Genomic DNA, 206,831 nt, shown 5'->3' on the forward strand with positions numbered 1-206,831 from the left:
CACCTCACTGTATTCCGAGTGGTTCTTGGGGGCGTACGAGCCGCAGAAATAACGAGTTCTGTAAAAGCTCTCTCCAAAGCCCCGGCAGCAGCAGAAGTGTGAATGCAGGAGGGCTTGGCCACCTTTTGGGCCAGCGATGGGTGAGCAGAGCCACGGCCGGCCCCGTGGAATTGCACCTGGCGCACCGCTGCTCCAGCAGACAGAGGAGAAGCGCCGGCGTCTCACCCTGAGACCTGAGGAGCTGCCCCCCAGCCACCACACCTCTGGGGATGCTCCCACCGGTGAGGATTCATTTTGGTGCTGCGGCAACTTCCCTCCTGCTGGGACCTTGCCAGCAGGCACAGGTGCTGTTTCCAGACCAGTCTGCGCTGCAGCTGGGGCTGGGCGGCTTCCACGCCGCGAGGCCAGGGCTGAGCGGGGCTCTGAGCGCCCTGCATCGCCACCGAGCGCGATGAACACTGCAAAGGTGCAGAGACTGCGAGCTAGGTGGAGTGAAATCAAAATGGCAGCTGGACCTGGCCAGGAGAACAATGGCAATTTTTACAGTCACTTCCATTTGTTCCAGTATCACTCAGCCCAAACCCAGTTTGATTTGATGCAGCGATTTTGCTTTAAGCAGCACTGTATGAGACAGGACAGACAGCAGAGCAGATTGCAAACTGATGTCAGTAATTTCAGCGGGCGATGCTAATTCCCAGCACCTGAGACTCACGTCCTCCGTGCAGCGTTGATAACACTGATTTCAGTAATTTCGGCAAAGCAAACTTTCTGACCAGCAGGCTGAGGATGGAGAAGGCTCTTCACTCTTGTGGTGCATCAGGAACACAGCAATTATCGGCTGGCAGTTCCAACTGCCTGGTAAAGCATGAAGAGTAAAATAAACACGTCGTGGCTCTCAGCTCAGAACAGAAGAGCTGTAATTGTTTTCAAGTTTGACTGCTGCCCCGTCTCACCGCACGGGGGGAACGACGCAGACCTCAGCGCATCTCTCTTACAACAAAGGTGCATGGCGCTCCATGATTCCAGCACGTGTAGGATTCAGGTGTGATCCATGTAAAGCATCAACCATTTCCCCTCGACACCACCCAAAGGCAGCACTACCTCAGGCGAACCCCACTGCTGTTACAAAGCTGGCTTCTGTGAACGTCTGAAGAGGTGCAAGAGCCTCGCTCGTCTTTGCTGGGTGCACAGGGGCAATTCGGCAGCTCCGACAGCCACATCGTGTCTGGTATCATCTAAGCTGACTCGATAGAGATGTCAAGTTTGAAAAGATAGCAGAAGTCTGCCTTGCAATTTAATTGGCTTACACTTCTGTATATCCTATTTTAAAAGTAAGGCCTTTAAAATGCGATTTGGACGAGAAACTTGTGCAGGGCTTTACCCTGGGCAGTCTCACAGACCTCTCAGCGACAAAAACAGAACGGCTCTTAATACGAGCTGCATATACGGCTGGATTTATGGACTATTCATTATTTTAATAGCACTTATTGACTTAGGGTCAAATATCTTTTTCCAACATTTTTTTATTTAAGGAAAGAGCCCGTATGTCACAATCTCATGCCTCATCTAATTGGATAAGTGTTTCCTTTGTCCTTGAAACCAAAAAGTAGAATGCGTATCCAGGAGCTACAGAATGAAAAAGCATCTGCCTTTGGTATTTGGCATGCCTCAATTAAAAAACCCGCTGCCTGCGCTATAATTTTTTGAATTCTGACCAGCGCACTTCTGCTCAGATTCAAACAGACAGTCCTGAAGGTCGAGCTAGGGGTATTTAAAACCAAATCCTTTGGAACAATGCTTAGAACATTAATGTTTTACATACAACAGGAAAAAGGCCCGGAACCAGCAGAGCTAAGCTCGTGGTCATGCTGAAATCCAGGGACCGATTCACATGCTCGCTCGTCTTGGAGCGTTTCTGCAGGCTCCTGCTGGACTGCAGTTTAAGTCCGTTTTCACGAAGTGGCTCCCCTCCCTCCCATTCCCACGAAGCCAGTGCTCAATATGCACAAAACACTTCCATCTTTAAAAAATAATTGAAAAGGTGCACCCTGAAGTTCACTGGATCGATCCCTCTGAATTATTTTATTTAGAAGACACTTCATTGTGTCAAAGATTTAATGGAGAGGTTACGATGCCCAGCCTTCGGAATGTCAATGCATTAAACTGGAGCGTTGCAGGGAATGTTAAAATCCCCGTAACGTACGCCCAAGCAAAACTGTCAGATTTTTGAAATATGAAAATTCTTACACAGTTTAGATAAGATCCAGACTGCTGAGGAAAAGGAATACAGCGGCCAGAATCCTTCTGTGTGTGTCTTGCAAGTACAGGGGTGAAATTTAGCAGCCTCTCCCCGGACTCCTTTGCCTTTCCCTTACATCCCTTCGAGTGCTCACTTCCCCGCCCGTACCTTCGGAAACGCATGCATTTTTACACGAGCACTATTTCCCGGCATACTTGATTAAATACCTTCCCCTGATATTTATTGCCTATTAAACAACATATCTTCGGCATGTACCTTCACCAGACAAAGATCTTCGCTATCAAATGCAGACCTCAGCATGTCTTAGGCCAGAGCAGTTTGCTGCAATGGTCTCTGCGTGGGGCTGCAGCTGAGAGCACGGAGAAAACTCCAGCACTGCAGAGCAGGGTTATCTGCTTAGTAAGCGGCACCGCCGGTGTCTGAGAATTACCCGGCTTTGCCACATTTTACATTTCTTGGTACATGTGATAAGGCCATAATACAGAAGATGTCCAGCGGATTTTTATTTCTCTCCTTGGGGAACGTCTCTCTTCGGTGCTGCCGGAACAACTGCGATCCACCAAAGTACTTCGAGGCTGTAAAGTTTCAAGTGAAACGGAAGGGCGGGGGAAGGAATGACAAGTCCTTTTTACTGAAATTCTCTCCCCAAATGGATTTGGCAGAGCCTAACTCTGCTGATCTTAAAGCAAGGTTTATCATTTGTGCAGGCTGCTGCCTGAAGGGGGAAAAGATCTTTGAAGTTTCTGAATGATGGAAGGGGTCTCCCCCCGCTCTCGCTCACACACATTTTTTAAGGACGGAGACTGGGAGATGCTCAACTGCCCTGAGTCAGGAAATTACACGACAAATTAAACAATTACGTGTTTTAGTGCCGAGCGTCTATTTAGACACTCAGCGCCAAACATGCATTTAACATGAGTTCCACGGGCATTTACAGCTCCCCATTACCTGTCGCTCTGCGTTGCGTGGTTTTCCTGCATGTTAAGAGCCCCCCCCCCCCCCCCCCAGCATCTACACCTTGGAGAGATTTCTTTATCATTTATTACAGAAGGCACTGCCTGGACACTGTTGGAGTGACAAGGACTATTTCCTTAATTACTGTACATTGATAATAGCATTTACTCTGGCAGCTCCAGTGCTATTCAATCAAGCAAGATTCAATACAAAAAAGCTGATTTGCCAAAAAAGAGATTAGCATAAGTGCCTACAGTCACATTCTATTTTTGAAGGTAAAGCTACTGTGTCTGTGAGCTTGCTTGTGGGAACTTTATAAAGAGAGATTAATCTAGTTTATCTCCTTCAAAAGATATTTGGGGAAATGACAGAGTCAGTGTTTAGGTTTGTGATAATATTTTTTTATAAACACGTAAAATAAAGAACTGCACAGAAAGTGCTTATCAGGAGCAGGAAGGTGTATTTTTTCTCTTAGGCGAATGTAGATACTTGTTGTGAAAAATTCCGTGTTCCCTGGTTTGCCGTTGCTGTTCTTTGTCATTTGATCAAGTGGTGACTGTAGCTGTTGCACTTTAAAATTAAATGCTATTATTTATGGTAGAACTTGTGCTAGTTAAAAATGCAGACCTCAGCACTATGTACGTTTGTAAGCAGAAGGTTAAGCAGGACATTTTAAATGGTAAAGCAAAGGGCTTAATCAAGGCTGAAGAGCAAAATGCAGTGGGATAACAGATACAGTAAACAGGCATTAATCACCATACAGGCTTAATCCAGGTATTAGGCAGTCTTGGGGCTAATATGAAGACTCACTTGCATAAGGACTCATTCTATCAACTCTTAAATATGTGAATAACTTTATTCTTGGGAGAAATTTCGTCAAAGTTAAAGGCACTTGCAAGACCAGGCCCACAGTGTGCCTTTGTAAAACGGTCATCACACAATTATTTTGCCTGCAGGGGATTTCTGAATTAGAAGACACGTGTAGGGGTGTGGCTCAAGAAGGGAAAAAATTGAACAGCCGCAGCATCGGGAGCCACTTTTCCAGGCTTTTTCCCTCGACACTGTTACTGTGACATCAAAATCCAAGCTAAGCACTTCTTGCCAAGGATGGACCAAATAACACCATGGAGCCAGTATCATCTCAGGGGAGACAGCTCACTGTCTTAGTGACAAATTTAGTCACTACAAATCCAGGCTTAGAACACAGTCCTTCCCTAGCCATAATCCAGCGCTTGCAAACTGTGTTTAACCACTGATGAACTAAAACTTCAGTTTCCAGAAGATAACAGCACATCCATAAGCATGAAATTCACTTTTATTAGATGTTTAGAAAGATTCAAGTGCTTTCACATTTAACTTAACATCAGAAATTCCGTCTTTGTATGAACATACACATCACGTGCATTGACACCCTGGCACGCAAACCCCATCCTCCAGCCCAGGGTGGGTTTTGGCGTCCTAGTCAAGTTCCCCTTACCCCTGAAACAGAACCTGTAGGCTCACGGCAAGCCCAACATGAGCTAACCTGAGAAAGGGGAAGGAGATGGAAGTGGGGAACGGGATAGATGGCCACAGTTTATCTATTCAAGGAACAGCAAGATGCAAAAAAATCCACAAACCTTTAATTGTGAATGTGGAAGAGGGACAGTGATGTAACTGTTCCCAGGGAACACTATTCTTATTTTGTAGAGGGAGGTGAGCCAAGATACTTAAGCTCTAGAGAACCTTTAACACAGGAAGCTATTTATCATAACAAGCTTGGTTGATACTGCTCCCATACTGAACCAATTAGATTAGCCTATTTCGTCATACTTCATAACTTGGGATGATAGGTTTCCAAGCATGGTACAGTGCAGTAATTGAATTTTGATCAAACACACATGGCCCATAACCCAGTATGTGAAACTTTCAGAACAGTTCACAGCTTTTAAATATCCAGTCAACATGTTGCCAAAAGTACAGGATGTACTTGATGCAAGTGGGAGAGGAGGGGGGAGCACGAGTCCACGCCGTAACTTGGTACAGCTGTAAAACAAACATTTTTTTGTTCCGATTCTGTTCCTACTTTAGCAAAGGAGCTGGGAGGAAGACAGTGAATGTCAAGTAAGTCGTTTTTCTCCCCAACCCCCACGCCCCCCAGGCACACATTTCCCTTTTAACATTCTTAGATTACCACAACCTTTTAAATTCACTATACTGTACTTTCATACTGTATTAGACACACCAGCAATTATGTTTGTTAGCATGACACATCCATTGCTTACACTTAGTTAACAAAATAACTTAAAAGTCGCATGCATCATCCTCTTAATAGGGTTATAATCAATGGGACCATGGAATGAAAGCCCTAAAAATTACCCCCCACCTTTGCATTCCCCAGGCTTCTGCCTCTGCCAACACAATCCATATGTTGGGCAGTCTCTTCGGGCTCAAGGTGAACACCCAGTCAGTTCTCTGCAGTCAGTGGTCTCCTCTTACACGTTCTTGCTGTTTTCCCCACAGTACATCCAAGGAACTTTGAAGAAGGTTCTGTGTAAAGGAAACAGAACGCATTAATAATTTCATTCCCACCACTCTCCTGACTCGGGGGCAAAGCACCCACTGCAGAACAGGTTCACAACAAGGAGCCTTGCACTACTTTATTCTGAGCGAGCCGTGGCCAGCCGTACCAGAGCTGCTCTCTGGCCCACACCTGGCAGCCTGGCACACTTGAGCAGTGGGGCAGGATAACCCCAGCCGCTGCATGGGGCGCTGCCAACTTCCTTGTCTTTCGAATGCTTCGACCTGAAAGGCAGTCGGAGGCTGTGCAGCTCTCCCAGCACCTCGCGCATCCCAGCTCCCCAAAAGGGAAGCACCAGGGCAGCCAGCACCTTGGCTTTAGCTGAGGTGGTGCAAGTGACATAAAAGCCGGCAATTACTGCGACAGCCCTCCGAAGAACGTGGGTTTACCCGAGTGCTTCTGGTTGCACTCCGTGGATCAGCTGCCTCCAAGACGTCTCACACACCTGCTCTGGAGTACAGCTGTGTAAGAGAAGCAGCCACAGGTTCCAAGGGGAGAAATGGTGCTTTCCAGAGGTAACAAAACGTGCCTATTGCTCAGTCCTGCCACTGGTTTGGGACAGGTACATTGCACAATTACAGCCCCCCCATCTGAGACAGAGTGCAGGAGGATGCACTGGAATCCTTCTCCCTCCCCGCCCCACGCCTGACTAAGTTATGATGCTGCAGAGAAAATAAAAAAAAAAGAAGAAAAAGAATTCAGTGTTAAACTTATCAAACTTGGTCCAAGTTTCAGCTCAAACCAAGGTTAAATAGGCCTGTTCTAAGCCTCTTAGAGATAGGATTTATATAGTAATTACAGTAATGGAAACTGATCTTTATAATTTTTATACTGCCTAAAATTCTGCTGTGTCATATACATCTGCAGAGCCCGAGAACTGTGCTTCTCAGAGAGAAGCACTGCAGTCTTGAAAGCAGCCATTCAAATGTATAATGGAGAATTATCAGAGCATGAGGATGTCTGAGATATAATGAACCACGGAGAATCTGCAATCCTGGAAAAGCAAGGATCACGTAGTTGAGAAAAGCAGCATTTTTAAACAGTTCATTCTGTTGAAAGTTTACGGAACTAGATCTTCATCGCCCATACTACAAACAGTTTTGGGAATGCCCCTTTTATTTTTATATTTCCTTTATTTTCCTTTGGTACAGTTTTGGGTCTAGAGTGAGAGCACAGTGCAAAATGCACCTTGGTCAGACACAATCCCCATGCTCTTTCCAGTTTTCTCTGTCGTGCAAGGAAAAATGCAGGAGTGCTAAGTCTTTGCTGTACGGTAAAGAACTACTTCAGGAGATTTGGAGATCTGATAGGGGGTTTGGCTCCACCTTCAGGAAGCAGAAGGCAAAGAGACAACATAGTTTTAAGTTTCAGACATACTTTCTGCTGAAACTAAAGCCTACAACCCCCTCTTATAGACATCTATTCCTTCCCAACGTGTTTTTGTTTCATACATATAAAAAATTCCCTGATCTGATGCCCTGACATTTCCACACATCTGATTCAGCTCTGAAGAGCCCAGCTCCTCCTAGAGGTTCTTGAGAACTTGTGGAAGGATGTCCAAAAACAGCCGATACGTGAACAAACAGAGCTGAGATATGAACAAAGGACAAAGAAAAGCTGCTTTGAGGTGAGAAAAAAGTTGCCACACATAGGATGTTGTAGTCCTGTTTCAAATATTATCAGCCATTTACACTCTCAGTGCTAAGGTTTCCATGGAGCATGAAGTTTTCTCTGAGAATTCACAGAGATTGGAAAGGTTCTCTGGGTAACACAGACGGACTGAGAGGAAGAAAGCTGGAAGAGTTGATCACATTTCAGTCTAGCAAAACACATAAGCATATGCCTAAAGTTAACTTTTTTCTCCCCAGATTCTGGCAGCAATTGCAGAAGATGCAAACAGACTAATCTCTTGTATTTCACCATCAGCAGACTGATGCAGCTTGAAATAACAAACACCCAGAACACAGTAGCTGGTTAAAAACTGTGATTCAAATGAATTAAAATGCCACATTTTTTAAAAAAGCCATATAGTGACCATTTATAATGATGAAAATGGCAAAGTAGTTAGAGATGAGGCTACACTGAGTTTGAAAGACTATGATGTTATCAGTGAAATAACAAGAAATCACCCAATTAGTGACAGGCAATGGAAATGTACAGTTGCTTGCAAAATCTTGCCTTTGACATTTCCCCAAAGGGGTGCGCAAGTACCCAACCCAACCTTATTGTAGCCAACATCATTTTCTGGGGGAAACAGGTTCCGAAACTGCAGAGCAAGCAACAGGAATGGCTCTCAAATGGAATAAACACCTAATGAATCTAAAAATAATAATAATAAAAAACAAAAACACTGAGAAGAGATGGGAGAAGACTGAATAGACAGAGCCTTGTAAGCAAATACAACTGAATATACTCCTGAGGAACAAAGGAAACAATTCTTGATGGGGTGACAACAGATGTTCTCCAAAAAAATTCTAACGGAGCATTTCAAACACAAAGACCTTCCTGTGGAGCTGAGAAGTTTTACTGGCAGACATGCAGCAATACATCTTCGGAAACATAACAAACCCTACCATTTGAGGTGCTATCAGGTCCTGAAAGCAGCAGTGACATCTTCATGTAGTAAGTGGTGGGCAGTGGTAGAGAGGGAAACAGTTAAGATAACAAAATACTGTCACGGGAAGTTGCTATAGCAGAGTCTTGATTAAATGGCTGTAGGAAAAGCTAATCAGAGAACTTGGTCTAGAATAGCCTTTTGAAAATGTGCTCCGTACCCAAGTGAAAGATACACAGATTGACCTAATGGAATAACTACAACGCAGAGTAATTTATGAATCGTGTAGTTTCACCTAAGTACAACCACTTGTACTGTGTGAGTGTAGTACACAAAGTGCCCAAGGCCAAACGTTCCCACTAGCTGCTGCCCCTCCACATCATGGTTAAGCATATTGCAGAAAATCCTAAAATGTAGACTGAGAAAAAAAAAAAAGGTTTATGGAGCCATTTTTGCAATGACTGAACTGCACTGGTACTTTGGGAAGATCTGGATTTAATTCCTAGCTTGGATCTGCAGCATCTTCACTGAATGGCTTTATACAGATTTTTAAACGTGAGGCACTTCAAAATTCTTTTTTTAAACTCTGGCCTTTACTTTTTAAGCTCTTTTTCTTTTTTTAAAGATAAAGAATAATACTTCTTTGTCTTGTTGGAATGTTGAAAGATTCCTGAATATCTGCAAGGCAAGCAGATACCATTTTATCTGGGAACAAGGCAGGAGGATGACATAGTACATTGTCTGATTGTTTTCAGCACTTTGCAACTGTTTTTAAGGAAAAGCTACAACCAAGAGAGATTATTCCAGTGCAGTAGGAGCAATCAGAACCACAGAAACACTAAGATGGACAACTTGATTGACAGGTGAACGCTAAAGCAGGCAGCAACACAGGAAATCATCATAGGACAGACATTTTGATAAATATTACTGTAGCCAATTTATTATTAACACAGTGGGACAGCTTTACATCTTGCATCACACTTTTCACAGTCCTTATGGTAAACATGCCATATCTGACAATTACAAGATGAAAACAAAGACCTCACTAACTCTCTACTGGCCCTGCAGCACTATCTACTCGCTCAGTTAACCCTCTCTAAACTTCAGCTGTGCAACGAAACGAGGGTGTTCAGATACACAACATAATTCGTATCGGATCCAATCCAAGTTGCAAAGCTCATGCCATCTGTGACTCTAACTTTTAAGACTTCACATAAAATGGAGATGGTTGTGAAAGAAGTGGAAAGTTGTTAGTACAGGACGGAGGACCAAGTGGAATGCCATCTAAAGGGAATTAAAATAAAATCTTGCTAAGGCTTAAAATACTGTTCTGTCTGGTCACCCTTGGCTCCATTCTTACTGCTAGGACCAAACAGGGCAGTCCGGAGCAGAACGGGCACTGGTAGCACTAGCAATGGATTGGGATGAAAGAACCCCACAGTTTTTTTATTCCCTAGATCGGTTCTGGATACATGTTCTGTTTCTACAGAAACACTGTAAATTAACTTGGAACAACCACTCCTCTCTCTGCTGGTCACTTTGTTTCTGGAATTAACAAACTATCCAATGGACCTCGTAACTAATCATATTTTCATCTGATTCTCACAAAATAGCCCCCACATTCTTTTACAGATAATGAAGCACAAGATGGACTGCTGCAGTCACTAAGTCAAGCCCTCTGCTACTTGTACACATGGAGATGCATTTTAAAATGAAATCTTGTGTGACGAGTTCCCCAAGGGTTGTTTTTGTTTGTTTTTTAATTGAATTGCATAGTATCTTCCTATTTTCAGAGCTATATTATCAGCTTCAGGGTTAAAAAACAAAAAGCAGACAAGTCACAGGATGATCTGTGCCATGGGATTTTATTTGATTCAAACATTTAGTTTCCATCCACTTCCTCTCTGTTTTTGCAAGTGCGTATTTCAGGAAACAAATCTGACATGCACAAAGAGCATTCAGTGAAAGACAAAAAGGGAGATGTGACAAATATCAGGCAAGCAAACAAAGCTAAGAGAGTATTCTTGTCTCTGAGTCCACAAGTAGAATTCACGTTAGCAAGTGTTCCAAAACTATGTCTGAGTGAAGGAAAGAATTAACGTTAAGCAGAAAGTACTGCAAGTGGTTGATTCTCATTATGTGATGTGTCAGGTTACACTGATTTGGAAAAAAAAACCTGATTTCTTTACAAAGGTTTCAATGCACCAAGTCTTAATGTAGGTTTAAAAGAGATTGAGAACATGAACTGCACTTAAAAAAAAACGATTTAGCAATCTGATTTTTGTATTCCCTCAGAAATACTTGTTGCAGACACATTAATAACATTTCATCAGAAAACCAAAAGAATAGCCCAAATTATTGAAAAAAGAAATCAACACTAAAGTTTATATAACATGGATTTCTCGTTCAGTTACTGCCAGTTTCTGTAAGAAGATGAAGAAGATTTGGTCAAATAGCATCAAGATTCTGTTGACATACTTCCTGTCGCTGTGTGTATATACTTTTATTTGAAGGAACATTCATGTAAACCTTAGTTGTCCTAAAGAATTTAGTTTAAATGCTTTAAGAATTTATTCTTTATTAAGAAATTAAGAATAGCAAAATTTATTTCACTGGAACACAACTGATTAAAAAATAATATTTTAAGGGCTTTATTAACACAAAGAACTCATTTTTTGACATTCTGTAAACCATACATACAGATTTCTTTTCGAGAAAAAGAAGGTATGTCTTTCACTGTGGATGGTTGCAAGGGAGTAAACAAACAAATCAAAATAATCAGAGCATTTATATCCTATTCTAACCTCTGTGCAGCCCAACATTCATTCACCTTCCTATTTTGAGATCTGTCACTCATGGTTCTATTTTTTATGTCCACTTATTCATACTGCTCATCAGCATTGACCAAATTTTTCAGCTTCACCACAATTTATCTTTAAGCTTTACAGAAAGAATACTTTCAATTAATAGGATTTCACAGGATGTGCTGGCGCAAGTTTTAGGGCCACTTGGATTTTAACTAACAGGGTACAAAGAAAGGCAGTTTCTGTGGTTTGGGATATTTTGGTTCACTTCCAAACCGCTACACATAGTTCCGAAAACAACCCCCAAGTGTAATCCTGGCCCGTCCATGCTAAAACTCTCATCAGTTTCAACGGAGTAAAGATCAGCACAGTTGTTCTGAACGATCTTTTGCCTCTCTATAACCCTCTAATTTACACTGACTGAGACACAGAACAACACCAGTGCAAATTGCCCAAGTCTGCACATTTCACAACGGTACAACTTCGCAACCTCGTACATGCTCACAGAAATAGAGCGGTCAAAGAAACTTGGCGCCTTTGTGGTAAACTCATTCACTTGATGAATTTTCATCTTTTATCATCTTTGTTCAATGGACATTTAATATTCAGTTTTGATGAAGTGTAATTAATAAGTCATCAGCGACTTCAGTGGACGACTGGATCCATCTGTAAAATAAAGTGTACTTATGCATACACGAGACACTTACTGCCGGGGTTAAGGGTAGCTCTGCATTTTCCTGAACGTTGCGTTGGTAATCGTGAGCCGCGTGAGCCTTGCTCCGTAGTAGTCTATAATGTAACTAGAGCCATCAGAAGGTCCAACAATCTACAAGAGAAAAAGAACCAAGACTTTTCAATATAAAGTAAAATATACACTTTGTGCTAATGTCTCAATTACTGCTAATTTTCCCATCATAAAATTAGTCATGCTTAATTAGTCAAACAGAAACTAGATTTATTTTGAAGTTATGCTGTAGTTTAACTATTTTAGAGAGCGCTGTCTCAGACTGAGCATTTCCCTGGGGCTTCTAATCAACCAAATTACACAGCCAGGCGCTGGTACTAGGTTAAGCTGATGAGGATTTGAGTCACAAAATCAGGCTTACAAACGAGTGGGCTCCAAACCACTTTTCTTGAACAAAGAAGGTAGGTAGGAGATAATTAGTTTGATGACAAGTATCTTTGAAGTACTGCACAGGTAAGAAAGAGAGACGGAGAGAAGATCATGGCTTTTTTGTTCTAGGAATGTTAAATTGATATAGAGTCACCAGGGAGATGAATAAGGGGAGATGAACGATACTCTCAGTTGTGTCTGTAAGCGACATGAGGCAAAAATCACAATGACAGTATAAAAGGGAACTTGCGGATACATTTATTTTAAAAGTTAAATATTTTTCTGTAAACCCATATAAACAATTTCTATATCCTCAATGCATTTTGAGTTCATCATGGGAAATGCATCGTTTGTGCTGTATGGATGCATTGTAAAGTAAGACAATTTGGCAATTTCGTGATGTCACAAGAGGTCACCCCAGCCAGGGATTTAGCCTCCAAAAATCCTACAGTAACAGCTCTTGGGTGACACGGGACTTGTATTTGAAGAGGCAGGGGGAAAAAAGTGGCAATGTCTTCTCTCCTGCACACTGTCTTGAAACCCCAACGATGGGCTCCATCAGCCCATGCAAACGCAGAACTTCAGGATTCTGGGAACACCAGGACACCTCTCCTGAAAAGTCTAACACTGTGCCTCACAAAGAGAGCCCACAGGCTCTGACAAAGTCAATTTACGGTGAAACAGCTTCCAAACTATTCGTTATAAGTATTGAGAGATAGCTAATCTACCTAATTTTTAAATACAAACAACAAATATATTTTGTATCTATATTTTACAACATCAGTCTATAACCACAGCTAAAATAAACACCTTGATTTTTCAAGGCACAAAAGTTCTTAAGGCTAAAATGCTAACAAAGAATTAGTAATCAATCAAAACTTTAGCAAACGCAGATTTGTATCTTGCTTTGAAAGCACTGACTTACCTGCATTGAAATAAGTATGAAATCAATTAGGCTACCAATTCCACAAAATCCTACTGTGCAGAACTTTAACAAACCTAAAAAAAAAAAAAAAAAAGAAGTCTGTATGTCGCTGGTTGCAATCACTTTCCAACCCTCCATTATATATACAGGTCTAGAAATAGAACTGAAGTTAAAGATTATTAATTACCAGGGAATTAAAAAAAAAGTATATTCATATTTCTGTATCCTGAATACACTTGAAAGATTTTAAACTAACAACAATTCCTAAAACAGATAAATATTCTTAAACAAGGCAAGAGTTGATAACCAAGTTACTGGAAAATTTCCCTTCTTTGATCAAACAGAAAGAGAGAAAAGAATCTCAACTTGAGCCACAAAATTTACTTGTGAATTGAGGGAGACTTTCTATCACCTCATGAGTTGCTGCACACAGTGATTTGATTTCAGAACATGCTACTCTGGCAAACCATTTTAGTATCACTTTCATATTTTTGCTGAAATAGGAATTTATTTTGAATACATTTATACACATATATATAGAAACACTTTTTAAGCAGTACTCAAAAAAGTTTGGGTTTTTTGTGCAAATAAATGAAATATTCATAGAAAATATAAGGGAATAGCAACTAACAGATAAATGTTTCATGGGAAGTTGCAATGAAAGGCAGACTACTTTTGGTGTTTTCAGAAGACGACTGATTTAACTTTTTTTTTTTTATTTAGTATCAGTGGTTTCTTGTACACTGAGTATAACACAATGAGTACTGTATATATTACAAGATAACACTTAGCTGAGCTAGGCAAACATTGATGTTACTTAGAGATTAAAAGGCATTTGTCTCTTTACCTAGGAACAGCCAGTATGAAGAGGAATGCCTATCTGTTGCACTTCAGTCAGTTCTAAGCTATGCTGTTTGGGGGAAACACAGTTCCCTACTAAAAAGGGTATCCTTACTGTGCTTATAGGGACCAGCACACTTCTGAGGCAAGAAACAAGCACGTTGGTACCATCGGCCAGTGTAGCATCTCATGGCACCTCTTCCCCAAGGGAGCTGGCACAGCAACAAGTTGTGTTGTGCTGCATAGTGCCTGACAATGAAAAAGCACAGCAGTTTTCCAAAGGATGAGCCTGCTTTTGCTCAAATACCCGAAGGTCTCCTGACCTCTGTCTCTTCCTCTTGGTTCCCCCTCTCTCAGAAGCAGCAATCTGCCCAGCACACCACCTCCGCGCCCCAGTGCCCTGTCTGTGTGGCTGCACGTGGAGGAGAGTGGTGGGGTAGCTGCTTGCACGCTGTGGGAAGAGCATCCCGCTGTCTGGAGATAGCTCCCATAGCTGACAAGATGAAGCTGGCTGATTTATAAACTCTAAGGAGGCCGTTTATCATCATTCCATGGACCGACGGTACAGTCAGAGCAGTGAACATACATCTAATGACCAAGAGGATGAAGGAGTAATAGCAGGATGGTCTTCCAGCTGATTAAAAGAAAAGCCTACGTGCGTATTACAACTGAAGTCGCGTCACTTAAATGTGCAAAACCTCAGTGTATCAATGTTTAAAATACCTCATTCCCAGAGGCTGACGTGTGAGACTTGCAGCAGCCAGACATGGTTTGCCTGGCTATCAGTACTGGCATAGCGTAACAAAACAGAAGGGAAACAGCCAGCTAAATAAATACTAGCCTTAGGAAACGGCAGTTAAGACAATTAAATAATATCAAATCTTTGGTGAACACGTTTACTTTGTTGTTATTATCTCGCAGTCAGCATTTAAAATATTATTTGTGATGCTTATTCTGCCACCTCCTCTCAAGCTTCGGTCCTGGACCTCACCCTCAGCTGGCACTTTAGGAACCCAGCAGACCTCCCTCCGCTGCTGGTCCCAGCTGCTCCAGTTTACTTGAGGAACTGGCTGCCTCCTGCGGAGCCATTCTGCAGTACGTTACTGGATGCAGAACTATTTCTGAACTTGGCATACGTTTCTGGAGTGCAGGGTAAAGTTGATTTTTTTCTTCCTCCTCACCTTCCTCCCCACAAGCAGATCACACTGTGAAAATAAACTGCTCTAAAGCACGGAGGGAAAAGGTAGTGCTCTCAGGCAGTAATAACTTCTGGTTTAGTTCACAGGGTGTGGGAGAGGAAGAGGTTGCCTTCCTGGCTTCTTCACACTCAGTATTTTTGTGTTTGTATTTGTGCTCTCTTTAACCAAATGAGAAGGAAAAAAAATGAAGGAGCATTTACAGTCTTCATTATTCTTGCACAAAATATTTCAATGTTATTCCCTTTCTTCATCATTTTTGCCAAAGTATGGATGACCTACAGAAATATTTACTACAGTCAAGGAATCCAAACTACTGACTTTATTTCTCTTGTCTACTCTGACCTCTTTGCTTTTTTCTTCTTTGGCTTTCAAAAGCTTGAAAACTTTTCTTTAGAGGAGTTTAATTTTATGTCTGTTAACTCGGGTTACTGGTTACAGTGTATGCCAGTGAAGTTAGCAAACATGAGCCATACAGAACTTCTATATAAGAACAAAGTATTTATAAATCTACAGTACTGGAGTATATTACAAAATAATTACTGCAAATTATTATTCCAAATCCAGTGATATAACAAAAGGTGCACCTGAGTGACTGATTCCCAAAATATACCTCTTTGTGAAACAGACGGACAAAATAAGTGCTAATTATAGAATTTCAAGGGAAAAAAGACACAGGTGTTAACACAAGATTAACTGGAAAGACAGATAATGTTATTAAAAAACACAAGGGTTTCTATTGGATGGGCAGAAACTCAAATCTCCCAGCTGAAGGGACAGTAACATGTATAGCTTTTTCCAATTCACTGCTCCACGCTACGTAGACTTTAAATTTACTCCATTTGTCAGGCTCAGAAACAAAGAAAATCCAAGACAGTAAAAGTAGTTCTAACATACTAAGGTATTTGCATTATTTAAAAGCCATTGGCACCATCACCCTGGGAATCAGGTCCTAAAAGCAGTAAGCAGAGGTAGTTCTTATTAAAGGTCCCAGCTTCTGCAGAACTATTATTAATACTATGAGCTACCTTGAAGGTATGCATTTGCCAGAATAAATTCCATATCCCAAAACACTAGCTTTACTGTGAAGTTCGTCCTCTATTTTCCTGTTAAAATCAAGCACCGTTAAGTAGCTGACACATCAGTCAAAACCACTACTGTTGCAGTGGCTCACAGAGAATGCAGTGCTGAACATCAGTGTCAAGCAAACGTAAAGCAAAATGAATGACAATAATCACGTTTGCTTGTGAGGCAACTCTATATCCATTTGTCACCGCTCACTCCAACAGCATAGGAGGCAGAGGTATATAATCCAGGAGTTCATCTTATTTGCAATGAACTAAGGATTCTAGTTGTAAATATAAAAACTATGTCAGTCAGCACTTTTTATTCAAAATGTAAGTATACACAAAGAACTCAGTCATTACAATACGCTTTAACTCAAAGAAAAAACAAGAAATAAACTTACCTAAGGCAGGATAGCCTAGATAAAATCTATCTGCTCCCAACCATCCAAGAAATAAGGACAGAGCCACTGCCACTTTGTAGGAGTATCCATTTCTGCCAAAAGAAACAAGGAATGTAGACAATAACTGCAAGATATATTCACTCATAGTTTTGAAAATTAAAGCAGTGACTCACTTGCCTGCTGCTTCAGTTAAAAAAAAAAAACAGATTTGTTATTTATCTTTAATTAACAGAGACAGAATTGATAATGTTACGCTTTCAAACTTGCTAGGCATCCTCCATAAAGCAACCTCAGCTGTCACAACTCAAGTACGCTCTTGCAGAATACCAATTCTTATGACTCTTATTCTGAAATTAAATCATCATTTCTTGTCAAGAAAGACATAATTCAGTTGCTGATCCATTCCCAGTTTTACAGAGCGCTTCCCAATCATTCAGCCCTGGAAAGCTAAGAGATGTGCGCGTACTGTCTGTAGGCATTAGTCTCACACCCAGCCAAATAGAGAGGAACAGGGTAGACAGGTGAGATGTCAGCAGAGACAGTAATTGCAATGAGATTTGAAGGAGAAATGAACCATGGCCACCGGCTGAAGAAGCCAGAAGGATTCAACAAAGAGGGTAAGACATGTAACTATCCCTGTGCTACACACGGAGGGCAGTAAATGGCATGCACTCATGAATGAAAAGAGCTGCGAACTGCTCAGAGATGCACGGTAGTATGCAGACACCCTGAAGTTAAAGGTCCCATGGTTAGCCACACACCACACACAGACACAACAGGCTTCCTGAGATTTGTACTGACCGGCACCATTCTTGCCACCCGTTAGAGGGACGTGGCCACCTAACCATTAGTAATCTTCAGTCGCTACTGATCGGGGCTTTGCACTAATAAGCAAGCTAGGAGCATCGAGCTACCAATTCCAGAGCCATCCTTTGCTGCACTGGTGAAAAGCTAGCTTGTGAAAAGAACAGAAACCCAAATCTAATTAGAACTTTAAAAAAAAAATAATCAATAATTCACTGCTCTGATATGTGCACTAATATGTGCCAGCAATTACTTAATAAGCCCAAATTAAACTCTCGGTTGACAGCTGAATAAAACATAGTTTCACAAAAGACAGTAGCTGAGAACGCTCCAAGCACCTTTATTAAGCACTTTCAATGCCAAATAAAGATCTACATTTTTGCTTATTATCTAGATTTACTGACTTTAAAACTTAATGGCAACATTAAGTGATTAAACCATGACTCTTACCTCAATATTTGTTACTTACTGCTTATTAGCAACACAGAACATACCAGGCATTTCTGGAACCTGATGTAATGCAAATTATCAGCTTTAGAACTGCCATGTTTCCACTGTAAAGAACACTAATTGTTTTATGTAGAAGTTGAGGTAAACTGTTGGGAAACGTTTATCAACTAAAAAGTGTCAACAAACCTTTCAAGGACACTAAAGCCTAGAAACAGCTTTTGCATAAAAGGTGGGAACACAATTTAATCTGAGAGGCTTCTGCTCAAAAACAGTCAGAAAGTAAACTTAGCACTTGTGTCTGCACTGAGATGTTGTTAGAGGGAGAGCAGTCTGCAACTCCAACAACACCAACCTGAGGGACAGAAGAGATCCAGTGTGAAGTGGAAGCACGTTAACACTGTAACAAGGCTGCCTCCACTCTCGTCCTTTGTCTTACTCATTCTTTCAGATGAAAATAAGTGCTGAAGAACTAACCAGCAAGCAGGAAAATAACGCTTCCTGCTAATCTAAAGGGATTTCTACAACTGGGTAAAAGGTGCAATTTCTTTTCAGTTGCTCTTTGATTTTTCTCTTGCTTATCAGCCTCATCCAGCCTTTTTTTGTACGTTTCTCGCATTTGACACGTAAACACCTTTTCCTCCTGCCCGCCATGCCAGTTGAAACTACGTGTAGTACTGCTACACGTGCCAGTGGCCTCTGTGCTCTCTCAGGGTCTCAGCACTGCTCAAAGACCTGTCCACACAGACCTTCAGGGCTTCCGCAGACTGCCATTTTACGGACTCCTTGCTTGGAATGATGCTGCTGGAACAGGGGACATTTCAAGCCTGCAGAATCAGGGCCTGTGCATATTAAGCAAAATGCATGACAGAGTGACAATTTGGGGAATTCTAGAACCCGGCAAAAATCTACCTCCAAAACACTAAATTAAAACCCAACGGATCCCAAATCCCAGTCCTTTGCTGTTGCAACCTCACTAGTAATTACAAGCTTTTCCTTGAACAAATACCAGGAGCAACTGAGGAGCAAATGAACTTGAACACATCCTCATACACAAACAGAACAGGACCCTAGAGCTGCAACCTAGGTTGCTGCTAAATTAGGTTGTTGGCTAAGGACAACATGCTGATTTGCCCCTTCCTAAAGCTAGGGATAGAAATTAACCTGCTGTCCCTACACATGGGCAATCCTGCTGTAGGAAAATGCCTACTTAAACCAATTTTCTGGTTAAATGACGTTTTGACAGAAGACTGATAGTTTTCATCAAAACTCAGATGTTGGAAAATCTCCAAAATGCAAAAGTGCAGGCTTATTGGTGTAATATCAAGGTAGACATTCTTGCTTTAAATAACATTTCTGAGACTTAGGTAACATTCAAAATACTTTATAAAACGCTGTTATATTGAACAGTGATTAGACTTTTTAAACACAAATACATATGAAAGGTGGTAATATTAAAATATTAATCTTGCTGCCACTTTTACCTGGCTTTGGTGGTTTATCAACAGCATGCCTGCATAACTCTTCCTACATTCTCAGCTGAACTTTACTAGAGGTTTCAGCAAGCCCACAAAGGGTCCTCTTACCCCTGTGCCATGCAAACAGTCATGGGACAGGAAAAGCCACGGCAAGTTATTTTGGTAGTTTAACCATGGGTGATTTCATCACAAACAATAGCTACCATAAAGTAATAGACAACATAAGAATAACATTTTTCTGCCTACATAGATCTGTGTGTTGTTTTTTTCTTTTACTTCATAAAGCAAATACGAATTTTAAAATGTTTCTAAAAAGTACGTTAAACCAAAAATATATACAAAAAAATCCAAACACAAGAATAACTTTCTATTTTAAAGAGGAGGCAATTTTATTAAACTAGTGTAGCTCATCTTATTCTCAGTCCCCATCACAGACGGGACTGAAACGCAATTGTTTCTGGACAAAAATGTGACTGAAGTCTAGTTTGCTAGCATTTAAATTTGATTAGATGTAATAATATGTTTTCTTCAATTTGCTGAGCTTTGACTGTAGAGAAGATGAAATACAAAGAAAATATTTATGAAACTAAGAGGCAGAGCTGCACTTCTGAGCTAGGCAAATTATTGAGCAGTAAGTACCGCATCACTAGGGTGATAAGGAATACTCAGCAAACATTACAACTGGAGCTGTAATTTCCAAAGATTCCACAGTTGGACAAAAGGAAAAGGCTCCTGTGTGAATGCCACAATAAGCAGAGACAAATGGTACTGACAGGTGTTCGCTGATCATTAGCACTGGCCAGTTGGAACATCTATTGGTGTCCAGAGCTTTCCATCGCTCACAACATGCTCAGAAAAACCAGGTCCATCATTTTCAAGTTACAGAAACAGGCTCTTAAAAGACATGCTGGACTTGATTAAATACAAAAGTTATTTAAAAATAGAGAACAATTCCTGTAAAAGAGATTTTCAGGGTACTGAAGAGAGACTTATGCTCCCCCAATATTTATGCATACTACAGCTTAGGGTGCAGCTACAGGCACACTTAAATTGGCGTGAGCCAGTGCTGCTGCTGAGCAGCGCAGCCCCTTCCAGCCCTCCTCCATCCATCCCTTATCCTTGAGTCGCCCTCATCCCTGTGCTGGCACAAGCACGTGAAGGGACTGTACTGTGACTCAACCTGGGGAACTGATCCAAGCTAGTTCAAACCCACATCAGTTCTCTGATTTGGTGTACAGGAGGGGATGTCAGGGAAAGGGATGGAGAGGAGTCCCCATGCTGATCTTAAGCATGTGCAAAGTGTGGGCTTAGAATCTGGGGCAAATCTCTGCTGGGGTACACACTAAGGTAAAGTGAAGACAGAAACATAACTAACAAAAAAGTTTCCAGCACAGAGACAGATTTACTTACAAACATGCATGCTGTATCTTTATACTATTTATAATATTTATTTGAGGATGAAGTAACACACGTACGGAACTCTATCTTCCTCCTCCTGCCAACACATCATACCATTTTAGAAAAAATTCAATGTGAAAACAAAGATAAATTACTACAAAAAATAACAGTGTACTTACACATTGCGGCATGCAATAGGCTTGTAAAATCCAACTTCATGTCCAGTAAAGACTTTTTCTACGCCAAGGTGATCTTTACAGGTAATATTTGGTGCTGGCAGACACTGAACTGAGGACAAAAAAAATTATTTGCAATTAAGCAGTAGCCGACTGGATATTGTAGCATTTTCCCGACAACACAGGTGAAATAAACAAGTGAAGTTATACCATGCAACAGTCTTGAGACACAGCACAGTGCACACAGGAATGATACTTTAAGTATATTACTAGATATATCTAGTAAAAGCCTGCAATGTATTACCACAATATTAGTCACTCTCCACTGTTTTAGTGAGTTGTTTTAAAGGGGAGAATTCCAGTCCTTTATACACTTTGTAGTAGCTTTCAGTACTTGTGAGACCTGTTGATTAGTTCTAACTGAACTGCTAGACGGGTTCAACATTTCTTTCCTGATTCTCCAGTAATACCCAAAGGAAAGAAGATGAGGACTTGGATTTATTTATTTTTTAAAATATCTATCCACATTGTGTAGGACCATCTCAAAACTTAAGTTAAAAATTAAGTTCAGATGGTCAGTATCTGTAACAGGGGAAAAAAAAGAAAGCTATGTCTGGACTTAATTGTCATGAAGTCGTACATGGAAGTTACTGATCAACGTGCCTCATCTGATACAACTACAGAAAACAACATTTTTTCTCTTCCAAAAATTAAGCAAAGAAAGCAGTGCTTTCTATTTAGAAGAAGCCCACAGCAGTTAAAATATTGACACAGGGAAGGACACGGTCTTCTTGTCAGAGTCATGCCAGTACGGCTCCAAACCCGCTACTCTATGAGACTACTTGGATGCTTTGAATTAAACCCCTACTTGTTTGGATGATGAAATCCAGAAAGATGTTTAGAGACTGTAGTGCTTCAAGCATGAGCTTTAAGACCAACTTTTTATTATTTAGATAATAATGATAGAGGAAATGACTCATACTGTGAGGACAATCTAAAGACTGCTGTATGTGTAAAAATTCTATACAGATATAGAAATGAACACGTTAATAAATTCAGCAACCTCCTCCACTCTGAAGCAAATGTATGGTATATTGAATACAATCATATGGTTAGACACAACTACCAATGTGAGTTGTGACCAAACTACAGAATATTCTTTGGCTCACTGACTGCCTGTCTATAATCAGGGACACAATATCAAAGATGATGTAAAGGACTGAATAACTTACAGGGGGATGTATTTTGGAAAGTACTTTCATCCAGTCTCTGAAAAGTACTTGGAAAACCTCCACTATCCCTAAGCATCCCAATAAAGAAAATTATTTAGTGTTTATACACAGTAAAATCTGAAAGACAACAAGCATACGCACGCATTTTAAACACGAGTGTACATTAAGCAAATTAGCTAACAAAGAGACCATTTACTTCAATGCCTGCAAACACCAGAAAAACTAACCATATGTAATAAAGCAAGCGACAAATTTAACTGTGTTTCTGTTGTACTCCAAAGAAAATCTGAAATTTAACATCAAAATAAGCGTAACTGCTTTCAAAAGAGACCCTCATGTCACCAAAAACTCTTGATGATGGAAGGCACCATCCTTCCTTAAAAGGATTTTTAAGATTTTGAAGGTTTTGAGGCTGCTCTGCCATATGTCAATTCTTCTAAGTATATGCAAAACTGAGTAGGACAGGAATGGTTTGCTCTAATCACAGTAGTGAAGGACAGGGCCTAGAAGATATACTTTGAAGAGGTTTACCAGAAACCTCACTTAAAAACATACCAGTGAGAAACAACGTATTTATTCATTTTCAGTGAAGCATCCAATGTACACAAATGTTTCAGGCTTTCACACTAATGACATTACTAATCCCATGTTTTAAAAGCTCATCTAGCAGATACATAAATGCATGAATTAAATACTTCCTTGGAAAATGTAATTACTGTCAATATATGTTAGAAATTAGAAATCCTTACCATATGCCGTGTGATTTGTACAATTCATTGGTTCTTGTGTACTATTGTCTATTTTAGGCTCATCACACATATATGTTCAGGTAATTGAGGAAAACATTTTTCATATCAAACACTACAACGGGTTTAACATTAATTTATTCCACCCTCTTTAACCTCTGAGGATTAAAGATGTACCTTGATGTCAGTTTTCCTCCCTCCCCATCCCCCAAAATAGGAACAGCATATTACCATAGAGCAAATCTGCTAATCCAATTTAATACATCAATATATTGCATAAGCTCCACGTTTAATTAGTGCTGCAGTCAGCACTACCTAAGGGAACTACAATATTTATCAGTCACAGTCTCTGTATTTGAAGGCGACAAGGTAGAACCCCAGCCTATGCTTCCTTCCTTATTTTGATACCGGAGTACCTTTAAACCGAGGCATTTGGTTGAGAAGATTAAAGCTACAATAACAAACAAAATTCAAAGAACACCTAAAAACGAACATCGGAAACGCCAGGAATTTGGACTAAAGAAAACGTGAGCAGGAACAAACTTTCTGAGGTCTGAACTCCCACGGTCAAGTAAGGCAGGAGATGAAGTTAGCTTTTTTTCCAAGCTTTGCTTTCCTGACACTTTTGATCTGCAGCCACGTCGCCAACGGCCAGCTGCCCTCACCATCCATCTCCTCGGGAAGGCCTGACGCGCCTCTGGAAACAACTTGCAGCTTGGGCTAACACCTGAGACCTTCTCGCTTGGCTGGGGGAGGCAGACCCAACATTTTGGGAAGACACTGGCTCTCACTTGAGCGTCCTGAAAACGAACACAAGAAGGCGAAGGGGCAGGAGGGTCTCCCATCACACGGGATCTTCTCGTTGAACACCAGGCGCACCCCGACCTGCACACAGCCACACGCTACGCCACCCCCAAATAAACCTGTACCACCACACACATCCTCCCTGCCGCTGCTTCCAGCTCAGGACCCTAGGGCGTCCCTACCCCCGGTGCCCCCCAGTGTCCTACAGCCGCCAGCCCCATCACCCCCACAGCCCCCATCCCCCCGCCGCGGCCGCGCTCAGGATATTGCCCCAGCCGCAGCTCGTCGCACTTGAGCGGCGGCTCCGAGCTCGCCGCTGCCCTCACGGCTGCGAACCAGAGGAGGAGGAGGACGAGGAGGAGGAAAGGGAACGGGGCCTCGGCCACCCCTCGCCACCGGCGCCCCATCCCCGCCGGCCGCCGCCCCGGCCGGGCGGCCATCTTGGGAGCCGCGGCTACCGTCAGTGACGCCGCGGGGAGGAGCAGCCCCATAGCCCTGCCTCCGGGGGAGCCGGCTCTGCGGGCAGCCCTCAGGATGCCGCAGGTGCCGCTTTTATTTATTTATTTATTTATTTATTTGGCTCTTTCAGGGGTTGACCTCAGCAAATATGGCTCCTGAGGCAGCTCGGAGCGGCGGTGAGGGCACAGCGTGCCCCTACCTAAGATGGCGCCCGTGTAGCCCTGCTGGGCTCGTACCCTGGACAAAGATGGCCGCCGGGGAGGACGGCGCCCACCTGCCCTTACCCAAGATGTCGGCCCCGCCTCAGCGGGGCGGTGCGGGGCGACGGGGGGCGGTGAAGGGCCGCAAGGGGACCCGGGGCTGCTCTGTGGGGGCGTCCCCTGCTCCGGGAGTCGCCTGGAAGAGGCTGGCGAGGGCTGGGCTCGGCCGGGTGAGAGCGGCGTGGGCAGGCAGCTGGAGGACAAGTACGGGGCCGGGGGGCGATCACCGGCGTGAGGGCTGGGCATGGCAGGCCTAACCTCCCGCCTGGTGCCCGGGAGCGTCCCGGGCGCTGTGGGCGCCGTCGAGAGTGTCAGAGAAAATTCCTCAAGGTGTGAGGTAAAGCGGCTGGCCTGTGCCCGCCCGGCTCTGCCAGGCCTGGCTAGGAGAGCCCTTGAGCCAGCCTGGGTTTTCATGTAAAATTGTGATTGTATACTGTTAAAGTACTTTCTCTTTCTTCTTTTTTCTTTTTCTCTACTTTTTCTTTCTTTCTCTCTTTCTCTTTTTTTTTTTTTTTTGAAATACATACAAAATACCTGGAGCAGGCAAGCTTTATCTTCATCAGTGTTTGCTCCTTGTAAGGTATTTTGTGGTGATTACCAACCTTTGTTTTTTCTCACTTTTTTGAAGATTATTCCATATTTTTCTAGTGCTTGTTTCTGAAAGCATCATTTTTCAGCTGTGAGCTGCTGGGGATCACGGACTGTTTGAAATGAAGAGACTGTTCAGTGGTGAACGAACTTGGGAAAGGCAGCACTACTGTCAGAAGTTTTCGTCTGCTCTAGAAGCATTTCCTGAAAAACAAATGGGGACATAGAAACTTTAAAAGGTTGGAAACAACTCCCAGGTGGTATTTAAGAGAATGTCATTATTAACCAGCCCTTCCTAAAGTCTTCTGGTTTCACCAGTGATTATTTTTGTGGATGAATGGTGACTTATGTATGAGTCTGTCAGTACCAATGAAAGGTCTGTTATGGCCCCAGGTGCTCAAAGAATCAGTAAAAATGTTGATTTAAAATATATGGATGTCTGACAAAGATCTCAGCAATATTTCACATCACTGGCTGTCTAACAGCTTTTGGGAGATTTGTGTAAACTAAATTGGCAGTCTAGAATTCAGCAGATAAAGTATGCAAATGAAAATTGACATTCCTTTCAGCAATTGGAAAAGAAAGGCCAGGGACAGAGTGCACTCTGTAATGAACCCAGCCCTCCGAGAGATCGAGACTGAGGTGCACTGATGAGAAAAGTGCTTAGCTCTTTTGTCTACATTGTATATCTTGGATGGATAAATACCCCACTTGCTGTTCATCACTGTCAAAAACATTGTCACTTCTCACAAGCACTACATTAATTAAAATTGAGAGTAAGGACTGGGAAGTTAGGCATTTGGAATCTCTTTTTTTAAGGATGAAATGATATGTCCTTAGCATGTTATATGCTTTAGTGCAACTGCTATTGTTTTTTTTTGGGGGGGGGGCATTAGGAAGAAGGGAAGTTGTTTCCTAGTTAGGAGGTGAAAATTAATTTCCGTACCTTTTGTACTGCCTATCCTATGCAACCAGCAGGGTTGTGTGAGATTTGTTCCACGTGAGCTACTGGAACTGGGTAGCAAAATAAAAAGTATTTTTGGGGGATTTCATTTGATACTTTTGGTGGTTATATGTGTGTTTATAAAACAAATATTACATAAAATAACTGAAACAGACTAACGTACACTAGTCAGAGGTGGAGAGCAGCCACAGTCCCCTTTAACTTCAGTGAGCGGTGCACGTTCAGGATTTTGAGACTGGCGGTACAAGAACCTCTTTTGCTTTTATCGCCTTCCATCTTACTGCCTCTGCAGGGACTCAAGCCGCTGCTGCCGCACACAAAGCCATCGCCACCACCTCTCCGTAGCCACAGGTAACAGTGTGGCTCGGAGCGCTGTTGGAGCAGTTCTGGTTGTGGTGAATGTGGTGATAGGCAGTTGTGTTCTGCTGCTTTGGTGCTCCCCAGGGGAAGTGTCACAACTGCTAAACTCTATCCAAGTCCTGGTCCTCCCGAGGCTTTTGCCTTCTCTGTCAGTGGAAGTGGCAGTGCCCGTACTGCTAAGGCCGAGCAGAGCTCGCTTCCTCTCTGCAGGAGATAACGGCTCAGAACAACTCTGGTGCACAGCAGACAGCCTGAATTCACGTTTGGGTGCTGATTTACTGCAAATAAGCACAAATAAAGTTTTTTTTGTTTTTTTTTTTTTTTTTTACAAGTTTTACACCTACATTTTACTCTCACTGGGGAGTTCGGTGGCTGGGTTGACAGCTGTGCCACGCAGGCTGTGACACAAACACTCTGCCAGGTCAGGATTACCTGAAAGCTTCCTTGCCTCTTAAGCCGTGCGTGTCACAGGGTGGCCACCTCTAATCTCGGCGACCAGACCGAAGGTCACATCTCCATGAGTAACACCCCAGCCCAGGGCCTTTCCCCTCAGGCCCCGATCCTGCACTCCACGTCCCCGCTGCCGGCGCTGCGAAATCAGCCCCTCAGCGCCGCGTCCCCCCCCGCTGGAAGCCCCCCAGGTGCCCGCAGCTCGACGACACCCGCTCAGCCCCACAACCCCCGGGGTTCACCCCCGAGCTGAGGGAGGCTGAGGGGACGCCAGGGAAGCTTCGCCCCCCCCCACGGCCGCCGGCTCCGGGCCGCCCCCGGCGCGGCCCGTCCGTCCCCCGGGAGGCCGGCTCTCCCGCCGCGCCGCCCCGGCTTCCTTTGCCGCAGGTGAGCCGCCTTCGTCCCCCCCGCTTCCCTTTTCCGCCCAGGTGAGAGCCGGCGGCAGCCATCATCGCTCCGGCCCCGGCCGCAGGTACCGGCGGGCGGCGGGGCCCCGGCGCTGAGCGGCTTGCGGGGGGGCTGAGGGGAGGCCCCGAAGGGGTGGGAGGGAAGGGGGGCGCCTCCCCGAGGGGGACAGCCGGCTTTGGGGGCGCAGCCCCCGCCCCACAGCCGCCCTGTGCGGGTGTCGTCTTCACGGGGAGCGTGTGGAGCCCCCGCTGGGTGTTGGCCCTTAGGGGCTGGTTGATGGGCAAGCGGCTCTTCGGCGTGCCTCGCAGGGTTGGAAGCTCAGGAATCGAGCTGCTGCCGGGTTTAGGAGCGCTCCCCCACCGTGAAGGGGGCTGCTAGGCGGGTGCGCTGTCGTCATCATAACTTTAGGACTTGGTGGCTAACGTGAGCAGGGCAGGACGCCGTGCGCGTCTCGGAAACAAGTCTCCCACAGGTTTTGTGAGAAGAGGTTTCCGAGCGGAGACCACCTACTGCTCCTCTGAGAGAGCCTTCGGTGTGAGCTCAGCCTCCTATCAGACATCAGAGAGCCCACAGCGCTCCCCTCCAGGCTCCAGCCCGCAGGAATTCAGGTTCTGCTTGTTGGAAGTTAGCATGCCTTCAGAGTGAGTAAGGCTGCTCTCGATCAGTGTGGAGACTGGTAATCACAGGTACAGGGGGTTCTTCTGCTTTCCTCATCTCACAGACACTAATGGTATGCTGCAGCACTCTCATTTGGTCCCCGGAGTAGATTTTTGGATGTTTAACAGTGTTTAGCTTTGACCTGGTTTCCCCTGGAGATGTATGGTGCGTTTTTATTTAGGTACTCACAGCGCTGTTCAATTGTTTCCTTCTTACAAGTGCCTGGAGCAGTCAGCACGCACGCTACAGCACTTTTGTAAAAACTGTAACACGACGCAGAACAGCAGTTTTTGGTGGTTTCATCTGAAAGGCGTGTACACGCTGGGCTTGGTTGGACTGAATTTTTCTGTGCATTACTAGGGTGGAAAACCAAGTAGAACAGCAAAGTACGTGCAAAATACTGTTGTTTTTAACAGTACATAGCTGCTCGATGGCTTGTAAATTGTATTATTTTTAATACCACAAGTCAGAAGCGATGCTGCATTAGGACCGTTTTAGGATTAAGATCACACTAGCAAATGCTGTTTTCTTTTGCTTTCGCCTTTTAATAAATTTTAAGCAGTTTGGACTGAAGTTTTCCAAGTCAGAGATCTCTCCTGGAGTGATGAAGGAAAGACATGCGCCATATCAGTCGCTCTTGGTAACAGGGCTGGGGGAAATTACAACTGCAGTAGTGCAGAAAGGTGACTTTGGATGGGGAAGTACCCTTGGCTGTTCCCACAGCAGCCTGCCCAGCTGGCCCTGTTAGCAGCCTTTGGAAAACAGCAGCAGTTAGCAGTTGCACACTGAGGACTTGCAGCATTTAATGTCCCAAATGGCTGTACCACCGCTGGGCGGGGAGAGCCATGGTCGAGGCAGGGCTTTCCCTGCGAGCACGGCTCTTGGAAGGGTACAGGTTTTTGGAGGCCAAGTTGAAGGACGCAGGGCAGAAGCAGTTGTAGTTAGGGCAAGGGGGCGCATGTGCAGAAGAAACTGCTGGCTAAACCATGCCCTCCTCCCAATCCCGGCAGAAACCCCCTTATTTTTGTCTTTCAGCAGCTCTTCGCAGAGGGTGAGCGCTTGTCAAGGCCGCTGCCAGAGGTGTCGTGTTCCTCCCTGGGTCTGGGATGTGCTGGGGATGAGCACCCCGTGTCTCATGCAAGTGGCAGGCGGCTGGGGGGCCATGGCAATAGAAGACTTAAACCTTTCAGCTCTTCTGATGACCTCTGCTGGCATCAGCATGGGGGAATTCCTGTTTTCTTAGTCTGCTTTTGAAGAAGATCCAAGTCTTAGGATCTCATACAAAACCTTATGAAACTTTCCCGCTCCCTATGATGCGTTGAGTTCAGCTCTTCAAAAGTGAAGACAGTAAAAACCCAGATGCATGCTGTGCTGAAGTGTTTTGTTTGTTTTGTTTTTTCCTGGTATTGGAAAACACTAAGCTTCCTGAAATTCATGATTTTCACAATGATTTTACGATTATATTGAGAGTTGGGACATGAATTTTGAACTTTGAGGTTTGCAGTTTTGTCTACCAATAGGATAATTAAGTGGCTGTAGAAATCGGAGAATGGAGCTAAGGAATTTGAACGCAGAGTGGGGGAACTGTTTCTAATGAGACGAGCCGTAGTGTTTTGGGATCGCCCTTCAAAATTATCGTCTAAGAATGGACCTCCTAATTTAGCAACAATCTGCTGACACCCTGCTCAGACTCGAGCATCAGTGTTTGGAAATGGATTAAGGATAACCTATTTGGGTCCCCAAACATAAACAGATTGCTGGTATATGGAGTTGTGTGTTTCCCTGGAGCCCAAAAGCCAGTCGTAGGGACTTGTCCTCAATTATATGGTACTCGAAAACTTGAAGTTAGTTTACATTCTCAGGGGTGCCCTCACACCAGAAGGAGCTGTCTACTTTAAAATAAAACACAGGTTTTTTTCTCCTACTCTTTTTGTGAAAGATCGGAGAACAAAGAAACACTGGGGGTGGTTTTAATGTACTGCACAAAAATTAAATCATTAAAACCATTGCAAGCTGGCTGGAAGCCAGGTGTGATCACGAGGAATCCCGAAGTGCTGCGTAAACTTTCACTTTTATACGAACTGTACCTGAGGTCCACTCCAGCATCTGCTGGAGCAGGGAGGTCTCCAGTGGCTCTTGGCAGCACTTTGGAACAGCTCGAGCAGGAAGCTGAGGCTTTCTTTAATTTATTTATTTTTTCTTCACCTCCTTCTCCAGGGGACTTCTGCATGTTAGATGGAGCCTAGATGTCCTACCTATATTTTTCTGCTCTTAATTTTTCTTTCTTGGATCTGTACCCATTGTCATAATTGCTATTGTTACAGCCGCCGTAATGGAAAAAAGATTCATCTTGGAGACTGTCAGCGCGGCTCTTTGAGGCTGCTTTTGAGTGACGCAGGCTATTGCTCGCGGTGCGGTTTGCCAGTGCAGCTGAGCTGCTGCAACCGCTAGCTGCTGCTGCAAGGTGTGGTCCCGGCCCCATCCCGCGTGCTGCTGCTGGCACTCGAGCCCTAACTGGGCAGAAAGCTCACCCCACCAAAACGGGAAGGGGTTTTTGTGTGCTCAGCTCCCCGTTCCAGTTCGCTGTGGGATCAGATGAATGAGTGAGTGCAAGCCCAGATGCAAGGGAAGAGGAACAAAACGCGTGAAAGATGGCTGGAGAGCTGGACCAGCCTCTTGGCTCCAGCTCTTAGACGTGCAGAGTGCTGTCAGGTTGTCATTATTTCCTGCCATACTGGATTTCTTTTCTGGGTTTAATCTTCCCTTCGCCCTACTGCTGGTTTTAAGGTGTTTCAAGTCACTTTTCCTCGTAGGAGTTAATTTGCATCTCGTTCTGTTGAGGGTTTGCTTTGTTGTTTTAACTGCTGATGTGAAGTGGGAAAACAGGGAAGTTAAAGTGGGAAGAAAGAAAACATTTCCATATTCCTGTTTAGTTAAGGCTCATGCCGTATTTTTAGTCAAGGAGGTGAAGTTTTGTCTTTTCGGTTTAGACGAAGACTCAGGAATGTGCAAGGAAATGGTATTTTCGTCTGTTCTTCGGAATCAGATCTCAGCCCAGAATCAAAGGCTGCTGTGCTCTTAGAAGTGTTTTATTTCAAATGGAAAAGAAAATAAAGTTGCAGCCCTTACACGAGTTCAGATGCATTCCTGAAAATCTTTCAGGGGTCGGACGCTGCCTCAACCCTTGCTATGGGTTTGATTTTAAAATGACCTCCTAAATGTGTTAATAGTCTTGCAGAGCTGCTCATTTTGCTTGGCCCTGGGTGGAAACCATGCTAACCCACCGGGTTCTGCAGGAATTCCTACAGGAGCCAAAACTGTTTAGATACAGAGAAGTGTGCATAAATCAGACATTGTGGTTTCTGACATACTTCCTCTTTTTTCTCTTTTTTTGCATTAGGTAAATTGGCTTCACCTGACTCTTCAGGAGAAGAGAAGCTATAATACTGCTGCGTTTTCACCCGCTTAATTAATATTCTCTTAAACATTGCAGTGTCCTCCCAGAACTCGAGACGTTTTCAGTTGGAGCGCAGACGGCATCAGAGGCAGAGCTGAAAGGAGCAGAGGTTCTGCTGGGAGGGGGCCCCGGGATGCGCTTACCCTGGTGCTGCATTCAGGAGCATACGACCATTCCTGCCCTTGCATTGCAAGATTAACAAAGTAAATAGACCTTATTTTTTTTTACATATGGCTATTTTTGTTCCAGAGTACTTCCAAATTTATATTATTCTGAAGCTACACAGTTATATACAGGGCAGAGCTGGAATTATGTAAATGGAGCTGTTAAATGGCTGACTTCTTTCGGAGGAGCTTGTACTAAGCGAAGAAATCTCGTTTCTCATGTGTGTTTTGGTATAACTGCCTTGGTAGATTTCAGAATGACAAGTTCCACATCAATGTAATAACACACAAGTGACAGCATGAATTTATCATCGCTGTTAATTGCAAGTCTGTTGTTTTTATACTGCCATCTAGGCCTCAGCCTCAGTTGGAGACCTATTCTCTTTGGCACTGTAGTGAGGGTGATAAAGGATATTGTGTTCCTTCAAAGCCTGTCTTGTACGTAGGAAAGAGAAAGGCAAGCACGTGTAGGAGAAGGGAGCAGGTTTCTTTCACCTGTTTGGCACCAGAGCTGTGATTAAGTTGTTGGACTAGGGATTGATTTGGCCAGTTTGGGACCTTAATGCTGTGCTGTCTTGTGAGGGGGTGAACCTCATCACTGTTTTATAGGAAGATACAAGGTTTCACCTATATTGCCGTATGGCAGGGCTGAGCTCTTGTGATAAGAATACCGTCTACAAATAATTAAAGTAATTGGGGGGAAAGTACATATTAAATAATAGGAAGGTTTTAAGTATATGTGTTTGAAAAGATCACAACGATCACAACTTTAATGTCCACATTCAAAGTAATTTGGTTGAACGCAGCTGCCTTTCAGTTCCTGTGGCAAATATGTGTTTTTATAGCCTGCATTATTCCTCATATTTGGAAGAGTTGTTCCTCTTGTGTGTGAAAGAAAAAACACACAGAACAAGGACAATTTTCTGGATGTGATGGGGCTGCTGTGCAACAGGCTATATTGAGAAGGGAATATTAGTGGTTTTTTATTAATTTAGTTATAGTTAACTTAGCGTTTTATTAGTGCATTTATCGATGGTGTACCTTTTAGCATTCTGCTCAAAGATATAATTTATTCCTTTATTTTTTTAAACCTCATCTAGGTCTTTCTGAGTAATTCCAAAAATACTATCCAACATGCCTGAAAATCCTGCTGCAGGTACGTAGTCTGAAAGTGATTACTTCTGTTAAGCAGTGAGAAATGAAGCTCCATTCCTAACTTGTACTACTTTGTGGTGCAGATAAACAGCAGGTGCTGCAGATCATTGATCGTCTGCAAGCAAAACTGCGTGAGAAACGAGATGCCCAGCATAATGAAAACCTGACTGTTTTGCGTAACACACTCAGGAGCCCTTTGTTTAACCAGATACTGACCCTCCAGCAATCCATCAAGCAACTGAAGGAGCAAGTGAGTGTAAAATTACAATTGTTGATGTGATGATAACAATGCTGCGCTTGGAACTTAAAACAGGGTATGTAGGCATGTGTTAATGAGGACGCTCATTAATAAGCTGTGACTTGGTATGAGTGAATGTTGGCCTTTTTCTTTTCTTGTCAAGCTGGTATCTGCGCAGTCACTACTGAAATGATAAGTGGTCTTGCAACCAACCAGTCATGGGGCAGAACACTTTGAAAGGGACACAGAAGAGTCAGGCACTGAGAACCACATCAGTCTGAGAAAAGCTTCTGCAAAAGACATCAGCTCTAGTACTTTGATATCTGAACACAGTTGGAACTAGGACTCACTGTTTTTCCCAGAAGCTAAATGCTGTTTATGAGCTGACTGGCAGCATCTTTTCTCCCTTAAAAGACACCATCACTTAGCTCCTGCTGACTTGCACAACAATGGTTACCCTACACTGGGAAATAAAATCTAGAAAATCACCCTGACGATTTGCCAAGCTCCGATACAGACAAATCCAAGCTAGATTTGAAGTGAGTTAGCTCTGGCAGTGGAATGGACTTGTGTGGATTGGTTTATAATGCCAGTTGACACTTAGATCTTGGACGTGGGTGTCGATGACACCTGTACACAAAGAGTTTTCATCCCATAGTTTGCTAAGCCATAATCTGTCAAGACTAGAAATTGAACTGCAAATTCTAGGAATGGTAGCATGTTAAACTGTAGGTAGCTTGTGCCCTAGGACAACAAAGCACAGACTAGACATTCGGCTCCTCTGTGGCTAAGTGACTCTTAAAATTTTGGATACTTGTGCAAAAATTGTCCAGGTTTGCCCTGACAGTTGCACCAGTGTTTGAGTGCCTCTTTAATATTTGGTGCTTTTGTGTGTCTTGTTTCTGGAATGTCATGGTGAAGAGAGAAACTTGATATGGTAGCTAGCTTCTTTGGCGGTCTTCATACAAGAAGGAAGTGCAGAAATCCGTGTTTATGTTTTTAGTAGTTTTACTACATCTTTGTTCATTTTCAACAGCTCAATTATATGCCTCCTGACTGGTCAGTAGATTTTGATTTTACCAAAAGAGGACTACTAGTGTTTGCTGACAAATCAGTTGCTGCTGGAAGCATGTGTATGCCTCGCAGTTCACCTGAACCCAGAGCATCTACCTTCATTCCCAACCTGGGAGTTAATGAATTCAATGCAATCATCCAACAGATGGCAAAGGTAAGGCTCTCAGGTTCGGTGAACCAAACTTGAATGTCAAACCTTTTCTTGCATGCTTTTTTTTTTTAAAAAACTTTTTCAAACAAACACGTTTATTGTGTATCTTGGAGTATGATGCCACCTAAGCCACTAAGAGAGCAGAGTTACTGAGGATCAGTTTTCCCTGTGAAAGATAAGTAATATGGAAAGTATTTTCTCTGCCGATTTTTTTTTTTATTTTCTACCAAGCACACTGATGTAGAAATGAAATGTCAGTTGCCAGAAAACTTTTTTTTTTTTGGTATTTGTTGACACTTAATTGAAAATGGATGTTTTCTGCAGAAACTTGTTTTGATGGAAAGACACTTTTATCAAGTACATTTTGAATTGGAAATGTACCAGCTTTGTTGATATATGAACAGTGCAAATGATTAAAAGAGCTGGCATGTAATATTTTATTTAACTCTTCTTTTAATATGTCTTAACTTTGCCAGCCAGATGCTGATTTCATTAACGTGATATAGCATGTACCAGATGCTTATGGAAGTTGTACAGGTGCAGACATCCACCCATGTGCAATTGGCATTTATACCATGAATGCATTGTTCTGTATTACTTTGAACCATTAATTTAATTGGTTGGTTGTGCCCTTCTATATTAAGTAACTGTTGCTAATTGACTACCTTAATGTAGCTGTAATATTTTGAGCATAACTCTTCTCGTTAGTGTGTCATTAACTCATCTGATAAAAGATTTAACAGTAAAGGCTGCACATTATTTTGGATAAAACAGCTGCGATAGAAGCGCTTTCTCTAAGTAATACTTCCCAGTAAACAACCCCAGAAATTCAGTATTGGAGCCGAGAAGCAGGCAGTTGCAAAAGCAAACTTTCTGGCATTCAGTGTGAGGTTGCAGGAACGGGAAGGAAATTAATTTCTTTATTTAAAAGCTGCAGTCTTTTGAACATGCACCTAAAAATCAGCATTAAAAGCAAAAGGAGCCAAAAGACAAGTAATTTAGTTTAGCTATGCAGCATTTCCAGAAACCCCAAATATATTGCTCTAGACAGCACTTCGTTCATAGTTTTCATCCAGTTTGGAATTCATCTCATAATGTGAATGAAGTGTGAAAGCAGCTCTTAAATTCCCTGAGGTTTCAGAACCTCAGAGTGCTTGCATAGCCAATACTCTGTTATATTAAAAATAATAAATGGAGGAGCTTTTATAGAAATAACATATTCAGTATTTTGCCTTTGTTTAGTCTTAGGAGGAGAATAATTCTCCCGGTGTTCATAAATTTTGAAGTAGCTCATTCTATTGCATTAAAAATTAGTAAATCAATGTTTTCTCTTTTACTAGGGGAGACAAATAGAATCGATAAAGATTGAAAAGCCTTCTGTTGGAGGTCTTGGATTTAGTGTGGTTGCCCTTAAAAATCACAGCTTGGGAGAAGTTGGTATCTTTGTCAAGGAAGTCCAGCCAGGAAGCATAGCTGACAGGTGAGATCTTTATAATTGTATCGGAAAATTGCAGCAATTCCGTGACGGGAAAAGTCATGATTTCTGCATTGAAAACTGTCAGGCTAACATGTTTGTCTGGGTTTTCTGGTGGGATGTTTTGGTGGTGGTGGTATCTTGAGTTCTGGCTTTTCAACTAAACGGACTCGTTCTGAGGATCAGATTTTCAGATGAGTTTCAAATATCCAAGCTGTTCACAAATGGAATTTCCAGAAATCATGACTCACTTAAGAGAATCTTGAGTACTGATTGAAAAACAAAGACAACTCGGAAAAGAATACAAGGAAAATAAAAATTAGCCTCTGTTTGAATATTTATCCATTGTGTCCCTGAAAGATTTTTTCCCCTTGTTTCTTTATTTATGTGCCTATGACAATGCTCTATTTATAGTTGGGTTTACTGTTTGTTTCCTGTGTAAATTTAGATCCAGTCCTCCCAACAGATCCCTGCACAGATGTCATCATTGAATCAAGGCTTCAGGCAGTTTTTTCCCCGTATTGTCTGTGGGTTTTCACCCAACAACAAAAGACAGAGCAATCATTTAAAAATAAAATGTGATTGTAAAACCACAAGAGTTGGCATGAGACAAATGCAGAGCTTGGAATTATGTTTAAAGAAAATGTGTCTAGATTTCAAGTCATTGGTGTCACTTTTTAAATAACACATGTCAGGAAGTGCCAACACAGGATGACAAAAAGAGTGGGGAGAGGTTGGAATGATAATGGCGATGGGCCCACAGAGAACACACCAGAGAACACTTAAAGAGAAGCATATTAGGCTCTTTCAAAGTGGAGACAGATGGACTGATCCGGATGTCAAAGGAGGGTGAATATCTCACTTTAGGATTTGATGACCTGCTGCTCACTTTCTTTGATGAGAGAATCTAAAATATGGCTAATGCCTGAAGAAAGAGTTTTCAGGAAAACATCTTAAATATCACATGATAAAAATGAAATGTAGAATGCATTAGTGGAGATGTACAGCTATATTGTTTGGGAGTTTTTATAAATTTCCTCGGCATGCTTCGCATTTTGCTTCTGAGACAGGATCTCCTGGAGACTTTTTTGGATTCCTACAGAGCTTTGAAGGCAGTGTCTGTCTATGTAACAGTTTGGTCTCGTGCTCAGAATGAATATTGAACAAAGCAGATGAGTGATAGTTTCTCCCTTGTCACAAATCTAAATTCATCACTAGGATGAATTAACTATGAGATTTATGTTATCTTAAGGTATAATATAAATTGAACTGTGTATTGCCTGGAGAAAGGTTTATGTCTGAGGTTTGATAATATAAATTTTGAGTGAAGTAAAAGTGTGCAGCTTGACCATCTTTAGATCAGTTGATGAGACAAAACAATATTGTAGCCTGAGTTTTGGGTACTTGGAGGTGATGTCATGTAGTGCTAAAAACAATTGAAGACTAGTTCCTAGTTGATTGTATAACTACAAAAATGTTTTTTTCTTGTCCTATAATTCAATATAATCAAGAAGGAACGAGGGAATTTCATTGAATTTTGAATAGTCAAAGGAAAAAATTGAGTAAACACAAACTGTGATAAAGTTGGAACAAAACTTGGTTGGGCAGTTCAGTACAATGTGCGCTGCATGTAATTTGTAAGGTGGTGAAGACAGTCTAATGAGCAGATTTCTTTTGTATAAATCATTTAACCTTGCGTAACTATTTTGCATGTTCGTGTTTAAATTACCCAAGCCTGTTATGAAGTCACTATGCTGCATTTTAAAAATTTCTTTTAATGTTTTGTTAAGGGATCAAAGACTAAAGGAAAATGACCACATACTGGCCATTAATTGCACCCCATTGGATCAGAACATTTCCCATCAGCACGCTATTGCACTCCTCCAGCAAGCCACAGGATCTTTACATCTGGTTGTTGCTAGGGAGCCAGTTCAAGGAAACAGCAGAACTTCGTCTGTCTTATTAAGTGATATAAATCCACCTGAGACCGTGAGTGTTGTAATGCTGTCAAAATCTGATTTTGAACTATGCTGGATACTTTTTTGTACTTGTAAGTGTTTGTATTAGCTAGCTTTATGTATAGGGATTTTTTTTAATCAGGTTTTATCTGCAGTGACATTTGATTTAGACTGATCATGCAGTAAGTATAATGCTTCCATTGCAAAGCTGCATGAAGTTGTTATAAAATAGATCCTGGGTTTTTATGGGCTAGCAGAAGCTTTAGTAAATCAACATATTCCTAGCAGCAGGGTCTGTTCAGGGTAGGCTGGGTAAAGTGTTTTACGAGTATACCCAGCTGAAAACTACTTGTGCTCAGCAATTAAAGATGCTCTGATTACATCTTAAATGACTGTAAACATAACCTATCACGAGCACTGTTTGAAATATCCCAAGCAATTTAAACTTAAGCTACTCAAAACAAAAAGTCTTGCTTTCAAAAGCAAGTTTTCAAAAAATAAGTAAAAAAAAATCTGTTAACCCCTCAATCCATGTTTATCAGTTGTTGTTTTTTAAACTGCAGGTTTCATTCATTGTGAACCCTTTTGTTTTCTTTAACAAGGAGAGATTGTCACTCAGATGTAATAAGCTAGGGCTGAACTCGCATCTGTGTTCAAACCATGTGGTCCAGGTGGCTTTGCTGAATTTGGTTGAACTGCACACCTAAATTCAGGGTTTGCAATATTGGAATCTTAATTTATTATGCGAGTAGGTTTTGATGAAAATCTGGTTAAGAGCAGTGCTTTTCTTTATACTCAGTAATTATTTCCCTTATGATTATTACAGAGCTAGTGAAATCTGAAGGTTTTAGTGGATAATCAATATTGTTTATTGCTCTGAAAATTTTAAAGAATTAAACTTTAACTGCTTTTTCATTGAAAGATCTGCACTGAACAGACTAACAAAATAAAATACAAATATATATCTCTACAGGGGGTCTTTAAACTTCTTTTATGATATTTAACTGGCTTTGGCAAAGACTTTCAGTATGCTAATAAATCCTTTATTCACAGAAGACTTAAATCTGCCTACTTTGCTCCATTTTGGTTTCTATGAGATATTAATCTGACAGAAACATTGGCTGGGTTTGGGTTACTTAACAGCTTTGTTATTTTCAGATTGTCTTGTAGAACATAAGGTCATAGTACAGTGTAGCTTAGAAACATGCTTCCAATTCAGTATGGCAAAATTTTATACTGCGCTATTAATTCAGCATGTACTGGTGGTGTTTAGAGTGTGTAAGTGACATAACAGATAGAAGAATTTGGGCAATGCTAAGTGAAAACTAGGCCAGTGCAAGCTTCCTGGCTGTTTTTCTCTGTTGTTTGCCTTAGTCTTGATTTCTGAAAAACTAGAAGGATAGTTTTCATTTTGGCAAGAAAATCTTAAAATCTCTTTTTGTTAGTCAAGCTTTTCCTAGTATCCTGTTATGAAAGTAAAAGACAAAATGTATGTTTGAAAACAGATGAGAAATCCCACTGAGTATTTATAAGGAAATGAAGTTGATGGAACAAAATCCACCAGATCTCTAATATGTGGCAGAGAGAGAGAAAAACTTGCGCTGATTAATTCTTGTCATTCCTGGTACAGGTGAAAGTGAGAAACATTAAAGATGGACTGAAATTAAAACCTCCTGTTTTTATTAATTGCAGATTCACTGGGGCCACGTTGAAGACGTTGAGCTGATTAACGATGGCTCGGGATTAGGCTTTGGAATTGTAGGAGGAAAGACGAGTGGTGTAGTTGTAAGAACGATTGTTCCTGGGGGATTAGCAGATCGGGTAATTTGTTATATTATGTCACTTCTTGTTTGATTGTAAAGTATAATTAACTGCTTTTGACAGTCTTAAAATAAACTAATATACTTAAACAAAAGGAAGCCGATAGCATCAAAGTCTGAATGCCAATGTGTACTTTATAAATAAATATGTTGAAGGTATGATTGAGGAAAAAGTCAGCACCTGATACGAATTAAGTTGTTTCTCAGACACTTTGGCTTTTAGAACGTTGTTGAACATGCAGAAATTTTGAAAAGTTGTGGAACTTAATATTCAGCCCTTCTGATACTTTCAGCAAGACTTTTTGAAGTTTCTGATATCCTTTAAAGTTGTGCATGTTCTGTTTGCAACTTGCCTGCTGCTCTTTAAAGAATCATCACTACGTTTCATTGCTGCTACGTTTCAGGAGCAGAGCACACGCAATTGCATGCAGGGTTTGGATTTTTAATGTGAATTTGGTCGTAACAAGTTACTGCATCTGAGGTCTGGAACCCATGCAGACAAGATCCAGTAACATACAAAAGAGACAGGCTAAGGTACTTCCTCTAGTGAAGGATGGAAACAAGAACTGGAGATTCAGAGAGCTTTAATGGAAAATGTTGGCTCTTGCTTGACTGCCCCCCTCTGAACCTGTCATGTGTAAATGAGTATTTTTTAATTATTGTGTAACACCTGTTTTGCTGTAAGGAATAAAGTGTCTTGGCTACAAATGAAGCATATAAGTTAAGAACTCACCACATCATTCTTAGCTGAATGAGACATCATTAAGAACATGTGAAATAATGAGGGCATATATATGTTAAAATGGATGAATTTGTAAATGAGTTTGAGTCAGTCCTGGGAATAATTCCACTGTGATTGCTGTATAAATCAGTGCACCTAAGGTGGTAGGACTGTGCTGATCAATACCAGCTGAAGATTTGGTCCTATGAATGCTAGCTTATATTAGAAATGGTGATGTAGACCATGAATTATAATTATCAGGTTAAAAATGGTTTGTGTGTGTGGAGTCTTGTTACCTTCAGTGGAGTTTCTCGGAGTTGGAGCTAGGCATATAAGAAAGCAATTGCCAGGTTAATATAGAAGTATTCCGGGAAACTAAGTAGTCCTAAATCAAAGTGCTGTGATTTTTATTCTAATCCCTGTTCTATGTGGATTATTCTGTGAAAATTCAGTACATAACAGCCCACGAGATTCTAAAATGATGTCCTTTATTTTCTACTGAATGAGAAAAGTAACCAGTTTCTTAGGAACAGTGCTTTTCCGCCTGTGTATCTTAGTTTTGGAAAGGCTGATTTATCACTGTTTACTACTGTGGAAAGAACAGTGTTTAATTATGTGAACACTTATTTACTATGTTGTGGTAGTGGTCAATTTTACAGTATCCTCCTGCATTGGCTGTCAGGAAAATACCAGCCATTTTCAGTTTTGTAATGGAAAAGATTTTATTTACAGCCTGGAAAATTTTTTTTTTTACAATGTTATTTGTGTTTCAAGGATGGGAGGCTCCGAACGGGAGATCACATCTTACAGATTGGAGGGACCAACGTGCAGGGAATGACCAGCGAACAAGTTGCACAAGTGCTGAGAAACTGTGGGAATTCTGTTAGGATGATAGTTGCAAGAGACCCCAAGTGTGAAATTACGGACAGTCCGCCAGCTCCTGTGAGCTGGCCCGTTAGTACGTTACCTCCCTTTCAGAATGGAAACGTAAGTATCTGATGTTTACTTATGGCAATTTTAAGTATGTTTGTGGCTTGTGATTAGAAGGGAGGAGAAAAGAGCAAGCTTGGCACTTGCAGGTGTGAAGACACTCATGCTTCTCCTCTTTTGAGTTCCCAGATATCATATGTGTGTATTTAAGTGATCATTATTTTAGGCCTGCTTTCTCTAATTTTCCCCTTTTTCTTATATGTTGTTAATACCTATAATCTTGGGATCAGAATGACCAGCTTTATGGAATTTATTTCAAAGTGGCTGATTTAATTACAAAGACCATGACCATTGTCGATAAATGGCACTTCTAGTTCTCCTTCTTAGCTCGTTACATTTTTGCTAATCAATCATTTGTAAGTGGATTTAAAACCTGAATATGAATTTCCCTAGTCTGAAATCCAGAGTGCCATGGCCAAACCAGAATTATTCAGCACTATCATCTTTTTATGAAACATAAGTGTAATGTTTTCATAGTCTACACTACTGTCTGTGATAGGAAATATATCTAAAAATTTTGAAACTTGTTTTAGCAAATCTTAACATGGTCATATCAAAGTCTCTTGTTTTTGAAGTCATTCTTTTCAGTTTTGAGTAATTAAAATCAACAAATGCTACACTAAGTGTACAGTAGGTCTTGAAACATAAACAAAGCTGTGCTTGTGCGCCATCTGCTACTACTGTGCTGCTTAGATTTAGGTGTAGAATCTGAGTAGCCTTTTCTCTCTTATCTAGTCTCTTGAATATGAGTGAAGAGAGCTGCTTTTTTTTTTTTTTTTTTTAAACACCATCTTTAAATGTCAGACTAGCAGTCATTGTTACAAATTCACCTTCTTGCTTACTGGGCAGTCACTGCAAAGGCAGCCATCAGCTTTGGGAAGAGCACGTCTTGCATCTCTGATACACTGTTGTGGCTGAAGCTGTCGTGAAAGTATTTGGGTCCTTCTCAAACTTATCAGAAGTTTAGTAGGAAACTCGAGTGGCAGAGAAATGAAAGAGAGGTAATCTACATAATTTAAGGTCAGAGTCTTAGAAGTGGGCTTGTTTAATAATCTGAACGTATTTATTAATTTACTGATGATTTTCATGGTCTACCTTTCAGTTTCTGTTAATTCACAATAGAACTTTCTCCTATAATCTAATTTCTCTCTTGTTTCTGAGTACTTTCACTAGCCTTGAGCTTTGAAATAGAAAAGATTTTCCATTTCTGTTTTACAAACCAGAAGAAAGGCTTTTTTTAATACATGATATGTTGTGCTTTTTTTTCCCTAGTTCTATATTAAAATTTGATTTCCTTTAAGTCTCCTGCAGGAGAGAGTAACTGAAACTACTAATGTCTGTGCATGGGTAGGAGAAAACTGTTATTATCTATATTCTCAAAGATACTGAAGGCAATATTAGCAGCCTACCGGAGCTGATTGTATTTACCACTCTGCACTTTGATTTTCCAGATTACACTTCGATGTTTTGTGTTCTGCCAGTAACGTGAGTTAGGGAAAATTTCTGTAGCACCAGAGCAATGACCATGAAGGACTTCTGATTGCCAAAACAGCAGGACTCTCAAGACTCTAGTTCCATTTCAGATGTTGCTGTAGGCTCATTTGCTGATTTGATTCCCCCTCCTAAAGATAAGGGACAGAGCACCAAAACTTATCTTCATCCCCATCAGTGTCTTATGGAGCAAGAGAGTTGGAAAGCAGTTAATAAGTTGGCTAGTGAAGGTGTGTGAGATAAGAAAGGAGATAGCAGTTTATTAACTTCAGTGAAAGGTGAAATACGTGCAACTGTAACTTTGGCCTACTTTTAACATAGGTCCTTCCAGAGCTGACATTTGGCAAGTATTTGATTAAGTTTATTTTGTTCGTTCTCTTAAGAAATGGTTTCTGATTTCCAGGTCCATTTTTTGTTGTTAGCAATGGTACTGTCCCTATTGACTTCATCACTTTAACAGACCTCACTATGATCATCTCCTTATTTTTGGTCCCATTGCACTGTAACTAGTACTTGAAAACAAACAGTTTTATGTATTTTAATTTGTCACGTGCAATCCCAGATCTATGCGCTTGATTATTTTTCTCTTTGGTATCACCAGTGTCTTTGGTGTGGCTTCTTCCTGTTTGAATGCTGTCCTGCAGTTTTGATTTTCACTTGTCAGTGAAGAGTAGGACTTAAGCCAGCTCTGGAGGGGACTTTCTCCATACCCTTCTCTACTGTAAGACCAAATCACATTCTAATCGTAGGTAGTGCCTCTTAGGGTTTTTTTGGTATCTGCAGTAAGCAGAGTGTTCAGAGAACAGATCATGTTATGTGCTTCTCTTTTTATGAGAAGTCTTCTCATCAGTTCAACAACAAAGCAGTTACAAATTAATATTCTCTTCAGTTAGTTCTTTAAAATAATTTTCAGTGAATGCAAATGAATATTTTGCTTCTCATTTCCTTTAGGTAGTTGGAGGCTTCTAGTGCTCTTTGCAGTTTGGTGGTGTTCAAATTGGAGTAAGATCAAATCAAACTTGTTAAACTGATGTGTGCAAGATTGACTTCTGGTATGGTTTTGTGGTTTAGGAAGTAGCATAAAAACCATGAATAAGCTCAGGCACCTACGTGGTCTCACATATTTGCACTTAAGTAGGCGGCTGCTGCTGCTGCGGTAGAAATGTGACTGCTGCGTATACACGTGAGTTCCTTCGTGTCAGGGCATCAAACCTGTCTGCTTTGAGATCCCTTTCCTGCTGCCCCTCGCTTCCTTAGTAGGCAACGACAAGGAGAGACGAGCATCACTTTTTCTGACAGGAATGTGCGATGTGATAAGCCTGTGTATTTATACCCGTTTTCTGGCTTCTTAACTGTCCAGCAGGAGCAGCGTGGGCAAGTGGATTCATGATGCTGTTTATCTGGACTAAAACATGAAAGGGAGAGGTGAAATTCGGAGGGCACTCAGGATCTGTTGTCTTTTGGGATTGGCTGGGAAGTATGTTGTTACCAAATGGCAGTGGAATCCAAGGGGAAATGGCCCCTGAGCAGCCTAATAAAAACTTTCGTTTTCCATGAAATATGAGTATGATACCTCTGACAGTTATGTGGAGAAAATAGTAGCCAAGAATTTTGAAAGCGGCTGATGACTTTGGATGACACCATATTTTCAGAAAATCTCAGATGCATCTCCTTCGCAAATTTGATGCCTTCTGAAATAGGAAAATTGAAACCACTGCTTACTTACAAAGATCTTAACCTGCAATATTGTAGTGGTACCAAGAAATGATGAGAGATATATATATTTTAATTGTCTTGTGTTTTATTTATAGGATAATGCCAACCTTTTTGAGACCTATGATGTTGAACTTATAAAAAAGAATGGGCAAAGCCTGGGGATAACAATTGTTGGATATGCTGGCACATGTGATGTAGGTGAGTTCTGTGGGATTTAGTCAAGGCCAGGACAGAGGCTTTTCAAATACTCTTTTTTCGCTACAGAGAAAACAGAGAGCACAGTATAACCTACAAACTCAGAAGATTTTTGAAGAACTTGCTTCAAAGTGAAATTGATCCTCAAAACGTTTTTAAAGAGTTGTAATTACGTTATAAAATGATTCTCACATGTAAAATGTGAATTTTACATACTTGTGCTGTGGTTGTGCAAGACATTACACTGTACCAGGTAGTTCTTGCACGTACAGACACTAACGTAGTCAGGTTCCTGCCTACACCGTTCCTTATTTTGCCCTGTGGTACATAACATAATTCAGATGGACCATTTTAAGAAGAATATCAAAACCAGTGTATCATGTCCCCGGTTTGCATCCAGTTTCAAATGGCATCGTTACAAAATAGCTCAATATGCACTTTCATTTATTTAATGAATTGTAGGTGCTAGGATGGAAATGATCAATCAGATTAAATAGTCCATCCCTCTGCCAGGCAGATGCAGAGAATCTCAGATGTGTGTGATGTGTATGCCGCCTTCACAAGGTGATTTACCTCTCTTTGGTGGATGACTGCTCCAGTCTCTAAACTCAGGGAACAGATGAAAATACCTGTGCTAGGATATTGGAACGTGGAATTATTATTTTTTTTTTTTGTAAATCCACTTTAAATTAGAGCTGTTCACTCATCTTTCCATTACTGGTTCCACAAATGATAGTATCTTCAGAATTGACTCACTAATGTCTGGTTTAACACGAAGGAGTGTTGCTTTTTCTTCCTTCCCCTTCCTCATGGGACTCAAGAAGGTATCCTGGGAATGCGACACAGCTGGGTTTGCGTTGCTGCCCTCTTAATTCCCAGGAGATCCTGTTGGCTTGCCACTCAGGAATCTTGGTGTGGTGAGAACCGGGAAGTAGGTCAGGGAGGTGCATGTGTGAGGCAAGGAGAAAAGGTGGCCTTGGAGCACCAGCAGAAGAGCTTCCTGAGCACGGACAAACCATGCTGGGCAGGTGTCTGAGTGTTCAGTGGTCCCAAAAGGATGGATGAAGTGTCAAGATTCGCTAGGTTTAAAGATCACTGTTATTTATTTGGGGATGGGGAGGGGAGTGGTGGTGCTGATGGTGGAAGGGAAGGGTTACTGTTTCAACTGATGATTGTTTTTACTGTTTTTTTTTATTTCCTACTTAGAAGTTATAATTAATAATCAAACTTCAAACATGACAAAGGACAGCTTTCCTGATTGCCATGTTTCTCTTTTTTTTTTTTAAATCCTTTTTCATTAAGATTTAAAGGACTAAATTCTTTAGCTAGAAGAGGATGATTGAAGTGTTGATCAAAGTACTTAAGCACGTACTTTACTTTTAGCTTAGGTAGTCCTGTTGAAGTCAAATGCAGCATGGAATTCAGGTGATTGTGGCTTAAAGCTTTGTAAGCACAAGTATGAATCCATGGAGGAGGTGGCCTTTTGTGAGCCCCTTTAAAGAAAAATTACTGAGGTCAATGTATTATTGGTGCTGGTACCGGTGCTGTTTTTTTTCCCATCAAAGATCCTCAGTTATTCTGTGTCAAGCTGTGTGAAGTAGTAACATGCAAATGTCAGTTGTTTGCAGGATCATAACTGTGGACAAAAGTGTGTGGAAAATGCTGAAAGTAAAAAAAAAAAAACTTAATTAGAAAAGGAACAGGTTAGCTTAGTGACTTGTTTCTCTTCTCCATTTCCACCCGCAACAGAACCTTCAGGGATTTTTGTGAAAAACATAATTCCTGGTAGTGCTGCTGACCACAACGGCCAAATTCACGTTCATGACAAAATTGTTGCGGTAAGTAATTGGTGCTGTAAACATTCTGCTTATGTATTGTGGAACTGATAGTTCATTACATGTCTCAGTATTAGAAGAACAACTTAGTAAAGACTTTCTAAAATTAATTAAACTTTCTCCGCTTTGCAGAGGACAGAATTTGGTCATTCATATTTGTTTAAGTAGAATAGATGAAAAATCTTGAAGAGTTCTATTTGAATTATTATAGAAATGAGTCACTTCTTTGGTTTTGGTTAAAATACTGTTTTTTCTGTTCAAAGAAGTATTAAACAGTAGTTAACTATGAAAGAGGCAAGCATTTGGATTAAAATGTTTGAGTGGAGAATCTTGGCTTTTGGCCTAAAGTAAAGAAGAGAAGCATTAGCTTCTATTGAATTCAGTGGGACTTGAGGGTGGTTAAGATTTTGCAAGATGTGGCAGGCTGTTTATGGTTCTTAATTAGAGCGTAGCATAGTGTGGATACAATCAAAATATTAATAGTCACAACTTAGGTTTCAAAACCCAAGCATTATATGTAGAAAAATTAAAAACCTTTGAATAGGAATGAATTGAATAACGGCCAATTTTGCATTCACAGTACAAACAGGAATGCACCGCACCATCTTGTTGTTTTAAGAAATAATACAGAGATAACATAAAAAGTAGTTTAAAATCATAGGCGCTGTGCTGGACCTTCCAAAGTCAGCTACACCTTTATGAGAGCAAAATTTGATAAAACCTTCTGCTTTTATCTGCAGCTTTGCAGGAGAAACCCCTATTGATGTATGATCTAGCGGCATGGGTAAACAGATTATTTTGGGTGTAAATTAAAACATCCAAATTCATTTAAGAATTAGCCTATTCACTTTTTTACTTTTCTAATGGTGGCCCATGAACACAGAAGAAGTGACTGTTGTTTCCTTTTAAAATGCATTTTGAAAATTTTATCTGATTATTGAAATGTAACAGATTTTTGTAAGATTGTTTTGCAAATACTAACGTCTTGGGTGAATAGCCTTATAACTCCTGCACAAAATGTGGACATTGCTTATGGTGTATGGTACAGCATAGGAATGTAACATGATTACTGTTATATGATATGATTTAGGTTGATGGAGTTAATATACAGGATTATACCAACCAAGAAGTGGTGGAGGCATTGCGTAACACAGGACAGGTTGTACGCCTTACCTTGCTTAGAAGGAAACCTTCTTCTACCATTTCTTCAGAAAGATGCTCAGATAAAGGTAATTCTCATTTTTTAGCCACCCCTTCGGTTTTTCAGTAATAAATTTTATTTTATGCTCCATTTACAATGACCTGATTTAATAATTAGGGCTAAATTTCACGTGATCGTAGATTTCATAAGGGCATGCTGTAGAAGATGACACTTCAGGAGGAATGAGAGAGAAATGAGGGCTGCTGGAAAACTGCGTGCCAAACTCTTGCGTAGCCAAAACAAGCAAACAAAAAAGCAGTTAGTGAGGTGGTGTTACTACTTCCTATATTTTGCAACATCTGTCTGATTTATTTTTTCCCATCTATTTTCACAGTGCAGCCAACTGTTCCAGCCTTAGTATGCCCTGGAGCTGTAGGGACTGAAACTAGTGTGGACAGTAAGAATGAGGAAATCCAAAAACAGAAGGATAATTTTCAGACTGAAAAGAAGCAGAGCCTACATAAATCAGGTGGATAGAATATCTTGCAGCATCTCTCCTGATTCTTTGGAATTGCCTTTAATCCAGTGTGTATTTATATACATATACATTTGCAAGATTCTATGCAGTGGTGTTGGAGCCCTTTCAGTACTCTGGAATGAATCTCATCAGCTCTGCAGAGCTGACTTCCTCCAGTTCACCAGTTCTTTCTATTCCTCGTCCCTCTCTGCTGACGTGAGGTGTTCTGCCTGCAATTTTCTGTCATCCTCCTCTGCTGTCAGGCCCCTGAACCAAATTACAAGGTGAACAGCATGGCAACGAAGCATTTCTCCTTCTGCCAGAAGTCAGAGTCAGCTTCTACCCTCTTGGGAATTCACATTTGCTTTGTGATTCAGTGTTGCCTCAGTCATATCTTCCTTCTAGCCCTCGCAGGTCTTTGGCTTCCACCTCTGCAGAGTCTTTTCAAAATATTCTTTTGGTTTCCTGTATATCATCTCTGATGCCCACTTGGTCCCTGTTCTGGCACTGCAGCAACTTGATCAGAACCCACCTCCTGAGCTTCTTGACCTGGCCTCCTGCTGCCTGTGACCCGGGCTGCAGCAGCATCTCTCAGGAGATTTGACTGAGTAGGGCTTGCTGAAGGACTGCAGCAGCAGCGATGGGGAATCACATCTTGTGACATCTCCGTTCGTAAGTCATTTTCCATGAGGAGCATGAGTTTCAACCATGTACCAAGTGCCACGTAACTGCCTCGCTCCTTTTTGCTTACCCTGCTTGTAGTGCTGCTGGTCACTGATATTTCCTGGAGTGCTGGAGAAGCAGGAAGCCTAGCACAAGTTATGTCCACCTCCTGTGAGATTTCCCACTTGGCAGTGAGCCTCTCCTTTCTGTCTGCTCATTCTGAGACCCAACTGATTTACCTGGTAGTACCGACATTGTTGCGTACTGCCTCCTCCCATGCTACTGTTGGAAACTAGAGTTCAGTCTCTAGACATGCAATTTCTGGCTTGCTTGTCCCCACCTTTTTAGCTGAACTGGGAAGTTTTTGACTACCTACCTATGTAGGAGGATGAGAATCTCTGGTCTGGCAAAGGCATAATAAAACCTTATAGCTGGAATTGGAGGCCGGATAGGTGTTGAAATTAGGCATGCGTTTTTAGCAGTAAAAGGCAGTTGGGCGTAGCGACAGATCACAAAGGCATGGCTTGCTTTGGTTTTTAGCTGACTTGGGAATCAAGGCTGGAGGTCTTTCCAGAAGGCATACTTCAAATCCTCTACAGATTTCTGGCCTCATCTACAGGAACTTCTGGGTGAATTTCTACAGCTTGTGTTGAAGTCAGCATAAATTATCCTTATGCCTTGTTTCTTAGATATGTAGATGCAATAGAGGAGTCTAAATTATGGCTGTCAATGAATAACAATTTTGCTATGACTGTGGAAGATCTGTCAGTATTAAAGACAACCTGGAAATGAGAGAAATGTTAGCAGTTCCTATGCTCCATTCTGTTTTGCTTTTCTGTCCAAGCCTTATAACCAGACATCCTTTGTTGTGACTTCTGCATGTTCCCAGAAATAGGAAGCCAAAACAGAGGTGACTGAGTAGCTAAGATTTAAGGTTATCAAAGCATTGTTTTAGCTGCATGAGTGGAAAAGCATATATTGATTTGTATTTATACTGGAGGAAAAACTTAAGGACTTAGAAGTAGGATGTATTTAGGGGCAAAAGAGCCAGGAGGACTTAGGCTCACTATGCCAGAGACTAGAAGAGGAATGCACTGTCCTGTGTCACTTACCCAGTCTTTTTCTTGCTTCAAATACAGGGGAACTTTCTGTGCATAAAGCCTTTTCTTTTTCTACTGGAGTGAGCGGTATCTCTTAGTCAGTTCCTGATGACTTGTGGTTGGGTTATCTTGTGTCACAGGCGGCAGATGTCTGCCCTGATGCAAAGAGAACTTTCGGAGGAATTTGTTACCTAATACCTCGCGCTGTGCAAATACGGTCTATCAATGCCAGGATCAGTTTATGTGGGGAACTGAAATTGCTTTTACCTGGCTTAAAGCTAACAAACTCTCTTAGTCTCAAGGTATGTTATCTAGACATGCCTTAGTGATCTCTGTGCTCCTAATAGTCAGCTTGGATCTGACTGTAGTTTTGAGCCATTTCCATAGCATACCCAGACTTTTTGATATGGATCCGATACGGATCCATTGCCTCTCCATAAATACTCCAAAGCCCCTGATTTTTAAAGGTATTTGTAACCAAGTTAAATGTATATGCATGGCGCCCCCTTATTTCTAACATCGTGCCAATCTCATAATCCCTTTTCTTGGAGCACTCTGGAGTATGGTGCAGATGCACCCGGGTCTGGCAAGGACTTCGTTGTCTGGAATTCATAGCTCCTGGCTGGGCCCTTGCTGATGGCTTGCAGAGGCAGCGTGGTGTATGTGCACTGCATCCCAGTGTATCACATAGCAAGGATACTACGGACTTTTCTATTCTCCTGTGTGCCCGAGCTCCCCTACCCTGGGTAATACAGGTTAAGGTGTTCATATGCAGAATGTGTCTTGGGATACCAACACTTAAATGCTGCAGATAGTGTTGGTTTGCAGTTGGATATTGCCCTTGATACCATCTGGTAGTGCTGGTCCTCCTTGGACCTACAGGATATGAAATGGGCATGGTTTTCAAACCGAGTAAGGAATCAGTGGCCTTTAATGAAACAATAAAGCAAGTATCGTTGTTTGATTAAACTGATTTTTCATAGGGGAAAAAACCCTTGAAGTAACAAAGTACTGCAAAAGCTTTTTGCAGCTATAAAATAGGTGTGTGTATATCTTTGTTAAAAGGTTGAAATACTTAGTTGCAAATTTTATTCATACTGAAATACGATGTATAAGATTTCACCTCCGAGTAGAATATAGTGGCCAAGTTTAAATTCCAAAGATAGGTGCTTATTTTGGACATGGTGATGGACACTTCATTATAGTGGTGCTAAAGTAAATACTGCTAATTTAAGGCTCTGACTAAACTCTGGAAATGCTTTTAAAAGTTTAATGTAAAAGGTATGTTTTATAAAAATATGTATTACTTCCTTTTAAGCCCAGTTGTGTGAAATTCTTATTAAATTGTGTTTCCTGGAGAGGTATTAAATAGTAATTCTGGCCAGGCAAAACCATGATTAAACAGTGCTGTTACAAAGGCAACATGGTTTAGGATGCAGTGTGCATGAGGCCTGAAACTTTCTGCTAGCAGACTACAGGCAATTAACTTAACAGCTGCATCTGCAAGACTGCAGACTGGGCAGAACTGCTTCCCTTTGCCTTGCAGCAGTACTCAAAACCAGAAGATATGATGATGCTAGCCAAGAGCTTAAAGATGTCTGGAGAAAAACGTCCAACGGTAGGGAAGATAAAGGTGATGCATTAGTGAAGGGTGGTAGAGCACAGGACACACCCTTGTGAGTTCGTGAAATCTGGAAGAGATTGCGAGAAGAAAATATTCCAGTTTTGAAGATGCCAGGAATTTTGACCAGGAAAGATGATTTTTACAATACGCTTATGTTTTATTCTTGGCACTATCTAACAAGAAGGGAAAAACTGTATGGAAGTGCAGGCAGAGGGACAGGACTGTAATTATGTTGAAAGTTGTTGCAAATGAAAGCTGTCTCTGGGAAGCATTTTAATTTTTGAAGCCTTATACATTCCAGAAGATGTACATATCTCAGGTCATGAGAAATCCAGCTGGATGAGGGACTAAAAAAGCAACTTGCTACTAACTGCCATGTGGAAAAAGCTGTTTGGGGAGAAAAACGAGCATTTGAAGTGACTTGGGTGATACCATTGAAATTAAATATATCTAATCCAAGTCCCTTCATCCAGCGTTACACAGTTCAGAGGAAGTTACAAGCAAAGGCTTCAGAGTGTGTTTGAAAGAAAGAAAAGGGGAAACTTCAGATGGGGACGTGCATCAACAGCTGCTCTGAACAACTTGTAGATTTTGGTATCATATTTAGGAAGTGACGGAGAAATCTGTATTCAGCCAACTGAACACAGCTTATAGTTGTTGAACTGAACTGTGGGCCTGACCCGAAGGTTCATTACGCCTGGTGAACCTGAAAATCCATATCTGACTACACAGGGGACTGCAGGTGCTTAGGTGCTGTGTGTCCATGTGATAGCTTTGTAAGAGCAAAAAAAGAAATTAATGAATTTTTGTCCCTATGTATTTTTGCAAATAGAAGGAGTAGAAAGATGTGCTGGTGCTCAGTCTTTGCTACAGTTGGGAAGTAAAGATAGTGATCAGCCTGTACTTGGTAAAAGCTCGCAAAGATGACTTCCCTTTAGAAACTTCAATTAAATTCAAATGGAGGAAAAAGCCTCAAGTCACAGCCCAGAATTTCAGGACAGCTCGTCATTTCCTTTTTAAAGAAGATAATTTATCTCAAAGAGAACTGTGGTTAGTATTTAAAAGCCCAAGGTTTTATTATTGGTGGGCTTTGGTTTTGGTGACAGCAAATAGTTATTTGAATTGCTGGAAATCTTGGATATCTGAATCTCCTTGAGCCTAATGTTTAAAGGTGCACTGGATATTTCCAAGAGAAATCTGACTTGTTAGGCTCTTTGCAAAGTAGTTTCTCAGCACAGATCAAACAGAATTTGCCTATCTGGCATGACAAAGTGATGGAAGAGATATAATTATGTTGTATAAGTTAACTTAAATCCTTATTTTTAATGAGTGGAAAACTTCAAAGTTATAAAATGATGTAATGAGGATTCTATTGCAAAGCTCACGTGTTTTATCTTTGCAATCTATGAAGGTGTTGAAAGCAAAGGCAGTTAGGCATCCCGTTTGTCTTGGCTTTTCCTCGTGGGTAGGCTCTGAGCTTCTTGGTGTCTTCAGAATCCCCCCCGAGGTATTTTGCTTGCTAGTTTGTGTGCAAAATGTGAGGTGGTGATTTAAATCCGAAATTTCAGTGACACATCGGCAATACTGAGTGGTCTGTGCCTCGTCTAGACATCTGACAAACTATTACAGCCATTCGGGGGGAAAGAAAAAAAAAAACAGTTTTCAGTAATTCAGACCCCAGTTGCTGCTGCTGTGGCTGCTAGCTGGAATTTGTTTTAAAGTTTGATTCTTACCAGTTAAACATTGCTTCAGCGTGGAACTTTATATGTGTGCTGAGCTTCTGGATGAGGTCAAATGCGGGGCAGCCAGTCATTTTCTGCTGTCTAGCTCTGTCAAATTGTCTTACGTGAATGTAATACTGCCTTGGTTGCATAAGTAAGAAAGCTGAAAAGATATAAATGTCAAGATAGCCAAGTTCCCACGGAAGACTGGTTTAGAACTGGAGCTTATATTAAAGCTCATGTTACTTACTGGCCTAATTAAACTAGACATACCTGCCAAATGTATAAATAAAGTGTATGACTGCATTGTGCTTACGCAGCTCCTTGATACCAGCAGTATCTTGTCAGGTGTTTTACTTCTTAAGGGGCTTCGTTTTGGTGGGAGATAATGCTCCCTTGGGGTGGCAAGCAGTTCTGTAGCAACAAATTATGCAGTTGTGTGAAATTTATTTTGCAGCCTGAAAGAATGATTTATTTACAGTACTATATGGTACAGAACTCACATCTCATCAACGCAAGCATCACCTCTTCTGCCACTCAGTTGAATAAATCACACTTTAGCACTAGCTGACATTTTGCATTGTTTTCCTAAGAGCGTCATTTTTGATTTGCACTGATAGACTCAGCTTAATGCAATTTCCTTTTTGTGATTATTCCCTGTAATCTTTTATTTACACTGAATTTTTATTGAAGTATTTAGAAGCAAATGTACTTCTGAATGTAAAATGTGCTTGTAAATTTAATACTTGCTTTCATATTTAGGAAGAGTCCCATTTCCTCCAGCATATGAGCTGAAATCCAAGTGGGAAAACCTGCTGGGACCTGAATATGAAGTTATGGTATGTTATCTTTCAATGAACTACACTCATGTATGTGTTGCTTTTTTGTGTTTTTTCTTTTTTTTTTTTTTAATTACACATCTGTGAGCTTATCATTACAGGCTGTTTATAGAACAGCTCAGTGTTTGGAACAGATCAGTAACATCAAATTTTGCTTCCATTAACATCAAGGCTGAAATACAGAAATTGTAAAATTAATATATTTTTTAAATCTGTTTATATGGATACTGTTGTTATTATAGAAACTAGACAGAAACAGGGGTATAAAAAAATCAGCTGTCCTTTTAAATCTACATCACAGCAGCCACTTAAAAGATGTGTTCTTTTTGTGATTTCATTTATGATCTGTTTGTTTTATTGTGCACTGGGAAAAAAAAGGCTCAGAACAGAGCTCCCATGTTTCATGAAGAATCTTACGATTTTATTAGAAGAGTGAAAGAATGATTTTCAAACATACTGGGAAAATAGGAAGTAATTCAAGGTACTGTAACTTTATGGTGCCAGTGCCTATTAGATATTTCTTCACCTCGTATTAAATGATTGCCAAGCAAAAGATTATTTTGATGAACTGTCGTAAGGAGTTGACTGAAATTGTAATTCAGTACTGCTTTTCAGGGCTGCGTCAGTCAGGGAGTACAGATAGAAGTCTGCAGCCAATGCTCTTTCTGAAGCCTTAAGAAATTCTCACTGCCACCACCAACATGCCCTGTTTGCCTTTGCATGGCTTGTCCAATTGATTTAGAGACACTTATTTTTACTACTTGGAGTAGCCATCATTCCAATTGCTCGCTGGAAGATTTAAAGGAGCTTTAAGAATTGTCTTGAGAAACTTGCTTCTCTTCTTTCCATTAGCACTCCTTTAAGATCTGAAGTTCGTATGAGATTATGTACATGATGTAATAAATCTGTTTGGCTGCCCACTTCAGTTGCTTGATATTCCCATCCTTGCATTTCAAGAGTCTGATATTTCTTCCCTTAGAGCTATCGTGCTTCCCACAGAGGACGCAAACCTGCTTAGTGTGTGAAACTGTCTGTTTCTAATTCTTCTTGAGCTGCCGCCAGTGAAATGGCAGGAGTGAGAATCATAGCATCGTTTCTGTTGGAAAAGACCCTGTAGCTCAAGTTCAGCTATCACCCGGACGCTGCCAAGTCTGCTGTGACACCGTGGCCCTGAGGAGCCACCTCCATGCCCCTCTTAAATCCCTCCAGGGTCCGTGTCTCTACCGCTTCCCCGGGCAACCTGTTCCAGCCCCTAACCACCCTGTCTGTGAAGAAACGCTTGCTAATATCCATTCTGGACCTCCCCTGGCAGGAGTTGAGGCCATTTAATGTTAATGGTTGTTAAAATGTTAATAGTTGGGCCTGTTAAATAATAGAAGGAAACTGTTATGGCAGCCTGGTTGGAAAGTCGGTTTTTGGTTCTTCCGGTTTTTGTTATATGAGCCTCCCTCTGGTCGTGCTTGGCTGTGTTCGTAACGGTGTTTAGCTTGAGTTCAGCCTGCTCAGCCCCTGTTCACACTGCTTCGCCCCTACACTCAGCTCCCTGAACCTCCCCTGAAGGTGACCGCAAGTTGGAGTCCTTCTCCCCAGTATTCCCCAGTTGTTTGACGAGAGGATTTAGTGTCACTCGCGGCCTCCGTGTTTCCGATCCTCTGTGGCACCAACTCAGGGAATGAAACTGAGATCCTGCTGAAATGGAAGGAGGCCCTAGGAGCCTGTGTGGGGATTTATGGCCGTGTGGTATTTGTTGCCAAGTACCTAACCGTGAAGAGTCAAGCTGAGGAGTTATCAGTCATAGATTCATTTAGTTACAACTGAACGGACACCAAATGGATTCTGTCTGCTGGGAAAAACACCCTAGGTACTGGAAAACAAGATGCTGGGAGCCTTGTTTAAAGCTAAGCTGAAAGAAAAAGCCAAGACTTAACATTGTTTTGTAGATACTTTGTTAAACTAGAAATTTCAACAGGAGCCTGAAGGAAAACAGTTACCTGATTTTTGCAAGGCTATATACGTTTCCAGTTCTAACAAGTGTAGCAATCCTCCCAGACACGCTCCATTTCAGTGTCCCAAGCTCCAACCTTGGGCCATGGATCACTATAGATTTCATCTTATTACAATTTAAATTTGAATAAATAATCTTCTAAGGTTACAGATAAATTCTGTGAAGGAAGAGCATTACAAGAAAATTGGTGGTAAATGTTATGGTTATTTTATTCAAATAAATAAACTAAAGATATACTGAAGGGATTTCTTGACCCTGTTCTAAATGATCCATTTTCCATTCAAATTTGGTAATTAAACTCATGTATTTCAAGCCATGTTAGAAACATGTTGCAAGAGATTGTGGTTTAGTCTAGATGTTAGATGGCTGTACTGTAGCCTGAAGTAATAACTTTAGCTATTATACTTTTAAAATTCTGATTGGCAAGTTGCTGTGGGTATTTGTGTCAAACATAATGGCATTTTGTGCTTATACAAGATTACTGGACTTGACTAAAATTGTCGTTCAGATTTCAAGAATAGGATAATGTTGGAGTCTGCTAATAGTGCATAATCACAGCATTCCTAGATGTAAACTTTTGTGCATCTAAAAAACTTATCTGACACTTATTTAAAATTATTTTGCATCAATGTGACTGTTTAAATACAGCTCATTTTGCCTTTTTTTTTTTTTTGGACCAGAATTGATAATTCTGGTAAAGTCTGTATTGTCCTGCCGTTGAAAATTGTTATACTGTACAATTTTTAGGTTGTGAATGTGGATATGCCCATCACGGATGACTCAGAGCTCCAGAAGTACTCAAAGGTATGACTTGCATGATTTCCTTCATGGGATACGTTGGCAGAGTAATTCCAGGAGGGCATGATTCAAAATTCCAGACTTGCGTATTTCAGAAATTTTGAGAGATTCCAGCTTTCTGTCTCTCTTGCTTTTCCAAAAGAGGCTGCCCATGTCCTGCTTATTTTCTGGACCGGTCCAATACTTTTTCATAGCATGGGCAAATGCACCTTAAAAAAAAAAAAAGAAAAGAAAAAATTAAGATGAAGCTTAAGGAAAGGCATAAAAGGGATGTATGCATGTAAGGCTCAAATTGTCAGGCACTTAATTGTATTAAAATTCATTTATGGAATAATTGTTGAAAGTCACTACAAAATGGAGCAGAGATGGTAACTCTGCTTAACAATGTTGTGGTCCTGCAGAGGGATTTGCCGTAATGATCCTATCTTAGGGTAGGGCATCCTTTAGTTGGAATGGTCAGAGCTGAAATTAATTTCTGTCTTCTGAAGGTTTTGATAAACGTCCCTGATATGTGTGTTAATATTGTACAAAACAAATTTTTGTAAGTGATGTATTTATATGCTTGTGGAGATGTCTTAGTGAAGAAAGGCCACAAACTCATAATCAAGCATGATTGTGAGGAAATGCCAAGGATCAATGGCTTACTGCTTTGACTTGAATGTTCAAAATAAACTGGGGAAACCCAAGAAGAGTCAGTGTTTCAACTTCAGTAATAAAAAGTCAGAAAATTACCAACCTGAAGGAGCAGATGCTGCTGATTATCTTTACCTCCTCTCCCCAGATTGCCATGATTCCTGCTGTCTTTTCTGGATAATGCATCACTTTTATGCTAGTCTTCCTAATACTATCACAAAGACACTCATGATTGGAGGCTTCCTGGAGGTGGGGGGGGTGGAACTGAGAAAAGGCTAACACAAAGTGATTGATTTTTACATTGCAGAAATAAGGATGCCAGTACTGTTAGATGTTTGCAGGGGGCTCTTCATGGATACTTTTTCTACCTCAAAAGTAGTGTAGATCCTCAAGGAACAAGACAGCTGATCCTGTTATTATTGACCTAGTATAAAATGGTGATGACAGAATTTCTGTCAGCTTTGTTGAAACTCACCTTTTGGGTAGGATAGACTTTAGGCGGTACTTGTCTTCCCTGCAGTTTTTCAGTATGCTAACATTATTTAAGAGTACAGTGCAAATTGCCTTTCCCCCAAAGGACTGACCGGTTGTTTTGACTTGTGCAAATGGTTCACAAAGAGAAATGATAGACCCTTGTGGTGTAACACAGATGATGTCAGTTGAAGATTTAATCATTTTTTTGTTTCATTTGGTGAGCTATTGCATCCTGAATGTGTTTATATTATGGTAGATACAGATACGTATTGTCTCATTTTTTGACAGCTATTACCCATCCACACTTTGAGATTAGGAGTTGAGCTTGACACGTTTGATGGGCATCATTACATATCATCAATTGCTTCAGATGGTCCTGCTGCAACACTTGGTCTTCTGCAACTGGAGGATGAGCTTCTAGAGGTAAAAAAAAAAAAAAAAGAAAAAAAAAAAACTCTAATATATTCTTTAATCCTTCTTTAAAAGGCTCATATTAATTTTTAGTTTGTCTGCAGTGTGTGAAATAGTTGTATTAAAGAGTTGATTGTGGAAGCAGTTAGAGCAGCAGTCTCACAGTCGTTTTCTTCACCATTTCATTCCTCCTTTATGGACAAAATGGTGACTTCCCGTGACCTCTTTTCTGAAGAGTTTAATATGATTATCAAGAGTCATAAGGGTAGAGATAATGTATTGAATGTACTTGTATCTGTGATCCTTCAGTCTTTTGAGCAATTTAGCATTAGCTTTTACACTCTACATGGTGGGTAATCTTTCTTAATATTTCTTTCTTAATATTTGTCACTTCTAAAAAATTTACAGCAGTCTCAGAAAGAATGATTCCTGTTAAGCATTATAACTTGGTGGTTGAGTGTTGAAAGACAATCGTGTTCAAGGTAGTACATCGCTTTGTTTAAATATGTATAAAGAGGTATTGGGACAGCTTTGAAGTTACCAGAATCAGGCCGGACCCATCAGCTCAGGAAAAATATGAAATTAATAGTATTAAAAATATTATCTGTTTTGTGTGTGTATGTATATCTATCAACGTCTCAGACTGCAAATAGTCATTAACATTTCCTGTTGAACACTGTCTCTTAGTGGAATATTTTGAATTTGAGGGTTTTTTTAGTGGATGCAAAGAACATTTAATTGACATCAATGAGAACAGAATTAGGCCTTCTGAAAGATTAATTTGGTAGCTGCACTGCTCTATTGCCTTTACTTGTTGTTCACCATTTAACATCAAAAATTTATACTGATATAAGACCTAAAACATTTTTTTCAGTTATCACTTAATGGAGGAAATCTTGATTCCTGAAGCAAGGGATTAATGGAATGCTGAAAGTGTTGTTTAAATTTCTTGGCCACTAAACAAAAAATTGTATACTAAAAGCAATGTGCTAAAGAGTGCTGCAGAGTAACTTAGGAAACATTAATTGTAGATATTTTAAACAATTTTACTTATTACTGTATGTTTACAATTAAGTTCACAGATATGTTCAGACCTAGTGAGCATACATTTTTTTCTACTCTGTAGCTGGAAAAAAAATAACCAACAAAATAAAAATGTGCTCCAGGGCTAAAGCTATGTATGCCAGGTTTAGCCCAGAGTGTGTTTTTGCAGCCAAGTTATAAATCCCTTTAAGTACGGGTTTGCAATGGAAAAAGTGACAGCCACATTCCCCAAACAAGCAGCTCTACCTGGGCCTGATACAGTCGGGATTAAAATGTGATCAGTACAGGAATTTTCTTTAATATGCAGAAGGTTGAATGCTGATTATTTTTAATGATGTGTTTGAATTATGATAGAAAGCATGGTATTTTCTTTTTTTCTCTAATTTTAGCTAATTTCATGGTGTTCTTTTTTAGGAGTAAATTGCTTCCTTGTGTCCTAGTTTTGCTAGTTGAAATTTCACCGACTCCTATTTGATAGTGCAAGTAACTACAGGGCTGTGGTAACTGAATGGGGTATTTGGCACCTTGTGTGTTTAGAGGCTTATTTCTGGCAGCTTGAAAAGGAGAAATGGGAGTCCCCGAGTCTGCTTGGGAGTGCACAGTAGCTCTTCTCCATCAATCACAATATGCTGAGAAATGCTGGTAACTTTCCACCACACTGCCACTCTCATGCATTAAAAAATCCTTACGCGTAGATACTTCTGTTTAAATAATTAACTAATGGATTAGCCTGATAGCTCAGCAGTTGCTGCAATTCTTACAGGAAAAAAACGTGGCAGTTCATCTTACCATGTTGGAGGCGAGCTACACCACTTTGAATTTTCTCCTTAGCTGGCTTTTAGGAGGAGAGGAACTCCGTGTTTCTCAGCAGTATAAGCTACATTTACACTGTAAAAAGTAGGAAGAAAAGATGGAAAAAAGAGAATATGAAAAACAGTGAAGTCTAAAGTGAGATTGTTGTGTGGTCTTGCACAAAACTGAGCCCATCTAAAGCATAGGGAGATCTGTGGTTTCTTGGAAATTTGGAAAATTGAATTTCTCTTTTTAAAGTCCAACAAATGAGCCTAATGCTAAAAAGAAAAAAAGAAAAAGAAGCCCATCAGAGAAATAGGTGAAAATGAAATTACAACACCAGGAAAGGTTTGGAGTAGGAAACGTGGTGAGCAGAAGAGGAGTTGTAGGAAGCTGAAGAGAGCAGAGACATGATGTAGCTGTAGTCACAAGATCTTGCAGATGAAGTTCAACATTTATAGTAATGCATGTGTACTTAAGAAGCATGTGTTAATAACACTATGCAAGCTTTGCTGTAATTCCTCGGTAAAAGTAGATTTTCATATGCAGTTGGGAAAGACAAATACACAAAAAATTAATAAAAGAATCTGGTTGACATCCTTTTAAATAACTTAGTGTGGATGTGTGTTTTCCCTTCTGTGCAGGTAAATGGAGTTCAGCTGTATGGAAAGTCACGCCGTGAGGCAATCACTTTTCTGAAAGAAGTGCCACCTCCATTTACGATGGTTTGCTGTCGGCGACTTTTTGATGATGGCAATGAGTCTCTTTTGGATGAACCCGTTGTGGGAGTTTCACCTCCAGAACAAAAGGTAGACTTCTCATGTCATTCAGTTGGGTATAAGGACAACAACTTTTGTTTTGGGAAAGTGTGTTTCTGTTTTCCTTCTGTTGTTTGATCCAGACTTTTCAACAGTCTTAAACAACATTTCTTAAAATATATTTGTAGTTATACAAGTCGTTTTTGTACTCAGTTGTCATATACAGCTACCTTTGGGCTTGTAAGTGACTGCTGGTGTTTCGGTGAAAGATGGTTCATGTTTGCAGCAGTGTTACTTTTACTGCAGTTTATACAGGTTGGTGATGAGAAACTTCATTGTACTATAAATACAAGGTAGGTAAATCACCAAGCTAGCATGCTGACTGTGTACATCCCATTCATCATTCTTTCACCTAATAGGTGAGTGAGAGCTTTGAATTATATACTAAATCACATCCTTGCCGCCATTAGCTGATTACTTCCATGTTCTGAGTAGTTTTTTTATAGAACTGGAAAAATATTAAATTTAATGTTTCTTTCCATTGCAGAAGCTTTAAAGTCTCAAACTAAAGCTTGACACTTGTAACGGTTGTTCCTATTTATAAAAAGTATTTACACCTTGATTTCTCATCTTTTCTGATGTAATTTCCCGTAAGCTAGGATTTCTGGGAGGAGAGTTAAACATGAAATATGGATGTTTCATGGAAGAGTAGGGTGCACAGTGTCATGCTTTTTTGTAAAAGGCCGTTTTCGTTGCAAACAGAACTTGATCCGTCACAGTTTTTTGACCATGTGTGTTAAAAAACATTTTCTACGTGCAGACTATCAGTTGCATATCTTTGCCATAAGGCAATACTGGATGAACAGAGGTCGTGTTTTCCATAGAGTAGTTTCACAATATTTCTGCTTTCTTTTGACAAAATAACAAGAAGGAGTGCATGTGTGGGGGAAATTCCTTCCTTTTGCCTCATAGTAGTGCTCTGTGTGCTAGGCATATCTGTCCAAAGAAATGAAGTTAAATGCATGAAGTTACGGCTGTAACATTTTTCTCGTGACATACATCGATAGTTTGTAAAGATTATATTGGTAAAATATCACTTAAGTTAAAACATGCATTTTAAGTTAGACAAAAAAGATGTCTTTTTGGAAGATGTGTTTATGAAGCTCTCCTTAAACAGTGAAACTGTGTAACTATACCTCTTTCTCAATTTCTGTGATGAGGTGTAAAAGAAACTTTTTTTTCATACTAAATACTACTTGTATAGTTACAATTTAAGAGTTTGTTGTCTACATATTTATTGCCACAAGTGTCCGATCATCTCTCTAACATCTGGTCTTTCCATAAGCTGACTGTGACTGGTTAAATCTTTTATGCTAAGACATTTATTTTTCCTTTATGCATCTAATGGGACAGCTGAGGTTCATCAACATGTAACAGGTTAGTAATATTGCTACGACTAATTTGTCTAATACGTAGGTATTCATATGCCAGGTTGGGCTCCAGTGCTCAGAACACATAGGCATAGAAGCAAGGGAGTGTACAAGGCAGCAAGTTGCAGAAGGTACCGCTATCTAAAACTGGATTTGGTGTTCAAAGAAGTTGTAATTCAATAAAAGGTCATATTTTAGGGCATGTATGAGCCATTAATAATAATCAAACTTTTAACAGTGCTTGTAAAGAACTCCAAAGCATAGTATTTGAACTAGAGTTTTTATTTTTCAGGTGAAACCTGAGGAAGACATTAATCCTGAAGAAGAAGAAGGGGAATTAGCGTTATGGTCTCCTGATGTGAAGGTTATTGAACTAGAGAAAGACAAAAATGGCTTAGGATTCAGCATTTTAGACTATCAGGTATACTTTCTATATCACTAAATATTAAAAATTCTGTTGATCCTTTTCTTATATGGTGCCTTAAGGTGTTTTGTAATGTTGATTATTGGGTCAAGTCATCAACTTGGTGCTTGGGCCCCGAAACTCTGTAGGGAAAAGTAGTTTATTTCTAGGCCAACTCTATAAACTATAGTGTACAGCTTATTCAAAACTAGTCTGATTATTGACTGTGATAAAGTGCAAAATTTCTAATCAGACTTTACCTCATAACTCTGAGTTTAATGGCTAAATGTTGGGGGGGATGATTTTTAGTTTGTTTTATTTTGTTTTAACTTGGAATGACTTCTCAGGTGTAGTGCAAAAAAACTTGCTTAGGTATTGCAACATCACTTATGTACCATATTTAATTAGTCTTTTTCTTTCTGCCCTTGCTGCCCCAAATCGCTTTTATTTATAAATGCAGTGGTAGTCTGCAATCTGTGGTCCCACTCAAGTCGTGGAAAGATTCAGCATTTCAGACATTGAATCAAGCCATAAAAGCAAAACTATCTGATTTCTAAGGAGAGTTTATGAAGTTAAAGTTTTACCATGACTGCCCTTCACAGTCAAAAGGGAATGTCAGGGCTCACAGGTGAATTTGTGTTGCAAACTCAAGTTTCTGTAAAATATAAATTTGCTTTAATGAATTGCTTTAACGTATTAGTATAAGAATAGAGATCGAAGAACCTAATTAACAAGTTTTTCAATTATGCCTCCTTGCTTAAACTATTAAACGGGCATGCTGGAGATGAAGGTAGAATTTTCAGTATTAAAAAAAAAAAAAAAAGACTTTCAGTAGCCATTTATAGCTTAAAAGTGATTTCTCCAAGAAGAAACATTTTTTGGCAGGTTATATGCTTAGTTGTTAAATTCTTTAGAAATCAACAGAAAAGTGTTTAATTGGGGGAAAATTCTTCCAAAGTTAGTTAATTATTCTTTCCAAAATATTGGCTTCAATTGAATGTACAGAAACTCAAAATCTGAAGTCAGAATGAAATGTTCTTAATTTTTCTAGTCAACAGGATATATTTTTTAACTTCTAACCGTCATACTTGTAAGGAAATAAAACAGTTGGATCACTCTTCATAATAATATACACATCACATCTGAGTGCTGCCTTAACATTGTAGTTCAATAAAATGTATTCAACTGTTCTGCATAAATGTCAAGTGATGTAAAATTCAATTATATTTTTGATACAATAGGACGTGAATTGGGGGTGAATTAAAATAAAAAAATATCTGAAGTATTATGCAAAACCATTAATTCTATATTTTACCAGTGTGATTTAAGATTACTGAAAATAGATCCTGTTAATCATTTTCACTGACACATGTTGTGTTACAGTGCCAGCTTTACTGGAGAGTTGCTAGGAGTCTTTACAGAGCAGTAATACACAGATTTGCTTTTAAATTCTCATATAATCAGAATTAATGAAGGCTTTAATAACAGGCTTTTTATTTACTTATTCACAGATGCAAATACATGAGCAATGTTGTGATACTTTCAGCTAAATTTAAATATATTCTAATCAATTCTAAATGAGTGGTAAACCACTTAATCTCAGATCTTTATAATTTCAAGACAAGATATTTGTGTATAAAGTATGCTCTTTTGTTTGGGATTTGCCTCTTAGATCTTTTACACTTTTCATCATCTGCAGATTAATTTTTATATAGATATCTGTGGTTGTGTGTGCATTTATGTAAATATATCCATCATATTCTTGAGTGCAGGGCAAAGAAAACAAGTAATTGTCCATGCTAGATTAGAGGGGAGGAAAAATTTGTGTGGTTACTGGGAGACTGTTCAGAATTGCTAAAGCAAGTTTGCTGAGAAGCACAAAATTACAGTGAAGTTTATAATTGTGGTTTAAAGGATCTGGATATCCAACTCTGTTTTTGACTTTTTTTTTTAATTACCCTTTTAAAAAATAATGAAAGCTTTGAGCCACATACTCTTTGTTTTGTGAAAAGAGATACAAGGCTTATAGTGGCAAGTACACTGTTTGCACTTATATCCACTGTTCATCTAAAATAAAATCATAGGATTACTCGATGAGCAAATCCAAGATGAATATGCACATGGCTTAGCTTCATGCGTCTAAATGAGGTGCATCAGTGACAAACCAACCCTTTTAGACTCCCATTAGTGTTGGTGGAGGCAGGGTTGGGAGGGAACGACTTTCTGAGAGGTGAGTCTGAGCAGAAGGGCTGTTCTTGGTGCGGAGATTTACACTCAAAGTGATTCTCTCAGTCCGTTACAGAAGCTTAAGGAAACTTTGGTGTTGGGTACGCAGCTCGGAGGGGGTGTGAATATTCATGGTTTTAAGATCAAAATATTTCTGTAGCTGTTGGTCAAAATGGAACTTCAGAAATAGCAGTAGGACTTCAGAAAGATAGGTAGAAAAACTGTGATGCACTATTATTCTGCCTTACTTCTCACTCCCATCAAGTCATGATGATGCCATCTCTGAAATGCTGTTGCAGTACCGCTGTATACTGGCCCATTTCAGTCACTGCTTGTGAGGGACTGGTGACTGTTACCTGCAGTATTTAAGAACCCCTGAAGCCTGCTCCTCCAGACATGCTTGCGCTGGGGTCTGCTCTGCCAGTGAGCAATGCCAGATGTGCTGCAGAAGTGGAAGAATGCTAATTAGACGCTGGGGTGCTCAGGGTGCCCTGCAAGTATTTTACTACTGCGTTCTCTGAAGCATTTTGAAGCACGAGGCTTTTTACCTTTCCATCTTAATTTTGAGTATAGAACATGATGTGGTGCTGAATGTTCTCCTGGTATACCATTTATACTCTCAGTCATCTGTTTTCTCAAAACGGGCGGCATGCTTGGTGTAAAGGATACCGTGCTTCGGTTGTCTGAAACGCTGCAGTTCCCATGTCATGCTCCGAACAAACAGTATTAATGAAAACTCTTAGTGAGGTAGAAGAGGCCTCTGAGTACTTAGAAAACTGAGTGCTGAGATCGAGAAATTATTACTCTGGTATATGAATTTTTAATGGGCTGTCTTTCTAATAATGTTTCATCTATCAAACAAATGATAAGCATGTCCCAAGTGGCTTACAGGATATTCCCAGAAATGCACAAGCATAATTCCAATGCCTATATATTTTAATGAACTAATTACAAATTAATTATACCAATTATGCTAAATCAATGGTATTGCTACTTTGTCCTGTGTTTTCTTTTGTCTGTGTTGAGCGATTTAGGTGCTCAAAACAGAGCTTTCTCCGTTATTTATTTATTAATTAAGGCCCTCTTCAGAGGACTGTTCAGGTGTTCCTAAAACTTTGGGATGCCGTTAGAGACCTAGAATAGACATAGCCTTTTTGTCATGACAGGGTTGTATTTGTGCTGTTCAGCTTCACAGGATCACTGGGTATAAAAAGATATCTCTTCCTTTTTGCCAGATGTCTGAATTTCTAAATACTTAGCAGGAAATGTTAAAATGTTTGAAATTGGCATCTTGCTAGCAAGGCTAATACTTGCTGAGGGGGGAGGTAGATGGGAAGGGCTGATCTCGGGCTGTGTTTCTTGAAATGATTGCTTTCAATGGATTTTTTTTTTCCTTCCCACCGTGATGGCTTATTTAAATAACGAGCGTCGAAGAGGTATTAGAATGAAGCCTTCTGTGTATTTTTCTATTGTCACCGCTGTGTTGGGATCTTGTCAAAGCTCTCAGGCAGGGCATTGCTTTTCCTTGATAAAGCCTGGCTGCCGAGCCCGCTGAGGGAGGCCCTGCCGGCAGGCTCGGCCTGCAGCCCGCTTTCTGTGGTGATAAGGCCTCGCGTCGTGCCGCCGGGGACCGAGCAGCAGCCTCCTGGTACGGCTCCACCTCGAGCAGGGACCTGCCCCCCCCCCGGCCATTAAAAAGGTGTGCTGTTCGGTCCTCGGGCCAACTTCTCTCTGAAGTAATATACTCTACCTCCCTTAATTTCCTTGTAATTTCACTTGGAGAAGTTGCTCTCTTTTTCACCTCTTAACTAACTTTTATGTAGTGTTGCTGGCACAGTTAGCGGCAAGCGGGTTTTGATGGTGAGTGAGGGACCCAGTGCGCAGCTTGTAGAGTGCTTTGGGATCATCTGTGGTGCAGAGGGCTACGCCAACGGGTTTGAAAGCTTCCAGCTTGTTGGTAACTTCGTCTAGCCTGGAGCTAAACCTCCGAGCCTGCAAGTCAGGAGCTGAGCTGCTGTTATTGAGACCAACCCCTTTTCGTAGAAAGAAGTGAAAATGGAAGAGGGCATGGTGTGCCGGCAGGTTAAATGCAGGAGAAATGCCGGATAAAAATGGCTGCGGTCCCAGGGGGTTAGAGTGAGAGGGAAGAAAAATCACACAAGATGAAGACTTTAAGAGAGAAAAGCGATCCCATTAGTATAAAGGGTACTTTGTGTAGCCCTGAAATAGTGTTTAGCAAAGACCTGGTGCACGCAGGCAAACGGTTCCTGTCAGCGATGTTTTACAGAAATATTGGAAAAACCACAGGTAGCTGAGTCACAGATTTCTTGAGGCAGTATTGACCAGAAGGCAACTTGAATGGTCTGATGAGCTTTTATCAAATTAAACAAAAAGCTGAATGGACTTTATGTGGAGCTTAATTTACTGTGCTTTGAAGTCAGAGTATTTTAAAGCAGCTGTTTTAGAAGTGTGTGAAACTAGAGAGGACGAGGTTCAGAGCGGAGAGGGCTGACATTTGACATGGCTTGTAGGATCGCTTGGGAGATGCTGTGCTTGGAGGGCAAGTCCCCGAGTACCCGGCTGCCCCAGAGACCTGGCGGTCAGGAGCTCACGGGGTCACCAGTGCTGAGGTGGGTGTAAATATCTGCACATCCGTGCCGGCAGTAACAGGCACGTCCACACCGTGGGCTTCGTGCTACCCAGACCTGAAGCAGCATGAAGTGTGCCTGCCTTCTCCTCCCGGGTCAGTGCTTACCGGGTTTTTACTGTGATCTGACTACAGGGACTCCACAGCTGCCTTATTCCTGGGGTTGTCTTCATTATCATGGTTTTTTTCTTACTGTCGAACTGAAGTCTTTCTCGCTGCACATTCAGCAGGTTCTGTTCTGCCCTTTTCCCAGGGAGCATGGGAAACGATCGTTTTCTTTTTACAACAAAATCGCTGCGCAGTCATTCACAACAGGAAGTGAAGCAATTTAAGTGTCTCTAAATATCTTTTTTTGCTTCTTATACCCCAAACAAACAGACTCCAGATGTAGAGTTACAAAAAAGCAAACTGACTTATTTGTGGAAGGTGGTATCCAACCAGATTTTTTTTCCTATTTTGGACTGTCCAACAGCGAGATGCAGGCTGGAATGTTTGGACAAGTCGCTGCCTAAACATTTGCCCTCTTGTGATAATTTGAGCTTTGTCTGTCTTGTGATAAGTTTGTCATGAACAAAGCAGCATATTCATGTCCTTGTTAAGCACATTTTCACCTGATCATGTGATGGAAACCTGTGGCTCACTTGCAAAAGCTGCACAGCTGTATTAAAAAGCAGTTTTACAATGGCTATCAGCTTGGTACTGGGGAAACTGATAAAGGCGCTTTTCTCCCATCTCTACAACCCATCCACATTCATTAACATCAAAGTTCTGTAAGCCTCAGTACCAACTGTGTTGGTACTCATCTCACGGAGGATTTGCTTCTCTCCCCCTATGGGAAAGTTCTGCATCCTTTAAATCATATTAAGCTGCTTCATTTGTAAAATGATTCTTAATAGTGTGCCATGTATTGAATTCAATGTAGCTTTTTGAAAAATTCTCTTGGAGTTCAGCTTAAATACTACTTTTCAGGACTGAAGAGCTGGTGAATGCAGCTGAGCACATTCCTGGTGAAGTTTCTAGGATGTTCGTGATTAGTGGTTTCCAAACCTCAGTACGGCAGCACTGAAGGCGTTGGGAAAGCAGAAACCACGTTAATAAGAAATCAAAGAGACTGTGTATCTCAGCGTGAGATACAGACAGATGCGCAGGAATACATTGCTTGGGTAGGTAGAGAAGCTGAAGAACTGGGATGCAGGAAGGCATGTTAGGGCTTGGGCATGCCCTGAAGTTGGGCTGGAGGGAATCATCAGTCTGATTTTGGGTGAGAAGGTAGGAAGGGATCCCGTGCATGGAGCGGCGTGGCGTGTCCTAGGGGTGACGCTCCTGCACAGAGCCCGTCTGTTGTGAGCTGCAACAGCCACTGCTGGGAACAATACCTGAGTGTGCAGAGAGAGCAGAGTGTTACTTAGAACATCTGTTTTTCTTTGGGTTGTCACATATCCTTGAAGTAAATACTGAGCAGTATTATTATTAACCTTTAGAAATGTTTTCCCTGTTCCCCCGAATTCTACCAATCTGGTTGTTCTTTTTCATTTCCTGCTAGAAAGAATAGCGTTTAATAAAAACAAAAAACCCCAAACCAAAGAAATTCATTATTATTCCACAGATGTCTTCTGCCTGCAAGAGAAGCAGAGTACTTAAAGGGCCAAAACTGTAGTTAAAGTTTCTATAAAACACTTAGCAAATCTCACCAAGGGTAAGATAATGTAGATGAAACTAGGGGAAACTATGTGATGGAGGGCTGCTTAACTAAAAGCTGTGCTAGCCTTTCAGTAAGTGTGTGGAGATGGAGGAGCAGCAGGCACGTAAAAACTCAACCCAGCCAGCTCAGAGTCTCGCTCTGAACTTTCGAGATCGAGGTGTGTGTTGGTGCCGATGGGTAAACATGAAGAACTCTGAAAGCTTGTGGAAGCTGTGAGGTATTCTGTTTTCTTAATGCCTCACCCTTCTGGGAGGTGCTGCTCCACAAATCCAAATAGTACTGTTGCGCTTAGAGTTTTTCCTGTCCTCCCCTGGTTTCCCCAGTAGCCTTAAAATTCCCTGCAGCCTTTTTCCCACCCTTCTGTCTTCTCCACCATCCATGCTGTCGCAAGTCTTCTTTGGCCACTGTCACTGTCCGCAACCCCTTGTTGGAGGAAGAAATCAAACAAACAAAAAACCCCAAACAAAGCCTACCACCACCAGCCTGTCCTGTCTCCCTACTTTTCTTTTGAAGCTCTTTCTGTAGCAAATTTTCCGTAATTCATGTTTTTTGCTCTCTAGGATGCAAGGTCTCCATGTGGAGAGCTCTGCTCGGTTTGACAATGTGTGCTGTGCTGCCACGGGCTGTTAGCGGGGCTGAGGTCACTGTGCCTACCTGTGGAGCTGCCTGCTTGGCTGTCTGGGTGGATTTTTAGACTATCCAGGTGGATTTTTAGTTCAGGGATTGTTTGAATCCGAAAGCTGGTCAAGCTCAGAGCATGCATTAAGTCCGTTGGCTGCAGGTTATGCAGGTTACGACTCTTTCCCTTGGCACGGTGGTATTTTTCTTTATTCCCACACATCTCTCTCCCTTTTATCTCATCACACAGTGGCTTTCTTCCATTTCCTTATGAGTTCAGGGTTTTTTTTCCCTTATCTCAGTGGCTTTTCCCTGTAGTCAGCATTCAGTGTGTTTTTTGTTTTTTTTCTGGAGATGGAAGTCTGAAAGTCTGAGGTATTAGGAGACTAATGAATGTAATCCCTGTGACTTTAGCTGTGTTGAGAGCAAATATGAAAGGTGGATGAAACCCCAGGTTGATTGAAAAGTTTGATAAATTAAAAGATAGCGACGTGCACGTGAGCCCACCGCACAGTGCCGCTTTCAAAACTGCCGTAGTCAGTGCCTATCTTTCATCTTTTCAATTCGAGAAGAACAGCAGTGAGCAAGCTCTCTTTCTTCTGGCCATTCCCCGGGGACACTCGTCCTGGCTGCAGCCTGGGTGAACTGCCGAGGAGCTCTGGCTGTGCCGTGCCCGCTGGCCCCAACGGATGGATGGACAGACGGATGGACGCGCTGAGCGGTCTCTGGCCACCGTGCTCGTTCTTGCTGCAGAGCACCTGGACGACTTCAGGTCACTGATGGTGAAAGCCCGCTGCGGGAAACCCCTGGAGCCACCTACTCCTATTTTCCTGTTCTCTCTTCTCCTTTGGGTGTGGCTCGGGTTTGCTTTTTGTTTTTTCCCCCTCTGTGGATTCCTGCTTCTTTGCTGACACTTCCCACAACGGAGGTTTTGATTAATGCTGGCTGTCCCCTAGAGCTTCTGCAATACTTTGCCTTATTCCCTCTCTGCAGATCAATAAACACTTACGTTTTATTTCCAGTGCTTTGCCTTACATCACAACAAAGTTCAGTCTTCTTCCTTGGCTGCCTTTCTGTGTCGGTGTGAGCGCAGCACGCCAGCTTGTGTTCCTGTGGCACAGCCAGCGGCCGCTCGCGCTGCGTGGGCCTCTCCCGAAGCAGTCCTGCTCGATTCAGTCTCGTGTGAGTGGAAGTGGCAGAAACAAGTCTTAAACACTTTGTGTTTCCGTGTGCTTGCCCACGGTATCTCGAATTCGCTGGTCGTTGGCCGCAGTGTGAAGCACGGTGGGTGTAACAAAAACTAGCTGAGCACTTACTCAGGGATGGTTTGGGGTTTTTTTAGGCGTTGAGTACCTTTGGCAGTTCTGAAGACCAGCTCCTGTAAATCTGAAGAAGTGAATGAACAGAAGGTTTGAACTGCGGGTCTCAAGCCCAAATTGAGGCCATGTTAAGGAGGGGATTGGACCTCACTCACACCTGGTTCCACCTCTTCTCTGTTCCAGTATGGAAGTACTTAAAGGCTTGGAGAAGGGTGCAGGTTGGTTCTTTCTGGACTCCTGCGCCCAGCTGACTGTCGGTGTGCGTTTGTGGAGGGGGTTCTGCAGTGCGGTGAGTGGCACTTGGCAAAACGAGGGCCTGGATGAGTACTGGGAGTAGTTTCATTACACTGAGCATACAGGTAAATGATTTCATGCGCTTCGTTGTGCCTGATAGTAAGATGAACATCGAAGGCACTCGTCTGGTCCTCGTGGTTGTTGATGTCTGTGTGTTCCTCATGCAGCATGCTGCAGTGCTGTGCTGCGGAGTCTTTCAGTCTGCTATCGTACTCAAGTGCAGACTGGAGAGTTTTAAATATGTATATGTATGTTAGACCTGGAAGTGGTCCCATGCAAAATGTAATGAAGCTGGGTTGCTCTGACCTCTGAGCTCTAACATGTGTTTGTTTTGGCGCTCTCGCAAAAACCTGCAGTATACAAATTGGCACTTGTAAAATTGTTCAGATAAATCAAAATTGGTACAGGGAAAAAAAGTTTCAAACTGTTTCTTTTGGGATTCTTTGCCATGCTATTTTTGATGTGTGTTTTCAGAGGAGTGTTTGTGTGGCAGCAGGCAGTTTGTTGCTTGAAGAAAGCTAAAATATTCTAGGAAGTCAGGCGAGCTGAATTTAGATCTTGCACGGTGCCAAAACTAATATAGCCTGCAAGTGAGTGAGAGTGACTTTGTGCAGTAAATGTCAGTCACCCGTGGCTTTGTCTTACATTTTCATATGAGCCTTTAAAGAAGAAAAACACAAACAAAACCCCAGAAAATGTGGTAGCTGCTTACAGCCAGTCGAGTCGCAGCACAGCCGGCCCCCGGCGCCCTGCTCCTGGCTGGGTGCTCGGGGTGGGCGCCCTGGGCTGGGCCGGCCTGCAGTGCCCTCTGGGGGCTGCTGCAGAAACCTCTGCTGTCGGAGATTGGTATCATTTTAATTTTCTGCTGTGATGGACAGAGGTAATCCGTGTTGGTTGTATTTCCAGACTTGTTTCCGAAGGATAGCTCACGGAGCGTGGACGCTGGGTGCTGGCGGCGAGCGTCACCGGTGGGACCCTGACTTGGAGCCGCAGCGGGGTTACGCACCGGCAGCGGTGCACGTAGGACTCTGTTAACTCCGTCCTCCTGGGACTCCTAACGTTTTAGCAGATCTCAGGTTTTTAAGAGACTTTGTACTGCTCCAAACGCAGGGATCCCAGAGGCAGCAACTGCAGTGGCCCCTGCCTGACTCTTTGCACTGCTAAATGAAGCCAGAACAAATGAGGCTCTGAAAAGGAGGAGAAAAATTTGACACCTGGCCTCCAGGAAACATTGGTGGATTTTGATGAGGAGCGGTAGGGGGGAAGGGAAAAACTCCAGTTCAGTGCAGTTAAATATACGGTGTGCTAAGTGTGAATAAATTGTGACTATTTTGAACAAGTTCATATACTCCGTGGCTGGCTCGAGCACAAAGGGAAAGACAACAGCCACAACGTACTGCCTTCTCCAAGGGTAACCTGGAGGCCAGCATCCCGGGCTGCTGCTGCTGCACAGCAGTGGTCAGCTTTCATTATTCATACAAGTTGCAGGTTTTTTTATGTGTAATCCTTTTTTTTTTTTTTCTTTTGAATTTGTATCAGTGCCTTGCGAGTGAGGAGTTTTTTCGGACAGCCTTACTTTCCAGTGCGATTCCTTCTCCTCATTGTTCACGGAAGGTTCCTTCGTGCAGTACGCTGGGGTTACAAGTTCCTTGCTAAAGGTACCAGCCTTGGTTCGGCGTGCACAGGGCTGTCCTGTGCACACTCCCTCCTTGCTGTAACACAGGGTTTTGTAGGCATATAACAACTGCTTCAGCTATCCACCCGGAGTCCCTGCTGTATCCCAGCAATGTGCCATTACTGCAACATCTCAGCGCTGGGCTTGGGGACAGGGGTTCTTCCCTGCCTGGAAACTGTGTCCAAGTAAACGGGCTCTTTGCTGTAAAGCAGACTGAAATGCGGACCTGGACTGGTAGTGACTAAAAATCACTATTATCTGGCTTAACAGCAGGCAAGTGAATCAAGAGCCTCAGGGTAGGTGCGTACAGTCCCAGTCAGCGTCGTTCAGTGACCTCGAATGGCTCTGGCGGGTCTCTTACTGTGGAGGTGGCCCCAAAGCCCGTCAGGGCACTCCAGGGCGAGCTTGTCTCTTGCACTTAGTACAGAAAGTGAGAATCTGGTTTTCAGCTGGCTGCTAGCACTGCTTGTCCAGTTGTACTCACTGTTTACAAGACGTGAATGTGAATTTAACGGCTGCTGTCTTGTTTTAGCAGGTGGTGTTCCTTAGGGTGCGTTCGAGTTGAAATTGTAAGGCAAGGTTCCCAAAAACCATTGCTGCTTTTGTTTTGGTAAGAAAAGCACGGTGCGACCCACAGTGGCAGTCACCCTCACGTTAAGTTATAGAGATATGTATCAGTAATTACACCTTGAAATCTGGTAGGTCTCTGTCTCCACATGTGGCTTTTGTTGCATTCCTCTCGGCAGTCGCGTTGTGATTCATGGTGCTGGTAACAAACACGTGGGGCTCTTACAGCACTGCCCGCATTACGGGCTTAACCCTGTCACCGTGCAGCCTACATTGCTCTTCTCTTCCTGTACAATAGCTCCCTCTGCTTGAAACCAGCAGTGGAGTTATAACCTTTGTTTTGTATTTGCCTGATCAATGGGTTTTGATACAGTTCCCTTTCTTGAGCAGATTTCTTTTGCTGCTTTTTGTGAAGCAGTTCTGATACCTGACTTAGGCTCTCTGTGAGGTGTTGCGCGGCGGTGCTGCTAACCCTGCTGCTCTCAGACCTTTGCTGCGCGGGAGCTGCGTGTGTTTGCAGGAGCTCTTACCGTTCTCCTTGTTAACATCAGGATTACACTTGGTTGGAACATTTTGTCAGCTAGGCTAAATCTTATCAAAACACGCTGATTTATTCATGCCAAAATATTTTGATTTCAGTGAAAACTTGCATTGAAACAGGACTGTTTGTCATCAGAAAAGGGGTGGCTCGGCCACTGCCCTTGAATATCTGTACAGGAGAAGCTAATGGTGGTATTCCCATGTCCTGCTTCAGTGCCTCTGATCTGGAACCAAAAGGAGAGAAGCTTTGGATCAGATAGAGCAGGGAGTTGAGCCTGGTTCTCCTACGTTCTCAGCCAGTGCCATAATTACCGGGCCAGCCATTCGCGTGCAAACCTTTGTCAGCTTATGTGCATAGGTAAAGATGAGTGCTGGTTTTGTTTTGTTCAGGTTTTTTAATCAATATAGCTAAGCCAGCAGAAGTTATAGTATGAAAGCTGCTGTGTCAGCAAAGGTGCAGCTTTGCTGAGAGAGCGTTCACCCATTTAGGGAGCCAGCATAAACCTTGCTTGCCATGGCAAGATGAGCCGATGATAAGAAAACTTGCTGGTTTGGTTCTATCAGCAAAGCCTTCCTAGTGCAAGCAGTGCCTTCCCTGCTTCAAAACAGCTGTCCTAACATGATCCTGGTTTTGCAAAGAAGTCCAAAAGGTTATTTATGCGTTGGAGCAAACCCCAAAATTGAAAACCTCTCAAGATTCTGTGTCAAACGGAGTATTTCTTCTCTGCTCAGCCGTCCTCAGGATGGTTGGGCACGTGGTTTTCTTGGTAAGGATAGGCAAAGCTGCCTCTGGACACAAAGGGCAGCAGTAACTTTACATTTTCAAAATTCAGCTCTTTTAAAGCAAACTTTTTTTTTTTTTTTTTTTTTTTACTTCTTGGAATCCTTTTGTACTTTTCTGGACTTCCTGCATTTGTTGGGGTTTATTTTTTGCCTTCTAGTAATTCCTGAAGTGTACACAATGCGAATAGCTTGGTGTTTGAAACACATGAAATCCTTTCCACTCTGCGTTGTACGAGGTACAGGCCGTTGGACAGCCGAGCGACCTGGCACTCGTTCGGTAGGCAGAACAGCGATGTGCAGCAGAGGGAAGTTCCTAGGCTTGGTTATCGGGGCATGATGCTAGCAAGGAAGTCTCTTCCTACGATGCTGACACCCAGTGTTTGTGAAGTTTATAAAATGATGGGGTTAAGCAGTAGAACAACAGAGAATTATTACTAGTACGTATTACTTGAATCCGTCCTCAGCGTGGCTCTTCCTGCTGAACTCTAATTTCGCTCCTCTGATTTCAGCCACTTGCAGATATTATGCTCATTGCCTCATATGTTTGCACATACCTTAAAAAAAAAATGTTCTCTTGGAAAGTAGTGTATGGTTGTATAAAAATAAGGAGTGAAAAAAAACATTCCTGTTTTCAAATTAACACTGAGGTGTGAATTCATGGTGGTCTATATGATTGGGATTCTGCATTTTTTGGTCCCTCCCATGCCCTGAATACGATGCAGGTCCTGAGGGAATAATAGTACGTGGTTATGCTTTTGAAGACACAGTGCGTACAAGGAACATTTCTGAACTTTATGAGCACTTAGGGGGAGGAGAAGGAGGGTTTCTGATCTTAAAAAAAAAAAAAGACTTCTGAGTGTCTTTCTGCCATATTGTAATAATTTTTGATTGTTTCATTGGATTGAGGATGAAATTTTAAATGGCTGAATGTGTGATAGAAATGACTTAATTATGATAGAAGTAACAGTGCAAAGGTAAATACTGGAAAAAAACGTGATGAAGTGAATTTCTTTTCATCAGTTTAGTTTCTCCAATGTGTATGATGCTGTCTGCTTCACATTGCTCTGTCTGTATTCATCACTGCAGTGCTCTGTGTCCTCAGTAAAGAGCTTAGTTGCTTTTCTGGTGCCGATCCTCTGCTCTTTCTTAAGGAAGCTTCGTGAGTGGAGAAAATTTCTGGAAGTTGTCCTGCAGATTTCACAAAGCACCAATACTGCAGTAGTTCAGTAAATGCATAGTGCTGTTTCTTGTATGTTGTAATTTTAATTCTTAAATTTAATAAACTAGTATTTTAAACTGAGTTTCTAATCTTATGGTGATCTTTAAAACCATTTTTGCTGCTATGAAGCTCTCGAATAGCATGCAGAATGGTTATTTTATGTAACACTAGCGCATGGCAGGCTGGATGGAGGGTTGTGGAAGAGTGCCAGTGTTGTTTCTTTATTTGCAGGTTGGCCTGGCTGTTTCTCCGTATGTAAGGAGACGGCAGGCAGGGCATCAGTCAGCTTTAGAATTAAAAATTTCTTAATGGATTAGGCAAGTGACAGAATATCTCCCTACTGCAAACCTTTCTTTTTGCAATCTGCAAGCCATGACTGTATTAGTAGACAGTCCTTTTTAATGTCTTAGCAAACTTCTATTGTGTAGAATAAGATGAGGAACGCGCTTAACTGCTCTTTATCTGTTCAGAATAAGCATTGCCTTTCTGGGGATTTTTTTTTTCTTTCAGGATCCCTTAGATCCAACAAGAACAGCCATTGTGATCAGCTCTTTGGTGGCAGGTGGAGTAGCTGAACGTGGTGGTGAGCTTTTACCGGGTGACCGCTTGGTGTTTGTCAATGAGAAGTATTTGGACAGTGCAACTTTGGCAGAGGCAGTGGAAGTTTTGAAATCTGTGCCGCCAGGAAGAGTTTCTCTTGGAATCTGCAAACCTTTGGTGGTAAGGACTGCAATTTTTTTCTGTCTCATTCTGTGACATGTAGATCAGGTTGCTGTATTTTGGGGGAGAAACTCATATGCAGGTGGAAAGCTGCTTATTTGCTGTGTGTGTACCTTGGATATGTGTTGGGTAGCTGGCAAATGGGCAGCTCTAAGGCCTAAAGGTCTGATGGGAAAACTGCTGTTGTCAAATTTCATCTGAAAGACCATCCAAATGGAATCAGAAGACATGTCTGGGCAAACCTGGGTGTGAACTGGCCTTATGCATAGGCGTAACGTGGTTCAAGGAATTTGGCAAATTAATCAAGTATGTGCTGAAGTCCCTTTCGCTCTGAGACACTGCTAAGTGCTTGCTTGAGCTCCAGTCGCATCAGAGAAACTTAATCTGTTTGGAGTCCAGACTGTAAATTCAAGTAGAATTTCCTTTTTTTCTGGAATCAGGGCTTTGGAATAGGCAGTAGTTTACTTGTGAACACTGCAGTATTGTTGATCAAGGGCAAGCAGGCAAAATTAATTAAAGTAAAGCACAATCCAATAGAAAGCGCTTGTAATTCAAACTGGTAGCAGAGGGGTGAAATAAAAATGTAGGAAGGTTGTTAAGTAAATTCTTTCCTTTTCTTAAAAAAAAAAATTGCTATGTCATTGTTGTTATCTTTGTCTTTCCTCTGCATCTTTTTTCTTTTTTTAACTGTATGCGTACTAATATCCTGAAGAGGACAGATTTTATTCTATCATCTTCTCCAGTGGTGACTTTCCCTTTTATCATTCTGTTACTTTTTTCGCCCTCTTTTCCAATAGCTGTCTATCCTTCTTCCCTCTTGTTTATTGAAAAATGTGAGCTTTTAGTTCTTTGTTTTGTTTTACTGACTTACTGTTTTGATCACCTTTCTTAGGGAGAAAGCAAAGAAGAACAGAACATGCACGGTGCGGATACCAGAATCGTTAAACCCAGCCCTGGATCTCCAGAGCCAACAGATAATTTCTCAATAATACTTGAAGCACCACAGGTATTTATTTTTTTTTTTTTGGTTCAGCTGAAGTTTATAGGGCAGGAAATAACATTTTAAAGTCAGAAGATAGCGTGCCCTTCAGGTAAGATTTCAGTGTTGGATATGCTTCAGGTTAGTTTCCTTCTGGATTCTAACAGCTAACTGTATGCTAATTGTGCTGTGAACACCAGGCATATACGTTGTACTTACCAATGCAGTTCCTGGACTGCACTATCAAATTTACTGTATGATTAAAATACCTTGGGACACCTTGGATATGAAATAGGAATGCTATATTACTAGTAGTTTTTGTATTACAATGAAGCAAAACAAAGAATTAGTCTGCTGTACAAGGCAAGCTTGAGATTTCTCCTTCGTAGACTTCCTGTATTGTCTCGAGTAATTTCGTTAGTCTCTTCTTCAGTTCTTCTTCCTTTTTTTTTTTTTTTTTTTTCTGAGAAGTAACTTGATTGTGGGAGGATGAAGCACTAAAGACAGTGAGAGAAACTCAGATGCCATGGTCATGGGCAATCGTATTGCAGTACTGACTTGTAGAGAGGGGGAGAGATTTTGTCATTTGTTTCCAAATGCTCCACAAATGTGAATTAATTCACATTGGTAAATGCATTCTTTTTAGACTGAAAAAGAGAGTATGTAAAGGATCATCTTGAACTACAACACCCTGATAAAAATAAATTCTAGATTTTCATACTGTTAAACCTGTCTACCTCTCTGTGGACACAAACCTAACTTTAATGCTGAAATAATGTTTTAGGACCACCAAAAGGAGCACTATTATGGGGTAGATGTAGGTGTATTATGTAGAAATTATCTTGGACATGTTACTGATTTTCATGAGGCAAAATGGAATTTATTGCTCATGAGGTGTATAGGAAGAGTTCCTGGCAGAGAAATTAGTCCTCTGCCAGCTCAGATTGTTTCCCTACTTCCCAAATAAAGCTAATGTTATTAAGTATCTGTACATAGAGTATTGAATCTCAGTCCTGGTGAATACAGGAACTGTAATAATCAGTTCATACAAAATACAAACAGGGGTATTTGCTTGTGTTTGGTTTTGCTTTATGTGTGACAGAATCGATGGTAGCATGGAGAAGTGTTGTAAAAATGCCATCCATTTATTACCTTATCTGCTCACGTGAGAGCCAAGAGTGGTGTGCCATGATGGCTTGTGCTCTGGTGTTCTAGCATAGTGCTGACGAAGCTGACTCAAAGCAAAAATCTTAAACATTTTATACGCTCCAACAGTAGACTTCACTATTGTGCCAGCAGGATTCCCTGTTCCGTTGGTAGAGCCTGGTACTGCAGTGCAGCAGTGTGTGGTTATACGTACCTACGTGCTGTATCGGGAGATGGCAATACAAATCGCTGTCTTGTTTCTGAGCAAAGTCAGCTGCTTTAGATTATGATGAAGCCGGTGCCTCTTACAAGACTACAGTGTTCGGAGAACGATGCTGCAGAAGCGAAATGAAAAGAAGTAATGTTGAAGAGAATCAGAATCTCTTCAGATCGGGTATTTAGTGAGATCAAGGTACACAGGGCAAAAAGGAACACTTAATGCCTATGAATATGGGGTAATTTCTAGACTATTAATGTGGTGCATTTGTGCCAGCTAGCATTACTGTGTTGTTTCCTTATGCTCTTGTCTGTCTCTTGCTTTCTTTCCTGACTCTCATTTGAATTATGAGCACTTTCTGGCAGTGTCTGAGGCTTTTTCTGACAACACAGAATTCTGACATTAAGGGTCAGAAATAGTGAAGTACCTTGGGGAGCATGGTAAGGGGAAGGAAGCAGAAAGAAAAATATTTTGATTCAGGACCCCTGAATCTGTAGATTGGTTTCAGTATTTGGGGTCTCGGTGCCCCGAAGATCAGGTTTGGGCGTACGTGCTTGGTAGCCTGAGGAGAGCTTTCAATATGTGGCAAGCTTTCTGGTCGCTCTGCAAGGTGTAAAATTTTGGAGACACCTGTGCAGGCTCAAGCTGTAGTCAGACTCACCCCGTGAGCCACTGAGTAGCTCCCCATTCAATTTAGGAGAAACACAGAGCACTGGAAACTGAGGGGCACGTTACAAGTGACAGAAAAAGAAGTGTTGAGCAAGATCTTTTGGTGCAGGGGTGAATGTATTTTTGGTTTTGTTGCACCTTGCTCTATGGTTTGAACTCAGTAGAAAACTGAGTTCTCTATTGTTTTAAACAGCAAGTTATTTATTAGAGTGTGAGCAGCCAATTATGTCTTTTTTTTTTTTGAGTATATGGTCATCTATCCTGCTGTCAGCCAACTCTCAGGCTCTTCTTGTATTTAACTGCTGCAGTTGTTTTGTAAGAAATGTGCGTGCATCCACAGAGCAATGACAATAATTCGAGCCACAAAGACACTTTAGCTGGGTTTGTATGTGCTTTTTCCTGTAGTTTTTAGTGAAATTTAATAATCCTCGTTCCCTAACTTGAGTCTAGATTGGTTAGCTGATTGATATTGCTGCAGCAATATCTGAGCTGTCCAACTTACATTTCGTTATATTTAAAGGAAATTGCAATGCCTACTTTTGCTATTAAAATCATAAGTCAGAGAGTGCATTTTCTTCGAGGAAAAAAATGCACAAGGTAGAAGATTTTCACTTTAAAAATCAGGATGTAATTTTAATACAGTTCTAACATAAAACAGCTTTAAAAGAGTTAGCAAGAAACCAAATGTAAAAATCTATATTCCTGTAATGTTTTATGCAGGGCTTCAGAGATGAAACACCTTTTAAAGAAGAAGCTGTTGATGAACCAATTTTGGACTTGGGAAGGTCATTCCAGCTTTCTAAAAATGACAATGAGTACGAGAAGGAGTCCTGGGAGATGCGTGAATTTTGGAAACCCAGAACAGAAGACGTGGATGAGGAACGGGAGATGTTGGTAGATGATGTGTATGAAGACCATTTAGACTTCCTGGAATACAGTGCCTCGCATCGGCAGGAAGCAGGCTTAGAGAAGAACCTCAATATAGACCAATGGGCTGAGAAACTTGAGGCAGCTAAAACACAAGACTTCAGATCTAGTGTTAACTTAAGTCCAGAGCAGTCCCTGGAATACCCATTCAGTAAGGAGCAAATGGTAAGTAGTGCTGCGCAGGGCTCAGTGCTGCACCCTGACCGTGAGGCCTGTATACCTCAAGGAAAATTCCAGATCTGAACTCTGTAAGGAATCTGTCTTGTTTTAATTACTAGGTGAGATCTGGGTACCTCTAGTGGACACCATCTATCCTTTTGTATACTTGGGAAGGTTCTGTTGTGTTCCTTAGTGTCTGTACATTGACCTGCTTGAATGAGGCACACGCTCTGGTTAGCCTGTACTTGGGTCTCCTTTCCCATCTCCGACACCTGGGCTCACTTCTTTTTTTGTAAGCTCTAGTAACCTGATGGATACATTTCCATAACAGCTGGAGTCAGGTTATGGTTTTAGTAGGCCAGGCTCCTCAGCAGCAATGTCAGTGAAAGGAGCTCCATCTTTTCCTCATTAGTTGTAGACCCAATCAGTTCCTTGAGCTAGATGGTGATGGAGTTGAGTGAAAAATGACATGGCAGAAGCAATGGTAAAAAGATACCTTTTATATCTACTTCTGGAGGAGGTAGAGTTTTGGATAAATTGCAAAACTCATATGACTACTTCAAGTATTCTTGAGAATATCTTTTCCTTCTGAGTTGTTGTTCATTCACTCGCTAATGAAAAAAGTGATAACCGCAGTCTTCCGTGCACCAGCTTCTAAGCTCCATGCTTTTATAGGAAGAAACTAAAGTGGAAAAGGATTTAATATCACAGCAACAGAGCGTTTCAGGTTTTGTCTGACTTATCTCCTTATGCGCTATGTACATAAACAGGCTAACACTGTAGCTTCTGCTGGCAGTTTTATACCACAGTGCACAATGTTCAGTCTATACATTTGTCACTAAAAACAACAAATGAACAAGAAGTAAACAACTTCCTGCCTGGATTGCAGGCAGGTAGAAAGATGCAATTGCTTATATCGCAATCGCGTAATACATTTTTCACACCTCTCCTTAATATAGTGCATAGATGAATGGTTAGTATTTCATAGTTATCTGAATACAGAAATATGAATGTAGTTGAGGAAATGTGAACGTTTGCTGTAAAATCAATGCTCATGTTAAATATCTCTATATAAGTTGCTGCTATTGCTTTCTAACTTTAATTACTTTTTTCTCCTCTGTGAAGTATGACGAAAATGCTAGCATAAGTTCGCTGTCTTCTGGAACTACAGCACGCAGCAGCTATCAAAAAGGCAGATTGGATACTGAAGCTACCCAGTCAGGAACAGAAAAACAGATGGATTTAGGTTCGTAAAAAGTTTTTTTTATTTGTTGTAATTTTGTATTTAGAAATTTCACTTTTATACCAAAGCGCAAATTTGTTTTCAATCTTTCAAATGATAAAATATTCAAATGAAGAGCTCTGCAGGCTCAAGGCAGTCTGGCTTTTAATAGGCTGCAGCTTCGTTTTCTTGCTGCTTCTTCAAATGTTTACCTACAGTTGTCACAAGTAATATTGAAAGTGGCTGCAGCTTTGTCCTGTCTGCGAAGAATCACTTTCCTCTGTCTAGCTACATCCCCAGGAGGACTCCAGGCGTGAGCTATTTTGTTTACGCATGTAATTTCTGTCAGGAATTTGTCTCAGTTAGTGTTGACTGCTGATTCTATGGATCTTCACACTTAACAATAATAATAATGATAGATGTGACAGACTTCAGAGGTAATTTTGCCACAACCAACACATGCAAATGAAGTCTATGGTACATGATTGCATCTTGGTTTTGTAATCTGTACTCAGGAGCAAAGTTTCTCCTTGTCAGATGGCTGGAGACCTTGTACTCAGCAACAGCTCTGAATATAGTTTTGTAGTTCGGTGGAGTCTGCTCTTTGGAGGAGATTTCCTGGAGCAGCTCGTGGGCCTGTTTGCAGTACGAGAAGCTGTAGCAACCTTTTTAGTTTCCCAGCAGCCCAACAAACTGTGAGTCTGGCCTATTTTTTCTGATGGCTTCATTTGCATTGGAATGGACATGAAAATTTGCCTTTCCAGTCTCTATACTGTGTCTCAAATGAGTGAGGTGGTTGTCCCTGCATGTGAGGGTTTTCCCCTCTTGGGTTTATGTGTGGTCTCCAGACTCTTGCTGGCAGAACGCTTACCTTCTCCAGGCTGCCTCAGAGCAGCAGTGAGGAACTCAGGAAATACGAGTGGTAATGGATGCACTGAAATGAATGAAGTGATTTCTTGGAGGGAGAAGGATTGGGGTGAAAATTTCAGCAAGCATTTTCTTCAGATTTAATCTGAATTGCTGCTTTTTCATCAGTATGTATGACTTGAGGTACCTCTTCAAGGCCAAATTAATTTTCTCTTCTCCCTCACCCCCCCCAATCAATGGTTAGGATTTGGTATGTCAACAGCAAACTAATTTATCAGCCTGCCTGAGAAAGCACTCACTGGGTGAAAGGAGGTTCTTTCCTTTCTTTGTCACCTGCATCACATACAGCAGGAGCTGTGTTAACCACAATGGCAGACTAATGACTCTGGCAAGGAGCTCTGGTGGTTTAATTAACGTTGATATTTATGGCACCAAATTGACATCAGTCATCCGTGCTGGAGCAGGGCTTTGCAATGCTCTCCCTGCATGAAGGATGGATTCACTATTCCTAATCGTGTTTTTGTGAGAAACATCTGTCACATAAGTTGTACCTAAGCATGTCTCAGTTCCACAAAGATCTGGCATTTCCTGTTATTGCCTTACAGAAGGTACATCAGAAGCCAGCTGCTATAAAAAAGAGTTTAGTGTGGTTTAAATTTCCTTCAAAATAAATGTTCTGTATTGTGTTCTGTATCACTGAGTCTCTTGATCATCACACACCATCCACATTTGGAACATGGTGAGCTAAGGGGTTTATTTCTGAAGGTGACAAGAAGATGCAGAGACAGAGGAAGCAAAAGTTTACATCTACACCTTTACTTCTTCAGGTACGAAGCTTTGGATCGACTCTAAAGTAACTGGGCTTGCCGTTGACCTAGAAGCTATTGAAAAGGAAGAACTAAAAGGGGAGGATTTTGTTTTTTCCAACAACCAGCAATCTGGGAGAGTTACCACCTTAGCTCAGCCCAGAACAGTGTCATACAGGTATGGAGAAACACTTGAGGTTTCAGATGACTTTTGCTTAATACTCATAACTTTTTTCCTTCTTTGCTTTGACTAATTGTTGAAATCTTTGTGCTGCTCTGAGATGTACTTTGGTAGGGGCCAGTTCTGTGACTTACAACCTTACTGAATCATTACTTCCCATATTTCTTCCTGAGTACTGGGCCACCTACTTCACTTCTCCCACAGAGAGGGGAGAGCCAGAAGAACGGATGTGACCTGGAGGAAAGGGATGTAGCCTTCACTGGCAGCACTGGTCTTTACTTCTTAAAGAGCTTTCCCTTTAGTTCCTTGCCAGATCTCCGTCCTCTTGCTTTTTCTTTTCCTTTGTGCTTCTCCCTCTTCCTTTTGGGAAGAGCAGTTCAACCATGGTCCTCAGGCCTGTGCAGGAAAAGTTTAATCTTGCCAGTGCTGCTGGGAAGCCTTGAGCTGGCACTGGTCACAGGCAGTTGCCACACCTGTAAATTGTCCCCTGCTTCCCCCACTAGTTTTGGGTGAGTGGGTCTACAGACAACACTCAGGGGCTACCAAAAATACGTGCAAGGATGGATTGTTTCAACCTTTCTGTGGGGACATGCAATTTGATACTCCCATTCCTCTTCCATGAAGAGACGAGTCATACGGAGTATAAAAGTTTAATTACACCCTGTTTGGGGTGTTTAATGGAACGCCCAGGATCTGTTCTCTCAGTTGCATCACACTAGGATTTCTGGTAAGCTAGACTGGCTTTATCATGTTTATATCCTTCTGTAAGTATCACAGCATATTAATCAGGAAGTAAATGTTAACTGCCTAAACAGCCATTCAGAATAAGGTACAGCAGTGGAAGTGTGTATATCGCAGAACAGCTAATAAATTTGGCCTGCCCATCATGTTTATTTCTGGTGCGTTCCTTAAGTACATTTAAACCTAAATACAAAAATTCTTGTCTAGTCTGTTGACTGTGCACAGTTGATTTAAACTGGACACTCTGCGAAGGCGTTGCTGTCACACTGCCAGATACAAAATATGCAAGGAATTGTGACCTGGCATAGCTGATGTGTTTTTTTTATTCTCCCTTCCCTCTGCCCCCAATTAGTGAACTGCCTGAGAGAGAAGAAGGAGAAGGAGAAGAAACTCCAAACTTCAGCCACTGGGGACCACCACGGACGTATGTTGATATGTTTACATCATTTCTCCCCATTTACCTTATGTCTTTATTTCTGTGAGCCTGATTATTTCTTATGTTTTTCTTTTTCTTCCCTCCTCTCTCGGTAACTCAGGGTACTTGTGTACCTTGGGCTTTCTTAGATACAGTGGATTTTTAACAGATGTTCAACAGAATTATACCTTCTATTTGTAGAGTTGACTTGGGAAAGCTTGGTGGGTTTACATAGTGGATCTTCTACAAGTTTGTGTTCATTCAGTACCTACTAGGTGTGAACAATGCACATAATGCTGCTGTCTTCTTCCATGGGTCTTCTACTAAACTTTGAGGCATAATCTGAATTGTCATCCAGCTCTTACCACGTTCTCATTGTATTGTTAACATTTTTAGGTAAATTGACTTTATGGTCCTAAGTACAATATTAAATAAATTCTGCTTTAGCTGATGAATGTGCAACTAATACACAGAAGCCAGTGTTGGGAAAGTTGCATGAAACTTTTTGTTTGCTTATTTTATCATTTGTTTAGCATACCACTTGCAGTTTTTGCCATTTCCAGTCAATTTCCTCAAACTAAAGGAGGCTGAGTTTGTTTACTTGAAGACCTGCCTGTTTTACCCTGACTTTCTCTAAACTAAAAGCCTATTGGAAGCACAGTAGGCATGGACAGGCAACAGTGCTTTTTTTTCTTTTTGTGGGGTGAAGACTGCTTGAGGGTAAAAAGCCACCTCTGCTGAGAGCATTCTTAGGCTATTGGCTTCATCCCTTTGCTCTATTAAACAGCCTTGAAAGACCAAAAGCTTACATTTATTTAACGCTTTGCATTTAATAGCTTAAAAAACTGTTTCAAGCTGTTAGACTTCTGCGTGTATTTTTTCAGTGTTGAGATCTTCAGAGACCCACATGTGTCTCTTGGAATCAGTATTGTTGGTGGACAAACTGTCATAAAGCGCCTGAAGAATGGAGAGGAACTTAAAGGGATCTTTATCAAACAAGTTTTGGAAGACAGCCCAGCAGGAAGAACAAGGGCTTTAAAAACTGGAGATAAAATACTTGAGGTAAATGCAGATAAACCTACCTTTTCAATTTAAGAAATAAAGTTTGTCTTGGCTTTGGGAGAATGGAGGGAAGAACAAAACACAGCCACCATTTACGTGAAGTATTGATGACACTGCGTTGTGAAAACCAAAGAAATATATATCCCTAGTGTCATCTTTTCTTTTTTAAATGTCAAGCTGTGGAGATCTTTTAACGTTCTTCCGTATATTTAAGAAAAGATAGCTATCTGATGGGGAAATGAGAAGGGGGAAAAGACCTTATATAAATGAATAATAAGTAATAATTTATGCCCTAACTGGTAGGCCTAAATTATAAATATAGAAGTGCATACTGAAATTTGGGCTGTTATTTTGTCCGTTAATTTGGGGTAGTTAACAGTCTGGTTAACCACAGTTTAAGGGAAAATCCTGGTTATGGGAAGTGGCTTAGGTGTGAATGGCATTATCGCCTTGGGGAGCCCAGATTCAGAAGTATTCATTTGGAGAAAAATAAGTGAAAATCCACACAGTCAGAGATGACAGTCGGGAATGCCATTTTTGTAAGTGCTTCAGGGTTGTGTGTGGTGTTTTGAAAATCCGTTTCAAAACAGATTTAGTTCACAAACAAGTAGAATCTGAAAGAGTTGTACTATACCCAGCATTCTGTGAGAGTCTTACTCAGTATGTTTTTGTCTAGAATTACTTTGCGAAACATATGGCCATCTTTATTATGAATAAATTCTAAGCAATATGCTTTTCCTTGAAGTATCATGGAAAAATCCTTCAAAAATAATTTCTGTTGACTGATTTTGGTACCTTCCTCATATACAGTAACCTGTGAATGTTTGTGATCACTTGTAAAGGCTCAGTGCAACAGACAAGCTACCTAATGAAAATAAACAATATTTTTTAGGTTTCTGGGATAGACCTACAGAACGCCACACACGAGGAAGCAGTAGAAGCTATCAAGAATGCAGGAAATCCTGTTGTGTTTGTAGTTCAGAGTCTGTCTAACTTACCAAAAGTGAGTATATTCCTACTTTTTATTCCAAAAATTAATAAATGTGTACTATGCATCTTCTTTTAAACTTGGATAAATTTCTTTTTGCAAGATCTGTCAGTTTTTATGTCTATCCTTCCTGCCAGAGTTTCTGCTTATAGGCCATATGATCACTTATCTGGCCCGATTCAAAACCATGTTCTTCTGATGCAAGTTGGGTAGATATAAATCTGTTGACTAGGTGTTAATTCGGTTCTCCCATCTGTGCAATTGATTCTGGCCCTGTGTGCTTTAATTTGTTTGTATTTCATCATCTAAAAATATAGTCTGTTATCCAAAAGAACAAAAGCATGGTGAAAAGTAGCCAGATTCCCTCTAGCAGCTCCATGTAAAATGTATCACCACAGAAACCTCAAGCAGTTCTTTCAGACCAAGTTAAATTACAAGAGATTTAGGCGTCTCCTCGTCTTCAAGGCAAGAAACCTCTTAAAGCCTGTCTAAAAAAAGGCATACAATTCTATATGCCTTGAAGTACATGCAAAAAAAAAAATAAACACAAGAGTTCTATATACTTTTGATATAATATGTGATATTACTTGGGTATTTTGGTGGCATTTAAACTGTGTGCCTGCCACTAGCTGTAATCAAACTACCCTAAATGTTTCCCCTTGTAAGAAAAAAGAACAGCAAGGAGGAATATTATGTAGTGGCTAAATGTGTTCTTCTATAAGGTGTCTATGTGCACGGACACTGGTCTCTATTTCCTGACTCCCTGGGCAAACATATTAATCACCTTTGAATAATTAACAACTGATATTTTAAGAACTGACTGCATACTGAGGTCTATATCAAGTGTGTACATTCATGTTGTTGACTTCAGAGTAATGCTTAAGTGAATGGAGAGATGTGGCTAGGTATCAAACAGCGAGCACTAAAAAAACGGAGCATGCTTATAACTTCAGTAAAAGCATGTAACTCAAAACTGCACTGCAATGTACTTCTACATGGGACAAAATGGAGAGAGTGCACTGGATAGAGCTTTATTGGTGTCATTACCTTGGATGTTTGTTTTGCAACTATAATGCTAATTGTATATAATATATATGTTGTTTTTTTCAGGTGGTTTCTGCTGTACAGCCTAAGGGAATCAAAGTCAGCAAAGATCAGGATGCAAACAAAGAAAATAAGAGTGAAAAGGTATTTATTTCATTTAATGCTACACCCAAATTTTACGAAATAACACACGTTATAACTGTATGATGAGCCCCGGTGAAGTCTGAAGTGAAATTTGAAGTGCTTTGTTGAAATATCTTTGATTCAAGTACCTTTTGCCAAATTTCTGCCAAATGCACGGCAGGATTCTGATTAATGTTCTGTGGTCTCCCCTGGTGCTGAAACCCTGCACTTATTACAGCTCTTCGCTGGCATTTTTCTGGAAGTACCTGTCTTGCTCCATAGGGAGGCAAATTGATTCTCCTTGTGCAGTGGAAATAGAGAAATAATAACATGTAACAAATAATATCCTTAATGTGAGGCTGCCTGAAATTCAGTAAAATCATGTTATAGGATAATTAAATCAGCTAGGTCTCTTATGTTTCCTATTGCTGTGTAAAACAAGGAAATGACCAAGTGATCTGTAGCTGGCCTGCTAATTGTGAAGCGATTACTGCACAGGAACTTTTGAAAAACCTCACAGCAGATTTTTTAAAAAGGAAAAAAATATGTTTAATATAAACCAGTGGATTTGTTTTAGTCACTAGAAAAAGGGGAAAGAATATTTTTTCATTCCCAGCCAGGTTGCTCTAATGGCCTGAGTATTTTCCTCGATGCCTTGTTCCTGGGAACTGTGCTTCCGAGTGTAGGTCAGGTACGACTTTGAGGGTATCCGGACTGGAGGAGCAGAGACACAGTTAGTGTGGACAATAACTTTTGCTTGGTGCGGTTTAAATGTCAACGATGAATATGGTGAAGTTTTGGTTTGATCCAACTCCGTCTAGTGTTCGTTGTACAACCGAGAAGGCCCTCTGTCTCTGAAAGCGTTTCTATGACTTGTTTCAGATCCTGTCAGATACAGATGCTGTGAGGCTCAGTTATTCCAAAAAATCAAGAAAGGTGTTGAAGTTGTGCTTTCATGCCAGTGAATAATACTTATAATGAAGCAGTTACAGTTCACTTTTTGTGGTTTTATTATCTGTATTTCTAATCTGAGAAATGCTCATCCACTTGCAATGTGTTACCTTTAATCTCTAGGACTCCAGCGTGTCGCATTCTATAGCGTTTGGAGGTTAAAGAGGGAACCTAATCTTTTTCAGACCTTTTTAGTCTACTGGTCCTGTAAACTGGTGGGTGGAATATAGAAGAGTTTCATTGCCTAAATACGTAGCTCCTTTTTAGCTTTGAACGTAATTCACAAAGCATTCACACTGTGCTGCAGTAAGGGCATCTCTGAGTTGGAAAGATTTGCTATTAGTGGATTACTAGTCTGCTTCCCTATGGGAAATCACTGATATTTCCAGTCCTGTCTTGAAAGTGGCACAAAAGAGTTGGGTTTGAAAGCGACCATATCGAGCTGAAAAAACTGCCTGTTCCTGCGTGATGAATAATCTTTTCAATACTGAAGGTTTTTCTATTTAAACACTTAAAACAGTTGAGCTTCTTATCGACAAATCAGATACTGAAGTTATTTTGCTGTTTGGCTGTTTTAAGCTGTGCTTTTGCCTTTGTGCTGGAAGGAGCTGTGCTAATTCAAAACCATGGTGTAACAGGGTGCTTCAGCACAATTTACACACCTGGGTTTTCAGTGGGACGAGAGAAGCTTGACTTTCTGAGCCATAGCAAGCTAATGGATAAGCTTGGGTGTCTCGTGTAATTCCACACAGATTTTCTACCAAACGTTTAAGGTCTTACAAAGGGTCAAATTTTAGACTCTGAGTTGTTATTAAATTGCAGTGATACTGGTTCATCATAGGCAGCTGGAAGTAGGGCTGCAGGTTTTCCATCTTTACCTGCTGGTAACACAGAACAGGAGTCCTCTGAGATTTCTTGGGCCTTCTGGATTTTGTACAGTTCTGCCTCTACTGGGATCAAACAAAAAGCAGAAGGCTTGTTTGGTGTATTGCGTACTTCGGGGAAACAGCTGTCACGTCTCCAAGTGCTCTTATTATACACTTTAACTACCATTGGATAGAAGTCATTTCATTTATTAATGTTTTGCTGTCTTCAGTGCAGCATTTTTCTGTAATGCTTTTTTTAAACCAATGGGACGATGCCAGTCTTAGTAGCTCAGAAAATGCGCTATGTAGCCGGTATTGCAGCTGGCTAGTTAGACTATTCTGTACAAGTTTAGGCTCAGGATTTTAGAAATCTATATGCAGGTTTACATTTCATCGTACACAATGGAAAATTTGATTGTAGGTTTGGTGTTTGGGTGTTGAGATGTAATTCCTGGCTGTAGCAGAAATTCATTACAGCGTTCTGGCTGCCCTAATGGCGTAACGTACTCGGTGTTCCCTTTCTAAAGTGCATCCTGCTATTAGTAGTGGGGTTGCATGGGATATACTTGAATGTGATTTAGTGAAACCGTATAGCAAACTAAGGCAATCTCCAGTTACCCTGAGCTATAAAAACACTTGTTCAGGCGAACAAGCGGCTGTTTTCATTAGATTCAGAGCCTATTCCTTACACCCGTTATGCGCCGCTATATGCATCATTATCGGAGCTGCCTGTATTTATGTGAGGTAATAGAATTTTATTGTAAGTTATAATTCAAATTAAGTTTTAAATTTTAGCTAAAATGGAGGTGAAATATGTCTAAATATTCTTGTAGCTGCATTGAGTTCTTGCTTTGTATTTAAAAGTGTGTTGGCTTCAAGCAGTACCGGGATATTTTGTTGTCAAGCATCTCTAATGAAAAATGGGGTATAATTTAATGTTTATTTTTAACTCTTGATTAATGTTCATACTTTCATGTTTATGGTACACAAGTGTTTTGTCAACAACTGTGCATGCATGGCTGTATTTTCTTTCTTCAGGTTCAGTGTCACTTCTTGTTCTGATTTCTTGCATAGAAAGCCTGTGCTGCAGATTTTAGCTTTGTAATTAAGTGCTGTGTATGTACACATGTAGCTAGGACTTTTTTTGTTGTGCACGGAGGATACGAAGCATGTAATTATTTTATTTTGAATCCATTAGAGAAAGTATGGGGCTCCACCTCCGATGAAATTGCCGCCTCCTTATAGAGCACGTGAAAGACTGCCCTCGGAGGAAGCTAACGTGGATGAAGAGGAGGAAGAGCCTTCTGCAGAGAGTGAGTAGTGCTGCAATCATTACATCAGATTGTTTGTGGGATACAGTTGGGTTACGTGATAAACTTATCTGCCGTTTTCTGCTTGTGTTATGAAAATAGTGCTGTGTGGCAATAGGCTCTAATCCTCAAAGATGTTCTTACGAAGGGCTACTGATTTGTAACTTAGATGGTCTTCTCTTACCAGCCAGGCTCCTACAGCTCTCTTCTGTAACGAGATGTAATCTGTTTTCAGTCTAAAAATTTCTAGGTGAGGTCTAGAGGACTTGCTTTGGCAGTGGTGTCAGCGGTGGAAGTCAAATGTTGTGCTTTAACATTGGAATTGGGGTGGCAGTTGAGCAGGCCTAGGTTGAGAACCACAGGTGCATAGTCCTCACCCTAAAAAGCTTGCAGTTGATTTCTGGCATTGCTGTTCATATTAAATATTTCCCTTTAAAAAGGAAAATCTGCTAATTTATTGATTCAGCGCTGTTCTGAGAGAAACTCCATTTTTTGTAGTGTCTTTTATGGGAAAGGTTCTGCAGCTCTTCAGCCTGTTTTGTTTATGCAGAGAATTGCAATGATTATCACTCTGCAATCATTTAGGGACCTAAAAAGTAGGATGTAGTGCAATTTGAGAGCTTCCCACAGCATGACTGAGATTCCAGGATACTGCTTTGTTAATTCCAGCTCTGGATAAATGGGATATTATTATCCATAGCTCGTCTTCCAATGAAATATTTAGGGATATTAAAGTTGCAGTTAGAAATCCTGAATTAGTTTTTAATGAGTCACTTTGATTTTTTGATTTTTCTATTTTTTACACACTATTGTACCAAAACAGCATACATACATGCTTGTTTTTTTTGATTTTTTTTTTCAGCGGTGATGTTTCTCCTCATCTTGTGCCTTGGACTGTTTTTTATTTGCCCCAGTATGGGCAAGACAAAGCAGAGGGACGCTGTGGTAGCTTTTGACCTTGAAGCAACTGTGGCTCCCACTCAGAGTGGGATTTCTTCTTCCTTGCTGGCAATGGTGTGCCATTGAAGCAGGGATGATTAATGAGATTGGTTAGTTTGTCACTCTTAAGGTTTTATTGGTGGGAGTGAAAAGGATTTTGAAAGGTTTTTCTCATGGAAACTGTAATGAGGGCACAGACACGGGGTTTTCATCTTAGCCTCTGTTAATTTAAGGGGAAGTTGATAGTTCTTGAACTAATGGAGGTTTTTCCAGAATGTTTTTACTGAGTTTGCCATCCCATCTGCTGTATGGAAGTTAGTTACCTCAAGAAGGTTTTTTTGTATTTTGGGGGGTAAATGATAGTCACGAGGAGCATTTGACTACAAACTTTGTGAATGTCAGGTTGAAAGTATCCTGTACTTCCAAACCAGCCCTGTTTCTTAAACACCAATTGTAGCAAACTGATTTCAGCTTGATATTAATTATTTATAATTCCCAGTTAAAGATTATATTTGATAACTAGCCTCATACCCAGTTATGCAATTAGGATCTTCCTCTGTCAGTGTGCTTGATAGACCTAAGTTAATACCTTGCACAGAAGTAATTTCTTATTAATGGGCTCGATCATTTTTAGCTGTTCTGCAGTTCCTAATGATCTTGCCAGCTGAGACCAGCAGCTGAAAAGGTAAAGCTACTACTGATACTAAATTCATCAATCTTAGCAGATTTGGCAGCAGCAAGCAGATCTGTTCAGATGACTCTCCTTCTCTCTACCTTTTTTACTCACTGAAGTTGAACGTTATGCAGTAACTGACTTTGCCATGAATCCTGGAAAACCAAGATGTGCATTTACCACTTCATTTCTCCCCATCTCATTCTCTGTTTCTTTAAAAATAAATAACAGACTACGGAGTCTTTAACTGAATTTGTACCTCAGCCTTTGAAGCACGTTAGAAACAATCTAACTGTGCTTAACAATGATATTAAGCATCTTGGCAGCTGTGGAATGGGTTTTACAGAGTCTCTTTTCTGTGATCACTTGAAAAAGTCCTCTCTCTAAATTCCAGTACAGTGGTATTTTTGTGATCGACTTAATGTTGCTGAATTTTGTCCAGATTCTTGAGCACCGTTCCCAGAAATCTCAGTCCAGGCCTGTACCTGCCCTTCTAACGATGTCCATTTGCATGTTCATATTGGTCTATTCCTTACCCATTTAATCTACTAGCTCTACTGTTTCTGTACATTTAATTAATAATTTACTGAGCTTCACCGAACAACAGGTGAATTACATTTGTTGTCTTCTGTATTTAGAAGATCAGGTATCTTAAAAGGCATAAGTGTTGTCTCAGGTAAATTCACATCATAGTCCCTCCTTCCTTCGTTTACTTTCCATGGTTCTCAATCTGTGCCAATAGTTTAGAAGGTCTTAGGAGGCATTTTGAGGTGGGACAGCTGTTAAAGCTATGTACTCTGGTTGTTCTCCTCGTGGATATTTTATTTTTAGCATTCTTATTAATGTAACTTCAGTGTTGTGAACCTACTCATCAATTTCTTTCATACTCTGGAAGTAGTTCACTTGGTACACTTGACGTTTTTTTCCTTGCTTGTCATTTGTTCCATCCCATCCTCCCATCTTTTGCCTCATGTTCTTCATCATTCCCCATGCTGAAAACGAAAACAAATCACTGTAAGTCTTCCTACCATAACAGAGAAAATTTTTCTTTCCTTTCTGTCCTGTCCATATGGCATCGCAGTCTCCGTGTTTTGTCTGTTTTCCCTTTAAGGTGGCTGAATAACCTTTTGGTATTGATTTAATTTCCCCTGTGGGATCTAAATCCACTTGCCTTTTGGCAGTGCTCCCTTTTACTTCTGCTTTTCCAGCACTGAAATTGTAGCGTTCACTGCTGACTTGTAACAAACAGTCATTTCTTGTAAATGTTCTGCCTTTTCTTTTCGAAGGAGGTTTCTGATCCAAATGGGGTGAATCCTTGCTGGATATAGAACTACTACATAGTTCTTGGTTTAGAGAAACCCCATACATCCTCCATGTTTCCGTGGTTTAATTGCTGAACTCTGCTAACTTTGCAAAGACGCTCCAGCATTTTATTTATTTTCAAATGTCTTCTTTTATCCAAGGCCCTTAGCTTCAGACCTGCTTCTCTTTACATCTCAAATTAATTTGAGCCACCATTACCTTCAAGATCATTATAAGTTCCTAAATAGTGTTTTTCCAGATTTTGAGGGCAAGCTGAAAATACCATTTCCTCTTGTCATGTTATTTTTCTTTCTAGTGATACTGTTGAATCTTTGTCAGCATTCAGCTCCAACTGTGTGGTGTGCTTCTTGTTTACTTTTTCCTTTGACTATGCTGTATTGAAATGTTAACTGGAAGCCTTAAAATAGTTTTGTAAAACTTGAAGCATGTCAGCGGGAATGGTAGTTACATTGGTAATAGCTGGAGAAGGAAGACTAAGCTTACGGGACTTGTAGAAGACAGAATTTGTTTCCTTGCTTTCTTATTTAACTCTTGGTCAGATCAGCTTATTAATTCTTCATCCTGCTGCAAAAAAAGAGCCTTCAAAATGCTTCATCCTATAGACCTGGAAATATTACAATGCAAGTTCGGAGTTTTTTCCTCCCCATATTAGAAACTCTATAAGGAACAGTTAATAACAGTTAATAAGAGTTAATAACAGAGGTTATTTTGGAGGAGGCCACTTCCCAAGAAGATTTTTTTTCAGGTTTCCTAAACCTTAAAAACATCACGTTTTGAGTAGGATTAAAAAAAAAAAAGAAAACAAGCAAAGGAGGGAAGAGCACACAAAGGAGCTATTTGTACTGGCAAGCAGCTGTGCTCCAGGCTGTGTCAATAGGCAGTGGTGTGCTTTCACTCGGTGGCGGATGGCTGTAGGTGTGCGCTAAGGCTCTGCTAATAGACTAATGTGCACCCTGGTGTGGCTTATTGCTGTAATGAGGGGTTAGTTGTAAAAAGAAGCGGAGGAAATGGATGGGCAGAGGAGTTGGTAATGGAATGTTTTGTAAGCTTTTCTTTGGGGCATTCCTAACTGTACAATTTAGATATATTTTTGTGATAGAGTTGAAGCAGTCATAGGTAAAGACCCTAAAAATATATAGAAAACTAAAAAGACAACTGCTGAAAGGACTTGGACCCCTTAATTTCAATTGATATTTTATTTTTTGGTAAAACTCCTTGTCTAGTTAAGAGACTGAGATTGATCTGGTTGGTTTCAAATAAGTTTAAAATAATAAAAATAGATAAAAATTTGTGAAAGGTGACTTAGATAATGGACTAGATGCTTCTATGCTCAGACTTCCTGTCTGCAGGGATATTTAACTGTATCTAATAAGGGGATAATAATGCCCCCCTCCTTCTATTTTGTCTGTAGATAATGCAAAAATCAATGAAGCTGTAAGAAAGCATAATGATTAATCTTCCTGAAACACTTTTTGAGGAATGGTGGCTTCTCTACCAAAACAACAGGTTTTAAAATTTCTCTAGAGTTTTGACTCTGTGTTTCCCATTGCGATAAATCTGTGGTTGCTTAGGGTGAAACGGGTGAGTAGTGCATGGGTGGGTTCACACAAACCCACTCTGCCCATTTCACACTTGGGGTTGGGTTGGGGTTAGAGAGCACATGGGTGTGTCAGCAGAGCACCCTCACCATTCAGACCCAAGGCTTTTAGCAGCTTCCATAGTGTCAGGGATGCCCGTACTCCTGCGTGAGGATGAGGGCTTTCATTAAAAACAGCAGATAAAGAAGTGCAATAGAGCTCAGCTGAGACGTGATGGAGGGTATGGTCAAGTATGGGGGGTGCTTTAGGTGCAAAAATATGACCTCAGGAAGTCTCCGTGTCCTGTTGTGGGTGAAGATGACAAAACTATCATTGTCACTTTGGAAAAATTCGAGTTATTAGCAGTAACAAAATAAAAACAAAAAAAAATCATAAATCAATTTAAGTCTTGAGAATCTGACATTATGTAAAGCAGTGCTACACCAGAGCAGAAGCAATTCTTAATTTCATTTTAATTTTGGGGGGAGGGTGAAGAAAACAACCCCAAACCTGGGAACTTCAGGTGAAGCAGCTTGTGTAGCCAAACACTGCCTCTCCAATAGATGTCACTGCAATCAACAGCAAATAGAGATGATGTTCAAAGAGCAAGAGGTAGCCTGGAAAAATGCTTCAAGCTTTATGAAAATAAAATATTGAAAACATGATAATTGCAATTTTTAATTTTCTGAAATCTAGAAACAAGGATATTTAGTACAGTGCATTTCCAAAGATCATGCAAGAGCCAGGATTAGACAAATAGAGCGGTGACATTTTTTGCTTCGTGTTAATCTGTTTAATATGACTCTGTACTGCTAATCTTCTTTTCCCATACTTATTCTGACCCCTAATTAGATAAAATATTGAAGTTTTGTAACCAGCCCTAAGTAGCATCCAGAAGGGCTTTGCATCCCAGGCAGACTCGCAAGCCGTTGTTCCATGTGAGGATAGATCAGTGTTGGTGTCACTGTAGTTAGAGGTTGGGGGTGAGTTTGGGCTTTTGTTATTGGGCTCTTTTTTTTTTTTTTAACTCTATTTGTGAATCACATGCACAGTTTTCAGCATCTGATGAAGTATTGCAAAAGGAAATTACATTTTTGATGAATTAATAGTAAAATTGCAGCTGGGACTTCTTGTATTTTTTTTTTTTTTTACTGTGTGCTTGTACATAATGCACTGAACAGATGGCTTTGTGTGTGCTGTGATACATATTCTAAAGAAAGGACAATGAACTTTAAAAATGAACAAATTAATGGTATTAACAAAATAACTATTAGAGTATTTTGAGTTGTTTAAGTGTACCATTTGGCACAGAGAATTAGTAAGGATTTCCCCAAATGAATAAGAATGTTTATAAATTGAGAGAGATTTTTATCTTTTTTTTTAATTACTAAATGAGGGATTTTGCTTCTCTTCAATATTTTGGTTCAACACACTCATTGCTGTAAAACTGATATTGCTTATTCAGAGTTGCAGCAAAATGCAAGTTATGATGAAGTTTGAATTTTTCTTAGGCTTCTAATAACAGATTGGTTTTGTTTTCTGACACGTTAAAAAACAACAACAACAACAAAAATTCATGAATGCATATCAGTGTTGGGAAACTGCAAGATTTGCAGCGTTGGAAAACAACACGTTTAGTGAAGCCATTTGACTGAGAAATTCAGTTTTTTAACCCCTGTATTTGCATGAAAAGGATGCTTAGATAAATACTGTTTATTAACTGTTACTTTGCCGTGCAGTGGGTCATTAAGCATGACAGTACCTGCAGCGAGCAGTGACATAAACAAACGTTTGAGGTGACTCGTGTTTGGGGACAGAGATGTAATTCGAATGCTAGCAGAGCAAGGCAGTGCACAAACAGCAGCCGTAGAGCATCAGTGGGTCAGATGTGGGAAACCAGGGATCTGCTTCTCCCTGCATACTTTCATAGGCAGCTTTCATCTGCTGGCAGATGTAACTGTTAGCTTGTGGGTAGCTTGAAATTAATATAATTGATGGCATCTCATAATAGAAACAGACAGACGGTTTGCCCTTAAGGAGAGAAAAATTTCAGAAAAATAGGCCCAAGGTCGTCAGAAGAAAGACAAGCACTGAGTCTGTGTATGATGAGGATTTGAGCTGCTTACAGCATTGAATGTTTGTCAGGAATGCAGATATCTTGAAGTACATGCTGGTACAGCAATGGTACAAGGGGGTTTCCCAGGTAAGGATTCGGATCTATCTCTATATTGTATTTGTTTCCGGCAAGTCATTTTAAGCATTTTTAGTAATATTTTAGAACTAGTGAAGTGCTGGAGATTAGAAAATAATAGCACAGATCTTTTTTTTTTTTTTCCTCAGTTTAAAGCATGGACATTTAGCATGATTAGAATATTGAATGCATTTAATGTCTTCAAAATATTTTGTCTTGTGTTTCCTTATAAATCACTGTTTCATTGTAGGTGGGTGTTCAACATTGTTATATACAAAACTGATGCGAGCATGCCAGTGCTTAAAGTATAAGAATTCCTAGCATTAAATTTCTTGCTGTATAGAATAATCTACTCTTCCATAACTGTTATTGTAATGTAGAGACAGATGGCTGAATTTTCTTCACTTTGCTTGTTAAGAATGTGTTAGGTAAATGTTTTTAGACTAAAATAAAAAGCTGCTGGGGAATCTAAACTGAATATTCAGCATTTTCATGGTATAAGGAGGGAAAACAAGAATAAAGCAATGTGATAGTAAACAAATGAGCTATTTGCAATGAAGGATAATCTAATCTTTAAATATTGCCTTAGATTGCATTTGTTCTTAGGTATGATCTTTTCTACCAACACAAGCCAGGTATCCAGAGAATAGCATTAAAATGCTGGGCATGAAATATACTGATTTGATATTTTAAGGTTATTAAATTGTTTCAGGCTTGGTGCAGGTAGCTTATGTTTTTTGGGGTCTTTGATCTTATGCAGGTGGTACAGATAAGCAATTTCATCTAACTCCAGTCATAGATAGAAGATGATGTCTGTGGTATAAATCTGCATACACAAGTATCACTGTACAAACTTGCTAAGAGTATAATAATACAGGTAGATGTTTATATTACTCTCATTGAAGAACAATATCACTGCAATGACTTGCAACTAAAGATATATAAAAAAGAATGCAAATATTTAAAGAAATAAATGAAAGACAAATACTAGCCCATAAAAGGTGGTTATGTGTTTATCTTCTTGAACGTCTGGTTTTGAGATAGGAAGATACCTTTCATCATTACCATCATAAATTATGTTGCTCCACTGCACACACACAAAAAAAAAACCTCTGCTTGTGCATCGTGTCTTGTCCAGACTAGCGAAGAATGGCTTTTAGTTGGAATACAGAATAGATTATTTGCATAATAGCTCTGTTCCAAAATGGTCTGTTTGGTTTAAACAGTAACTCCTCCAAATATGTAGTGGAAGCAAGCCTCTAACAGAAGGGAAAGTAAAAATGTGAAATGACAATAATTTTATTCTTTACAGATGTTACTTAATTTTCTGCAATATTATACTAATTGAGACAGCTGTCCAGAATAACTTCTTTAACTGTTTGAGAAAGTTGAAGTTTTTTTCCTCCTCAGTCTTAAGTCTTGATTCTCTCTTATTCAACATAGTGGCTTAGGGGCTAGTCATCAATTTACCTTCTGCTTTGTACAGATATATAATTGCTCTTTATCAGACTAGCTGGCATTTAAAGAGTGATCCAGAATATTTATCTGTAGGTATGCTAGCTATAGTACACCACAAGACTACCAAACTGTTTTATGGCATGTAGTGGCTACATGCATGTTGAAAACCAGTTGCAAGCTAATGGCATGAGGAAGGATATATACACACACACACACACGTATGCACATGTGTGGGTGTGCATGAAAGTCCTTGATATCTGCATCAGCTGAACTTCTCTATTTTATCAGCAAATTCGAAATATTTCTGCTATATTGAAATTAGAAGAGATGTTGTGGTGATGGGCTAAAGGGCAGGTAGTTCTTTCCGCTATCCCAGAAGTAATAATGAGCCTTTTATTAGTAGTATATTTATAGGCATGTCTGTTTGCCTTGTCAGTGTTTAGAGATCGCAGCTTGAGCTTTTCACACTCTGTCTCATAACAAAAAGTTATTAGGGGCAATGTTAAAGCATCTATCTTTTGGGAATCATCAAGGAAGCAACAGGTTTCTGTTGCTGTGAACGTAAAGTGAGTGTCTGCTGAGCAGAGGTGGAGAGGAGGTCTGAGGAGCATAGCCCTCTGAAGCTGAGGACTCAGGGCTGTGCTGGCATCCCTCTGCAGAGAGCTGTGTGCGTGGGCAGCATCTGTGGCTGCTGGCTCCCATTCTGCATGGGCCTGCAAGTGCTTGCCGGCAGAGATGAGTGCCTCCATCGAGAGACCCATCAGTGCCGTTGTGAGCTGATAGGTGCCTGCACACGAGGAGCCCGATATACCAGTGTGCTTTTTACCTTTGGAAAGCGTTTCCAATGGGTGGGTGGCACATCAGGTATGCTGACCAGCGGCTTCTTGGTGCTGTGTGCTCCCTGCTCTCCCGCTGCCCTGCCTGCGGCCAGTGCTGTGGGAGCCAGCCAGTGCCAGGATCCACAACTGTAATTCAAGATCCAGGAGCAGAGTCAGCGTTGGTGTCATATGCTGGGGTCGTTTTGAGAAGGTAAGGAAGAAGGGGGAGCAACGTGGAGGAATGGGGTTTGTTGGGTAGAGAATGCAACAGGAGAATAGGGTGGGTAAGGCGACTGTTTAGGTCTTCGTCTGGGGGAAGGACAAGGCTTAAGTGTGGAGGAGGACCCCAGTCTTCTGCACGTCTTTGTGTGCACGTAGTCCAGCACAGAGCCAGCAGCCCCTGCTGTTCCTAACAGCAGTGCCTGAGCAAACTGAATTTGGGAATTTCTGTTCAGGTAATGAGAGTAGTACTGCCAGGTGACAGAGCTACGGGTGGATTGCGTATGTGGTAAACCTTGACTTCATCGTACCATTTTGTGGTTGTTCTGTAGATACCAGATTCTTTCAACTTCTTTTGTTTAATGCCTTAGGTATTTTCAGAGGTTTTTTGTATCACTTACCTGAGAACCAAGTGCATTAGCTATCATGTATATATAAATATTTTGTCTTTTATCTGAAAATTCAGAACCATAAGCTTAAACTGTGTTTTTTGACCTGTCAGTGTTAAACTTATGTATTATACTGATCCAGGTGCTCTGTAAAGTCGGGTGGGAAGTTGCCATTTCCATGGCATGATGATCCTGGGAATATTATGAGATATTGAACATAAGTCTCGTATCTGTAACACTTGGTTGCTTAGGGAGGAACCACCTACCGAAATTAGGAGTAGTTCGGAGGGAAATGCCATAGAGTGCGTAGGCACAAGGCATTTGTTTGTGTGTGCACGTGGCATTCAGTTGTGCCTATTTACAACGCGCTTGTGAGAGCAGAGAGGTTTTACTCCATCTAAATGATTCCCCAAGATACTGTGTTATGTAGTTTCCATCCCTCGCAGTGCTTTGGCAGTAAATAGCAAGCAGTAGCACATGCCGTACCTTAAAATGACACCAGAGTGTACGTCCCATAGCGCTGCGGCCTGCAGCTGGCCTGGCAGGGCCCTGAGGGCCCGGCCTGTGGGGCCGCGCAGCCGCAGCCATTGTTGGGAAGGAGCAGGGAGGAGATCCTGAGGAGATCCCTCAGCCCCTCAAACTCGGCCCTTCAAACCTGGGTGTCTGCCCTGTGCTGGATTGTAAACCTTACTGCACACTGTGTTCTGAACCAACAAGTGTGTTTCTTTCAGGTGTTCGGCAATAAAATCAATTTGAAACCACGCAGAAGTCTGCCTGTAATTTCCTCCATTTTGTAACCTGTTATTCTCTTAGGGACATGACAGGTTATTTGAGGATTATCACAGTGTCATTTTGTTGTGTATCATTAATGTATTTGAATAGGCAATGCAGTAATTTTACAGCGAGACCTCATTTTGGGATTGAGTTGTTAGGTGCAGAAGATGTGATTTTTGAAATACTGTTTTTCAAGGGAAGAAATCCATTAAATGAACAGCCTGACAGAGTGGCGAGTAGTCAGCGAGGTGTCATTGGAGGGGTGAGAGAAGAGTGGAAGGGAAAGAAATGAGATGAGACCAGGACTTGATGGACGAGGGAGTAAAGTAGAGCTGTATGCAAGGATGAGCACGGGTGGCCTATGAGCGAGGGCCAAGAATGCCATTGAAAGGGATTTCGTGAGGAATGGGGAGCGCAGCAAAGCCTGTCGGCCACAGAATGATGCAGTCATGCTTTTGTGCATGCAGGAGGCACGTTGTGGCGTTGTAAATGGGAAGGACTCGCACAGTGACACGCGGCAGGGAGACAGCCTCCTCCGAGGGCTGAGCCAGCGGCAGCTGCCGGCAGCGCGGGCGGGTGGCTCTTGGCATCGGAGCAAACCGAAGGGCTAACCCTTTTGGCATCCCTTGCTGGGTCGTTACAGCAGCCAGTCGGTACATCTGCTCTGGCCCTTCCTCCCCATCCCCGGAGAGCTGTGTCGGCAGACCCCTCCTTTTCCAGTTCAGCTGCTGTCTGCCCCCTGCGCAGAGGGGTTGAGGACAGGGGTACCCGTTGGGTGCTCTCCGTGCTGCCTGCAGGGAGGAGTTGAGTGCGGAGTTGTGAAGAGTTTAGCGAGTACTTCTGTGGGTACTGCAGCTAATGAAGTTGGATTCCTACAGATTTGTGTCTCCTGCTCGACTGACTTGGGTGTCGAGGAAGGTGTGAGCTCTGATTTAAGCTTTTCCTGCAATTGGAGCATTTCTGAGGGCTTTCTCTCATGTGAATTCTTTGGTGCTTTAATAAAGTGTGATCTCACACTGAAGCCTTTCCCTCAGTCAGGGAATTTATCAGCGTTCTCTCCTCTGCACAGCTGCCTATTTTCATGAACCTTTTATAGTACCTTTGAGACCTCTAGTCCACCATCAGAATTGCATCAAATTGGCTAGCAGGTTCAAAAGTTGTGGGGCAGGAGCTTGGATGCACAAGGTGTGATTGCAGAAGTTTCCTTTCTATAGGAAAGCAGAATAAAATGATTTACCATCTTTTAATTTACACTAAGTTAAATTCTGAGATTAAAATATAATGGATAAACACTGGACCATAACCCTTGGACTGCAGTTGGGAAGACCCTCCATCTGTTCTAGCTTGGTTAGTGTGCTAGATGTCTGGTTGGCCATGTGTAGTAAGATACACAAAGCATCTTGATCCATCAGGAGCATCATGCCACAGGTTCTGGAGGCTGGATGGCCATTTAAATTTTAAAAATAAATAAAAGGCGGGATCCATGGAGTTCCAGCTTACCTGAAAGACACTGTTTATTCGTGAGGACCAAGATTTGGAAGCCTCTGGGTCATCCCTTTTGAAGGCTAAATTCACGCAAATGAAAAAATCAGTTGAATATAAACTAAAAAAGTATATGGTAAAAACTACCATACCCCACTCTTATTTTTCCCTGGAGTGCTTGTTTTTTAATTCTCTCACTGAGTTTATTTCTTCCTCCAGTCAGAGTGGAAAAAGTAAGTCTATTTCATATGGTCAAGTTTATCCATTTAGCTCTTCTCCTTTGGATAAATCCTTGGAGGTGGATTTCTTTTTTCTTTCTTTTCTTTTTTTTTTTTTTTGCCAGGAGGAAAAGAAAGTGCTTGACACATTGATGTATTGCAAGCATTTTTGAAGTACATCATCAATTTCGTGATTATAATTACTCTTTTTTTTTTAAATGCCCAAGAATTAATGCATTAATATCTTTAGCTTCACTTCAATGTATTTAAAGAAATATTTGTTACCTAATGGCATATTTTAACACTGAAAAAAAAAGTTAAAATACTCTGTTCATTTGTTTGCAATTTTATTTTTCTTCTGCAGAGGAGTGAATGCTGTGCTCAACTCTGCTTATGTGAAATGTGGTATAAGCAAAGATGTCTGCTAATCCTTCACTTCATTTTACTCCTTGAGGAACAGAAAATAGGTCTGCCACACTCTGTCCTGTGGAGAGATTAAAAAAGTCAGAATAGAATTTCTGATTCAAAATATTCTCTTATTTAATCAAGTTATTAAGTTGTATGATGTCATAAGTGTAGCTTAAACCTGATTAACTGCTTGAATAGACTCTCAAGACAGCTGATTAACTAAGATGTATGGTTTGTTTGGGAAGAGCATACAACTTTCATCATTTCACAGTGATTTTAAATGGTTGGGTTTTTTTGTGTGGTGAGGAATTGTTATCTATTCATCTGTCCAGGTCCCCTCACCTTTACCTTGTCATCCTCCTTTAATGTTCTGTTATTTCTCAGGCTGAAGCTCCACCACATGAGGCAATATGACTGCAGGCAAAAAGGGGGATTGCTGTTCGCATGTCCCCACTCCCACCTTCTCCAGTTGTTTATGGTGTTGGGGTGATCGTTGCCCTCCCCTTCCCCAGCCTGTTCAGCTCACTCACCCAGCAGAAAACTGCGCCACCATTAAGCAGGACTGGTTTTCTGGTGGGTTAGTGACCTGTGCTGTCTCAGCCCTCCCGAAACAGGAGGGGAGAGAGGCACTGTGTTCAACGTGGGAGCACAGCAGGCACCAGCGCTTGCTTTTGGCCAAGCCTTGTAGCTCTGTGGCTGGCTCAGGAAGGGGATCCTGTGGAGTAAGATCACTCACCACAGGACAGTTGAGTTGGGTATTAAAAATCTCGTTCAGAAATGTGGAAGTAGGTAAGTAGGTCCCTGTCTTTGCGTACCTCTCCTGGACTTGAAGCTTTATGTAAGGAGCCAGTAGCTGCCGGCTGCTGGCTATGCCATCAGCTTGTGTCTGTTTTACACCGAGTGCTGTGATGAATACATTAGACATCACGAGCAGGATATACACATCGTAGCTGAAGACAGGAAAGATATAGTAGAATCATTATTAGTAGGTAATTTCGTTTACAGAAGAGGTTTTAGAGTGAAGTTATGGCTGTGCATTTGTTTTGTTCTAAGCACACAAATCGGAAGTCTCCAGCACAGTCAGATGTTGCAGTCATTTTTCGTCTTTATTCTTCATTTTACCTTGGCAATCAAAGGCAAGCCGCGACATTGGGAAACTCTGCATTATGCTTAAAAGACAAACAAACAAAAACTGTGAGCATTCCTTGGTGTTGTAAAAAGCTTGAAAATGTGACTCAAGTGCAGTTCGATAGCTCAAAGACCCAGGACCTAGAACTGACCCAGGTTTACTCTTCTGAAATGTCTGGGCTTTGTGGGGGCACTGCATGACGTGGGGAGGTGTGGGGTGGGCTGTCTCTACTGCTTATCGAACACATTGCTTCCTGGCTGCGTACCCAGAACTGTGCAGTGATGAGATGGACACACAGCACATCAAAACACAGTGCAGGGACGGCTTTAAGTAGCTGAGAGACCTCTCAGAAAGAAAGGGGAATGGGAGACCATAGTTTCAGTGTCCTTTGCAAAAGCAGGGGATCCTAAAAGTCATCAGATAGTTTGGGAGTGTTTGAGCAGTCGTAATCGTCTTGATGGAAGACCTGCCATGTGTGAGCCTAGCAAAATGCTGTTTCTTAATAGCTCCCTAAATCATAGAAATTGAGGAGAGAAATAATACTAAGAAGTGTTGTGGGGATGGTCGGATCTGCTTGTCTGCTCTGTCTGCAAGTACACCGTATCCCATTAAGTCCTCTCAAAGCTGGATATGCATCTTATTAATATTAAGCTGGTTTTTATTTAAATTGTATTTGAATTTGTTTTCTGCTATTAAACGCACATTGTAAGTTTTTAATAGCAACTTCCATAAAGATCTGAGCCTACTCTAATCGATTAACGTAACCTAAATGACAAAAGTACATATTTGGGAAATGTATGCGTTCACCCAGAGAATTAGGAGAAATCTGGACCCAGAGTTGACTGTAAGAAGCCAGCTCTTGACTTTTTCTTCAGCTGCCTGAAACAAAGACCTATTCTCTCCACAGCTTATTCAGCTAATTCAGTGGGAATAAAAATAGCTTATCGACCTCAAACAAATTGTTAGAAGCTGGAAAAGGATATTTTTCTTTTCAAGTCTGTGAATAAAAACCAAGAGTGTGAAGTTGAGAGTTGTCAGTCTGAAAATTATGGAAGTGTTTGTGGCCGCGGCGTGATGGCAGAACCTCCTCTGAGGTCCCTGCGCGGCGCTTTTCGTTAACTAGGTGTTGGTGAAGGCCCAAAGACAGACAAAAGGAAATCTTTGACAAAGTGGGAATTGGACCATTTAAAAATGTTTTTTATCACCATGGAACCTTTGGTGCAGTTCGGTCTCTGCTGTGGGCAACAATACATTTGTTTAACACTCCAATTTTAAATGACTATATATTTTAGTAAATAAATAAATAATCTTATTAGTCAAAATTGGCATATTTGTATGTAATATTTTTATTACAAAGCTGTTGCTTGTATTTTAATAGCATTCTAATTCCTGTCCAAATACAAATGGTGTATGTCACTAGGAAATACATATACTGTAGAAGAAATGTTGTTCAAAATATCTGACGTACATGATAAATATTGAGCATCAACAGATGTATATTAAGTTGTTTCCTTAAGTACTCGTGTAGTATTTTATCTCCGTAGTTGGCATAAAGAAGGCACAGACTATGTAAATACCATCTTTTGTCACAGATAAATGTATCTTAGTGGTAAATAACCAGTAACAATCATTCTTTAGCAAAGAAGAAAAAAAGAAAATGCTAAACAGGTTTAAAACTTGTTGTTAAGATCACTGCATTAAATCACATCTAAAATATCTGATCATTTTCTGTCTTCCTTGGGCCTTCTCACTGTTCAGGCTCTCACTCTATTTTCTGTCATATAGCCGTGTGGGTATTTTCCATGGCTTTACGCTCCTAGATGACTCATCCAACTTTAATCTTTTCTAATCATTGTCACGGCATATTTAAAAATTGCTACACAAACAGATTTAGACTACTGTGGTGTATTTTTTATATATATAAAAATTTAATTTAGCCTATGTCAGGTCTGTTACCTAGCATTGCTGCCTTGCCAGGCTGTGCTTCCCCAGCAGAGCAAGCGATCGTGTCAGGGTCATCCCTCTCCAGCCTGCTCTTTCCACAGCCAGGTCTGTCTTTATTTTTGTCTCCCTCTGTCCTTTTCCTAGTATCAGTTTGCAGCCAGTTCAGTGAGTGGGTGGTATTGTGGCTTGTTATTGCAACAGCTTTTATGGAAGCTTTATGTTTTTTGGTCTACATTTCACCAGTTGTGTCACTTCCTCTGAAGGAAGCTCTTCCTTTAGATCTTCAGGCTCATCAGTACAGATTGTGTATTCTGGTCAAAGAGTCTTTATTGTGAGTCCAAAAGTTTTTTTTTTTTTTATCCTGTCCACCTCTAGATAGAGGAGGTTCAGGACCCCATTGCAGGTTCATAAATTCAGAGTGAATCACTGTGCGAGAGAAGTCTCGTTGTCCTGGCTTCTGAGAGGTGTTCTCTGTGCTTCCTTTTCCAGTTGCTTACGGCTGGGAAAGTAGGGGCTCAGCCCATGGGAGCCTTCATTAGGTAACAAACTTCCAGGTTTTGACCATACTCTGATGCCGTTCGCTTTAATGAGACTTGGTGCAGAAAGATTCTGAGATAATGACTGTGCTGGTCTTTTTGTGGGAACATCATTATTTAAAGATGAAACACTGTCAGATCAAGTTACTCTGTTGCTGTCAGGGGAGGAAGAATTTAGATTTCACAATATTAATTTGTTAATATGGAGACCAAGCAGAAAAGCAGTGGATTAGAGCTCTCCCAGTATTTCTTGTTCAGACTCACACACACTTGATCTTCCTTCTAACAAGCAAGCAGCTTTCAGGTACAGGCGTAGAGAAGAATGGACCGTGCAACGTGAGCAGGAGCAAAATGGGAGCTGAGCAACGTGAGCAGGAGCAGAACAGAAAGCCTGCTCCTACTAAAAAGTTGCTTAGAAAAGAGATTTCTGTCCAAGTTGTGAGGTTTTTTTTCCAAAACCCCATTGTAAAATGGGTCATTGAAACATCCTCTGTCACGGCGTCTGTGAATCTCATTGTCTGTGCACGCCATGCACCCTTCCAGGTCACTCTGGCAATCGGGTGCAACAGCCACGGTGCAGAGGCCAGAAGAATAAGCAACATGTGTGTAGAGGTATTTCAGATTTCCGTGAGACTTAGCAGATGGAAATCAGTATTTCTGAGTGTTCTGACACTGTTAACATGTCCTGGCTTCCCAGAGAACTGTGTTAGGTAAGCCTCAGCTCTCCTCTCAGGAGGTGAAGCGTGCGAGCCCGCTGGCTCCAACAACCGAGCCTTCTCTCCGGGCTGCTCGGTGCCATCACCGCTGGCTCAGCTGTCAGCTCTGGTATTTTGGCCTTAAGCGACTGATGGCACAACATAATATAGTGTAATATTATACAGCAGAGTATTTTTCTGTGGGATTTCTTCAGCTACCTCTTCAACAGCCTAGAAATGGGGTCTACGTCAGCTGTCTTTTGAGGCTATACCATGGTTTAAGGCTGTAGTTCGATGAAAATGTCTACGCCTTTTGTGGGCCCGAGCGTCAACTGTGATGTGATATATTTCTGTGCATAACTATTTGCATGCTCAAAGAGGATTTTATCAAAGGGAAAATGTCTTTGTTGCTGTTTGACTGCATGTAATCAACTGGGTGGCAGTACGAAGCTCAAGCAGCTACTCGTTCTGCGCGTCTCCTAGCCAGATAAAGCAGTTCTCAGACACGAGGAGTAGGCAAGAAACACGGGGGCAGCTTTTGCCAGTCTCTTCCACCACGGTCTGTAAGGCGGTGGCATCGTCAGCTGGAGCTCAGCAGTCAGCGCTCCGTGAGAGTGACTGATTGCTAGATCACAGCACCCAGAGGAGGTCACTTCTGAGTAAACCCGAGCGCTTTGATGAGGGTTAATGCATAATTTGAAAGGCAAATGAGTGGAAGCGTTGTGTGCAGGGGAGAGGAGATTCCCTTATAATCAGCGGTTATTAGCATCAGGATGTTGTGTTTAGCATGCTTTCGCTAAATCTTCTTTGAAGTGTTCAGGATCTCACATCAGTATGAATGGTCTCGTCACGTCCCTCTCATCTAATTAAAACCGCAGAAAAAGATGCAATATCCCTTCCTCCCTGCTCAGAGAACTTAAATGCTGTATAAAGAAACTGCAGCTTCCAGAAGGAAGCTTTGGGCCTGAAATGGGGGAAAAGTAGATGGCAGAAGTCTGTCTGTTCAAAATAAGGTGGTGATGCAGGTCCATGGTGGTATGGGCTGCAGCTGACCTGTTTTTTCAGCCAGGGCTAAATGCCACTTTAGATATCCTGTTCTCTTGGGTGTGATGGTTCCTTGGTTGTAGGAAGAAAAAAAAAAAGAGATAACTGTATCTAAATGCCACCCGCTCCTAGGAACAAAACAAAATGGTATTGAAGTGGATTATGGAGATTCTCATTATACCCTTGTTCCTGGATTAGTCAGAGATTACTAGGAGAAACTTTTACCTTCTCTTTTAGGAAAGGTGATGTGAGGGACAAGTAGGATTGAAGTAAAGGGTTGAAGGAGGCAGGAAGTTTTCTTGGTGAGCTGCAAAGCCAGGCAAGCATTTGCCTGGCATGAGAGGAGCAAACCCGAATGGGAACCTGAGCTGAAGGCAGCGGTTATATGGGAGCGATCCGAGGTGCCAAATAATTGCCTGAGTCCCTTCACACACAAAAGAAAAGAGGCAGCCTTCAAGCGAGGGCAAGGATACTGTTTTGGGAGAGTGTAACTTGTTTTTCGCTTGTGCTTGAGCGAGTTGCGTTTGTGAGGGTAGGAAAGCCCACGCTAGCTGCTCGACCAGAGAAGGCTTCGCCTGCCTGGCACCTTATGCACGCTCCCACCCCTATACATTTAAAAGTAATGCTATGCCATGGTGCCATTGGCTCACGGTTGTTTTGGGGTGGAAGGAGAGAGGTACAGCCATGGAAGTCTTTTTTAATTCCCTGTATGTGCGTGAGTGTTAAATGGAAGTGTTTGCCAAAGAATGATAGAAATGCTGGGCTTCGTTCTGCTCTGAAAGTCGTCACTTCGTTTTGGTAAATGACTTCTGAACGGTGTACCTGAAGCAAAGTGTTACCAAAGGGCTGCTGTGGCTTTCAGTGGGAGATTGTCGGAGCTGCTGAGCTTCGGGATACGAAGGGAACCCCACAGCTGCCCCATCCCACCCCCAGGTGCTCCCTGCCTGCCTGGTTGGAGATAAGAGCACCTACAAAGGTACGAGCTCCAGCAGCCACCATCCTCTCCTCTCGCCACCCCAGGGAGGGGGACGGGGCATAGCAAGAGTCTGGCTCTTCCATTTAGGGTTGCCAGCGTTGAATATAACTGCCCTATTTTTCTCTTGTGTGCTGGTCACTGAGAGAATAATGCAAATTCTGTTACGGAATTTAGGAAAGCATTACAGAAATCATTTTCCCTCTATCGGTTTAAAGCTTATGAAAACAGACAAGTGCATCGCTTCTGAGATAAGGTTTGGAGAACTGCTTGCCTCCTTGGAGCTGAATAGAGAGCTAGCGGGAAGATTAAAACAATAAGCTTATTATATTATTAGTAGTGGGAGAATTCTAAACCCCACTTGCTCAATTATGGTCCCTTAAATATGCTTATTTAGGTTCTTGTAAATTGTAATCAGTAAATTAGACACGCTGCCCTCGCAGCTCGAGGGTTAGCTTTCAAGGGACTTCCTACTTTTTTTAAAAAAAAATGTTTAGAGTGAAATCAAGAAGGGAATTAGTTGTTTGATATGCAAGGTTGGCTCCGGGTGGTGGACGCTGGCTGCATCCTGATAGCTATCTGCTGAAGGCAAAGCAGCGCTGGCGGTGCTGCAGCACTGCTGGCGGAGCAGAGGAGTCTCGGAAAAGGCGAAGGCTGTACCCGTGCTCTGTGCCACGCGATGGAAGCGGGAGCTAACGCCATTACAGTGAACACGGGCTGATAAATGGGACCATTGTCGAGTCTCCAGAAGCCAGCGTATGTTGCTAATAATTGTCTGAGGTGGCGCAAGAGGAATGGAAAATCCTCACTGTCACCTCTTATACACAAATACCGGCTGTCGTTTATTTCTGTAGTGTTTTGCCTCCCCCTCCCTCTTTTTGTTTTGCACTGGCAGTTTTAATATCGGGTATTTGATCCCAACACCAGTCAGATGGCTGAGTCCAGGGCTTCTTCTGCCCTCTTCTTACTTTCCTGGACGGGCCCTGATTTGCATCCTGCAGAGACACTGTTCAGAGAGAAATCCCTCTTCCCTTTCAGCTCCTTGAACGGGAGGTTTCAGCAGGTGTGGGAAGCGGGCTCCTTGGCCTTTTGCAAGTGTTTTGTGTGGCTTTGCAATGTAAAGAGCCTCTTGCCTTCCTGGGGAAGCGCTCTGTTTTTTCAGCGCAGATAAATTGTGTGTTTGTTGCAACGCTATATCATGCAAGCTCAATGTCCTGACCATACCTTCCCCATTTATTTCCTTTATCTCTCCCTTTAATATAATAGGGATAGCGGCTGAGGCAGGGAAACGTACGCAGCAGCATAATAGTACGTTGTTTGAAAGTGGTTGTCTTCCATTTCCAGAGTTTCTCTTTGGAAATGTAATTGTCTGCTAATGTAACTGGGAAACGTTACTGCAGGAGCGATGGCTGAAGCGCATGCCTCCGCTTTTGGTTCACGTTGCATCCGTATAGTATTTTTAAAAGCAACTGCCTGCAACCTTGGCTAATTAAATGCCACTGACGAGCTATGTTTGCAGAAGTTGCAATAGGCGCATTGTCACCGAGCAGGGAAACTGCTCCACGTAGCGCCCGCACAAAAAGCGCCGTGTCCCATGGGCACGGCAGTAACAACCGAATTACAATTGCCTTGTGTAAAGGATCTGGTAATGAAGGCAGATAATGGAATTCTTTGCAAAAGCAGATGCTAACTGGCTCCCCGGTGCTAGGCAGGGAACCGGAAAGTGAGACCAGCTGGGGGCAGGGGGAACAGCTGAAAAAGGCATTAAAAAGGAGACGCCTTGGATCCGCGTTTGTTTAAGCAGTAAATGCTTGTTTAAAATAATCTTACGAGATTCTTATTAAGAGGCAAACTGAGAACAGGATTACGCCATTATAGGAAGTCAGCGGGATGCCCAGAGGAAAGCCGGGTGCGGATCGGAGGAGGAAGGCACCGACAGCAGCGGGAATAGCGCCTTGCCGCTCGCACCGCCAGGCGGGCGGCTGAGGACAGCCCTTGGAAGCGTGTAATCGTGGGAGGTGGCGCTTGTGCCAGCCACCACCTTCTGCTGCTCCAGGAGGAGATGGCGTGCTGGGTAGGGGAGCCCTGGTTTTAAGGGTAGGGCGGTCTCTCGTCCCTCAGTGCGTGAATGCGCACACGCCTGCGGCTCCGGCGGCCACATGCACTGGCGGTGCCCTCCTGCCCCTCTGGAACGGGTGTGCTCGCGGCATCGCCTCGGCTGTTCCAAATAATTGCTTCGTAAATGAAGGTGATGATTCAATGAAAGCCTTAGTACAGGCAGAGGTTTCCCTCTAAGTATGGATTTTCCAAACAAAAACACACGGTGGGGCACCCCTTGAAAAAAAAATAAAAATAAAGCAAGGCTGTGTCGCACCCCGGCAATGGCTCCACCTGCTAATTTTTGGAGGGCTAACGCTTCCTCTTCGATTCAGCCCAAGGTGGAACAGGAACACACGTGTACTGGTGAACAGCCAGCGTTCTTCCCATGTGAGAAGAGCAGCAGGAGGAAGCCCTGCAGAGCTCACAGACTTACAGGTGCCGAGGTCCCTGTCTGCGGGTTGGGGCGGCAGCGAGGGATCCGTGCACCGTGCCACCACGCTGCTCCTGGCCTCAGGCTCGTGTGGGACAACTTCAGGGAGTTTTTCTGACAAAAGGGAAATCTCTTCTGAAGCAAAATCGCTTTCGAAGCAGTCCCTAAAGATGTGCTGCTTCATCTGCATGGTGTTGAAGTGTGCGTGTTCTCCTTTTCTTTTCTCATTTTCACTCTAACAAGTTCGGTTTGCTGTCAGGTTGAGGTAGGCAGAAAATGGTGGTCTTGGTGGTCTTCAAGCCTGGACTTCATTTAATGGGGAAAAAAAAAGAACATTAAACCCTGGTGCTGTGTGAAACATGTGCAGCTGCGGTGCTGCTCGCGCCCGCTGTACCTCAGGAGCACCACTTTCACGACCTTCCTCGCTTGGTGCTTTTTGGCAGGAGGCATCCTGCATACCAAGCAGAAAAATCACACTTCCCAAATTCAAGCAGCAAATCACACCGCTAATTACTTTTTGACCCCATTAGTTAGGAAATATATTACAGAGCTGCACAGCTACACGGGTTGCCATTTAGTTCACTTGTATGAACTTTTGGCATGTAATTGATAGTAACGAGCAAGGTTTCTAATTTGTCATGATACCCTGAGTTTGTGCAGACCTCTGTAGGGCTTTACAAGCTCAGCTCTCCGGGGAAAGTGTCTAACCCTTAACGTAACCCTCCCAGGCTTTTAGGCTTAGGCTCCGGGCCACTAGGGGTTTGGGGCAAGGCAGGAAAACGCCGGCCTGGAAATACAGCGAGGGGAGGGCTGGCTGCTGCCCTGACTGTGGGTTTTGCCCTTGGGTGCCTCTGGGGCTGGAGATGAGGGCTGTTTGGGTGTCCCTGCCAAATCGTGAGAGGCTGCTGGGCCTGGAGAAGGACCTTGGAGAAGGACCTCGGAGAAGGGCCAGGGCTGGCGCTGTCACCCCGGCAGCCTGCGCGTGGGCTGCCCGACGCACGCCTCCGCTTCGTCCAGCCCTTGCAGCCCTTTTTATTCACTTTTTGGTGCTTCCCTCTCACCTTCCCCAGCTCCTTTCCCCTCTTCGTTGTTGTCATGGAAACACACTACGGTGGTTAAATCGTGCTATCGAAATACGCTTCCCGTGGTGGAATGGTAATAGCTAATATTGATCTAGCTGCTGCTGACTCAGGGATATGGCTGAGCATATAACATCTCCTCTCGCTCTTCTTAATGCATAATGCAGCAGTTCCTTTCACCTTGGGCTCTGCACTGAAGGTGATACCCAGGCACAGCAAAACACCGCGATCTGCTTTTTTAATACGTGGCCCAGCTGTAATGGGGGATGCAGCTGGTGTTACAGGGCTGGCTGCAAAAACCACAGAGGACAAACAGAAAAAAAAATCACCCTTGCTGCATTTGACCTTCGTAAGCCAAAGTTACAGATGTCTGTATGCCGGTGGTGAAAAGACAGTCAGATTAAGCTGTCAGCATGCTCTGTTCCACTGATGTGCAATGTGCTCCAAATCACTTTGTGGGTATATTGCATTCTGTCACAGAAATGCTTGAAATGTAGACGAAAGACAAATAACGGCCTTAATATCAAGTGAAGCTGAGTTTAAAGCCGTAATCATTCACGTGCATTGTCACTGACATCTGCTTTGAGTAATCATCTGCACAGTAGCACGTAATGCTAAGTAGAGCGTCGTAACTGTATTCCTGAAGCACCAGAAAGAATCAAAACAAAAGATTTTATCTCGAGATGTGAGTTTGCAGTATGTTTGTAATGTAAGCTTTTCGGTTTCCTACAACGGTTAGTTAACCAGCTCCAACTTTATGAGGGTTTCCTGAAATTGGTAGTTTTTGTAAGGTAAGATAGGGGTACCTCTAGAATTCCCTTGTTTACCCTCTTTTCAAAACATTTCTGTTTTAGAAACAGTCTATTTTATAAATGATTAAAATAATGCAGTTCTCATGTGAGCAGAACTTGCAGCTGATACTGCATTTTGTTCTGTTGGTGCTACAGGGACAGCCGGATGGCTTGCAGTGGTCCAGAGATGCCCAGGGTAAAGATGTATCACTATGAGCGGCGTCCTGTCTCTCTTTGTGGCCTTAGCTTTTTGAAAAGCGAGTGGAGAGAATGCAGGGGTTAGGTACAACACGTGTCATCTCAGATTCTCTGCTGGAAAGACCTCTATTAATAAAATATAGATTATACAAAGTCATCTATCTCTAGCACGTTTGTGTGTGTCCGTGAGCGTTTGCCCGTAAGTTATCTTGTATTACAACTTAGTTTATGTTTCTTTGTAGAAAAAATCAGGCAAAGATATGCAGATCTACCGGGAGAGTTGCACATTATTGAGCTTGAGAAAGACAAAAATGGGCTTGGACTGAGCCTTGCTGGCAACAAGGACCGATCTCGTATGAGCATCTTTGTGGTTGGGATCAATCCAGACGGACCTGCAGGACGAGATGGGAGGATGCATATTGGCGATGAGCTTCTAGAGGTAAGTGTCTTCCCTAACTCCTAAATAAGGTTCATATGGAGAGAGGGAGAGGCATATGTGAGGCTATCGTTTGAACCTTAAATAAAGCCTTCGAGTGGAATTAGGTGGCTGAGGCAAGGAACTGCACTGATTTATGCCAACTGAGAACTTGCCCTTTGGCAGGTAAATGTGTTTTCAGTGAAACAAAAATCATCGGCCTGTGAAAACTAATGTCTTGTCAGTGAGGTCTGTGCTCTCAGCATGTTCACAAGCTATGCTCAGGGAGGGACTGTTGAAAGGCAGGAAGGGAATAGTAAATCTGTCCTTGTAGCCTGTATGTGGTTTTGCAGGGAAATTCACACCTTACATTAAAAAAGAAAAAAAACTAAACCCCCTCAAAGTTACCATATGTGTTTTTACAGATGACAGGGGTATCCCCCCTCCTGAAAATAAAATCTCATGCTGTAATCTGTTTTGATTTGTTGTAACTTCAAATACTTATTTTCTTTAGTCGTGTCTGGCACAAGTTCACCGACAAGGGAAAAGAGCTCATCAGCGAGCAGTGTATTTTGTCTCTTCTTTTTCTGCTTTCGCCTTGCTTCACCTTCGGATAGCAAACACACATTTCCTGCACTTCATCTGATTTTTGGCTGCTGCGAAATGCTGCTTTTCTGTAGTACCTGCAGCGGTTCCCCATGTCATGATTGCTTCAGCAGTTTACAAAACCAGCTGTCCCTGGGGATCTTTCCTTTAGAAAGAAGCTTTCACAGAAGAGCAGGTATACAGCGACCGACTGCTCTCCATGGGTGGTGATTTTTGATCTTTCAGCAACTCGCTGTGGCATCAGAGGACCAACTATTTTCTCATGTTTCTTGACTTGAGAAAAAGCAATTTGACTGCCTGGGGATACCTTGGGAGTACTCAGAATTTTCTACGCATTTGTCATTGTCTACCAGTTCTATAATTACAGGTTTTCAATGCACGTGGTACAAGAAAGGTTTGTTTTGCTAGAATAACAGCACCATCTGAAGCTTATTATTTTCTTCTTAAGTGTGATAAATGGCATGAAGGTCTATACCTTGCTGAAGTCGTGTAGGTAAATGACTTTTTCCTTCAAATTTGCTTCCTTTCCCTGGCACCAGATTCTAATGGTAGAAAAAAAAAATTAATTTGTTGAGTATCGGCATATACCAGTTGAAAGGACTTGTGTCTGTTTTTCTGTATGTTATAGGCCAGGTAGTTAAAGAGAAGCTTGAAAGAATCTTTTGTATTGGTACACTTCCCTACAAAGAAGGATTCATAGAGGTTTTCATGTATCTCATGAGTAATTCCTTGTGGTGATTGTTTGATCTAACATTAAACGTTGCTGTACGTGAAGGATGTACCATCTGTGATTAATCACATGTATCTCAAGGCTTGGGATTTACATGCATGCACTATGTTATGAGCAGCAGTTTCAAAACTGTTGCGTTGCCCTAATTCCTCTCCCTGTCAAGTTGGAGATAAAATGTTTTTTTCCTTCAGTGGAAGAAAAGTGATGTTTGTTATCTCAAAAATGCAGTATTTCAAATAAACTAAGTTCAAAGGGCCTTCAGTAACTACCTCTCGTGTTTACCTTTGCAGTCAAATTAAAGGTGTGTCACTAGCGGGCAGAAGTGTGAGCACTTCTGAAAGGAAGTGGTGATCTCATTCTGGTCCCCAGTGAGCATGTATCCCGTGTCAAAACATCCTGCATTACAAAGGAGCGGCTTGTGTATTAGTCATGTACAGATGTCTTATGTTCACACCAGCGGTCAATTATTCAGAGCTCTGGTTTTTTGCCTTTTAAAAGCATTTCAGTGTTATATGTGAGCAGCATTGAGATGGAACTAATGGGCATTTACACTGGCAGGTTTGTTCAGTAAGCATTAGGTTCAGTATCCATTTCAGTAACCGCTAGGAATCCCCATATCTGAGAAATATGCAGGTCACGGAGGTAGGAATATGACTTCGTGCTTCTTCCCTGCCAGTCGTGCAGGGGTCAGGGCAGTCAGCTGGCTTCACTTGCAGAGGCAGTCGAAACATCAAAGGCTGCTGGAGGAGCACTAACAGCAAACTTAAAGCGTTCAGAAGTTAGGATGTGACAGGAACCAGATTGTTTGTGGTTTTTTTTCTGCTTAAAGACTTAAAATTAGAGTGTTAGTACAGAAGCGCTTGTGTCCCTCCCGGGACCGTCACCTCATTCAGGGCCCTGGACAGTCTGGTACTCAGGAAGCAGCCTCTGGTCCTTTGGGTGGTGCCGCCCTGCAGGTAAGGTTTCCATCACTCTGCCTGCAGGCTGAGCTGCTGCTTGTTGCCCACTAATAAAAAAAAGTTATTGGAATTTGCAACAACCTCATAAGCATTTGAAGCCATTATCCTCGGTGTTCTCATCTGTTTGTCAGCAGATAGACCACCCTCAATTCTCTTCTCACTGAATGTTTTAAACGCGTTTGCATCTGCAACCTTGTTTGCTCATCAGATTTGAATATTTGAACGCATCGGCAAGGGAAGAATTCACATCTTAGGAAGCCTCCAGAGTGACTCCTGTTGGCCAGTGTTGCTCCATTAAAGCAGCAGATGCTGTTGCAGCACGTGCAGGTTATTCCTCTTGGCTGCTGGGGGAAGGTTAACCGGTACCTATGTATGGATCTTATCTCTTGGCTTTTTCTTTGAACTGGAGTTTAACTGAACTTAGCTGAAGGTTATGGGATGCTGCCAAACCGCCTCTGCTCCTTATTCATGAAATCCTCTGTCACTGAACTAAAGACATATTATCTTACTTTTAGCTTCTCCAAACAAGCCTAGTCTTTTAGGGGCATGATCCTGACTCATTTTCAAAGTCAGTCCGGCCTATATATTGGGTGAAATGCAGGTCAAAATAATAATTAAAAAAAAAAAGTACATGATCTCCCTTTTTTTTTTATTTTTTAATAAGTCTTCTGTGATGTATTTTGGATGGATAGGATAAGTGGGTGGAGAGAGCAGCCATGTGAAGGAGAAGGTCCTTTCATCCTACTCTCATACCCTTCATGGAGGAAAAGTATTTGGGGCAGAATTTGGTCCCTGCACAGAAGGATGTATTTTTACCATGGCACAAGCTCTGCTTTTCTGTTCTTTTTCCAAGTAAAGAAGCCATCTGTGGTGTTCCTGCCTGGCAGTCGTGCTGTTCTAGTGCAGGTGTCTGCCCTGCTTTGTGTCTTATTACTTCGGGCTCCGTCCTGCCGCTGACGGTGCCCAGCATGGCCTGTGGCGTGACCCCGTGGTGCCGGACCCGCGCTGCTCAGCCCTGCTGCTCCTGAGCACTGCGTGGCTCTGTCCTTCTGGTACGTTTTGTGCACACTGACTAATCCCTCTATTATTACTGTTCTCGTCGTCACTCCATAAGGGAGCCGACTGGTCTATTAACGGAGCGAGCTGTACAGAGCCCTGCTGGGCTGAGTTACCCACGCTGGGATTTTCTGCCGGCTGTCCTTGGTTGTCTTGCTGGAAGTGTGGTAGGAGACAGAAGGGAGCTTCTCTTCGGGTTATTTGCGCAAGGAGGCCACAGCACTTCTTGAAGGACCGAGAGAGCCTTCACAGTCCAGCAGCAGCGAGCGAGTTACCCAATGTCCCTGCTGGGCAGCGAGAGGCAGTTCGTGCTCCTCTCGTGTTTGTCGTACCCCGGTGCTGGGGGCCTTCGTGCTAAACGTGGCTTTACTGGGATTTTGTTTGAGACTCTTAGGGAAATACAAGTGATGCTCTAATAACATACCAGATAAGTCAGTATTTTGCCCAAGTAAATGAACAACTCAGCCAAAATCACGTCACGTCTGTCTTAAAATTGGGGGAATTAGTGCTTTGCTCTCGGTTTTTGCTGGGGGATTATTGTTTTTGTCCTCTTCCAAAATTGTGACTCTCGATTAGGCAAGTAGCATTATCCCTCCAGCACAGCAATGACTTGAACATAGAAAGAAGGGTTTCCATGTGAAAAAAATCATCTTAAATGATTAATCCCAGTAGTGATAATTATTTTTTAATTCCTACTTCCAGCATAATACTCATTTTTCATGTACTTAGTATACAGGTTATCAGTTAAGGTTAGTGTTAGGAGGCAGTTTCTGAAGCTGTGATCTGAAAGCGTGGTGTTCCTGCGGGCAGCACCGACCTGCAGCTCTGCCTCCTCCCGTCTTTTCCCCTGCAGGAGGCAACCGGGGCTGAGGCAGAGCCACCGGGGCAGCAGGGCGGGAGGCTGTCCTTACACGGTCATTCTGTACATCCAGATGAGGCACGTGTTTGAGCCTGTGCTGGGTGAGAAATCTGGGCAGGAAAGAAGAATTTGCATTCGAATTAATTAATTTATCTTTCCTCTGTTTTCCTCTTGCTTATTACTTTGGGTTTTGGTGCATTTTGTGGGTTTTCAGTTTATGCAGTTTGACCAAAAACTTTTGGAAACTTTTCCTGTTATTTCAGAGAATCTGATTAAATCTCAAAACATTACAGTTCCTGTGATTAGAAGAAAACTTATGCATTGTTACAAAAAAATAGTTATAGAAAGCTGTGCCGCTTCTTTGGGATAACATTTGACTTGATTTTCATAAAAATCAGATGATACTAATTTTACAGATTTACATTATTGCCCCATTGTTTTTTTAACAAAAGAGTTATTTTGGAAATTATCCAAATGTAATGTTTCTCTTTGACAAATTAAAGTTTGAGAAACAAACGATCCTTTTTAATGTTTTTCTCTTAATTTAGGAATTCAGATTTCATTGAGTTTATACTTTGATACTTCAGTGTGTGAAACTGTAAAACAAAACTTTTGTATGCGAAGGCAACGATAACTTTGGCATTATGTGATACAAGCTGCAATAAGGCAGTGTGGAGTTGTATCAAGGATCCAACTTAAGTGTGCTGACCTGACCTCACACCTATCGCTTGCTTTCAGCTTTCTCCTTGCTCTCTTGTCTTTCCAAGATGTTTTACAAAGAGGAACTCAAGGAAGAGTTGAGGCTGGCTTAGGTCTCTTCATTTCTTTTGTTTGGTCAAAGCTTTGTTTTTCTTTTCTAATCTTAAACGAGAGAAGTAAAGTGCAGATTTACAGGTTTTGACTCCTGGAGTATTATGTGGTTAATGTGACATATTCCTTTATTTAATCTGAAAGATATAAAATGACATTGCTTATGAAATCCTAAACATACTTTCTTGGTTTATATAAGTAGGCTTTCGTGCTTTGCTCATCACTGTGGTATCTGAAGCCAAAGTAACATTAATTTACTTTGCAAAAGAAAGTAACCTTTTTTTAAAAAATAATAATACTGGCTGTAATAACTGTGTGGGACAGTCCAAAATTGTAGAGATATATTACCTTTATTACACATTCATTTTGGTATAATTAAATAATTATAACTTACAGACCTAGCTCAGAGTTAATTAAATTTTGGACTATTTGATACATCTGCTGAAGAGGATTAATTTAGCCAGAGCAAAGACTATAAATTTTCATCTAAGTCTGCTGTTTAGAAAAATTGATGGTAATTTAACTAAACCTAAACAATTTGTAAGGCACCCAGTACTCCCAGTGAACAAGTTATTTTTGAACCTAGAGGAATTAAGTCAACAAACCTACTGAAAGTTGTAAGTCCAGCCTGAAGCAGAATGCGAGCAGGTATTCAGTTTTGGCACCAGATGTTAAATTTGCCCTTGATGATCGGAGCGAGGCCAGGGATGCTGCCCCTGCCCTGCCTTTGCAGCCTCCAGGCCCAAGCAGCGCCTCAGGAAGGCCTCACGAAGGGTTCAATGCTGCTGCCTCGGCGTTGACCAGGCTCTCGTGCACCTCTCTTGGTTCTGCCTGCTTACAGCAGGCAAACGGGTAGGTAAACTGTCTGCGTGTCCACCCTCATGAATAATCAAACGTTGGCGTTTTTATTCTTGTGCTTGTCTTGCTTGCTTAACTGATGACCAAGCTGTTGTGCAGCTTGGAGGCATCTGATGCTCGCTTAGATGCCAGGACTACTGCGCGAGCTGAACTGTGAACCTGAACTAACATCTCAGCTCCAAATGCTAGTCCTTTTGATTTCTTGTTATTCAAAGAAATGCTTTGCCTTGGGTTTGGTGGCAAACGCCAGAGCAAGCAGAGGTGTTCGTGGGTGCAGGTAAATAATTGCTCTTCCACAGATCATTGTTTTCTTGATGTTTATTCCGCTTGGAAGAGTCAACGCTGAAGACAGACCTGGTAGTCTGTCTAAAGGATGCTTTCCTTCACCGCCTTTCTGTGTGTTTGGTTCAGCATTTTAAACTCTTCAAGTCTAAGAGTTTTAAACCTGAAAATCATCAGGGTATGGCTAATAGACTGCTCAAGGGTTTTGGCAATCTCCTTGACATAATCTTCTTTCTGCCATGGTACTCAGCACAGCTTTCCCTTTGTTTAAATTGTTGTGGTATGCCTGTCTGCCTTATCTTCTGCGTGCGATCGTCGTGGTTGCAGCTTGTGCAAGCCTGAGCTGAAAAGCGAGCATCCTCTTGGGGTGCCTCTGAGGCAAGGGCAGTAAAAGGGGGGCTGAAGCCCAGAATATTGCAGTCACTGAGGTGCAGCAGGGTGTTAAACACCAGAGCTGCCTGTGAAATGCTTTAAATTTTACCCTGCGGGTTATTTTTGTGATAGGCTACTGAGTATGCTTTTGGTCGGTTTGAGAGTAGGTATTCTATTGATCTCAGAGGTCCTGTTGTGCTTGTTAAGGTCCCACTCACTGAGCGTGGCACTGGGAGGCATCAGGCATCGTATTTTCCTCTAACTGGGAAAGGACTTCTGGTACCTGCAGACAGAAAATTCCTGGAGCATGTACTGAATTAAAGCCGTGCTGTTTCCCTCTGAAAACTACAGGATTGCCTTGCACTCAGAAAACATGTCCAAAGTAGTACCTGGTGTTTCTTGCTGTGATTAAGTGTTTGATCCTTCACAGGCAAAGTAATGTGGTGTGTCCTGACATTGCCTTCTCTGTCTCATCTCCTTTGCTGTCAGTTTTGTTTCCTTCAGAGGAATTGAGGAGTCAGCACAATATGGAAGTCTTGGTGGTGTGAATTAGAACAATGCATGCTTCATTTTGAACTTCATTTAAATGAAAATCTCTTTTTCGTTTTAACAGATAAACAATCAGATATTGTATGGAAGAAGTCATCAGAATGCTTCTGCAATAATTAAGACCGCTCCATCAAAGGTCAAGCTAGTTTTCATACGGTAAGAACAGTTCTCGTCAAAACATTTGTTCATAATTTTGCCTGTTACATATTTACGTATGTAATATACACATTTAGCCTGTTCTGAAAATGCCAAACTTACTCAGTTCTTTGTGGAGTGATATAATCCTTTTCCTTGACTATTCATCTTAGGACTGTTCAAGAATTCTTCTTAATGTTTTATATATAAAAATTCATTTGCTTATTTTGGGGTACCTGCTGAAGGCTTGAGATGACCCTGACGGATAAGGCCTTTCCCCTTCCAGCTTCCTGAAGTGCTTTGGGTTAGTTCTGTCAGCACAAAGACGGGTGGGCAACTGCTTCAGCCGGGCATTCAGAAGGGAGTGAAAACGGGGCAGAGGCTGGGAGCTGGAGAGGGAGCTGCTGTGGGGGAGCAGGCAAGTGTGGATGGAGTATGTGGAGCAGCTGCGGCACGGACACGTGAAGGATGGCTTTGCATGGGTGTCAAAAGAGGATTTAAAAGGTGAGATGGGGCTTATTATTTGTACAGAGGGGAAACCTGATTTTGGCAAGGAGCACTGGGGTGGCTTACGTAGCAGGGAATATGCTAAAACATTTACAATCTTTCATCTGCATAAAAATTACATGTGGGCATCTTTTCTTTTACTCCACGTATGAAAATTTTTAAGGATACCTCAATTCATTCACTGTAGTTCAGGAGACGATACTGTTATGACCCTTGAAAGCTGCCCCTTTCCCAGAATTCATATATCCACTGATGAGTTGGAACTTCATAGGTGCCAGTGTTCCTGCTGTGACTTCTGTTGGCACTTACAACCATGCAAGTTTATTAATGTGGTCTTCTGACCAGCATATACATCATGCTTGATATTGTTTTATATTCTTTGCTCATACTCAGCTTACCTGTGAACAATGTAATAATCTGTGGGTGAATGCATATAAATGTGTACATTTACTCGCATGGCTCTGTCTGGTACAGCACACGCAGAAATGATGGAAGAGCAGCATTAGCTCCGTGAAGAATGAGTTGCTATACTTGGCAGCACATAGGATCTGGAGGAGATTAATGGTCTTGCCTGCAGCTCCCGTGTTACTTTTCCCAGCTATTGAAAATTAAATGTCATGTACGACAACTCACTCACCGTTACTTAATTGCATGTGGAAAATGTGCCTGGTATGGAAGCTCCAGAGGCAGAAGCAGAATGTATGAAACCAAAACCCAGGGCTCAGTTTAGTGCTGTCTGGCAGCACTGAGAGCACGGGCTTCTGGCGAGCCTGCCCTGCTGCCCCAAGCACCACAACTGGCTGCCGAGGACCAGATTCCACGGGGCTGTAACAGTGTGTGCTTGTTAGCTCGAGTCTCCGTGGGTATGGAAGGGAATAAAAGCTGTGTGAGTTCTTACCTGTATTTCCCATTTTTCACGTTATTTGTGTAGAAGTGGATTTCAAGGCAAAAAGTCGTCATGATGATCGTAACTAATAGATACTGGAAATATCATTGGATGATTCTTATCATTCCCTCTAGGGCTTAAAAACAAAAAGTCTGGTTTATATGCTGCTGTTTAGGTTATGAGCTTGTCTTTGCACTTCCAAAGAGACCACATTTTTTCCCTGCTCTCTGCCATGCATTGGAGTGCACTGACAACTGACGCGTCTGTTCTCTTGATCCAAGCAGCCATTCAAACCGCAAAGAAAAGAAATTCTCCCACCGAGAAAATGTTATCAGCAACTAGGACACTGTCTGTAATGCTGGGAAAAAACAAATGTTGCTTTCTCTTCTTTTTTTTTTTTTTTTGAGATCAACTGCTTTTAGTAAGAAGGGCGTTTAAAAGTTTTACCAAAGCCAGATTAGGCTGTCTCTTAAAGGAGAAATTAGAGTAATATTCCCATGCAAAATATATTCCATGAGCCCATTCTGTGTTGGTGCTTCCAGTTCCTACACTTTAGACCTCAAAATCAGTGGATGTGATTGAATGCATGAACCAAGAGGCTGTGCCAATCCCAGAAGTCTTGTCCACAGTGCAGTTTAGTAGGAAAAGTTTTCACTTGCTTTATCAGTTATTTTAAAACCATAATGTAAGATGGAGGTACTGAAATGGCACTGCTTAATGCATTGTGGTGCCAGCACTACTAAATATGAAGAGTTACGGGTATCTTGAATCTCCATCCATCTCCTGTGTGCACGTGCAGTAGCTTTTCCAGACGAGAACAGAGCGCTGAGCATAGCAGACTGAGAGCTCACCTGGTAGGTTTGCTGCTTGGCTGATCCCATATAGTGCCTCTCGGCTGTCCGACGTGGAAGGAGCAGGGTACCATTACGTCTGCTGTGCCCTGAAGAAGCAGAGGAGCCAGTTGCAACAGAAATACCTCCTTCCTCCTGGGCACTGTTACTGATGCAACCTCCTTGTGCAGGCAGAAGGCCGATAGCGTGGCATAGCTAAAGTGTATCCTGGAGCACACGGAAAAGTAGGTTATGGTTTTCCAGAAAGTCATTATTCTGCAGCCTAAAATGTTCTTCTGTGCTTGCCTGAGATGATCTAGGACATAAAAGCAAAACTGGTGGGATTCTTGGACTCTAAGTGTCCTCTTTGATATCCTGGGGCCTTATTTTCTCAAATGAAGGATGCTCGGTGATGAGCATGCTGCTGCTTTGCTTTGAAGCAGGAAACTACATCAAGGTTTTCCTATTCCTGGTGTTTTGGTTCACATGCAGGGCAGGGGGATGTTTCCATAAAGTCTTTAATTAGTTACAAAAGAAGCCCAGGAATTCCTGGCCACAAGAAAGAGTTTCTGTGAGATGGGTCATTAAATAACTTGGTGTTTTGTGAATTTATTTTAGGGGGTGGAACAGAAAACAGGTGTCCTCCTCAGTCTGTTTTACTTTTTAGTAAAACCCTAACTGATGATCTGCACTATAAATATCTGCTCTTTTTTTTTTTTTTGATACCCTGGTAGTGTTACAATTTCATTCCCATGCTTTCCTGAAATTTTTGCTGATGCGACAGTGCAGTAAACACCGTGAGAATCACAGTCCCCTTGTATCTGAAGGTTTCTTGCTCTGCTTCGTGAGCATCTTTTCTTCGACTAAATTGACAATGATTATTTAAAAGAGTTGATCTTGGCTGGTTTCCAAAATATAGGTCTTAACACAGCACAATTTCCCAGTGCTCTCATTAATCACATAAGCTTGTAATAGCATCTAAAAGATTTGCAGTTGTAGTGTCATTTTTTTTCCTTTTTTTTTTTTTTTTAGATTCAGTGCATCTTCTGCTTTGTGGCTTTCTACAGTAACAAATTTGAAACATTTAACCTGCTTACACAGTTAAGCAGACAAACCAATCACCCAAGCACAGCACGGTCTTCACGAGATGAAATGACTCAGTCCACGTGCTTCCTCTGACCAGTGTCTGGTAGCATTTTACCTGACCTCCTAGGCCTACAGATGCTACTTCCAAGCTACTATGGCTAATACAGGCTGCAATAATCTGACAAAGAGACTTGTTTCCTGTAAGAATCTTTATGCCCTAGTTCCCAAAATAGAATGGGTTTTGTCCATTGTATTTTTCGTTCATGCATTAAATGTTCATTCTTTTAAGATGCAAAATAAGACACTTGGGTTTTACATTTGTAGGAGGAAATCCAGTTTATATCAGAATGCTCTTATACAGGGAGAATTATATGATTCAGCACATTCAGTGTTTTTTCCATGCTCAATTAACTGCTTTTAATCTGTTTTGGTGCTCCAGTGTTGGTATAATAAGCAGATCAAACATAGTTTGAAGGCTTGAATCCAAGTGAATGCTGCTGATTTCAAACCCTCATCCTATTGTGCTTAGTTCTTTGATTCATTTGGTATACCTTTTTTTCCTTAAAAGAAAGTTGTCTTATGCTGCAATAAAATATGACAACACTGTAAGAATACAGTACTGTAGGTGTTTGCCAATTTCAGTAGCACCTGTTAACAGTCCAGAGTCATTTTCCCACACTGTGGGCATTTGTCCCATGACCCTCGCTTTCTGATGATGGGATTGCAGCTTCTCAGGGAAGCCCACAAATCTGTCAGCTTACCACTCCTTCCCTTTCTAGGGGTAATTGTGAAGACGAATCTCTTCTTATTTATGGTTACATGCAAGGCAGAGATCCCCGCTCGGTCTGAGGACTGGTAACACGAGGGCAGTGACTGGGTTGGCCCATTCTCGGTGCTGTTTAATGCTCGCCATTGCTGCACCTTTGTCACCGAATCTTTGCTCTTCTTTCAGAGCTCTGTAGGTACCGTTGCCTACTGCACACCAGTCAGTCTAGACATTTTCATGCTTTAGAAATGATTTTTGCTTTCAGTTTTTTTTCTAGATTACGTATTTGCTCATATTTTAATAGTATAAACTTGTTTTTTTACTTGCTTTTATTGTTTAGGTTCTTCTGTTTGGGAAAACTCAAATAAGCTGTCAAATGCTGTGTGTGCAAGTTTGAACTGTCCTGTGTTTTTTCATAGCTTTTTCCTCCTTGCTGTTGTACACAGATGTGAACAAGTACACAGTTGAGGAAGTTACGTAGTTTGGTCTCTTTCAAACCTTTCATCACCTAACCTGCCATTAAAATGAGGAGTTACTCACTTAAAATAGCAGTGTGCATTTGGATCTCACCTAGCTAAGAGTAGATGGAGAGGAAATGGAGAATAAGACTGCTCTTGTTTCTAGTAGGAGAGATCTTTTCAAGATGATGCACAATAGAAAGGCCTTGCCTTGACCTATCTGAAGGAAACACTCAGCGTGTCTTTTCAGCATTCAACTCTCCTGCAGCTCGTCTTCTCCCAAGGAGTTTCTGGATGAAAACAAAGATGAGAAAATACGAGATCCTGGGCTGATATCATTTTTCTTTGAACAAGTAGGATGTGAACAGTCTAGGTGTTCAATCACCTGCAGGAGTTCGTGCACCCAGCTGCTACAGCCAGTGGGAGTCCTAAGGCTACGGGGCAAACAGCATTCACTCGCTTGCTCTCCAGATCTCTTCCAACTAAGGTGTCATGCAACTATGTACAAGTTACTGATTTTTGCCCTGATCCTTGGAATTCTTTATGCTCCCGAAGACCATCCCCAACCCCCTACAGAGCTTTTGTGAAGTGATCGTTTTAGTGTTGACAAACTCTATAGTTGCAGGTGGATTGGCAAGAGGTTCATCTCCCTTCATTGAGATATCTAGAAGTCACCTGAACCTCTGTGGTAAGTGAGCAGTTGTCAGGAACCTGTGGAGAGGAATTGAGTTCTTCTCAGCCTACATCAGGTCATTCAGTGCTTGGATGATTGCACTTCTGAGTGGGTCTGGGTTTGGAATAGTCCTGTTTTGTCACTGACTATAGGGGAGGTTTGGACATGAGATGCTCAGCTTTAGACAGGTGATGAATCTCATTCAGCATGCCCACCGAGTATTTCCTTAGTATTAGGTGACAGTGAGCTATACTATCACAAGTCTGGGAGACGTACGAGTAGTCACAACGGAAAAGAGCAGATGTCCTTGGATGAAGGCAGGGAACCTGAATACAAAAATTACAGATAGGAGACATGGCTGAGCAAATAAAGAAACCTGCGTTTCAGCCTGTAACTTCTGGTTACCATCTTTAGAAAGATAACTCTCTGCAATGCTTCACAGACCACTCCATCCGTGTGTGACATTCCTCCGAAGTGCCAGAGACAGCTTCTGATAAGTGCAGCGCAGCGTCCAGAGCAGCTGTGGAGCCGCACAGCGCCAGCTTCCCTTCAGGCTTGCCTTCAGCTGTGTGGAATGAATCGTCCCTAAAGGGATGATAAACCTAAAGGTTTATATTTGCATATTGATCTCTTTAGGTTTTTTATGTGCCACGTGTTTATGGTAGTTAACCATTAGTCAATAATGACATCATTTGTCTTTGCTTAAGCCCCAACATCTCCCCCTTCACCAGAGGTGCAGATGTTGGAGCAAAACTTCCCAAGTTCTGCTCGTCAGACGGTGAGGAAGGATGGGGAGTGTCCAGGGGTCTATTTAGACTAGCAAGGAAGAAAAATGTAGTGAAATATGGCGATTTAATCAAATAAATTTGAAAGCGTATAAGCTTTGCTAAACTTTAAAGGGTCTTTGCCACTTATGCATTGTTTGATCTTGCTTCCCGTGACCTCTTGCAATGAGGACAACTTGTTTCGTCGGTGCTGAGCGACGCTGGTGCAAGCAGTCGGCACTTAACGTCCAACCAGATCCAATTCTGGTTTTCACTCAAACTCATCCGTAGGGGTTAGAAGCAATAAAAGTATTTGCGGGAGGAGTGAGGAATTCCTTTCCCGCTCAGTTTCTGTGTAGCTGATGAGATACAAACAGCTCTCTGGTACGCAGGCTCGGCAAGGAGGCGTCTTCCACAAACCCGGCTGGCGCTGGAGCGAGAGCAGTGGCTGTTTATCCTTCCTGCAGATAACAGAGGGGGAGCGATGGAGCCTCCCTGCCCTACGAATTGCGTCGTGCATGGCTTTGACCCTGCGAGTACGAAGCCATGTCTTGACTGCGAGGGGCTCAGACATGTTAACCCCGAGCAATCTCGAGTGCTGGTAACTGAGAACAGCTTTCTCGGAGGTGGTTCTGTAGCAGCTATTGGCAAATAAATTGGATGTTCATTTGCAGTTACCGTAATTTGAATATGATGTTCAGGCTTCTAAGCTGTCTGCTCCAGCATCAAAAGAAAATGATTGCTCCTTTTAGTTGTAAATAAATTCATGTTTTAGTTGAGGACACTTATGGAAGTGGAGAGCAGAAAGAGCAATTTATTATTAGATCTGACACTTTAAAATATGTTCCCTCTTTGATTCTGCTTTGAAGCATTCTCTTTTGAAGCAGCATTAAAGTATTTAAATATGTACGAGCCCTAGCAGGGGGAGATTACAAGTTGAGACATTTCTTAACCTTGTTTTTATTATTATTACTATTGCTTTTTTTTCAGGAGAATAACTGTAAGGCGTTTTGTTACTGCTTGGAATAAAATTGCCCATCCATTTAAAAATGCATAAAAATGTTATCCCAGTGATGGGAGGAAAAAACCACAAACCTTTTTGTGTGTATATACTAAAGAGAAACTGATTTGTATAATTAATTACACCCCCCCCCCCCCCCCTTTGTAATGCAGTTCATGAAGCTTGTGTCTAGCACTTCTTGGAATGGTATTTCTTACAAAGGTTTATACATCACTTATTATTTCCAAGTTTGCTCCTAATTGCAAGGTACGCAGCCTGCATTGTAAGCTACACAAGGGTTGGTTTTCACCCTGTTTGTGCTTCATGCAAAACACTGTCTGACTATGGTCAAGCCAAAATTGCTAGGTTTCACAGACACCTTACATTTGGTGATTTATTTGTATAGGTTAGAACAGCAATGTGATCAAATTGGTATCTCATGAAGATAAGAGGAGGAAAAATGTCCTTGTCTAATGTGCTTTATAAAGCAAACTTGAAAATTGGGAAACGATTATAAAATTCAAGTTCTTGGTTCTGTGCATTCCTCGGATTTCTTTCTGTCTTGGCCCTTCGTGCGCGTTTCTGTGTAACAGGGCACTCTGGTTCTGCTCGTAGCAGGGCTTCTTGCTTGTAGCAGGGCTTCTTGCTCTTGCAAAGCTTCAAGCAGGGCCAGGCAGAGAGGCTGGGAGCGAGCACAAAGATGAGTGGCATAGAACCAGTTCCTTGGAATTGTATGGCTGTTTGGTTGAAGATAAGTAAATGAGTTCACCAACGTTTGCCTGTAGGATTTGTCATGTCAAAAGCATGTGACTGAATTTCCCACATGCTGCTCAGCTGAGAGCTGTTGATTTATGGTGTTGTCTTTCAGCAATCAAAATGTACCGGCTTCATGTATTTAACTCTTAAGAGATAAAATGAGACTTTTTTACAGGCATTTCTGTGAAGTGCTTCTAAGCACGTACTGGTTGAATATTTTACTCTAGAGGTTAGAGGGAAAAGTTGTGCTTGCGTTACGTTAACCTGGAAGATGGGACCAGAAATCAAACCCTGAAGATGCACTGCCTGGAAAGTCATAACTCGAGATGAAAGGCATTGTATCTGCAGAGCACCAGGATTACTGATTCCTCAAGTCTTGTTTTGGCAAGCAGTCTGTGTGGTGTTGCTGAATCTCTGGCAAAATAGCGTTTGCATCATGCTCCTGACTTCTGTGTTCTGTGAGAGGCGTTCAACCCAAAGATAAAAAGGCGTGCTAGAAAAGTTTTTGAAGCAAACTTTGGAGTCTTTTTTATTTTTAATATGCCTCATATTTGCCTTTAAAAATATGTATCACTGAAGTCATATTTTACTTGATTCAATTTTACAGAGGCTAAAAAAATGCAGAGCTAATTTCAAGAGCCAAATGATTTAAAAGACATTTGAGGAAAAACATCAGTAATGCAGAATGCTCTTTAATAAGAAAGGCTTTTGAAAGTTAGAGTAATCGATTGTCGACTTAAGAATGAGTTTTAAAGAGGACAGAATAAAACATGCCATACATGATAAGCATCTTTGGAAAAATAATGCACTTGTGCATAGAGGGAATCAGTGTTCATCTTTTTTTTTTCTCCTGCTTTTTCTAAAATTTCATCCAAGTTTTTATATTGAATTTTGTACAAAAGACCACTGCAAATGTGGACAAAAAAGCAATCTATTTCATCAAAAGCAGGTTTCATAGTTCAGCAATGTGAATGTTAGACAAGTCTAAATAAGCAGTTAACAAGTATAGACATTATTAGAAGAGGCTAACAAAGTATTAACACATCTATTGATGTGTAGAGGCCATAAACTCCAACTGCATCCTCTGATAATCCACATTAAATTAGATTTCCAAAGTATGTAATGTCAAAATCTCCCAGATGAAACTACTGCTGTCCCAGGAAGGGATGTAATCCACTAGCAGAAAGCACAAGCAAAGATGAAGTGCTTTTCTAAGCTCTGACTTCTGATAAGAAGCAATTCTTTTGCCAGTAATAATATTTTCCTAACGGACAGAAGTTGGGTCATTGTGGTTAACTGTGTAATACATTGTTTGTTTGTTTTGCAGAAATGAAGATGCCGTCAATCAGATGGCTGTTACTCCTTTCCCATTGCCTTCCAGTTCCCACTCTTCTATTGAGGTAAGGTTTGTGGGTTGTTGGTTTCTTGGTTTTGCTTTTAATTTGGGGTTGCTAGATTAGACTAATCATCATTAGCAGTTCGTTATAAATTCAAGCACCTTCTGTAATGCAACTCTGAATCATGAAATGCATTGGGTAGGAGTTTGACCTGATAGTTGTATTTCACTGTCACTTTTCTTTGTTCTCATCCTCACTGAAAGGGCTGGCATGGCATTAATGACAGAGATTAAACAGGTTACTGCTGTACAGGAGAAAAAGTCTCTGCATGCAAACTTTGCTGTCTCCTATCCTGTGCCTTTTTCAACAGGTTAGAGTCGTCATGGTCTTTTGCCTGGAATGTGGATATCCTCCTAGCGAAAATAAACATTTTTCAGAGAAAAGCTCACTCCCTCTGAGTTTCACTTCCCCCAGAATATTGTTTGCATGTCTAAAAATGAAGTAGGGGTGCCAGCAACTAGCAGTGGTAAGGAGGTCGCTGTATATGTGGCTCCATGACAAGAGCATCTTGAGGCAATCCCAGCTTCACCGAGAGCCTTGGCCACATCTCCATCCTGTGTTACCCCAGCATGGGTATCACGTGTTCCTGCTCATTTTTTTCTGTAGGAGCAGATGAGAGCTGGTTGGGCGAGGAGCTCTTGTACATGGTGTTGTAACATGCAATCTAATGCAAAACCTTCCTTAGTAACGTTACCAGTGTTCTTTACTCTGCTTGCTGTCTCAGCCCCAGTGTAGGCTGATTGCTCTCTTGTGCACCGTGAGTCCCCACGGTGTCACCACACTGGTAGCATTTTGACGTCTCAATACAGCGTAACTACATTTTCTAGATAAAGCACATGGTTAGCCTTGCTGTTGCTTCTTAATTCTATTTCTATTTGAGCTAGTAAAGCAAAAGACGTTTTATAATTTATTTGGGGTTTGGTCTTGCCTTGAACTGACGAATTCAGGTGCATTAAACTTGTGATAGTTCAGTAGGCATCGCTGTGATCCTGCAGCACTGGGCCACCCTGGTTAGTGCTGGATGCATTTCCCGGCCACACGCTTGCTATTTCTGTTGGATTATATTGCCACTGCTGGCTGCTTCCGTCCAGGCCTAGCTCTGGTCAAGAGTTGTTGCACTGTGCTGGGTGAGAGCTGCTTGGTTTTTGTTTGGATCTGAGTCACCTGGGGGCAGTGCTTTGGCTTTTCTTTTTCTCCCCCATCAAAGCAGCATGCTCCAGGTGCAGCTCAGGGATTGCAAATTACAATTAACAGAGCCCAAGTTCATTCTATTTTTGTTGGCTCTTTAATACCTGCATTTGTTCCCAGCTTTGTTTAATATTTGTGTCTTTGGGTCATACTAAGCTTTGTTTAGTCACATTTTGGTCTGTGGTCAAATGACTGTAACTAGACTCCACCAGCACGTGGAAACCAAAAAGCTCGGTCTCATGTGCGACATTCGCCTTTCAAGGTAGATGCTCTTGAGTTGAGAGTTGAGTTTCATGCTGTACTGGCAAGCTCGTATTATTTGCATTGTGTCTGGTTTTAGAAGTAAATGCTGGGTTTTACTTCTAGTCTAGTACCTTTTTATTCCATAACATAAATGTAACCAAAAGATGTTGTATAGAACTTGACATTGCTTTCCTTCGTCAGCTATTTGTGTGCTAAAAAAAAAAAGACTGTGCTTTATATCTTGAAATACCAAATAAATATTTAACATTGTGATTCATATACTGTACATGAATCTTGTCAGATCGTATTAAACAGCCTAGCTAAAGTAACAGAATATCAGGGAGCCATAGTTACCATATCCTATTGTGTTAATCTTCATCTTATCTTTCTCTCTTCATCAAGGCATTTTAATACAGAACATGACAAACAGTAAATATGCCTTAAAACAAGGTCTTGCTTCATTGCATGGAGTTGCAAGGCAGGATAAGGTTACATTGTGGTGTAATGTTGCAGGCATACCACCAAAAACAGAGTAACAATTCGTTGTGCTAAAAGATCGGTTTGAAAAATGTTTCATCGATCGGAAAGCCACCCCACCGTAACCTGTTTAGCTGGGGGAGCGACACATTCTGCTGCGGTCCTGAACAGAGTAAGCCTTGTAAGGACAGGGGTGGTTTACTCCTCATGCAGTGGTCGAGACATTTGCATAATTGCAGTTGTGCACTATAAGGTAAAATGTCTCATGACAGTTCAGCAATAATTTTTCTTCGGAAGATCTTAAAAATTGATTTGTTGTATGTAGTTTATCTTGCATTGGAAGAGAGAGCAGCTCCAAAGTTGGATCAAAGGCTTGAGTGTATTTGAACTACTTTAAGATAAAGTAAATCAAAATAGTAGATCAAAAATATCAGATTCAGGACCTGGTCAGTTTTTAAAAGGGAAGGAAAATTACCACCTTACATTTTGCATGTGGCTAAATTAGTGATAATTTAAACTTTAAATTCTATCTCAATCTTTTCATGAAAAGATGCCATTTCTTCTCTATCTAAACTTTATTATTGGTACGGGAAAGATATTTTTTCTTGCAAATGCATGCTTCTTATTATATAGAGAAAATAGCAGAAAGTCCTGATCAGAAAAGCTTTTCTACCTAGTATGGTGCTATTTTATGTTCTAAAGGCCATTTTTGTTTGGAATCCTCTTCAGAAAGAGAGAAACTTGTTATACCTTGGGTGCAGTGTAGGCGTGCGGCACAGGTTCAAAGCCAGAGCTCATGTAGGAGGTGGTTCTGGAGCACATCTTGGTGAAGATACTGATGTCTTTTGGTCCACTAACTTCAATAATTCGTTCTCCATTAGTTGTATTTGAATGCTGTTTGCAGTATTTGTGCCGTAATATGCAGAAGAAACTGAGCCCTGAGGTCCCCTTTGCAGTTGAGGTTGGAGGCTGTGCTCCAGTGCTGGCTTCAGCCTGCAGAGCTTGGTGGCCACACGCTCTGTCTAGAGGAGCTTTGGCTTCGGCGATTCCTCCAGGGCAGAGCCCTCAGTCCCACTGGTACCAACCCGCTTGAACTGCACGAAGGAAAACTTAGATTCCTTTTTAATGCATTGAGCGTGTGTGAAACTCATCCCCTCTGCAGAAGTCTGGCGGGGGTCCCTTAATCCAAACTCAGTGGTTTTCACACTCGATGTGGTTTGGTCTGGCTTTGAAAATTGACCCAGATCTGCTCCTAGGTGCTACCTCATGGTATTGGACCACCTCCTGGTACTTGGGGATGGCTGGAGACTGAGGTCTGTCTTTCAAAACTTGTATCGCTTATTTGTCTCCTGACAGTAGGATGCTTTAATTGTGGATCTTTTTACTTTTTCATGCTGCTACTTGTTTAGAAAAACAAAAGAAAAGGTAAAATTGTCTATTTTTTTTCTTTAGCTGTTATGGGGAATCATAAATCTGTTTAAAAACTGTTATCAATCCTTTCTACCAGGATCATGGTGGCACCGAAACTGCAAGCAGTGAAGAAGACCCAAGTCTGGATGTTGTCATGAAAAGCCTGACTGATGAGGAATGCAATAAAGCTGTAAGTGAATACTTACACAATTGCTTAGTAACAATCACAGCTTAGAAAATGCCAGCTCATTGGCTTGATTTGCTTTTTACCTGTGTTTCAGTTGGTGTATTACAGCATACTTTTGTTGAATAATATCCAGAGCATGTAAGAGCAGAATCCAACTTCCTGCTTTACGTACATAAGTTCTCTTCACGTATTTTCATGAATTAAGACCTCGGTATAATTAGTAAAAATACTGAGTTTAAGTGTTTTTATGTAGCATTTTGTCTCTCTCTTGATTGCTTTCTCAGTTAGGCGGATTCAGTTTCTACTCTTGCTATCCATGTATGACAAACTTCAGAAAAAAGCATGGTCTGTAAATCATTTTCTTCTTTATATTCATAGCTTCATAAATTCTAAGGCCAAAATGACTATTATCATAATCTAGTCTTGCCTCCTGAATAACATAGCTATAGAGTTACTTTCAGTAATTTCTACATCAAGCCCATAACTTCTGGTTTAATGTGTTACTGTCAGTATGCACTGTAATAAATACTGAACTTCTCGTTGATACAAATAGGGTTTTTGTTGTTTAGTATGTCAGGATCGTGCGTTATCAGAAATCAAAGTCCTTCAGGGTTCAGCTTTAATCTCTTTTTTTGGACTCTGTATTAAAAGTTTGAAATGGAAAACTACTAAACATGCCGAAGAGTGACTAACCTAGAGGTACATAAAATTTGCTGAGACAATCTTTTTGCCCAACAGTCCACTCTTTTTTCAAGGAGTGCATTCACTGAGATTTGCTGTGTGCGCAGTTTGTGTGCAGGCCTTCACAAAGGAAATCTGATACTTGTTTTCCCAGTTTCTTCTTCCTGCTCCATCATGTTTTTTTCCAAATATGAGTTGAATATATATGATGTCCTCCAACTAGTAAGTAAATAATTAATGAGCCCATGAACTGTAAGAGTTAGGAAGTAGTACATGGTATTCGAGCATCAGAATTAACCAAACATGTAAAATGGATTTGTGTTCCTAATGGGTTACAAGGAAGTTTAATTATTTGAGTTCATATTCGTTTGCCTTGTTCAGAGTTCTCCCTTGATGGGCTGGAACATAAATGTATCAAGGGTTTTCTTGTATTTGTTTACGGGTGTTATTCACTTTTTCTTATTGCTGCTCTTGCTCAACTTGGCAAAAAAAAAAAAAAAAAGATGGGTTACAAAGTAATGAGAACAACTGCACAAAAGTGGATAAAAAGATACAAAATATGTTGTAAAGAATGAACTTGGTATAGGATATGTGCTGTGTAGTTTTTTGGAAGCTAATAGAGGGAGCATGAATTTAATGCAAAAAATAAAAATGGGAAGAAGAAATGCAGCAATCCAAGATAGGCACGGAGGGAAGATGCCACTGGGACAACAGAGGACAAAATATATTGGCAGCGTCTTTTCAAATGTGATGAATCAAGAAAGAAGTGAACTGAGCCAAATGGTAGCAGTTTCAGTATTTTAGACTGAAAGATAAAAATAAAATGAAAAAGTGTTGGTGGTAAGAGTGGTCCTATATAAGACAGCAGAAAAGTAAGAGAAGACAAAGGGATATGTTTGTGGAGAGCATCAGCAGAGTACTTTATTTATTTTTTTGTTTTGACTCCCTGTACCAGCTTATCTTTCCACTTAAATTTGTCACATAACAGCAACCAGCTGCTACAATTTGCCATTTATCTTTGGAATTCAAAACACAGTGTCCAGCAGGCCCATAGTATTATCCCTGCCGAGGTGCAGAGGGGAGGCAACCTGTCCCAGCTCTGTGGCGGTACCAGGAGGCAGTGAATGCATCAGTCCTCTGGCTGCTGCATTGCCCTGCCCCTGTTCAGTGGCTATTCGCTTAGAGGGATCTTCCTGATTTTTTTTCCATTAGATAAATAACTACTGAAAAGTTAAGTACTAGGAGGTGGAATTAGAAAAGTATTTGAATGCCTGCAGATCCAACTGCTCAGTTCCTTGTGGCCTCAGTTGGGCCAGCCCTCAAAATGGAGGCACAAACGGATGAAAAATGCTAGAGGCAGCTTCAGAATTTCAGATATTGCTTTCGATCAAGATTTTAAAGTTACATGGCAAATATTTTTAAGAATGGTATCTTATTTTTGTAAATGCTGCTATTATTTGGTTGTAATCAGTCCCTTCAGTGGATATGGGTCATACTGGCATTAAGGCTTCGACACTGCAGTCCAACATACAGCAGCTCGTTATTTTGAGGAGAAGAGATTTCTGTTGCAATCTTTTAGTGACCGAGGCAAAAGAAAATAATGCTTTATTTTCCACAGTGTGTTGCTACCAGAGCCTAACATTAGTTCACCATTGTTACTGAATTTCTCAGGCATATGTCAGGAGAAATCAGGAATGTGAAAGTCAACATGTAAGATCAAGTTCACTGAGTAAATAAAAAGTACGTGCTTATCAGCAGATCTTTTGCAAGTGCATACAGCTCAAAGCACAGACAGGACGGCTCACCAAATGACAGCAGAAATAAAAAATTCAAGTCACTTTGTGTTGCTGATAAATTTGTCAGTCTCTCCCGAGATACTTTTTGTTGTCACTTCATCACTTTAAAAAGTAGAAAGTTGTATAATGGACATCATTGTAGACTCGGATGATAAGACGGGGAAAGAAAACAACTTTATTTCTGGACTGGAGCCAACGGAAGTGTTAGGCAAAGTCGGCACGCTCATTAGCTGCCACGCTGAGATGTCCTGATGGCAGGTGGTGGTTTTCTGAGGATGGTTGTTGTTCTGGCCTCTACAAGGTGTTGCTGGAAAAGAATTGATAGTTGGGGGCTTTGGGGGAGACTCAACACTTTTAACTTTACAGAGGTGAAAATGGCTTGAAGAGTCATTGAATGTGCTCTGAAACACCTCGCATCATTAATGTCCTGGTAGTGTATGTGTCGTTTGCTGTCCTGTAGGTAGATACTTAATAATTATAGTGTTCTTGTTAATAATAATAAACACTTAAACTGATGTTAGGTGAGAATGGATTCACTTTGCCTACAAGATTTGAACTTGGATCAATGATCTGTCTTTAATACAAACAGAAAAGATGTCCTTGAATTATTGGCAAAGAGGAGGAGCTTCACAAAAATGCTTCTGGATGTGCTTGGGGGAATTGAATTAAATTAAGCCAGTTGGGTCACAGGCCTATGACAAAAGCTGAGTGCACAATTCAGCGTTTGAGGGGCTGCAAAACCTTCTCATTTTATCAAGACACCTCCATCATAGAAAGGATTAAAGGGCTTTAAAGGTGATGTACAATGCTTACTTGATGTGCAGGTTGAAGTTTTAGGCACATATCAGAATGAAAAAGGAAAGTATGGCATTTTTTATTGCTCATCAAAACACTCTCTCATAAGGTGACAAAGCAATCTTCCTGCTTCTCCCCTGACACTTCTGATAATATAATGAGATCACTTTATCTTATTTTCTTGTTATCCGTTTGGATAATAGTTACAATTGTATGCTTAGAGCAAGAAAAAAATGCAGAAAAAAAGCCTGTGGGGCTTGGCATGTTTCAGTGTAATAAAACTTCAGGAAACAAGGCCAGTATTTTCAAGCCTGGTTACCTAAATTTTGATTTATGTTTTCTTTTGTATGAATTGTCATCTTAATTAGACGTTCTTCTGAGGTGCAGAATATCTCTGTCTTTTGAAGCTGGTAATCAGCTTTTTTGAAAATTTGGCTGTTTATCTTTTTTTTTTAAAATGAAGTAAGATAACTAAATCTTATGCTGTGATCAAAGTGGCCTAAGTTTGGTATAGAGGTTAAAAAAAAAAAAAAAAAAGAAAGACACTAACTATCTGGAGGCAGTTGTAGGAGAAAAATATTCTTTAGTGCATTGTAAAGGTATGGAAAGAGATTAGGATACAAGTGAAGCCCGTGATTGAAGTGCCATTGTTTGAGATGCTTATAATGAGGCTGGGTGATGCATTTTAAGCAGTTACTTGAAGTGCAGGCAGCACGCTCAGTGCTGCTGAGGGCTACCACGAAAGGTGTGTCAGAAGATAGACATGTGAATACCTGTCTGTTTCCACATAGTATGGGAATTGCTGTCCTGGTCACCCTGGAGAATGGCCTTCCATCTTCTTTATCACTTCATATTTTTAGGAGCTATATAAACGATACGTAATAGTCTCCTCCCAGAAAATCTCTTCCTTAAATTGTATGCTTTCAGTAATTCCTGGTAATTTCTGTATTCATACTAATTTTTAGTAATTCTAAGTTCTGTTCTAAGTAACTCTCAGTTTTTCTCTAAGTAACTCTAAGTAATTCTAAGTTTTGGAATTCAACTTCGTGTGCTAGAAGTGTACTTGTATGACGAAATGTCACTGTGTTTAACCAGACCAGTAATTTCTGGTTTTGGAGGATATTTTATTAAAGCTAGTATAACATTTTCAATACACCTCGCTTTCTTTTTTTGACCTTTTAGGATGTGAAATGTAAAGCTGACAAACCAATGTTGGTGGATCAGTCGGAAGCGGAGGAGCAGCTCCCAGAAAATGTTTGTGTATTTTTGTTGACCATTAAGGGGGTTGTATTTAGTTGAAGGTTGTGTGATTTATGGGGGAGAGGGGCTAACTGGAGAAATACTAAAATAATTTTCTTGGGGGTAAACTTCAAAAATTACTTCTCTTTAAGTATATCAAAATAGTCCTACAGGCTAATGTCAAGGATGTTATTTGCTCTTTAAAAGAAAAAAATGTTGTTTGGCATGAGAGGCACCACTGACAAAAGGTGAAGTTCTGTTCCTACTTCCTACGCATGATTGCTGGAAGCACAGTTATTCAGACTTCTGATTTGCTATTTATTTTCAAAGTGAATGTTTTCAGTTCATCACCTATGCTTCTTACATGTTTCCCTTCTGTTGACTTAGTAGATATAGTAGGGTGCACTAATTGACAACTAATGCTGATTGACAACTAATGCATAATATGCATTTCTGTGCTCAATAACTGATCTGTTTTGCTTCTGCTGTGCTTCAATTTTAGGTTCTCAACCAGATCAAGCAATCTAAATCTTCAACAAAAGTACCCGTCAACTTGCAGGAGATAGCCCTGGTGTCAGCACCTACTTATCTTCCTCCAGACACAGAAGTCACCAGCCGCAGTATGAACCAGTTTCTATGTTTTCAACATTATTGTGTGAATTAAGCACCCTAATCCAGGATATTTTTTCTGTGTGTGGATAACTTTTGCTGAGATTTTTTACTTTGAGCATCCAATGTACTATTTTAATTTATTTTATAAAATGTTTGTACTTTTCTCTCATTTTTATAATTTTTGAGAGCCTGAAGATGTCTTTGCATGCTTCTCATGACTTTTGTGTAGAGACGGATTTTGCTCCTCTTTTTAATTAAAATAAAGACAGAAGTAAAGGCAATCTGGGACATGACCTTATCTACCCTGAATGGAATACACATTGCCATCGTGATCTGAATTGTATAGGTTGTATCTGAATTCAGTGTCCTACCAGACATTTATTCTGAATATTTACTCCTAGAGCTTTGGAGATGGTCTAATTTAGAGATTTCAGAAGTGACTCAGAGTAATTGTCAACTTTGGTTTAGATTTGTAAAGATGAAGAGCAAAATAAGAGAGCTTAATTAGTTACTCTCATATGATTCCTTTTTTTTTTTTTCTCATGTGATGGTGTGACTTATTTCTTTCCTTTTCCACATTCTTAGGTGTCTTTCCACCTCTGTTGCCTGTGGATCCAGCAACATGTCCTATTGTTCCTGGGCAGGAGATGACTATAGAGATATCTAAGGGTCGGTCAGGGCTTGGACTCAGCATTGTCGGAGGGAAAGATACTCCCCTGGTGAGCTTCTTTTAAACTAATATATTAATGTCTCTGATAAAGAATAAGAGGTAAAGAAACTAATTATGCCACTAGACTGTTACTACCCTACTGCGTTGGTCAGTATGGGGAGGAGAAACCAGAAACCACAATCTTCAATAACACTTGGATAATTTTGCCTTGTATCACGTCAGTCATTTTCTGTTGCATTTAAATTGAAAGGTCTGTGTTTCAGAAGTGCTTTCTGCTATGGTCAGAGTTTACAAATATATGTTATGTTTTTAACGAGTGTGAATTCAGAGTTTCATGCAGGTAAGTTACCAGAATGATTAGACTAAAAGAGAGTGTCACAGAGGTAGAACTACTTCAGCAAGGTTACACCTACATCTTCAGAATATAAATGTTTAGTAGATATTTAAACAAAATGTGATACATCTCCCATCCAGCTTAACAGAGGTAAATCAAAGGCAATCTTTTATTGTTTTCTGTGTCTTTTAGTTTAATCTGCCCTTGGCTATGTTGTTTAAACAAAAATTATTTTCAGCTACCTTAAAATATATCAGTTCAAGTGTAAACTCAGCAAGTTAGTTATGCTAATGCCATTTCTACCTCTGCTGTTGCTGTTTCCACTCCTCTCTACATTTAAGAGATGCTGTATTACAGTATAAGAGAATGTCAGCTTATTTTTTAAATGTCAACTTCAGTTCTTTCAGTAAACTAGTCTGTTGCAGAGGTGACTTTACTGCATTCTCCTGAATCCACTGCAGCAGAGAGATGTAAGACAACAGAGCCTGCTCTGTTACGTGCAATTGTTCTGTTCCCAAAAATATCATGGTTGTTCATCATTAAACAATAAAGTGCTGTGAGTGTCAGCAGCCAGAGATTTTAAACAGTTGCAATGTAGCAATCTTTTTCCAGACCAAGAAAAAAAGTGGAAGTAATAAGGTGGTTTTATTTTGCAAAGCACAGGCTGTATCTTTTACAGCATTAAAGCTGAAATTGGAAAAGGTTCAGCTTTCTATCCCACTTATCCAAGTCTCTGGATGTGTGGAGTTTGGATGAATTGCTCTGTTTCACATGGAGATAGATCTGAGTTATGCCAAAGGTTAAATCAGCCTGTATGGTTTTCACTATGTCCAGCCATGCACTGGTTTGTGTCTAGTCCTTTTTTTTTTTCCTAGCTTCTCAGTGTTGAGTAAATTCAAATAGGAATTTCAGTATTAGTCATCTCTCTGCTTTTTCATTTAACTGGAACTTGAAAATAATACATGGCAGTCTGTCAGACACAATCTGGTACATGTCTTTCATGAGATTTTCATATAAATAAATGAAAATTATAAATATCTACTTTACAGAGCAGATGAGAAAAACGCAGAGGATTTTGTTCTTTAAACTGAGTAAATGGTTTTGGTTAAGTATTGTACTTTCATTACTTTATTCATTAAAGTGTCTTTGTAGGAGTTTATGATCTATGCAGTTGATTGCAGTAACCGTGAAATTCATGGAGGGAGGCAGGTCTGATTTCCAACATTTCTAATCCGTGCATTTTGGACCTACCAAAATGAGTCCCTGTTTCTTGTCATATTTCTTAATCTGCTCATTCAAAGGCAAGCAATGTTATTTCATAGGAAACAAGTTACATTTGTGAGACCACAGTCTAATCTAATAATTCACCATATGCAGAGACCCTCTCTGGGATTCTCCATAACTTGCTTATCCAACCAAAACAGTGCATGCACGCTGTTCTCCTTACAGCAGGTAGCCAGTGAAGTGTCTTCAGCTGGTAGGATCAACATCAGTCTGTCTTGTAGTAGTGATCTCCCTCAAATTATTCCCAAATTATTTTGATGCTTTTTTTCACCATGAAGGCAAAAAGAAAAAAAAAATGAAAGAAAAAAGCCCTTCAGTAAAGATCTGAAATAGTTTACATAACAGAATGAGGACAAGTGAAAGAAGATGCTACTCAGGACTGTAAGAAAATGCCTGTCTTTTGGGGGTTTCTTGGACTAGAGAAGAAATAAAATACCTATATACCTGGAGCAGAGTGATATATTTTTTCTTACTCTCCATGATTTTTTTTTTTAACTATGATATAGATGGACATATTTCAAAAAAGGCTGACTTACAGCTTCACTGCTTATGCATGTATTATGCTCAGATGCCACCGAAGTTTATCACTTCCAAAGGTCTGGTCATGTGGCAGAAGTTGAGTATCCATGAGCCACTGTTTTCTGCAGTGCAGTGAAGTTATATTAATTAAGGTGTAATTAATCATTATTAATTAATTCAATACTAAGCTGTGATTGGTTTCAGCAGTTTTGTGTTTGTTTTTCTGAGATGTTTTTTGTTTCATTTTAAAGCTGTTTTTGAAATGGGAGTTGTCAAATCCAGGTCAGAGGAATGGGAATAGAACCACTCATAGCTTATTTCTGCAGACATGAAATAGGGATTTACTGCCTTCCGTGCTCATACAGTTGAGGTAGCATGCACAGACCACAGAGGTGAGATGCTGTGATGAGACCACGGAAATGTGTTCGCCCGGAGACAGAAGTCAGAGCAGGAGCAACTCCGTGGCTTGGTGCCTGTGTGTGCCACATGGCTGCAGAAACTTGTTCTTCTGCCTGGTTGTCCTGTGAGAAAACAGGACACTCACACCTGTGTCTTTGTCCTTTCCTACTGTGCTATGTATTTCATACCTGCAGAGGTGTGCAAGTGGCTGCTAAAAGCAAAGGCCCTGAACCCCAGTCCCTCATAGCTCAGAAGTCATTTATCAGCCCTGGGGCCGGAGGGAGGCTGTGGTAATAAAATGCACTTCATCTAAAAATGCTGAGCTGGCTGCTGGTAGTCAACGCTGATACACAGCAGCAGTTTGCATGTGATGGGAAGGCTCGCTTCTGAATATTTTGGATCTTTTTTTAATTAGTCCCAGCTTTTTGGAATAAACTTGGCAGGCTGCTAACGGGACGCTTCCTAATGAAACACGGAGTGTGGCTTTTAAATCGTGACCTTGGGAATCCCGTCAGAAATCACCAAGTAAAGGTTGTTCAGGAGGTGGGAAAGTGATGTCTTAACACCCGTAAAACTGTTGTTGTTGTTGTTGAGAAGATGACCATCCCGTCAAACTTGCAAAACTTTCCGAGTTGCCTGTATTTGCAAGCAAGGATTGTGGCTGCATACTTATGGGAGCTGGAGAGCATCAGCTGGAAGGATGTGCTCCTAGAAAAGGCACAGGGAAGAAAGGATTGGCCTGGATAGTTGTCCTTATGTTGTTGGGATCTAGACTGCTGTAGCTCTTAAGCTGTCCTATTTCCTTTTATTCTGAGGGTTGATTATTTTTTTCTCCAGCGTCTTTCATTTCACCTTCTCCTGCACCCCAGGGAGAACACAACACATGGCCTCTCCTTTAAAGCAATTAAACTGCGGAGCAGAGCTGGCTGGGGTACAGGGCTTTCAATTTGTGAGAAGATTTTTTTTTTTGGTTGTAGTCCAATCAAACTTGTAAAAGTAACTCTCAGAGTGGGAATTAAAAAATAAAAAAAAACCACAGTGTTTTCAGAAGCATCCCAAAATGAGGTTTTGGGGCTCTAACTCCGCTCCCCAGGACACCATCCTGCCCTCCCACCCCCTTGCTTGCTGAACGACCCTATAAAAGCTTGTCAGCCCCGCCACTGCTAATGGCAGCCATAAACCTGACAGGAGTGTCATTGTCACTCGGCAGCTGCCAGCGCTCCCAGGGCGCCTGCACCGCTCCAGCCATGGGACACCCGCTCGGGCCCCATGAATGCAGCAGGCCTGCCGGAGCGTCAGGGGGGCTCCGGGAGCTGGGCAGGGCTGTCCCCGTGCCTGAGCGTCCAGCTCCGAGCCCGAGCATGCCGGGACTCTTGGCTGGATGTGGAGTTGAGCTTTCAGGCGTCGGCAGTCACGGCAGCCAGCCAGCCTCTGTGGCCGGCTGCCCTGGGAAGGAGGGGGCAGCCCTGGGGCACAGCACCAGCGGCACCGCACCGTCCGGGTGCTCACCATGGAGCTAGGAGCCCTTCCTTAGCTATCCCGCTTTTGTTTCGAGGCGCTCTGCGCAAGTTGTTTCCAGGCAAATGGTTTGGTTTCAAGTAATGGGCTTTTTCCTCTGAAACTCTTTTTCCAGAAAGTTTTTATGAGGTTTTCATTTTAAATCATCTGAGAGCGGGGCATCAAGGAATTGTTTGAAAAAGTTGTCTGTGCACTCCTGCAGATGGCGTGTGGGTTTAATTCATCCTAACCCCGTCATCACCACACAGTGGGCAAATACTGTGATGCTTGGACGTGCCGGAGGGCATTTGAGATTTCGGGGTTGGTGGAGGCTGGTGCGTGGATACTCCCTCTGGGTTGAGTTACAAAACCTCGGGAGGGGAGGAGAGCACAGGGACTCAGGTGGGGCCTGAAACCACAGCTAAGTGCTGAAGAGGCACCTACAATATAAAAGGAAAAAAAAAAAAAAACACATTGTAGGAGCAGTAACCTGGGGGCTCTTTGGAGCTAGAGTGGCTAGGAAGGCAGTCGAGTGCGAGATGTGAACATCAGAGAAAGAACGAAAAGAAGCATCCTGTATCCTGTGTCTTTTGTATTGAAAATGACAACAAACCTCTTGTGTAGAATTTTTGTGCTGGGCTGTCTACTTTGAATGGGATATATAAAAATGTTTTACTTTTGCTTTCAGCTGGCTTTAATAAAAAGCATTTCTAAGGCAATTAACAAACCTTAAGGTACTCCATCTGTAAATTAAAGTGATCCACAAAGCCAGGGAACTGGAAAACTCAAGCAGTGCTCCAAAAAGTAACAGAATATGCCTGCGCTCAGCTCTAACGCTGGTTGGTGCAAGAGCTGGTCGCACAGGAGCGAGAGGAAAATCTTTCCTAATCACCCCTGCTAGCCCAGAAGGCTTTCTGGCTTACAGCAGGGCAGGGGGGCTTCGTGGTGGTTGGGATGCAGTTTGACAGCAGCATATTTAGATTTATTCTGTCAGTCCAGGTGAGTCAGACCTTGCATAAACCCCATCTGTTATGGAGGGGCAAGGGAATAATCAAGAAAACTGTGACTTGAAATTGCAGCTGTTAGGACCCGCTGTTTGCCCCTGGAGCTGTGAGGGCTAATTACCCTGCGAGGATCTCGGCGCTGCCAAAGCCAGGCTGGCGCTAACACCGAAGCCAAGTGAGCTATCTGTGCTTTGTGCCGTGCTGCACGTTCAGCAGGGGGGGCACACCTGAACGTGAGGGCTGGTGCGGCTCCTGCCTTCCTAAACAAACAGGTTCTCCCTCGGCAGAGCTTTCTCCCACCTCAGTTATATTTAGATTCGGGCAAGAAATAACTCCATCAGTTACAGACAGCTGAGGTCTGAGCAACTTTTTATACGGTCATCAAGTACAGCTAAGACTGCAACTGTTTTAGTGGAATATGCTTACCTTGTAACTACAAATGAAAAGCAAGCTATTGGCCTCAGGAGGGTTTTAGCAGTATATTGGCTATAGATACTGATGCTGTTAAATCTATTGCACAATGAATGGAACAATAGAAGAAAAAATGGCAATAGAAGTCCAAAGTTTTTAATCATGACTTGGGTATTGTAGGGGAAAAGCTTGTGGTTGGGAGGGAAAAACATTCAATCACTTGTTAAGCATCACTGACATTTATAAAAGAGAAGGCAACTTAATGACAGTGGTAAACGTAGTTAGCTCAAAATTGTGAGGAATTGCTTTGACTCCTGGTTGCATAATGTAAAAATGAAGCTGGTGGATTCATCATAATTCCAAAAGGACATTAGCTCGCAACAGCATGAAAAAGCAAACCGCTTTGTACATGAGTTATCGCAAATGGGAATTAAAGCAGTAAGTTTTGCAAATCGTATATTTGATAGATCTTTGGCAAAGGTTTAGCTGACTGTATGGCTAGCGACGTCTTGCTTGAAGAAACTGGTGTCTTCCAGGAGTGTAAATCAACCATAAAATTTAAGCTAACAGTACACAAAAGCAGTAGGACATATCAAAATGGACTTCACGGGTATCTTGCTTGCTGGTAGTTGAAACCACTGGCTTTTGGCTTCGTATCTCAAATGCATTCAGGATCTTGTGCATTCTTTATATCTCGTGTTACGCACTGTGCACTGTAAATTTTCATATTTTTTTTATTTAATAAAATAATGAGAGTGAGAGAGTTAACATTTTAATATGTAGCTCTGTGTTTTATTATTCCCTCTAAAATGAGCATGTATACTTTTTGAAAAACTTTGGTTTGCTTTGGCATGTGATTCATAGAAACATAGCTCTTTCTATCATTCTAACTTAAGTCATATATTTTTACACTAAACATCTTATTACCTTAGTTTTATTATTTCAGAATCAAAGGAGAGCTTGCAAATGTCTATGACTGCAGACCGAAGGAATGTTAATGAATAGTGCCATTGAATTTTCAGGTTTGAGCTTTTCTGATCTTAGAGAATATAACTGTAAGCAAAAATATTATGCAAGCCGAATAAAATTTAAATAAATAAGGACCAGATGTAACTATAGGGGCCTATAAAATGTAATACAAATATTATCCACTTCCTTAAAATAAATCTGTATTTTAGTATGAAAAATTATATTCATATTGATGTTGTGGATTAATCTTTTTTATGAAAGTTGGCAAGTGAACACCATCTCTTGCAAAGGCTTGTTCTTAAATGGGAAACAGACCTTTTGTTTTGACCTTGAGTAGAGAAGTTTTTCAGTATCATGCAATGGTAAAGCATTTTTACATTAACACAGTAATACATTTTTACATTATATAGCCTGTTTTATTACAGTAGTGTTTGGCTTGGGATTTTGGGTGCCTGTTAATGGTTTGTGAACGCTAGCAATTGCAAAATATTTGAGTGTTAGAAGGAGGTACATGCTGCATGATGCATTAGGTAAACTTCTGTTAGAAGTCAAGTGATTTGCTTTGAGTTGGCCTTCGGTTTTTGTTGCTGAACTGTTATCTTTTAGGTTCCATTTAGAACTGCAAATGGAAGATCATAACAGAACCGTTGTAATTTCCTCTGCCTACAAGGAACCAGCAGCTGGATTTATTTTAACTACTGAAAGATTCTTATATGGGACTAATGCTTCAGCGAAACACACTGTGCAACTAGTTGATTTCTACTTTATCTGTGAACCAGCCTGTAAAAACGAAATGACAATTTTACTACTCCGGACAAAGTATTGTAAAAGTTAAAAAGGAAATAACTAATGATATTTTACTTGCCCTGGGAAAGAGATAAGTCTGTAATCCTGCAGTCAGCAAAAAGCCTTGTAGCTTTATTATCTATACTAAACGTTAATTTAGTGTAACGTTTGTGGCTATGTAGGAAATTTGTTGGAAACATGTAATATTATCTTAGGAAAACACAACTTGTCAACTAACTCCAAAAACATATTTTCCTGAATGTTTTTTTTATATGCAGCTTACTTTTTTTTTGCTTCCTCAGGAAAGTACTCTAATTCTTGCGGAAGGCCTCATTTCTTACACCACATACATAAAACTATGGTAGTGGTAAGATTGCATCCACCTAACTACAGGCCAAACTGTGAGATAGCCACTTAAAATTCATATAATTCCAACAGTTTGTTGTCTGCTTTCTATCACTGCTTGACCATATAGGTTCCTAAAAATCTGTTCTCTCTGTGTTCTGACCTGGATGTTCAGCATTACCTGTCCGTACTGCTCAGAAGTGTCTGTTCAGGGAGACAGGTAGCTCTTCCCCACGTAATGCTCTCCTCATCTGTCTGGCGGTGTCTATGGGGCTAGAGAGAGCCTTGTAGCTGTAGGGGACAGAGCTACGGATCTGGCTATCTACTCCAAGGGCTGTTCTGGTTTTTGTCTGATATTTACAGCTTTAAAACTCACATCTTGGAAAACGCACTTGGGGATTTTGAAACAACTTATTTCCAACGGAGTACTCAGTGTTGGTTTGTGCTGGTGGCTATTGCAGTCCTCCCTGTGCAGTGGTTCACCTCACTCCTGTGAAGTGCCTTTGATCCTGTCAAAATAATGGCTGGGTGTTGTAGGCTGAAGTAGCACAGCAAAGACGAACACAAATTTAATATTAGTTCAGTTAAAGGAATAGTTTGATGTGAATGATCTGTAGTAGCTATTCACTGCTATGGCAAGAAGCCTCTTTACCAGAATTCAGGCTTTTTTCCTTTCAGATGTAGTTAATACCAGGTGTGTGGGGATTTCTATGTTCCAGTTATTCTGAAATCTCCCCTCTGGCATGCTCCTCCACCTTTTATCAGATGATACAACTTCATCAAAATATCCATGGTGTTTAATGTTGAGCCTTCTTGCTGTCTTGTGTCCATTTAATCCCTCTGCTTCCAGCGTTTGCAAATAACATAGTAGTCTAGAGTTTGATTTTCAGTGGAAAAGGGCACCTGCATGGAAAACTGCTGCTTGTCCTTCTGAATAACAGCTGCGCAGAAGAAAATAAACTGGCTCAGATGCTATAAACTTGCAGCAAAAGTGTGAGCAGTCCCAGCCTAAAGCCAGACAGCTTGTGAGCCTTTCTCAACACTGTTTATAGTCCTGCAGGCTTTTAAGGTTTGCTTGGTCAGTGATTTTCCTGAATAGGAAGCTGACATCGCCACCTTTCTCCCAAAGGTTCAAGTAAGACAGTGCTATGTGGTCATTGCCTGAGGTCTCTGCGTTAGCAGTTCTTGACATTTAAGATAGAGGGATTAAGCTGTCACTCTTACTGAATGTAATTCTTAATGGGAGCATTTCTGTTTGTGCTCTCTGCTGATGGGTGAGTTGATATGCTTCCCCTGCCGGGTCTCTGAAGTTGTTATAAATCAAGCAGAAAAAATATTCACAGCTGGGGTGGAGTTGAGATCCAGTTTCCCGAGAGTTCAGGGCTATTCCCCTCCCTTAAAAGAAAACACAATGTAGATCACACTTAGCCTGTTTTACAAGCTGTATTTCCCGTACATAGATTTAGCTAAGTAGTGGCAGACAGCTTCCTTTCTACTTTGACTGAAGTTTTCTTCCTTTCTACTTTGACTGAAGATGTTCACACCCGTGAGCATGGACTTTGTTTAGCATAGAATTGTGCTGGTTTTCAGCCCTAGCTTGTATTCTGCATCCTGCCTTCATGTACAGGAGATGTTAAACTTTGTATTAATTCCTGATTAATGGTGCCAGACTGATGGATTAGTCAAAATATACAAAGATGAAAGCTTTAAGTTTTTTAATGTATCTGTATACCTTATGAAGTGTGTGCTTTCAGCAACAAGATATCTTTCTTTAAATAGCTGTGTTCTTGATATGGTGAGTGTTTTTATTTTCCCCTTCTGTGCTGATAGTTTTTGTGGACTGACATTATCTGTACAAAACTAACAGTGAGAGGAGGCTGTGAGGGATGGGAATGAAAATCTGTCCACAGCCACCATTAATTCACAGCCTGTAGTTGGACATTGACACCACTTTCCCTCCCTCTCTGCTTTATTGATTGACTGGTTTTTTTTTGAACTATTAAGGACGTGACTTCTCAAGATGCTGAGCACAAAACTGAATTTGAAGCTAGTGAGTAGGAGCTGCAGATGTCCAGTAACCAAAACCCATCCTTTAAATAGATGTTCTGTATTGGTTTAGTCGTGATAGATCCCAGGTTGTTTTCTAATGCGCTGAGATGAGTGTTACAGCTTAAATCTGTTATTACAGATCGGGGCTTAGTTGTTAGATGGCTGGAATAATACATTAAATCTCTTTACTGCATGTTCAAGCTCCTTTTAAAATATAGGTATCAATAAAAATATTTAATAATGTCAGTAATTTCTAGTGATTTGTCATGGATGATTGAAACTAATAGGGCCTTACCCAGATCCCACTAGGTTCAATGGAAAAAGATTACTTCTGGGTTAAATGTATATTGAGCTAATGCCAGAAATAACAGAGGTGAGATGTCTTTTGTCACAGTTTATAGGCTAAGGAAGGTAAGACTTATGCTATGGACTATTTAAAAATCTTGAGAGTACATTGCAGGCACATTTCTTCATTCTGTTTTTAATTGATTTGATAAGCCTCTTTCAACTATGCTGCTTTAAAAAAAAAAAGCTCAGAAAACAGTGTTTTGGCAGGTCAGATGGATGTTTCCTTCTTCAGGAAAGGCTCAGACTGAATAGGAATGTACGTTTTCATGCCCTATGTATTTTTAGTTCTAGGTCTGGCTTCTAACACCTGCAGGAACTACAGAGTAGTACTGAATTGTTACCTTTGCAAATCGATGATGCAGGCTATTCAACTGATAACACTTGGTAATTCCTGAATCTAAGCCTTAATTATATGTGGTTTTACATTCAATAATGCAGTACTGGAAGAAGCTGGTAGCTTTTATCAATGTCACATGCAATTTTTCTTCTGAACCTCTTATTCATCCACTGCCCTCGTGTGCCCTACTTGGATGTTGCTGTTTTAGCAAACTGGTCAATATTGTGTGTTGTCCTGTTGGCGATTTCTAAATGTCTTCCATTACAAAAGTGTTTAGAAAAGTAAAAGTGAAGTCTGCTATTGAAGTTCTAAAACCAAAGACTCAGCTTTTTCTCAAACTTACCCATGATCAGCATTAGGTGAAAAAATATACAAAAAAATATACATCACTGTCACCGTATTGGCTTCCACACAGACAAAAGTCTCTTGTGTTGACTAGAGTTACACGATCATTTTTAAAACAGAGGTAACAAAAGAAAAAAAAAAAAAGGAAGATCTCAGATGTGTAGCAGAGAAGTTCAGCAGTGCTGAGACGGACGTGAATGTGTTACTTGGTCCCACTGGTAATTGCTGCTCCAGTTATTTCAAGCAAACCCTGCGGTTGCCAATGGTATATTTTTTTAAATCAAAATGTTCTTTTGATTTTCTTAATTACCATGGTACACAGCTCATAGTATTTTGCCTTCATTTATGTAGATTGAAATCTCTCTTTCCCCATCTGGGACGCTTGTATCAGCTGTAATCCATTTGTGATTAAAATCCTTCAGGCTTTTTTCAGTGACTGGTGTACATGTATCAAAGATGAAGCTTATGACAGTGGTGCTGTGCTGCAGCGGCAGCAGAGCGGCTGTAGATACAAGTCCACATCATTAAATAAGGTGTAGTGGGAATGAAAGAGAATAATGCTCTCAGTGTTGTCTTGATCAGAGCATTAGCTTTAGGGCATCCGCGTTCTCTTTCTGTTCAACATACACCATGTGCGCCGGGGAAGTATCACAAGGCAACGTGGGGGGAGTTAACTTGGTGATGAGAGATGTAGTATCTCACAGTGTTTGCAAAGCACGAGCGTGCTTTGTTCTGCCACAGCAGCTATTTCCTGCTCCTGCTCCAGGAAGGCCGCGCACAGCGGGCTCGCACCCTGCTCACCTCGCAGGCTTCTGTTGCGCACACCGCGGAAAGACGTGTGTTTGACTGCTGCGTCAAACTGACGAAGGGACTTCGCACCGCAGCCTTTCTGTTGGTTGCATTTGTCTGAGAATGGGTTATCCGATAACCCGCCTAGCTAAACTAATCATGGAGTATTTATCCAGAGTAGTTTTAAAGTTCTTCTTGACATCGGGGATGCCTTTGGAGAGGGCAGCAGCCTGTGCATGGTGCAGCGGCCCATCTTTTTGCAAGTGCTGGTGGTTGTCAGAACCACAGCTGAAGTGCTGTAACAGGATGTTCACCTATTTGTTTCAGGGAACAAAAAAAAAAAAAAAAGAACAATGCAAAAGGAAAGCACCAGCAAGAGAACAGTATGTTCTTTGTAATGCTTTTTCTTCGGGGACATCTATTGCTGGCAATAAGATTAAATCACTGAAACCTTCCCTGAAGCTACATCTGCCACTGACTACATTTTCCAACCTCAGTAATAAACTAACATTTGCCATTGTTCGTTTCTTCTGGATTTCATTTCTTACAGATTTAACCAGCACTATTTACCACAAGGCATTCAGCGCTTGCTTAAAGCTGAGTTCTATGCCAAGTCCCTAAAAATATTCATAGCTCCAAAGAATCTGGTTTTAAATAATATCATAAAAAGTAGATGATATTAATACCCCGGTTCACACTGAGTTCACGTATTGCTGATGCCAATGTATAAAAATGATAGAAGCCCAAGAAGCTCTAGACAAGCCTACCCTGAAGTGGGGAACAAAATCCTTTTCACCCTCTTATTAGCTCTCTGTATTTTGATTGTGGCAGTCATTTTCTTATTGGAAACTCTTAGAAGTGTCTATGTATCTACATTAGTGCGTTTTCTCCTCACGCACTGTGCCCTCGGCACAGAGCCATCGATGGCCTGTGGCCTGGGCCCGGCACTGCCAGCGCATGGACAAGGTGTTGATGGGGGAACTGACGCAGCCCTCTCTTCCCTCAGGATGCCATCGTGATCCATGAAGTTTATGAAGAAGGGGCAGCAGCCAGAGATGGCAGGCTTTGGGCCGGCGATCAAATCCTTGAGGTAAACGCGTCTCGTCATTGCATGCGCTTGCTCGTGTCTTTCTGGTGTAGATTTGTGTTCGGTTCAGCACAGGTTTCCTTCAGGGAAAACAGAGATCCTTTGCAGGATCTGTACTTGAAGCTGCTTTTCTGCCACTAAGACCATCCCGACAAATTCACATTTCCTTATATATTCATATAAACTGAAGGGACAAATTGAGAATGTATTAAATTTAATTGAGCACGGCAGTTCTCGAATTACATAGTTCAGCTGTCATGTCCAATAGCTCGGCGTTATTCATCTGTTTAATCTTGCATTCGGAGGCCTTTCGTTCGCTGCGGCCGGAGCTGTGACATCTGCTCTGCCCGTGTGCGAGGCTCGGGGCAGGCCCAAGTGCCAGGCAGGAAGGCGATGGCGGCCACAGGGCCTCAGGGCCGCCGCCATCCGCGGCCAGGAGCGCTGCCGGCTCCCTCAGGCCAGGCCTCCTCACGCACGGGCGCTGCTTTTTGCGAATAAACGTGGTGTTCCTGCAGCAAGGATGGAAGTCGAGGTGGGAAGGGGTTAAGAAAGAAGTGCTGGTCCGCAAATGAAACTTGCGTCAGGCAGCGGGTGCGCAGCTGTTTACAGTGCCTCGCTGTCAGATCAGGACAAATTCCCAGCATGGCCATTAAGGCGTTAGTGTGTAGGGTTAGAAAAATAGTGAGGGGCACTTGGGGAGCTGTCTTTACAGCTCTTGCACAGAAAATGTTTTTTTTAGCGTTAAGGCTGACTGTTATTTTCATTTTATAAATAACTGTGTATTAACAGAGTACGATAATTAGCCAGGGGATAAAAATGGGGAAGGTTAATTAATTCTTCGCTGGCCAAACAGGAAAGTGCTAATGTTTGTGTGCCATAATATTGTTATTATTTCAGCTTTTAAAAGCTGTACTAATGAAGCAGAAGGATGACTCTGAATGAGTTTCAGATTAGTGTGATAAAGCACACATAGATGCCATGTCAAGGAAACAATACTGAGGCACTGTATAAATAAATGTCTACAGAGTTAGTATAAAAAAAATACAATTACTGTAGATTAGGCTTAATTATCTTAATGCAAAATCAAGTATGATTATAACTTTGCGTATTTAGAAATACAAAGAAATATTTCCATTGCCTTAAAACTTATTATGTTATATAAGTAGATTACCATTGTATTGTTATTCAGCTACAGTCCTTGCTGCTTCCTAACCAGGCTTGGAAAACATTTATGCATTGATATTTGAAGAAAAGAGATTTTTGCCCGATAGAGTACGGGCAAACACCTTACAGGGCATCTCTGTATCAGGCTTGGCAAAGTTAGGAGATCAGATTTCAAGTTTTGATAGTTTTTTCAGGTACTTAAGCATTCAATCAGAACTTCTTGTTCGATTTGATAATACTGAAACATTTCCAGGTTCCTGTAAGAGAAATGTAATCGAATGCTACAGGAGTGGTCTTGTGTGCCATCTATTGGAATAAAGCAAAATAACCATTTAACATGTCCTGCCTTGGCTTCACCATGGCCGTTTGCTAATGTTTCTGATTCTTTGTGTCGTTGGCTGGACAGTGTTACCTAGCCAGGGGAGGAGGAATTCGAGCACTGGTACCTGTAAGGAAGAGCAGTAGAGGTACAGGAAGTTTGAAGGGAGCACATCGAGTGTTGTCTAGTTGTAAGCATGTAAGCACTGTTCAAGGTTCCAGCATTTAAAAAGAAGGACAGAATGCCCACAAAACTTATAAGCCACAATGTTTTGATTGTTTGGATCTGATCTAGATGGTGGCAGAACGCACACAATCTCATTCAGCAGGAAAGCAGACGCTCAGCCCTCTGCAAATCAGAGCACTAAATTAGAGTGCCAAGAGGTGTCAATTTGACAAATTTGTCCTGTCACACAAGGGTAGGATGTGATGAAAGGATCATTCACATATGTCATTTGGAAAGAAAACACTGATTATTTCAGGTGAACGGGATCGATTTGCGGAACGCCAACCACGAAGAAGCTATCACTGCGCTGAGACAGACGCCTCAGAAGGTGCAATTGGTTGTTTATAGAGATGAAGCTCATTACAAAGATGAAGAAAACTTAGAGATTTTCCATGTAGATATTCAAAAGAAAACAGGCCGGGGACTAGGGCTCAGCATAGCTGGAAAACGGTAAGAGCTTCTCTTTGATCAGACTGCGCTACAAATGAGGAATACTTTGCTTTTCGCCATGTGAACAGCTGTAGCCATTAAATGGAGTATGAAATAAAGGAAAAAGTCCATGAGCAACAAGATTTTGTATCTGATTATCTTCAAGGATGTCTCATGGGGTTGTGATCCTTACTTCTCTTAACAGAACAACAGCAGAGCTGTGTAATAAAGCCTGCTCTTTCCCTGGGAAAACTCCCAGTCTGCGGCACTGTGTCCCACTCTGTGCGTGCCCAGGTGAGCACATGCAGAACTGGGGAAAGCTCTGGTGGCTTAAACAAAGCTGTGGCTGAGTTTGGGAGCCCTAACCATGCCTTTTCTGATTTCAACATGGGGAAAAAAAAGCTTTCCTATTTCAAAATACGAGGATGTGCCTTTGAAAGTGGATTCATTTGTTAGATCTACAGCCTGCTCGGTTTCAAAATGACCAGTTATGGTGGAAGGTAAGAGGCTGGTAAAGATTTAGACCCAAATCATGTAAGATATCTGAGTGACCAGACAACACTACAGACAGTGGTTCTGTGAGTAAGGAGCAGAATCCGAGATACTGTGGTAGGTAACAGCTGCTTAATAAAATCTGACTTCTTGCTGATATATTTCTAAACCAGTGCTATTAGATCATTCAAACTAGAGCACTGATAGATTTAATCTTTCATTGCTAGTAGAGATTTACAGCACGACACAGGCGAGCACTCATTCAGCTCTGGTGGGTACGAATCGTATGGTTGCTCTTCTGCATTGCCAAAAAAAATTTATTTTCCCAATTACAAATCATCATGTCATTATCCTGACTGCGTATGGTCAGTGAAGTTTCCACAGCAGGTTTTTTTTTTTCTCTTTTACAAGAGTGGCGATGTTTAACCCAGGTGTTGTGAGCAGATTGCAGGTTGGGTAATTAATATAGCTTATGTAAATTACCCTACAGATGGTAATACAGACTCCAGCCCTCCCTCAATTGCTTCTGTGCAAAACTTCCTGTACTGTTGCTAACTGCTTGCCTTGTGGGGGTTCCCACCTTGGAGGCAACCTCTGTTCTGAAGTTGATCCAATGATGGCCAGCGATCAGCCAGTGAAACCTTGTGTCCTGCAGGGTGAAGGATCCCAAGCCCGTGCATCTCAGCCTGAACCAGCTCCACAGCGAGCCCTGGTAGCTGGGACCAGGCACGTAAGGGTCCTGCAGCGTGGGAAGGGAGCCTCCTGCTGAGGCTGCAGCTTGGGAATCTGCTCACATGCCCCTCGTCTGCCCAACTGCTGCTTTCCGGCTCTCGCAAGCCTCGCTGCAGGCAGACAGCCACAAAGCTGGATTTTCTGCTGCATAGCTCAGTGCAAACTTAAAAGTCTTCTCTGCAAACTTCTCTCCGTTTGGGGCCTCGAGGGTTTTAGAGAAGAAACCAAGCTGAACCTTTAGGGGGAATATAAAAAGTAAAATAAAAAAATCTGAGGCTGCATAATTCAGATCAGGCACATGCGGGGATGGTTTAACTCCCTCTTAGTCTGATCCTTGGCTTTTTATTTGTACAAGTGGTATTTTTCATGAATCTTTATGGATTAAACAGAACTAACAGAAAAAGGGGAAAGACAGCATTAAACGCAGCAAAACATGCCTCAATTTTAAAATTCAGATTATTTTTTTTACGCTCAAATAGTTGAATGGGGTATAAAACTTGTTCTTGCTCTTCTCACAGGTTTCTTTTAATGTCTCTTAAATGCAAGTAATCTAAATTGGTCTCCCAAAGAATATTGGATTGTGTAATTAGCCATATGCTTCTTGCATTGTTAGAAATGGAAGTGGAGTGTTTATCTCTGACATTGTTAAAGGAGGAGCTGCAGACCTAGACGGAAGATTAATTCAAGGAGATCAGATTTTGTCTGTTAATGGAGAGGATATGAGAAATGCCTCACAAGAGACTGTTGCCACTATACTTAAGGTGAGTACATAATACATTTAAGATATGGAATTGCAGTTACTGACACTGTGCGAGGTAATTATCCTGAAGTGCTATTTACTCATACACAGGACAGCTCAGACTGATTACAAAGACAGGAATTTCATCTGAAATTACTGCGAGAGATTCATTTAAAATCACTTCATGTGTATTTAGAAGTGGAATGGCATGAAATGAGAAAACAAAGACATGTATAATATTTAGACATTTATTTGAAAGCGCAACTGTATATTTCATAAGCTAGAAAAATATTTTGAAACCTGAGAGGCATACAAATGAGAGCTGCCCTGAAGGAAAACGCCTTTGGCTTTGCTGTACTAACCTGCAACTATAAAATTGCAACTTCAATCCGTTTCTGCACAGCTTTTCATCTTGCAGGAGTGGTTGTATACTTTGAAGTTGTGTGGTCTGGGAGAATTTGCCTTCTTCCGTTAGAAAGCATGTGGCTGCTGTCTGGGCTTGAGAGGGAGGAGAGGACCCGGGATGCCCCGACCACAAATTCCTGTTGTCAGCTCCTTCGTCAGGCTCCCAGGGCTGACAGCCCGGACCAAGGGTGAAATGAAGGGTGGGAGCGCTGCTGCGGACCCACGTGTATACAAAACTGCATCTGGAGGCGAGGGCTTTTTCCCTGCCATCTCCAGCAGTGTTCCTGCATGTGATTCCTTTCTTTCTGGAAAGGAAAGGCTAATTATTTCCTTGTTTTCTCCATCCAGGATTGGTACTTAGCCAAAAGGACTTTACCTATTTAAGAATTGGAAATTGGTGATATGAGGGTGTAATTGAAGCTGAGCCCATATGTATTAAATTCAGCCTTTTCTGTGGCTTTTTCCTCTGAAGTTTGTTCCATGAGTATTGTTTGTGACAGACTTCCATGGAAGAGTCAGGGGCTTTTCATTTGTTTTAATTGTGTAATTGGCCATCTGCAGTGTGACCTAAGAACCATTTGCCAGTAGAAACATTCATGCTGACTTCAGCAACCGGGATAAACCCCAGTCCAGGGACAGGTACTTCTTACATAGTCCAAATGAAAGTGTTAATATTTTTAGTATTCAGCGCATTGTGGTTTTCTTCCTGGGGTTGTGGTGCTGAATATAAACACAGTTCTCTCCAGGAGAGCGTGAAATGTTATATGTCTACTTAAATGCTGTACACTGTGGTTCTTTTTCCCAAGTGTGCCCAAGGCCTAGTGCATCTCGAGCTTGGGAGGTTGCGAGCTGGATCGTGGCTGTCAGCACGGAAAACATCCCAAAACAGTCAGGTTAGTGACAAATTCATACATATAAAATGAAGTTGTGAAGGGCAAGGAATGGGAACAGCGCACGGGGTTGCACACGAGGCTCAGTTCTTCTATCGACATTTACTGCTGAGGATGTGGAACAAAATACTTTATCACAATAATTTTCTTTGCTCAACTGCAGAAAAAGCATCGTGCTGAAGTGCTGAATAAGTGGAAGAATTGGTTAATGATTTTTTTGTTTGTTAGAGTGTCTTCCCGAAACGCATCAGAAATATGTAATATCTTTCTCAAATGATGATGCCCAGAAGTTTTTTAGACCTGCAAAAAACACTGAATGCATTTGCTGCAGCTGCTTTGTCAATCAAAATGAGTTAATGAAACTGAACTGTATCTTCGCCTATCTTATGGCAGAACCACATGAGAGCTGCTTTGCTCTCAAAGAAAACACAGAGCAATTTCCTGCTTCACTTGCTTTTTACCTGAAGCGAGGACAACAATTCATTTTTCAATCAGTGCAGGGCTTTCCCCCTCTTCTGACTCCCCCCAATCCACTCAGACATTGATACTATTAGTATTAAAGTCTAAGTACAGCAAGGAGGAGAAGCAAGGCTTAGATGACTTAGAAAACTGGTTTTTAATGGATTTTTCCTTCTGAAGACTGACTGTTTTGCCATGATATTGAAGTTGCAAATGTCCCAGAGAGAGACGAGCTGTGGTTCACAGCAATGCAATTGCTATGGAGTGTTTTGCCCCCTCTCTGCACGGGGGCAGCTGTTGGGGACATGGAAGATGTTGCCAGCACGCCTCCTTCTCCTCGGCACACAGAGGGCAGGCAGCAGAGGCTGAGCACCAGTGGGATCCAGCCCAACCTCCACAAATGCTAAGAGAAGGGCTTGGTTTTAGAAATGGCAAGGAGCAATAGGAGACTTAGGGATGTAATTTAAAGCAGAAATGTTTTTAAGGGAAAAAAAAAACAATCCTAGTGATCAGGTCGGTAGAAAAGAGGCTCGTCCTTGATTTCGTGCATGAACAATCCAAAAGGGTGCCAAAAATCATAGTCATGTGGCATGATTTCTTAACTTTATAAAGGCCAGCAGTGATCCAGTCCACTGTCTGTGTGGGTGAAGTGTCAGGAAGGGCTAAGGAGCCTGTAGCCATGTGGGAACAGCTGTGCTAAGCCCGGCTTTAAAAATAATGCCTAAATATTGTTGGAGAAACATCTGCATTCAGGCAAGGAAAAATGAAGCAACAGAGGAAAATGATACTGATTGCATTAAGTAAAGACAGCAGTCGTGATTATTACTTTTTGGGTTGTTTCATCAACAGCTAGCATAAGCAAGAGCTTTGTAATCAAAAAGTGGTAGTTAAAAATGATTACATATTGCAATGTAAACTCATAGCTGAAGCAAAATGCCATAGTATCTGACGTGATTCTAGGTAGAAAATAAAATCAAGTGCTAACGATGTCATCCCCTTTCTTTCTAGCATTTTGTAGCTTTTTCAGGAACCTGTTAATTTCTGTATTTCTTTTAATACGAGAAGTCTTAGTTGCTGCTCTTAATGCAGAGTCATTGGAGAGCCTTCATCTCTCGGCTCCGAATTGACTTGGTGATTTTGAAAATGGAATAAATGTTTCTCAGCAAAACAGTTCCAAGAGTTATAAAAATCTTGGCAGATAATACGGCAAATCAGCTTGAACGATTTGCACAACTGTGAGCGATGTGTTAGAAGCTGCTGGCCAAGAGCATCCAGAACTTTTGTCCTCACTTGGCTTTTTTTTGGTCTGTTGCATACCTTTAACAGTAGACACATAAGCCTCGTGGTGCAGGACAGTGATTTCTTTCACGCACATTGCAAATTGTGTTAACTGACCCATGAATTGGCAACTAGACGTGGAAATTGTGCTCTGCCTGTTGTTCGTCACTGACAGCTGCACACTGGTCAGTTAGGATGAATGCTGCCAGAGCTTTTGATTCGCCGCCTAATGCATTTAGAGGAAGAAAGCTCTGCTGTGCGCCCAGAAGTGTGGAGCAGATCTTTGTTTTGTATAAGCCAGCTTAGCTGAAAAGGTCTGGCCGCAGTGAAACCTGTTGTTCAGACACATTTCCTAAACTGATAACGATGTTTCCTCCGAGGGGGAGCAGAGTCTGAAGATAAGGCCAGATATGGAGATAGGGAAAAGCAGCGCTGGAAGGGAGCAGTGCAGAATCGATAGCGTGCACGAGCAGCTATCTGCCAGCTTGTCCCTCCTGTTGGCAGTAAGACACGGGCATCCTGTGCTGTACCTCCATTGTTATTCTGGAAATAGGGGGGAGATTCCTGGTTAAATGGTCGTGGGGAAGATGCCCAGATTTATCAGCAACCATTATTCCCCCTTGTCCTTAGGTTTGGAGCCAAACTGGGAGTAAGCAATGGAGGAGGTTAATCCTGCTTCTGTATGACCTCTAGAGCAGATCACAGAATCACAGAGTGGTTGAGGGTGGAAGGGACCTCTGGAGGTCGTCTGCCCCCAAAACCCCCAAGTGCCATTCTGTAGTACCATTGAGCAACTCTACACGTGTGCCCACAACACAGAGACAGATTGTGGTAGGCTCCATCTGTGGAAATGAAGCTGGGGGTTTCCACTCGTGTGGCCGATGTGGCATTTACAGTCTGATTTCCCAGAGGACAGCTGCGCCCGTATGTCGCAGGAGCTGGTTTGAAGCTAACGTTTGGGTTTGACTCTCAGGTTCTGATTTATGTTTAATTTCAGGTGAGCCAACAGAGTGCCCACAGCCATTTCCACCCTGCACTCGCTCCGGTCCTCTCTACCTTGCAGAATTTTGTCAGCACGAAAAGGTCTTCAGCAGATGTGTCTCAGAGAAACTCAGGTATTTTCCGGACAGCTGTCAGAATAGCTGCATGTTGCTTGCACTGTTGCTCTTTTTGTACAAAAGCAAAATTGAATACTTGAGTCTGGTTTTCCTACACAGCCTCCCAGAAGACGTACCACTGATGTTTTAAGACCCTTAACACTTTCCAGCAGATGACATTGCTTTCATGTCTCGTAGTAGAGTAATGGCTCCTCTATTTTAAATGCACAATTCTTGCGCCCTGCTATTCCCCAGCGCCCTTGTCGGAGGCTTAGCACAGGCAAGGTTCTTGTAGAATAGTTTTTTTCAGGGAATAAAGCTGCCACCACTTCATTTATATCTTTGTTGCTCTTGAATGTATAAAAGGGTGTTTTGTAATGAGAAAGTCACAATGCCCAGATTGCAATTTGCAGATTTAGCAAGTGCTGAATCTACAACCTGCAGGAACTTGTAGAGGGCCTGCGCGTTCGTGTGCTCTGACCTGAGTCAGAAATTTGTAACCTTAGCTTGTGGCTGACCATGGGCAGAAGACATTTCTTCTGGCTTTTGGCATGCACTGGAGGAGGCACATGTGGCTTTTTAGGCAGCCTTCCTTGCACCATTTTGATGAAGGGCCCTGCAGCTCTAACAGTGCGTGTCTGCGTGTCCTGGTTCAGTGTCCCCAAGGCTGGGCTTCCCGCGGTGTCGGACCTTGCTGCACCTCAGCAGTCCTGCCTTGAGCACTCATAACAGATAGCTGCACAAGCACATGTGTGGCAGTAAGAAATACTGATACGTGTTAACATAAATCTTCTAAAAGATTCTTAAAACAGGTTAATTACAGCTGTTACAATTAGGGATTATTACAGCAGAGCCCAGGACCTGACTACACCGTCAGCTTTTAAGCTATTTAGTCCCAGTCAAATGATCCATTTGCAGCGTCCCTTTTTTCTTCTATTTTTTGAATGTTTTGAGTACTTTTAAATGTCCTGTGGCTAGATATATGCCAGCCAGACTTCCTGGTTGTCTATTATTTACAAATACAGCACAAATTAGAACAGGAAATCAATGGAACCTCAGCAGTCTCAGACCAGCCGTGTGCCCTACCCTTTGTGGTGGGGACACTGATTTATGAATAATAAGGCAATCTTTAATTGAGTGAAATGCACAATAGGGCTTTTCTTCAGGCCAGCAGAGTGCTGCTATTCAAGAGATTGTGGTGAGCAGTGGCTGTGCGACAATGGGCATCACAGTGGCATCCGTCAGGCTGAGTGATTGCATCCGTATTCATCTCTTGGTGAAACAGCAATCCTGTCCTCCTCACGTGAGCAGCGCTGCCTGATTTGGCACAGGAAGGGCTGTGCTTCTGCTTGGTGATAACTCTGACTAGGCAGCAAGGGACCATTGTCACCTGACAGTGTTATCTCTTAATTATATTATCTCTTAATTACAGAAGCTAATTGTTTGTTTCTTTATTAGTAGGAGCAGATACGGGCCCAAGGACTGTGGAGATAACAAGGGTCAGTGAGTTATTTTCTATCAATTCAAAAAGCTGACACCTTTGACTGAAGTTGTTAATTTTTGTAGTGTTCCTCAGAAGTAAAATTGCATTGTTTGTTTGCAGTAGGTTGTCCAATGTATGTCTGTGTAATGGGACCTGTATGTGCATGTCAAACTTATATTTCACCACGTTGCATAAATCAGATGGGTTATACCCTAAACATTGACCTCTGTAAGCGGCCCCAGTTGAAAAAGTTTTTGTTTTTTTTTTTTTTTTGCTTTCTTTTAGGGACCAAATGATGCGCTTGGTATCAGTATAGCAGGAGGGAAGGGGAGTCCTTTGGGAGATATTCCTATCTTCATTGCTATGATTCAAGCCAGTGGTGTGGCTGCACGTACCCAAAGACTCAGAGTGAGTAGAGGAATCTTCTCAACACTTTCCATTTCGTCTGTTGTGACTCTCTCAGAGAAGAAGGAGGCTCAGGTGCTTCTGTATATGCCCTCACTTTGATAATGTCTCATAGGCTACTCTGTCCCTGTTTAAAAACAAATGTGCAAAAAAGCCCTGTCTCTCCCTTCCCCTTTTGATTATATTGCATCTGGGGATAATTGTGATTGCCTACATGGCAAAGACGTTAAGAGAACATAAATGCATTTGCAGTAGTCTTTGAATGTGTTTGAACAAAAATGAATAAGCTGGAAGATCTACAGCATATGTTCATCCAGACCCAGGGAGGACAGCAACAAGCTCTCTGGAAGTGGCACACGTTCTGGAGACTTCAGATTGGGCATTGTTTTAGAGCTCAAACAAGACAAACAACATCAGAAGTTAGTTGTTTGATCTCAAAGCCCTGATAAAGGAATGCAAAAAGAAAATGCTTATATCAGACCCACAAGATAAGTGGGTATTTCTAGGAGTGACCATGCTGATCATTTACCAAGTTTGGAGAGCATTTCAGGGAGTCATTAGTATTGAAGAGAACTTAATGTGCAGTTAGTTACATAGGAAAACTTTGGCCCCTGAGGTTCAGTAGCAAACAGTGCTATATTCATGCTGTGTCTCTAGTAGAAATACACAGTAGTGTTAAGTGCCAGGGTCAAAATCAGTTTTTTTTTGTATAAAGAGAGGTGCCTGCTTTCCTATAGTGCTTTCATCATGTGCCTACATAATCTATAAGAAAAGAACTTCTCTGCACAAACGGACACAAATAAGTCATTTTTGGATGGGAGAACAGCAGTCAATCTCACCCTCTCTGTTTGCAAATGGAAACAACAAAATACAACCCACCTTTGTTTCTCTGATTGCATTGTTATTTTAAAAAAAATTCGTATTGTACTTGCTCTAAAGAATGGTAAACGATCGCTGGCAATGTAGAATTCTCACAAAAGCGATCCTGCAAAGGAGAAGCATGACTGTGCAGTGCCAAGTTCATGAGGAATTTTAAGCATTCTTAATTTTAATTTTCCTTAATGCTAGTAATTTTCCATTACTGTTGTACTTTTAGGTTGGAGATCGGATTGTCAGTATTAATGGGCAACCTTTGGATGGGCTGTCTCACGCAGATGCTGTTAATCTACTAAAGAATGCTTATGGGAGCATTATCCTGCAGGTATGGTGATAAATTGAACATGCAGCTGCATGAGGGTAGATAAATGGCATTCAGGAAAAAAAAAACCTAAGCATCACTGGCACAAGGCATCACAGAATTGCAGGGTGCTTGCTGATGGGAATTACACGGAATGAAAGCAAGAAATAATTTTCATTCAAAAATTATTTATTGCCACTCGTACAGGCTGTGAGCATGATTATATAAAAGCGTAACAAAGAGAACAAAATAACTTGTTGCTACACATGATAAATCAACAAGCTTCCAAGGTTTTTTTCATCTGAAGTTAGCAGGAACAAGGAATTGTGTGTGTGTACATGTGCATGCATGCCACTAGACTGTGACCAAACTGTCCACAGTGTTAATTTCCTTGCTCTTGAAAGGGGGAGAAGAAAGAATGTTAGCAGCACTTAGTAAGAATGATAGCATCATCATCAAGACAGTGCTGTCTAGAATTAATTATTCTACAGGTAATGAATAATAACACTCAAGAGAGAAGAGGAGGTTTATCACTGCCACGTTTTTATGAAAAGAAGACATGTTCTACCACTTTGGTTCTAATTGCTGCTTGCTGGTATATTCGTCTTTAGTTTATTTTTATGTTTACACGAAGAAATAGGAAAAATACTTGCCAGAGAGAATTCAAAATACTACTCATTTGCAGAATTATTGTAACAATTGGAAAATAAGCTTAAGACATGCCACTAAAATCTACTCTAATTTTATCATCAACATATTGGACTCGAACACATCTTGAGAGATTTTTGCAGGCTTCTTACTTTCATTACAACTTAAATGTTACTATAAAAGGCAAAAATGTGAGGGGGGGGGAAGAAGAAAAGGCATGATAATAAACTTAGTTTTAGACTCGTTTATTCTTTGTTTTGTCTGTCCATGAACTGCTGACCCCCTAAGTGATGAGCCAGTTCCAGAGCAGATGGTGTATTTGTGTAGTTCCATTGAAGTCAGAGGAACTACTCAGATACACACCAGCTGAGGATTTTCTGTTAAATTATAGTTATCATATTGTTACTAACGTTGAGTAATTTCACTTTTCGTGTCAACAGTATTCCCTGAATAGAAAATGAAAGCTTGCTGCAGAACCCCAAATTGCTAATCTTGAAAGCTGTAATACAGCGTATCCCACCTCATCATGCATTTAAAAATATTCCTGATGAAGCACGCTGTCAGTTGTTCGCTCACATAAACAAAGAGGTTGTTCTAGAAATGTCTTTGGTTTTGTCACTTGACAGTTTTTCTTCCACAATTTCGCTGTCTAGCTCAAAATGTGTTGAATACTTTTACAGATGATACAGGGTTTTCTGATTGAAGGGAGTCTATTTTCCCCTGTTCAAAATCTGCTCTGGCAGGCTGTATTTTGATAGCAGCAGGGAGGTAGCGGAGAAGCCCTGCCGTCAGCGCGGCGATACGGTCAGGTTACGTGCTAACTGCAGGTACTTCTCAATCGCCGGGCTGCTTTTTTATTAAAACAATCTAAATGAAATAATCCTATCGATGCGATAATCATGACTGATGTGTCATTAAGTAATTCTGTTTATTATCGGGTTAGACCACTTCATGGCAAACTGCTCTGAAAGGTCAGATAATTGCGTTCAGTGGTGTGGAAAGGCTTATTATCAGCACGTCCTGGGAAGGATGGTAAAGGAGTTTGCAAATGCTGTTTGCAAATGGGAGATTAGGGTCTCAGGGGAACAATCATCCCTTCCGGCTGTTTTGATGCTTTGGTTTAATTTAATTTCTTTTCTGCAGGTGTAGTAATGAGATAAGGAGAAGCTTTTTTACAAGGTTGTTGAACTCTGATACATTCTTACTGCCAACTGAAGATTTTTGAATATAGATTTATTTTACTCTATTTTATTTAACAACAAAATATGACAAATACTGGCTGGCACTCCTTCCCCTTCTGCACTGGGAAGGAAAACTTAACGGCGCCTTTGCTGCCTGAGCCAGGTGCAGCTGTCTCCTCTGCGGACCCTTTCATTAAGGGCATCTGGGAACCTTAGTCCTGGGATGCGAAATTTGCACTAGAACTCAGCTTTTTTCCTAGAAAACGCTACCACCCTCTTGGTTCCAAATGATTAGAGAGGGGGAAATACTGTTGTGGCTGAATTGTGAACATTCACTTAAAATGGGGGATTTATATAATGGATTTTTTTTTTTAATTTCAGGAAGGTATGTTTCCCTTAAGCCATGTTCCCAGCAAGGAGTGGAAAAAGTCCCTGTTAATTTCGATAAAATAAAGCCACAAATAGCTAGAGAAAGTACTGAAAATGAACTTACTGGCTACTTGTCACTGTCGCTGAACCAAACCCCTGTACAATAAACATCAAGCAGAGATGAGCATCCCATCAGAGGGAGATGTTCTAAGTGGCTTCCTCAAACGTTTTCCAGAAAAAAGAAAAAAAAAAAAAGAAAAAAACTAGCATACAGTGAAAGGTTGAAAAAATCTAGAGCGGGCCTTGACACTTTGTCTTTAATGAACCCCATTGGGCCTGCATCCTGCAAGCTATTTATTCCTTGTGAGACCAGCTCTGGGACCAGCAGACCCCAAACCTTGGAGTTTAAGTCACCTCTTTCTCAGTACATCTCAGTACCAGCTAGGCTTTGTACCTACCCTATGAAACATCAGTATGGTTGTTTTAAAAAGCCTGAGTGAGCTTGCTTCTTCATATCCCATCAGATGTTGTTAGCTCTGTTAATTAGTGTGTCGTGGTAGTTCCTGGTGATTTCAGAGTGATGCAGGGCCGTAACTGGGCAGTTTTCAGAATCGCGTTTGTTGCGTTTAGTGGAAATGCTGGAGAAACCGCAGAGAAGTTGAAACCAAGGATTCATTTCTCCCCCCCTCAGCAAACAAATCGATCTGAGGTGTTTCAGGACCTTTGCCCAATAGGCCTTTGGATCTCTGTATTTGGACCTTTACGTTGAAGCACCTTGCCAATCCTCAGCACCTCCTGTTGGCTCTGAGACACACGTCCTTCTTTGTCAGACAAATCTCCTTCTCTGCATTATCCAGAAAGCCCATTTCCCTCTGCTGGGTACCTGAGTGCTGGTCATGTAAAGGCAACAGAAAGCTCCAGAGCAAAGTTTACGTTTAACCCCAGAAAGGTGGCTCTCAATGATTTTTTAACACTTATTTGAAAATGTCGAATTAGTAGGAAATTTAAGAAAGTAGGACTTGTATTTGAAATTTGATTGAAAAACATAAACATCCGTTTTTCCTATTAGCTGTTTTCTATGTAATTAGCTAAGGTGTCTCTGGTATTAAGTGAGCACACACAGCATTTCATTGCCTCCTTTCTGCTTAGGTTGTGGCTGATACCAACATCAGTGCTATCGCTACCCAGCTGGAGAGCATGTCTGCAGGATGTAACCTCAACTCTTCTGAGCATGCTTCTGAAGATCCTGAGTAAGTTTGTAATAGTCTGCATAAGTGAGATGGATTTCTGTGCCCCATGCAAGGGAAAAGCCAGGGTGGTGAAGGAGGTCTCTTCCCATTGCTTTTCTCTCTAATTTTCCATCACCTTTAAAATGGTAACTGTGACATTCTCCAAGCTGATTACACACCTGTGTCCATCTCTACCTGCTGACGGAAATTGTCTAAGTAAGGACACAAAATGTGTTTCCAAACACTTGCCTTATCTTGTCCTTTCTAATGGTTATGCTGACATGGTAGTTCTGCATTTGTCTGCTGGCCTCTGTGCCTGACAGGAGTTCTGATTATAGCAATTCAAAATCATTTGTCATTGGCAGAGCAAGACAAGAGGTATTAAAAAAAAATGGTATTGGAGACAAATCTTTCAAAACATGTCCAAGAACTTTGTCTTTTTTTAGATGTACAGTTCTTAAAAAGTCTCACTGCATTTTTTCTACCTATAGCACTTCTATACGGTGATAAAGTTAGAGACCGAGCCCTCCCATGGCCACGCATCATTACCCATCACGTGCTTTTTAGGGCGGCTCATAGCATTCCAGTTACCATTTTGAAATTCATTTCATTTTCATTTTGGTTTATTAGCTTCATTATGTTCTTCATTTTCATTCTTTGATTCATTATATTTACTTTAAGAAGCTGAGATGCAAGTTGCTGCCCTACCTCAGGGGGATTTTGAGTATAAAACTTGAGCTATTTATGCTGCATTCACCAGTCTTACAATGTAAGGAACTGTTTTTATTGCTGCTCTCAAAGGAGAATTGCTTACTTCACAAAAAGATCTGTATTCTTGTTTTATATCAAAATAGTATGGAAATTTAAATTTGAAAATAGGAAGCAGAATTAGGTAGGCGCATGCATTCAGTCTGTCCTAAAGAAATAGCTAGGTACGACTCTTTATGAGCTGCGCCTTTAATTAGGCAGATGCCAAACAGCATTTGTCCAGAATAGTTCTTTCTAAATATGTAGAGATTATTTTTTCTGATTTGAGGTAGATATATAGATAAGAATGGCCTGGACTCCACCAAAAACCTTGCGATGCAGACAGTAAAAGCCCCTGAAGGGCAGTCCAGGGTCTAAGCAAGGCGCTGAGTGAGGGGCTCTCTGGAGTCAGCCCCTGGGGTTAGGAGGCGCAGGGATGGAGTGGGATAAAAGTTCTTAGAAACTGCCCAAAGAGCTTGCAGTAGAGGTGAGACTACAAACACGAGTGTTCCTGGCTGCAGCCTGTCTATTAGCCTCATCCCAGTGAAATCATAAAATCAAATGACGCTGTAAGGAAGCTGCTGCAGTTGCCACTTTCCCAAACTGAAGATGACAGCCTGGCTGGTAAGAAAGCAAACGCTCCTTTATGTATATGCGCAGCAACTGCAGATTAGAGAAGCAGCACTCCTGTGTCAGAGAGAAGTGCTCTTGTTGAGCTCTTTAAAAGTATTTTCAAAGGGAGGAGCTGAAGCCTGCGGAACAGCTTGCGAGCTCAGGGCTGTGCAGGAGTGTGTTTGAGCCCAAGGCCGAGAATCCTGCTCGGTGACTGTGTAAAAAACTTGTTGGTAGATGAATATCTCTGTAAGCGTTCCTTCTGCAGGAAGTCCTCAGGGACAGACGTTGTTATTCTAAGTGATATTTATTGTGTTTTCAGAGCACCTCAGCCTAAGATTATTACTTTGGAGAAAGGCTCTGATGGACTGGGATTTAGTATTGTAGGGGGGTATGGAAGTCCCCATGGAGACCTGCCCATTTATGTCAAGACTATATTTGCCAAGGTATCTCTTTTTGTTTTGTTTTCTCCCTTTTTCTTTATTATCTTTAAAAATAAACGTAAGATTTGGCTTGGATAATATATATGGAGTTGAAAGCAAAATGTACCGTCTAGGTACGTTGATGTGAGCGGCCCCAGAACGCACAGCTGGCTTCTCAGTTTATATTTCACGTTGCTGATGGCTGAAACAAGATACTTTATCTCAGCAAAATTGGTCTGTGTTCTTTGGAAACTTGGTTTTATACATTAAAATATTTATAGAGCGGTTTTCTATCTGCAAATCTCGGTGCCTTCCAAGCAGTGTGGAGGCATCATTTTTCCTGCTGTCCACGAGAGGAGGCAGTTGCAGAGATGTCGTGTCCTTGTGGCTGAGCTTCAGCTGCAAAGCCCTGTGCTCAGACGGTCAGCCCAATGAGATAAACCACCGAAAGAACAAAACGCCATACCACGTGGCTCCATGATGAATTGGCTTCCGCATCAGTCCTGGCTTTAGTTATTCTCCCCCGCTTCCAGCTTTGCTCTCAAGCCCTCTGTGAGTGCTCCCCTCTCTGTGCTGGCTGGTTGCTGCCTGAGCTGCTCGCGGTGCGGCTGCCGCAGCTGGTCCCTGGCTCTGAACGTCAGGGGAGGACTGCCAGGTACAGCAATGGCTCCGGCCACCAAGGAACTGGTACTTTACAGCCTTGTCTTGAGAAAAATTGCCCCAAAATGGCCACAGATGTGGAGGGAGAAGTGCCCCCTTCCTCCCCCCATCCTGCTGCTGAGAATGCCCTCTGCATGTGCCAGCAACATCCTCTCATGGAACCAGGACTGATGTAATTCTGGAAACGGGGGGGAGAAAGCAGCGGGAATTAGGGATAGTTTACATAAAGAGACTTGAAGTCAGTCGCACAAAATTGTTTGTCCTGTGCCCGCTTGCTGTCAGTTGTGTCAGCGTTTTTGGCAGGGTAGGTGATACTAAAAAATAAAATTAAATTAAACCTTCAACCTTGTGTTGAAGTTCAAACCACAGATACCTGGTCTTTTCACAACTTCCACTTATTCCCATGAGAAGATACTGTGCCTTTAAATGGATGCTCAGATTTACAGGCTCATAGAGGTGAGCACAGCTGAGAAACCCCCAAATCACAGCTGGGATCCACCGCAGCCGCTGATGGGGCCGCGGGACAGAGCCAGACACCATGAGCCAGCCTCTGGGCAGGGCAGGGGCTCAGGATTTGGGCAAAAGAGCCGTGTTCAGGAGCTCAGAAGGAGAACAGCCATTTCTGAAGCTCTGTGCGAGCTGCCCAGGACCTTCTGTCGAGCCCAGCTCTGTCTGGGGCTTGGGGCAGTGCCCAGGCTGTTGTCTTGCATGAGCTCTGCATCTCCCTTCCCACATTTTTAACCCATTTTTCAGCGCTAGGTGCAGAATACGTTGACATACTGCTTTAACAAGTGTCTGCAGAATCATAAAAGACAGAACCAATCTTTACACTGCGTTGTTTCCAGGGGATGAGCTGATTCCCCTTTTCCCTGGGGTGTAATTCCTCCCCGTGCTGCCCCAGACCAGCAGGAGCTGGGTAAGCGGTGTCAGCGGAGGGCAATGTCCAAGCATTCCAGGAGATTTGGGCACTGCACAACAACTCTCTCCTTTTCTGTGTCCCCCACCCAGCTACGGTGGGATTTCCAGAGCTGCATCCCTCCTCATTTCATCCATCAGCATTAGGAGAGGTGGGAGGGCTCCGTGCTACCAGCCGCTAACGTTTCCTTTTGCCATTTGCAGGGAGCAGCTGCGGACGATGGCAGACTGAAGCGTGGCGATCAGATTTTAGCAGTTAATGGGGAAGCTTTGGAAGGTGTTACTCATGAGCAAGCTGTAGCTATTCTGAAGCGCCAGAAAGGAACTGTGACATTAACGGTGTTATCATGAATGTCATTGCACTTGCAGAGATAAATACAATTATTTTAGAACATCAGTAGAGCTATAATAATACCGTTCAGCCCTGAGCCGGATGTAAAGCAAACTCTGGCGAAAATTAATCAGTATTCACCCCGTTGCCAGAATGGGTAGTGTGCATCTTGAGCTTCATTTAGCCTTCCCCATCGATCAGCCTTTCTCCCCACCCTCCCCTACTTCTGGTGGCTTTTAAGTTTCCCCTGGACAAGTCTAATTAAGAAACTTCAAAGAATAATATCAGTTTTACGTTCTGCATCAGTTTATCCCCACCGGTCTGAACCCAGATACAACTGCTGAACCTGGGCTCTGTTCACACACAAAAGAGAATTTAGATCATCAGCTGATCTCATCTGATGAGCAGAAATAAACGCTGAGTGACTTGTCATCTCACTCATGATTTACTTATGCTAATTGTCCTTTCAAGTATGCCAGAAAACATTAGCAATGTAATTAAATTACCACTGTTCCAAATGATGAAATATCAAATTCTCCTCTGGGAAATTATTTGTGCTCGGCACAGTAAGTCTGATAGTCAAATGTGAACTTCTCATGTTTATCTCTTTGGGTAGGTCTATGGAAGTTAGTCAGAGGTAATTACTGTGATGTGTCAATTTGCAGCCTTTAGCATGAAAAATAAACCAGGGGAGGGGCGATTTTTTTTTTAGGCTTTTAAAACATTTGAGCCTTTTCAGATATTTAAGCAGCATGAACAACAACGTATCTCGTTCTAATTATATTTTTAAAGAAGAAACGTGCTGATATACGCCAGGCATGTTGCATACAAAGACAGTTGTTGTGCCAAGTTGCAGCATAATTGTTCATCCTGAAACTTTAATGAAGACAAAAGTTTGCTTCGGCAACGTGATCCAGTAATTCTAGTAATGATGGCGAGCTGTCCCTCTGCACATTGTCTTTAAGGCTAGATGAAGTTAATCCAAACCAGCAAACCGTTTCCAGGAGGCTCCTCGGGAACAGATAGCGCAGGAAGAGGTTTTCATGGATCACAGAGGATGGCTCTCTCCTGGGGGTGCCGGAGCTCAGGTTTGGGTAATACCACGTAACACCAGGCAGCCGTGAGCTGGTCGCTGCAGAGAACTGCTGGGGCAGGGTGAGGAGCTGTCCTCCCCGGGGCAGAGCACGCAGCGCGTGGGGGGGTTCCCAGCCTTGCCCCCCAGGTCAGACGGTGCGGTCGAAGCCCCTGACTTCTTTGCTTTGACCTTGGCCGGGAGGGAGCACACTGAAACCCACAAGGAGCCCTCCTGGGGCTCCCTGTGTGTTGGAGGTGGGGTGCAGCAGCGTTCAGACAAAATTCGGTAACTGGGTTACGTGCCGCAGCCGTTCCTGCAGTGATTATACGGCTGCGGCCTTGGCGATTTAGAAAATGAGTTTGGCAGGCAGATTAATGGCAGTGCCAGTCATTGTGCTTTAATCTTCCCATGCAGAGGAACGGTGGGGTTTTGGAGGAAGCAGCCCAGTCTGATTCGGGCTATTTGGTGTAATTTATAATGATGATGTAGCTGGGAGAAATGAAAAAGGGGGGGGAGGGATCAAAACTGGCTGTTTGATGTGAAAAATCCTTCGAAATAAATGGAAAGAGAATTCAGAAGCTGTACTGTAATAACTGAGTAGCCCAGGCTTAGCATTAAGTGCCGTTGGTCTGTGCGCTGTAGCTGGGTGGCTCTTCCCTCGTTTTATGGAAAGCACATACACTGACGCGAGGTGAACTACGCTGAAATAAGCAAGCTGCGATTAGCTCTCACTGCAAAGGTTTTCCTTAGTTCCTTTAGAAGTTTTCCTTAGGAAATCACAAAGTGCATTTAGCCTGCTGGAGCAGTTAGTGGGTGGTGTGTTAATGGTATTGAACCGAGGAATTCTTAACAGACCGCTTTGGGTTGCAGAAGTGTCCAAGGCATGCAGAAGTTGAGGCAGGCAGGTGAGATGTGAAGAGGCACCCTCAGAAATAGCGTGTGGAATTTATGAACAAAATGTAATGGTTCCTCTGATCATTTTTATAGCCGTTGCATTCCTACTCTAAGATGTTGCTGCATTTAATCGATGAAGTTTTACATGGCTATTTGTTAGCCTGTTATGCACATACTGTTCATACTGCACATAAAGAATAGGATTTATGGGCTGGGATATTTTGCACTTCTCATTGCTCAGAATGAGATAACATTTTCTGCTTCTTGTAATTTGCACTTTGTGTCTTGAATATATTACTGCCAAAAATCATATTGCAACTAATTGATAAACCAGTGACCATGCGGAGAAGCGTGTGCTGTTGTACAGGACCAAGTTAGATAATTAAATTTGCACTACGCTTGTCTGGGTTGAGGTGTTCTGGTTTGTTTAAAACTTTATTTCTGCGCAAGGGAAAAGCAATTAAACCTCCTGATTGTATGTTTACATATATCAGTAAAATAAGACATTTTATGACTTCAAAGATTCTAAATAAAACTCGGTTACATAAGTAGCTGTGCATTATTTTTTTTAAGGCATTGCAAAATTGTATTGCATGAGATGTCTTTGTTTGCTCATTATTGCCTTCCTAGGGGAGCAGGAGCCGCCGCAGCTGCAGGAGCGACCAGAGGCCGTGGTGCCAGCTGGGGGCTCCTGCCCAGGTCACCGGCTCGCTCTGGAGCAAGACCCTCACGGGGAGGGAGCCCCCCTTTGTGCGTCTGTGCTCCGTCAGAGGGCTACTGCTGCCTTGCAGGTGGCTCCTGCCTGGTAAAGGTTTTGAATCAGGGGAACTTCACAAAAGGTGGCTCACGTGAGAGATCCAAGGGTCTGGTGTGCAGGCAGCAAAAACTGGGGGGAGAAAAGAGGGGTGAAGGCGAAGGCCCAGAGCGACTGGGTTGTGATGGGAGGGATCAGACTCGACGAGAAGGATGCCTGCAGCAGGAACATCTCTGCTGTAGGTGTGCTCCCAGCCTTTTGGCGGTGCCACAACAGTGCTGCTCGAACTCATCTGTGCTGGTGGAAGGGCTGTCCTGCCTTGGTCTGAGGACCCCCTTGTCAGAGCCTTTTCTTTTAGCAGGTTCAGTCCCTCCTTCAGCATCAAGCACACCCTTAACAGCACCAGGAGCCACCTCAGGGCTGTTTGCATTTCCAGGCTAATTCTGCCAAGAAAAGTGCAAGTTATGTCTCCTTTTAGACTGTGAGACTTGTCATCCCCCGGGTGAGCTCCCTGCATGCCAGGGCGCGGAGTCTGTCCAGGCATCACCCCGCTGCCACGCACTGAGACGAGGCTCGGGCAGCCGCATCGCGGCGGGGAGGGCAGGGCCGGGCCAGCAGCAGCGGGGTAGCGAGGGGCCTGTGTCAGATTGTGCTGCTGCGTAAGGAATAGCTGTAATGCCTCTGCATTCCCTGTAATTAATCAAAGGGCGATTACCACCCTCGTAGTACGACACGTAGAGAGCCCGTTGAGGTAACATGATTACGCTGAGATGGAGCAGTTAATGTACCTTCGCCTGGAAGAGCTGGAATGGATTAATTTAACGTTACCCACGTATAAAACATTAGTTTTTACAGTTGTGCCGAGCATTGATATATAATTCCATTATCACTTTTTCCACGGTTTTGTACTTCCATATCCATAATTTAGCTGTATTTACATTCTGTTTAAGCATTGCTGTGGTCATTGTTTCCATCTCAGCAGCAGTGGGCCTTTTGTTTCTCCAAGGCTCACAGCCCTGCGATGCCCGCACCTCCTCGGGTGGTGACAGCGGAGATGCCCCGGTTCCGCAGCACCCCAGGCTGAAAGGGGAGCAGGAGCACCTCCCCTTCGCCTTCAGCCTCGTCGCAAGGGGCCCCTGAGCTCTCTGCTCCCTGCGCAAACGTGGCAAAGCAAAGGGCTTCAAGCAGTTTGTTCCTGAGTCCTGCACAGAAAGGCGCAGCGGCAGCACGAGCAATTCTCATCCCTGGCACCGCGGCCTCTGCTGGAGGTGGTGTGCCTCTGTAAGCGCTTGCTCAAAATTAAAAATTACATCCTTATCAAAGTAATTGTGCCAATTAAAACCACATTTACGTGTGTTATTCTGCTGTGCTTCCCATCCAGGCTGCCCTGGGCTGCCTGCACGCAGGCTGAGCACGGCACGCGCTCTCCGCCGTGCCCGACGAGCTCTGTTCTCTCCTGACACGATGTTCATGCAGGGCTGCAGCTGCTACCACAAGGAGGAGTTAGAACAAAAAAGAAGAGGGCTGCGAAGGCCCGGCGATAGATTTCTTCTGAAAAAAAGGTGGTTTTTGGGGAGGGCTGCTTCCTTGCACTTTGAGTGCGAGGGCTCTCTTCAGTCTCATAAAGCTTTCTGGCTTTTTTTTCTTCCTTTTTAGCGCTTGGATGTGCTTAAACATAGAAACTTAGTTTAGAAGCCGCGTTTGGGGTTTCTCCTGGCATTCTGGGAGCTGTTTTGCTGCAGGTCCTGGTTTATTTGTGCGTAGCAAAGCAGGAGCTCCAACTATCTCCCACTGTAAGGCAACAAAAGCCTGAAGCTGCATGGATCTGGGGGAGGGAGAGCTGTCTGCGTGTGTTTTGCAGTTTTCTCCGAGCTGTGTTCGGGCTTGAGTGGGGCCAGTGGCAGCAGTCCCTGCCCCGCTTCCTTTGCAGGATTTTGGGGCCGTGGCCTGGTGGCTGCAGCTGCAGGTGGGGAGTTTGGAAAGCCAGCCGTACCCTGCTGACCTGTGCGCCAGGTGTCGTACCTGTCTCAACGTGGGGCCTCAACCCTCACAAAGAAACATCAATCCTTGAAAACAGTACTCCCTGGGAGCATTTTTAAGTTTTAAGAAATCACTTGGTGTTTTTGCTGCGTGTTCCTGGCTGCTTTGTGCGCTGCTGGGCTCAGGTGTGGGGGGGAAGCATCCACACCGAACCCCTGGGGAAAGCTGTGTCTGTCCCTGCTGCAGGGTCCTGCGGTCCTGCAGCTTTTTCTGCCGGAATGTCACTAGATGGAGCAATTGACAAAATATTTAATTTCCGCTGCCTTCAGCCCCGGGGGCGCCCGCTGGGTGGCCCTGGGATGCTCCTGGCCTCTCGCTGCGGCAGCGCCTTCCCCTGCAGCACATAAATCTGCCTGTGCCAAGAGGCTCATCTACCTGCAAATATTAAACCCTAAATTCTCCTGCCAGTCACCGAGCTGCCAACGTCCCGCCTGCTGACCAGGCACTTTCTGCAGGATAAACGGGGAGGTTTGGATTTCCTCCGGGTGCGGAGGAGGAAGCAGCGCCCGGTGTCTGCGCCACGTGCTCAGCTCGGCCTCGCCCCAGCACCCAGCTGCTGCCCGCAGATGTTGAAGGAGCTGAGCCAAGGCACGGCCCGCAAGCTGCCCAGTAATTTAATTAACGGCACCGAGCCCTGCGTGGGGGTCAGGGCGAGGTGCTCTGCGCTCCCCGAGCTGCCCGGGCCCCTTTTGGGGGCCGGTGGCTGCCTTCGCCCCGCGCTGCCCGTGCCAGGAGGGAGGTGGAGAGCTGGCAGGCGCAGCACCAGAAATGAGCTAACCTCTAACAACAGCCAACCGCAACGTTTCAGGCAGCCTGGACAATGTTAGCAAATTACTGCAATCATTTCACCCCCTTTCCTGCAATTTACGGTCTCGAGGCGATAGCAAGCAGTGTCGGTGCCCCTGCGGGACGAACGGAGCCTGAGTCGGTCGCAGCGGCCGCGCTTTGCCGGGGCGATTCCATTCCTCGCATATCTCGGGGCTGATGTCACGGCGGTGCGGGGGCCTCCCACCTCCACCAGCCCCCCACAGGCTTGGATGTCGCCTCACAACCCCAGCAGGAGCCCTGGCAGCCCCATGCGTTGGTCCCCGAGCCCCCGGGGGGCTTTGTTGCCCCCCTGGCATTTCCCCATCCCGTACCGCCACCCACCCGCTCCATGCCTAGTGCACGGACGGACAGCCCTGGTGCCCCCAGGACTCCTGACGGGATCATGCTCGTGGGGCTGGGGGACAAAGTCCGTGTGCCAGAGGGCTTCCTGTGAAGGTTATCCATGAGCAAGAGGAAAAAACAGCAAATCCTTGGCAGCCATCCCATTTTCATCCCTACTGCGACGCTGAGGACTGCGCGGAGCGGCGCGGTTCCCACGGCCGTGGAGATGCTCCAGATGGGGCCATCGGGTTCCCTGCTCCCCTGCGTGCCACCAAGGGAAGGGACACGCTCGAAATGACCGTAAGGAGAGTGGAAAAAGCACGTGCAGTTGAGTTTCTCACCATCCTTCCCCTTTGGAGCTAATCAGGCTCGATGGTGAGCCTGTGAAGATCATTAGATTAATTTCTTTCCTTGCTGTGACTTAATTGTCTCCATTTGTACTGCTCAGAGCTTGTGCTGGGGATGTGTTTTTGCTTGGCTATATTTAGTTCGATTTCCACCATGCTATCAAAATACAGAAATTTGGGCTGGCTCTCGGGTGCTTCGTGACATTGAGATCCTGGGGATGATTTTCCAAATGGGAGCTGCTCCAAGGGCTCCTGCGGGTCGCACGCTGCTTTTACGAGTTTTGCCTTATTTTACGTAGCACCTGGGCTGCTCCTGCTCTGGGAGCATCTTGCAGGCTGAGAAGTCCCCCGGGGAGAAAGTTTGAGGGGAAAAGAGGAAATATGAGGCCGAGGAATGAAAATAAACATCCGGGGGCTGCGTGCGTTGAGCAGCCCGGGCTGTGGGGACAGAAATGCGAGGGAAGAGGGGAGGCAGGGGAAAGGCTGCAACCACTGCGTCTCCTCGGCGCAGAGCCACAGCACGCCTCAAATCAGGTGTTCTGTCCCCAAATTGTGCGGGGGTGAGCTCGGCGTCCCGAGGGGTCCTGCAGGCGGGCAGCTCTTCCAAAGCGACCCCGCTCCTCTGCGGAGGTTCTCCCACGTTCCTCACTGGAGGCCGGGAAGTTCAGCTCCCGCTGGGGGGCTGCGGGGTAAGCACCGGATCCCTCCCGCGCCCTCAGCACCAGAGTCATGGGAAAAACTTGGTGGAAATGGTCATGAAATGGCGATTGCAGGTTTTTGTTTGCAGCTGGGACCAGTGGAGAAGCTGCATGGAGGGGCAATGGGTGCTCAGTGCCCAGGAGGTAAATAGGGGCAACTCCTGAAAAAAAAAAAAATAATAAAAGAAGCCCTGGCTGTGCCTGAAGAAGCTAAAAAGTGAGTGGTTTAATGAAGTGTGTGTATGTGCAGTGTGCCAGGGGCTCCCTTCTCGGCCCTTTTGCTTTTGGAGGTCTGCCTTTGGAGGTCTCTCCATCCCTTCTGCCTCACACCCGGTGAGTGCTGCCCCGAGGGTAACAGGTACAGGAGCAACCACAGGTGGAAGTTTAACTCGGGTTTATTCATACAGGAAGAAGGTAACTCCACTGGGGATGGGGTAAATAAAGGCAAATGGATGTTCTGCGTGGCGAGCGCTTCTGCCTTAAAAAAATGATGGAAGCAGAGAGAATGGAGCAGACACCAGATGTCAGCTGAAAGAAGATTTGCTTTCAGCAGAGGAGATCCCCCGTCAGGGAGCTGTACTGTGTGCTGTCAGCTAGGGGCCAGTGACCGCATCCAGGCCCGACAGGGAGCATCCAGCGGGTGCTGACCCGCGACACGGCCCCGCGACATGACATGGCACCGCGACACAGCACTGCGACATGCAGAGACCCACGGCAGCGTGGAGCTGGTTGGAAAGCAGGGGCTGAGCCCTCCCTCGCTCTCTGTCAGCAGGATTTAAGAAAAAAGCCTGCCCTATGTGTTAGCGGGGGTGAGGCTGGACCAGACCCCTCCATCCAACCCCACCTCCTGGGCTGAGGTGGGCACCCAGCAGCCCAGGGCGAGGGGAAGCACGGCACGGCGCGGCTGTTTGCCCGCTCATCACCGTGTCGCCCTGGGCCTGGGTGATGCCAGCAGGGACCTGGCCGGGATCGCTGCTCCTCGCACTGCGCCCAGGCTCCGTGCATGCCGATGGGTGACGTTTCCCTGTCGGCTCGAGCTTAATTAGAAAAAAATTAGAGCCATATGGTTATTATGAATCCAGGCAAAACAATGTCTGTGTGTTTGGGTCTGCTGCACTCAAATATTTTCCTACAGCATTAATTTTTAATTCTTACATCAGGCCCGCATAAGCAAACATGAACGGGATTTTATGTCTCCCATAATCCATCCAGCTCGTGTTTGTTGTTACCTACACTGACTAATCACCGCCACCTTCTACACGGGGAAGAGCTAATAATAAATATTAGGACACAAACTTACAAGTTAAATGCGATACAGGTAAGTGCTTGATTAAAAGGCCAGCCGCCACCTAAGGCTACCACGACTAAGTGTTGCTTTCTAATGGGCTTTCCTCCTTCGATTCGGCCGCCGGAGCCGTGCGGAGAGCAGAGCACGGTGAGCGTTAACACAATGCAATCCGGAAATCGAACTCTCCAAACCACCATTTGAGCCACTTGTGGCAACAGGCATGGCTAAGGCTACACAAGCAGGTTAATGAGGAGAATTAGGCTCCAGGCATGGCTGCGGGTCATCAACCCCCGTGTACTGCGAGAGCCTCGGTGCCGTGAGGCCGAGCCTCTCCGTCCTGGCCTCCTCCTCCTCGCTCGGCGTCAGGCGGAGGCGCTGGGGCCGTGCTGGGCGCGACGCAGCAGCGCGGCGATGTCTCCGCGGGCGCTCCTCTGGGCAAGGGACAGCGCCGAGTCTCCGTCCTGAGGGAGGGACAGGTGGGCAGCACTCAGATGGGCAACCCGTGTGGCTGCGGCCCACCTGAAGTCAATTAACCCCGGCCAAAATCAATCAGCACAACCAAAATGATCAGCCCACAAGTGATGCGGCCCTGGGGCTGTTCTGAGGGCACTGCGCCAGGCTGGGCCCCTTGCCCCAGGGCTCTGGCTGGGATGTGAGGTGCTGCTGTGCCCCAGGCAGGGGCATGCCGCTGAAAGCAGTGCCCTCAGTAGAAAGCGGGCTGAAATCGCCGTTTCCCACTTAAAACGTATCACTTAGGATGTCAAACCCACGTGAGCCCTCCCGACGCGAGGCACTGAGGCTGTGCCGGGGGCCGCGCGCGCCTCACCTTGTCCGTCAGCGCGAGCTGGCAGCCGGGCTGGGCCAGCAGCAGCCTGACCATGTCGGTGTTGCCCTGCCGGCAGGCCACCATCAGCGCCGTGGTGCCCTGCTCGTCCTGCAGGTTGACGTCGGCCTGGCAGGACAGCAGGGCCCGCACCATGTCCTCCCGCTCGTGGCTCACCCCCAGCATGAGGGCGGTCTGGCCTCCCTGTGAACGCACCCGCAGCTCAGCACCGCTTGCCCCGTGCCTACTGCCTGCCCGCTCACACAGGTGTTATAACAGTGCATATTCCTACTGCATATGTAACAATATCGCCTGTTATTACCACATATATATTATTATAACACACATTCCTGTTGCGTATATAATAGCAGTGCATGTTACTGCATACAGCCTATGGTATTTATATTATAATCATGCATATTCTTATTGCACACCATGTATTGTTACATATTGTTATTATGGCACATTATTGTATATTATTCCATACTACTGTTAAATAACACTGGGGCTGTCAGAGGTACTGGCAACACACCTCTCCTTGTTAGCAGCACGGCTGCACCGAGGCTCTGCAGCAGCAAAAAATCACCCAGCTCCCAGCTTGTCCCAGCCACCTCACCCCGCTGGACACTTCAGCTTAGGTCTGGACTAACTTTTAGGGCTGTTTGAAAGCAGAGCTGCATGAAGGCATTGCCACCGCTGAGACCCAAAGGTGTGACTCTACAACAAAATGGCTGCCTGCCAGGAAAGCAGGCCCAGCTCCCGGACCTGAGGTCCACACCGAACCTGGTACCGCTTCTACAGATGTTAACTTTCTAGCTCCGGAAAACTATTTTGCAAAATTTTCAACCTTTTTTTTGTTTGTTTGTTTCTTAATATTTATCCAGCTCTCGCCTCACTTCGCAGGGAGCCGTGGGGTGGCCACTCAGCGATTTAGCTGGGGTTGCTTTCGTAATTTTTGGAAAACAGCAACTCCTACCCAACATCTACCTCTGAGCCTCAGCCTGCGGTTCATGCAGTACAAGTCACTGGAATTACACCCCCCTGAAATGTGCCTGGGGACACGATGTTGAGGGGGGTTATTCCCTCACTAGCGTGTTTTGCTCAGCCACAGTCTGAATTTATGCCGCACCCGCCCCCTGCGCTGCCCACCCGCTCAGATTTCACCAAACCCTCAGCAAACATCTCCCAGGGCCGCCTCCTCCGGCCAAACCTCCTGGCTCTCCTTCCAGCCCGGCCGACTGTGGGAACAACAGGAATTTGGCCATTGTGGTCGTAAACAAACGAGCAGGAGCTCAGCCGGCTTTGGTTTGGGAACATTTTTGCCAACCACGCGAGCCCTGCAGACCCCCTGCACCCCACGCACCTGGGCGGCTCGCACGTTGACGTCCCCCTCCTTCAGCAGCCTCATCACCACGGCCATGTCCTCGCTCGTCTCGGCGGCCGCCAGCGGGGTTAGCATCACGGCCGTGTAGCCCGCTCGGTTCGGCAGGTCCAGGCGGCAGACCCCTGGCAGGGGGGGGGCACAGCAGGGGCGAGCAGGGTTCAGCCCCGCCAGGAACCACCCAGAGGAGGGAGCCGAGGGAAGGGAGAGCAAAAGGGAGACGCGCGATGTGTGGCGTGGAAGGATAAGGTGGCTGTGGCCGCAAGGCCAGCAGTGCTGCCTGCACTGGGGGGAAGGATCCGACCGAGAACCGAAGCTCGGTCAGCAGCAATTTTCATAGTTATACAGGATTGAGCCTTATCTGCATTGCATATCCATTCATTAAGGGTCTTGTGAGCACAGCATTAAACGACCTTTATGTATGTTGCTACATTTAATTATAATTCCTGAGGTCAACTCAATTAACTTTGATGACCAAATTATAGCCTAAAACAAAAATGATGGTGGATCATTTTATGCCCTGGGCACCCACCAGGTGTGGAGCTGTTTGTTTTACCTCCTCAAAGGAGGGAGCAGCAGAAAGGTGAAGGTCCCCTAAGGGCGCTGCACACCTCATCTTGCCACGCTTTGCTCATCACTGGGGTTTAGCACCGCTGGCTCAGAGGAGCTCTGGAAGTATTTTCTAAGCTCTGTCCTGGTGGCTGGCACGTCCACAGGGGATTTGGGAGCTCAGCGCCATCGTGTGCATTGCCACCAAGAGTGTCCCGACAAGGAGCACTCTCTGCTGAGCCTCTCGGCACCAAAAATCTTAGAGTGTTTTATACTCTGGGATTTCAGGCCTGGTTTTTAATCTGTTTAATTTCCAGGCGAGGCTCTTATGCTGGCAGTCTGACCACCGGATATCTCCACAGCTAATCACTGAAGAAATGGATGAATTTCATAGCAAAATGCAGTTTTTACTCTGAGGCCTTTCTCATGCTGTTCTCAAGGACTTAATATATTTTTTTTTCAAATTGAAGGGCCTGTGTCCAGCTACAAGGATCCCACTGGCACATGGTCTCCAGAAGCACGCTGCTCCCCGTGTTTTGGGTCAGGGCAAGCTCCTGTGACAACAAGCCAGCAAGCCTGTGACAACAATGGGCACATAGATGTGTATGATAATATGCCATTTCCCTAACATTTAACGATTGTCTTGCCCATGAAAAGAGGCCAAAGTGCCTCTATTCTTTCTGAAAGTGCGTGCATTTTTTTCCCCCAGTACACTCTCAGCTGAAAGTCTCTTTCTTTGCAATGCGAGCTGAAAGTTCAATAGTTTAAAATGCAATTTTCCTGCAGAGCTGTGAGCTTTGTTACACTCGGGTCTGAGCCCCCAGCTCCAAGCCACAACATGGCACTGGCTGCTACAAGATGCTGGGGGAGCCCCTGGAGGGACCAAGCAGTGCAACCATCCCATCCGTTCCCCTTGCCCACAGCAACCCTGAGCCGTTTCCAAAGCCCTCAACACTAATGAGCCTTAATGCTCTTGATGGGCCTCAGCTGGGACCCTCACACACACCCATGAGCTATGCAGGAGGGTGCTGGTCTCCAGCTCACGCACATCTCCTGGATGGACCATGGATGGCCCCATGCTTGTCTGCTGGAAGGCTCCCGGGCATGAAGGTTGTAGTTGGTCCCCAGCCCACCTCCCTCTGCTCCTGACTGGACTTCCCGGGCGGACCTGAGACCCCATTCACCATTTGCCATGTGTCGATGGACCCCGCTACCTGGCTCTGCCCACCACGGTCAGGCCCAGTGGGACCATGCCCTGTCAGTGAGAGCAACACAAAATGTCCTCCGCACCCGTACCCAACAAAAGCCATTGCCAAGCAGAGCGCTGCTGCTCCTACCTGTGTCCAGCAGGAGCTTTGCAATCGGGAAGTTGGAGTGGGAGACGCTGTAGTGAAGAGCTGTGTTGCCGTTCCTGTCAGCCAGGTTGACCACCGCCTCCAGGAGCTGCGGCTGGATGGCTCCCAGCGCCTGGAGGTAGGCTGCGACCGCCTCGGGGCTGGAGGACTTGCGACTCGACACCCGGAACCACTCCTGGCAGACGGTGCTGAGGACGTGCCGCTGCAAACGCCACCGTCACCTTACCCCCGGGCTCTGGGCGAGCCAACACCCACTCCCCGCCTGCCCTGGTGTCTCACGTGCTGACTGTGTGGTGAAGCACCTACCCGTGACCCAGCCTAGCTCTTAAATTAATTCCTTTTATCAAAATAAAAGCAATAAAACACCCAAAAATTGCTCCACCACCTCAAATCCACAGTGACCACTGGTCCTCCAGGGGCAGGTCAGGGCTGTCCTGCCCCAGGAGCAGCCAGGCCGCAGTTTGGGGCCTGCACCCCACATGGCACAGACCAGGCTCCGGACAGTCTCCTTCTCCACCTGATACAGCAAAGCACCTCATGAGAGAACCACCCTTAAAAAAAATAAAGTCCAAAATATGTTAAAGCTTAATGAGCAGCCACTGGAACCAATTAGTCACGGGGAGTCTCCCTGTAACTGTGTGTACTGCCAGGGCCATCACTTCTCAGAGGGGCTGAGCAAATTGCTTGCTGTCCAGATGGAGAAAAACGGGGGAGAAAATGGTGCTGTGAGTGGATTTGGAAGCATGGTGCTAAAAATCCCTTCCCAGCAGAGCAGAGGGGTTGTCATCCTGCAAACCTGCCGCTGCCCTGGCTCCTCGCCCTGCACCACTTTGTCCTGTGCTCTGGCATCTTCCAGCCAGTATTTAGCTTGTGGTTTTGTGATTGCTGTTATAACTTAAGGGGGAAAGGAATTTCCTGTGGTAACATGAATGAGTAATCAGAGAAAGCTTTCATCTTCTTCTTCTTCTTCTCCCCCCCCCCCCCCCCCCCTTCCTTTCTTTTTGGCTATTCTAAACCAACTCAGAGGTTATCCTGTCCCATCTCCTTACCAAGCTGTCCATGGCATGGTAGGGCGCAGCCTATAATGCACCGTTAGGATAATCTTATCCATTAAACATAACAGAGAGTGGGAACTGCATTTGAAATTTGATTGAAAAATATCTGTACCAGATGCTCGTCACTTGTGGTCCTTATTTCTGAGAGGTGCTGGCTGAGCAGCTGGCAGTCGGCAAGGAAATCTTCCGAGGGTTTGCATCTAGAGGGAAAATACTTTTGTAAGCCCAACATGAAGCAGAACTTGCAAGTGGCATTGAGGCAGGAAGGATATTGTGCAGTTTAGGTCAGAATACTTTAAACGCTTATTTAAGCACTTAACTTTAGGGACACAGGTTGTCCCATTGACCTGAATCAGATTTTAGATACAAAGTCAAGCACTTTTTAAAGTCTTTAAGTCCAGAGTCTCATATCTGTACGAACTTCATCTTTTACAAGAATCCTTAAGCTGGAAAAAGAAATTTTATCCCTGAATCTGCAAAGCACTTGACTTAGAAAGTTTACTTGAGGAGGGAGAAATGAGCTAATTCTCACCAAATATGACTCACTCCGCCTTTTCCACAATCAACTGTTGGGCCTGAATCAATCCCCACTAGATTGTGTAGTAACTCAGAAAATATTTAGCTCTTTAAAAGCCTTTTCCCGTGTCTCCAGAAGCCAACAACTGCCTTTCCACTGAGGACATGAAGCACCATCCCCAGCCCTGCAGGAGTGACCAGACAAAGTGCCATACCTCCTGGGGGTTTAGAAATGCCATGGAAAGCACGCTCACTCCTCGGCTTTCTGGTTACCTGTCAGCCTTGTGCTCAGTGCCAGGCGTTGCTTCTGCCACAGGCTCCTGCAGGTCATCATCTTCACGTCTCTCCTGCGAGGAGGTGCCTGATGAAGCCCCCTTGCTTTCACCTCCACCTTCCTCCTGTGTGGGCTCCAAACCGCCAGCTCTTCTCTCAGTCTCGCTCTCCGCGTCCCCCTCCGATGGGCTGTCTTCGCAACTTGTGTCTTCGCTTGAAGTCGTTTCGTAGCTATTTGAGGACACCACATGTTACTCACTCCTCTCCCATCGGCAACCACATGGCCTGACCAAGACTCATTGAAGACACCCCCTGACTCCAATGGGCCTTGGATGAAGCCCGGTGTGATACACAAGTTAGAAGGTTAGAGCCACAGCCAAACCTGGGGTTAGTCTTTTTTTGTCTTCTTAAGGCAGCGGGAGCACAATAGATGCAGTTAATTAGCAGCAGGCAAGGTTACTTCAAGGACTGCTTGGTTGGTTTGAAGGGATGGCCACCACACCAGCCCCAGCATGGCCAGGCGAGGGCTCCATGCCACCCACCCACCACGAGAAATATGGGCAGGTGGCATGTTTGGGGGTGGCAAACTTGAGGACCACTAGGCAAAAACCGTGCTTGCTCCTCCAGCAGGGACTTGAGTCCACCTTTCAAGTAGCTCTGCTAGAGACACCTCTCATGATTGTCCGAAAGTATTAATAACAATACTATTTTCCATGAGACAGAACATTTAACTCTGATGGATCCTTCTCAAACTTGTCAGGATTCCTCTACTTACTACACATTTTACCCCTACATTTCAGTGACTGATAGTAGAAGCTCTACTCAACAAGAGTAAGTAAAACCTGATGAAGCCAAGAGCAGTAGCCACTGAGCTGGAAACTGGGTGGGGAAGTACCTGTGAGCAGAAACCAGCATTTAACCTTGCACACATAGCTGTGTGCTCAGCAAAGGCAAAGTGAAATTTCTGCCCTCTCCAATGCCAGCACAAGTGTTTCTTGGTAGAAGAGGTGCCCGTGCTGCAATCAGAGCTGCATCTACAGCACATGTTGTTGGATCCGGTTAGCTCAAAGGCCGAAGCGAATTCAATACTGGATACACAGGGAACTGCTTATTGGAGCACAAACTAAAATACAGATCTCCTTCACCCCAGGACAATTCCTTGTTTACTGATCGTTTTTTCTCTCTCCCAGAACCAACTTTTGTTGGCCGTTGCTGGAGTGCAGGGGTAGGTTAGTGGCAGCGTGCCCACCCAGGCAATGCAGACCTCCTCCAAACCCACCCAAGTTAGTGGACATCGTCCCATGGGCCCAGCTGGGTTTGGATGAAGCCCGAAAAGATTGGTGTGCAGAGTATCGGTCCCCAGGGGTGTCTCTCAGTGCCCTGAAAACACCAACATCCTGGTCTTTTCTACAGGGTTACTTACAGGTTATCAGGTTAAAGAAGGGATAAAAGAGGCTCCATTTCAAATGGCCTTTTAATCAAGAGGTTTGGAGAGGAAAAGAGGAGAAAAAGAATGACTTCTTCAGCGATACAGAGGACGTTACATGTTAAAAGGCAGTTTTATCTTCTCAGCGGATGCTTACCCACCATTTACCCCAACAAACTGAAGATTCTTTTTGGTCCCATTGCCTCCTGCATGGAAACCATAACCCTTCTTTTTCATGATAGATTTAAGACTTGTGGTTGGAGAGATTTCTAGCAAAATACAAAGTAACAGATTAATTAAGCAGTTGTGCCGTAATTATCAATGATTATTCGCAACCTGTAGCAACAAACTACAAATCATAACCGTAAGCATCTTAGTACTTCATCTTACAAGATTCTTTTTACACCTTGCAAAAAAGCTGATGTATCTGGCCACAATCTGAACCTGCCCGGACACCTTAAAAATACAGGTCTCAAACATCTTCAAGTGGCTGGGAATAGAAAGTGACTGGGAATTATATATGTGTTCTGCGAATATAAGTAGGCTTTACTCTTGTAATATTTTTTTTCCCAATATTTATGTTACAGCCCCGCCCATAATACTATATGGATGAGTCTTTCCATCGGAGTTTGAATCGTCTCACTACGTATTGCTATTACATGTCACAGCTATTTGTGAGGTCCTTCTGACAGTGAACAGGGAGCCTTCAGTTTTGGATTCTCAGCTTTATAAAGCTAAAATTATTCTGTTTGAACAGCTGTGTGACTGGGACAGGTCTGTTCCCAGCCTAGCTGCTCAGTTCGCTTGAACTGGTTCTGGTTCTGGTGAACTGATTTACCCCAGAGCATCTGATCCCTGCATGCTTGCAAATTGAGGTGTCCAACTGAGAAAAATGGCAAGCGGGGTTATTTGATGGAACAGCCACAAGGATGGCCACTTTTGGAAGTGATCCTTTGTATGACTGAGTCACAGCTTTTATCAGCTTTTACATATTTTTGTTTGCTTTTTAATTTATTTATTTTAAGGTCACATGGCTTATGAAGACAGGAAATTTGCCTTCCTCAAACATACATTTTTAGGAGGGGCTATTTCTGATCTCTTGCATACTTGTTACACCTCTGAGCTCCACTGCATTGCACCTGCCTGACGCTCCATTAAATGGGGAGAGATTCAGCCCGGACACGTTGAAACCTATGCCAATGTTATTTACCCAACTGTTGATAGTGCGTGTTCGAATTCTCCTTATCTGCTGGCCTCTGCGTAGAGTAGGCAGACAGCAACGAGTTTAAGGAATTAACTAATTGGTTCTGGATGGAGCTGAGCTTGGAGGCCGGCTGTTTGATAGCGCTTGCTAGCTCGGGGTAGCCATGCTCCAAACACATCCACTGCTCCTGCAGCAGCTCCTGGATTTTCTTTACATATTGGCCTATGGGGTCAACAGCAGGGAAATCTTTGTGGTCAGGGTGACCATCATCTTCCATCCCATCTTCAGTTTTATCTTCATCAAAGCCTGCCTTGGTTTTGCCTGTGTTTGAGTCAGTTTTTGTTGCTCGATAGCTTGCCGCAGTCGCTGCATGAGCAGTGAGACTCCGGGTATCGTAGTTATTTCTCTGGTTTTGGTTGTCATCGCTGAATTGCTCGTCAATCTTCAGCTCAGTTAAGCACGGGGCATGAAGGCCAGGCTCCAGGTCATCTTCGGTCTCTGTGAGCTCAGCAAAATGTCCAGGTCCCTCTGTGCCACCACCTGCCCATCCCTGCTCTCCCTGAGCACTCACCTCCACCGCCCGTGAGTTCATGTTGTCCGCTCTGTGCACACCGCACCCGATGGATTTGGTGGAGAGCGGGATATTTACATTCACACCCTTGTCATGGGCTTCCTTGGAGCCATTCACGTGTGAGGGTTCGGTGTTCACCGCAGCATCGTAGTACTGCAACGTGCTGCTGCGCCGCCCAGATGGTGCCGTGGCCACTTGCGTGTTCTCCCGGCACAGCTGCTCTTCCAGCTGGGCTTTGGAGCTGGCCAGTAACTTGATGCTCTTCTCCTTTTCCTTGATCTCATGATCCTGCTGCTCCAATACTGCTCTAATCTGCTCCAGCTCTTCTTTCTTCTTGCTCAGCTGTTCCTCCAGCGTGGCAATCTGCTGCTTCAGAGCGGCAATCCCACCAGGCTCACCTGCCTCTCCTCCCCGTTCCTCGTCCTCTTGAGTGCGGGCACCCCCGTATTCATCTTCCTTCAGCACACTTGGAGCGATTTCACTTATGCTTTTCTCCACTCTCCCAGGGCTCACGCTTCCCTCTGCGAGCTGGGGGGCACCCGGCGAGGCTGGCACCATGTCGGCAGCATCACCCTCCTCAGCCCCACTCTCCACCACCACCTGCAGCTGCTGCACCGCGGCATGCTGGCCCTGCCATGGGGGCTGTGCGGGTGCCCTCTCCTTGGGGACCTCCCCGTGCCAGCCCTCCCGCACGGGGCTGCCTTTTCCTGGCTGCTCCTGCTGCTGCAGGAACGCGTCCTGGGGCAGGCTCGAGGTGATGCCGTCGGGTGAACGCAGCGCGGGACGAAACGTGCTTTCAGGGCAGCTCTCATTGTCACCAGGCTGGGAGGGTGACCGGAGGGGACACAGCTCGCACCCATCCCCAGCTGGGGGCTGGCCGGGCAGCAGCGCCGCAGGCATGCTGGAGGCTCGCAGCAGCTGCGGCCGCCCCTGGAGCTCGTCCTCCCAGCGCACCAGCTCGGCGTGCCGCCGCGTCTCAGCCAGGAGGGCTTTCCTGCGGTAGCTGGGCTCCTCGCCGGGCACGGGGGGCCGCGGCGTCTCCTCCGCCCCCAGCGATGCCTTGCGCTGTGCGCGGCACGAGGTGGCCAGCCAGCCTGGGCCAGCGGCGGCCGCGTACCCGCGGGAGCCGTTCTCGGGCAGGCTGAAGTTTCGGGGCAGCGTGCTGAATTTCGGCTGCTTGGCTTTGCGGTGGATGTGGACCCTCCTGATGGTGTTCCCTTTCTCAATGTCGTCCACATACTTTAGGAAGTCCAGGTCCAGGTGGAAGCCGTACGGAGTCTCCACGGAGTAGGGGAGGCTTCGGGGCTGCTGCCCGTCCCCGTTGGGCTGGGGCGGCTGGCCGGTTGCTGAAACAACCACAGGGAAAAGAAAAAAGATTGAATTTTGGAAAGCTGCTAGATCAAAAATAACATGAATTAAGTAGGTGTTCAGAGCAGGAGGGAAATGACAACGACAAGCTCTGCTTTGACACTCCTGGCCCTAGTGTGCATCTACAGAAAACAGTTAATCTACGGTATTTCTGGTAAGAAAATTACTTCCGGGCTTGTTTTTTTTTTTTTTTTGGTGTGGGTTTTTCAAGAAACGAACAAGGAAACAAACATCCCGTGACGGCCGTACCATCTGTCTTCTCCATGGTGTGGTCTGGTCAGGCTGTCAGTGCCCCATCCTCTGACAAGCTGCGGCAGATGAGCTGGTTCGCCCTTGAAAAAAAAGAAACAATTTTAATGTAAAAAAGCCCCATCATCTGAACTTAATCCATCCTTAAAGCCTTCCACTTCTTCACAGGACCCCCCTCGCTTCCTGTGCTCTGCAGCCCGGCTGTGCCTGCTCAGCACTTCCAAGCGTGCTCGAATCAATAGCTCCTTCGCCGGCGGGAACCACTCACAGCCACATCCCAGGGAGCTCCTTCTGATGAAATATCCCTGCATTATGGATGGTTTTCACTGTGAAAGAGAATGGAGAGGTGTTCAGGAGAATTTCTGTTGGGTTTGAGAGATGGCACAGGGGCTCTTTGCTGATTGCTGTAAGCTGGATGTAGTCTGCAACAGCTATCCTACATAAAATATCATCTCCTCTGAAAACAGCACGGGATATAAACGACACACAGAAGTGACTGGATTGCTACCTTAAAAAGAAATGCTTAGCAACCAAAGATTTAAAGTAATGTTATAACAAAACTTAAAAAAAAGAGCATGAGACCTCACCACATTGCACTGAGACACAGACAAATTACGTTCCCATCAGGGAGGATCTTCGGGTGGAGATCTGCCTTTATTCCTGCTATGGGGCAAAAAGTGAGTTTTTCTGTTGGAGATTTTCCTTCGAGCATCTAACACGGTTCCAGGCCAGCGAAAAGCTTCTTGTCCAAGTGCATACCTGGCCCCAGGGGAATGGCAGGGCAGGGCCACGCGGCCCCCAGCCCACGCCAGGCTGGCCAGGCAGCTGGGAAGGTCGCCGGGGCTGCTCATTTCAGAGCCCCGCTCACATTCACCTCACTGACCAAACTCGCAGGGTCTGAATTCATTTTCTGCTCTTCGTGTTCTGCCTCCATAACCTCTTGCACTTGGCTGAGCTTCCAGGGCTCCCCACGAATGGGCTCAGGCTGCCTTTGCCCCTCGCTTCGCCTGATGCCGCACGTGTCTGGCCCCGGTCTCATTCGTCTTCCTGGGTTTGGAACTGTCTTTCAAGACCTCTGGCTCATTCCCCATCCCAGGAGAAGCTCTGCCTTGCTGGCCTTCTCCAGCCTGTGTCTGCCCAATTCTCTTTTTCTTACATGATTGTTTTTGCATTTTGTAACTCCTTTTGTAGCTTTCTTCTGATGGAAACGGTGAGGTAAATGGGTAAGGGTATACAGAGCACAGAGGTGCTGCTGTTATTCTCTTCTGGAAGCACTGAAATGACTTTTTAACTGCAACGTGTTTTAATGATGTTTTAACTACAACGGCGACCAGCCGGGAAAACGCCGTCACATCCCGCTGTGTTGTTAGCGTGGGATGGATGCTTGGAGAGATCAGAACCTGTCAGAGGAACCATCAGTTCTGTCCTTACGCCAGACAAGTTCATGGTCAGTTTATGGCCCAGATGGAAAGCTCGGAGGGTCCCCAAGGCAAGGAGACCACCAGCGCTCTCGGGAACACCTCCAGGAGCCAGTACCTCCTGCCCCGTGGAGCCAGCGCCGCGCGGACCGACAGACGCCTGGTGCGTTCCTGAATTAATAGCACTTTTGCTATGAAAGGCAACGTCTTCTGTCTCCTGCCAATAAATAGCAGGCGCCAAAACAAGCACTAATCTCTTCCTCAAATGTGTTTTTTTTTTTAAGTTTTCTGATTACAGTCAATTACGGAGCGATTAGGAATCCCAGCTATGGTCCGACCAGCCACATTTCACTCCTCTAGGTCGTTTACTTAGAGGGAGGGGAAAAAAAAAAAGCCAAGCAATAGGACGCTTCTTAATATCTAGATAATTACACCTAATTGGTTCCTTTATGAACTGGCTGGGTCCCAACTCTGCAGTCCAAATTGCTGCTACGACTTTTCTCTTTTGACCGACCTACTCCAAAATCACCTCGTAACAGGATGTGGAGCATCCCCGGCCAGCTCGTTGGTGCTCCTGTGTCCCCTTGAGCCGTCCAGGAGCAGCAGCAGCAGCACCTTGGCCCTCATGGGTGCACTCGGTACCTGTCCTGGTGCACGGCAATGTCCTCGTGCGTGGTGATATCCTCGTGCATGGATGTGTCCTCATGCACGGCGGTGTCCTCACCCACTCACCTCACCCCCTCAGCTCTGGGAGTGCTCGTCCAGCAGGACTCTGGCCAAGACTCGAGGACGGGCAGCACTTTCTAGTAAGTCTCCATCCCGCTACGCTGAGCCTGGGCCAGGTTTGGGGTTTTGCTGGCTCTCCCCCTGAAGGACACCGCTTTGCTCTCCGGGCGGGCAGCATCGCACACGCTGCAGCGCTGAATTTCAGCTTTACTGGGCAGAAAGGCAGCGGGGACGGCCAGCCCAGGTATGAGTGGCGTTCCCTTTCTCAAGGCAGCACGAATATATACACAAAAAGGGAAATCGAGAAGGCAACAGCACTGACCGAAGGCATCTCATTGCCGCGGGCAGCCGCTCACAGTGGCAGTGCGCTGCCTTTTACACAGCCGTGCCTGACGCTGCTTCTTTGCAGCCACATTTAACCCTTCCTTCCCCTGCACCCCTCCCTCGCTGTTCAGCCCCCCCTCCCCGTGCCAGCACAGACGAGAGCAGCATCGCAGCCTGCAAGATTTACAGAGCAAATTAACTGACCCGCAGAGACGAATAGATACAGATTTCACTCGCTGTGAGCATCTTGCTGGTGGTTTGAAATGAGAACCATTTAACCCTGCGACTACAGCAAGCAGATAACTCACCCCCGCTGAGCAGCGCATTAACACAGCCTCATTAGCTCTAGCACAACATTATTTTTTTTAGCTCTGCTTGTCGTTTTCTCCTGCACTGCAGCAACCGGCGTTCGCACCTTGTTGCAGCAGGAGAATGTCCGCCAGGACGGCGGCGTGTCCCGTTACCTGCTCGTGCTGCCCCTACCACGCGTGCCGCCCTCCGAGGGCTCCGTCCCCGCGCTGCGGGCAGCGGCTGAGCGCGCCGTGCCGCAGCCGCGCGGCTCCAGTTGTTAGAAAGTTGGTCAGCTGACCGGTGACCTTGCTGGAAAAGCAAATACAAGTTTACGACAAGGAGCACAAAAGAGGGATTAATTTTCCAGCAAGCCAGCGCATCGATCTCGCGTGACCTTCCTGAGGACAGTTCGAGCCTGCTGCATCAAATTAGCCACTTTTCACGGCGCGTTTATCTGTTCCACAAAAACACCGAGTGCTGCTTGGGCTACCACCGGCATGTCCCCCTTATCAGGAAAGATAATGTATAAAAAGGTCAATTATTAACGAAACCCCTCCTATTATACCTGATGCTGCAGGCTGCGCCCCGGGCTGGCTCTCTGCCGGCTGCACTTCGCAGGCTGCAGGCATTAGTTATTCTGCTCGGCGCCGGGCGCGGAAACGCAAGCAGCTGCCACAATTAAAAGGCAGCCTCTTGATTAGCAGCCGCAGCGGGCTCGGCGTTGCGATCAGTCCTGCTGCAGCCCCGCTCCCAGGCACTGCCGACCGGAGCAGGACGGGGCGAGCGGCGGCTGCCCTGCTGCAGGGAGGCAGGGGCACAGCCCCGTGCTGCCGGGGCCAGACGAACCAAGCCACCCTTTCGCACCGGGGGTACTGGTGCCAGCTTAGATTTCGGGTGGGGAGCCAGCCCCCGGGGCAGACACGGCGTGCTTTTGCCTGCTCGTGATAGTGCACATCCCGCAGCTCCTGCCCCGGGGTTTCCGTAGGGCTTTGCTGAATTGCTGGCACCCCCAGGCTGGCAACAGAGAAATAAAGTCAGCTTCTGCTCTGAAGTTCCCCAAACGTGGCGCTTTCCAAGGCGGAGTTTCGGGCAGCAGTGCCCGCTGACGCCAGCTGCGCCCGCACCCACGTGGACCCAGGGTGCGAACGGGCCGGGACGGAGGATGCTCGGCGCGGGGCTGCTCCACGTGCCGGCTTTCGCCAAGGACTGGCAGCACGAAGCGGGGCCAGCGCCCTTCCCTAGGGCGTAGCACAGTGTAACCAAAGCAGTCGTGTGAGCAGGGAGAATGCCTGGAGGCACTGCAAGGCAGCGCTGCCGGCACTCCGTCTGCTTCTTCTTACGCGACTGCAAAGCGGGACTTTGCCCGCCGCAGCTTCAAGAAAAGCAGAGCTCTGCCTTCGCAGGAAGCCGAACAGCCAGGAAACGTGCAGAAACGGAAGCAGCGCGGCCTTGCGAGCGCTCCCCGAGGCACGGACGGGTTAACTTGTACTCGAGAACCGCGGGACAAGCCCCGGAGCCTGCCAAGCGCCGTCCTTCCCACGCCGCCACCGTCGGCACCCATGGGTCAAAGCGAGCTTTGGAGCACGCTGGCTCGTTGAGTGCTTTCTGCAAGTATTTTGGGGCCGATTCCTCTGGTTTAGTTACACTTGCACGTCTTTTCTGAGCATATTGACGGGGGTTTCACCACACAGAGCAGCAGGACGGAAAAATAAACGCCTTTCTGTACGGCACCGACTTTAAAGTAACACTCACAGAATTGGTTTTCTTTTTCCACTGAAAAAACCTAGCAAGAAACTTTGGTTTGTAGCATTTCCTCCTTGCAGTCACACACATCAGACCTACATTTTCTGCCAGATTCAATCCCCATGGGACTGGAGAAGGTCTTCAGGCCTGTGTCCCCGTATGTAAGCGGCAACTGCGACTGAACGGAGTCAAAAACGCGAATGAATTAACGACGGACTGGCACTTGATGGACCTAGGGCACCCAGCCCTGCCTGCCTGCATGCTCCACCCTGCTGAGTACCTTGCTCAGAGCAGGAGACGGGAGCATTTCTCCCTGGCCATGGTCCCGACGGCCCCGCCAGAGCGAGCGTGGGGCTGTCGTGTGTTCAGACACCCAGAGGGCTCCCACGTGCCGCGCTCCGGCCGCCTCTCACCTTGTGCTCACTCAGGACAGGGGACGGCGGTCTCAAACCGCTGCTGCCTCACGTTACGGCGTTTGCTCCGCAGGCTGCTCCCGCGGATGGCAGGAACCAGACGTCCCCGAAACACCCCCCCCGGTCCCTCCCCGTACCCGCCGGGCCCGCCGCAGCCCCGGGGTGCCGGATGCTGCGGCGGGGAGCTCTGCGACCGCTCGGCACCGCCGGGAAGCGCTGCACCCAGGCGGTCTGCGGGCTTGCACAACGCCTGGCGGGCACACCGAGCACGGACACGGCCTCCCTCCAGGGGAATTGCTGCCGGAAGGATTTTCAGTTCAGTTTCACCACACAGGAGGAAAAGCGGCGCGCTGCCAGTCGGCCAGGGGCACCCGCACGGGTGGGAGCTCCGGCACGGGAAGGAGTTTCCTTCCAGGCGGAGAAATACAAGTCTGAAAACTCCGTGGCACTAACTAAATGTAAGCAGTCTGTAGGCCCGGCTTGCCTTGCTTGTTGGTATAATTAAAAAGGTTCGTACAAAGGGCGAGAAAGCAGGATTCCAGCGTAAGCCATTTGCAGCCTCAGCGGCCAGAAGGTGGCTTGTGAAGGTCCCCGTGCCTCTGCTTGGAGGGACTCACAGCGGAAGCAGCGATGGACGTGCCTGCAGGAATGCTGGCAGCCGAATAATTCGCCCAGCACCACTTATTGAACATCCCGATCGCTTCCAGGGTAACTGTGCAGCCCTCTGAGTCCGGCGGCACTCAAACGGCCGCCCCAGGCGCCCTGTCAAACAGCGCACTGACGGTGCGGATATCCCGATTTTATTAAGCTGCTTATTGCTGTTTAATAACAGCAGCGAGCTCCCTGCCAGCACGTCCATTAGGGACGGTTCAGGACGAGACGGGGAGTATCAGATGTCCCTGCTCCCCCTCTTTTATGGCTCACCGGCTGGGGAAAATGATCACATCCATCCCCTGCTCTGATAACCTCTGTTAGCTGACCTTCAGCTCGCTCCAGCTACGGTCTCAGAAAGGCTTTGGTCTGTTCTCACGGTTTTATCACGTTCCTTGAACCTGTGGCGTTCTCCCTGAGGTCTCCTTTCCCAGAGCCAGGTAACCCAAAAAAAAGAAAAAAAGAAAACCACCTGCAAACATGAATCCGAAGCGCTCCGAAGTCAGAAGGCAAAGAAATTCGGAAGTTTCTCATTTCTCGCGTTTCCTCTTTCTGCCTCAATCCCTCCACTTTGGAGGCTTCTGGCCCTGCCCAAGCTGCTGATTTCCTTCTCCTTGACCGGGGACATGTCGTCCTTCGCTGCCCCGTTACCAGGTGTGGCCATCCATGGGGTCAGAGAAGCTGGCAGCGACTCAACGACAGCGGGGGCTGTCCTCGGCTTGGCCAGGAGTTGGTGCCCCCCAAATTTGGTGGAGGAGGAAGGGAAGGGAGGGTGCCCTGCTGCGTCCGCTCCCCTCGGTGCTTAGTCAGAGACGAAAACTCTGCGTTTGTGGAACTGGACAAACCCACAGCGATACATAAATAACACTTCCTAACCCCACAGCCTGAGAAAGCTCAAAAAAAAAAAAAAGCGCGGCTGTGGTTGCCCAAAGCGAGCTGTGGAGCCGGGCTCTGCTGTGGCTGGCGCTGATAAAGGTCCCTCCATCAGCACATCCCATCAGCTTCAGGGTGATTAAACCCAGAGCAGTCTTAAAAGCCCTTCTGCAGCTACACGGGACCCCGGCCACTGGAAACCCCTCTGCAGGCTGATGGGGGCAGCAGGGGACGGACGCGCCACTGCCCCGCAGTGCCGTCGGGCAGGGGGGCAGCAGTCGGGGCTCTGCGCTGAGATTTTTGTCCCAGCTCACGCTGCCGCTCCCCTCGCTGGTGCTGAGGCGCGTGTTCAACGGAGGAATGGGCTGAAATTATAGATTTAAACCAAGCTAATTCAGAAGACCGGAGCCACCCCGCGTTTCACATTTCTGACTCCAGCAACCCTTCATTTTGGCAGCGTATTATCGTAATAACTTGGTCCAGCTTCGTTTTCATGTGAAACCTCAGATGCGTAGGACTTGCAGACTCCGGAAACATTAATTCCACCGAGGCCTAAAATAAATACGGATTAAGAAGGAGCTCTCTGCATCTGGTTCCTCCCCGTCGCTTTGTCTCGGAGACGGCCGCGTGCGAAAAGTTGGAGCTGGGACTCCTCGCTCCCGCGCCCCAGCCAGGCTCACGTGTTCTTCGGGACCGACCGAAACCTGCACCTCGCTGCTCCCGGCATCGCTCGGGTGCCAAAATCAGGTGGTGTGCGGGGCAAGCCCCTGCCCCTCGTCCCTGGGGGCTGGCCGATCCCTTTGCTTTGGACCCAGAGCCACAAAGACGTGCTGTGAGCCAGGAGCATCCCCGGCACCGCGATGTGCCGGGGGGAATCTGTACAAAACCTCCACGGCCAAAGCAGCGGGGCATGGCCCAGGTTCTCCCAGCCGTGTGGTTTGTCGCTGCTGTTTCTGTTCACAAATAACTTGGAAACTCTCAGAGCGGGGAACGGGAGGGCCCCCGTGAGCACAGCACCAGGCTCACTCGCTTTCGTATTCCGGTTTCAGGATTATTTTAATTTATCCGCCACCTGATCGCTCCTCAACCACAAATTCTCATGCAGCGAGCTGCTCATCACTCAGGCTGTCATTCTGGCAGATGTATTTATTTCTGAAGTATTACAGCCGAAGCGACAGCTAATCAATCACGGACCTGAGGGCACGGGCTCCCCCCTCTGAGTTGCCGTGTCGGGGAAGAGATCAGATTTTTCCACCAAGTCCATCCCAAACCGAACGCGAGCCACAGGGACGACTACGAAACGGGCGCGAAGGCGGACGCTGGTATTTCCCCCGGGGCTGCCCTTCGCCCTGCCCTCTGCTGCAGTCCCTGCGCTGCGCGTGATGGATTTTCGGATGCTCGACCTTTCACTCGGAGCTAAATATTTTATTTCTGGGTTAGCCGGCGGACAAAGGAAACGCTTCCCAGCAGTGCCATGTCCCACAGCTGCGTGCTGAGGGTTATGTCTGCGTGTCCTGGACGGAGGCACCGGAGACGGCCCCGTGCGGGAGCGCCCTTGGGGAGGTGCACATCACGCGGGGCAGCTGCCTACCGCCTCGAGCCCACTCGCGTGGCTCTCGCCGTCATTCCACCCTCTTGCTGCCGCCACCTCATGCCTCCCCGGGGCACCTGGGGGATCTGAGCGCCTGGCCTCTGCCACACGGACCTCGGTGACCCAACCGCCGTCCAGCTCCGCACGGCAGCGCCCTGCTCACGCTCGGCGGTGGGAGCCAGGCGTCTCGGCGAGCTCAGCACCCTGAAGCGCGTGCTGGGGTGGTCGCTGCGGGGAGGCTGTGCCCGCGCCTCCGCTCGCTGTGGGGGTGCAACGAGCGGGACCCCCGCTCTCGGCCCCCCCAGGGATGCGACGCCTGCGGCGGTACCGGACCTAGGGCCAAGCCCCGCGGGACAGCAGGCTCGCGGAACCGGAGGCAGCAAGGAGTTACGGTGCCAGGAGTTTCAGCGGGGAACGGGGAGAGGCTGGAGGACACCGGAGCCCCCCCCCCCCCCCCCCCCCGCACCCCAACACCCCCCGGCAGCATCCCCGCGCGCTGCGCATCCCCCTGCGCGCCCCCAAAAAGTACCCCGGGCACTTCTCCCCGCCCCTCCCCGGCCCCAAACACGGCCCCCCCCGGGACCGCGACCCCCCGATCGCCCCCCCAAACCCCCCCCCCCGGCCCCGGCCCTACCTGGCAGCGGCCGTGCCGCGGCCCCGCTGCCTCCTGCGGGCGGCCCCGGGCGCGGGGGGGGCGGAGCGGGGCGGGCCGGGGGCGGGCACCGGGGGGGGGCCGGGGGGAGCAGGACAGAACCGCACTTTTTTTTCTTTTCCTCTTTTTTTTTTTTTCCCCTTTTTCCCCTTTTTTCCCCCCTTTTTCCCTCTTTTTTCCTTTTTTCCTTTTTTTTCCCCCTCTTTTTTTTTTTTTCCCCTTCTGAATGTGTTACTGTGCTGGGTTCCTTTTTTTTTTTTTTAATGTTTTATTTATACTTTTCTAGCCCAGCAACCCATCCTGTTTGCACAGATGCAGATCAAAAGCAGCGGGAAGGGGAACCGGGGGCCAGGCTGCATCTGCACGCACTGCACCCACCCAGCACCGCCCACCCCAACTGGGTCCCGCACCTACACCCTAACGGGGCAACATGGAGAAAACCTAAAGGCGGCACGACATGAGCTCTGAGCCTCCTCGGGCATTTATCTCACTCCATGGGATCTCCCTGCTTGTCAGCTGCCCGCCCTCAGCTGGCCACTGGGCCGAGGTGCTGGGCTGTATGGTGCTGGGCCCTATGGTGCTGGGCCTTATGGTGCTGGGCCCTATGGAGCTGGGCCCTATGGAGCTGGACCCTATGGAGCTGGGCTCTACAGAGCTGGGCCTTACAAAGCTGGGCCCTGCAAAGCTGGGCCCTGCAAAGCTGGGCCCTACAGAGCTGGGCCCTACGGAGCTGGGCCCTATGGAGCTGGGTCCTATGGAGCTGGGCTCCACAGTGCTGGGCCCTATGGTGCTTGGCCCTACAGTGCTGGGCCCCGTGGTGCTGGGCCCCGTGGTGCTGGAGCTATGGGCTGCAGAATATGGCCCCTGGCCCTCATGACACCTCCATGGAAAAGGGTGAGGGGATGAGAGCCAGCACCCAGGGCAAGGCGTCTGCAGGCGAGCGGCATGGTCAGGGCTCCCCAAGCCAAGCTGGCAATAGTGCTCCCATCTCCCCATAGCTGCAAAGAGGTTTTTTTTTCACCAGCATCACCATCTGTGGAGGTGGGAGATGACTCCCACACTGCTTTCTCCTCCCGTTCCCAAACAAACACATCCCGGCAGTGCAGCGGGGCCCTGAGTTTGCTCGGCCATCGCCCAGCCCCGGGCTCGTGCCCAGAGCCCCGGCGGGTCCCCGAGCCGTGCTGAGAGTGACGAGGCTCGTGCAGCAGGCACTTTGGGCACCTACAGGAAGCTCTTGTGGTCGCTGGCATTCGGCTGAGCTTGTGTTTTGTTCTCTTTTCCCAGGGGTTAGATTAAAATGCTAAAAAGTCGGGGGGGAGCTGGGTGAAGAAGTACAGCGGTGGCAGTTCGCAGCTCTGCACGCATCTGCGAGCGTGCCCCGCGAGGCCGGCAGGTTGACAGCAGATACCCAAAAAAGTGCTTTTGAGCAAACCAAATAAAAATGAGTTCCCCTTTTCAGTCATTTAGGTTTTACTCGCCCGATATCTCGGAAACAAAGAACCTCTCTTCCATGTACGCAATCAAAAGTGGAAATGTATGCGTGTAAAACTTAGTTTTAAAAAACCCCCTGTCCGGTTTGTCTTGGACAGGCCGCCCACTCCTAGGAAAGGTTGGGAGCCATTCAGGGCTTTCGGGATGTTTATTTGTCAAAGCCCCGGGCCCTTCACATTACTTCTGGAGCCAGACAAGCCTCTCAGAGGATTTTTTTTTCCTGCTGCAGAAAATGCTGGGTGAAATTCCACGGGAAGAGGTCAGCCCGGCCCCTGCCGGCCCTGCTGCCCCAAACCCTGCGGCCGGATCCTGCCCGAGGGCTGGCACCAGCCCATGTTTGGAGCAGCCCCACTCTCAAAGGTTGATCTAAGAGGGGAAAACACCACAAACAACCAAACCGTGCGTCCCTAGGGTCTTTCAAGCCCCGGCTAAGCTTTTGTTAGGTGTGTTTTTTAAGGGCTTGGCCATATCCCCTGCGGGTGGGGAGCGAGCAGGCGGGGCAGGAGCAGCGGAGGTCAGAGGTGGGGAAGCTGTGGGCGAGCTCCAAGCTCTTTAATAACTTTCGGATGCTCATAGCGGTGTTTTTCAGCACGAGCAGTGCTAACATCTGAACCCGGTGTGTAGCATGTGCCACGCAGAAATTGCACATCCTTTGCCCGTATGGAAGCTGTGGCTCGCAATTTTCTTTAAAAGCAGCAGCGGTTTGGATGCTAGGGAAGGGGGTTCCCCAGGGAAACTGTTTTCCCTCGGGTGGTGGGATTCATTCCTCCAGGAGACCTGCCCTTGCCCGCTTTGCAGTGGGCTTTTTCCTGGCAGCTCTGAAGTGCAAACGGACAGGAGTGGGCTGAGGCTGGGAGGAAGAGCTTTTCTCCATGCGGCTTCCACCGTCTGTAACGACGGGACCAGGGGCTGATGTGATCGAGTCCTCTTGGCAAGGCAGCCCCAAATCACTGTTCTATAGCATGTTGCACTTGCGCCAACATCCATTTTTGTAGTAAAAATGCAAACTGCTCCCCCTCGCCTGTGCGCACGAGCTCTGCCTTTTACGGTCTGTGATGCTAAATCCATGCTCACTGATTTGGCATGGCCATGGGCTTCCACGGGCACTTTTTGGTTGGTGCAAAGGGGCAAAAGGCTGCTGCAAGAAGGATCTCAGTGCTACAGGACTACCGCTATTAACCTAGTGAGGTGGCTCCATTTGGGAGCCAGCTGGATGCAGGGGGAAAAGCTTGGTGGGCAGCTGTGACCTCCGTGGCTGGGAGGAGAAGGTGAAACCACCAGGAACCAACCTGGTGCTCCGTCAAACACTGACAGCCCAGTGCTGGGCTGTGCACGTCCGCTGATCCCCAGGCAGGGATGGAGAAGGCTTCTTTTCCTCATGGCACATGGGTGACTCTTGCACTGTTCAAACCGAAACATGTGAGCCGGCCTGTCAAATCAATTCGCTGCAGCCCTAAAAGAAATTGCTTTGTCTTTGCAAGCACAGCCAATAAATGGCATTGTGCAGAGCATGGTCAGCATCAGTGCAGCTGGAAAACATCCATTTACAGACCCCAAATCTACTTAGGGAAAGGGAAATTTTTATTTCAGTTAAACATGTATCTTGTAAAGTACAACGATCATTTTTTTTTCATAAATCTACTTTTATGGTTGTTTTCTGTTCCTGTTTTCTATCAGTCTGAATCTCTGAACGCTGCTTATCTCTTAGGGAGTGATTGCGTTTCACGTTTCTGCACTAAAACAAGGGTAGAAAATACAGAAATATATACCCAATAACTGGATTTAGATGACTTGAGCAGGAAATGTCTGCTGTGAGGCACAGGGAATGTCAGCAGGGCAGCTGGGTGGGAACCCAGGCAGGGGACAGCACCAGCTGGCTCGGCTGTGCTGGAGACAGTGACCGAGTGGGAGAGGCATTCAGTGCGTGGGCACATGTGTGTGGCCATGGCCCCAGGTTTCGGGGTGAAGCCGATCCAGCTTCACATGTGTGCACTCTTCACGTGAAAGAGACCACACAGGTTGGGTACCTGGAGGCTCGGGGGCCGTTTTCCCATAAGAGCATTTCCTCCTGCCCCCTGTGCTTCCATCCTCCACCCCAAAGGATGACACGCAAGCTCATGTCATCGAGCCCATGCCATCACCACCGAGCTGCTCCTACGTCCCTTCCCATCACAAATGCTTTAATAAAGTTCCTCTTTTACCGGGGTGATTCAACTCGTCTCACCTCAAGCACGGTGTCTTTGGCACTAACACCGTGCTGTGTTGTGTTTTAATGTACCTGAAGTGTCCGCGATGGGCAAGGAGCCCAGTGAGCATCACTGCATCCCACCCCGGCTGCAAGATTCCTGCAGGAATCGTTTGGGAGGGATTTGCATGGGGAAGGGGACAAGACCTGGCCCAGCACTTTCTCAGACCGCAGGCTTTGCCCGGCTCTGCGGTCCCCTCCGTGGTGCGGCCGTGCTGGGTTCCTGGAGGGCCTCCTGTGGTTTCCTCACAAACTGCAGAAATGGCTCTCACCAAACTGAGTGCCTGAAGTTTGCTTTTTTTACAAACAAACCACCAAATCCAGCTCACCTGGATGTCTCACACCTCCGCGTGTGGACGTACCACCCAGGTTTGAGACGAGCGATGGCATCTGGTCGAGGTGGGTCCGTGCGCGGAGACGCTGCCAGCAGATGGTGCAAGAACGCTCGGGTCTGTGTTCTGCAGGGTTTATTTCCTCCTGCTTCGGCTTCCCGAAACGAGTTACAGCTCAGGGAAACGCTATCCCGACTTACAAAAAGAGACAAGGAGAGATTGTATTTTTATTGTATTTTAATGACGGTTTGCAATACAGCACCTGGCTTCTCATTTGTATTCCAGTCCATAACGGAGAACGGCGCTTCTGCTACCAGCAGAGCTGTGGAGCCAGATGTTACACTCATCTGAGCAGCAGCCTGCAAGTTGTGAAATAAAATACGCCTAGGCAGACAAAAGATGGGGGAAATACCCCTAACAATGCAACGGGACTGCTTATAGGACATATTTTCTGTTTTTTCCCTGCAGTACAGGACTTAGCATTCAGGAAGACGCAAGGCGAGGGGATCTGTCTGGGACCTGCTCACAAAACCCTCCTGCGTTTGGCAGATTTTCAGTGCACCAAACCCCACACGCGTGTTATTATGATCTAACCTGCTTTATCTCTATGTTATGGGTGTCAACATTGTTATTTTCTTAGGTATAATGGATGCACATGCAACTCGAGGACGTTCGCAGATCTCATCCAACTGTGTTTTCTCCTAAGAGATAAACAAGAGCCACGGCCGCGTACTGCCTGCGCTATCAGGAGCAATGGATCCTGATCTCAGCGACGACAAACTGCAGCACGGAGGAGCACGTTACTGAAAAGCTGATGTTTGTGTACTGAAAAGCTGATGTTTTGTGGCTCAAGCCTCCAGCTGAAGTTCGCCGTTTGGCAGCTGAAACAAACAGGAGCTTGCTGCAGGCTTTACCGTGGAGTTTACAGAACCGTGGCAAGTTCTGATTTATGGTTTCCTGCATTTCCTAAAGTCTGTATCTTTAAGGGTGCCTAATCTGAAGCTCTTTAGGCAACAGCTGGCCACACTCAGGTCAAACTTTCTGGGTAGGTTTTAAATGGAAGGGACTGGAGCTGGTGTAACTCCTGCCTTCCTCCCGGTGCCCATGCCCTGCACAAGCAGTTCTGCCCTCAGCATCAGCCAGGTCTGGTGGGGAACATCCCATCGCCAGAATGAGACGGCAGCTCTGCTCCTGCGGACACCAAGCTGCACAAACTGGACCTCCCGAGTTACTGGAAACTGGGCAAAGCCCTGGTGAGTCTCCTCTTTTAAAGGCTCTGTGTTTCTACAGTGGCCAGATTGTTCCCGAGTGCACCCATGTGGTATTTTCTGGTCAGTATTCTCATTCTTGTGAATGGTTTCTTATTTTTCCAGCCGTAGGGCATTTATCTAAGAGCTGTATTCCTCAAGAATGAAATAGATTTTGCGATTGTGACTGCTAGAGAGCCAAGGGCAGGTTTCAGATCTTCCTGCTCTGAGGTCCCTAGGAGATGCTGGACCTCTAATTCATGTAGCTCAGCAACAACTCGAGGTCGTGGGGCTTTTCCCCTGCGGGGGACAGTGCTTTGTAATGGAGCCTTCCTCCAGGAGTCCCCCAGATCCCACCCCCTGGGAATCTGTTCTTTCCAGGCATTTCATCTGGTTATTTTTGGCTGTGTCTGTGGAGATTTCTAGTTTCCCAGTGCAGTCATTTTTGTAACACACGGCTGCAAAGTCGATAGCACTAGACATAATTTAATCTTGCCCATTTGAGTGTCTCAGGACCATACACACGCAGTTACTGCCTCTTGCACCTGCTCCCTCGTTGGGCCCTGTTCGAAACACTCCTTCACTGTAAGAAGCCCGAGCTGCGGAGGCTCTAGACAACAGCTCCTTTATTGAGCTTGCTAAGCCGCCATAAATATTTAATTAGGTGTTGCTCTATTTCTGGAGAGATACAGAAAAGAAACCAATTTTCTTACATTTAAACAGAACACCACCCCGCTGGAGAGACTTCCCCGCATTAACTGGTGACAGCGAGCCATATATTAAGAGGGTGCATAAACATTTGTGCGAAAGGCTGGCGAAGAGGAGGTTTCTCCCAGGTGTGGTGGTGTTGTAGTTGGTCTGATCACCTGGTGCGGATAGCCCGCCTCCGCTGTGTCCTTGATTTCTTGTCCTTGGCTTCCCACCCAAAAAACCTTCATCTCCGTGACATCTCTCTTCATCTTGCTGATTCCTACTCAAGATCCATCTGAACATTCCCCTGTCCTTTTTCATGGTTAAAAATAAATAAATAAAGAGATTAAAGAAGCAAATCCTAAAATGCAGTAACTGCACTGACCTCAAATCATTATTTGATGTCATAGAATTAAAATTAAATGCACTAAAATCAATAGTAATTAATGTTTTAATGAATACAAAATTTAGTTTAAAAATATGCTCTTTGTATCATGAACAGTGAGGGAAACTTAGAGATATTCTGGATGAATTATCTTTTTTAATTATATTGACTTTAGAAACCAGAACTAACTTACAAGTAAAGATTAAAAATTATGTTTGGTTTGGTCAAAATAATGATGATGGGGAATTAGCAGTTTGTAAGCATGTTAAGGGAGAGAAATTATTTAGGGCAGGAGAAGGTTTATAAATGATGGGGTGGAATTACCACTAAAAAAGTCCAACACATTCAGGAGCAGACCTGACACCGAGATGTACCAGGCTGCACCTCAGACTCATCAAAGCATGACACAGAAGCATCCCTGAATGGGAATGTTTGAAAACAGAGCATGCACTGGGAAATAAATGATTGGTAAAGTTGTTCTAAAGGTGTGCTGACTAAATATCTGGAGAGGTACCTTATTGCTTGTACTCAGCAGATAATACTGGCTGTGTGACAGATGCACTTGATTAAGATAACCGTTATGTCCATTAAAACCGAATTGACAACTTCATCAGCCAAATAAAATGTAATACATAAAACAAAAGCCCAGAATTACCATGAGCAAAACTGTAGACACTTCCAGTCTCTGCAAAAAAATACTTTCTGCTAATGT

The 206,831-nt window shown here is 43.5% G+C and overlaps 3 protein-coding genes across 14 annotated transcripts; 1 reads left to right on the top strand and 2 right to left on the bottom strand.

The window, feature by feature from the left end:
* Positions 1-4,511: 4,511 nt before the first annotated feature.
* On the bottom strand, positions 4,512-24,271 carry TM2D1 (TM2 domain containing 1). The gene is made up of 7 exons (XM_067001728.1): positions 24,024-24,271; positions 22,960-23,029; positions 20,982-21,090; positions 16,676-16,767; positions 13,172-13,245; positions 11,840-11,958; positions 4,512-5,743 (listed from the first exon to the last, which is right to left on the bottom strand). Exons 1-6 carry the CDS (start codon positions 24,249-24,251, stop codon positions 11,848-11,850), a joined length of 684 nt encoding a protein of 227 aa, XP_066857829.1. The 5' UTR covers positions 24,252-24,271; the 3' UTR covers positions 4,512-5,743; positions 11,840-11,847.
* Positions 24,272-26,794: 2,523 nt separating this feature from the next.
* PATJ (PATJ crumbs cell polarity complex component) lies at positions 26,795-174,549 on the top strand. Of its 7 annotated transcripts, none has more exons than XM_048062237.2 (46): positions 26,795-27,228; positions 31,400-31,566; positions 32,628-32,683; positions 32,766-32,932; positions 33,957-34,148; positions 35,486-35,625; positions 37,410-37,608; positions 39,270-39,398; positions 40,893-41,105; positions 44,411-44,513; positions 46,260-46,348; positions 47,436-47,574; positions 47,881-48,015; positions 53,874-53,950; positions 56,703-56,759; positions 58,149-58,283; positions 60,752-60,916; positions 62,588-62,716; positions 76,799-77,008; positions 77,901-78,014; positions 80,740-81,111; positions 82,231-82,351; positions 84,022-84,178; positions 85,275-85,346; positions 86,222-86,399; positions 87,292-87,402; positions 88,498-88,575; positions 91,570-91,684; positions 115,312-115,508; positions 122,630-122,721; positions 131,754-131,826; positions 135,239-135,331; positions 139,783-139,854; positions 140,342-140,459; positions 141,037-141,170; positions 153,544-153,627; positions 155,589-155,782; positions 157,599-157,746; positions 158,936-159,022; positions 161,754-161,871; positions 163,312-163,352; positions 163,622-163,744; positions 164,838-164,942; positions 168,266-168,366; positions 170,027-170,150; positions 171,906-174,549. In XM_048062237.2, the coding sequence occupies exons 3-46, from the start codon at positions 32,662-32,664 to the stop codon at positions 172,050-172,052; spliced, it is 5,670 nt and encodes a 1,889-aa protein (XP_047918194.2). In that variant the 5' UTR covers positions 26,795-27,228; positions 31,400-31,566; positions 32,628-32,661; the 3' UTR covers positions 172,053-174,549. The 7 variants fall into 7 exon arrangements, with proteins under 7 accessions (XP_047918194.2, XP_047918193.2, XP_066857823.1 ...); XM_048062236.2 differs by having other exon boundaries at positions 27,170-27,313; XM_067001722.1 differs by having other exon boundaries at positions 27,170-27,313; positions 163,315-163,352.
* Positions 174,550-179,368: 4,819 nt separating this feature from the next.
* On the bottom strand, positions 179,369-199,802 carry KANK4 (KN motif and ankyrin repeat domains 4). Of its 6 annotated transcripts, none has more exons than XM_067001726.1 (10): positions 199,712-199,801; positions 191,048-191,130; positions 188,866-190,776; positions 187,813-187,924; positions 186,230-186,460; positions 185,553-185,640; positions 184,368-184,587; positions 182,464-182,606; positions 181,104-181,304; positions 179,369-180,738 (listed from the first exon to the last, which is right to left on the bottom strand). In XM_067001726.1, the coding sequence occupies exons 2-10, from the start codon at positions 191,061-191,063 to the stop codon at positions 180,640-180,642; spliced, it is 3,021 nt and encodes a 1,006-aa protein (XP_066857827.1). In that variant the 5' UTR covers positions 191,064-191,130; positions 199,712-199,801; the 3' UTR covers positions 179,369-180,639. The 6 variants fall into 6 exon arrangements, with proteins under 6 accessions (XP_066857827.1, XP_047918197.2, XP_047918199.2 ...); XM_048062240.2 differs by lacking the exon at positions 199,712-199,801 and adding an exon at positions 197,086-198,030; XM_048062242.2 differs by lacking the exon at positions 199,712-199,801 and adding an exon at positions 195,963-196,097.
* Positions 199,803-206,831: the final 7,029 nt, after the last annotated feature.

This window comes from Anser cygnoides, chromosome 8, assembly GCF_040182565.1.
Source record: "Anser cygnoides isolate HZ-2024a breed goose chromosome 8, Taihu_goose_T2T_genome, whole genome shotgun sequence".
Taxonomy (NCBI): Eukaryota; Metazoa; Chordata; class Aves; order Anseriformes; family Anatidae; genus Anser; species Anser cygnoides.

Bases quoted from the DNA above. Each gene is read 5' to 3' on its own strand.
- KANK4 (XM_067001726.1), bottom strand. The intron at 184,588-185,552 runs GTACAGATATTT...TGGCGTTTGCAG, and splicing joins CCACAAGTGACGAGCATCTG to CGGCACGTCCTCAGCACCGT. The intron at 182,607-184,367 runs GTAGGAGCAGCA...CCCCCCTGCCAG, and splicing joins AAAGCTCCTGCTGGACACAG to GGGTCTGCCGCCTGGACCTG.
- TM2D1 (XM_067001728.1), bottom strand. From the start codon at position 24,251: ATGGGGCTGCTCCTCCCCGCGGCGTCACTGACGGTAGCCGCGGCTCCC. The intron at 21,091-22,959 runs GTAAGGATTTCT...TTTTGTCCTCAG, and splicing joins TACAAATCACACGGCATATG to TTCAGTGTCTGCCAGCACCA. The intron at 11,959-13,171 runs GTAAGTCAGTGC...TTTCTCTTGTAG, and splicing joins TCATACTTATTTCAATGCAG to ATTGTTGGACCTTCTGATGG.
- PATJ (XM_048062237.2), top strand. From the start codon at position 32,662: ATGCCTGAAAATCCTGCTGCAG. The intron at 87,403-88,497 runs GTGAGTATATTC...TGTTTTTTTCAG, and splicing joins GTCTGTCTAACTTACCAAAA to GTGGTTTCTGCTGTACAGCC. The intron at 164,943-168,265 runs GTATGGTGATAA...CTTTCTGCTTAG, and splicing joins ATGGGAGCATTATCCTGCAG to GTTGTGGCTGATACCAACAT.